Raw genomic sequence first — 279,634 nt, forward strand, 5'->3', positions numbered from 1 at the left:
GATAGCTTATCTTCACAGGTGTGGGACAAAGAACAGAACTAAAAGTCATCCCTCTGCTCACCTGAGACAAATGCATGTCTGATTGCTTCCTCTCTCCTGTATTTATCTTATGTAAAAATGCAGATTCACTGAGCTGGACTAATGCACAAGTGACTATTTCTCTACTTCCCTATCACATGTGAATGGTTGATCAAAGGCTCAAAAGAATACAACCCTTTGCTTCTCACCTACCCACACTTTTTAAAAAGTATTCCTTGGCCAGGCGCGGTGGCTCACACCTATAATCCCAGCACTTTGGGAGGCAGAGGCAAGCTGATCACGAAGTCAAGAGATCTACACCATCCTGGCCAATATGATGAAACCCTGTCTGTACTAAAAATGCAAAAATTAGCTGGGTGTGGTGGTGCACTCCTGTAGTCCCAGCTACCTGAGAGGCTGGGGCAGGAGAATCACTTGAACCTGGGAGGTGGAGGTTGCAGTGAGTCGAGATTGCGCCACTGCACTCCATCCAGCCTGGTGACAGAGCAAGACTCCGTCTCAAAAAAAAAAAAAGTTATTCCTCTTTCCCAATATCCACCCTTTCCCCTTTAAATATTGAAGCCCTCAAAGTCATCTTTGGAGAAAGGCACAGACCTGTATCCTGGGTGCACATCCTTAACCTTGGGAACATAAACTTCTAAATTGATTGAGAGCTGTCTCAGATACTTTTTGGTTTACACTATGAATCAATGTTTAAGTTTTCAGTAACAATACACAGTAATTCAAACATTAGGAATGAATAGTTATTTCTGGATGGTGAGATAATAGTTGATGTTTATTTTTTATGTATATTTTTAGATTTTCCAATCACCAGCATTTTCTGTTTACTGTTTAAAAGTTGTTTACAATTTTTTAAAAAGAAAACAGCACAGTGAGCTTGATGTATAGCATTTTTATTGCAATTTTGCACAGCATTTGAAATTTCAAAGCATTAGTAGAATTTGAAAAGAACAGTTCACTAACCTTGGCAAAGGGAGAAAATATAGATCACTGTGGTTTCAACCACTCAGCTATACCTTTTAGAAAAGAAGTTTTGCCTACCCAAAAGCTATCATTTTAATAACACAATATTAGTGTTCTACCAGGGAGTAAAACACTGTAATTAAACATGTGATAAAGCTCTGCCACCCATTGGGTATTTGCTCTTGTCTTAGCAAAGAGCACTCAAATCAGTCATGGAGCAGCCATCAGTGCAACACAAAGTTTGTAAATCTTGTCTTGACATCACTGAATGCTTCTTTGACTTCCAAAGCTCTTCAGTAGGCGTCTGTCCACCCCAAAGACGGTCTTCGCCTGAGGCATCCACCTTGGGAAGGTTTTGCGCTGGATTTTCCTCAGAAAACTCACGTTTATTTGGGAGCTGGAAGGAGTTTCCTGTCTCAGCTGTATGGAAGAGAAAAAAATAATACATCCTTAGACAGCTCCTACAAAGAAGGCAGCAACCACATTACACTGTTGGGGAAATGAACTGGATCCCTGAAATGAAATAGAATCCTACACATAATTTTTTTAAATGTTGGTCTGGTTTCAGAGAGATTAGACATTTTGGGGAGAGCATAGTCATCTCCACTCTCCTCATTTTACGGAGGCAGAAACTTGAGTGCAAAGAGGAGGAGTGACAGCCAGTGTCTCTCAGCTGGTCAGGACTTGACTTCTTTTACTCGCTACCTCTGCTGGATGACCAGCAACTTCCAAAGTTATTAATTATGTGCTATAAACAAAAAACACATAAACAAAAAAACAACCTTGTGTATGCCCTGCAATCTTGATCAGTAAAGAAGGAAATGGAGACTTAAACCTCTATATCTGAAAATAAAAAGTGAAATTCAGTTTTTGCCTAAGTGTTGTTTCCAAAGTTCACATATAAGCTTCTCTCACTTTTATTTAGTTCAAATGACTTGTCAGTGCCTTAGCACACCAGCAGGCACCATGAAAAATTAAGTGAATGGATGCTGGTTGGTAAACCAGAATTGATCAGATAAATAATGCATGGGAAAACACTCTGAAAATCTGAGGAAGATTTAATAAGTGGTAGTATGATTTCAGTGATGTCCAACAGAGCTAGCCTCACAGACATCCATTCCACTGCCCTATGTGTTTCAGAGATATCCCAAATGTATTTTTTATAATGCATTTTGGTTATTCCGGAGATTGTTGTAAATCCTGTAAATTATGCTTACTCTCTTAAGGTTAAAAACCCATATAATTTTTGTTAGCATCTAGTCATACTAACCTCAATATTAAAGTGGTAGTGAAAATGGAAAATGCATGCTTTTTCAATACAATAGCCCAAATATGAACAGTTTAGGACATTTTCTAAAATGTTTTCATTACCAACATCATTTTAAATTAAACTGAAACCTTAACAATCATACATATGGTCACAACATGCTTCCTTTTTAACTTTTTAGAATAAAACATAGCAAATACAATCAATTATTAAAATAGACTCTTAAGCAAAGCACAGAAAGACAAACACCACATGATCTCACTTATATGTGGAATCTAAAAACGTCAAACTCAAAAATGTATGGCGGAGAATGATGGTTATCAGAGGGTAAGGGGGATGGTGGGGGAAGAGATGGTCAACAGTACAGAATTTCAGTTAGGAGGAATAAGTTCAAGAAGTCTATTGTACAACATGGTGACTATAGTTAATAACAATGCATTGTATTCCTGAAATTGCTAAAAGAGTAGATTTTAAGTATCCTCATCACAAAAACATAAGTATGTGAGGTAATGCATATGTTAATTAGCTTGATTTAGCTATACATACATGTATATTATATGTATACACATTTCAAAACAATATGTTGTACACAATAAATATATATAATTTTTATCAATTAAAAAAATAATTTTTAAAATAGGATTTTCAGCCATGCCCAGTGCCTTATGCCTGTAATCCCAGTGCTTTGGGAGGCCGAGACGGAAGACTGCTTGAGGCCAGGAGTTTGAGACCAGCCTGGGCAACATTGCAAGACCCCATCTCTACAAAAGATTTTAAAATTAGCCAGATGTGGTGGCACACACCTGTAGTCCTACCTACTCAGGAGGCTGAGGTGGGAGGGTCACTTGAATACAGGGATTTGAGGCTTCAGTGAGGTATAGTTGTGCCAGCCTGGGTGAGCGAGCAAGACTCTGTCTCTAATCAAATAAATAAATAAAAATTTAAAAATAGGATTTTAAATAAATTCTACCTCATACTTTAATATATAATTAACAGAAAGAATTTCAGTCAAACTTTTAAGTTAGTTGAATTGAATAATAAAGAAATAGAGTGAAGTCAGTCACTTCCCCATTTCTGAAAGACATTTGGCTCATTTCTACCTTCAAAATCCTGATCAGGCAATTCCTACTACTAGAATTCCCACCCTGCTTCCCCACCACCTTTCATAATCCCCAAATCCTTCAGGGCCTCTGTCAACAACCACCACCTCCATGATGCTGTCACTTACTACAAAAGCCCACCACCTTCTCTTTCCCACCTGAGACTCAGTATGGAATTAGTAAAGACCTTGGCTCTTGAAGCCAGATAGACCCAGTTTGCTACCTAGCCACATTTTCACTAGCTGAGAGAAAGAATTTTCTTCTTGGTAAAATGGTGGTAATTTTGCTTGCTTCACAGGATCCTTATCAGAAAGCTGAATGAAATGTTGCACATGTAACTTCCTGGGACTTAAACGTGCTCAATTCTTCCTGGGACTTAAACGTGCTCAAGCTTCTTTCCTTGCATCCATATTTAACAACTGCCGGAATTCTAACTTATTATACTATATAATTACTCATGTGTGAAAGTCTTGCTATTTCAACATGCTCCTTGAAATCACATGCTTTGCTGTAGCCTCCATAGTACCTTCCACAGATGCTGAGCTCATTGAAGTGGTCATGCAATCAAATGATTTCAAGCAGGGGACTAAAAAAGGAAGTCCTTATTTTCTGAAAGGTAGCATGCTCATCACCTCCCCAAGCCAAATTCAGTATATTTTGATAATTAATCCCTTAAATTGACATAAAAAATGCCTCAACAGTACTTAGAGAAACACTTAATAAGATAATGGTTTAAAACACAGCTTGAAAAACTAAGAGACACGTGAAAGGAAAATAAAGGAGACACATGAGTTACTGTTACCTTGCTGAGCTTGAGGGATCCCCTCCAGATGCCTTCTCCACCTAGAGCTGGCACAGATGTAGATGACTGTCCGTATATATTCTGCCCCACAGAGTCTCACAGACTCCTTGCTCCTCACTTCTGAGATGGCAAATAGGACAGAGAATAGAAACAGAGTGAAAATGGAGCCCTTCATTTTGCTGAGGACTGAACGAGAATCTGATATGGTAAGTATGGTCAAATCAAATTCTGGAGTGACTGTCACCCTCTTGACCAATTTATACTAACTTTCCTGACATTTTATTGGTCAGAACCTCATTTTTACAATATTTGCTAAGCACATAGGGTTACACAGTAAAGTTTTGAAAATGTGGTTTTATGATTATTGCCAGCTATCCAGTCACTCCTGAATACCGTCAACGCATCTGTGAGATGATAAAAACAGATGCCCTCTTGGAAGGCATTATGGAAAACTCACGGACTTTGAAAGTTGCCAAGAATGAGTTTCAATCTCAGCCTTGCTACTTACTGAGTGACATAGGCAAGTTTTAAACTTTTTGAGTTGGAGCAAAGCCTGGTGGACAACACCTGTAACCCCAGCACTTTGGGAGGCCAATGCAGGCAGATCACTTGAGGTCAGGGGTTCAAGACCAGCCTGGGCAACATAGCAAGACCCCCATCTCTACAGAAAATTTTAAAATTGCTCAGGCACAATGGCACACTTGAGCCCAGGAGTTCAAGGTTACAATGAGCCATGACAGTACTCCAGCCTGGGTGATGGTGAAATCCTGTCTCTAAAAAAAAAAAAAAAAAAAAAAAACAACAAAACTTTTTGAACCTCAATAACCATATCTCTAGAATGGGAAGACCCATCTCACAAGGGTTTTTTTGAATATTGAAAGCAACATGAATGTCAGATCAATGGGATATCACACTTAAGTAGGCAAGTTCTTATGTCCTGACTTTGAATCCTGGCCGTTGCTGTTACCTGTCTGTTACTTACCAGATCTAGACTCTTAAGCAAGTTTTTTAAAGCATCCTTCTTTGTAAAATAGTGTTGATGATTGTAACTACCTCATAGAGCTAATCTGATAATGTGTATCCCACTTGTTACAATAAACAGCTAATAGGCCAGGCACGGTGGCTCACGCCTGTAATCCCAGCACTTTGGGAGGCCGAGGTGGGCGGATCACAAGGGCCGGAGATAGAGACTATCTTGGCTAACACGGTGAAACCCCGTCTCTACTAAAAATACAAAAAGCTAGCCAGGCGTGGTGGTGGGCGCCCATAGTCCCAGCTACTCGGGAGGCTGAGTCAGGAGAATGGTGTGAACCCACGAGGCAGAGCTTGCAGTGAGCAGAGATCATGCCACTGCACTCCAGCCTGGGGAACAGAGCGAGACTCCATCAAAAAAAAAAAAAAAAAAAAACACACACACACACAGCTAATAATTATTAGCTGCTTCTCCTCTCACCATCAGAAGACTAAAAAAGACAACTTCAAAATTCAGAAGATTTTATCTGACTAGGATCTTGTTATCCTCCACCTATGACCTAGGTACACTTTTCTCAACACACATATCTATGATAATAGAAAGCTGAGTCCATATCCCAAGTAGCTAAATAATGAAATTTCTCTTTTGGTAAAACCTCTGAAAGCACTAGTTCTTGCAAAGGTCTTATCTAAACTGAGAATCCCAGAGTTTGAGATCTTACAGAGCTGTTGACTCAGGTTTTAGCAAGTTGAACAAATAATGGTTTAGTTGATTCTGTGAAATCCTTGTCTGTGATTCCTGGTTGGAAAAAAAGTGCTAAGTCTGTGGTCATGATCATATCATTTGTACTTCTTGTGAAATCGCTGTTCTTCTGTAGGGAAGCTGGAAAATAAAACAAAATAATCTATTCTCTAATTGAAAGCATTTTTTGCTCTAAAAAATAAAAATCATTTCCAAGAGTCTTGCTTTCTCCATTTCTTTGGCTGTAGTGTGAAGAATGGATTAAGAAGGGCAAGACTTGAGAAAGGAGAAACAGAAAAAGCTTTTTCAATAATTTAGATATGATGGTGGCCTGTTTAAGGTCATGGCAGAGAGGATAGGGCACATGCGTATTCAAAATATAGAAGGGTGTGGTACTGACTGGGTATCGGGGCAATGGAGAGAAAGATGTCAAATATGATACCTAGATTTCTGGCTTATTCAACTGGGAGGTAGGGGGGTCATTTGCTAAGAAAGCGACCAAAGAAACAGAAATGGTTCTGTCAACAGACAAAGCTACTCCATCTTTGTATGGGTCAAAATCAGTGTCTTTTATCAACTCCAGAGGGACATCTGTATTACCACACTCACAATATCAACAACTATTAAGCCATGTATTACCAAACTTTTTCCCTTCTTTGGAGATTTATACTGCCTATCTTGACAATGCCAGTTTTAACATAACACTGCAGTAGATCTATGGTCAGTGGCTATGGACCGGGCTTCTGCACAACCCCAGGGATATTCAACCAAGGGATGATCCCTACCTTGGATGTCAGACGGACTCTGGCATGATCCTGCTATCACCTACACTTGATCCCCCTAGGTGCAAAGTAGTCCCCTCTTCTGCCAGCTCTTAATACCTCATTAAGGCTCATTTAAATTGGGATGAAAGGCTGGCAATACTTAAGCACATTCTGTGACCTAATGGAGGCAAGTCAGCCAGCCAACTCAGCTACCCAGATGAAAAGACTCGTGACAATAATAAAAGCCCTAGATGTGAAGCCTGAAATTTGGGGGCATTATTTTCCCCATTTGTATATTGAGAGGGTTATTGCTAAAAGTCTTCTCTGCACTTCAAATTATCAGTCTTGCTATAATTGTCCAATTGTTACTCCCACCTCACAAATCTTCAGTGGCTCACTATTACCTCCAGAAGACAATCCAAACAATATGACATTTAATGCTTTCCACTCAGGTACCCAAACATCACTCTTTTCACATACCTCAAGGTCCATGAAAGGATAACCAACTGAAAAGGAATCTTTCCATCTTTTGACGAACCACAGTTTCTTGTTTGCACATCTCACAGGAGCACTTAATCCTTTTCATTTGGAGATGGACGTGATTTTGCTTCCTCATCTGGTCTGTAACTCAGTTTACTATCTATGTGGCAATTATTACGTGTCTTATTTCAGGTTTCATTCAGGTAGCTCTAACAAAATACCAGAGACTGGGTAGCTTATAACAAGAGAAATTTATTTCTCACAGTTCTGGAGGCTGGGAAGTCCAAAAGGAAGGTGACAGCATGGTCCGGATTCTGGGACTTCTGTGTCCTTACACAGAAGATGGGGCAAGCTGGCTCTCTCGGGTCTCTAAGGTCATCAATCCCATTCATGAAGGTCCTGCCCTCATGACCTATTCACCTCCCAAAGACCCGCTCTCCTAATTTCATCACCTTGGGGGTTACGATTTCAACACAGGAGACACAATATGTAATTTTCCACTCTAAGTTTTAATTTCTCCATCTATGAGATGATAATAATCTGTGTTTTATAATGTTATTGTGAAGTGGAATGAGTTAACACAAGTACAGCACCTAGCATAATATATAATTCAATAAATAATAAATTAACAGTGTCATGAACAAGGGATTAGAAAATGTTATTTTTGGTTGGGACTAGCTACTATGGATGACTTTTCTGTATAACTCTTAATCTCAAAACCATCCATAAATTTGCACTGCTGTAGCCTTTTTCTTTCCTCCCTTCCTTCATCCTTTCCTTCCATTCTTCTTTCCTTTCATCCTTCCACAAACAAGTTCTAATAAGAAAGGTCTTATGGTACTGTTTCTTAAAGTGTTTTCTTCAGAACATGAGTCTTTGCAGATGGTCTTTGAATATTTTTTTTTTAAAAAAGGATTCCATGATAGTAGTCTCTTTCTCTGAGATTAATAATGCTTACTAATATAGTAGAGCCCAGAGAAGAATTATAGTCAGGAAATTTCTTTAACTTTGTTTAACTCAATGTTTTCACAACTTATTTGATCTTGGAAATGATTCTATTGTGAAATTGATTAACATCTGAGATTGCTATGAATTTCTAGAGTAGACTTATTTCTAATTCTCCTCTGTCCCACCACATGGTAGGGTTGTATTTCTCTGCTCTTTAAAATTGGGCAAGACCATATGGCATATTTTGGCAAATAAAATGTGAGTGGATGTGACATACATCACTTCTGCCTGAAATTTAAGGATTGGTGTCTGATCCTCCAGTTCTCTCCCTCTCCCTGGCTGTGGTTACCAACAGCATTCCTGATGTGGGAACCTAATCACTGAGTCAGAACAATATGGAGCAGAACTGCCCACTGACCTGTAATGAATATGTAATATGAATGAAAAAGAAACCTTTATCATTTGAAGCCACTGAGATTTGGAGATTGCTGGTTATAACAACATAACCTGGCTTATCCTAACTAGTGTAATTATCTTACAGTTACTTACATGGTACAGATGCAGAGAATGTTTATAATGATTCAAGTTTCTAGATCAAAGCAAAATAAGTTATTTGGCCTTAACAATTGGAATTAATTACCACATTTTCAATATGATTGATTATATGAAGGCCTACAGTTAATGTGTACCAAAAACCCAAATTAACAACCAAACAATGAATTCAGTAAATATATCACTCACTTATATACTATTTATCAATGAACTATGATGACAGTATACTTAATAGATGGTATTTGGAGTAGGTTGGCATGAGTTGTATATACTGTTTGTGGCACTGGACTTTGGAAATCAGATATCAGTTCTTCCATCTAATAGCTATGTGACCTTAATACTTAAAATTTTAAGACATACTTAAAATCTCTGAATCTCAGTTTCTTCATTTGTAAAATAGAGACAATAATACAAACTTCATTAGGTTAATTGTAAGGATGAAATTATGCAAATATTGCTGATCAGAGTCTCTAGCACAAGGAAACTTTCAATAGACTGATAATTGATGGTAATTATAATGATGAGAATGCTACCAAACAGAACCTTGGTGTTAGAATGTTAGACTTTTAGGATTGCACTCTAGTTTCCAGCTAAGAGACCTTGAGGATGCATTTAACCTGTAATTTGGTTTTCTGATTTGTTACATTGAAAATATCACAGGATCAATTGCAGTAATGTTAATTATAGCTCTGATAAATTATAAAGCATATTACATATAATTATTTGATGATAATTATGATTATGATATCTCTATAAATTCATTAGCAAATACTAATTTATTTTTGTTATTTTCTGACACAGATAGTACCTGCTTATCATTGACTAATACTTAATTTTAATGCTTCTAGACAGAGTTTTCATTAAGATGCAATGACTCGTTCAGCTTTTCCTGGAAGTCATTCACAACTCCTCATTTTCTCTCACACTCCATTGACTAAACCGTTTCCATACACAAACATCCACTAAATCACCAAGTCTCTTTGGTTCTACCTTCTAAATTTCTCTATGATCCACCCACTGCTCTCTATCCCCTCTACCACGACCTCAAGTTTCATTGGCATTGCTGCAATGGCCTCTCAGTTGGCCCTCTCATCAATCCATTTTCTATACTGCTGCCAGAATGATCTTTCTGAAACTCATGATTATTGCCCATCTCTAAAACTCTCCAACAGTTTCCCTGAAGAAAATTTCCAAATTTCTCTAACATGGCCTGCAAGACATTTCATGATTTGGCCTCTCTCTACTTGTTCAGGTTTTAGATACCCTCGAACTCTAAGTCGTCCAGTTATATCAAATACCTTACAGATACTGAAGTTTCATATTCTCTTTTTCCCCATCTGAAACTCCTTTCCCTCCAATTTTTAAACCTGGTTAGCTTATGAAGAATATGTGTGGAAGGGATATTGAAATAACATTATCTGGAAAACTTTTTGCATGATTTTATAGATTACACTTTTTTACCACTCCTTACAGTGATTTTTTTAAGGCCCTATCAGTAAAGATTAAAATGACCAGCTGACATACAACTTAATAGTAATTATAATAATAACAACCTAAATAAAAAATAGGAAAAGGACCTGAATAGACATTTTTTTCAAAGAAAGCATAAAATAGCCAACAGGTATATGAAAAGTTAAACATCACTAATCATCAGGAAAATGCAAATCAGTACCAAAATATTACCTCACACTTATTAAGATGGCTATTATCAAAAAGAGAAGAGACTAATGTTGGTAAGGATGTAGATAAAAGGGAACCCTTGCACACAGCTGATAGAAATGTAAACTGGTACAGCAAATATGGAAAATAGTATAGAGAGTCCTCAAAAATTTAAAAACAGAACTACTATGCAATCCAGCAATTCTACTTATGGGTATATATCCAAAAGAAATAAAATCAGTATATTGAAGAGATATCTGCACTCCCACGTTCATTAAAACATTATTCACAATAGCCAAGATATGGAATCAACCTAAATGTCCACTGGTGGATGAATGGATAAAGAAAATGTGATACACACAGATGCAGATAAATATTATTCAACCATAAGAAAAGGAGGAAATTCTGCTACTTCTGACAACATGGATAAATCTGGAGGACATTATGCTAAGTTAAAGAAGTCAGGCACAGAGAGACAAATACTGTGTGATCTCACATATGTGGAATCTTTTTAAAAAAGTCATATTTATAGAAGTATAGAGTAGAACAGTGGTTACAAGGGGCTGGAGGATGGTGGAAATGCGGAGATGGTCAAAGGGTAAAAACTTTTACTTATGAGATGAAAAGGTTCTAGGTATCTAATATGCAGTATGATGACTATAGTTAATACTGTATTGTTTACTTGAAATTTACAAAGAGATTAGATTTTAAGTGTTCTCCACCACACACAAACATACACACATACATGAACAAAATGGTAACTAAGTGTGATGACGGATGTGTTAGTTAATTTAATTGTGGTAATCATTTCACAATGTACAATTGGAATATATACAATTTTTATTTGTCAATTAATTATACTTTAAATAAGACTGGGAGAAAATCCAAAACAAATACACCTAAAATAAAATAAAATGAGCAACTAAAAATGTTTTTTGAAATATATCTTAAAAACAATAATTTATATTTAAAGCTTTATTTTGTATGAACAGAGCAGCAGCTTTCTTACTTTTTTGTTGTCATTGTAGGCTATTAGAAATAAAGACTCAATAAATAATTGGAAAATTCAATAAAATTATTATCAGTGAGTTCTGATTTAAAACCGCCAGAACATCCTGGAATCCTCTGTTCTCCTAGTATAATGGCACCATGTCTTTTAATAGTTGACTTATTCAAGGAAAATACAGACATGGTGAAAGTACATTTTTCATTAGTTGTTCTGGATGTTGCATAAATGTCTCATCCATTTAGAAAATGCAGTGTTCATTTTTATAAGATTCATAACAATGTTTTATGTGTTCCAACTTAAGGGATACATTATGCTTTCTATTTAACCCAGGAATTCGTTTAATGTAAACTGTCAGCCTTTTAGTTTTATCACTAAATGGATACGTCAACCTACAGAAACGAAGACTAATAGCCTAGTAAATCTTCTATGGATTTGAGGGTGGATTTGACATTGTACAAAATCCTAAACAAACAAGAAAAAAAAAAAAAAGCCTAAATATTGTGTGAAGGAACAAATGAGATCATCAGCATAGTCTGCAGGAGAAGTGGAGCCTTGGCAAAGACCCAGTCAACCGCAAAGGGCAAAGAGGTTCTCAGACCAGGACATGGGGATGTGGTTCTGGGATAATCAGAATAAGAGCTGCCATTTTTGAGTGCATACCACGTACCAGGCATTTTGCTAGGTGCTTTACATCAGAGATAAATTGTTCCCCAAATGGCTGGCAGGAACACAATCTTAAAAAGTAGCAGCAATTCTCACTCTTTAAAAGAAAGGGATCGGCCGGGCGCGGTGGCTCAAGCCTGTAATCCCAGCACTTTGGGAGGCCGAGACGGGTGGATCACGAGGTCAGGAGATCGAGACCATCCCAACATGGGCTAACATGGTGAAACCCCGTCTCCACTAAAAAATACAAAAAACTAGCCGGGCGAGGTGGCGGGCGCCTGTAGTCCCAGCTACTCGGGAGGCTGAGGCAGGAGAATGGCGTGAACCTGGGAGGCGGAGCTTGCAGTGAGCTGAGATTCGGCCACTGCACTCCAGCCTGGGCCACAGAGCGAGACTCCGTCTCAAAAAAAAAAAAAAAAAAAAAAAAAAAAAAAGAAAGGGATCATAGGTTAGTTTTTGTCTTGAAGGGAAAAATTGATTTTATATTGCTATAGAACCAAAGACAACTATGACTATGTTAACCAACTTTCCAGGCTGATTTTATGTTTTATATGTTTTTGACACTTAAAATGTTTTTTTTTTCCTTCTGTGATGGTCAAGATATTTTGTTAGAATTTTTAGAAAATTCCATTTAAAATGTTATGCCGTCTTGTGATAAAGGGCAAGCATGAACCTATCATTTCCCCGTTAATTTGATAATTCATTTATTCAATAAATACTTGTTGCATTACTACTCTGTGAGCCACTGCTCTAGGTGTTGTAAATATAGTGCAGTGATTGAAACACATAGTTCCTACCCTCAAAGAACTTACAGTCTAGGAGAGAGCCAGGCACTAAGCAAATGATTGTACAAATAAACATTTAGCACAGTTGGTGCAAACCTTCATTTAGAAACTCAGTTATCCAAGAAATATATTTGCTAGAACTCTGTTCAGTTTTTGACTCCAAGTTCCCATACCACTCAGCTGGCAGAAACAAACAACATCCAGACAAGTTAATGTCAGTCCAACTTGGGCTTGGTTTCCTTCCCCTTCCCTGGACATAACTAGAGCATCTTACTCTGTGTGTGCCAAGGCCTTTCTGTCATCAAAGAGTTGGTGCCTCCTCAGTTGTCTGGCTTCTTCGGTTCTAGCAGTTCTTTACTGCTGCTGCTGCACATCACTCATGACATGAGGAATGGCTTTCAGAGTTCCTGTGGTCCCTCACAGGTCTTACTACATCCTGGACAATAGTTTTTAGAAGTAGGACATGGATCTCCTCTGCTCTAAGGATCCACAGGCCTCCCTCTTTTTCTTATCCCCCTATCCCTTTCCATCCCTGAAGAAACTTCACATTTCTCTCTATGTTTAAGATACTTGGTCTATGTCTCAAATACCTTTTCTAAGTCCTGTGCTTTTATAGAACAAAAATGGATGTAGTTGATTTATTGTCATTTTATATGTCTCCTTCAACTTATAAACACAGAGCCACTAACTTGAGAAGGGAAAGGTAATGAAGAAAAATAAAGATTAAAATATATCTCTTAATATTATCCCTCAACAATAATTTCTGAAATAATGCTATAAGAGAAATCCATGGTGACTTGAGAACAGTTAACTAAAGAACCAAATTTAATTTGATTGGATGGTAGGTCCTATGAGAGGGAGTTCACAGAGGGTTCTTCTGAGGAGACGAGATAGGAACTGGGATTTGAAAGCCATGTAAAGAGTTCATGTTTTGAAGAACAGTGAGGAGAGAGGAGGAGGATCCTTTCTCAACAGAAAGGATACACATGGCAAGGCCTCACAGCAGGAGCACATTGAAAAAAAAAAACAAATCTATGAGTATTATCACTTACAGATAAAATCTTAATTATAGATTATACACACTTGCATTTTGGTGTATGAGGCCTCAGCAAACTATATAAGGCATCAACCATTTATTGTGCCATAATGGAAAAAGTGTAAGAACTGGTCAGAGCTTTGGATTTGAGTTCAAGCCTGACCAGTTATAAGCTGTATGGTCCATGGCATATTGTATCACCTCTTCAAGCCTTAATTATATCATCTGGAAAATAGAGATTATGACAATATTACAACTACATGCCCCGTTAGTCTCATAGGATTGCTGTGATGATATTCTGGGAAAATGGATGTGAAACTGTTTGGCAAACTGTAAAGAACTTTCATGTGCATAATTATTAGTATGTTAATAACTAAATCTATTCACAGTAAAATTCAATGTTTTATTTTAGAGAGACTCCTCCTGAGATAAAATGGCAAATACTAAGTGTTCTATTTTCTCGCTTATAATTATATGTAACTACATAGAGGTGAACCAAGTGAACACACTAAATATGATACACAATTATATAGTAGTGAATACAATCTTTCTTTTCTGGAAAAGCAGCTAACAATTTACTATCAGACAACAATAATGTAAGTTCTATATGAGAGATGCCTGCTAGAAAATGATCAAATGAAGTAATGAATATCTAGCACAAAATAGAAGCCTAAAGTTAGCACAGTCACCACTCTCTCTTTAGATCCCTAACCAGCACACTAGGGTGTGTGTGTGTGTGTGTGTGTGTGTGTGTGTAAGGATAACATAAGATGGCTAATGGCAGGGCAGAATTCTTACCCAGTTCTTAAAAATGTGTGGTAAACAGAGTTTACTAGTAAAGATTCAAAGCCAGTCTATAAACCAAGCAAAATACTTCCTTCTGAAGTCCCCAGGAGGAAAGATATTAGACTAAAAATTTTATGCCGATCTATAACTATGAGAAAATCACTTAAGGCTGCAGAAGCAGGGGTGAGAAGGGTAGAAGAAAATAGGTTCAGTGCTTTAGGATCAGTTGCCCAGGATCCAAAAAGAATAGCTTTATTTTATATGGAGTCTTGAAGAACAATGGGGAAAACATGAATAATTTGTAAAGATCAAAAGTACATAATAAAAAGGAACACATTTTTTTCAATTAGATCAAGTTTTTATTTTATTACACAAGGTGTTATGGAAAGTCCAATCTTTCAGAGAGACAAAAACAAAGATAATCACAATGACATACCAGTGGAAAATTTATAATCCTTATAACCTGACCTAGCCTCTAAATCCATGTAAAATTTGCCTTACTTTTGTTTAAAGGATGGCTCCAAACAAATGGAGATTACGAAGCAATGGATACTTGTAAAAGGTAGTTCCCACTGTTGTATTGATATATATATATATATATATATATATATATATATATATATATATATATATGTGTGTGTGTGTGTGTGTGTGTGTGTGTGTGTATGTGTGTGTATATATATATATAATTATAATATATATATATTATTTTTTTCCAGAGAGTTTAGTGAATTTCATATGCCCTATCCTCTCCTCTCCATGTAGAATGCTTTATAGAACAGCCCATAATGTCCTGTGGTCTCAGTTAAACCCAGGATTTGTTAAAACAAACTGCATAAAATAGCCTGTTAGCAATGAATATTTGGAGGAGTCACTGCTCCCCATCTACACTCCGATTTTCACAACCTTGCTCTAGAACTCTTCATAAAATAACATCCTGATGTGGCCTATAGATCAGAGACTTTTTATTTTCTATCTGGGTCCATTGAAGTCTGGGCTTAAAATCCAGAGCTGATTCTGGGCAAACAGAGGAGAGTACCCTGTTGTGTCCCAGATTAATTTTTCTTACTGAATTGGGAATGTGATAATCACTGGCCAAACAATAAAATTCTGATATTTACTGTCATATATTTTGCTTGCCAAATAGTCTAACAAAGTTCTATAGCTTCGTCTCTTAGTTCTAAGCAGATAAAACGTTAGGTACAAGAATCCACTATTTTCATCAGACTAAAAACTACGTAATTATAAACTCTGGAAAACACAGCCTAGAAAGCAGCGCCTGGAAAGCAGAAGCTTTAAAAGTCAATAGAATTGTGTGTTATAAAGATTTTAGTTTAAGCGGTTCTAATAATTTCCAAGTTTCGCTTCTATAGGTATAATAATTTTCTAATTCATTTAGACATTATATAAGAATGTACATGTACTCATATGTACTTAAAATATGATCAAGAAGTATAGTAGTAATATCTTTAGAAAAATTAAGAAAATTCCACTGAAACTCTTAAGAATAACTCTTAGATCACAAACTAATCAAATATCTCTGAAATAAAAGTTCATTAAATTTAAATTAAGTGGAATTTATACATTAAATATTGTTTTCTGAAATCAAAATCTGGTGTACAGTATATAATACAGAATATTGGATATTAAACAATTCCTTTTTTAAAACAACTACAAGAAAAATATTAAGAATGATGAATTATGCTGGTTGATTTGACTTGGATCCAAGCAAAGTATCTATTATATCTCCCTGAAAAAAAAAAGAGACACACAATTACAATGCAATAAAATGCAAATTAAAAGGTAAAGTAGTCTTTAAAATGCCATTTAAAATTTATAAGTTAGTGATACACATATCCAATAAGATTGTAAAAGGGAAACAAGCAAAGGTAAGTTTAAACAGTAATGGTTATTTCCTAGTATAAACCTACTCTTTCCATGAAAGACTTCTTTTTGAGACAGAGTCTTGCTCTGTCGCCAGGCTGGAGTGCAATGGCGCAATCTCGGCTCACTGTAATCTCCGCCTCCTGGGTTCCAGCAATTCTTCTGCCTCAGCCTCCCAAGTAGCTGGGACTACAGGCACGTGCCACCGCGCCCGGCTAACTTTTTGTATTTTTAGTAGAGATAGGGTTTCACCGTGTTAGCCAGGATGGTCTCGATCTCCTGACCTTGTGATCCACCCACCTTGGCCTCCCAAAGTGCTGGGATTACACGTGTGAGCCACCGCGCCTGGCTGAAAGACTCTTTTAATGAATTCTGATAAATAATTTTATAAAGATTCAGTAAGAAGAAAATTTTGGCAGCTCCTATTTAGCCTTAATGCTTAAGCCTAAACTTTCTCATTTATAAAGTACTGGTTAAACTTACTGATATCTTAAGTTCTTCCCTGATCTATTAATGCTTGACTTAGAGAGTAGAACTTCTCAATTTCCATGTGGGTTTTGTTATTTTTCACTTAGTGGTACTGATATTCGTACTAAAATGGGTACAATGATCATATATAAGAGGATGAAAATCAAAGATGGGAGGTGAGTTTTTAAGCAAGACAGTATAGTGAAAAGATAGGAACTGGAAGCAGAAGAGTTTCTCTATCACATAGTAAATGTAATCTTGAGAAAATCATTGAACTCTTTAGATAATGTAACATAAGTCAGTTCATATTTTTTAGCCTATACTATGCTATCTTTGGCACTTCCCCATCATTCAAAGTCCTGCACACCAAAACAGTTGCCAAGTCCGTCAATTCTAACCTTAATATGTTTCTCAAACTCATCTCTTTCTACTTCAGTTTCTCACTTGGGCAAATGTAAGAGGTAGAACTACAGAGAAAAACTTTGTTCACATGTTGTATAATGAACCATAATAGTAAAATTAGTATCCAGGAGTGATTCTCCACAGGCTGCCTGCAGAAAAGGAATTGCTTCTGTAACTCTCCATTGAAACTGACTTCTCCCAAATGCTTATACCATAATTCTCTACAGCTCAAGACTTAGACCACCAGCAATCCTCATCATGACAGTAGAAGAGCTGGTGCTTCCCCAGTCATGAATGTTAATGCAGTGGTAACTCCTGCCAACAGTTAGCTACATCATAAAGTTATAATTGCAAGCCTTGAATTCCAGTCTCCTGTTCATGCCAGACATTAGGCTGGTGTTACCACTAACCATGAACCCTAAGCTACTAGGACAGGGCTGGAGCCAACCTTTGGCCATATCCTACCACAAAAATATTCTGGTCCTTGCTCTCATCAGGAAGGGGCCAGAGTTTCAGAAATCATGTCACTTAAAACCTCCAGAGGGCCAGGCATGGTGGCTCACACCTGTTAACGCCAGCGCTTTGGAAGGCAAAGATATGAGGATTACTTGAGGCCAGGGGTTTATGATCAGCCTGGGCAACATTAACAAGTCCTTGTCTGTACAAAAAATTGAAATAAATTTTAAAAATTAAAAGTTAAAAATATTAAAAGTAGCAATTAGAAAAAGTGATACTAACTGGAGTCCTGAAAGACACTGATAAAACATAGTTTCCTTTGTATACCTCCTAAAACTGTTCTTCCCTTTCCCAGGGGTAGCCTTTATGCTAAATTTGGTGCACATCTTTCATATAGAATGAAATCATAAGGCTTCCAAAACTTTGATTCACTCTTGGTTAAAATTAATGAAAAAATTATAGGTCATAATGCTACTTGACAAGATATCTTGGTAGGAAATAATGTTTTTGACATTAGCAACTTTGGAACTTCAAATTATTATTATGACTATAATTCTCATAAGCTAAGAAAGAAAAGGTATATCATTAACATTTGGCTGTAAGTAACAAAAAAAATCTAATTAATGGTTTTTTGTTGTTGTTTAATCTCCCAAAAACTATAACCCAAAGCCTTTCAAATATAGTGACCAAAAACATGAAAAACATACTTGTATCCAAAAATTATATTTATTTACTAACATATGGAATTGATTTGTTAAGAAAATTATTCTTACCAGCCTTGAAATCGCATGCACGCACGCGCGCGCGCGCGCACACACACACACACACACACAGATTTGCCAAAAATGTTCAGATTCTCTAAGCTTAGCTTTCTGCTTGTAGAGCATACTGTTCATATTAAAAGATGGCATAACTAATTCAAATCCAAACACAAAAATGAAGCATTTTTCTTCTATATTCCAGTCTATATTTTATACTTTTACCAACTATAAATGTGTCTACAAAAAATTTTTTTTGCGTGTGTGTGTTTAAAATAATACTTGCATATATTATAACATATTGTACTTACCATGTTGAAATTTGCTTTTATCACTCGACACTGTTTTTTAAATTTATTCAAAATTTGTCATATTAACACATTAAGATATAGGTCATTTAAATCTCTGTATTGTAGTTACACATGTGAAAATGTCATATTTTATCTAACCAGTTTTCCACTGATAATCATTTGGGTTGTTTCCAATTTGTCAGTGTACGAACAAGGCTACTATAAACATTGTTTTCTCATTAGCATGTTTTTCACACCATTGCCCATGAGTTGAACAAAGCCCTAAAGATGTATAAAATCTGGGCTTGGCCTGGTGGCTCACACCTGTAATCCCAGCATTTGAGGAGGCCTAGGTGGGCAAATCACTTGAGTCCAGGAGTTCGAGATGAGTCTGAATAACATGGCAAAACCCCATCTCTACAAAATATACAAAAATTAGCCAGGCATTATGGTGTGCACCTGTAGTCCCAGCTACTTGGGAGGCTGAGGTGGGACAATTGCTTGATCCCAGGAGTTTGAGGCTGCAGTGAACTAAGATCAGGCCACTGCACTCCAGCCTGGGCAACAGAGTGAGACCTTTCCTTTAAAAAAATAAATAAATAAAATAAGGATATAATCTAATCTAATCAGATGGCATTTAAACATCTACAAAAGTTGTAATCCTACTGAACAGGAAAACTGTAATAATTTAGAATTTAATGATACAGTAAATCAATGAATTGAAGTCAATCAAGTGATCCAGCAACATGGGAAGGGTTGCAGACTTCCGTGAGATGACGGAGGACTTAGGTAATGTGTAACTAGACTTTAGGAGACATGGGCTGGGAGACAAATGCATTGGAGCATTGACAAATAAACAGTAAAACAGGGCTCAGGCTGGCAGCTAAGGTAGTTAGGTAAATCCCCTGAAATGTTCACACTGTCAGGCTTCATTCCCTGGCTAAAATCTTAAGTCAAGATGCATCTTGGCTAGCTGTGAAAATAGTCTTCAAAACTACTTATAATGTTATTCTTTTTTACCCTGAGAAGAATAAACATTGTGCACAAAAATGATGCAGCAAATCAAACAGATAACTTTAGTATTTTCTGCATTAAGGAATTTATATAATTTTAATATTTTAAATATTCATTATGTATATGAGAAGTTGCCATATTGGAATGTCTAACAGAAACATTTGCTTCTTATATAAATGTGTAATTTGGGTAATTGATTTAGACTTACAATCATGGATTGAAATCTTACCAATTTGTAAACAGCATTGGAACATTTAAGAAAATATAGTATTCATCACATTTAAAATTTTTAATTTATGAAATTAATAAGAATTCCTTAAGTATCTAAGACTTGTTTGTCCATAAGAAAATTGAAGTACTTAAAAGTCCAATATATTAAATTTATAAATGAGAATTAAAATATTTAAGAAAATTTAATTAAGTTGCAAAAACTCACTTAGCATGTATTAAAATCTGCTAGACTTAAAAAGAGAATAATAAAATATATAATCTAAATGTAACAACTTAAGATGAACTGTTCATTTTTTGTAAATCTTATTATCATTTGAATATGAGTTTTTAAAATCAAAGCAAACTGAATAATCTTTTGTAAATATAAAGGCTACCTTAGGGAACATTAGAAATAAGAAATAAATTGGCTGGCCATGGTGGCTCACGCCTGTAATCCCAGCACTTTGGGAAGCCGAGGTGGGCAGATCACCTGAGGTCAGGAGTTCGAGACCAGCCATGGTGAAACCCTGTCTCTACTAAAAGTACAAAAATTAGCCAGGTGTGGTAGTAGGCGCCTGTAATCCCAGCTACTGAGGAGGCTGAGGCAGTAGAATCACTTGAACCCGGGAGGCAGAGGTTGCAGCGAGCCAAGATCATGCCACTTGATTATACTTTCTTGAATATCTATTGTCCCTTTCTTAGAAACCATGTCTTTTGCTTGTGTGTTTGTTCATTCAGATAGTCATTCAGCATTCACTAAATGCCCATTGTGTGCTAGTACTGCGCTAGACACTTACATATATGTTTCCAAGGGGCTCAAACTAGTAAGAAAAATAAGTATTCAAAATATTCCAACTTATATTGATAGATTATTGTCACACTTGACAGGATATATATATACACACACATATATATATAAATATTTATAAAATACATACACACAAATACATATATACATTCGATGAAAAGAAAATAATCAACATGCCAATACTCACAGATTTCTCTTCCACCACTATCTCCAACACACAATAACAAAAATTTTAAAACAACTCAAACAACTCAATTCCCGCTCCCAACCACCGCAAATTCAGAGTTTATGGGCAAGTTCTTAGAGCTCTTGTGAGATGGACTAAGAGAAACATAGAGTTTTTTTTTTTTTTTTAAAGATGAATTTAGGCGTTGAGGCTACATTTAGAATTGGAGGCTTATGGACAAAAGAAGAAAAAAGATTACTATAAACTATGTATTTGGATTCACTTAAAAATTTTAAGAGATTTGAATAAGAATGGAATTTTCTTTTAATTTCTTTTAGCCATTGAGCTGTGCATCTTAGGCAAGTTTCAGTGTGGAGATAAATATCCCAGTACCTGTTAAAATATCTGATACTCAATGAATGTTTGAGAAATGAAAAAATGTTTAATATCACAAAAAAGCCATTAGGATTACATTCCTCAGAGTAGACTAAAATTATTATGTAAGAAAACCAATGCGTTTTGTGAAACAAATACAGATGATATGGAAAACAGGTAAGTAAAAGGAAAAATATACATCTTATTGGTTCTGTTTCTCTGGAGACCCCTAACACAACTTCTTAAATAATAACTGTCTTTTAACAGAATAATGTTTTTATGCAAATGAACCTCTGGAACATAAAATTTATCCAAGACTCCACCCCTAAAACTAATAATTGTAATACAAAACATGTTATTTTTTTCTCTAGTTTTTCAATGCATATTTATTCAACAAGCATTTATTGAATAACTACTATAAGCCAGACACTACTAGTCCATGGCAATACAACCCAGAACAAAAGAGACAAAAATCACTGTTTTCATAAAGTTAACATTCTAGGTGTAGGACACAGGCAATTAACAAAATATATAAATAAATTATGTTATAATGTATACATAAATTTATATATAAATAGATATAAAATGCAGAAGTAAGTTTATGTATATTCAAAGGTGTTAAATGTTATTTAAAAAATAAGTCATGAAAGAGTATTGAATAGGGGGTGTGAAAGATAGCAGAGGTTGCAATTTTAAATAAGACGATCAGGAAAGACTTAACTGAGAAAGTGACACTTGAGCAAAGATTTGAAGTAAGTAAAGAAATAAGCCCTGTGAATGTTAGGCTGGGGAAATGACAAGCATTTTATTGATTTACTTATTTAACATTTGCAGTCCATATGGTTGGGACAGAACTCTACCTCCTACATGTGACCCAGATCTAATCAATCATCTGATTTCCCTGGCCACATTTCCTTCTTGTTGGATATTTATGTTGTTCTGTTTTCCTTTTCCTTTTCTTTTCTTATCTCATGAATAATGCTATAATTTATTTTATTACATTTATAAACATTTCTATAGGATAGTCTCAGAAGTGCTAGTTAAAAGGAATCAATATTCTCCAAACATTCCCTTTTTTTTTTTTTTTTTTTTTTGAGTCAGAAGTTTGCTCTGTTGCCCAGCCTGGAGTGCAGTGGCGCCATCTCAGCTCACTGCAACCTCCGTCTCCCAGGTTCAAACGATTCTCGTGCCTCAGCCTCCTGAGTAGCTGGGACCACCCGCCACTACGCCCAGCTGATTTTTGTATTTTTAGTAGAGACAGAGTTTCACCATGTTGGCCAGGCTGGTCTTGAACTCCTGACCTCAAGTGATCCACCCGCCTCAGTCTCCCAAAGTGCTGGGATTACAGGCATGAGCCACTGTGCCCGGTCTTCTCTAAACATTTAACAGTCTTGATTCAGATTGTCAAATTGCTTCCAAAAAGTTATACCGATTTCTATTCCAACCACCAGTATGAGAGGACTTATCAAAGTTTGCCAGTACAGAGTAGTCTTATTAAAAAATTATTTTTAAATAAACTTTGTAAATCTGATATGTGAGAATGCTATTTGAATTTAATATTTTATCTTTTAAATTATTAGTGAGGTTGGATTTTAAAACATATCAACTAGTCATTTTTTGTGAATGACCTGTTCCTGACCATTGCCCATTTTTTATTGAAGTCTTGCTGTTTTTTCATATTTATTTGTACATATTTTTAACATATTTATCATATTTGTGCTAATATTTACCAGATTATTGTTTATAATAACAATGTAAATGTAAACACAAGAAACAGAGAAAAAATGAAAATTTTTAATTGAAAATTGAAAACTTTTTAAAAATAATAGGCATCTAATGACACCGAGTTGTTTGTCAAAGTTCGACACAAAACTTGGGTATTGAAGAACGTGGAATAAGAGAATAGGATAACGCTAAACCAACAGAAATAAATGCCCATTTGAGGAACATTGGAAAATATCTAAAAATACAATTATTTTATGTAACAATCTTTTAATATATGAAGTAAACTTCTTTGACCATCTTTAAAAATTATTAAGTCCCAATTACATACTAGGCACAATTTTAGGTTCTCCCATATAATATTTACAATTATTTTGCTCACCAAGATTATTATTCTCATTCTCTTTTACAGATAAAGAAGATGAGGTTGAAAAAAAAATAACCCTAATAGGTACCATGTCTAGAAGTTAGCAATTCTTGGAATTTATGTTCTTTTATTATATTACACTTAAGATACTTAGGAAAGGTAAATCCTCTGCATGCTACAAAAGTATATCTGAATAGAATAATAAAACGACACAAATTTTTTTACTCTTGAGTCTCACCCGGCCAGATTCCAAAGCAGTAGGCATATTTCTCAGTTCATACACAGAAACCTGTCCATCACTGTCTCCTACCAAAAGGCAATCTGTTTGTTTGGCAAAGAGAATGGTTGTGAACTTGATTCCAGGGTTAGCAGTATTCACAATCAGAGGGTCCAAACTGTAATGAAATATTTTATTTGTAAATTCAATTGTTATATTAATATGGTCTTTTAAATAGACAAAGAAAAATTTGAGATTTTTTAAATTAAATGTAACAAAAACCATAAGCCTATTTAAGTGTTTCCAAACTCAAAATAACTGTTCCTCACTCCTTAATCAAAACCTTCATTTCTTCAATGAACTAATTTCAACCAGGTAAATTAAAGTACTTCACAATTAAGATGGGAACTCATAAATTTAAACTTTTGTGATGGTTAATTTTGTGTGTCCACTTGGCTAGGCTATGGTACCCAGTTGTTTGGTGAAACATCAGTCTATTTTAAAGGTATTTTTTTTCAAATACAATTAATATTTAATTCACTAGAATTTGAATAAAGCCTATTACCCTCCATAATGTGGGTAGGTTTCATCCAATTAGTTGAAGGTCTTAAAAGAAAAGACTGATATCCACCCAAAGTGGAATAAAATTCTACCTGCAGAATGCCTTTCTTCTCAAGACTGCAACATGACTCCTGCCGGAAATTCCAGCCTGCCAGCCTGCCAGCTTGCACCGCAGATTTCATACTTGATAGGACCCAGTCCTTAAAATAAATGTCTCTCTCTCTCTCTCAAGAGATAGATATAAAAATAGAGATATATAGAGACAGAGACAACAATAGATGTAAGTACATACATCTTATTGGTTCTGTTTCTCTGGAGACCTCTAACACAACTTCTTAAATAATAACTGTCTTTTAACAGAATAATGTTTTTATCCAAATGAACCTCTAGAACATAAAAGTACATTTTGAACAAGAAGTTTTCCTAGTCTTCATTATCTAAAGCAATCTACCTAGGGTCCTCAAAAGAAGAGAAGTAGCAAGTTTGTATATTTCTTTTAAAAATGTGTTGTCCTGGGAATTACAGATTTTCCAGAAAAATTAAAATCAGAGGTGGGATTATTTAAGCAGCCACTGTATATATTAGTCACCTCATACTGGTAATCCTTGATTTTTGGTTTATACTGTTTTATAGAACAAACCAGGACAAAATTTTAAAATTACTGAATTATAATTCCTAGCAAAAAAAATTCTCATGAAGAATAAACCCATTGAATTTGACATCATTTCTTTCAAACAAGAATTTATTTTCTTGCTGTTTTTGCTAAAAACTAACATAAAGATATATTATAATTTCCAATTGAAAAAGTAGAACCATTAACCTTTTTATTCCAACATTGTATTAAGTTTCCATATTAGGAAGAATAAATTAATTTAGATAATCCTCTAATAACTTTGATGTAATATGTTAAATCAAAAATTTTAATTAAGTTCATACCCCTTTGAATATGTTTTGAAACAAGGTAAGAGCATAAGTAAATGTTGCAAAAATAATTATTTTGTCCCTTTTTTCTATCATAGAAAATTTTTAATTAAAAATGTAAAAATGCCTCTGTATGTTTCTCTAAATCAGGCAATGAATAAGAACTCAAGATAGCTATTATATCCTATATCGTCCTGTAAAAGTTTGAGGAGATGAGTAAGGTAAACTTTCTTTATTCTTTTTTTTTTTTGAGATAGTCTCACTATGTTGCCCAGGTTGGAGTACACTGGCTCAATCTTGGCTCACTGCAACCTCCACCTCTTGGGTTCAAGTGATTCTCCTGTTTCACGCTCCTGAGTAGCTGGGACTACAGGTGCATGCCACCACACCTGGCTAGTTTGTATATTTTGGTAGAGACAGGGTTTCACCATGTTGGCCAGGCTGGTATTGAACTCTTGACCTCAAGTGATCCACCTGCCTCAGCCTCCCAAAGTGCTGGGATTACAGGTGTGAGCCACTGTGCCCAGACAAGGTAAACTACTTTCATTCAAATATTTTTTTTTTTTTTTTTTTGAGACTGAGTCTGGCTCTGTCGCCCAGGCTGGAGTGCAGTGGCCGGATCTCAGCTCACTGCAAGCTCCGCCTCCCGGGTTCACGCCATTCTCCTGCCTCAGCCTCCCGAGTAGCTGGGACCACAGGCGCCCGCCACTTCGCCCGGCTAGTTTTTTGTATTTTTTAGTAGAGACGGGGTTTCACCGTGTTAGCCAGGATGGTCTCGATCTCCTGACCTCGTGATCCGCCCGTCTCGGCCTCCCAAAGTGCTGGGATTACAGGCTTGAGCCACCGCGCCCGGCCGGGTCATTCAAATATTTTTAAAATCACATACGGTATAAATAATTAACATTAATATAGCATCCTGGTATTATCTTTATTCATAAAGGACTCTTATAAACTATTACTTCTTTTAAAGTAACTACAGTACCCTCTAACTGGTGTCAAAGCTATCAGCTATAATTTAGTTTGAACTGCTTCTACTGTAAATTTACCCAAGAAAAATAGTAACACTTACGTGCTGATATGAAGGTCCCAAATCTCCACCCTGTTCTCATTTGCAGCTGCAAATATATAGGATGATTTTGGAGACCAGGCAACATCGTAAACAACAGAAGTAGTTGGATAAAAACTCAAAAATGGCTTGACATTCTCCTGTTGCCATATAATAACACCCCAATCTGCAGAACAGCTTAAAAATACATCATGACAAAATGGATTCCACGTCACTTTATACACTGGACCCTAGAAATAAAAAAAAATACATAGGTAAACAATATTTAACATCATTTATTTTAAACTTGACTAGCAAATTAAAAATGCTAAGATTTCTAGATTTTCACACAACTCATTATTGTGTGGGCAGTATTTTAGCTGAGAATAAGATCATAGATTGAATCTTCCCTAAATTATTACATTTAGAAACATAAAAATATAGTTGCTACAATATTCACTAAATTTAATACATATTATGCATACTTTGAAAAAATAAAGAGTATTAAGAAAAGAAAGAAAGGACGGAGAAAATGAAAAAAAAGTGGCTGAAACAATCACGACAAGATATACAGCCAGGTGCAGTGGTGTTTGCCTGTAGTCCCAGCTTCTTTAGAGGCTAAAGTGGGAAGATCAAGTGGAAGATAAAGTGGAAGTTCAAGGTCAGCCTGGGTAACAGTGAGACCCATCTCTTAAAAAAAACAAAAAAAGCTATAGAGACTAGGTATGGGTGAAAGACAATTTTACTTTAGGATCAGCATGTTATCATAAGCAAAGTCTTTTAGAAACAAAACTTGTGACTTCCAAAACTTTCAAGAAGGAATCAAGGATATCTAGAACTCAAATAAAATGCCCCATACATTATTGGTGGTTTCCATAGAAGAAAACACTTAATTCAAGATGGTATTTTTAACTCTGAAGTTGTAAATTTATTGCATATTACATATTATTTGTATAATGGTACTATTTTTTCAGAAATACAAAATAAATGTTCCAACCTTCTAGAATTAAACTAACCTTATGTCCTCTGTAGGTATTTAGGTATTGTTCATTATATGAACAAGAACATTTGTGAATATGACCTTCTTCAGTGCCAGCCAAATAGATATTTGTGTCCTACAACACAGAACATCGAAATGCATTGGCTTGTGATACATTAGTAAGCGTCATAAATAGAAGATTAGATATTTCTGGATCTATTAAAATCAATTCGAGAACCCAAACTAAAAGCACTATCTTGAATATACCAGTCTTGTCTTTTCCTTTTGTCATGATTTTATAATAATCAAACTACCTGAAAGACTACTGTGCAAAAGAAAATATAAATTGGTCCTTTGCTGGAATTAGGGTAGCATTTAATATCCTGTCTGGAAATTACATAGAAAAACACTGGCTTAAAATAAATAAGAAATTTTCTAACATTTAGAGGTACCTGACAATGGAACCAGCAGTCCAGGGAAACAGTAAGTGCTCTTTCATTACAACTTGTCAAAGAAAAGACAGATACACACTTTTGAACTACATGATATTAAAAAAAAAGAAAAAAATAAACTATATGATAAAGTATAATTTCTCCCAAAGTGGTATTACCAATACATATTCCCAGACAGTCCTGTATAAAAGTTATCTGACTCACATTCTGTTTGACAGTTGCTTACATCAGAAATCTTAAATGTTGCCATTCTATTAGATGCAAAATTATATCAACCATTTTTAATTCCTATTTATTTGAATATTAATAAGGTTGAGCACTTTATGTTCATTGGCCACTTGTGTTTCCTCTTCTGTTTGTGTCCCGATCATTTTAGTAATAATATGTCTTGTTATTTTCCATTTGTATAAGTTCTTCATATTTTCTAGAATCGATTGCTTTGTCTATAACATGTTATAAATATCTTCTCCCAGTGTATGACTTATCTTTTTATTTTCTTTTTACCATCTTTGATAAACATAAGTTCTCATTTTCTGTTATATTTAGCATTTTTTTGTGCTTTAAGAAATCTTTCCCTACCTTAAGGTCCTAGAGATATTTTCCTACATTTTCTTCTGAAAGGTTTTTGTGTATGATAGGATAGAAATCTAATTCCTTTTTTAATATAGATACTTATTATTCTAACACCATTTATAAGTGGTCATTTTTCACTAGCGATCTTCAACGTCATTGTTAAAAGTTGGGTTTCCCAGGAAATAAACTCTGACATTTCATGCCAGAAGTGTCAGGGAGTGCTCTCAGGAACAACTTCTATGTAGGAAACAGGAATGGGCAGATATTTCAGTTGAGCCGTGACGCAGTTGCAATCAAGGGCTTAGTCCCAAGTATAAGAAGCTATGGAGAAAAGATGGCCCTTCAGAGTCCTGTCTCAAGATAAGGAAGCCAGATATTTTATAGATGCCCCCTTCAAGGAAGATGTTAGACTCAAACCTAACCATACTAATAATCAAACTAAGTGTAAATGATCTTGGCATCATAATTAAAAGGCAGTGATTTTAAGATTGTATAAAAAGGCAAGACCCAATTATATGCTACCTACAAAAAAATTTAAGTATAAAGAGATAAAAAGGTAGAAGAAAAAGCATAAAAAATGATAAACCAGGCTAACACCAGTTAAAAGTAAGCTGGAGTGGCTATACTAATATCATACTAAGTAGATTTCAGAGTTAAAAAAAAATCACAAGTTATAAATAGGGTCATTTCATCGTGATAAAGGAGTTAATTGATCAATAGGACATAATAATGCTAAACATATGTATGTACCTAATAAGAAAGCATCAAGATACACAAAGCAAAACTGATAGAATTACAAGGAAAAATAGACAAATCTACAATTATGGTTGGAGACTTTAATACCTCTTTCTCAATAATTGAAAGAAGTAGGAAGAAAATCAGCAAAGAGAAGTAATCTTGAACAATATTATCAGCCAATTTAACCTGAATGACATTTATAGAATATTCTAACTAAGAAAAGCATAATACATATTTTTCTCAAGTATACAGGAAATATTTACCAATACAGACCACATACTGGGCTTTATAACAAATCTTAATAAATTCAAAGAGTTCGGTTTATAAAAAGTGTTTTCTGTAATTATGGTGGGATTGAATTAGAAATTGGTAACAGAAAAGCCTTTGGAAATCTTGAAAATAAATAACATGCTTAATATCTGGAAATAATATCTGGAAACTAAATAACATGCTTCTAAATAACCCATCCATCAAAGAAGAAATCAAGGGAGAAAATTGGTCATTTGAACAGAATGAAAATGAAAATGTAACATATCAGAATTTTGGGGATGCTGCTAAAGCAGTACTTAGGAAAAAATTATAGCACAAATAACTACATTAGAAAAGAAAACAGTCATAAATCAATGACCTCTGCTTTCATTCTAAAAAATTAGGAAAACAAGAGCAAATTAAAACCAAAGTAAAGAAAAGAAATAAGGATCAAAGTGGAAATCGATGATAAAGAAAACAAACAAAATAGTGAAAACCAATTAAGTCAAAAGCCATTTCTTGGAGTTCAACAAAATTGATAAACATAAGTCAGACTAATCAGGAAAAGAGAGAAGACACAAATTACTAATATTAGGAATCACAGGGCAATGTCATGGCTTATGCCTATAACCCCAGCACTTTGGGAGGCCAGGGCAGGAGGATCACTTGAGCCTAGGAGTTTGACACCAGCTTGGGCACCATAGCAAGATTACACCACTACAGAAATAAAAATAAAAATAAATTAGGCCAGGTGCGGTGGCTCACGCCTGTAATCCCAGCATTTTGGGAGGCCAAGGCAGGAGGATCACTTGAGGTCAGGAGTTCAAGACCAGCCTGGCCACTGTGGTGAAACTCTATCCCTACTAAAAAAAAATACAAAAAATTAGCTGGGCATGGTGGTACACACCTGTAATCCCAACTACTCAGGAGACTGAGGTGGGAGAATTGCTTGAACCCAGGAGATGGAGGTTGCAGTGAGCCCAAGATCACTCCACTGCACTCCAACCCGGACTACAGAGTGAGACCATGTCTCAAAAAAATTAAATTAAATTAAATTAAATAATAAATTAGCCAGGCATGGTGGTGTGTGGCTGTAATCCTAGCTGTTTAGGAGGCTGATGTGGGAGGATAGCTTGAGCCCAGGAGTTCAAAGTTACAGTGAGTTATAATCATACCACTGCACTCCAGCCTAGGTGACAGAGTGAGACTCTGTCTCAAAAAAAAAAAAAAAAATTAGAGGTGAGATTACTATATATTCCACAGTTATTAAAGGATGCTAAGGGGATATTATGTCAATAAATTCCACAACTTTGATAAAATAGACAAATTCCTTAAAAGACACAAATTACCAAAGCTCACTCAAGAAGCAATAGATAACCATAATAACCCTACATATATTAAAATTTGAATTTGTAGTTAAAAATTAAAAATCTCCCTACAAAGAAAACTCCAGGCCCAGATGGTTAATTCTATTAAGTATATAATGAAGAACTCATACTAATTTTATGAAAATTATTTCTAAAAGGAATTCTGTGCAGACATGATTACCCTGATAGCAAAGTCAAAGATGTCACAAGAAAACTATAGATCAGCCTCTCTTCTAACCAAAGATTCAAAGATTCTAAACAGAATTTCACTATATCAAATTTGCTAGTATATTAAAAAGGGTAATAAACCACAATGAAATAAAGTTTATTTCAGGGATAAACATTCAAAAATTAATCAATCTAATTCACCATATTAACAACCTTGAAAAGAAAAACTATATGATCATCTTTATACATACGGAAAAGCATTTAACAAAATCCAACATCCATTCCGAATAAGAACCACCCAGCAAACTAGGAATGTAATGGAACTTCCTCAATCTGATTAACTGCGTCTACAAAAAGCCTTCATCTGACACCATACCTAATAGTAAAAGACTAAATGCTTTTCCTCTAAGATCAGGAACAATACAGATATGCATGCTTTCATCATCTTTACTCATCCCTGTACTGGAGGTTGTAACCAGTACAATCATACAAGGAAGAGAAGTAAAGGCAACCAGGTTAGAAAGAAAGAAGCAAAACTGTTTTTATTTACAGACCATATGATCATCTTGAATTCCTTATGCCAAGGACACTTCAGGACACTAGACTAGGTTTTTTTCAACCAAGCGTTATTGACATTTTGGGCTAGATAATTCTCTGTTGGGGACTGATGTGCACTGGGAGGGTGGTGGCTGTCTGTACACTGAAGGATGTTTAGCAACATCTCTGGTCTCTTCCCAGAGATACCGGTAGCACTTTCCCACCCTCACCTCAATTCCTGACAGCTGCAACAACCACAGATATCTCCAATCATTGCCAAATGTTCCCTACTGGGAAAATTCTCCCCTCCCTGCCCACATTGAGAACTACTGTTCTATAGTCAAAGTTAAGGTGAATTACAGGAATTTGATAATGAAGGAAGTTAGAAGATGGCTGTAGTAATTAAAGTAAAAAATAAGAAAGGTCTGAACTGCATTAGCAATAGCAGGCTTGGACTTGAAGGGATGGGACAATAAAATTTAAGTATCATTTGGATGATAGGGTAGAATAGAGGAGTTCAAGTCTTGGTTTGCATAATGACGTAGATGATGGTGTCACCAAAGAGATGATCATATTACATGTAACAGAAAACATGGAATACATGTTCTGAAAAAGCCTATCACAGTGGCTGAATTTTCCGATTACAAAGTATCTCCAGATTGATAGAGAGTACAAGGATGGTTACCAGAGGCTGGGAAAGGTAGTTGGGGGTAGGGGGATGGTGGGGATGGTTAATGGGTACAAATAAATAGAATGAATGAATAAGATCTAGTATTTGATAGCACAACAGAGTGACTATAGTCAATAATAATTTAATTGTACACTTTAAAAGAACTAAAAGAGTATAATTGGATTGTTTGTAACACAAAGGATAAATGCTTGAAGGGACGAATACCCCATAGTCTATGATGTGATTATTATTCATTGTACGCCTGTATCAAAACATCACATGTACCCCATAAATATATATACCTACTATGTACCCATATAAATTAAAAATAAAAAACAAACTATCTCCAGATAAAGAAAAAGGAGGACTTCATTAACTGTGCTCTGATTTGATTCTCGGTAAACATGAATTTAAGTGGTCTTTCTAATCCCCAAATCCTGAGAGTCACCATGCAAATTGAAATGTAGAAGACTATATATAAGTGGATTCAGTTTCTGTAAGTATGATAGAGCAGCAGAGTGGCCAAGTGGGGCAAGGAGAGGCACTCAAGTTAAGCACAGAGTTGTAAAGAGAATCTTTCCATAGTTCCTCAGAAATATATACCTCTCATCTATCTAGCTGCAAAAGCAGATAAAGATCATAGTATAGCCAACTGGAATGTACCATTCCACCTTAGGTTAGCAGTTAAATCTGTGCTTATTTCTTCACTTACAAAGCACAATTTTAAAAAATCTTTATTGGAATATAATTCACATATCACATAATTCACACATCATATAATTCACACGTATCAAGTATATAATCCAATAGTTTCTAGTTTGTTCACAGAGTTCTGCAACCATCACCACCATCAATTTTAGTTTCATCACTCCCAAAAAAACTCTATCATCATTAGTAAGTCATTCCCTACTTTTCCCTCCCTCGTCACCTATTCTTCCACCTGCATCCCCTAGCCCAGACAATCATTTATCTACTTTCTGTCTCTAATATATTAGGCACAGTATTCATTAACAGGCTAATATTTGGTCTTGTTTTATGACTTAATACACTTCAATTTTGGAAACTGTTATATCCAGTGGTAAATAAGAGTGAAATAATTTACCTTGGGATGAAAAGAAAAACACATTCCAGGAGCCTGTCGAGATATCAAAGCTTCGTCTTTCTTTTCCTTTTCCCCTCCTTTTCTGTTACTGGTAGTTGTAGTTCTCTTTAGTCGCATCAAATCTGTATTTAAAGAAAAACATATATAACTTGTTATTTACCACATGAAAGACTACCGCAAATATCATGTGTATTTCTTCTGCAAATAATAATATTAGTTCTGCCAAATTTGCATGTAATTAGGCTAAAATTAGCACACACTAGAACTAGCTGCTTAGAAAAACAATGACCAAGCCCAATTTTTTTCTTATTGGCCAAACCAAAATTTGTCACCTTTCACACATGGTTAACTAGAAAATTTTAATTCAGCACGTAACAAGAAAAAGATAACTTGATTTTTCTTTTACCATAACAATCTAGTCCTTTTCGTATAACCCATTTGGCGATTCTTCCATCTGCTGATATAGAAACTAGTATTTCTCTTTTGTCATCTCCTGTTGTTCCTCGATCTTGTTCTATCCACTGTAGTTGCCAGACAGGTCCCAAATGTTTTTGAGGTGATTCACTAAAACAGTAAAAAAAATACTAAACATATAATCATTATAATAATTTCTTAAAGGCCTTGGAGTATAAATGATAAGGTCAGCTTTCTAGAAGATCACGACTTATTTATATAATCCTTTTATTGTTCAAAAATAGACTTTTAAATATTTTAATAGAAAAGACAACCTCTTTTCTACTTAACAGTCACTGTTATTTTTTCTACTTCTTACAAAAGAAAAATTGTACTGGTCTTTAACTATATTAGCTATCATAACTGCAATACAAAAGCAAAAATGTTCTTTCTTTTCAGAATCTACTTTTCTTACTCAATTCATTAATTCTTTCTTAGTTTAGTTGTGTAAATTCTGACTTTTACTTTATTTTAGACACATTGAATATAAGTATTTTCATCTTTATAATGTTTTTATGAATTAAGTTGTTAATCATTTAAATCTTATCCAGGTAAACAATTCTTCTTTCTATATTTCACTCTTCTTCCTACGTTTCAAGATTGCCCATTGGTTTAACTCTCTCTATGGATTAGAGTTAAAATTTTTCTGAAAAATTAAACTCACTTCTCAGATTACTCTCTTTTCCTATCAGATTAATGTGATGTTTTTTTCATGGTACTGACTACCTTGATTTTTAATACAAACCCTCCAATGCGATCAGTTCTGAACATTTTAAAAATCATACATATCTTTGATTTTTTGGTGAAAATTATGGACCCTCTTCCCAGAAACAAGCACAAAGGCCCATGCTTACAAAACTGCAAATAATTTGAAGTTAAGTTCAGGAGCCTCTGCTTTAATGGTTATTTCTAGTTCTAGCTAAGTTTATTCAAACACTTTTACAAACATGCCCCATTGGTATCTTGTCTATTACAAAAACCTAGTCTTTTTAATATCTTTCACCTCTAACCTTTTGGCTTTCCTCATGTAACTCATTTATTCATTAATTATTCATCAAACACTTACTAGACTCCTGTTATATGTCCAATTTTCAATGACATGCTGATGATAGAAAGGTATGTAAGATTCAATCCTTGCTCTCAAGGAACTTATACCCTTCTTAGCAAGATAGATAGATAGATAGATAGATAGATAGATAGATAGATAGATATAGATTAGATAGATTTACATATATATACACACACATAATTTTATATATAATATGATAAGTGCTATGATAAAGGTATGTACAGGTTGCACAAAAGAAAGGAATGGGAAATTTTCCTGGAAGAAGTGAAACCAAAGCAGTAGTTTAAGAATAAGCATAAACTGTGAAGCCAGAGGAAGTTGGTTAGTGAGATGGGCAGAGAAGAAGTTGACGGAGCTATTAGGACACACCATTCCAGCTGCAGAGACAACAAGAGGGATTATTAAATGTTTCAAAAATAATGGTATCACTCTCAGTAACCACATAAATATTTACTCAAAACTAAATAACATTAGAGTAAATCCTCCTGAAAAAGCATGTATTATACATTTATCTAATTCTCAGGTTCTTACCTACTATCCAGAACTGGAACATTACTGTTGCTCCGTACATTGTAAATTGCAATTGTGCCATTGTGGTAGCCAACTGCTAAAAGGTTAGGTGCTCCAATTGAAAAATCCACAGCAGTAACTCCATATGGACTCTGATAAATACGTTCTGGCCACTAAATTTTAAAAAATTACATTTTCAACTTGTTTTTGTAGACTACAGTAAGACAGAATATAATGGTGGCTGAGATTTAGTTTGGTGGCAGTGGGTATGTGAGCAGAGTTAGCCCACATTCAGTTACTTCTGTCCTCCTCATTTCCAGTACAGAAAAGAATAAAACTTCACTTGGTCATTTCCTTTGATACAAGTATGAATCCTCAGCACTCAATGACTTTAAGATAGAGTGTTGGGCATGGGGGCTCACTCCTGGAATCCTAGCTACTAGGGAGGCTGAGGTGGGAGGATCACTTGAGACCAGCAGTTTGGGACCAGCCTGGGCAACATAACAAGACCCCCATCTCAGAAAGAAAGAAAAGAAGGAAGGAAGGAAGGAAGGAAGGAAGGAAGGAAGGAAGGAAGGAAAGAAGGAAGGAAAGAAGGAAGGGAAGTACAGCACAGCCTTCTACAATAATATTTTGGTAATCTTTCAGCAGGATTAGTATTACCATCACATGTCTACCTTCTTATGGGAACAAAAAACTAATCATCTAGCATATATTCCTGTATTCTAGTATTTGTTTCAGATGCTTGGATTATCTAAAGAATGAAGAGAAAAAGTTCTAAAACTCTCCAAGTTACAAGTTACTCTGTTCTACAACCCCATGAAGAGTTTGTTTTGTTTGAATGTCTAATTTAAATCCTTTCCTGTTTTTAACCACCTACATAAAAAAGAAGACAGACTACTGATGATGAATCCAATGTCAATCCCTCCACATTTAAAATTGCTTCTTCCTTTCTTTTATGCTATATAAACCCAGATTTACATGACATATAGCTAAGTTTATTCAAACACTGTTATAGATATTACAGACTAGAGGTATTTATAAAAATTTTAGTCATTTTTATATGCTCTTCTGGCCCTTCTCTAAGTTTTCTACTTTGCATTTCAGTTGTGAATCAAAACTAAATATAAAACTTTAAAGTAACAGATTGACTAGGGCTGTTTAGCAAAATTACTACTATGATTCTTTATATTCATTCTCTCTGAAAAATGTATGACAGTAAGAAGGTCATATAAATTTATTTTATTTCTATTGAGAATAACAGTCAGGTGATAAGGAGGTATTCATATATTAAGAAACCACCAGGTATTTTAAAAACATAATTTTCAGCTGGGCTCCGGTGGCTCACACCTGTAATCCCAGCACTTTGGGAGGCCGAGGCAGGAGGATCACGAGGTCAAGAGATCAAGACCATCCTGGCCAACATTGTGAAATCCCGTCTCTATTAAAAATACAAAAATTAGCTGGGTGTGGTGGCACACACCTGTAGTCCCAGCTACTTGAGAGGCTGAGGCAGGTGAATCGCTTGAACCCAGGAGGTGGAAGTTGCAGTGAGTCAAGATCGCGCCACTGCACTCCAGCCTGGGCGACAATGCAAGACTCTGTCTCAAAAGAAAAACAAACAAACAAACAAAAAACCCCATAATTTTCAAAGGATTTTCATTTACAGATTCATTTTTCTTTATAATTAGCTGTGAAAATCAATAATGGTTCAACTCTGCATCATCATATATAAGCATATAGTACATGTTCAATAAATATTTACTGAATGAATTTATAAATGAATTCTCTTTACCCTATGTCAACAAGAACAAATTTTAATTGCTATGAGTTAAACCAAAGAAAATAGTCTTAATTGATAAAATTTTCTAGACTTTATTTATTACATGTAATTATATACTTTATGAGAATTTTGTCAACAGCCAGATAAAAATGCTTCTTATTCTTGTTTGGGTTACCATGGGATTCTTTATTGACCAGCAGCAAGCCAATCCTCTTTTTTGCTCTTTAAATCCAAAGTGCCCATAGCCGACAGCCAAAAGATCCTGAAAACCAGAAAAATACATTTAAAAATAAGAGAAGATAGCATTAAAATATTGGTAAATATATAAACATATATATTAATGAGCTGTGTTAAAAATAGTAGTAAGACATTTCGACTGAGAGGAAAAAATGCCAGTACACCATCTGTTTTTACTCTATACCTCCATATTCCTAAGCAAAAAAATTAATCAGTGTAACGCTTCTAATTTGCAGACTGAAAGATAAGCACCTAAAAATAACCAATTGCTAACAATTTCTTTTACATATTAAGGTAGTCTTCTGAGATTGTGTTAATAGGTTATAATATATTTTGAGTTTTTGAGGACTACCTAATTATTTCAGATGTAAAATAAAGGACACAAGTTAAAGGTAGGTGCCATAGACTGAACTGTGTCCCCTTAAAATTCATATGTTGAAGGCCTAACCTCCAATATGATTGTATGTGGAGATAGGGGTTTTAGGAGGAATCTAAGGTTAAATGAGATTATAAAGGATGGGGTCCTAATGAGACAGGACTGGTGACTTTATAAAAAGAGAAAAATACACCATAGAGCTCTCTCTGCCATGCGAGGACACAGTGAAAAGGCAGCCACTGCAAGCCAGGAAGAGAGCTCTCACCAGAAACTGAATCAGCAGCCCTTGGATCTTAGACTTTCCAGCCTCCAGATTTATGAGAAAATAAATTGCTGTTCTTTAAGACATCCAGTCTGTAATATTTTGCTAAGGCAGCATGAGCTGCCTATACAGGAGGTCATTTCTAGAAATGCATATGTAAATACAAATAGGCAAAAGCTTAATAACTGAACAAATCCAGCCTCTGCTCTGTAACCAGAATACCTTTAATTTTAGAATATTACATTTTCTTATCACCACCTTACTTTCAGGACAACATGATCTCTCCACAATTCTCTCTGTCTTAAAAACAGTCTTCACTACTATACCCTTTCACCCTGATATTGACAAATCCCTATTTATCTCTTCTAGACTCTGCAGAGGCATTACTTTCTCTAAGAAACAGTCAAGAGCTTCTTGTATGTGTCCCCACAGCACTGTTTATTTCCTCATCATAGCACGTTCAAAATTATTATACAGGTAGGGTCTATGTATAACTTCATTACTACTGTGTCTCTAGTGCCTTAACAGTGTACTAGGCACAGAGTTAATGTTCACTAAATATTTATACAATGAATTAATAAATATTATAGATTCCATCTGTAATATGTTTGCATTTAGGCTCATTCAAAATTATTTAATTTAATCTCCATAGCAATGCATTAATTTTTAAAATGCTAGTATATTCAGTTTCTAAAAATGTTTCATATATCTTTATTACAGATTTATTAAATCCTATTTACAGGACAGGCATGGTAGCTCACACCTGTAAAACCAGCACTTCGGGAGGCCAAGGCAGGAGGATCACTAGAAACCAGGAGTTCAAGACCAGCCTTGGCAACAAAACAAGACCCCCATCTCTCCAAAAAATTAATTAATTAAAATTAATTCCACTAATTGACAAGACAGTCCCAAATATAGTTTTATAAAGATAAATTCATAATAAAAGTACTTTACTTTGTTACAAAATAATATACATAATTAAAATAATGTGTTATTTAGATTTCAATGGAAATGATTATAGACTTTCGGTTTTTTAATAACTATGACAACTGTCATGTTTGCACAAAGCACCTGATAAGGTGTGGCAATAAAATAATAAGGCTAATTCTTAAACATACAAAATATAATATAATTTAAATAAATTGGTTTTGACTGCTTCAACGATATAAATATTTATATCAAAGATACTGCCATTACCTGAAAAACTGTTGGAATTGTTAACTGGGAAATACCTTCAGAACCAGTTTATAAATCCCAGAAGAAAATTAGTCTAATTACTCTGCAATTCTCTCTTTTTTACAACCAAACATACAACTCTCCAACTTGACAATTCATCTTATTTGCCTCAAGATGACTTTTGTCAGTGTAGTAGTTAAGAGCAAGAACTATGGAGCCAGACGTTTGCATTTGAATTTTGGCTGTTTCACCTACTAGTGGTGTGACTTTGGGCAAATTACTTATGCTTTTTGTGCTTCAGTTTCCTTTCAACATAATGAGAAGAATAATAGTATCTAATTCATAGGGTTGTTGTGTTAGTACAGTTAAAACACAATGGTGCCTGCTACGTACTAAGTGCTGTTTAAGTACTTGCTAATATCAGTGGTAACAGTATTTTAAGGAATCTCAAAATTATTTTGCACACTTGTAGGGTCACTAGATTAAGTATACACTTCCAAATATGACTACTTTGAGACTAATATAAATTTGGGCACATGAGTTTTGGTATACATTAAATAAATCTACCAATCCTCTAGTTTACTTATCCATATCTAACATGAATTCAGAGAATGCCATGTCCCAAGTAGATCCACTAAAATAAAAATGGTAATGTTTTATACATTAAATGTTTACTACATTAAAGGAGAAAAACATTATTTTGTAACTATTTGCATTTCCCCCTTTTTAAACTGGAACTTGTTTTAGGGGCATTCTAAAACTCAAAGTTATGGTCAATTTTAATTCCTTGTCCCATATCTAAGGAAAGCAATTCTTCATTATTCGAACTTGATAATTTCCCTTCAATGGTAGAAACAGAATTGTTCAAATGTTTCATAACTTACTGGATTTGTTTTATTCCAGGCAAGGCTGCTCACATTGAGGCCTTTGGTTAAGTCACAGGAAAAAGACCAAAGTCGTTCCAAGTTGGCGGGTATTGTTGATTCTTCTGCATGTATTTCTTCTTCCTCCTCCTTCTTAGATTCTTCCTCTACTTCTTCATGTTTTGCACTTTCTAAAAAATCTTCAGGCTCTTCAGGTTCAGGTTCTAAAGTTTAATCCAATAAAAAGATCATTGTCCTCTACATCTAGAGGGACCTGCCAAAGGCTCCAAATAGCCTATCTACCCATGGCTGACACTTCAAGCACCATCAGATCTGCTGGATCATATGGCGTAAGTGGCAGAGCACCGTGAAGGGCAGCCTGGACCTGTGGCAGAGTCTTCTGCTGTTCTGGGTTCCAACTCAAAGCCAGCAGCTTTTCTGTTTACTTAATAAATGGGCCAGTGTAGCACATCCAAATGACAAATATGTTGTCTCTAAAATGTAAAGAGACTCACTAGGCATTGTGCTTCTTTTTGGTTGTAAAAGATGCCAGGTACAACAACTTATCCTTCACCTTAGAAGATACAGCTCAACATATCGCACACCACACACACATGACACCTAGAAACTTCACTGAGGTAGAAGTCCCCCGAAATCTTGTCAGTTTTACTTCCCACCCTCTGACAGGAAAATGTCTTACTGAAGTCTACTTCCTGTTTACTAAGTTCAATCAGCATATCATCCATTTAATGTGCTAGTGTGTTATCTTGTTGAAGGGAAAGAGTCCTGCAGACTAAATTATGGTACAGAGTTGAAGAATTGGTATACCCCTGAAGTAGGACAGTGAAGGTATATTGCTGGCCTGACCAGCTAAAAATAAATGACTTCTGGTTGTTTTTTACCAACAGACATTGCAGGAAAAAAAAGCATTTGCATCAGGTACAAGGGAGGTGTCTTAATTTCCTTAATGAACCTCTTATGGAACAACAGTTGCAATTGGAGTCACCACCTGGTTAAGTTTATAATAATAATCCACTGTCATTCTCCAAGATCCATCAGTTTTTAAATTTATTTATTTTCATTTTTTAGAGATGTGGGGGTTGGGGAGGTCTTACTATATTGCCTAGGCTGGTCTTGAACGCCTGGCCTCAAGGAATCCTCCTGTCTTAGCCTCCCAAAGTGCTGTGATGACAGACATGAGCCACTGCACTTGGCCAAGATCCATCTGTTTTCTACACATGCCACATATGTGAGTTGAATGAGAACTGTGGTGAGTATCAACATCCCTGCATATTTCATATTTCAAGTACTTGACAGTGGTAGTAATCTCTGAAGTCCCCTCAAGAATGTGTTACTGCTTCTGGTTTACTATCATTATCACTCAAAGCCCATAGCTTTACATTTTAAAGTTTAGGGTTCACTCATGGTACTGTATATTCTACAGGCTTTGACAAATGTATAATGACATGTATCTGCCATTGTAGTACCATATAGAGTAACTTCACTGCCCTAAAAATCTTCTGTGTTCTTCTTCTTCATCCCTCTCTGGTCCCTCATCCCTGGAAACTACTGATCATTTTACTGTCTCCATATTTTGCCTTTTCCCAAAATGTCATACAGTTGGAATCACATAGTATGTGGCCTTTCAAATTGGCTTCATTTGCAGAGTAATATGCATTCAAATTTCCTCCAGGTCTGCTTCTGACTTGATAACTTAGTGATGAATAATATTCCATTGTCTGAATGTATCATAGTTCATTTATCCATTCACCTACTGAAGGGCATCTTGGTTACTTCTAAGTTGGGGCAATTATGAGTAAAACTGCTATAAATACCCATGTGCAGGTTTGGTGTGGACACAGTTTTCAGCTCATTTAGTTAATCAACAGATTACTAAATCGTATGGTAAGAGTATGCTTAGGTTTTTTGTTTGTTTGGTTGGTTTGTTTTGTTTTTGAAGACAGCGTCTCACTCTATTGTCCTGGTTGGAGTGCAGTGGCACCATCTCGACTCACTTTAACCTCTACCTCCTGGGTTCAAGCAATTCTCATGCCTCAGCCTAATGAGTAGCAGGGACTACAGGCACCTGCCACCATACCCGGCTAATTTTTTGTATTTTTTAGTAGAGCCAGGGTTTCACTATTTTGGCCAGGCTGGTCTCGAACTACTGTCCTCAAGTGGCCTGCCCACCTCAGCCTCCCAAAGTGCTGGGATTACAGGCATGAGTCACCACACCCAGACAAGAGTATGTTTAGTTTTATAAGAAATGACCAAACAATATTCCAAAGTGGATATACCATTGTGCATTCCCATCAGCATGAATGAGACTTCTTGTTGCTCCACATCTCCACCAGCTTTGAGTGCTGTCAGTGTTTTGGACTTGCCCATTCTAATAAGTGTGCAGTGATACCTCATTGTTGTTTTAATTTGCAATTCCCTAATGAAATCTGATATTGAAAGGTCAGGTGTAGTGGCTCACACCTGGAATCCCAGCACTTTGGGAGGCCAACGTGGGAGGGGAGCTTGAGTTCAGGAGTTCAAGATCAGCCTGGGCAACAAAGTGAGACCTCATCTCTACAGAAAATTTTTAAAAATTAGCTGGGTGTGGTGGTGCATGCCTGTGGTCTTAGCTAAGCCAGAAGCTGAGGCAGGAGGACCGCTTGAGCCAGGGAAGCTGAGGCTACAATGAGCCATGATTGTGCCACTGTACTCCAGCCTGGGTGACAAAGCAAGACCCTATCTCAAAAATAGGCGGGGGGGTTGGAGGAGGAGGAGGAGGAGGATGAAGAACAAGAACAAGAAGAAGAGAAAATAATATGATGTTGAGTATCTTTTTGTATGCTACTTTGACATGTGTATATTTTCTTCAGTGAGATATCTCTTCGGGTCTTTTACCCATTTTTAATCATGTTGTTTATTTTTCTTATTGTTGGGTTTTAAGAGTTCTTTGTATATTTTGGATAATAGCAATTTATCAGAAATGTCTTCTGAAAATATTATCTTCAGTATGTGACTTGTCGTCTTATTCTCTTGACAGTGTCTTTTGCAGAGCAGAAGTGTTTAATTTTAATGAGGCCCAGCTTATCAATTATGTCTCTCAATGGATCATGCATTTGGTGTTGTATCTTAAAAGTCACTGTAAGACCCAAGGTCATCTAGTGTTTCTCCTATGTTATCTTCTAGGAATTTTATAGTTTTGCATTTTACATTCAGGTCTACGATCCATTTGAGTTAATATTTGTGAAAGGTGTAAAGTCTATGTCTAGGTTCATATTTAGTACCATTTGTTGAAAGACTATCTTTTCTCTATTGTATTGCCTTCCTTCTTTTGTCAAAGATCAGCTGACTATATTTTGACAGATCTATTACTAGGTTCTCTATTCTGTTCTATTCTATATTCTTGTTTATTCTCTTGCCAATAGCATGCTATCTTGACCACGATCGCTTTATGCTAAGTCTTGAAATATTAAATATCTATATTAGACAAGAAAAAAATGTGAAATCAATGATCCAATTTTCCATTTTAAGAAACTAGAAAAGGAGTCAGGAACAGTAGCTCATGTCTATAATCCCAGAATGGGAACAACTCTTATTTAAAATGGTGCTGAAACAACTGGAGATTCAAAAAAAAAAAAATCTTTAAACCTTAACTTAGTCCCTTAATAAAAAAATTAATTCAAAATAGATAACATGATAGATATGTTAATGTGCTTCACTATAATGACCTTTTTACTATATATTTATCTTGTAACATCATGTTGTATACCTTAAATATACACAATAAATTTGTTAAAAATAAAAATAGGCCAGACGCAGTGGCTCACACCTGTAATCTCAGCACTTTGGGAGGCCGAGGTGGATGGATCATTTGAGGTCAGGAGTTCAAGATCAGCCTGGCCAACATGGTGAAACCCCGTCTCTACTAAAAATACAAAAATTAGCCGGGCAGTAGTGGTGTGCGCCTGTAATCCTAGCTACTAGGGAGGCTGAGGTGGGAGAATCCCTTGAGCCTGGGAGGAGGGAGTTGCGGTGAACTGAGACAGGGCCATTGCACTCCAGTCTGGGCCACAGAGTGAGACCCTGTCTCAAAAAATAAACAAATAAATAAACAAACAATCCAATATAGATAGTAGACCTAAACATAAAAGCTAAATCTATACAGCTTCTATAAGAAAACTGGGACGTACAAATTTGTAAACTTGCGGCAGGCAAAGATTTTTTAGAGAGCTCATGGAAAGAATTAATTACAAAAGAAAAAATTGACAGATTAGATTTCACAAAAATAAACTTCTGTTCATCAAAAATTTTTTAAGAAAATAAATTCGCAATCCATAGACTTAAATATTTGCAAAATATGTAACTGACTAAAGGTTTGTATCCAGAGTATATAAAAATAAGCTCTTACAACTTGAGTTTTTAAAAGACAATTCAGGCTGGGCACGGTGGCTCATGCCCTGTAATCCCAGCACTTTGAGAGGCTGAAGAGGATGGATCACCTCAGGTCAGGAGTTTGAGACCAGCCTGACCAACATGGTGAAACCCAGTCTCTACTAAACTACAAAAATTAGCCGGGCATGGTGGTGGGTACCTGTAATCCCAGCTACTTGGGAGGCTGAGGCAGGAATCACTGGAACCCAGGGGGTGGAGGTTGCAGTGAGCCAAGATTGTGCCTTCACACTCCAGCCTGGGTGACAGAGTGAAACTCCATCTCAAAAAAAAAAGAAGAAAAATTTTTTAAAAATTAAAAAAAAAAGTCAACTCAACTTTAAAATTGGTAAGAGACTTGACCAAACAGTAAACAGAAGATATTCAAGTGACCAAAATAAACCACATAAACAAGAACTCAGTTTATAGAACAACACTAAAAGGATTGCCAACATCAAGTGTTATAAAGAATGTGGAGCAACTGAGACTCTTACACATTGCTGTGCGAGTATAAGATGGTATAACCACTTTGGAAAAGTATTTTACTGTTTCTTAAAATGTTAAACATCTACTCAGTAATCCAATAATCCCATTTGTAGGTATTTTCACAGGAAAAATTAAAACATCCATTTACCAAAAGGCTCACACAAAAATGTTCATATCAGCTTTACTCTGAATATCTCCAGACTGAAAATATGCAAGTGTCCCTCAACATGTGAATGGATAAACAAATCATTATGGTATATTCATATACTACAGCATTACTTGGGGAAAAAAATGAACTACTTATACACGCATCAACCTAGGAAATCTCAAAAACATTGATATTGAATGCAAGAAGCCAGACTCAAAAGAATACTTACTTTATGAACCCACTTATATTATATGACATACCAGAATAGGGAAAGTTAATCTATATTGATGGAAATCAGAGCAATGCCTGTGTGTGTGTGTGTGGTGGGGGTTGGGGAGTGGGGTTAAGGTTTACTTGGAAAACTGCACAAGGTAACTCTTAGGGTTAATAGACAGGTCCTCTGTCTTGATTAAGGTATTGGTAACTCCAGTTTATACATTTTCAAAATGTATTTTTATATATAATTTAAAATATATATTTCATTGTATATAAATCTTACCTAATTAAAACATTTGCTAGAGTATTTTTATTTCTTAGATGTGTTGAAAGAAGTGATGTGCCAACAGTAACATTTACATTGTTACATTTACATTTTGTTTTATAAATGTCAATATACACAGTACTATGTGAATTGCAACCTTACAACTCTTTAAATATAGGATGAAAAATACATATATATAAGTGATTAAAATGTTTAAATATCAACCTAATGTGAGAGAAGGAACACAGTTTTTCAATATTCTTCTAGATGCATGCAGGCAAAAAGATTTACAACCATTTGTCACACATACTATTCTGTAACCTTTTTCTTTTCAAATGTAACCATATAGATTAATTTTGACTTGAAGAATCAAGACAAATTTCATAAAGGAAGTTTCCTTAATCCATATTTGAAAGCTGGGAATACAATAGGCAAGCATGGGGTGGGGATAGACTGTCAAGCAAATTCCAACTAGAAGTACTAAGGCAGGAAAATGTAGGTTCTATTTGAGGACTACCAGATAAGTCTAAATATAGCTAACTTTTAGAGTCTCCAAAGCAATATGATAATACAAAGTAATCTGTGGCCATATTGCAGATATCTTTTGAATGATACACTTTGAGCTTTGTAACTTATTCTAGGCAATGGGAAAACATTGAAGGTTTTTTGAGTGGTTTAGGATACATAAGCAAAGTGCGCTGATATAGCAGAAATAGAACTAGAACTTGAGATGGTTGAATGTCTAGCTTTTCTACTTACTATTAACTTCACAAAGTTTCTATAGCCTTCATTTTCTTCATTCATGTATTTTTTAATACATGATGAAAGGTTGATTAAGATAATCTCTAACATCCTTTAAAATATTCTGTTATCATATGAGATGGGATTTGTAGCAATGAGAACAGGAAGAATGCCCCTGCAATAGATTTGGGAGTAGTAACAAAAGTAAGAACCTAGAAAGTAACAACGATAATGGAAAAGAAGAGGTTGAATATGAGAGATACTGTAAAAATGAATAAGTAATTGAATGCAGGAATAAGGGAGAACCAAGAGCTATAGATGCTTAGGAAGTTTTGAATCTGAGACAATCTGCTTCTGTGGGCATCCTAGTCTGGACTCTAGTGTTACTCACACATTTAGGGCTGAAAGCTTTAGAAACATGTCCTCTGATAATGATAACTCAACCTGGAGATCACATTTAGAAATATATACTAAAACCCTTACATTTTAAAAATTATTTGAGTTTGTCTAAACATAATATCTTCTTTTTCTTTTTTTAAGAGACAAGGTCTTGCTCTGTCACCCAGGCAGGAGTGCAGTGGCATGATCATAGCTTTCTACAACCTTGAACTCCTGGGCCCAAGCAATCCTCTTCCTCAACCTCCCTAAGTACTGGGATTATAAGCATAAGCAACTGCACCCAGCCTAAACATGTTTATTTTTTTTAATACCTTTCAAAACAGGAAGCTGACGATAAGCTGCAAGTTTTGGCTGAAATATATTTTCCATTAGAACTCGTTCCATAAAAAATAAGTCCTGATGAAATTTGTCAGATTTTAATATTGCATCTGAGTGGTCTTCCTCATCTTCACGGATTTTTGCCAGAATTACGTTTTCTATGTCCATCAGAGAACTAGTTTCACTATCTACAAAATACAAACATGATACAATGATAAAATATTCAAATGGATGATTCATACATTCTAAAGATTTTTTAAATGACATTTCATCATTTGTATTTATTTTCCTCCAGTTTTCAACAACTTTAATAGACATTTATTGAATATCTTATGTACCAAGCACATGAAAGATGCACATACCTCATTTTGGAATTCTTTTTTTTTTTTTTTGAGAGGGAGTCTCGCTCTGTCGCCCAGGCTGGAGTGCAGTGGCCGGATCTCAGCTCACTGCAAGCTCCGCCTCCCGGGTTTACGCCATTCTCCTACCTCAGCCTCCCGAGTAGCTGGGACTACAGGCGCCCGCCACCTCACCCAGCTAGTTTTTTGTATGTTTTAGTAGAGACAGGGTTTCACTGTGTTAGCCAGGATGGTCTCGATCTCCTGACCTCGTGATCCACCCGTCTTGGCCTCCCAAAGTGCTGGGATTACAGGCTTGAGCCACCACGCCCAGCCTGAAATTCTTAACCATCAAAAACTATACTATTTTTCAGAACATAGGCAATGATAACCTCCTGAGGTAATTTTTATCCTTATTCTTTTAAAATTCAAGTTGAAATAAGATGATCAGTCTTCAGAAAAAGGTCTGATTTGATTATTGCTATATAGAAATACTGTACTATTGTATTAAGTTTTCTATTGCTGCTGTAACAAATCACAGTGGCTTAAAACAATGCAAATTTATCTTATAGTTCAGTAGATTAGAGGCCTAACAGATGTCACTGAGCTAAAACCAAGAAGTTGATAGGGCTTTGTTCCTTTCTGAAGGTTCTAAAGGAGAATTTGTTTCCTTGATTTTTTCAGTTTCTGGGGGACACCACAATCTTTCCTTCATCTTCAAAGACAGCAAGATTGATTACATTCCTGCTGACCTTCTTCTGTCATCACATCTCTCTCCAAGATCACAGCTGGAAAAGGTCTTTTACTTTGTAGTACCCCATGTGATTAGATTGGGCCCAATAAGATTATCCAGAATAATCTTTCCATCTGAAGATCCCCATTGTAATCACATCCGGAAAATCTCTTTTGTCATGTTAGGTAACACATTCACAGGTTCCAGGGATTGGGGTGTGCACAAATTTGCGGGACTATTGTTCTGCCTACCACACTACTTAGTAAACTCTTATTTTAAAAAAAGAATGAAGGAAACTCTTGCTTCTTTACCTTTATAGATAGAGGGAGCGTACTTCTCCTTATTCCTCCTGCTAAATTCAACTAAAAACACTGGAAATTTTAGAAAACAACAAACATAAGCAGTCTTTGAAAGGTGAAGAGAAGGAATGGGTATTCTTTTTGCCTCATATATTCCAGATATGGAGCTGAAGAAGTCAGCAACCTGGGAACACCGATGGGCACAAGCAAGAAAAAGTCCCCAAAAGAAGCCTCCTCTCTTTAGCCAAAGGACCAGGAAAAGCGTAGCCTTGAAAGAAAGAAAGCTTTTAGATGGCAGCCATTCTACTCCAGCCAAGCATAGAAAAAACTGTAGCCCCACCCATGTGACAAAGGCCAAGTGGGAGCCTAGTCTTCCACCCTCACTAGGCTGTAACAAGGCATCCCAAATCCCTGACTTTTCACTGTGTATGGTGTCAGAGAAGGCCCAGCAGGCAGGCAGGACTTTCATCCCTACCAAACATAATGATAGTGGTCCCCTTCCTACAGTGTCAGTGGAGATCAGCTGGGGAGCCTGGAATTCCAGCCTATCTAGTAGTAACAAAGTATACCTCCCTCTTCCCATTGGAGTAGTCAGAGTTGGACTAGTGAAGAGTCAAAACTTTTAACACTCCCCAGCAGCAATGAGAACAACCCCCACTGTGTAGTGTCAGTGTAGGCCACATGTATGGCATTAATGAAGCATTCCTATACCTCCTAGCCATGGTGTTGTCAATGAAAACTGGAGCTCCTATCACTGCCCCATGGTAATGAAGACAACACTTCCCCTAATGTCACTGGAGGTCAAGTGGCAAATATAGACTTCTACCCCTACCTGGAAATAATCAGGCAGTGACTCCCACTTTCCCCTGCCAGAACAGTGTCAAACAAAGCCTGTTTAAATGGAAGTTTAGAAAAGATTCAGACTCTTACAATACCCCAAATGTCCAGGTTTCAATTGAAAGTCACTCATCATAGCAAGAACCAAGAAAATCTTAACTTGAATGGAAAAAGTCTCTATACACCAACATCAATGTTACAATTATCTGACAAAGAGTTTAAAGCAAGCATCATAAAAATCCTTCAACAAGTTATTTATGAACACACTTGAAACAAATGAAAAAATAGAAAGTATCATCAAAGGGATAGAAAGTCTCAGCTAATGAATAGAAAGTCTTAGCAAATGAAAAGAAGAACCAACTGGAAATTTTAGGAGTGAAAAACATAACTAAAATTTAAAACTCAGTGGATGGGCTCTACAGCAGAATGGAAGAAAAATAAATCAGTAAACTGGAAGAGAGAACAATGGAAATAACCCAATCTTTAAAACAGACAGAAAAGTCTGAAAAAAATGAAGAGTCTCAAGAACCTCTGCAACCATAACAACATATGTACCATTCAAATCATTATCATCTGAGGATTGGAGAAATGGGGTGGGCCTGAAAAAGTACTTAAAGAAATAATAGCTGAAAATTTCCAAAATTTGGCAAAGGACAACAAATATATTCAAGAAATGAATAAATCACAATGAAGATAAAGAAATGCACACCAAGATGCACCATACTAAAATTTCTAAAAACAGAAGACCAAAAAAAAAAAAAAAATTCTAGAAAGCAGCAAGAGAGAAATGACACCTTATTTTTAGGTGGAAAATAATTTGAATAGCAGCAGATTTCTCACTGGAAACCCTGGAGGCCAGAAAAAAGTGGTACACATTCTTGGGGTTCTGAGTGGAAAGAATGGTCAATGCAGAATTCTATACCCAGTGAATTTTCCTATGGGAATAATTCTACACCCAGTGAATTATCCTGTAGGAATAAAGAGGAAATTAAGATATTGTATTCTCAGATGAAGGAATACTAAGAATTTGTCTCAAATAAATAAATAAACAAATAAAGTCTTCCCTAAAGAATGGCTAAAGGCAATTCTCTAAACAGGAAGAAAATAAGAAAGGAAGTTTAGAACATCTGAAAGGAAAAACCAACAGTGGGAAGAGAGAAAATAAGGATAAATAGGATATACTTTTCTTATTCTTTTGAGTTTTCTTAATTATGTTTGACAGTTGAAGCAAAAATTATTACATTGTCTGATATAGTTTTAAATGTCTAAATATTAAATGTTTATATATCTAAATATCTTTCTAAATACTTAGAAGAAATATTTAAGGCAAATATAAATGGGGGTGGAATCTAAAGGGAGGTAAGGTTTCTATACTTTACTTGAACTGGTAAAATGTCAACATCTATGGACTATTGTGTATGCATAATGGAATACATAAAGTAAATAATAAAAAGTTGCACATAAACTCAAAACACTACAGGTAAATTAAAGCAGAATTTTAAAAATTGTTTGAGAAAGCAGCAAGAAAGCAGGAAGAAGAGAGAAACATAAGATAGATAAGATAGAATAAGCAGAAAAAAACAGCAGACTTAAGGGCTAACATGCCAATAAAACATTAAATACAAATGGTCTACCTATACCAATTTAGAGATAAAGACTGGCAAAAAAAATTGGATTAAAAACATGACTCAAACATATGATGTCTACAATAAATTTATTTCAAATATACAATGTAGATAGGTTGAAAGTAAACAAATAAAAAAAGATATAGCAGGCAAACATTAACCAAAAGAAAGCAGGAGGGGCGATATCAACATCATATAAAGTTGACTTCAGAGCAAAGAAAATTACCAGGGATATATAGCAACATTATGTTATGATTGTACCGAGAAGACATAGCAATAATTAGTGTTTATGCAAAAAAAAAAAAAAAAAAAACAAGGCTATAAAATATGTAAAGTAAAAATTATTAGAACTGAAAAGAGAAATAATGGTCACATAAAATTTTGATGGAATAAAGACATAGAAAATCAGCAAGGGTATATATGAATTCAACATCATCAACTAAAAAGATGTAACTAACATTTATATAATATTCCATCTAGTAACAGCAGAATACACATTCTAGGTCGTATAACAAACCTTGACAAATTTAAAAGAACAGAAATCATAGTGTGTTAAAAGAAGAGAAATCATAGTGTCTTCTCCAGTCACAGTGAAATCAAGCTAGAAATCAATAATGGAAAGATAACAGGAAGATCTCCAAACACTTAGAATCTTAAAAAAAAAAATGCTCTAAATAATCTGTGTCAAAGAGGAAGTCTCGAGGGAAATAAAAAATATATGTAATAATGAAAATAAAACACAACATGTCAAAATTTGTGGAATACAGATAAAGCAGCACTGATAGGAAAATTTACAGCATTAAATGTATACATTAGAAAAGAAGGAAAGTCAAGTCAATAAGTTCCCAATTCAAGAAAAAAGAAGAAGAGGAAAAAAGAGCAAAATAAACTTAAAGCAATGAGAAGGAAGAAAATAGAAGAGAAGTAAATGAAATTAGAAACAAGTCAGTGAAATAAAGAATTGGTTCCTTGACAAGATTAACAAAATTGACAATGTTCCATCAGACTGACAAAGAAAAAAAGAGAGAAGAAATAAATTACCAAAATCAACAGTAAAATAGCAGATACTACAGATCCTACAGACATCAAAGTGATAATAACAAACAACTCTACGTCAGATAAATCTCACAACTTAGATAAAATAAACCAATTATTTAAAAAAGCTATTACAAATTATATTATAATATTAATAATATAATTTGAATATTAAGAAAATTAAATTCGTAGTTTAAAAAACTCACTCACAAAAAATCACCAAGGATGGATGATTTCACTAAAGAATTCGACCAGAAACTTAAAGAATTATCACTAATTCTACCCAACCTCTTCCAAAAATAGAAAAGGAAAGAATACTTGCTTATTCATTTTATGAAACTATTATAACAAAGTGAGACAAAGTACAAAAAAGAAAGCTATATTATCTCTCATCAACATCAACATAAAAATCCTTAGCAAAATATTACAACACAGAATTCAGCAATATATAAAAAGAATTATTATACATGATGACCAATTGAAGTTTATTCTAGGATGAAAGAGTTCTTCAATGTTAAAAAATCAATCAAAGTAATCCATTACGTTTAGGCCAATGAAAATAAATCACATGATCATATCAATCAATTCAGAAAAATCACTTGACAAATCAACCATTTATGAAAAAAAAAATCTCTCAGAAAAATAGAAACAAGCGGGGTATTATGGACAGAATGATTGTGTCCCTATAAACTCATGTGTTGAAATTCTAACCCCCAATGTAATGGTGATTAGGAGGTAGGACCTTTGGGAGATAATTAAGTCATGAGAGTGGAGCCCTCATGAATGAGATTAGTGTCCTGAAAAAGTTACCCCCAGAGAGCTCTTTTGCTCTGTGTCTGCCATGTAAGGATACAAGAAGTTAGCAATCTGCAACATGGAAGAGGGTTGTTGTGATTTTTATTGTTATAACTTCTTTCTAATTTGGTCTTGAGTTCTCTCAGTCAAGTAGCTATAGGCCAAGATAGCTACTCTCTAGAAGAGCCCTGACCAGGAGGAATGATAAATTCAGGTGTGTTGGTCAGGTGAGACACCATGAGGAAGTGAAACCAAAATGCACAAAACAGCAAAAATGTGTTACTCACAGGTCTCAGAGACATTACTGGTTATTATTCTCCTAACAAGAAGCTAATGAGAAGCACAGAGGAAGCAAAGAATTCAATCACCAGGAAGGGAGTGAGAAAGAGAGAAGACATGCAGAACTATGCCTCATAGGCATTACCCCTTAGGCTTTCCCACAGGTTTATGGATTGACGAGCTTAAAGAAAACATGCCTGAGTCAGGGAACTTACATGATTCTAGTGTTGACCATTATGTTTTATCATGGTCAGCAGCTGTAGGGTATATTGAGTTTTAGGCCTGTGAGATGAGGAACAAGTGGGCTCTATGGCACACAATCACATAGCAAAGTTTTATGTTTTAACTAGGCTAAAGGTGATGGGGGTACAACACAGTTTCAAACAACTTATGTCACACCTAAAAGTGAATGACAAGGGAGCAACTATATTAAACAAATTTACAACAAGTGTCCCACACCAGAACCCAACCATTCTGGCATTCTGATCTCGAACTTCTAGCCTCTAGAACCACGAAAAATAAATTTCTGTTATTTATAAACTTCCAAGCCTAGGGTACTTTGTTGCAGCAGCCCAAACTGACTGAGACAAGGATGTCCCTCCACTTGAAAAAGACCATCTACAAAAAACTACTGGTAACATTATACTTTTTTTTTTTTTTTTTGAGACTGAGTCTGGCTCTGTCGCCCAGGCTGGAGTGCGGTGGCCGGGTCTCAGCTCACTGCAAGCTCCGCCTCCCGGGTTCCCGCCATTCTCCTGCCTCAGCCTCCCGAGTAGCTGGGACCACAGGCGCCCGCCACTTCGCCCGGCTAGTTTTTTGTATTTTTTAGTAGAGACGGGGTTTCACCGTGGTAACATTATACTTAATGGTGAAAGACTGAATTGTTTCTTACAATCAAGAACAAAGGCAAGAATGTCTGCTGTCACCACTCTTATTCAATATAGTGACAGAAGTTCTAGCAGAGTAATAAAGTAAAAAAAAGGAAATAAAAGGCATGTAGATCAGACAAAAAAAAAAAAAATGATACTGTCCCTAAATGCAGTTGACATGATTGTGTATGCTGAAAATCCCAAGGAATACAAAAATTCTCTTAGAACTGATGTGCGTATTCAGCAAGGTTACCGCATACAAGAAAAACATACAAGAATCTATTGTATTTCTAAATACTACCAATAAACAGGCAGACACCAAATTAAAAACACAATACTGTCTGGGTGCAGTGGCTCATGCCTATAACCCCAGCACTTTGAAAGGCCAAGGCAAGAGGATCAGTTGACCTCAGGAGTTCGAGAACAGCCTGGGCAACATAGTGAGACCTCGTGTCTACAAAAATTTAAAAATTAGCTGAGTGTGGTGGTAAACACCTGTAGTCCCAGGTACTTGGGAAGCTGAGGTAGGAGAATTGCATGAGCCTGGGAGGTTGAGGCTGCAGTGAGCCATGATTGTCCTGCCGCATTCCAGCCTGAGTGACATACCAAGACCCTATCTCAAACAAAACAAACAGAATACTATGTGCAATTGCTTAAAAAAAAAATACTTATGTGTAAATCTATCAAAACATGCACAGGGCTTGAATGCTGAAAACTACAAAATGCTGATTTAAAAAAGGTTAAGGAAGATCTTGGCCGGGTGCAGTGGCTCACGCCTGTAATTCCAGCACTTTGGGAGGCAGAGGCAGGCAGATCACCTGAGATCAGGAGTTCAAGACCAGCCTGGCCAACATGGTGAAACCCTGTCACTATTAAGAATACAAAAATTAGCCAGGTGTGGTGGTGTGCACCTGTAATCCCAGCTATTCGGGAGCTGAGGAAGGAGAATGGCTTGAACCCAGGAGGAGGCAGAGATTGAAGTGAGCCAAAATCACGCCACTGTACTCCAACCTGGGTGGCAGAGCAAGACTCTGTCTCAAAATAAGTACATAAATAAAAATGAAAATTAAAAAAGCTCAAAGATCTAAATAAATGGAGACACACTCCATGTTCACAGATTGAAAGACTTAATACAGTAAAGGTATCAATTCTCTTTGTACTTAATGCTTTGATATCCTGGGGCCTTGCTAACCCTGCAGGAACTGCCCCCACTAGCATTAGCCAATTCCTAAAGATAGTGAAGGATTCACCTGATAGCATACCTTTCATATGCAAACCAATCAACCAGAGACCATAACCCAACTGCCTCCTTAACAGAGCTTTCCCACTCAGTCACTATTCCCTTGCCCTAATTCTCCCAGGGCCAGCTACAAGACAACTAGGAATATGCACTAAACCCCAGAGCCCACTGAAATTACTCAAACTAGCCAATCCTAAACTTGCCTACTTTGCCTCACCATTCCTTTCCCTAGTAGCCACAATAAAGGCTCTTGCCCATGTTTTCCCCATCACTCTCTGCCTTCTGACCAACTCTGGCACTTATATATGTAGTTCATGGCATGAAATGTCTCCTTCTCTTGAGATCTGTGAGTATAACAATAAGCTATCTTTGCAATGGCAATCATCTCCTGATCTGTTGGTTTTGCCATACCTCAATAAGAACAAAACCTACACTTTAAAACAATGTTGTCTGCTTTCAATAGAAAGATATAAATAGAATAAAATTAAAGAAATGGAGAAAGATATACTACCTACACACTAATCAAAGAAGTTGGAGTAGCTACATTTAATTACAGATGAAGCAGACTTCAGAACAAAGTAAATTATCAGAGATAAAGAGGGGCATTACATATGAAACATGGGTGAATTCTCCAAGAAGACATAATAATCTTAAATGTCTATGGTGCAAAAAACAAGACTACAAAATATGTAAAGCCCTCTGATAGAGCTGAAAGGACAAGTCCATTATTATAGTTGGAGACTTACTCCTCTATATCAGTAATTAACAGATCAACAGACAGAAAATCAGTAAAGATATAGGTTAGTTGTTGTTGTTGTTGCTGTTGTTGTTTTGAGACAGTTTCACTCTTGGTTGCCCCAGCTGGAGTGCAATGGCATGATCTGGGCTCATTGCTATCTCCACCTTCCGCATTCAAGCAGTTCTCCTGCCTCACCCTCCCAAGTAGTTGGGACTAAGGACGCCCACCACCAAACCCAGCTAATTCTTGTATTTTTAGTAGAGACGGGGTTTTGCCATGTTGACCAGGCCAGTCTTGAACTCCTGACCTCAGGTGATCCGCCCATCTCAGCTTCCCAAAGTGCTGGGATTACAGGGGGAGCCACTGCACCTGGCCAGATATACTTGAATATCACCAGCAATCAACTGAATCTAAATAACATTTATAAAATAGTTAATCCATTATCAACAAATAAACATTTTTCTCACGCTCACATGGTGCATTTACCAAGATAGACTATATTCTGGGTCATAAAACATGTTTTGAAAAATTTAAAAGAATAGAAATCACATATAGTCTCAGAATACAAAGGAATTAAATTAGAATTAAATAACAGAAAGATAGTTGGACAATCCCAAAATATTTGGAGATTAAACAAAATATTTATAAATAACAAATAGGTCAAAGAAGAAGTCTCAAATGAAATTTTAAAATATTTTGAACTAAATGAAAAGGAAAATACAACTTATCAAAATTTGTGTGGTACAGCAAAAACAGTTCTTAGAGAAAAATTTTAACATTGAATACATGTATTGGAAAAGAAGACAGATCTAAAATCAGCAATATAAGCTTCCACCTTAGGACACTAGAGAAAGAAAATAAACATAAACCTAAAGCAAGCAGAAAAAAAAAGAAAAGTTTGAAACCAATGACATCAAAAACAAAAAATCATTAGAGAAAATTAATAAAACCCAAAGTTAGTTCTTTGAAAATATCAGTAAAATCCATAATTTTTTTTTTTTTTTTTTTTTTTTTTGAGACGGAGTCTTGCTCTGTCGCCCAGGCTGGAGTGCAGTGGCCGGATCTCAGCTCACTACAAGCTCCGCCTCCCGGGTTCACGCCATTCTCCTGCCTCAGCCTCCCGAGTAGCTGGGACTACAGGCGTCCGCCACATCGCCCGGCTAGTTTTTTGTTATTTTTTTTTAGTAGAGACGGGGTTTCACCATGTTAGCCAGGATGGTCTCGATCTCCTGACCTCGTGATCCACCCGTCTCGGCCTCCCAAAGTGCTGGGATTACAGGCTTGAGCCACCGCGCCCGGCCAAAATCCATAATTTTTAGCCAGGCTAACCAAGAAAAACAGAAAGAATATTTAAAATTGCCAGTATGAGAAATGGAAGGTGTCATCACTACTGATTCCATGGACCTAAGAGAATAATAAAGAAATAATGTTAAAGACTCTGCCCACACATTTTTCTTTTTTTTGAGATGGAGTTTCACTCTTGTTGCCCAGACTGGAGTACAATGGCACGATCTTGGCTCCCTGCAACCTCTGCCTCCCAGGTTCAAGTGATTCTCCTGCCTCAGCCTCCTGAGTAGCTGGGATTACAGGCATGAACCACAACGCCCACCTAATTTTGAATTTTTAGTACAGACGGGGTTTCTCCATGTTGGTCAGGCTGGTCTCGAACTCCTGACCTCAGGTGATCTGCCCACCTCAGCTTCCCAAAGTGCTGGGATTACAGGTGTGAGCCACCGCACCCGACCTTCTGCCCACAAAATGTATAACTTAGCTTGAAATGGAACAATTCCTTAAAAGGCACAAACTACCAAAACTCACTCAAGGAAAAATGGATAATCTGAATAGGCCTATATCTATTAAAGAAGCTGAGTCAATAATTAATAACTTTCCAAAATAGAAAGCATCATGCTTTCACTGGTGAATCCTACCAAACACTTAAGGTAAAATTATCATTTTTATACAATCTATTCCAGAAAATTGGTGAAGAGAAAATACTTTCCAATTCTTTTTATTAGGCTAACATTACCCTAACTCCAAAACCAGATGAAGACATTACAAGAAAGGAAAATTACAGAACAATGTCTCACATGAAAATAATGCAAAAATTGGCTGGGCACAGTGGCTCACGCCTGTAATTCCAGCACTTTGGGAAGATGAGGCGGGTGGATCATGAGGGCAGGAGATCGAGACCATCCTGGCTAACATGGTGAAACCCCGTCTCTACTAAAAAAAAATACAAAAAAATTAGCCGGGCGTGGTGGCGGGTGCCTGTACTCCCAGCTACTCGGGAGGTTGAGGCAGGAGAATGGCGTGAACCCAGGAGGCAGGGCTTGCAGTGAGCAGAGACGGGGCCACAGCACTCCAGCCTGGGAGACAGAGAAAGGCTCCATCTCAAAAAAAAAAAAAAAAAAAAGAAAGGAAATAATGCAAAAATCCTCGATAAAATATTAGCAAATAGAATCCACCAATGTATAAAAAGAATTATACAACATGATCAAATGGAGTTTTTTCAAGGTATGCAAAGCTAGTTCAACATTCAGGATCCAATTAATGTAATCCATCACATCGACAAGCTTTTTATATAATCTATTGATATATAAAAACATATATATCAATAGATACAGAAAAAATCCATTGCACATTCATGATAAAAACTCCCAGCAAATTAGGAAGAGAAGGGAACTTCCTGAACTTGCTAAGGAACAGCTATATAAAACCTACAATTAACGTCATACATCATGGTGAGAAACTGAAAACTTTCCCCCTAAGAAGATTAGGATATCCCTTCTCATACAGGAAAAAATGGTGATAAGTTTTTAGATATAGCATCAAAAACCCAATGTAAAAAAGAAAAAAATCGATAAATTAGACTTTATTTAAATTAAAAATTTCTCATCTATGAAAAACCCTGCTAATAATAATGAAGAGACAAGTCACAGACTAGGAGAAAGTATGTACATGTATCTGATAAAGAACTAAATTGTACATAGGACCCTTAAAACTCAATACGAAAACAAACAGCCAAATTTTTAAAACGGCAAAACATCCACATAGATATCTCACCAAAAAAGATATAAAGATGCTCAATATCACATTAGGGGGTTGTAAATTAAAACAATAATGAGCTACCACTACATACATATTTGAGTGGCTACAATCCAAAAAAACTAACAATACCAAATGCTGGCAAGAATGAGAAACAGGAATGCTCACTCACTGCTAATGTAATGCAAAATAGTACAACCACTTTGGAAGATAGTTGGTAGTTTCGTAGAAGGCTAGGGATAGTCTCACTGTGTGATCCAGCAATTGTGCTCCTAGATATTTACTCAAATGAGTTGAAAACTTACGTCCACACAAAAACCTGCACATGAATGTTTGTAACGTTTTTATTCGAAATTACAAAAAATTTGAAGCAGCCAAGATGTCCTTCAATAAGTGAATATATAAGCAAACTGTGGTATACCCATCCAATGGAATATTATTCAGTGACAAAAATAAATGAGATGTCACGTCATGAAAAAACATAAAGGAGGCTTAAGTGCATATTGTTTAGTAAAAGGAGCTAGTCTGAGAAGGCTACACATATTGTATGACTTCAACTATATGACAATTTGGAAAAGACGAAACTATAAAGACAATAAAAATAAAAATATCAGTGACTATCAAGGGTACAAGAGAAAGGAGAAATGATGAATAGGTGGTCCACAGGGGATATTTAGGACAGTGAAACTATTAATTTTTTGCTGTATAAAACTGTAATGGTAGAAACATGCCATTATGCATTTGTTAAAATACAAAGAACTATACAACACAAAGCATGGAACTTAATGTAAGCTATGGATTTTAATTAATGATAATGTATCATCATTGGTTCACCAAGTGTAACAAATATACCACATTAATGCAAAATATTAATAATAGGGGCCACTGTGCACAGAAAGTAGAGAGATGAAGGGATTTTATGGATCTCTTGGTACTATGTGCTTAATTTTTCTGTAAATCTAAAACTGTACTAGAAAATTCTATTAACCGCCGGGCGCGGTGGCTCAAGCCTGTAATCCCAGCACTTTGGGAGGCCGAGACGGGCGGATCACGAGGTCAGGAGATCGAGACCATCCTGGCTAACACGGTGAAACCCCGTCTCTACTAAAAAATCCAAAACACTAGCCGGGCGAGGTGGCGGGCGTCTGTGTTCCCAGCTACTCGGGAGGCTGAGGCAGGAGAATGGCGTAAACCCGGAAGGCGGAGCTTGCAATGAGCTGAGATCCGGCCACTGTACTCCAGTCTGGGCCACAGAGCCAGACTCCTTCTCAAAACAAAAAAAAAAAAGAAAATTATATTAACCAATTTTCTAAACCTACAGCACTATTTCAGAAGAAAAATCATTTTTCTCTATCAACTGAGATATAGTCTTACATTCAAAGGTAAATATTATTGGACTTTTTCTCCCCTTGAGTATGATAAATAGAAGGTTAAATGCAACTTGTATAATACATTCAAAGTTTAAATGAAATAAAAATATTTCTTAAATCAAATATGGACCATATTTAATTTTTTTCCTTTCTGTTTCTACTATAAAAATCTCAGTGTCAAAAGGACCTCAGAGGTAACTAGTCCTAGTTTTCATCTGGATTTCTTTCACATTTTCAATAAATCTGATTATTCAGCTTTGTTCCCTATTTCTTTCCATTTTTTAACTTTCTTATCCTAATTCTAGTTTCCCCTACTCCCTTGACTGGCTATAATACTAAAATAAAGTATATCTTTATTTTCTATGGTAGTTATTGAATATGATTTTATTATCCCTTTTGGTTTTTAAAAGCACACCCATACACACATGAAATACTCTGAAAGATTCACAAATTGAGATTTATTTTTTGTGGGGGATTTTGCACTTGTACATTTTTGTAGGTCAATGGCCTTAATGGTGTGGAAGAAATAGATCTAATATAAAGTCCCAATGTAATTTCCAGTCTAAGATTGGATTTTTCTGAGCAGTTTTTGATAGCTTCTACAAGTAAACCTATTGTATAGACATTCGTGCTTAACAAAAACAATGTTTCTTTAGTGATAACTAATACTAAATAATTTATTCTTCCCCTTCATTATTCTCTTAGAAAATTAACTATTCTTCATTATAAACAACTTTCAGTAAAACGTAACTCTAGTCTACATGACCATAAACATACTTAAAGAACTATGGAATGAATATAGGCCACTTATTGAAAGTTAAGATTCAAAGAGACTAGTAAATAAGATTTTTAAAAAGGAACAAGTTGAAAGGTCTTTGGGATCTATAGTCTCCTAAGGAAATGTAGTCAATTATAAATAAGATAATTGTTTTCTGGAAATTATTAATTCTCTTTAAACTTGTTATTTCAAAATACTTATACTTACTGATTTACTGAACTTGAAAATATTCCATTTGTTTTTGGGTCAAAATTAGTGAAAGTAGAAACATTTCCATTTAATTTAAAAAATTTGCCAAAGCTTCAAAAAATGTATCAGGTTTTAGTTATTCTAAAATAAGGACCATCACCTAAATGCAGTAAAACAATTTTGTAAGAAAAAGATACAACATTTCAGAATAGGAAAAGTAAAAGTAGATAACTATAAACTATTCAGAAGTGGAATTGAGCAAACTTTTTATAACTAGTCTTAGTAAAGCTTCTTCCACATTGTGAAATTTATTTGGAAAGTTACAACTTTGTATTGATTTTAATTATAACATTTCATCTTAAAAATTAAAATACTAGAAGCTAAAGTTATAGTGTAGGGTTTCTCAACCATGGCAGTACATGTACTGACATTTTAGGTTGAAAATTCTTTGTTGCAGGGACCGTCCTGTGTACTGAAATATTTTCTGCAGTATCCCCGGTAGATGCCCTCAGTCATGAAAAACAAGAATGTCTCCAGACATCCAAATGTTCCCAGGGGAAGTAAAAGAGCCCCAAATTAAGAGCCACTGTTGTTAATGTATAAATCCATTTTAGGTTGTCATAGAGGTAGTATACCTTTTTCTCATAAGTAATCTAATTGAAAGAAAGGGAGATAGAAAATAATGGAACTCACACGTATGAAACAGGGTTTAAGAGCAAAAGGAAAGGTACACTAGAGAAAGAGACAAACTGAAAATTCTTGACAGATATCCAAGAAAAATGTAAATCTTTCAGTTAAGTCTAAGACCAGGTGATAGAGTAATAGTGCTATTTCTGAGTAAAAGTTGTACTTTTCATGGTCCATCAGAAAGAAAACATTGTAACTGCCAAAAAAGAATGTATTAAAAATGCCATGTTAAAGTCATTCAAAAAAACTAAAATAAATGAAATCTCACTTTTTTCTGTAGTGCTCCCTGGCAATCTTTGGTCCTGATCTTTAGGAAGTACATTTGTTTCACTACTTGACTCAACCACAGATGATTTTACTGATAAAGATGAAAGTTCCATAGCATTGTAAGAATCATACAAATCCCAGGCAGTGGACATTATGCCTAGATAAAGAGACAGAAAGGTAAAAATTATTTTAAACCAAATTCCAACATTTTAGCTTTATAGATAACTAGTCACAGAAAAATCTAAGATAAGAATATCTACTGTTGCCTGATGCAGTTGCCTGTGCCAGCTACTTGGTCCACCTGAGGCAGGAGGATCACTTGAGGTCAGGAGTTAGAGGCAGTAGTGTGCTATGATGACACCTGAGAATAGCCGCTGCACTCTAGCCTAGACAACATAGTGAGATCCTCTCTTTAAAGAAATTAAAAATTAAATAAGAATATACTGTTTATTTTTTTAAAATACTATTGTTTTACAATATAACAGGAAGTGGATAGAAATGACAAAGAAATACATCATGAGGATACCTCAAGACAGCCTTAGTCATCACACTATTAGTATCTACAAACACTTTAGTGCTTTAAGGATAACTCCAAATTATCTTCACAATATCTTCTGACCATCACACCTCCCTCCCCTCTACCCCACACTTGTACAGCATAATCTCATTGGTCTGTCATTATAGGGCTGCCTTGGTGATATGCATCTGGGCAAATATGTTATAACAAGACTTTTATGTTCCTTTACTTATGTTTAATACATAATATATTGTCAACTGTTTTATTCGAAATTATAAAAAATTTGAAGCAGTCAAGATGTCCTTCAATAAGTGAATATATGAGCAAACTGTGGTACACCCATCCAATGGAATATTATTCAGTGACAAAAATAAATGAGCTGTCAAGCCATGTAAAAACATAGAGGAGGCTTAAGTGCATATTGTTTAGTAAAAGGAGCTAGTCTGAGAAGGCTACACATATTGTATTTTATGTTAAAAATAAAATCTCAAAATTCATGCCCTAATGTTATGTAAAAGATGGGTAATAATGAATGATTGCGACTTCCCGATTTTATAATTATATACTATTAAAGCTTATTTTAACTGGTATCAGAAAAAAAGCATTCCAAACTGTGCCTTTTTTAAAAGCATTTCTCAGTGTAATACATGTTTAAATAGTTGTTAAAAGGCAAAGAAATGCAGGTGTCGACAGATGGAGATTGCTAGCAAGAGGTAACGCACAGGTGATATGGGCAGTTCAGTTACAGCATCTGCTATAAAAGAAAAAAACATTTAAAAGAGCAAGCTAGGCCAGGCGCGGTGGCTCACGCCTGTAATCCCAGCACTCTGGGAGGCCGAGGCAGGCAGATCACAAGGTCAAGAGATCGAGACCATCCTGGCCAACATGGTGAAACCCTGTTTCTACTAAAAATAGCTGTGCATGGTGGCAGGCATCTGTAGTCCCAGCTACTCCGGAGGCTGAGGCAGGAGAATTGCTTGAACCCAGGAGGCAGTGGTTGCAGTGAGCTGAGATCGTGCCACTGCACTCCAGCCTGGGCAACAAAGCGAGACTGTCTCAAAAAAGAGAAAGGAAATGATCAACCCAAAAGTTAGGAGAGTGGATACTTCTGTCAAAGGTGGCTAGAAGAAAGAGGGTTGTGATAGGACAGTGTACAGGGGGCTTCTAATCAACGGGGGATGTTCTATTTCTTAAACTGGCTGGTGAGTACATGGTGTTGATTTTTTCTTTACACTACACATGTATGTATTATATGCTCTTCTGTTTGCAGTATACATTTCATAATAAAGTTTTTAAATAATGAAAGACAGTTTACACTAAAGAATTGAGATGCAGATTAATTAAATATTAAGATTTTATGGATGCTGGGCGTGGTGGCTCACACTTGCAATCCCAAGCCTAGCCAAAATAGTGAAACCCCATCTTTACTTTGGGAGACCAAGGCGGGCAGATCACTTGAGGTCAGGAGTTTGAGACCAGCCTGGCCAACATGGTGAAACCCCATATCTAATAGAAATACAAAAATTAGCCCGGTGTGGTGGCACGTGCCTGTAATCCCAGCTACTTAGGAGGCTGAGGCACGAGAATCGCTTGAACCTGGGAGGCAGAGGTTGCAGTGAGCCAAGATTGTGTCATTGCCCTTCAGCCTGGGTGTCAGAGCAAGACTCCATCTCAAAACAACAACAACAGAAAGATTTTACAGATAAATAAAAGTGTACCTTTTCCTTGCCTGATTTTGGATGAAACTGGAAGAGATGCAAAAATCAGAGAAATGGAGATCAAAACATTACCTTTATCACTGATAATTCTAATTGAAAAGTGTAGCCTTAAGTCTGCAACTAAATGGACTTCCTAATTCTTCCTTCCAGAATATAGGGGAGAATTACTAACCAATAATTGTCACAGCTAGAAAAGCACAGACTTCCTCCATAGGTGTAAGAACAGCCCAGATTGCATGCTTTCTGCAAGTGAACAGACTTAACAAAAAGTGACTCAGCCAGAAATGACTGCACTTCATTCCTTCTTCTAAATTCTCTTATCAAATTAGTCACTTCTCTTTTCCTGAGAATGAGGAAATAATGTATAGACAGAGGCCAAAAGTGTTAATGTAGCAGAAGTTCTTTCTGTAAATGTTCACGAAAAGGGAGGAGTAAGTTTTCCCTGACAGTATACATATAGTCACTAATGATAAAGATGGCATTTCACATAATTGAGTTTCAACTTAACTATGAAGGCCTATTGAAAAGGAAAGCAGGAACTGGATTAAGAATGGTAAAGGCGGCAGGATGTGGTGGCTCATGCCTCATCCCAGCACTTTGGGAGGCTGAGGCCAGTGGATCACTTGAGGTCAGGAGTTTGAGACCAGCCTGGCCAAAATAGTGAAACCCTGTCTCTACTACAAATACAAAAATTAGCTGGGTGTGATGGCAGGCGCTTGTAATCCCAGCTACTTGGGAGGGTGAGGCAGAGAATCACTTGAACCCAGGAGGCAATGGTTACAGTGAACTGAGATTGTGCCACGGCACTTCAGCCTGGGTAACAGAATGAGACTCTGTCTCAAAAAAAAAAAAAAAAAAAAGAGTAAATAAGAATGGTAAATGCAAGCTAGATGCAGAATTCAGACCGATAATATACCTAAGTATTCTGTCCTCAGGTTAAAGAGATTGTATAATGTCAGCAAGCATCTAAGTTATGAGAGTGATCAATATGTCAATCTCATGTTTTAATGTAAATTGGTTGCCTTCTATGTTTGGTGAACAGCTGAAATCCTAGCCTATCAAGTCATTATCCTTCTGGGAACTACTATCACCTCACTCCTATGTCAGATCTCCTGTTCAATGTATTTTACTGTCTTCTTCTATTTTTGTTTCACAGTTGGTTTTGGTTGAGCACATCCTTGACTTCTTAAAAAAGTATACAGGAGAGGTAAATTATTGTGATACTTTGCATATATGAAAATACCTTTATTCTGTCATCATACTTGATGTTTGGTTGGATGTAGTATCTAGACTGGAAATTATTTACCTTCTAAATTTTGAAGGCAGTTGTATTAGCCCCTTTTCATGTGGTTATGAAGACATACTCAAGACTGGGTAATTTATAAAGAATTTTAATTGGCTCACAGTTCCACATGGCAAGAGAGGCTTCAGGAAACTTATAGTCATGGTGGAAGGCATGTCTTACATGGCAGCAGGTGAGAAAAGTGAATGACGAGCAAAGGGGGCAGCCCCTTATAAAACAATCAGATCTCATGAGAACTCACTACTATCAAGAACAACATGAGGGTAACCACCCCCATGATTCAATTATCTCCACTCTTCCCTCTCACAACATGTAGGAATTATGGGGATTAAAATTCAAGATGAGATTTGGGTGGGAATGCAGCCAAGCATATCAGCAGTGTTCCATTACATTCTTGTTTCCAACCAGTCTGATGTCTTGTTCTCTACACTGACCTATTTATTTTTCTCTCTGGTAGTTTGTGGACATTTTCTGTCCCCCACATTTTAAAATTGGTAATATGCTGGCACTTGTTGTTCCCCTTCAATCTTCCAACTTTTGACTTTCAAGTCTGAGAGGTTTTACTGAATTATCTCCTCCCCTCCATTTTCTATTTTAGGAACCATTATTTACTATTGAACTTCCTGGATTGGTCCTCTAATTTTATTGTTTCTCTTGGATTTTCCATCCTTTGTTTTTCTTCTCTACTTCTTGGAATTTTTTGTTGTTGTTGTTATCTTCCAAACATTTTATTAAGCTATCAAGATCCTTTTATTCTTTGAATTTTTTTTTTTAAAGAACATTATGTTCTTGTTCCATGAATGCAACAGATTCTGACAGCGTTTGCTCAGTTTTGGGGGCATTTCTGTGGAGGGACACGTTGTCAGAATTACCTACTCTGTCATTTTTGCTGCATTATCCTAGAACTATTTTTTTTTAGTTAATGCTCCTGAGGTAGCTAAGTAGACACTGATGTCACCTACAAATAATGACTATTTGTTTTTGAATCCTTATAAATATTAATTCTGTTGCTGTCTTACTGCAATAGTTGGAACTACCAAAACAAAGTTGAAGAGTTACTGTGATAAATGACACTATTTTCTGGTTCTTATATTTAATGGATCACAGCAATTATTATCTCTAGTGGTTCACCTGCAAGCAAAAATTTTGCTTTTTATTTTACATATTTTATCAAGAAGAACCATACCATTCCTGTACAGATAATTTCATCAGGAATGAATGCTGAACTGTATCAACTGTTCTTTTTGGCATCTATCATTCTTGTTTCACATTAAACCTATAAATATGATTTTGTAATGATGGATCATAGGTTTCCTGATATTTAATAATCTTTATACTTCTAGAATAAGTTGTTACTATAGGGATTCCTAATGCCTTGAGGGTTCAAATTTAGTACTACTATATTTTTAATTTTTCCACATATCTATGAGATTAGTCTGTATTTTCTTTGTCGTGTTTTGTTAACCTTGTTTTAAAAACTAGTAAATATCCTAATAATTTAAATAACTTGGAGCAATTTAAATAACATGGTGTGATGGTTAACTTTATATGTCAACCTGACTGGGCATAGGATGCCTAGCTAGCTGGTTAAACATTGTATCTGGGTGTATCTCTGAGGGTGTATTCACAAGAAATTAGCATTTGAATTCGTGGACTGAGTAAAGCAGATGGTTCTCCCCAATGTGGTGGGCATCATCCAATACTTTGAGGGCTGAATAGAACTGAAAGGTGGAGGAAGGTTGAATTCACTCTCTGCCTGATTACTTCAGTAGGGGCATCAATCCCCTGCCCTCAGTACTCCTGGTTCTCAGGTGTTCAGAGGTAGACTGGAATTGATACCATTGGCTCTTCAACTCTCAGGGCTTCAAACTACCATATCAGCTTTCTTGTGTCCCCAGTTTGCATATGGCAGATCATGGTACTTCTCAGCCTCCATAATTACGTAAGCCAATGCCCTGTAATAAATATCTCTATAAATAAATTCTAGATATAAATTATAAATCAGCCAGGCACAGTGGCTCATGCCTGTAATCCCAGCACTTTGGGTGGCCGAGGCGGGCAGATCATGAGGTCAGGAGATCAAGACCATCCTGGCCAACACGGTGAAACCCCGTCTCTACTAAAAATACAAAAATTAGCTGGGTGTGATGGCACGCCTGTAGTCCCAGATACTTGGGAGGCTGAGGCAGGAGAATCGCTTGAACCCAGGAGGCAGAGGTTGCAGTGAGCCGAGATTGTACCACTGCACTCCAGCCTGGCGACAGAGCAAGACTCCGTCTCAAAAACAAAGAAATAAATCCTAGATATGAATATATATATACATATTCTATTGGTTCTGTTTTTCTGAAGAACCCTAATACACATGAATATTATAAAGTATTCTCACATTTACAGAATAAACCTCTAAAGTAATCTGACCTTTATCTAGGCCATTTTAAAGGGGTATATTTTGGTAAAATTTTCCCATTTCTTTGAGTTAATGTATAATTCTATTATTTCTTGGGAAGTTTTGATAACTTTGAGTTCCATAAAGAATCATTCTTTTTTTTATTTTCAAATATTTTAGCATAAACTTACATACAGTAATCCATTTAAAACATTTAAACCCTTCACTTTTGAAAAAAATATGAATAGTTTTCCTAATATGAATTGGAAATCTAAAGTTACATACAGTAATCCATTTAAAAATATTTAAACCCTTTACTACATATTAATATTTGGAAAAAATATGAATAGGTTTCTTAATATGAATTGGTTAAGGACAAGAAAAAGTTACTAAATATCATCTAGGAATTCACTTTTCTGGGTCCATCCAAGTTTGCACCAATTAAGAAACTGACAAGGAATAAAACAGAGATCAAAATTACCTTTATTACTGATAATGTTTAGATCGGCTGATACAGTTTAGATGTGCAGCAACGAGCCTGATAACCACAGGCCTAACAATGTTGAGTCCTCCCCCTATAAAATGTATAGCATGGAGAAACCCATCAGAATTTGTACTCCTTTCTGCCAGCAGGCTACCAGAAGAGGGAAAGCAGGGGAATAACCATACATCCCAATGTATGGTTATTTACCAATCAAGTAAGTCACACCTCCACTCCTAAGTAGGAGTGAGTGAGATAATAGAAAGAGATGGAGATAAAGATATCAATTCATGTTCTTCCACGTAAAAGAAAACATTAGGAGTAGGGAGTAAATGCTCTCACCATTAAGATGTATGCATATTCTTTGATTAAAAGCAATGGTTAATTTTTTTGCTAGGGGTTTGTTCTGTTAATCTTTTGTAAAAACTAGCTTATAGTTTTGCTGCATAATAAAGGCAATTAAGAATAAAACCAGCCGTGGCTGGGCACGGTGGTTCATGCCTGTAATCCCAGCACTTTGGGAGGCCAAGATGGGCAGATCACCTGAGGTCAGGCGTTCGAAACCAGCCTTCAACATGGTGAAACCCGTCTCTACTAAAAATACAAAAATTAGCTGGCCATGGTGGCGGGCACCTGTAATCCCAGCTACTCGGGAGGCTGAGGCAAGAGAATTGCTTGAACCCGGGAGGCAGAGGTTGCAGCAAACCAAGATCGCGCCATTGCACTCCAGCCTTGGTGACAAGAGCGAAACTTTGTCTCAAAAAAAAAAAAAAAAAGAATATAACCGGCCGGGCACAGTGACTCGTGCCTGCCATCCCAGCACTTTGGAAGGCCAAGGTGGGTGGATCACCTGAGTTCAGGAGTTCAAGACCATCCTGGCCAACATGGTGAAACCCTGTCTCTACAAAAATACAAAAATTCACTGAGCATGATGGTGGGTGCCTGTAATCCCAGCTGCTTGGAAGGCTGAGGGGGAGAATCGCTTGAACCCAGGAGGCAGAGGTTGCAGTGAGCCGAGATTGTGCCATTGCACTCCAGCCTGGGCGACAGGGTGAGACTCTCCTCAAAAAAAAAACAAAAAACAAAAAACAAAAAAAAAACATTGGACTATAACTTTGCTTGTAATTACTTCTTTGGCTACATCCTAGAGATTTTGGCTACGCAATGTGCTCAGGGTTGTTAATTTGTACACATTGAGAAGTGGTAAGTATAGTAGTTAAGTGCACAAGCTCTAGAACCAGAACAGTTAGCAAACTTCTCTTTGCTTGTTTCCTCATCTATAAAATGGGGAAGCATAATAGTATGTACCTCATAGGGTTGCTGTAAAAATTAAATCAGTTAATATATGTGAAGGACATAGAATAGTGTCTGACACATTTAAAATGTTAATAGTTATGGCTGATATTATTTGTGACATAGTAAATAATCAGTTTATATAAACTTTTAAAGAGTATAAAGTTCTATGACATAGCATGCATAAAAATCAAGATGAATAATTATATCATTCAAATCTACACATTTATTACTTAACATGTCAAATTCTGAAAGTTATAGATCACAGTGTCCAACTATTGTTGTGGTTTGGCCAAATGATTTTTATTTTTGCTTTATATATTTCAATATTCATTTGTTGATTGACAGACTCAAAGAACGTATATTAGAACATTATAGTTTATCAAGCAGAATGAAACAAATTACCTTTATCTTCCATTATGATTTTATCACACTGAACATCTTTATTCTTTGGTGCTCCATTGAAAGTCTGCATCATCCTTTCAACATATAGGTCATTGCCTAATCTATTTCTACAAAGGACTTCATAATTCTTGTTCCTCTGACTGTAAAAAATAAAATGTATCCAACTCATTATTAAGAATCATCACCACACAAATTATCGCTTTATATTATTCTTTTCCTTAAAATTACTTTCATTAATGTGGCTTGCAGCAAAAAGTGAAGTGAGAGTTCAGAAAAAGCCTTAGGAAAAGACTGCACTAAATGACCTCCAGAGGACTCTTTTATACTCTATTTCCCAACATCCCTATTACTTTCGGTACCTATCAATAACATGCTAGTACTAACTCCATGTAGGTTTTAGTTCTGAATATTTTTAAATTTTCCATTACTTCTTTGATGACCCATGAGGAATTTAGAAATGTGCTTTTAAACTTCCAAATGTGTATGTAAATGTGTCTGTTTTAGTTGAGATTTATGTTACTAATTTTTAACTTTATTACATTGTCCCCAGAAAATTTCATTTGTATGATTCTATTGTGAAATTTTTGAGACCTTGTTTCGTAGCTTTATGAATAGATAATTTTTTATAAATGCTGCATGTGTGCTGAAAGAGAGTGTGTTCTCTAATTGTTGAGTGCAGAAGTCTGTATCTGACCATTAAGCTTTTATTCAAATTTTCTATATCCATACTAATTTGTTCTCTGGTTGACCTACCAACAATTAAGAGAGGTGTGTTTAAATCTCCTACTTTAACAGGATATGTATCAAATTTCCAATTTTTGCTTCACATGTTTTCAGGTTATTTTATTTATTTATTTATTTATTTATTTATTTATTTATTTATTGAGACGGAGTCTTGCTCTGTCACCCCGGCTGGAGTGCAGTGGCGCAAACTCAGCTCACTGCAACCTCCACCTCTCAGGTTCAAGTGATTCTCCTGACTCAGCCTCCTGAGAAGCTGGTACTACTGGCACAAGCCACCACACCCAGCTAATTTTTGTATTTTTAGTAGACATGAGGTTTTACCATGTTGACCAGGCTGGTCAGGAACTCCTGACCTCAGGTGATCCACCTGCCTCGTCTTCCCAAAGTGCTGGGATTACAGGCATGAGCCACCGTGCCTGGCCCATGTTATTTTATTAGGAATATTCAAGTTCAGGATTACTATACCTTTCTATCATTACGAAGTACACTTTATCCCTAATAATGCTGTCAGTTTAATTGTTCCTCTGTAGGTGACATGTTTTTTAAAAATAGTTTTCTCTTTTTATTTTTTAATGAAATTACTTTTAAATTCCAATGCTCTTATTTATCTATTTATTTATTTATACATAATAATAAGAGATGTGGTCTCACTGTGTTGCCCAGGATGAATTTGGACTCCTGGGCTTAAGCTATTCTCCGGCTTCAGTCTCCCAAGTAGCCAGGACTGCAGGTATGTGCCATTGTGCCTGGCTTCCTTCTACTTTTAAAATCTTCTCTTTTTATCTGGTATTCTGGAATGCCAGTACAATGCACTGAGAACATTTCTTTTTGAATATTTACTTTTATTTAATCCTATTTCTGTGGAATGGTGTCTTTCAATAGTTTGGGAAAATCCTTCCCCACTCTCTGAATGGTATCTCTCCTCCATTCTTTATATTCTGCCCTTTTTGAACCTCTGATTACATATATGTTAGACCATTATTTTATTGTCACCTTTTTTTTTCTCTCTTTTTTTTTTTGAGAGAGAGTCTCACTCTGTCCCCCAGGCTACAGTGCAGTGGCGTGATCTTGGCTCACTGCAACCTCTGCCTCCCGGGTTCAAGCGATTCTCTTGCCTCAGTCTCTGAGTAGCTGGGATTACAGGTGGGTGCCACCATGCTGGGCTAATTTTTGTATTGTTTGTAGAGACGGGGTTTCACCATGTTGGCCAGGTTGGCCTCGAACACCTGACCTCAGGGGATCCGCCTGCCTCGGCCTCCCAAAGTGCTGGGATTGCAGGCATGAGCCACCATGTGTGGCCTATTGTTAACATATTTTTTAACTTCGTTTTCACACTTTATATCCCATTTTATCTCCAAACTTGATTTTGTATAATTTATCCAGATCCTGTCTAATTCATTAAATCTCTATTCAATTATGTCTAATGTTTAAATCAGTTTACTGCATATTTTCAACAATTACATAAACCACTTTAAAGTTCTTTTTAGATATTTTTCCAAATACAGGTCATGATTTCTGACAGTTTATTTATTTATTTTGAGACAGAGTCCTGCCCTGTTGCCCAGGCTGGAGTGCAGTGTTGTGATCTCCATTCACTGCAACCTTCGCCTCCCGGAAAAGCAATTCTCGTGCCTCAGCCTCCTGAGTAGCTGGGATTACAGGCGCCCGCCACCATGCCCAGCTAATTTTTATATTTTTAATAGAGATAGGGTTTCACCATGTTGGCCAGGCTGGTCTCAAAGTCCTGACCTCAAGTGATCCACCTGCCTCAGCCTCCCAAAGTGCTGGGATTATAGGAGTGAGCTACTGCACCCGGCCTGACAGTTTCTTAATGTTAATCACGTTTTAACTCTGTCATTTATTTGTTTAAACATTTCACACATTTTATATTCTATATCTGATAATATAATTATCTATAGTCTTCAGGATTTATACCAAATTCAACCTGAGGGAATTCTTCTCCTTCTCCTTCTCCCTCTCCTTCTCCTCTCTCTCCTTCTTCTTCTCCCTCCTCTCCCTCCTCTTCTTCTTCATCTTCTTCTTCCTTTTTTTTTTCAGACATGGTCACATGGTCTCTCTCGGTTGACCAGGCTGGAACGCAATGGCGTGAACGCGGCTCACTGCAGCCACGACTTCCTGTGATCAGTCAAGTGATTCTCCTACCTCAGCCTCCTGAGCAGCTGGGACTATAAGTATGTACCACCATGCCTGGCTAATCAAAAAAGAAAAAAAAATTGTAGAGATGGGGCTCTTGCCATGTTGCAGGCTGGTCTCGAACTCCAGGGCTCAAGCCATCCTCCTGCCTTGGCCTCCCAGAGTGCTGGGATTATAGGCATGAGCCACCACACCCAGCTGATCTGAGGGAATCTTAGGAGCCAAAATGGTAGTATGCTTTCCTCCTGAGATTAGTGTTTGCTTCTGACAGTAGGGAGTTGACTCTACTGGCCTAGGAGCAGTTGAGATAATCGAGCTCCTTTTGAGAGTCTTGGCTTAACACAAGAATCTCTCTTTCAGCCCTTTCAATGTAAGGGTTGGGAGAACCCAAGAGTCATCACTGGTCTCCAGATCCATGTGTTAATATTAACATTTCTTCCCAACATTTCTCCCTTTCTGATTTCAAAGCAATTATCTGTCCCTTTCTTTTTTCCCTCTTTCCTATTTTTTTTTTTTTTGTCTGAGGAACTTTCCCTTCCTTCTTACGAGTTTTTAAAGGTATGCTATTCATGATCTAATATGTACTATGTTTTATAGTTCAAACCATATTATAATATTTTATATTTTGAGAAGGAATAATACCCTAAAATTATTTTACTGATGGAGTTTTTAGTACTATAAATCCTATTCAAATAATACTTTAGGTAAAATAATCAGAATAACTATTAATAATCTACTTATAGTAACTATATTAATTTTAGACAGAGGAGAGTGGAACAAGAACAATTATCAGGGATAAAGAGGGATAGTACAAAATGAAAAAGGGGTCAATTCTTCATGAAAACATAACAGTCCTTAAATGTGTATCTGCCTAACAACAGACTGTCAAAATACTTGAGACCAAAGCAAACTCTATTTATATTCATTAATAAAGAGAAAAGGAAAACTTCTCTAATATAGTAAATTCATTTATTTACCCATATTTTCCCTTCCTAAGTTTTAAATATTAGGTTTGTGCAAAAGTAATTGTGGTTTTGGCTATTACTATAAAAGTGTCAGTTCTTTCTTTTTAAATTGAAAATGATTTATATATGTATAAAAGTAAAAAATAATTAAAACCTATATAGAGACTTGGAAGCCTATTTTGTTATTTGGCTTAGAAGTTCGCCTAATTATTTAAAAATATGGTAAAGCTATGGGCTCTTCCTCTAGAAAAATTTACATACAACATAAACATTTACCTTTCATATAAGTTCACATGGCACTTATATAACTTTGTATATAATTTTGTAGGGAATATACAATTTCCCCCCAAACCCCCCAGTGTATATCCTGGAATCCCCAAGAACCCTTCACAGAAACAAGGATAAGAACCCTTGGCTTAGTATTTGAATTACAGAAACAATGTAGACAACTGAACCATACATACGTTACTTTCTCAGCTTCTTCAGATTCTACAGAGACCATGACTGTGGGCAAGTCAAAAAATCTCAGTGTTTCTGTCTCTGTGAGTATTATCTCTATATTCTTCTCCAGGTCTTCTTTTGTTACAATTTTTTCAGGTGCTGCCCTTATAACTTGCAAATCTAAAATACATGACTTAATTAAAATCATTTACTAATTGCTATTTCTAATTTGCATTTTTCCTTCTAGTCACCAAAATACCATACTGGGTAATATATTGCAGGTGGTCAGTATAGTCAAGGAACAGGCCAGGTTGTGAGATATAGTCTATTCAACCTTTCTGAAGCCAAATTGGATCCTGTAGGCCATAAACAGCCTTCCTTGCTGACATAACAAGGCTACCCCAGTCTAATACCTATACTCATAACTCTAAGGGTATTCCATTATTACTATCCCACAATATTAATTGGGAACTGGGGTTAGTGACTGTCGGTACTACTCAAGAATATGGAGGCAAGTATATTTAGGGGGCATAATAAGCAACACTTCTTTCAGCCGTGAAGTTAACTTCTAATTCATAGCTTTAGCAAACTTTTATCCTTCATTTGCTCTCCTTATTAGCTGTCTTTTAATTTAGATGTCATTCCATCTCTAATCATCTTCACCAGTGGTAAAGACTCTACTATATTAGTCCTGGTTGACTATAGAAGTAAGATTGGAACCAATGTCCATGCAAATAATAGAGTGAAAATAATTGGCCATAAACCTTTAGGACAGTCAGAACTGAATCCAAGGTCCTTGGAAAATCCCATTGAGAATTGAGTTTCACAGCCAGGAGAGTTTGGAATTGGTTATGTGGGTAACAGCCACAAGAAAGTATATAAGTGAGAGTTCAGTGTTTTCTATCAACTACAGGGTATACAGCAGACATTCATGAGCCTTTGGGATAGGTAAAGCTTGGACAGCTTTAGGAAAACTTAAGAATGTCTCAGTCTTCTCTCTAAAAGGTTCAGAGCTGAGAAAAACACCTTCCTCATAATCTAAAAAAAAATACAAGTTATTAATTCTAAAAACCAATCATGAACATTTTTAATGGCTAAATAAATTATGGTATACCCATCTATGACTATTAAATACTAAGTAATTTAATAATAAAAATTTTTGAAAATATGTTCTAAAATGTTAAATGACAGAGCAGCCCAGAACATGATCGGCACTATGGTAATAAGAATGTAAAATATTATGCAGATAAACAAGGTCAGGAAACAGAAAATTTTAAGTTGCAAATCTTCTTTAGTTTTGGGTGATTCTTCTTTTTTTAATATTCTTTGATTTTTACTATTTGTGTAATACATTTTAAAAATAAGTAAAAGATTTTATTTATATAAGTAAATCTGACTAAGACAAAATAAGTAAAGAAGTAAATGAGTTATCCACAAGAACAAAATTTGAGGTATATGTAGTCCAAACTTTTTGTCAATGAAGAAAATAAAAAACAGAGGTTAAGTGAAAAGTCCACACAGGAATACTAGCAATTTTAAGACTAGCATTTCAGGCTCTTGATTCTCCGAGGTTTCTTACTGTTAGACCACCAGATCTTCCTTTGCGATTTAGTTATATATACTTCAAAGTAGCATTGTGGCAAAGACATGCTAATTATAAAAATAAATGATCTTATATTAGATATATTACACATATAGAACCTAATATAGTAACATCTCAGTTATTATGGTTGGGAAAAGTAATAGTCTAGTAAACCTTCTTGATGGCAGAGGAACTACCATTCATAGACAAAGCCCTGGGATGGCAAGTAGGATTTTTGCCTGGAGTTCTGTATCACCCATTTCCTAAATGTTGCTTGAATTTAATATATATTCAGAAACTACCCCCAAACCACACTCTTTACCCATAGAATCTGTCTATTTCATGGGTTAGATCCCCTAACTCTAGACTGGCTGTACCACAGATTTTGAGTACACCTCTCCCTCCACCTAGAAAAGTATCACAGTTCTATCAATCTGTTTTGCCTGCTCCCCTTGACTGCCAATGATGGAGGGAACATCTACACTCCTGATGGTTCTTCTCAGAAGAGGGAGCTCTAGCCTAGTATGACAATCATGGCTCCTCTCCACACCTTTACTCATGAAGCCCCTTGAGAGGGTTAGGGGAGTCCTGAAGTGGTCTAGAACCTTTCATGAATGAGTGGGTAAGTCTGTCAAATTTGAGGGTTTAACAGGGGACTTTTATCCACAATGTGATATTTTGGCTCCAATTCATCATATTTACCCTTATCATATTTTTCAATTAATTCAGAACCGGGTAGGGAAAAGGGATGCAATTGTTTGGCTATTCTCAGAGACCCCAGTAGAGAACAACCTATGAAGCCTTCCTTGGCCTCTACTTTAGTTTCAATGGGCCCAATACAATTACAGTATAATTGAGTCACAAAAGCAGTTTATTCTTCCTCCTTTCTCCTCACTTGTCAAAGGTATCTATTAGTGAGTTATTTATTAACTGAGAGCATCCAGAGACAACCTGTGCATGAGATGCTGTTTGGCCCCTACCTTGCAATTAAAACCACAAACTTTTCTAAGCACAAAACTCCTTTTGGTTTTATGGTAAAGCAATGGTTCTCAAACTTTACCATGCATCAGAATCACCCAAGGGCTTAACAATAATTGCTTGGGCTTACCTCTAGACTTTTTTTAAACATTTGGTAAACTTTTTGTTTTAGAATAGTTTTAGGTATACAGAAGAGTTGTAAGAATAATTAGAGTTTCTATATACCCTATATCCAGTTTTCCCTATTGTTAACATTACTTTGGTACATTTAGTACAACTACAATATTGCTATTTTATTATCATATAAAGTCCATATTTTATTCTGATTTCCTTAAATTTAACTGTCATTTTTCTCTTCCAGGATCTCATCCAAGACACCACATTACATTTAGTCATCATGCCTCCTTAGGGTTCTCTACACTGTGACAGTTTCTCAGAATTTCCTTGTTTTTGATGACTTTGAGAGTCTTGAAGAGTAGTGGTCGCATATTTTGTAGAATGTCCTTCAATTTGTGATTTTCTGATGTTAAACAAGTGTTATGGGTTTCTGGGAGGAAGACTACAGAGGTAAAGTGTCATTCTCATTATGTCATATCAAAGATACATGATAACAACCTAACTTATCATTGATGGTGTTAATCTTTACCAGCTGTCAATATCCTCTGCTTTAAAGTGATTTTTCCTCCTCTCTCCTTTGCATATTGTACTGTTTAGAAGAAAGTCAACATGCAAATCCCATACTTATAGAATGGGAAGTTAAGATCCACCTTCTTGAGGGAAAAATATCTATATAATAATTTGGAATTCTTGTATAAAAAGATTTGTCTATTCTCTCTTCTTCATTTATTCAATATTTGTTTGTGTTACTATGAATTCATGGGTATTTATTTTATAATTTGGGTTATAATCCAATTCTATACTATTTATTTTGTTGTTGAAATTGTTCTACCTTTTGCCATTGTGAGCTCTTTCTGTTGGCTGCTAGGTTCCTCTCAAATACCCCTTTTTGTTGTTTGTTTATTGTAGAGACTTGTTCTATTTTGTTTTGTTTGAGCACTTCTTTACTCTCTGGCTCATCTTTTATCCCTGCCTCAGCTCTAGAATCGGGCATTTCTTCAGAGCCCTGGTTACTTTTATTAGACAATGGAATTAGAAACCAAAATCTGAGCACTGAGAGTGCCTGCTGCTTCTGGGGTGTCATTGCTTCTAGGCCTTCTTAGTGGACAGAGCTAAGAAATATTTGTATGTATACTAACTTGTATATATAAACATATCTATACATCTGTGTTCACCTATATATCTCTATTAAGCTAAACATGAGTTTATATTAATGTTTTTGACACTTGTTCGATACCACATGGATAATTCTAGCTTCCTTTCTTGCTTTCTGTAATCTCCCACTCCAACAATGTTGAGTTCCTACCATCTGCCCTCCAATTACTTACATGTTCAATCCCAGTATGCATGTACAATGATTCAGAATTATTAACCCCATACCCCATGGGAAATGACTACAAACTAGAGTGTTTATTTGCAGTTCCTTGTGTCTTTAATCTCACAGCCTCTACTCATTTTCAATATTATTTAGGTGTATACCCTTTCCTCCCACTCCTTCTGGGGGGTTATATTATACATTTGTAAGGCAGTTTGATTCTTCTGTTACAGTCTGTATTCCATTGTAGGATCCTCCTATTTCTTAACTGTGATTTAAAAAAAAAATTCCCGAATTTTAAGTCTCACTTTTTGTGCAGTAATATTCTATGGGTTTTAGTAAAGGCATGGTGCTATGTATTCACCATTACAGTATCTATACAGAGTAGTTTTACCATCTTAAAAAATATTCTTTGTGCTTCACCCATTCAACTATCCCTTCTCTTCAAGGCCCTAGCAACCATTGATTGATCTGTTTTCTGTTTCTACAGTTTTGCCTTTCTCTAGACTGTCATATAAATAGAATCAGACAGGATATAGTCTTTCCAGACTGGTTTATTTAACTTAGCAATTAGTATTTAAGATTCATCAATCTTGTTGCATGGATTCATAGCTCACTTTTTTATTGCTAAATAATATTCCATTATATGGATATACTTTTGTTTGTTTATTCACCACTTAAAAGTCATCTTGATTGCTTCTAGTCTTGCATTTATGATTAAGCTGCTAGAAACATTTGAGTGCAAATTTTTGTGTGAAGATAAATTTTCACCTCATTTGGGTAAATACCAAGGAACACAACGGCTTGATGATACGGTAAGAGTATGTTTAGTTTTATGAGAAATTGCCAAACTATATTCCAAACTGGATGTACCTACCATTGTACATCCCCACCAGCAAAGGAATGAGAGTTCCTGTTTCTCCACATATTTGCCAGCAATTGGTATTATCAGGTTTTTTAGCCATTTAAATGCATATGTAGTAGTATCTCAAATTTAATTTGCATTTTCCTAATGACATATGAAACTGAGCATCATTTCATATGCTTATATGCCATCTGTATATCTTTTTTGATGAAGTGTCTGTTCCTACATTTCGTTCATTTTTCACTGGGTTGGTGATATGGTTTGGCTGTGTCCCCGCCCAAATCTCATCTTGAATTGTAACTCCCACAATTCCCACATGTCATGGGAAGAACCCAGTGGGAGGTGATTGAATTAAGGGGGTGGGTAACTCCCACAATTCCATGTCATAAGAGGAACCCAGTGGGAGGTGATTGACTTATGGTAGCAGGTCTTTCCTGTGCTGTTCTTGTGATAGTGAATGAGTCTCAAGAGATCTGATGGTTTTAAAAATGGGAGTTTCCCTGCACAACTTCTCTCTTGTTTGCATGCTGCCATCCATGTGAGACGTGACTTGCTCATCCTTGCCTTCCACCATGATTGTGAGTCCTCTCTAGCCACGTGGAATGTAAGTCCATTAAACCTCTTTTTCTTCCCAGTCTTGGGTATGTCTTTATCAGCAGCTTGAAAACAGAGTAACACAGTTGGGGTTTTTTAATTGTGAAATTTATGAATTGTTTATGTACTTTGGATAAAAGTCCTTTATGATCTATTTGATTTGCAAACAATTTTCTCCCAGCCTGTGATTTGTCTTATCATTCACTTAACATTGTCTTTCACAAAGCAAAAATTTTTTAAAAGTCCAATTCTACCAATTTCTACTTTTATGGATTGTGCTTTGGGTGTATCTAAAATTCCATTACCAAAGCCAAGATCACACAGATTTTTTCCTGATGTTTTTCAAAAAGTTTCATACTTTTGCATTTTAAATTTAGGCCCATGATCCATTTTGAGTTAATTTTTGAGTGAGATGTAAGGTCTGTGTCTCTGCTCTCTCTCTCACTTTTTTTTTTTTTTTTGTATGTGGATGTTCAATTGTTCCATCAACATTTATTGAAAATTCCTTCTTCATTGAATTGCCTTTGTGTTTTTGTAAAAAAATCAGTTAATTATATTAGTGTGGGTCTATTTTTGAGTTCTGTATTCCATTTTATTTATCAGTGTACTTGATTATGATAGCTCTATAATTATGCTTGAAATCAGGTAATGTGAGTCCTCTGGTTTTTTTTTCCAGAGTTGAGCTGGCTGTTAAATCCTCTGCTCTTCAATATAAATTATAGACTTAATTAGCTGATATCAACAAAATGATTGCTGGGATTTTGATTAAGATTGGATTGAATCTATACATCGAATTACAAAGAACTGATATCTTTACAATACTGAGTGTTCCAATGCATGCATATGAAATTCATTTATTTATTTTTTTTACTTTTATCATCCCTGTTTTGAAGCTTTCTGTGTATAGATTCTGTAAATATTTTGTTAGATTTATACTTCTTATTTTCTGATGCTACTGTAAATGTTTTTTGTTGTTGTAGTTTAATTTCAAAGTTTAGTAGTTCGTTGATGGCAAACAGAAAGGCAGTTTGCCTTTATATATTAACCTTGTATCCTGCAATGTTGCAGGATACATGCCTATTGGTGCCAGGAAGTTTTCTTATTTGTTTTTTTTTTTTTTTTTTTTTTTTGTAGATTCTTAGGAATTTTCTATATAGACAATGATGTCATCTGTAAGTATAGACAGTTTTATTTCTTGCCTTCCAATCTGTATAAACTTTTTTTTGAGACAGAGTTTCGCTCTTGTCAACAGGCTGGAGTTCACTGGTGCGATCTGGGTTCACTGCAACCTCCACCTCCCAGGTTCAAGTGATTCTCCTGCTTCAGCTTCCCAAGTAGCTGGGATTACAGGTGTGCACCACCACACCCAGCTAATTTTTGTTTTCTTAGTATATACGGGGTTTCACCATGTTGGCCCAGCTGGTCTTGAACTCCTGACCTCAGGTGATCTGCCCATCTTGGCTTCCCAAAGTGCTGGGATTACAGGTGTGAGTCACCACACTTGGCCCAATCTGCATAAACTTTATTCCTTTTTTAAAAAGTAAACCTAGTTTCGTTTTGCCTGTGACATAATTTTTTAAATATCTTTTTAAGGAAGATATTTTTAAATATATTGTATTTTACAGGAATATACAATTTTTAAATTGTAAAGTGACAATTTATAATTGTGTACATTTATGGGTTATGAAGTGATGGTTTAAAAGTAGAATAATTAAATCAAGCTAGTTAACATATCCATCACCTCAAATACTCAACATTTTTGTGGTAGAAACGTTTGAAATTTCTCTTTGCAATTTTGCAAAAATAGACTATTCTATTATTCTATTATTAACTATATTTACCACATTATGCAATAGACTTTTTAAAAAAAAAACATACTTCTAAGATTTTTCACCCTTTGATCATCATCTCCCCAATCTCCCAAATCTCTAGCCTCTGTAACTACCATTCTACATTCCACCTCTATGAGATCAATTGTCTTAGATTCCACATATAAATGAGAACATGTAGTATTTGTCTTTCTGTGTCTGGTTTATTTCCCTTGGCATAATGTTCTTTAATTCATTACATCCATGTTGTCACAAATGACAGAATTGCCTTCTTTTTAAGGCTGAATAGTTTTCCCCTGTGTGTATATACCACATTTCCTTTATTCATTCATCTGATAATGAACATAGGTTGATTCCATAACTTGGCTACTGTGAATAGTGCTGCAACGAACATGGGATGCAGTCAGAGAAATTGATTTCAAATCTTTTGGGTAAATACCCAGAAGCAGGATTGCTGGATCTTATGGTAATTCTATTTTTAGTATGAGGAAGTTACCTACAGTTTTCCATAATGGCTATACTAATTTATATTTCCATCAACAGTGTATGAGAGCTCCCTTCTTTTTCTGTATCTGATGAGATGATCACACAGTTTTTGTCCTTCATTCTATTGTGATGTATCATATTCATTAATTTGCATATGTTGAACCATGCTTGCATCTCAGGGACAAATCCCACTTGATCATGGTGGATGAGTTTTTCCAATGTGTTTTGGAATTCAGTTTGCTAATATTCTGTTGAGGATTTTTGTATCCATGTTCATCAAGGATATTGGCCCATGATTTTTTTCTTGTAATGTCTTTGTCTGGCTTTGGTATCAGGGTGATATTGGCCTTGTAAAATTAGTTTGGAAATGTTCCCCCTTCAGACCCCAACTGCAACCCTGCCCAACTGCAGATACCAAATAGCGTAATTGCCTAGCCAAGGAATACAACCTGTGACCAGATTGACCAGAAGCCATCAAAGTACCCTGTCAGCAGCTCTGCCTGATAGCAGAGAACAGCCAGTTGTCTCAAGAGACAGTGGAAACCTAAGTTATTAATTGTATATCTCTCTTCTTTTCTAACATATGCATTTGGTGTTATAAATTTCCCTCTAAAAATTGCTTTTTCTGCATCCCCAAATTGTGATAAGTTGTATTTTCATTTTCATTGAGTTCAAATTATTTGTTTTTAAATTTCTCTTGAGACTTATTTGGCCCATGAGTTATTTAGATTTTTGTAGTTTAATTTACAAATGTTTGGAAAATGTCCAGCTATCTTGCTGTTATGATTTCTAGCTTATTGCTATTGTCAACTGAGCACATACCTTGTATAATTTCTATTCTTTTGGGTTTGTTGAAGTATGCTTTATGGCCCAAGATGTGGTCTACAGAATGCCATCTATCCTTTCTTTATGTAGATCCAAGTTTCTGACCCATGTCATTTTTCTTTTGCCTGAAGTTCTTTCCACATTTCTTTCAGAGCTGGTCTGCTGGCAATAAATTACCTCAGAATTTTGTTTATCTGGGAAAATCTTCATTTCTCCTTTACCCTTGAAGAATAATTTTTCTGGATATAGAATTATAGAATGCCAGTTTTTAATATCAACACTTTAAAGATTTTTGTTCCGCTCTTTTCTTGTTTATTTGGTTTCTGATGAGAAGTCAATTGTAATTTATATCCTTGTTCTTCTAGCCAGGTGTGATGACTCATGCCTATAATAATCCCAGCACTTAGGGAGGCTTGAGGCAGGAGAATCGCTTGAGCCCAGGAGTTCAAGACCAGCCTGGGCAATATAGCAAAAACCTGTCTGTACAAAATAAAAGAGAAAAAAAGAAAACAATAAAAAATATATCCTTGTTCTGCTACAGGTAAGATGTTTTTTCCTACTGGCTTCCTTCAAGATGTTCTCTTTGTCTTTTGTTGTCTGTAATTTGAATATAATATTCCTAGGTTTTGTGTTTTTGTTTTGCTTTGATATTTATCTTGATTGGTATTCTTTTTGTATCTGTGGTTTAGTGTCTGACATTAATTTTGGAATGTTCTCAACAAGTATTACTACAAGCATTTCTTCTATCCCATTCTCTCTTCTTCTGGTATTCCAATTGTGCATATGTTACACCTTTTGATATTATCCCAGAGTTCTTGGATGGCTGTTCTATTTTCATTCTTTTTTCTCTTTGTATTTTAGTTTGAGAAGTTTTTATTGACCAATCTTCAAATTAACTGATTCTTTCCTTAACCCTGTGAAGTCAATGGGGCTATCAAAGATATTCTTCATTCATGTTGCTGTGTTTTTGATATCTAGCATGTCATTTTGAGTCTTTCATATAATTTTCAACTCTCTGCTGACATTACATACCTTGCACATTGCATACTTTTTCCATCAGATCTCTTAACATATTAATCATAATTATTTAAAATGCCCTGTCCAATAATTTTTACATTTTTATCATAACAGTCTGGGTTTGATGCTTGCTTGATCTCTTCAAAATATTTTTTTCTTGCCCTTTAGCACTCCTAATGACTTTTTGTTAAAAGTCAGACATGCTGTATCCTGTAACAGGTGCTGAGGTAATAAGGCCTTCAGCAGAAGAATTGATGGTATTCAGGGTAGCAGTTTGGTTGTGCTTAATGTTGTTGTAGCTACAGGTATCAAAACCTTTCTTGTTTTTGTTTCCCTTCCTGGCTTTCAGGCTTCTCTGTATTGCTTTAGAGAAAGCCTATGTCTTGCAATTCTTTCATCTGTAATCCAGTATTGTCACTCTGGAGGTTCACTGGTGGTAAGTGGGGAGAAGGGAAATAGTCCGCAATCTGATTGACTCTCACACTTTTAGTTAACCTGTGTCTTGGAGACATGGTGTTCACAAGTATATCTATTCCTACTTCAAGGGTATAGTCGTCTTATCCCTGCCCCTACTCCTTTCCCTGGCTGCAACATTCCCAATCAAATTCCTTCAGCACTGTTATTTTTCCTCCTTAGTTAAGAAATAAAGGCTGGTGCTAGAGTAGAATTCCCTTACCCTAACTGGGCTATAGTTTCAAAATTACCCTCTGGCAAATTTCCCCCACTCCCCATCCCCAGATTAAGTCTTTGTTAGAAAAAAGAGGCTAGGAGTGTTTTAATGTGGATATTCTTTCCCTCCCCTACCAGGGCCACTAGCTTATCTTCAGCTCAGATCCTTAGCTCAGATCCTCACTGAAAGAATCCACTGGATTCCTAGAATGAAAGCCCATGTAAGTGTGGGCCCTCTCTTTCCCATGACTTTGGTCCCCCATGAATTTTTCACTCTTATACCAGCAAAATACTCAGCCTCCAGCAATTCATGAAAATAATCATTCATGTGTTCCTCCAGCTTATGGTAAGTAACTCTTGGGAACTGTATTTCTCTGGATTGTCTGTGTCTCTAGATCTCAAGGTGGCAGTTTGCCCTTGTCACCACAGTTCTCTGATGAGTCCAAGAAAAGCTGTTAATTTCCAATTTGTCTAACTTTTTCTTGTTATAAGATGGGAGTAATGACTTCTAAACTCTCTACATACAAGAACAGAAACTGGAAGTCCACACCCAGAATTTTTTATTCAGTAGGTCTGGGAGGGGGGAAGTTACGAACATATTTTAAATATATTTTTATCTAGAAGTATATTAGAACAGGCTAATTTCAGGAATTTTGTGAGTCAGTTGTTAAACATAGACATTACTCAAAATTACATTATATAAATTTATTATTAAATAAATCATATTAAAAACAAAGATAATAATTACTCAAGGATCATCACTTCCTAATTATGCTATTAAATTTTACTACTGCCTTCCGGAAGTAGTGGCTCACACTTTGCAATCCCAGCACTTTGGGAGGCCAACGCAGGCAGATCACTCGAGACCAGCCTAGCAAAAACGTGAAATCCTGTCTCTACTAAAAATTCAAAAATTAGCTGGGTGTGGTGGCAGGCGCCTGTAATCCCAGCTACTTGGGAGTCTGAGGCAGGAGAATGGCCTGAACCCAGGAAACAGAGGTTGTAGTGAGCCGAGATCGCACCACTGCACTCCAGGCTGGGTGACAGGGAGACTTTGTCTCAAAAAACAAAAAAAAACAACAACAAAAATTTACTATTACCTAATCTCTTGCAGTTATTTAAAATATCTATTGTATCTGTATGGTGGTGTGCTACTAAGTATCTAACTTCCCATTCAGAAAATTTATGTTGGGAGCTTGAAATCTGCTGTGATGAGAGGATTTATAACATGGAAATTGGCAAATGCAGCAAATAAGGATTTCCTTGCCACCTGTGTAGTTAGTAAAACATTTATCAGCATACTTACTGCTTAGGCCTAAACCCTAGTCCCAGATATTGCAATTCGATTGACCTGAATTGAGACACAACTATGGGAATTTTTTAAAGGCATACCAGATGACTTTAATATGCATTCTAGAGTGAGGAAACACTGTTCTAGTCTAAAAAAGAAGCCAGGGGGTAGAAGTCGAATTGTTTAGGTGTCACTCATTTTAGAGGCTGACTTCATAGTTACAATTCACCAGCGACGGCCGGGCATGGTGGCTCACGCCTGTAATCCCAGCACTTTGGGAAGCTGAGGCAGGCAGATCACCAGGCCAGGAGTTCAAGACCAGCCTGTGCAATATGGTGAAACCCCGTCTCTACTAAAAATACAAAAATTAGCCAGAAGTGGTGGTAAGTGCCTGTATTCCCAGCTATTCGGGAGGCTGAGGCAGAAGAGTCACTTGAACCCAGGAGGCAGAGGTTGCAGTGAGTCGAGATCACGCCACTGAACTCCAGCCTGGGTGACAGAGCAAGACTCTGTCTAAAATAAAAAAGAAAAAGAAAAAAATTCACCAGCAATTGACCAAGATGATATAAATATGTACATTGTTTTTCAGGTCTTCTGGAGGTAAATTTGTGTTACTTGTTTTTGTTTGTTTTTGATGTAGACAAGCAAAAAAGGCTTCAAGAGAAATTGTTTCATAAAGATTTAGTCTTTATGCTAAGAGCAATGCAAATCTTTTGAAGAGTTAGTTTCTAAGCAAAAGAGGATGCAATTAGTTGTGTTTCTAAAAAAAAACATTCTGAATATAATTTGGAAAAATAGATTGGAAGGTGGCAAGAATATCTATAGAGAAAGCTGGGGGAGGTAATGACAATAATCCAGTTTTCCTGGCCTCCAACTGAGAGAATGAGGGTCTCTCCTGCAGCAGATATTGCTGATTGGTTAGGTTTTTTTTCCAAACCCTTTCTCTCTTCCCTTGTCTCTTTCTTTTAATAGAAATAATATAATTAATAGAAAGCTAAATAGCTATTAATATAATTAATAGGAAGCTAAATACTTGATTTTCCAGCTTCTCTTAACGCTAAGGCTGATCATGTGACACTTCTGGCCAATAAGATGAAAGCAGAAATATAAAGGAAGGGGAAAGGCTTCCGAGAAATGTTTTATCTTCCTGAAAAATGAGATAGATATGATGATGCTACTTCCCTTCTCCTTTCTGTCTTTAATGTGGATAATATGCCCAGAGCGAGCTGGAGAAGATATTTTGAGACCATAAGAAAAGAAGAAAGGCTTTAGGAAAGAGAATAGCAGAACGGCCAATCCAAATTCTGACAAAATTAAGCCAAAAAAATCAAAGCCAAAAGCTATCTCTTCTTTTAATGTGAGAAAAGTAAATATTTGTTCAAGTTCTTTTTAGTTGGGTATTCTGTTACTTGTTGTCAGTCATTCCTGTTACATCTCCCAACATCAAAAAGAAAAGTCCATAAAGCACCATTTTTCCAGCCTTATATCTTCACCAGTCCCTCATTATCATTTTAAAGGAAAAAAATCCTTATTGCACTGCAAAGCAAGTACCTCTCAAGTATGTAACCATTTCTCCCAGCACTTTTGATCATCCATTATTATTTCCTCATTCTTGTATCTTCATTTTCATAATCCTTTCCATTACCTCATGTTTTACCCTCTGCCTGGATTGGACTTCCCCTACTTCTCTGGACAAGTAACTAATAATCTTTAAAAACCTAATTCAAAAGTCAATAATGTTCTCTGTGAAGCCTTTTTTATTTTACCTCAAAGGATTTAATCACTTCTTTCTAAGTGTTCCCATGACATTCCACATATGTCATTATGGAACTGATCACAAATGTATCAGAATTATTTGTCTCCGATTAGAAGTTGAGCTTGGTGGCTCACACTGATAATCCCAGTACTTTGGCAGGCCGAGGCAGGCAGATCACTTGAGCCCAGGAGTTCGAGACCAGCCTGGTTAACATAGCGAAAACCTGTCTCTACAATAATTACAAAAAATTAGCCAGGCACGGTGGTGCATGCCTGTATTCCCAGGTACTTGGGAGGCTGAGGTGGAGGATCACTAGAGCCTGAGAAGCAGAGGTTGCAGTGAGCCAAGATTGCGCTCCAGTCTGGGTGACAGAGTGAGACCCTGAGAAGAAGAAGAAAGAAGAGGCCAGGCACAGTGACTCACACCTGCAATCCCAGCACTTTGGGAAGCCGAGGCTGGCAAATCATTCGAGGTCAGAAGTTTGAAACCAGCCTGGCCAACATGATGAAACCCCGTATTTATTAAAAATACAAAAAAATTAGCTGAGCATGGTGGCAGACACCTGCAATCCCAGCTACTTGGGAGGCTCAGACAGGAGAATTGCTTGAACCCAGGAGGCAGAGGTTGCAGTGAGCTGAGATTGTGCCACTGCACGCCAGCCTGGGTGACAGAACAAGACTCTGTCTCAAAAAAAAAAAAAAAAGGGAAAGAAGAAAAAGAAGAAGAGGAAGAGGAGAAGGAAGCAGAGGAGGAAGAGGAGGAAGAAGAAGAAGAGAAGGAGGGAGAGGAGGAGAAGAGAGAGGAAGAGGGAGAGGAGGAAGAGGAGGAGGAATAAGAGAAAGAAGAGGAAGAGGAAGAGGAGGAAGAAGAAGTGAGGAAGAAGAGAGGAAGAGGAAAAGAAGAAGAAGAAGAGGAAAAGAGGAAGAGGAAGAGGAAGAAGAAGAAGAAGAAGAAGAGGAGGAGGAGGAGGAAGGAGAAGCTGAGCTCTAACACAAAGCACCAGTGGTTCCTCAGGATGATGATTCAAAAAAGTCACCCAGGGAACTTAAAAAAACAGATATTCCCCTGGTAATTCTCTTGATGCGACTTCACAAGCCAGCATTTGGAAATCATTATCATATTTCTTTTCTCTCAAGTATCCAACCAATAATAAGCATACTGACTAAATAATGGACTGTTACTGAAATAAACAAGCATATTTTCATTACCTGTGAAACTAGTCAATCTTTCTCGTTTATAGGATGGTTCTTCCAGGTCTTCTGCTATTGATTCACTTGTTGATACACTTGACTTAGAAACTGTACTGCTTCCTAAAACTGACCTTTAATAATGAATAACAAAATTACTCATTTATTTAGATGTCCTTATGGGAAACTAAGTATACAAATTAGAACACATTATCAGATGGAGAAATCAAATATACTAGGATCATGTAAGTAAAATAGATACATTAATTTTTCAAAAATGAGTCGGTTTCTAATATTTCTTAAATAAAAAGTTACTTAAAATTTATTTATTTATATCTTTATTTATTTTTTGAAATGGAGTCTCGCTCTGTCACCCAGGCTATAGTGTAATAGCACAATCTCTGCTCACTGCAACCTCTGCCTCCCAAGTTCAAGTGATCCTCCTGCCTCAGCCTCCTGAATAGCTGGGATTACAGGCTTGTGCCACCACGTCCAGCTAATTTTTTTTGTATTTTTGGTAGAGACAGGTTTTCACCATGTTAGCCAGTCTGGTCTTGAACTCCTGACCTCAGGTGCTCTGCCCACCTTGGCCTCCCAAAGTGCTGTGATTACAGGCGTGAGCCACCGCGCCCAGCAAAAATGTATTTTAGAAGAAAGACATGTTAAACATGCTTAAAGTCCTTCAGTGAATTATCAGTACACTTAGTACAAAAATCCAAAATACAGTCTACCTACCCAGCACATTCATCTTCATTATTAGTCTTCCTTTACTTTTTTTTTTTAGTTCCTCAATCTTAGGAGCTCTCTAACTTCAGAGCCTCAGCCTGGAATACTCTTCCTTTCGTTTTTCACTTGGTTTCTGTTCACTACTCAAATGTCATCTTAAAAATGTGATTTATTTCATTTTATAAAGGCCTTCTCAAGGTTTAACTAAAATATACGTATTCAGAAGGAAATCAATGGAAGCCAAAAATAATTTCCTTAAACATATGAACTTAACACTACTCCATGGTATTACATACTTTCTTTTTTGTTCCTATTTATAGTCTCAACTGCCCATCAAAACAAGATGTAAAGTTTATTGGAATATTTTGTTTTACCAGGTACTGCTGTATTTTTGTAGGCAAATTCAGAGGCAAGCTCCAGAGAAGCATATAATTGCTGTGTATTATAAAATAAGAGAGAAATCAAACTCTAGGAAAACAGAGATTTGCATGGGAGAGGAGGGGAAAAAAGGGAAGCCACCTCTTCCCATAAAATGCAGCTCAAAAGAAGCCGAAGAAACCTGAAGAAAAATGTCTAATGGGAATTTGAAATTAATTGTATGTGATTTTAATCTCATCTTTTGGTTGCTCAGGAAGTCTTGAGTGAAATACATGTATTTTCCACAAATGTTTTGTTGTGAGTATATGGGAACTCTTAAGACATTAAGAACTCTGCATTTAATTTAAAACATGAGAGGAATGTAGAGATGGAACATTAGGATGATAATTAAAACTTCGGTGGCTCATGCCTGTAATCCCAGCATTTGGGGAGGCCTAGGCGGGTGGATCACCTGAGGTCAGGAGTTCAAGACCGGTCTGGTTAACATGCTGACACCCCGTCTCTATTAAAAATACAAAAAATTAGCCAGGCATGGTGGGGGGACACCTGTAATCCCAGCTACTCAGGAGGCTGAGGCAGGAGAATAGCTTGAACCCAGGAGGTGGAGGTTCCAGTGAGCCCAGATGGCACCACTGTACTCCAGCTTGGGTAACAAGAGTGAAACTCGTCAAAAAAAAAAAAAGGAAAGAAAAGGAAAAGGAAAAGGAAGGAAAGGAAAGGAAGAAGGAAGGAAGGAAGGGAAAGAAAAGAAAAGGAAGAGAAAGAAAGAGAGAGAGAGAGAAAGAAAGAAAGAAAGAAAGAAAGAAAAAGAAAGAAAAAGAAAGAAAGAAAGAGAGAGAGAAAGATTGGGAGACTGGAGACAACTGATATCTAAGATACATATGTGCAATTTAAATGGAAAGGCAATATATATGATAGAAAAAAGGAACTATATAATAGTATACTCTACCTTGTAAACTGCCCTAACATACTAGGATTTATTGTATTCTGATAAAGGCTATGGGAAGATATAAATTCTGGTCCAAGTGATCCTTCTTGTGATGTCAAGAGTTTATTTGGCTTTGCTGTACCAGTAAGTGGATCTGGATGGTAAAGAGGTCGAGGAGTAACATCAGTTCCATTTATGTCAAACACCTGTTAAAAATGGTTATTTAAAATGAAGTAACTAAAAAAGACAGGGCTTCTAAACAACAACTGCTAGAAAATAGAAACAAATATGGTAGAAAAAAGATAAGCATAATGTTCCTACAATAGGATAAACATGAAAAATTGGATGCTTTAAAATGTCATGCTTAGAAAGTTTCTTAACTATGCAAAAACTTTCTTAAAATTTTATTTGTGTTTTATCTACATATAATTAATATATATTAACTTTTGGAAAATCAGAAAGGTGGAAAGATAATTCATCCAGATTGTTAATATTTTGGTGCATGTAAATTGTTATGTAAACATTTTAAAGAAAACTCACTATTTTTCACTTAACATTTCATTAATAGGCATTTCCCTAGTTATTATATGCTTTTGGTTTATAGTTCTGCACCACAAAATGATTCAGTCAACAATGGATCACATATATGACAGTGGTACCATAACATTATAACAGAACTGAAAAGTTCCTATATCACCTAGTGACATCACAGTCATCATAATGTCATAGCACAACACATTACTCACGAATCTGTAAGTGATGCTCATATAAACAAACCTACTGCACTGCCAGTCATATAAAAGTATAGCAATACAATTATGCACAGTAAATATTTGATAATAATAAATTATGCTTCTGGTTTATGTGCTTACTAAACTTTTTATTATTTTAGAGTGTACTCCTTTCATTTATTAAAAAAAATAGTTAACTGTAAAACAGCCTCGATCAGGTCCTTCAGTGGGTACTCTAGAAGACGACATTGTTAAAAGAGATGACAGCTCTATGCATATTACTGCCCCAAAAAAACCTTCCAGTGAGACAAAATGTGGAGGCAGAAAACAGTGATATTGATACAGTCGAACTCCTTTTATATATTTATTCCCATTTTGATTTCCGTTTGGAGGGGGAGAATTTCCTATTCAAGTCCTTTGCACACATTGTATTGAGACTTTTTTATTATTGGTAACGGATGAGTCCTTTCAGTTGTATGAGCTGCGAATGTCTTCTTTCACTCTGTGGCTTCATTTTCTTTATGGTATATTTGATGAATATGAGCTTTTTTAACGTAGTCAAATGTATCATGTTTTCCATTATGGGTTGTGCTTTAGACGTCTCCTTTAAAAAAACATATCCAGCCCTGAAGTCCTATATGTTGCTTTTCATATTTAAGTATATAATATACCCACAATTAATTTTATATATAGGATAAGAAAGAAAGCCAATATATTTTTGTTTCATAAGAACACCCAATTGTCTCAACAAGAGTTTTTGAAAATCCTGTCCTTTCCCCATTACTCTGCAGTTCACATTTATTATAAAATAAGTGTTTATATGTATTCAGGTCATGCGAAGGCTCTCTAATTTGCTAATATTATGTGTTTTATTAAGCCTGGTATCTAGGAAAGCAAGTGCTTCCACTGAGTTTTTATGCAAGTATCTTGGCTATTTTTAGCCTCTAGCATTTCCATATAAATTTTAGAATTATCTTGAAAAGTTTCTGGAAAAAAAAAAACTTTAAAACTTGAGATTTTGATTAAAATTGCAAAGAATCTATAAATCAAAATTTAGGATAATTGATCTTAAAATATTGTTTTCTATGCACACATGTCTATATCTCCTTTTGTTTTGGTCCTCTTTAATGTCTTCCAATAAACTTCTATGGTTTAGAAATATTGGTATATGCATCTTTTGTTATATTTTTCCACAAGTGCTTGATAAATCTTAGTGCTATTATAAATTGTATCATTTTAAAATGTCTAATTTCTGGATGGGCACAATGGCTCAATCCCTGTAATCCCAGCGCTCTGGGAGGTCAAGGCAGAAGGACTACTTGAGGCTACGAGTTCGAGACCAGCCTGGACAACACAGCAGAATCTCGTCTTTACCAAAAATTTGAGAAAATTAGCTGGGAATGGTGGCACACACCTGTAGCCCATGCTACATGGGAGGTTAAGGCAAGAGGATTGCTCAAGCCCAGGAATTTGAGGATATAGTGAGCTATGATTGTGCCACCACACTTTCAGTCTGCACGATCAGAGCAAGACTCATCTCTAAAAAATTTTTTTTCAAATAAAAAAAATCTAATTGTTGAACTATTTGTTGCTAGTAAATATTCAATCTACAAATATTCAATGTTTTCTTTCTTCCTTTCCAATTCTTATACATCCCATTTCATTTTGTCACCAATTTGAACTGACTTCCAAGAATGTTGGATTAAAGGGGGCTCTTTTTTGAAATGCTTCACCATTTGATATGATCACTACTGTAGGATTTTATAGGTAGCCTAAATAAGATTTTTAAAGTTCCTTGTGATTCTCAGTTTCGTAAGAATTTTTAAAATCATGAATATTAAATGTTATCAGATACTTTGTCTATATTGAAATGATCACATGCTTTTTTACCACATTAAGCTGTTAATGTGGTAAATTACACTAAGGGTTTTTAAATGTTAAACCAATCTTGATTTCTTGACACAGACCAAGCTTCCTTATGATGTATTAGGCATTTTTTTGTTGTTGTGGTTACTGAACTTTATTGAATAATATTTTATTGAGGATTTCTCTATGCTTGCAAGTGAAATTGGAATATAATATTTGTTTCTCATACTGTATTCAGGTTTTAATATCAAGGTAATGCTAGCCTCATAAAATGAGTTCTGGAATATACCCACTTTCAGTGTTCTGTTTTCATCTATGTGTGTTTGACACATACCACAATTGAAGTCATCTGAATCTGGAATTATCTTTTTTTTTTTTTTTTTTGAGACGGAGTCTCGCTCTGTCGCCCAGGTTGGAGTGCAGTGGCACAATCTCAGCTCATTGCAAGCTCCGCCTCCCGGGTTCACGCCATTCTTCTGCCTCAGCCTTCCGAGTAGCTGGGACTACAGGCGCCTGCCACCACGCCCGGCTAATTTATTTATTTTTTTTGTATTTTAGTAGAGACAGTGTTAGCCAGGATGGTCTCGATCTCCTGACCTCGTGATCCACCCATCTCGGCCTCCCAAAGTGCTGGGATTACAGGTGTGAGTCACCGCGCCCGGCCTGGAATTATCTTTGAAGGAAGGTTTTTAAATCACTCACATAAATTTCTTTAATAGTTTCCAGTTTTCAATTTTTGTTTGTCTGCTTTGCTAAAGTGTAATTTTTTAAAAGGTTTTTTATATTTTACTTAAATTTTCAAAATTCAAAATTGGAATATGATAACATAATATGCATTAATTTGCTTTTTAAATTGCTTTTAATATGTACAATTCAATAGTTTTAAATATATTCACATATATGTGCACTAAAATTAATTTTGGAAACTTTTTACACTTCAAGAAAATACTCTGTGTCCATTATGATCCCTGCTATGGTTTAAGTGTGTGCACCAAAAGTTCATGTGTTGGAAATGTGGTCCCAATGCAGCAGTGTTGAGAGCTTCGACTTTGGGAGGTGACTGTGTAATGAAAGGTTGTCCTCACAAATGGATTAATCCATTCATGGATTAATGGATAAATGGGTTATCAAGGGAGTGGTTTAGTTATCACAAAAGAAGTCTGTTACGAAGGCCAGTTTCCCTCTCTCATAAACTCCCCTCACCACGCGATACCCTGCACCACCTTAGCTCTCTGCAGAGTCCCCACTAGCAACAAGGCCCTAACCAGATGTGGTTCCTTGACCCTGGACATCCTAGCCTCCAGAACTATAAGAAACAATATTCTTTTGTTTATAAAGTACCCAGTATCAGGTATTCATTTACAGAAACAGAAAACAAACTAAAAAAATTAATACCAAGAAGTGGGACTAATAACAAACACCTGAAAATGTAGAAGTGGCTTTGGAACTGAGTAATGGATAGAGGCTAGAAGAACTTGGAGAAGCAGTCTAGAAAAAGGCTGCATTGCCATAAACAGCATTAAGGGTGATTCTGGTGAGGGCTCAGAAGAGCAGACTAAAGAAAGTCTGAATCTTTTTAATTGCTTCAGTGGTTGTGAACAGAATACTGGTAGAATTAGGAACAGTAAAGACTTCTGATGGGGTCTCAGACAGAAATGAGAAATTCTTATTAGAAACTAGAATAAACGCTGTCTTTGTTATAAAGTAGTAAAGAACTTGGCAGAATTTATGGAAGCCAAAATTTAAGCATGACAAACTAGGATACCCGGTAAAAGAAATATTAATATCTAAGCAAAGTGTTCAAGATGCTGCATGGTTGCTTTTGCTTACTTACAGTGAGATTTGAGAACAAAGGGATGAGATTTAAAAAAAAAAAAAAATTTATAATCAAAAGGGAAGCAAAGCAGAAAGATTTGGAAAAGTCTTAGCCTGGATGTAAAGAATGAACCAAGGGTGTGGCCCAGAGACCATTTGCAAAGGAGTTTAGTACAGATGGAAGGAATCATTAAGACAGTGGAAGAAGACTCCAAAAGTGTTTCAACGATTTTCTAGGTGGCTCATCCCAACACAGGCCCAGAGATCTAGGAGGGCAGAATGGTTTCAGGGGACAGACCCTGAGTGCCCTTCAAGAGCTCACTACCCAGGACTACCTTGGGTCCCCAAATTTTGGCAAGGAGTCAGCCACCCCAGCTGTGGCACAAGTGACCCCCATTGGGGCTATACCCACTACTCCAGAAGATGTGAATCATAAGCCTTGGCAGCATCCACATGGCATTAATTCTGCAGGCTTACAGAAAGCAAAAGCTGTGGAGGAATTAAGATCCATCTTAATTCCAATGGATGTATCAGATGGCCTGGGAGTCTATGCAGAGATTATCACAGGGGCAAAACTACTGTAGAAGTCCCCTAAAGGGTAATGCCTAGTGGAGACATGGGAGCAGGATTGCCACAGGACCCCAGAACTGCAGAGCTATCAGCCTGCAAAGCCAGCCTGGGAAAGCTGTAGTGTAGACTGACCCCAGCAAAGTCATAGAGTCAGGGATGCCCAAGGCCTTGGGGGCCCAATCCCTGCACCAGTGTGTCCAGAAGGCAGTACATGGAGTCAAAAGATATTATTCTCCAGCTTTAAGGTTTAATGTTTGCTCTGCTGAGTTCAGACTTTTTTGGGACCTATGACTTCTGGCCTATTCTCCCTCTCAGAATGGGAATGTATACCCCATGTCTGTTCAACCATTGTATCTTGGAAGTAAGTAGCTTGTTTTGATTTCACAGGCTCACAGGTAAGACTCTGGGCTTTTGAGTTGATGTTGGAATGATTTAAGGCATTGGGGCTATTGGGATGGAATGAATGTGTTTTACATGTGAGAAGGATGTGAATTTGGGGGCCAAAGGCAGAAAGTTATGGTTTAAATGTGTCTCTAAGTTATGCTGGAAACTTGGTCCTTAATGCAATAGTATTGAGAGGTGGGACTTTTGGGAGGTGACTGGATCAAGGGATTAATCCATTCATGGATGAATGGGTCAGTAGGTTACCAAGGGAGTGGATTAGTTATCATGAGAGGGGTCTGTTATAAAAGCCAGTTTCTCCATCTCTTGTGAGCACTCCTCACCATGTAATATCCTGCTCTACCCCAGGACCCTGCAGAGAGTCCTCCACTAGCAAGGAGATCCTCACCAGATGTGTCCACTTGACCCTGGACTTCTCAGCCTTGAGAAATGTCAGAAATACATTTCTTTGCTTTATAAATTACCCAGTATTGAGCATTCAGTTACATCATAACAACAGAAAACATATTAAGATAGTCCCCCAACATCTCTGCTCCCAGCCCCAGGCCACCACGAGTATCTTCATGTCTCTATAGACCTCCCTATTTGGGAGTTTGATAGTGAATGGAATCATATACTGTGCAGTATTTTGTGACTGGCTTGTCTCACTTAGCATATTTTCAAGATTCATGCATCAGTGCTTCATTCCTTTTTATGGTTGAATAATATTCTATTGTATGGCTATACAACATTTTCTTTAGCCACTTTTCCATTGACAGACATTTGAGTTGTTTCCACCTTTTGTCTACTACGAATAATGCTACTAGAAACATTTGTGTATACCTTTTTGTGTAGAAATATATTTTATTTCTCTTGGGTGTATATACCTAGGAGGAGGATTGCTGGTTCATATGGTAACACTGTTTAACCTCTTGAGGAACTTCCAAACTATTTTACAACATGGCCAATTTATATTCCCACAAGCAGTGTATGAGAGTTCTGCTTTCTTCACTTCTAACACTTGTTATGTTACTCTTTGATTCTAGCCATCTTAGTGGGTATAAAGTGAATATATCATTGTGGGCTTGATTTCGATTTCTCTAACTATGTCCACCATATTTTCATATGTTTTTTGATCATTTGTATTTTCTTAAGAAACGAACATTCAGATTGTATGATCAATATTCAATTATTTGTCTTTATTAATGAATTATAAGAGTTCTTTATATATGATGCAAGCTCTTATCAGATACATGTTTCACAAGTATTTTCTATTTCTGTGGGTTATCTTTTCACTCTGTATATGTTTTTGATACAAACATTTAAAAATTTTCATAAGGTCAAATTTGTCTACTTTTTCTTTTGTTACGTATGCTTTGAGTGTCACATATAAGAAGCCTATGCCAAATCCAAGGTCATAAAAATTTACCCCTATGTTTTCTTCTAAGAGTGTTACAGTTTTAGCTCTTTGAATTAGCTTGAAAATATGAGGCAAGGGTCTAAGTTCATTCTTTTCCAAGTGTCAATCCAGTTATCCTGGCACAATTTGTTCAACAGAATATCCTTTCCCCAGTGAATGATCTTGGCACTCATAAAAAATCAGTGGACTTTAGGTAAATGGGTTTATTTCTGAACTCTCAATTGTATCCCATTGATCTACGTATCTATCTTTGTGCCAACAACAAATTATTTTGATTACTATTGCTTCGTAAATTTTGAAACAGCGAAGTGTGAATCGTCCTACTTTGTTCTTTTTCAGGATGATTTTGGCTCTGCTGGGTCCCCTGTGATCCCATATGGATTTTATTTTATTTTATTTTTGAGACAGTTTTGCTCTTGTTGCCCAGGCTGGAGTGCAATGGTGCAATCTTGGCTCACTGCAACTTCTGCCTCCCAAGTTTAAGCGATTCTACTGTCTCTGCCTCCCAAGTTCAAGCAATTCTCCTGCCTCTGCCTCCCGAGTACCTGGGATTACAGGCATGCGCCACCACACCCGGCTAACTTGGTATTTTTAGTAGAGATGGGGTTTCACCATGTTGTTCAGGGTGGTCTCGAACTCCTGGTCTCAGGTCATCCACCCACCTTGGCTTCCCAAAGTGCTGGGATTACAGGCATGAGCCACTGCTCCTGGCCCCATATGAATTTTAGAATCAGTTGTCAGTTTGTAGAAAGAAGTCAGTTGGAATTCTGATAACAATTGTGTTAAGTTTACAGATCAGTTTGGGGAGTATAACAATCTTAACAATAGTAGGTCTTTTGATCATGACCATGGGATACTTTCCCATTTAATTAGATCTTATTTAATTTCTTTCAATAATGTTTTACAGTTTTCAGAGCATACATTTTGCACTTCTTCTATTACATTTATTCGTAAGTATTTTACTGTTTTTGATGCTATTGAGAAATAAATTATTCTTAATTTTCAAATGGTTCTATGCACACGTCTAGAAATACAATTTATTTGTATATTGATCATGTATCTGGCAACCTTACAAAACTCATTTGCAAATCCAAATATTTTTTATTTCCTTCCTTCTGCTTATTTCATGTTATTTTGTGTTATTCACTCTTTTTTTTTTTTTTCCAGTTTCTTCAGTTGGAAGGGTAAGTTATTTGAGGTCTTTCTTCTAATACAAATGTATTATCTATAAATTTCCCTCTAAGCAGTGCTTTAGCTGTATCCCATAAGCTTTGGTATGTTGTGTCTTGATTATCTATCATCTCGGAGTATTTTCTGATTTTCCTTTTAATTTCTTCTTTTATTGATTATTTACATATCACTATCACAATAGTACATTATTTCTATTAGTGAATATTTTTCTAATGTAGATTGTAATTTCATTAATGATGTTTCATTACATTTTAAGGTTGAATTTTTTCTTTCCTTTTTTCTTTTGAGACAGGATATAGCTCTGTCATTCAGGCTAGAGTGCAGTAGCACGATCATAGCTCACTGTAGTCTTGAAATTCTGGGTTCAAGTGATTCTCCTGAGCATCTGTGACTACAGGCTCTTGCCACCACACCTGGCTAATTTATTTTTTCATCTTCTTATAGAGATGGGGTCTTGCTATGTTGTTCAGGCTGGCCTCAAACTCCTGACCTCAAGCAATCCTCCTGCCTCAGCCTCCCGAAGTGCTGAGCCTGGCGTCAAGTAATCTTCCTGCCTCAGCTTCTCAAAGTGCTGAGATTACAGGTGTGAGCCACCATGCCTGGCCCTACAATACCATTTTTCACAGTGGCCACACCATTTCACAATCCACCAACAGTATGCAAGGGTTTCAATTTCTCCATGTCTTACCAACACTTTTTATTTTAATAGTAGCCGTCATAATGGGTATGAAGTGGTGTCTTACTGTGATTTTGATTTGCATTTCCTAATGCTTAGTGATGTTGAGTATCTTTTCCTGTGTTTGTTGGTTATTTGTGCATCTTCTTTGTAAAAATATCTAATCAAGTTCTTTGCCCATTCTTTTAATTGGGCTGTTTCTTTGTTGTTAATTTGTAGTTATTTACATATTCTGGTTATTAGCACCTTATCAAATACATAATTTGCAAATATTTTCTACCATCCTGTGGGTTTTTTCACTCTGTTAACGTCTTTTGATAGACAGAAGTTTCTAATTTTAATGTAGCCCTATATTTTTTCTTTAGCTGCATATGCTTTTGGTGTCATATGCAAGAAATTGTTGACAAATAATTTCTTTTCCCTGTTTTCCACTAGGAGTTTTATAGAGTTAGCTCTTATTTGGGGTCTTTGATCCATTCTGAGTTTATTTTTGTAGATGGTATAAGGTAAGGATCCAACTTCATTCTTTTTCATGCGGATATCCAGTTGTCCCAACAAGATTTGTTGACAAAACTGTCTTTTCTCCATTGTACAGTCTTGGCTTCTTTGTCAAAACCATTTGACCATATATGTGAAATTTTATTTCTGGGTCATTCCATTCCATTGGTCTATACTGTATGTTTGTCTTTATTCTACTACCACCCTGTTTTGATTACTACAGATTTGTAATAAGTTTTAAAATCAGGAAGTATGAGACTTCCAACTTTGTTCTTGTTATTCAAGATTGTTTGGGCTATTTGCATCTCTTGATATTTCATATACGTTTTAGGATAAGTTTTTCTACTTCTGAAAAAATATCACTGGGATTTTGGTAGGGAATGTATTGAATCTGTAAGTCACTTAGGTAGTATTGACATCCTAACACTGTTATGCCTTCCAATCTACGAACAAGAAATGTTTTTTCCGTTTACTGGTGTATTCTTTCCTTTCTTTTGTGTTTTGTAGTTTTCAGTATACAAATCTTTGGCCTCTTGGTTAAATTTATCCCTAAGTATTTTATTATTGTTGATGCTATTGTAAATGCAATCTTTTTCTTAATTTCCTTTTTGGAAATTCATTGTTACGAATGCAACTAATTTGTGTTGTTGATTTTCTATCCTGCAACTTTGCAGAATTCATTTTTTAGTTGTGTGTGTGTCTGTGTAATTTTTACAGTTTTCTACACATAAGATCACATCAGAGAGAACTTTACTTCTTCCTTTCCGATTTGGGTGCCTTTTATTTATTTAATTTGAGACAGAGTGTGGTGCTATCTCTGCTCACTGCAACCTCTGCCTGCCAGTTTCAAGTGATTCTCCTGCCTCAGCCTCCCAAGTAGCTGGGATTACAGGCACCTGCCATGACAGGTGGCTGATTTTTTTGTATTTTTAGTAGAGACAGGGTTTTACCATGTTGGCCAGGAGGGTCTCAAACTCCTGATCTCAAGTGATCCGCCCGCCTTGGCCTCCCAAAGTGCTGGGATTAAAGGCGTGAGCCACCATGCCCACCTGGATGCCTTTTATTTCTTTTTCTTGCCCAATTGCCCTGGCTAGGACTGCCACTACTATGTTGAAGAGAAGTGGTAAAAGCAGGCATCCTTCTTTTGTTCTTGGACGTTAGGAGAGATGCTTTCAGTCTTTCACCATTGGAGAAAATATACATGTATAATAAATATTTTCACCATTGGAGAAAATAATTTTTTATATATATAAATAAATGAAATATACTTTATTTGTATACACATGCATATATATTTATATGCGTGTATTCATATATATGTATATGTATATATATACAAGTAAGTGAAATACATACGTGCAAATATATCGTATTTGTTTAATAAAATGAGGGTTTAGTTTTCCACCATTATATATAAAGGTACTATAAACATTCATGTAGTAGTGTTTATACAAACATATACTTTCTTTTCTCTTGGTAAATACCTAGACATGGAATAGCTGGATGATATAGTAGGTATATGTTAACACTTAATAAGTTGACGAATAATTGTTTTCTATTTTCCATGTCTACCAGCCATGTGAGAGTTTTAGTTCCTCCACATACTTGTCAATACTTGATATGATCAGTCTTTTAATTTTAGCCATTCTAATAGCTACGTAGCAGTGTTGTATGGTTTTTAATTAATACTGATCATCTTTTCATGTGCTCCCATGCTATCTGTTTATCTATTCTGGTGAAGTGTTAGCTCAAACATTTTGCTAATTTTTAAAAATTGGGTTGTCTTAATATTGCTTTGAAGGTTGTTTATACGTTTTAGTTATAAGTACTTTATCAAAATATGCTTTGTAAATAATTTTCCCCAGTGTGTCACATTTCTTTGTATTCTGTTATCAATGTCTTTGACAGAGAAAAAGTTTTAATTTTGATGAAGTCCAACTTACGAATTTTATCTTTTATGGACTCTTCTTTTAATGTCCCATCTAAACAAATGCTGAACCCATTCAAAGTTATATATTATATGCTTTTCTGTATATATGTTATCATTTGATTAAAAGTTTAAAAGAGTTAATTCTTAATTATAAATCTTCTAATGAGGCACAATAACTGACTTTATGACAAATAATTTTATTATATTTTCAAGACTATATTGCTGACAACAATGAAAGATATTGTAACATATATAATTAATACCATAAGCAAATAGTTCTTAAGGTCATGAATAGACTTTTCTCATTCCACTCTAATATTCTTCTTATCAATAACTAGTTATAGAGCCAAGTGTCAGTATTATGTTGTATGGAATAATATGTGGTAGAAATTAACAAAATCTGTTTCAAAATTACAAGTGAGTGATTATCTGAAAGCAGCATATTTTCTATCTTTAACATTTCAATTGAGTTTTTCATGGTGCCATTTTCAGATAAACTCAGAATTCTAAGAATATTACCTGCATTGTCTTTATACTGAGATTTGTTTTGTCTGCAGTTTTCAATTCAGGTGGAATAAGCACGGTTTTGGACACAGCCATTCTGCTTTGATTTGCACCAGTATATCCTTTCCCTGAAGTTGCTTTCATTGTAGCAAAAAAGCTAATAGACTTCTTTGGTTGTGTGGCAATGTTCCTGTATAAGGAAATTAAAATATAATGCAAAGGATTCAAGATTGAAAAGAAAAATCAACCAACAATAAAAAGTAGACTTTCATTTAAAAACATGTGAACAATCTAAACATATAACAAGAAATAATGATAGCTACTTGAAATCTTATTATGTATAAACATAATTCTAAAGAGTTGGCACATATTACATCACTTTCTCCTCACAATTCCAAGAGGTTGCTATTAATGTTATTTTATATAAAGTCACAGAGGCTTTAAGGGGAAACATTCCTACAATGGTTGAGATTTGAACCCAGGTAGTCAGATCCTAAGTCCATGCTGACTTCTCTGGGTCTTAGTTTCTTTGTCTGCAAAATGAGGATAATAATAGTACTTAACTTATAGGTTATTATGAGGATTAAAAAAATTAATTTTTGTATTGTGGTTAGGAAGTTCCTGGCACATAGTAAGCACACATGAGTGTGTAGTGCAGTTACATAGGCAGATTTAAACACGATTAATAAAGCCTGAGAAAGAATAGTGTGTTTCTTCCTGAATTATATACTACTTTTCTTTTCTCTTTTTTTTTTGAGACAGAGTCTCGCTCTGTCACCCTGGCTGGAGTGCAGTGGCGTGATCTCGGCTCAATGCAACCTCCACCTCCTGGGTTCAAGTGATTCTTCTGCCTTAGCCTCCCAAGTAGCTGGGACTACAGGCATGCAGCACCATACCTGGCTAATTTTTGTATTTTTAGTAAAGATGGGGTTTCACCATGTTGGCCAGGCTGGTCTCAAACTCCTGGTCTCGTGATCTGCCCGCCTCAGCCTCCCAAAGTGCTAGGATTATAGGCATGAGCCACCGTGCCCTTTTTAATAAGAAGAGAAGTTACAATCAAAATATTTATATCCATGAAAAAATATTTTTTCACTTTTGGATTTACCCTGTCAATTCCTTAAGACAAGGACTTACCTTATCATTTTATCCCTTCTAGTACTCTGTAATATGGATTTCTATAAAATGGGGATGATCCTCCCTGACATTATAAAAAAGAAATATGCTGCCAAAGAAAACATTTTAAATAATACATTTACTTTTTAAATCATAAAAAATCAGACAAGAATAAATATGTTTAAATAACGATCAATCCAGTTTTCATATTTTATTTTTCTTCATAGCATTTATCGTTACTTGACATTTTGTTGTTCACCCCTCTAGAGAATGTAAGCATGTTTAGGGCAGGAACTTGGTCTTGTTCACTGCTATATCCCTAGCACCCAGCACAATGCCTAGTATACCATGGACATTTTAATATTTTAAAAATATATGAGTGAATGAATTCCACTTGTGCACTATTTCAATTTACATTTAAGTATCCTACCCTATTCTCCTTCTGTCTATAAGAACTTAACCCCTAACATCTCTTTAAAAAAAAAAAAAGTAACAATCATGTAAAAACTCCTTCAAATTATTTTGCCACCTCCTTTAAATTCTTCTCCCACCTCCCACAAACTCACTTACCTCTTTTTTTCCTTTCTCAGTAAGAGTTGCCATTCTTATCTAAGACTAACCTTTTATGTGAACTCTGAAACCTGTCACTGGTGTCTCAGGGACACTTCTCCATCCATAATTCCACGTCTCCTATCTTATTTTTTTCTGTCTTTTCCCTGTGAGCACAAAATTATGCCCCAATCATCTCCTCAACTTAAAAATCCTTCCTTTAACTATGTCTTCCTCTACCTATTACTATCTCTCTCCTTCCTTTCACAGTCCAACTTCTTAAAATGTTAGTCAGTAATACTGCCTACTACATGACTCCTCTTTTTGCTCTGTAACTACAATCTAGCTTCACTGTTTCTTCTTCAGCTGACCATTCCTTCTTAAAATTGACTTCTCAGATTCGTTTCTCTCATACCTTAGCCTATTCTTCAACCTCCTTGAGACCTCTAATTTCCTGACCTTTCCATTTCTACCAAATAATCAGAACATTTTAGATTTCTCTTTTCTCTATTAATCTTGAATCCACAATTTATCAATTGAATCACTCTTTTGCCATTACCTTCAACTCTCTCATTCTCTTCCTTCTTAACATTTTGCCCTACTATCCTTACAAAATCTGGTCCTTCCATTCCCTTTTCCTTTGAGCTCCCCTTTTACAGATTATGTTTAGGCTCAAATCTTAGTTATGTGATTTCTCACTATATACACTATCCCTGAGTAAATTCCATGGTTTCAATGACCACATGTACTCTACTTTCTTATGGCATTTACTTTTCTCTTCTATCATCCTCTGAAGACTTCATATCCTAAGTCACTGGCTCTATCTCTAATAGCTACTTCTGGCATAATTCTTGAGCATTTCAATGTCCATGAAGGTAATCCTTCAAATACCCTGGCCTCTTAGCTCCTTGAAATCTTCTCACATAAATAACTTTACCTGCCTTGCTACTTCAGACACTTACTCCCATAGTCATACATGTGGCTTTTCTCTTTAGTAAGGTCAATCAGCACTTCCTATTTTTCCAGCATACCCTCTCAAACTCCAATCCTTCAACAATCCTTCGACCCTATTATGACCTTCAGGCCCTTGATTCTACCATGCTTTATTCCTGTACCATCTTTCTCATGCCATCTCTTCCCTCTTGAGGTTATGATTAGTTACTTTAATTGATAGTTAATTATTATAATCATTCTTTTTTTTTTTTTTTTTTTGAGACGGAGTCTCGCTCTGTCGCCCAGGCTGGAGTGCAGTGGCCAGATCTCAGCTCACTGCAAGCTCCGCCTCCCGGGTTCCCGCCATTCTCCTGCCTCAGCCTCCCGAGTAGCTGGGACCACAGGCGCCGCCACCTCGCCCGGCTAATTTTTTGTGTTTTTAGTAGAGACGGGGTTTCGCCGTGTTAGCCAGGATGGTCTCGATCTCCTGACCTTGTGATCCGCCCGCCTCGGCCTCCCAAAGTGCTGGGATTACAGGCTTGAGCCACCGCGCCCGGCCAATCATTCTTTACTTACATTCTCACCATAACTTTCCCTTCATTTCAGCATACTTGCTGGCAAAACCAAAATCGTGGTTATTTCCAATTATCCTCTTACTTTGAGCCTATACCTGTATATTAACCATGTTTATAGTGTATGTAAATTTGATGCTGTAACATCTGACCTACATGCATGGGTCAAACACATGCCCTATTCTGGAAAACCTGATGCTATGCCTAAGTTACCTTGTCTTGGCCTCCAGCCTCTGTTCTTGCCTTCCATCCTCTTTCCTAAGAGAAGTCCTCCTCCCAGGAATGCACTTGTCAAATGCAAACCAAACAATCAAGAATCCACACCATTATGGGGCTTTCACCCTCTGTGCCACTATACCTGTCCCAATCACCCCAAGGCCAAATGTCATACCAAGAGGGGCAGCTCCTGTGCTCCAGAACCCATTGAAATTATTCAAAGTAGCTAAACCTAAAGTTGTCTACACTGCCTCATTACTTCTGGGTAGTCCCCTGTGGTGTGGTGGGCCCCCTCTTCCTTGGAACTGTGAATAACAAACTATTTTTTCAATGGCAATGACTTCCTGATCTATTAGACTAACTATAACCTAAATTTTATAATAATACACTATATTTTAACTCAACCTGTGCAGCTAAATGAAACTGGAAGAAAAATACCCAACTGTGACGACAGGACTCACTTTAAATTATGGATCATTATTTAAATCAGAGTCCTTAATGTGCCAGCAATCTGTATTTTCTCGGTCCATGTTTTACTACACTCTTTAAGGCTATCTTATACCTTCTCTTTCTTCAAATATGAAAACCTCCTCTCACATTTTCACTCTCAGCCATCTGAATGAGAACACTGAAACAATCTGGTAACTTCTACATGCTCGCACTGTCACATCTATGCACTTACCTATATCTGTGCCTATATTCTCTGTTTCTTTCTTGTTACTCTGAATGAATTCTCTATTATTACAGTTTAGGTCACTCCCTCTACATGCATACTAGATTCCATTTCTTTTCTGCCTATTCAAGGACATTGCTCTAGCAGCTCTCTCTCTGCATCATAAGTTTTTCTCTCTCTATTAGATTATTACCTTCAGCATGTAAACAAACTGTTATTTCTCCCATCTTAAACAAACAAACAAAAAACACTTCTCTTTACTTCATCTGTCTCTCCAGCTATCAATCATTCATGTTTCCTTTAATTATAGCAACCCCTTGGGAAAAATTTCCTATTTATTGTTTCCTCTTCTCTCTCTCTCCACACACACACACACACACACACAGAGTCTCTCTTGAGAAGTCTGATCAAGCTTTTGCCCTTATCATTCCATCAAAAGGATTATTACCAAGGTCCAATCACCTCCACAATACTAACTCTAATAATGGTCATTTCAAGTGTTTTCATCTTTCTTACCTGCAGCATTTGACCCAGCTGTTCATTCTTTTCTTTTTTTTTTTTTTTCTTTTTTCTTTTTTTTAACTTGGATCGCAGGCCATTCTCTTTGCTTGGTTTTCCTCCTCCCTTTTCTGTGGCAATCATCCTTGCACTTCTCTTTTCTATTTACATTCATAGTCTGGGAACTCATCTAATGCCATGATTTAAACGTAATCTATACAAAAATTATTCCCAAATATATGTATATCTCTAACTAGACCTCTCCTCTATCTGCTTGCCTACTAGACACCACTAACTGAAACTTAGCATGTCCAAAACTAAGTTCCTGACATTAACCTCCACCACCACCACCACATCACCCTCACCCCATCCAGCAAATCCACTCCTCTAAAACTCTTCCCTATTTTTGTTAAAGGCAACTTTACTCTTCCAGTTGCTTGGGTGAAAAAAAATTTCAAAATACATCTGGAATCCATTCATTTGTCACCACTCTTGTTGCTACCATCCTGGTCCAAACACTATCCTATCTCTCTTGGATTACTGCAGTAGCCTTTTGCTTCATCTTCCTACTTAACCTGGATCCCCTGAAGTTTATCCTCCACATAACAACCACAACGACCTTTTTAAAATACATATAAGGGTTGGGCACAGTGACTCATGCCTGTAATCCCAGTACTTTGGAAGATTGAGGCAGGAGGATTGCTCGAGGTCTGGAGTTCAGGGTTATACTGAGCTATGATTACGCCACTGTACTCCAGCCTGGGCAACAGGGTGAGACCCTGTCTCTAAAAAATATAGAAAAATAAGATAAAATAAAATAAAATAAAATAAAAATAAAATATGACTACTCGAAATCCTTCATTTACCATCCCATTCAGAATAAAAGCCTAAGTCCTTACTATGACTTTAAAAGTCTTACATGCATACAGCTAGGCCTCTGATTTCATCTTTAGTGATCTCTTCCTTGTTTACCCTGCTTCAGCCACAGTGGCATCTTTTATATTCATGCTGGGCACATTTTCCTATCAAAGACTTGAATTTATGTTTCCTTTGCCTGAAATGCTCTTTCTCATACAGGTACATGCTTAGCATCCTCACTTTCTTTAGGTCTTTAATGAAAAACTACCCTCTCCTCACCTGCCCTAATCACCCCATGGCCAAATACCAGAACAACAGGGGCAGCCCCTGTGCCTCAGGCCTTCCCTGGCTTCCCTTTCTAAAGTGTCAAAGTTCTCTCTCAAGTACTTCATTATCTTCTTGCCTTATTTTTCTCCTTAGAACTTTTTACTATCTAACATAGTGTATCTTTAACTTATGTATCTTGTGAATCAGTTATCGCTTCCCCTTGGAATCTAAGTTCCGTGAGGGTAGGAACTTTAGGCTCTTTTATTCCCTGTTGTATCCCTAATGCTTACAACAGTACCTGAGTGTGGAAAAAACATAAACTGTTTTTGCTCTGCTCTCATACCACAACAATCAATACAGATTTCTGTGGCCAAATGTGTAGCATTTCTCCCCACATGCCATCTGGGTGTCCTCCAATTCAATTCCAGCACCATCTACCTGAAGATAGTCTCAGATCCTACAGGCAGAGAGCTCAGTCCCATAAGACTACCTCTGACTTTGAATGGCAGTTGAAAAAAATAGGTTGTGGCCTGTTTCTGAATGACCTGCTATAAAATCAGGGTTCTGTCCAAACAACTTGACCTTACTGTTTTAGCCTAGCCCTCATGTCTGCGTGCCGCGGCTGCCACTGCTTTAATACTGTTAGAGGCCCTAAAAATCACAAAATATGCTCAACTCTCTACAGTTCTCATAACTTCCAAAATCTATTTTCTTCCCCCAACCATCGCTCAGGACAATGCTTATGCTGACAAGTTAGCTAAAAAAGCAACTAGCGTTCCAACTTTTATCCCTCACGGCAGTTTTCCTCCTTCACATCGGCCGCTCCCACCTACTCCCCTGCTGAAAGTTCCACCTATCAATCTCTTCCCACACAAGGCAAATGGTTCTTAGACCAATGAAAATATCTCCTTCCAGCCTCACAGGCCCATTCTATTCTGTCATCATTTCATAACCTCTTCCATGTAAGTTACAAGCCGCTAGCCCGTCTCTTAGAACCTCTCATTTCCTTTCCATCATGGAAATCTATCCTAAAGGAGATCACTTCTCAGAGTTCCATCTGCTATTCTACTTCCCCTCAGGGATTGTTCAGGCCCCCTCCCTTTCCTACACATCAAGCTCGAGGATTTGCCCCTGTCCAGGACTGGCAAATTGACTTTACTCACATGCCCCAAGTCAGAAAACTAAAATATCTCTTAGTCTGGGTAGACACTTTCACTGGATGGGTAGAGGCCTTTCCCTAGGGTCTGAGAAGGCCACTGTTGTCATTTCAGACATAATTCCTTGGTTTGGCCTTCCTACCTCTATATAGTCTGATAACAGACCAGCCTTTAATAGTCAAATCACCCAAGCAGTTTCTCAGGCTCTTAGTATTCAGTGAAACCTTTATAACCTTTACCGTCCTCAATCTTCAGGAAAGATAGAACAGACTTATAGTCTTCTAAAAACACACCTCACCAAGCTCAGTCACCAACTTAAAAAGGACTAGACAATACTTTTACCACTTTCCTTTCTCAGAATTCAGGCCTGTCCTCGGAATGCTACAGGTTACAGTCCATTTGAGCTCCTGTGTGGACACTCCTTTTTATGAGGTCCCAGTCTCCTTCCAGACACCAGATCAACTTAGACTGCATCCCAAAAAACTTTCATCCCTACCGTCTTCTGTCTAGTCATACTCCTATTCACCGTTCTCAACTACTCATAAATGCCCTGCTCGAGTTTACACTGCCGGTTTACACTGTTTCTCCAAGCCATCACAGCTGATATCTCCTAGTGCTATCCCAAACCGCCACTCTAAATTCCCTCTTAAAGTAAATAAATAATCTTTGCTGGCAAGGCTATGCTGAACCTCCTTGGGCACTCTCTAATTAGATGTCCTAGGTCCTCCCAATTCTTAGTCTTTCAATACCTGTTTTTTCTCCTTCTCTTACCTTGTGTTTTCCGTTTAGTTTTTCAATTCGTACAAAACTGCATCCAGGCCATCACCAGTCATTCAATACGACAAATATTTCTTCTAACAACCCCACAATATCACCCCTTATCACAGAATCTTCCTTCAGCTTAATCTCTCCCACTCTAGGTTCCTACGCTGCCCCAAATCCCACTTCAAGCAGCCCTGAGAAACATCGCCCATTCTCTCTCCATATCACCTCCCAAAAAAATTTTTCGCTGCCCCAACACTTCAACACTATTTTATTTTTCTTATTAATATAAGAAGGCAGGAATGTCAGGCCTCTGCGCCCAAGCCAAGCCATCGCATCCCCTGTGACTTGCACGTATATGCCCAGATGGCCTGAAGTAACTGAAGAATCACAAAAGAAGTGCAAACGCCCTGCCCCGCCTTAAATGATGACATTCCACCACAAAAGAAGTGAAAATGGCCCGTCCTTGCCTTAAGTGATGACATTATCTTGTGAAATTCCTTTTCCTGGCTCATCCTGACTCAAAAGCTCCCCCACTGAGCACCTTGTGACCCCTACTCCTGCCCGCCACAGAACAACCCCCCTCTGTAATTTTCCTTTACGTACCCAAATGCTATAAAACGGCCCCACCCTTATCTCCCTTCGCTGACTCTCTTTTCGGACTCACCCTGCCTGCACCCAGGTGATTAAAAAGTTTTATTGCTCACACAGAGCCTGTTTGGTGGTCTCTTCACACGGACGTGCATGACAACTTCTACTTGCCAAAGTTTATGTAAAATGGAAATAATATGGTCTTTGTGCACCTTTACAAGGTCAACCTGCAAACTATAGAGTTCCTAAGTCCTCTTTTTCTCTATTTTTTTTTCCTTTTCTGCCTGCTCTAAATCTGCTGTTACTTTTCTATTAAGATAAAAACAAGTTCTTTTAGCAAGCCAGTGAATTTGTATTTACCTCGTGGCTAAAAGCTCTTAAGTAAAAGCTATAGAATCTGTGTGTTTGTGTGTATTTAAAAGACCTTTATAATTTCTATAATTTTATGTTTAATTGGCAATTAAATCTGTTTTCATTTCCTTCTAGCACATCAAACTTTTTCTCTCTGCATCTTATAATATAAATTTTGCTATTTGACTTTCACCCAAGTTGTTTCCTTTAACATGCAAATTTAAGGCTATTTAGCTGACGACTGCCCAGGGTTATGAAACAGGTTATCAAGAATCAGAAAATCTGAGATAGGAAAAAACAAAAAAAAGGTTTTTATGAATCTATAAAATGTACTTCCATCTGCATGCCTAATACGTCTATGTATTTACGTGTTGTGTACACAATGTTTCACTACTAAAAATATGTAAAAGAGCTCTAATTGGCTTTAAAAATAAAAGCGCTTAAACCAGGTATTAAAAAGGAAAAGACTAGTCAAATGCTTTTTCGAGTTTATGTAACTTAAGCAAAATCTTTAATAAATAAGCTAGCTTTAAAATTAGTGGTAAAGTAACATTAGAAATGTCCTAAGAATTGCCAGCATACATTGTGTTTGCATTTATTAATCAAGTAATTTCATACTTATCCCTGACAAATACTATAAGGTGTCAAAATTTGGCAAAGGGTTTATAAAACCATAAACCCAGCCCAAGACAGAATGACCTTTGCTCTGTAATCTTTAACAAATAAGACATTAATATTGGTTTAATCATAATACCTACATCTTGAATTATTTAGAAAGATTACCATAACTTCTAATCCTGTGGCTTTAAGCAGTCTAGTCCACAGGCAGTAAGGAGATTTGTTTTGGGAAAGAATTGTTATCGTCTTTGTTTCAAAGCTAAACTATTAGTACCTCCCAAAGTTACTTTTGCCTATGCCCAGGAATGAACAAGGACAGCTTGGAGGTTAGAAGCAAGGTGGAATCAGTTAGGTCATATCTTTTTCACTGTCTCAGTTATAATTTTGCTATGGCAGTTTCATAACTTTAAATCATGACTATCGCAGTTTTCATATGTCACATAGATAAAATAATTAGGTAAATGTAATGGGATAAATACTTGTAGACAAGCTTGTCATAATTTAGAGTCTAAGGTTATATTAAATTCAATAATTGATATTTCATTATTTGAGTATTTTCCAATAAGTTTATATTGTAGAAAAACATTATTGGTAAAAATAAAAGACTGCGTCCTTTTAAAAAAGCAGTGAACAAGTTTTGTCTAATTCAGTTTAAAGGTTATACATAAAACAAGGTAAAAGGAACCAGGAAATAACAGAAATGTAAAGAAAGTTATAAAAATAAAGAGGTTTTTGTGTGTTAAGAAAGCTTAAAGAGAATAATTTTATAAGAGAAAAAAATCTTTGGTCAGGCACAGCGGCTCACATCCGTAATCCAACACTTTGGGAGGCTGAGGTGGGTGGATCCCAGGATATTAGGTCCCAGGAGACCAGCCTGGCCAACATGGCGAAAGCCATCTCTACTAAAAATACAAAAATTAGCCAGGCGTGGTGGTGTGCACCTGTAATCCAGCTACTCAGGAGACTGAGGCAGGAGAATCGCTTGAACCCAGGAAGTGGAGCCTGGGCAACAAAGCAAGACTCTGAAAAAAAAAAAAAAGAATTTCATATGATAAATTTAGTCCTAAAACAAAATGACTGGTTGTTTAAGAAGGAGGGACTTTCAGGACAAACCAGAAAGTCCAAGCACATCAAGAACAATTGGTGTAAATCACAATAAGAGATTTAAAAAAAACAAACAAACTTGTATATGATCAAGTTCTCATATTGTTTTGGTTTGCATAGGAATAAAAAACTGAGATTAAGTTTTTTTTTAAATTAAGGTTATTACATCCATGTATCTTTCTGTATGTGCTCCTAAAGTACTTGTGACATTAAGTTACAGGGTTTTGATTATTGGGTCTGAAAGGACAAGTCCCGCTAAATCTTAACACTGACAGCAATTAAAGCCTTATCTCCAGGCCCCATAGAAGATGCTAATCAAAATAAACTGCATCCCTGAGACACAGGGCCAGAAATTAAAGCCATTCAACTCTTCAAGGCCCAGGGACTATTGTGAAAGAGGTTGGTGTGTGGGATTTTAAGGGCTGATTTTAAGAGAGAAAGTAAGTTCAGTTTCTCTATAAATCAATCAATGTCAAAGGCACACTGATATAAGACCAGTATATGGGCCCCTGTGTCAGATTAACAAGGTTTTCTTGAAGCATTAACCAACTCCTTAATCAAGGTTATAAAAGACATTTAGAAGCTGTATCGCTATATCTTACGGTCAAAATTATAATTTCATAGTTTATAAAATTTTGAAAAATAAATATAATTGACATCATGCTGTTTTAATTAGGGCTTGTTTGGAAAATTATATCTCCTTTCTCAAAGAATGAAGATTTTTGCTTTTTTTTTTTGAAATCCTTGAGTGATCACTTTGGTTAAATGAATGACTTATTTCACAATGACCTATGATCCTATTTCATGATATCACGTCTTTTAAACCTTTGATACTTTATAAGCTTTCCAAAATCAATTTATAAACTGTCTTTTCCTGACCTAATTAATCTTTTAAGATATTAGCTCCCCTAAAGTCCAAAAATGACATAATTTGGCTTATTTGGTATAAAAATTAGATAGGAAGCATTGCCAAATATGAAATGATGTTTGGTTTTCTTTGGGCTGTATTTGTATAAATGTTATTGGTATGTGTTCCAAAATGATGGGAAACTCCTATAATTCTGATATAACTTATGTACATTATCAGTAGTTATAATTGTTGTTAAATTATTGTGTGCCACAGAGGTAACACATTTCTTTGTCCATTGTGTCTCTGATTATGGTTGCCCTAAAATTTTTGTCATCCATGGACAATTGTTGTCTTGTTTTGGTCCTTTTTAGGTGGTTCTATAATCAACTACGGAACTCTAACAGGTGTTCTTAAATGCAGGTTTCTGGTAACTTTGCAGATTGTGACATTACAACACAGGGGGAAAAAAAACTTTCAGGATTCTCATGGAGAGCTGAAATGTTCATGACTATCAAGAAGAACAGTAGTTAACTCCATAAACTGAACTGACAGGAGACTAAAGCAATCATTTTAACTCTTGCTTTAAATGTTGCTTATCCTTTGTTTTCTAGAGTCTTGAAACTTTTCTTTTGAGCTACTGACAGCTTTTAAGAGTTTAGTATACTCCTATGAACAAAATTTTGAGCATATTTGTTTTTTACTACCTGATTTCTCCAGAATTTGGAAATACTTGTGAGTATTCTTAACTTATGGTAATACAGTTATTTGCACAAGTGCAATAACAATCTGTTATAATTTGTAACAGGACACAATTGGAGAAGTTGGTTATTTTACCAAGGCTTTGACTGAAATGGTGTGCTTTCCTTTAAGGAATCAAATGTGATTTATGGAACCAATAAAGCCCTTGGAAAAGCTGGCCTCATATTTTGTGTACATAGTGCCTGTACAGGGTTTCTGACCTGTGCTAAGTGAAGAATGTCACTTTCTGACAGGCCCAGAAGCCTCAGGTTTATCCTGGAACCTCAAAAGGAGAGGAAATTCACCCAACTCATAGGTATTTGATTGCATAAACCCATGGCTGGGCTCGGCTTATAAAAGTCTTATCTGAGATTCCTCCTATGAAAGTCCAACAAAGCCAGTTTAAAAGCTTATGTAAAAAATTTCTTGTTGCACTGTAGAGAAAAATTAGGCCAAGTATAATAAAGCAAACCAGATGTACCATGATTTGTCTTTAGTAAAAATGGGAAACTGGAGAGAAAAATTACATTTCAAAACTATAGTAGACCTGTTGTTAGATTTTAGTCTTTCCTAATGTTTTCTCAATGTTTATTATTTTCTACAGTTTGGACCAAATTCTAATTTTTCTTGGCTACAAGTCTTCAAAATAATGTTTTCAATTTTCTTCCTTCTTTTTTGCCCTATTTTTCCTAATTTGGAGTCACTGAAAACTAACTTGTGCTTTCTTAAAGCCCTGGGAACTGAAGCCAGACAACTTAAACTTCAGAAGAAAATAACAGCAACCTGTTTACATACCTAAGCCACTTTCATACCTACCTACTGATGTATGGACTTCAGAGTAATATAGCCTATATCAATTTTTCCAGGATTGTTCTTTTGTTTGTTGTTGTTTTTCTCCCTTCTTCCCCCATTTCTTCTTCACAGGACATGAGACTTCACAATCTGCTAAAAATGAGCTTTTGGGACCTAACCCATCTAGGAATAAACTGTCCTAGCCATGAGAGATCAGATAAAACGCGAGACCAGAGACTCATTTTCTTCTAAAATGTTTCTCCAAAAGATTTTTTAAAAAGAAATGGGGGAAACGTGACAGGAAAATATCTTGGGTCCCAAAATTACTAAGCTAAGGGAGAATTCAAGCTGGGAACTTCTCAAGACAAACCTACCTCCCATTCTATTCAATGTCATCCTCTGCTTGCTGATATAGATGCATATTCTGATTGCTTCCTTTGGAAAGGCTTATCAGAAACTCAAAAGAATGCAACCATTTGTCTCTCACCTGTCTGTGACCTAGAAGCCCCCTCCCTGCTTCAAGTTGTCCCCGCCTTTCTGGACGGAACCAACGTACATATATTGATTGATGTCTCATGCCTCCCTAAAATGTATAAAACTAAGCTGTGCCCTGAACACCTTAGGCACATGTTGCCAGTACTTCCTGGGGCTGTATCACGGGCACACATCCTGAACCTTGGCACAATAAACTTTCTAAATTAACTGAGACCTGTCTCAAATTCTCAGGTTCACATACTCATATGAGTAACTGACTACTAGATAGCTCTAGTCTAACAGCCATCTCAAAGTGAGTAGATGGACAATAAAATAATCTCACATTAACTCATAAAACAGTTCTTCCTCTATTTAAGAAGAACAAACAACTACCTTGAAAATTGGAGACAAGTTGAAAGCAGAGAATCACAACTTACTGGGGGCAGAAAATGCCACTGAAGCCAGCAATTAAAAGGCAACTAGCTAACTACTGAAGACTTGAGTATAGACTAACTTGAGAGAGAAAATATTCTGGGGGGCCCCTACACTTTCATAAGCTTTACCTCTATGTGGCCACAAAGTTCTCAGGATGAAGATTAAAGAAAAATTTCCTCATGGTTCTAGCAGGTGGATAGGAAGTAACCATTCTAAAATACACCTACAATGTTATGTTCTCCTTAACAAACACCTGCACTCAAGGACAACTACTTTACCAGAGCCTAACTAGAGTTTTATCAGGGTCTAACTGACATGGGGGAAAGGAAATACTGAAAAGCACTTGTCAAGGTCTCATCTCAGGGACAAAGGCCCATTAAAACACTAAGAGCTAATCATAGGATTGTCAAACCCTTCCCCTCCCCCTACATCTTCCCACTGATAGGAATAGGAAGCAGGGAAATTCAGGGCAGAAGAGGGCAGGTCCTTGGCAAGGGCCCCACCCTCAAGCCTGGAATCATGGCCCAAAGTAAGAACATACATCTGTGTTTTCCTGCTTGAATGCTGCCTTTTCCAAAATCACCCATGGCCCACTCTGCCCCACTATCCTGTGCCCATAAAAACCTTAGGCTCAGCCGGCAGAAAGAGAAGCAGCTGGACGTTGGAAACTATGGTTGGACGTCAGAGAGAAGTGGCTTGACTTCAGAGGGACAGCTTGACGGTGTATCTTTGAAGACGAATCTGGCTGGGAATGGCTGAAATTTAGGGGAAGATTACCTTCCTGTTCCGTCCCTTTTCCAGCTCCTCTTCCCACTGAGAACCACTTTTATCACAATAAAATCCCTTGCATTTACCAGCTTCAACTCTCATGCAAACTCATTCCTCCTGGACACTGGAGAAGAACTCAGGTGCCATTGAGTGTGGGTGCAAAAGGCTGTCATGCTGATCCTCCACTGAGCTGTTAACACTTGTAGATAGCAAAGCTAAAAGGGCACTGTAACACCTCCTCTGGGGTTTCAGAGGTCGTGGGTACCCTCCCCTAGATACTGCTGGGGAGCGAGTATGCAGTTCACTCTTGAAGGCGCCCAAAAGCACTCACTCTGGCTCCTCCATTCACGCACCTGTGCTCCACCTCCCTTGAGGGGTGGAGCAGCGAGTGAGTGGTGTTTGCCCCTGCCAGTGCCTGTGCACCTCAGTTCCCACCTGTGAAGGAGTCACTATCCTGTTTCACCACCACATCTACAGGGCTCCTATATAATAATGGGATTACAATGGAAAGAACTGCAAGGCTAACTTTATTTAAGAAGTCCCTAGGGAAATTTTAAGAGAGAAACAAGGACAGTAGAGGAAAATGATGCCTTACACACTTACAACTAAACAGTAAACACAGCCTAATTCCTAACCACACAAACATAAAACACTACCAGCCTATTTAATCTCAGTTCACATTACCTATACAATATGTTCAGCTCTCAACAAAAAATTGTAAGGCATATCAAAAGGTAAAAAAAAGTGTGACGAGACAAAGCAAGTATCAGAACCACACTCGGATGTGACAGATATTTTGTAACTGTAAGACTGTGAATTTAAAATACTTACGATTAATATGGTATGGGTTCTAATGGAAAAAATGGATAATATTCAAGAACAGGTGAGCAATGTAAGCAGAGATAAAAACATTAAATAAAAATCAAAAGGAAATGTGAACATGTAAGGAATATAAAGGCACTGGACAGAGAAATAGGATGAAGGGTTGAAGAATCAGCAGTTGTTTTTATTGCCATGGTAGACTTGTCCAATATTGTAAAGCTAAAGGCAAGGATCTAACACAGGAAAAGAGAAAGTGGAAAATTGACAAATATTTGCTTCATGAGATCCTTTCCAAGGTCAGGATTAAGTCCTAAAAGGAGGAAGATGAGAAATAACAAATTAGGCCAAACCAAAAGGTTGTAAACTTGTCTGTGAAACTTCGTTTTAATTAGGTAACATGGCTACTGTAAAAAATAAAGGTTATACTACTTCCCATCTCCCACCCCATTCTTTCCTCAATAATGTTATGAAATTGTCAACATTTAAGAAACTCCCAAAGGAATTTTTCTTACACCTCATACTATGAGTTGGACAGTTTTTGTATTTTTCAATTTAATAAATTCAATTTCATTTTACCTTAAAATTTCCATACCTGAAGGTGAAAACAAAAACCATACAAGATAAGCAGTAACCAGTTACTGAAGTAAATATTCATTCAGCAAATATTTATTTAGCACCTTCTTCATTCTAGGCAATGGATACCGTAGTGAACAAAACAGAAATCTTTGCCCTTTTGGAGTACTATCCTTAGGTGAAGACGGATTAATAAGCAGGTATACTATAAACTTGCAGAAAAACTTTTTTTTTTGGGATGGAATCTCACTCTGTCAACCAGGTTGGAATACAATGGCAGTGATCATGGATCACTACAGCATCACCTTCCTAGTCTCAAGTAAACTTCCCACCTCAGCCTCCCAAGTAGCTGGGACTACAGGCACATGCCACCACACCTGGCTCAATTTTTTGTAGAGACAGGGATTTGCCATGTTGCCCAGGCTGATTGTGAACTCCCAAGCTCAAGCAATTTGCCCACTTCAGCCTCATAAAGCGGTGGAATTACATGCATAAGCCACTGCGCCTGGCAGGAATAAATTTTATGGAAAAATTCAAGCAAAGGTGAGGGATTGAAGAGTTCCAAGGGTGAAGTATTATTACTTTATATTACTTTGGAGCACAGGCTCCAAAGGGGGAACATAGTGTGCCTCATGTGCTGTGGAACAACATGGAATGTAATTAGGCAAAGGGAAGAGTCCATAGTGAGATCCTCTGGGGTCCTGTAAAGAGTTTTACTGAGTGAAATGGAAAAAACTTGAGAAATGTTTCGGGCAGAACCACATTGATTACTACCTGGAGGGTGTTGGCAAGGAGACTATTTAGGTGGGTATCACAATGTAACACAGTGATTTACATGGGAGTGGTAGTCTGGATTTATTTGGCAGGTAGAAATGGTAAAATTTGCTTATGGAGTGAGGTATAAGATGGAAGTCAAGGGTAATCCCAAGGTTTTTCACCTGAGTAATTAAAGAGTGGAATTTGCCATTTACTAAAATGAGAAAGATGGCAGTTAATTAGAAAAGAGAGAAAATATTATACACTTAGTTGTAGATGTGAATTTTGAGATGTTTATTAACTTACAAGTGCAGGTGTTTTTTCTTAAAGTCTGTTTTCTTGGGAGAGGTCTTAGCCAGAGATGAACATTTGTGAATCATCATTATAGGTGATACTTAAAGACATCAGAGTGAAGAGGTTTATGGACTGACCCAGCAACACCAATACAGTCCTGGATCGTCAGCTATGAACCACATATACAATGGTGATCTGGTAGCAGAGCTGAAAAATTCCTATTGCCTAACAACGTTGTAGCTGTCACAACATTCAAGCACAAGACATTACTTTTTCTATGTTTACATACACAAATACTTGGCATTGTGTTACAATTGCCTACAGTATTCAGTACAGTAACATGCTGCAGGTTGGTAGCCTAGAAGCAACAAATGTATTTTCATCATTATGCAAACACCATTTAGTGTACTTACACAAATCTCGATGTATAGCCTACTACAGCCTAGGTGTACAGCCTACTATACACTTGCAGCCTAGGTGTATAGTAGCCCATACATCATCTACGTTTGTGTAAGTACACTAGAAGATATTTGCAAAATGCTGAAATTGCCTAACAAGGTATTTCTCAGAAGGGTCACCATCGATGCATGATTGTATTTAGTTATGATAGTGAGGAACAGATACCAGCAAAGGATCTGGAAAAGGAGAAACCACGAACTAAGACAAGAACTAGGAAGAGTGGTTTCTCAGAACCCAAATACAGCTTTTCAAAGCTCAAGAAGTAACAAACTAGACCAACGCTGCTTCATTTAACAAAGAATGAAACTGTGGATCAGTCATTGTATTTGGCTGCATGCTATTGTTGACTTGCATAGAAGCTGTTTTGGTGGAGCGGTAGGATGGACAAAAGCGTGAGTACCATATTCAAGAGAGAATGCAAGGTTCTCTCCCAAGAACTCTCAACAAGTTCCGCTGAAGAAAGATTAGCTGAGGTGGAGGAGATTGGAGAGGGGAAGAGAAAACAAGTAATTAAGGAACTTTGGAGGAACTTAGTGGACAGTATTATGGGCGGTACTAAGGAACCATTTAAAGACAAGTCCACATAGCTGTGTGCTTTTCTCCAGTCTTGTTCAACTGATGCATAACAGTAGAATGCTGGAAGCAGGAATTAGTTTTAAGGTAAGATGGTATTGAGGAGAGGACAATAAAATACCTCTACTACAGAGCACAGCAATGTTTGGCCTGGTGGCTCACAGAAGCTGAGGCTCTTGAACGTCTGGGCACAGCATGAAGGCATCAAGCTTGAGAGATTGCAGGCCTTAACAAACTAGAAGTGCTAGGAGGAAGGATGGTTCTAAACAAACCAGGTCTTTTCTCACAGAGCAAGCACAGCAGTAGAGATTTTATTTTATTTTATTTTTTAGACAGAGTCTCGCTCTGTTGCTCAGGCAGCAATGGCACGATCTCGGCTCACTGCAACCTCCGTCTCCCGGGTTCAAGCAATTGCCTCAGTCTCCCAAGTAGCTGGGATTACAGACATGTGCCACCAGGCCCGGCTAACTTTTTGTATTTTTAGTAGTCACCAGGTTTCACCATGTTAGCCAGCCTGGACTCGAACTCCTGACCTCAGATGATCCAACCGCCTCAGCTTCCCAAAGTGCTGGGAATTACAGGCGTGGGCCACCGCGCCCGGCCCAGTAGAGATTTTTTTAAAAGACTGTGGTAGGTCGATAAAGGAGCCATTTGTCGCCTGGGCGCTTCGAGGTCTAGAGACTGAACCCAGTTGGGGTACGGCCCTTTCCAAATCCAGAAATATCTATTAATAGAAGGGCTCCCTCCGGGACCCAGGGGGATGGACAACGGTTTTAACGCCGGAACTTACAACCTGAAGTTCTGCTGCTTGTGACTGCCCGCCGGAGAGACTGGCATGGTGGCGACCAGCTGGGGAGTGGTCCTCCACCCCTTTTCTGGCCGCCTCTGAAGTCCCTGTACCTCCAAGCCCCTGCGCTGGCGGTTCGGGCCGAGGATCCGGAATGTTTGCCGGGCGTCATGGCGACGGTGGAGCTCTGGCTCAACAAGCGGCCGCGCGGTTGGCTGGCGGCACGAGGCCGAGGAGGAGGGCGGAGGCGGAGGGGAGGGCAGAGGGTTGGTGGAGCAGGAGGAAGCTCCGGACGACGACTAGAAGAAGGAGGCGGGCGGCCCGGGCCTCAGGCCCCTCCCAGGCTCTGAGTCTCCCGGCTGCAGGCGGATGGATGGGGCTTCTTCAGGCGGTGGCGGCAGCAGCGAAGGTGGCGGCGGCAGCAGCGGCAGCGGCTGTAAGTGCAGCCTCCACAAGCCATCTCTCCCCTTCTGTTCCAGTTTGGGATGAGGGGCTCCTGAGGTGTCCTCAGTCCCCTTTCTCTCCTTCCCCTCCCCCACAGCAGTGTACCGCCCGGAAGACCCTTAACTTCCGGGGAGGGGCTGCCTCAGAACGCGCCTGGCTTGCTCGCCGCCGGCGGCCGAAGGCGCATGCGCAGCTCCCTCCCCGCCGCCGCCCACTACCTCCCAGCGCCGCCCTTTTGCCTTCGCGGTGGCGGCGGCGCGCTGGGAATCCGCTGCGGAGTGAGTTCGCCTCGCCCCGTTCGCTTCGGTCCGTGATCCCAGTCGGGGTGGGGCTAAGCTGACCACCCCGCTGTGGCTCCGCCTCTTTCTCCTGTATTTCCCTCACTTGTGTCCCAGTCCCAGGAGGCTCCCGCTTGCACTGCAGCCTTTATGGTGAGCAGCGCCCTGTGCCAACCTGCCCTTTTCGAATGGAGTCAGGGAGGGAGGAGAGACTCGAATAGGGTATTACTGTGAGGAAATGAGGTCCTTCTAGCGCGTGGGAGGATCCCTTGGGACAGATGCTTGCCGCTCTTTAGTCTTGTTTCAGCTTGTAGTGGTTAGGTCCCTGGCCTGGAGCCTGTGTGGTCCCTGCATGCTGTGTGACCTTGAGCGAGTCACTATCCCTCTCTGGGCTTCAGTTTTCCCTATTTAAAGCTTCCTCCAACGCTAGAATTCTGTATTTCTGCAGAAGAACTTACGTAATTACAAGATTGATTTGGCTATTGAGGCCGCTTCACCGAGATGACCCGGAGTTGACTGAATCTTCTTCACTCATGGGTGGAATGAGGCGACCTATTTATTGGGTCGCTTTTATTCCTTTACCATTGGTTGCAAATTGCATGACTTAAGGCTCATTAAATGTTTTTCTAAAATTGTCATGGGATCCTTGTCCTAATTCCCGACCATCTTTTTAAACATGTGAAACAGGCAGGGTAGATGGTGAGCTTGTATCTCGTTTCTGTCTCCTTGCTACTGAGGCTCTCTTTCCTTTGATCCAGATGGTGTGGTCGCTCGATTCTCCCAGTGCCTGGCTGAGTTTCGGACGTGGTTAAGAACCAACTGGTTGAGGTTCAATGCAGACAAGACGGATGTGATGCTGGTAGGCAGGGGTACGCTTGGAGATTAAGGGAGGGAAAAGCCAAACTCCCTCAAGTAATGTGAGATTATATTACTCTTCTTATATGTTTCAGTGTTTGAGAATTGATGGGCCAAAAATTTCCAGAATTTGGGTGAGATAAAAATAACATGTCATCAATGTAAGAACCATAAACATACAGTTTGTAATATGCTGATAAAATGGGGCCACTGGATAGAACTGTGTAAAACTTATGAAAAGAAAATCCAAAACTGTTATTTGAAGAACCAAAAGCCTACATAAGTGTTTTAGAGTGGCATTAATAATAAAAAATGAGACTAATGAAAAGATGATGCTGATTGTCACTATAGATGTGGGACTTCTAAATGTAATAGGCTAAGTTATTTTAGATTTAGGTATTTTCAACCAAATTAGTAATTATCCATACAATTTTACCACCACATCATAAAGGCATAGTGTAGGCTGTTGCTTTTAAATAAAAATTTCAGGAAATAGTTTATAAACTAATCTCAAAAGAGACTCATGGACCCTGAAAATTGTTAGATACAGAATTTTTTAGTTTTGGATGTGTTGTATTAATCTATTTCAATCAGCTAACCGCAGAGTCTAAACTGTTATAAATACAGTATTTTCTTGGTGCATTTTGAGAGGTACCTTTTTGGATTGCATAACAGGTTTATATATGATATATATATATGTTACTTGTATTTGAATCAGGTGTTGGTACTGAATAAAAGGTTATATTTCTTAGGTATATGTAAATTGCTGAAGAAGTTTGTTCATTGGTTCGTTTAAGGTACTGGTTGAAGTAAGATTGTGATACTAAATGCTTTTGTTAAAAGCATAATAATAACTGAGGGGTTTGTGTGTGTGTGCGCCTTATAGCCTCTATAGAATTGTTTAATAATTTTGAATGGAAGGTTCAGTAAATTGCTTACAAATGATTTATCAATATAATAGCAGTTTTGAGTAGCTTAATGTCATAAAAATTAATGTTAGTTTGCCCGAAAATAAGGCAGCTTTTAGGTGGGCAATAGGAGCTGGAGGCATTTATTCAGGCTTTCTATAGTGGTTTTTTGTTTTGGGACATTAATCACAACCTCACATAAAATTGGAATTCACCACACTTTTTTAGTTTAAAGATTTTATACACAATTTCAACAGAACTACTGTTTTGGATATCACATTAATAAATAACAAGGTGTAATTAAGCAGACACAATTAATGGTGCATTTTCTCATGCCTTTAGCTCTGTCATGTCCTATTTTCAACTCTTCTAGTATGAATAGGCTTTAAAAATAATTTTTTTGTTAACCCAAGTATAAATATTAACTGTTTGCATTTGGATACAAAGAAGATATCTGTTGAATTAATCCAAAGTGCTGAAGAACTAAGGGTAATGGATGGAAACAACAAGGAGGTAGATTCTGGCATAATAAAAGAATGTTTTAAACATTTGAACTTTTTTTGAAAAGAGGAGCCTTTTTATGAGATATAGTGAGTCACTGGAGGTGTTTAAACATAGGCAAAAAGCCTGGTAGTAGAAGCATGATGAGAGATTACTATTTTGACAGAGTAGAGACTTGACCAAAAGATCTCTAAGGTCCCATCCAACACTAAAATTCTGTGACTAGTGAATAGTTAATTTTTATATATTTAATACTGAATAGGGTAAGTAAGCATTTTGAGAAAGACTTTTCATTCCCTAAGGTGGCTCCTGAAAATTTTACAGTTAAGTGTATCACTAAAATAAAATAATAGGGGAAGTATACTGAATTCAGTGGTAATGTGTTACCTATGAATTGCAGTATTAGAGCTGTTTCTTTTTTATAATATCTGAACCTAAAAAGACCCACTGAATCCACATTTATAAAAAGGGGAAGGAGAAAAATGTAGAGATTTTCTTCCCTCAATAATAATACCATTTAAATCTAGTAATATTGACACACAATATTAATAAACTTAAAAAATTATTTAGGCCGGGCACATTGGCTCACGCCTGTAATCCCAGCACTTTGGGAGGTTGAGGTGGGCGGATCACAAGGTCAGGAGACCGAGACCATCCTGGCTAACACGGTGAAACCCCGTCTCTACTAAAAATACAAAAAACCAAAATTAGCCGTGCGTGGTGGCGGGCGCCTGTAGTCCCAGCTACTCAGGAGGCTGAGGCCGGAGAATGACAGAGAATGACGTGAACCCGGGAGGCGGAGCTTGCAATGAGCCGAGATCGCGCCACTGCACTCCAGCCTGGGCGACAGAGCCAGACTCCGTCTCAAAAAAAAAAAAAAAAAAATTATTTAACAGTAAGATAGATACCCATTCAGAAATGTTTCAGACTTCATTTTCCTGACAATTTTACGATTCATTCAGTAGGTTACTAGACTGTGATCCCCTGCTCTTTATCACAGTTGGGATTTCTGTTGGTAATTTAACTGAAGAATCAAAGATTCAGTGTACTTAAGCAAGCAAGTTATTCCTGTACCTTGTATTTTAACACTTTTAATTTTCCTTTGGTAGGCAAATTTCATAAATTAGCTTTCATATTTTGATGGAAAACCTTTTCTCCTTCATCTCCATGGTATAAAGCCTGAGTTTGTACCTCTAGGCCCCTAATTGTGTCTGTACCCACCTCAGGTCCATGTACATCCATTGTTCTTTGCCTTCAGCTCTTTTCATTAAGTGTATTGATTGAAAACTATTCGGATATGAACTGACACTTTTAAAAAGTCATTTTTATTTCAAGTCCAAAGCACTGACATAATTCAACAGGGTAACTCTTAGAAACTATATACCTCTGCTAAAATACTTATTCCCCCAAGGAATCCTGAAAAACACTTTTACATAAGTTTTCTAAAAAATAAAATGAAAATACTGTACAGTACAGTTAATGGTAAAAATTGTTTGTAGATTTGGGAACCTTAAAGTTTTCCTTTCTCTTCTTTCCCTTGCTTTTCTTTCAGTAGAAAATGTGCATCAGATGTTTATGTTTAATTGGTTTACAGACTGTCTGTGGACTCTTTTCCTGTCAAATCACCAGGTAATGTCCTTTCACTTAGCAGCTACTTCATATATCTGTAAATGCAGTTTATTCATGCACAGATTATTATTGGACATAGCAGTTTCAAATTAACGTTGAATCTTTGGAAATAGGAAAATGCTTGATAGAGTCTAGAATTTTAAGGGAATATAAATAATTTAATAGCCTCCCCTATATTGCATTATAAGTTAAGTATAAACTTTAAGAAAAATTGTATATGTACACATTTATGCAATATATTGTAGCATTGGTTCACATTATTTGGAGGGAATGAATAATTCTCATATTTAAATGGTTGATTTTGGTAGCCACTTTTGAAACTGCATTAAGAGGAACCCTTGAAGATTAGGAAAAAAACTCAGTCTTTCGAAATAAAGACTTTAAAACTGGTTTAGTAAAATACGTTAGTGACTGTTTTAATGTCACCTTTGTGTTATTCAGTATCTGCCTTAGTATAATGGAAGTGAAACATGTTAGTTACTTTGAAATCATTGGCTCTGGCCATCATCAGCATTGTCATCATGGCCAATTGGCAGCTGTAGGCCAATACATTAAAATAAACTTTCAAGTTACCGGCATTTCAGGCGTTGCAAATAAGTAGGTTCTCCCTCTATGGTACTAAATAGATGATAGCCATAAAATAGTCAATTTTCAGTATTTTAAATTTTGTCTAGTTGTGCAAAATTCAACCAGTACATAACTCTGTTGCTACTGGCATGACAGAAGTGTGTGAGAAAACGCAAATGACATGAGGATGGCAGACTGCCTATCACAACCCCTTCCATTAATTTTTGCTGTGACCTCTTTCGAGATTTGGGGATATAGAATTTTACATTTCCTGTCGGGAATCTACTGATTGAGAAATATTTGTCAAGGCATAACCGCTTTCAAAGCACAATTCTTGCCGCTGTTGCATCACAGCAACATCCGTTTTTCAGCAAATGCATTCCAAAAACGACCTACATGTAAAATATTACGTATTTTTCCCCTGCTGTGTCAATGCTGGATGTGGCTCCTTTGGCACTGTTCCTTGACCCCTCTGATCCGTAGACAACCCCCTCCGCCTGGAGTCGCGGACCAGCTGGAGCCAGAGAAGCGCCCCGCGCGGATGCCCACCTCCTCCCACACCCACCTTGACTCCGCCCCCTCCGCTCTTCCCGGGGAGGGCCGGCCGCGGGGCCGCGCGCGCGCCCTTGCTCCGGCGCGCGCTCGCTGGCCTTTTCCCTCCAGTCCAGCCCAGCCGGGGCGCCGCGAGGGGGCGGAGTGGGGTGTGGTGGGCGCGCTCGGGCGGCTCCTGCGCGTTCCCGCCGAGGCAGTGGCGGCGGGAGCGGCAGAGACGGCAGCGGCCGGAGTCCCGTTGCTGAGTCTCACATCCGGGTTCTGGCGGTGACCCAGCTGCGGCCGCCGCGGCGATGTGACCCGGCAGTACGGCAAATATGGCGGAGGTAAGGGAGCGAGCTCCCCCTCCCTGTCCCGGAGCCGGGCGCCCCCGGCCCTGGGCCGGGGAGGAGTGGAGTGGGCCTGGCCAGGGGAGGCCCGGCCCTGCTGGCGCCACTGCCCACCTGTTGTCTGGAACAGGCCGTGCTCTGGGCGGGAGCTTCGCCTGGAACTTAGTTGGGATGGGTCCGGGGTTAGGAGGAAGCGGAGGCGTACTTGGACTTCGGGGGCAGTTTGAAGGGTAGTGCAGCGTAGTAGTGCGGGGCGAGGGGGAGGGGGCGCCCGCCGGGGAAGGGGGGGTCTGTGGCGCAACTTCGCCGGCCGGTGCTAGGAGCCAGGAGAGAAGCTGCTGCTTCCTCTTGCGAAGTTTTTTCCCTTCCTAACCGAGATGCTGTTGCGCCCTTCCGCGTCACCCCCATCCGTTTACGACTGACATCCAGTCTGTGTTGGTGGGGAAAACGTAAGGCTGACGGCCTTTGATTAACTCTGTAATTTTCATGATTGTGGTAAAATGAGCGTGGAGAAATTAACCTGGCCAGCCGCGGTCCAGCCCTCCAGGTTGGGGGGAGTCTGCCCATTTATCCAGACAGTTCCATCGCCCTCTCCCTAAGGTACAACCTCTGAGTTGCTTTTCCACCTCCCCCACCACCTTCACTTTCCAGGCTTCCCCCCCTTTCCAAATCAAGGCTACCTATTCTTTCTCTTCTAATTTTTCTTTCATTGGAGAAGCTTTTTCTTGTTTCTTTTTGCTTGTTTTATAGAAAACAAGTTCCCAAAGCCCCTTTCTTTGATTTTACATATTTGGGCCGCATTTGGCGGGCATACAACTGCTGTTGATTTATCATTAATCGGAACTAAGTATATGCTGCTGGAACTTTAAGTAACTGGAAGTTTAAACCTTTAAAATATCTGAAGTTTTGTGAGGATTTGTTTTGTTTCCTTTTTTCGTTACCCGTGGAACAATTTCGGTATTCTTTATCTCTGGGAGTTTGAGATGATATATCTGGATTTTATGTCTCTTTTGAAATAAGGCACTGTAAATTTTGATTGATAAGGCATTTCTCTTGTTTGAATTGCCATTTTCATGGTTTCACAGGCACCCCAAAACAGATTTAGGAAGGAGGGTGAGATTTTACTGTAGCAGTCAGGGCTGTTTGCTGCCAATATTCTTTTTAAAACGTTCAATATCTCTAATTTACAACTCAATTTAGATCTTAGATTTATTTTCATTTCTTTTGCTCTTGGTGGTTAAAGAATTGTATTTCCAGGCACACGAATTGGAGAACGTAGTACTTTCTGTTTCCCCAAAATGTGGCTGTGTTTGTTCCAGTAGACTGACAATCGGTACCTGGATTTTAGTCCTGGTGAGGTTCTTATTCTTAAGTGTTACTTTCCTTCATGTTTAAGGAGTTGTGTGCAGCTGAATTTATACATTTTGTCAGTTAGTGTCTTCAGTGGACCCCTTTCAGTGAATATCTCATAAGCAGCAGTGTGCTACATAGGTAACGTGGTTTCTTCTCTCATGATGTTGCTCAGGATGGTTTGAGCTTTAAGGTGTGTAGTCATACTAAGGCGAGGTATTACTGAAGGAAAATAGCTTATAGAGAGAAGTTTAAGTTAAAAAAACTTAAATTTAAAATTTATGTGTTTTTAAAAAACAAATTTTACTGCTAAGGGAACTAAAAATCTAGTATGTAAAAGAAATTATGTTAACTTTTTTGTTTTAAAAATTAAAGATGGTTGCATTATTGTAAATTAAAGGAAAAAGATATTTTGATTCACTAATCAGTCATTTCCTAATATTTTCTAATGTATGTTTTAGTTTTCTTAAATATTTTATCAGTTCGAGAATGGAACGTTTTGTAGGAACACATGGATGGTTCAACTTCAAGAAGGAAATAACTGGAATTTCGTTTTTAGTGTTTAATGACCTAATATCTTTAAACAATTTATCTTCTATATTCTTCAGTTACTTGTAGATAGTTTCATATATAGTGAATTGGGGAAGAGTTAGAGAACTTTCGTGATCTGTGTCTAAGACGGGTGAAGAACTGAAAAGTACAATTGATTTATAATTGTCCTGGCCTCAATACTTGAATAATTACGATGAGTTTTGAGATCAGTGGTTTTAAAAAAAATTAGACGAAGGAGAAATGCTTGGTTGGCTTCTACTTTGAGCTCTCAGTAGATTCATTCTTTATGAAGCCAATATAAAAGCATGTGATGAAATAATCCAGATGCTGAATTATTGTGCTTTTGATCAAATAAATCTGAGGATTTAAGCTTGTGAAGTAACAGTAAGTGCAAAGCAACAGTATATATATATTTGTTAAATCTGAGGGGGAAAACAGGTTATTGAAGTATGTCTCCAGAGAAAAATGTAGGTATTACGGTTCTGAGCTTTAAAAAAAAAAAAAAAATTGTTGCTTCCTACAAGAGCATGACCCTGACCATGTTTTTCCAGAAAAGCGTTTAATTCTTGAATACAAAGTGCTTTATATGTGAATAGGATATACTGATTTTTTATATTTGATCTGATTATCTTAGTCCATAATAGGAAGTATATATTGATTCTTTAGTTATAACATTAAAGCCATATTTAATGTACTTAGAATGAATGGCATATGCTCCCTTGCTTAATACCTTTTGGCAGTATTTCTCATTGCTTATTATCCCTTAAAATTATTTACCAACCTTCTAAAAGGACGCTCTTCTACTCACACTTAAAGGAAGGAAATTACAGGATAGTTGCAGTTTTACTAACTGCAAAAATAAGAGGAAAATGAGAGAAAAAATAAGAGGAAGAAATAGTTGATCTTTTGGGTTTTATAAGGAATGTACTAGGGACCTTTGGGAGCGAACAATTTGTCTTTTATTTTAGCGTTTGTAATCACGTAAGGGACTTTCTTCTCAAGGAAAAACCATGGCACAATTCAAGACCTATCTTTTCACGTAGGCCACGTTTCTGTGATATAAAGAGAAAAAAAATTAATGGATTTGCTTTTTTCTATTTAAGTATTTTAGTACTTTCAAAGATGGTATATAATCTTCTTATTCACTTTCACACTTATCTATTATTTCTTTTTAAAATGGACTCCTTGCCTAGCATTTTTTGAGTGTGTTTGGATTTTGTTTTTTAAGGAAGGATTATGTTAAATGTTACTCATGAAAACGTTAATTTCTACTCTAAGCAAAATGTGTTTCACTGCAGTGAATTTAAGCCTCAAATAATTCTCCACACTAGTAATGAAATTTTTTTTTCATGTTTATACTTCAGAGCTATTAATATTTTAAAAGTAGTCGAGATCACCAGTGCGTGAGAGTCCTAAAAAGCTTAATTCAGTGGCAGTAAGAGTCAGGGTACTTGAATAGGTGGGAAAGGTTTGGTGGGAGAAATAAGTGAATTATTTTAAGATAATTCTGGTAAGTGAGACTAACAAGTTTTCTAAATAATTCAGAAATAAAACACTGCCATTGAAGCTTAAGCATGTCTTTATGAAAAGTAATCAGCTATCTAGAAATGCCTGCCTGGCTTGACGTTTATTCAGAATTCATTGCAGTGATTAAATTGTTCAAGTACCAGTCATTGCTTGGGGCTCGTTCTGTTTGTCTTTTTCTGTGGCTTAGAACAATAACTGTTACTATGTAGGTATGAAATTCATAAAGTAGCACCCCAAAAAAGTGTTTCTGCAAATTGAGGTTTTTTTCTTAACAGTCCTAGATTTTAAAAAATAAATTTAAACATATCGCATGCATTTAGCTACAAACTCCTTAGTAGTGTTAGGTTTCTAGAGCAATTTATAATAAAAGTAAAGTTAGGTCTTGAAGAAAATCTAAATCTTTTGATCATAGAGAAAATGAAACTGAGCAGAGAGTTTACGTAGTTTGTCCTAGGTCGTGCAATTCATCTATGGCACAATTTAGACTGGAACCCAGCCCTCTGTATTCCTAGTGCTTATTTTCTTTTTCTTTCTTTTTTTTGAGACAGGGTCGGTCTTTGTTGTCTAGGCTGGAGTGCAGTGGCAGGAATCACATAGCTCACTACAACCTCAAACTCCTGGGTCAGATGATCGATCCTTCCCTCGCATCCTCTCAAGTAGCTGGGACTATAGGCATGTGCCATCACGCCCGGCTAACTTTTTATTTTTTGTGGAGACAGGGTCTCGCTATGTTGATCAGACTGGTCTCGAACTTCTGGCCTTAAGTGATCTGCCTGTCTTGTGCTGGGATTATAGGCGTGTGCCACTGTTCCTGGTCCTTATTTTCTATGATATCATTTTACCTTCTGAATTATTACTACTGTAGTAAATTGCTAATTTTAGGTTAAGTACCTTCTTAAGCTTTTTATACCCCTGAATTCCTGAGAGTAACAACAAAGTTAAGTAACTTAATTTTATTGGAGGAGAGGATTGAGCCCTCTCCTCAATTGGGCCCTTGACATGGTAACCATCTTTCACCCTAAAGTAGGACCAGGATAACTCTTTCTAGGCTTCTAATCCCCATCTCCATTGCTCTGAGAATCTCTGACTTAGAGTCTACACAACTAAGAAAGTGATAGCAATACTTAAAGAAATGGTGGTGGAATTGGTTTGAGGAGAAAAATTTGTTCAGACAGTAATACTCATTCAAAGTGAGCTTTTGATTGCCGGGAATAAAAAAATTCTAGTAATTCCTTCATGTTTCTATTATGTTGTTGTTAGGGTATTTTTTGGTGAAAATAATGGTAATGTTGTAGTTAGTTATTTCTTTACTCTCAAATTATAGTTTTCTGTTGTATGGGACCATTTCCCACCATGTTCTAGAAAAATGTAAAAGAATTATTTCAGCAAACCTGAGGCATTGAATATTTGTTACAACTATTAGCAATTTTATCAACTAAATCATACAAATATGTGCATAAGGGTCAGCTTGCTATAAAAGTTACTGGAGTTTGTTTTTAATTTGTTTTAGCCCATTCGTACTCTGTATACAGTCTTTGTCTCTCTAGTGTTGTTTTCTATCTCAGATAAGATAAATACGTACCCCCAAAACACTGAATTTTTCAAAATTATGGCTTAAAAAATAGTAGCAAGTGCTGGTTTTCTTAAAAATCAAAATTTAGAGGAAGAAAATGAAAATGTCTCGTAATTCCACAATACAGTCAGTCCATAGTGACTTTCATTTTAAGAAAGAATGCATAGTGCATGAAAGTGGTTAGAAAATTTCAACAGTACAGAACGGTATTAAATGAAAAAAGCCTCTTCTCCCTTACCCCATTCCCTAGACGTAACTATTGTTAACAGGTTCTTGTATGTCCTTTTGAGGAAAAAAAATTTTATTCCATATTATTCCATATTCCAGCCCAGTTTACACGCTGTCCTACAGTTTTCTTTATACTGCTAATTTTTTTTGGCATTTATTCCTTTGTCAACACAAACAGATATCTCATTATTTTTAATGGAGTCATAGTGTTCTATTGTTTGGAGAACTATGTATGGAAGAACTGTGTATCATTTCTAATCAGCTAAGTGATGGACTTTAAATGTTTTCTAACTTTTTGCTATAAACAACTTTGTGGTAGTGAATGTTATATATCTATGTCTTGGTGTCTGTTTTTAAATCTATCAGTAGGCTAAGTTCATGTTGGCAAAATGATATCCAGTGTGGTTGACATAACTTATTTCATTATGAGTGCATTTTAAATATTTTTTAAAACCCAATTTTAAATCATCCTTCCTAAAAGTATTTTTTCTAAAAATAGGTATTGTTATAAATAAGCACTTACTTAGCTTTAGTTTTGTTTTGTTTTTGTTTTTTTGAAACGGAGTCTCTGTTGCCCAGGCTGGAGTGCCGTGGCACGATCTGGGCTCACTGCAACCTCTGCCTCCTGGGTTCAAGCAATTCTGCTTCAGCCTCCCAAGTAGCTGGGATTACAGGCGCCTGTATTTTAGTGGAGACAGCATTTTGCCATGTTGACCAGGCTGGTCTCGAACCCCTGACCTAGGGTGATTTGCTTGCCTCAGCCTCCCAAAGTGCTAGGATTACAGGTGTGAGCCGCCGCACCTTCCTTAGTTTTGTTTTTCTCTCTCCTTTCTCCCTTCTAGTTTATGGTAGTAATTAATGGTAGATGTTGGGGGTTTTCCTGGAAGGTATTGTTATAGTAACAGTTTCTAAAGACTGATAACAGTCTGACGTGACAGATGACTACTTGCAGTCACATTTTAAACATACTTTGAACTGATGAAAATCATTTCAAAAAGAAAAGAGAGGCCGGGCGCGGTGGCTCACACCTGTGATCTCAGCACTTTGGGAGGCCAAGGTAGGCGGATCACGAGGTCAGGAGATCGAGACCATCCTAGCCAACATGGTGAAACCCCATCTCTACTAAAATACAAAAAATTAACTGGGTGTGGTGGTGTGCACCTGTAGTCCCAGCTACTCAGGAGGCTGAGGCAGGGCAATCGCTTGCACCCACAAGGCCGAGATTGCAGTGAGCCAAGATCACCCCACTGCACTCCAGCCTGGGCGACAGAGCGAGACTCCATCTCAAAAAAAAGAAAAAAGAAAAAAGTGAGAGTGAAGGAGGAGAGAAGTGAAGAGTGAAAAATTTGAGAAGTTATGTCTCTAGAAGGTACAAAAGAACACTATAGAAGGTATAGAAGGAGGAGTCAGGGTCTAGACATCAGGCCTACCTTCACCACCTGCCATGGAACCTTGATCTAGTCAGTGTATCTCCTTGGGTTTACTAATTTATAAAATGAGGTAGGTGGGGCAGGTATTATTCCGATATTTATGATTATGATCAGCTAACTAGATGCTTTTGAAAATGTGTAGCACTGGGTTGGGCATGGTGGCTCACGCCTGTAATCCCAGTGCTTTGGGAGGCCGAGGCAGGGAGATCACTTGAGGTTAGTTTGAGACCAGCCTGGCCAGCATGGTGAAACCCTGTCTCTGTTAAAAATACAAAAATTAGCCAGCCATGGTGGCACACGCTTGTAATCCCAGCTACTTGGTAGGCTAAGGCAGGAGAATCGCTTGAATCTGGGAGGCTGAGGCTGCAGTGAGCCAAGATCATGCCACTGCACTTCCGCCTGGGCGACACAGCAAGTCTCTATCTCAAAAAAAAAAAGAAAGAAAAGAAAATGTGTAGCACTATATAAATCTAAGCTGGATGTGCTATTTTATTTCATATCTAAATAAAAAGTACCCTTATTCCACACCCAAATCTCCTATATTAAGATGCTAAACTCACTTGTTATTTTGAAAGATCATCACTTTTGATAATTAGCTATACAAAGTAATGTTTACAGTATGAAATGTTTTCAAATACCAATTTTTTAGAAACTCATCTTTGATTTAATGGGATATATTTAACTTTAAAGAATCTAAGCTCAATCCTACCCCCAAACATATAGAACAGAATTTTATTTTGGAAGTAAAATACTAAAATATATATGGATACTAAATGTATCTGTAGGCAGACCACTCTAGTTCTCCCCCTGTGCTAATCTAGATGTGCCTTTAAATCATAGTCATTGAAACATTCTAGTATGTCTGACATAATCACTAATGTTACCTTTGAACACTGGGTGTTGTACTCTGTATCAGCTATGCTTACAAATGCTACTTGTCCTCAAGCATGTGGTATCTTAATCATAGGAAAGTATTTGCAGCCTTTTTCAGAACTTTATTTACCACCAGAGCAACAATCAGTAAGGTATTTTTTGGCATTCACGACTCATGAGGCCTTTTACAAACTGAAGTATATGAACACCATTTACAATTCAAAATCTCTATTGTTAATATCTAGCATCAATAAAAATGTAACTTATTCTTCAATAAAGTAACTTGTAATTAAAAAGCCTTTTTTCTTAAATCGGAAAACTGTTAAATGGAATAATTATTCCAATGTTTGTAAGTCTTATTTTGTGTGGGTAGTGAGCGTAGGATTAGATGAAGATGGTCATTAACATTGCTTGTAGCCTTACAGAGAAGGTTTTGCCTACAGCTGGGAAGTATAACTACTTGAAACACAAGTGGATTAATATTTTAAAATATTGATTTACTATGTAATAATTTGTGTGGTCGTTAACTCCGTTTTGAACCAGAAATGTGTAGCTTTGCCCAAAAGATGTTAAGCAAGCTGGAAACCCTTTTTGTGGTTACATTACTCTTGCCATGTCACCCTGTTCTCCAGCTTCCCATTAGAGCAAAGAGATTTAAAAGTAGCACTGTGTTTACTGTGTTCTGGCAGAGTAACTTTAAAATAATGATAGTGGTGTATCATTGAAAATACGCAGTACTGGTTATTGTCAGATTTTTGCTAGACAATGCTATAGGAATTATTCTCTTATAAGAATTTAACAGAAAAAGTAGGACCTTTGAAATAGTGTGCTGCAAAAGAATGTGAGTCACCATATGGAATATAGAATCCCATGCTTACTACAATTACATAATATGTACAGTTTTAAAAACAATTTTAATACCCTATAGGAATTTGTCTTAGACACATCGTTTTTGAAAAATAGAGAATTTCATTCTTCTGTTTTCTTCTTGCCTCTCTTCCCCATTACTTAGCAGAAAGAAAATACTGCAAGATCCCTATCTTTCCTCTGCTAGTGCTTTTGGCCTCCCACCATCTGTATTTTCTTATGGGCATGAAATAGATACTTCTGAATGAATTGGTGAAGCTTTAGTTCATGTTATTTGAAGCATCTTTTGAGTTTTTAATATTTGTTTTGTAGGAGTCTTACGTTTGTAGATGATTTGTTTATAATTGTGAATTAACTGAACTAAAACACAACTGTGCATTGTCAAGCAGTAACATTACTGAAATAAGTTGCTACCAGTTTTATTTTCAAATTTTCAAGTTGTGGTTAAATTTATAATAGGTAGAATGGTAGAGTAGAAGGAGCATTATAATTGGAAATCTGTGTAGTCTTGCATCAGATAACCTAAACTCTGTAGGCTTTTGCTTGAATGCTTGCTAATTCTGTTATAACTTAAAAATACATTGTTTATCAGTAAAGTTAACCTAATATAGTGTTTGGTGCTTAGAATTTTAATTTTTCATTTTGCTTTGTTACAACTTAATTTTTATTTGAGATAATGTCCTAAATTATTTCTGTCTCCCATCTCACACTCACTTTTTTTAAGTCAGAGACCAGCTTGATAGCAAACTTTGTGCATAGTTCTGTGTTGATAGGAGAAAATCTATTTCAGAAAATTCCAAGATCTAAAATCATACTACTTAAACCACGTATGTTATGAGGTCCACATGTGCCTTTAAAATCTGAACTCTATATTATTGTCTTTATTTCTAGATTCAGGAGTGTTTGGAATTTTTCTTTATGCTTAAATGTAATGAAAGGGAAAGGATTATATGGGAGGTTTTAGTTTGTCTTAGAAAATGCAGACATTAGAACTAAAATGCAGACATCAAAACTTACCATAGTTTTTGGCATCATAGTAGTCATTGAATAATTTTGGTAATGTTTGTGAAGATACATTGTGCAGAAATACTAATTTTTCCTCTTTTCTCCTCTTCTCAGCCATCTGTTGAATCTTCAAGTCCAGGTAAGTATTTTCTATATTTTTTATAATCTCTGTTTGAGTAACATTTGTCCTATTAGTTACATAAAGACTAGAGGAGTTAGACTATTATCTGACTTGCTTTTCTTCTGAATGCTTCTTTTCTCTGGGGAAAAAGAAATGGATGAAATGTTTGACTACCCATGAAAGTACAGGTGAGGCTGCTGTGATTTCATCCTAAAAATGACTATTTTGGGAGGTTTTCCTTTTTTTGGTGAGTTGCCATATGTATTTCTCACAGTTGTACATTATTGTTTGACTTGTAGTATATATATAAAGTGTACTTTTTAAAAAGGAATCGTTAGCTTAGAAATATTTAATAGAATAGATAAATAGAAATCATTAGAAATATTTGCTTATGTAGGAATTTCAAAGTATTTTTATTTGAGAAAAAATTGTTAATGTATTTCAGAGGGAGGGGAAAATAAAGTAAGCAAAAGATTCAACAAGTGAATATGTAATGTAAATAAGGAATATTCTAAATAAGGAAATCATTCTTAGATTTGAGTAGGATCAAGTTTTATGTTCTGACCACACCTGGGATTTTTGTATTCTTTCTCAAATATAGCACATATTCATTTTTTCCTTAGAGATTGCAAACCTGTGATCTTTGAATCAGATCTGTGCCACAAATGTGGTTTTTTTTTTGTTTGGCCACTGTAGTGATCTTTAAAAATAAGAATATTTTATATGTGAAATCTGGATTTAGGGTTCCCATGGTCTGGCACCACTGGGTACAGTATTTCTACATGGTAGTAATTCATTGGAGTTGAAGCAGTGAGGAGAGTCAAGTACTAGTCTTTCAGCCTCAGTGTCCCGTGACTATCAAGAGAAATGGGACTGCCTTCTGCATGGGATATGTGGGTTGAAGAGTAGTCCAATACAGAAGAGTGAGAAAGTGAGGCATAGTAATGTTTTATTTGAAAACATCTCACATGTATTGAGTACTTAGATATGATGTATTCTGTATTACTAAATTTTCCAGATTATTGAAGCAATCATCTTTCTGTGTTTTAAGTTTTAGGAAGAAAGCTTTTAACAATGCTTAACATAAGATACGCCTGTTTTCATGGTGCAAGGTCCTTTCTATGAACATGAATCATTGGACTCTGAGGGTTGGACTAGATCACATCCATGTCCTTTTTAAATGACTAGTGTACTCAGTTGACGCTGATTTTGTCCTTTTGATTTCAGTTGAAAGCATCTTACTCTTTTTAATATGCTTGAGAGTAAAGTGCATTAGGCTTTGTGCATTTCTGAAACTCAACCATTTTTTTTGAACTTTCTGTTTTATATGTATATCCTGGATGGTTAAGATTGGGAGTAATCTGATATTACATAAGTGTTAGGTCACTATATTCATTTTTAGGACATGGAATTATTTCTGATTTTTTTTTTCAAACACAGAAATTGTTTTCTTAGAAAAAATAGGTCCTACTTGTTTTTTATAGTATTGTGATATTGCAAATAAAACTGAGATATTTCTGATGAATTTTTGAGGCATTCATCCGATAGTACATACATACATAAAATAATTACTAAGAAAGTGGTATTAGTAAGTGGCTTTCTCAGTTTCCATTACATTTGAATCAGCCTAGGCTGAACTGGAAGAATAATGGAGTTTGAAGAATACAAATGTTGGCCAGGCGCAGTGGCTTATGCCTGTAATCCCAACACTTTGGGAGGCCAAGGCAGGTGGATCACTTGAGGTCAGGAGTTTGAGACCAGCCTGGCCAACATGGTGAAATCCTGTCTCTTCTAAAAATACAAAAATTAGCCAGGCACGGTGGCACATGCTTGTAGGCCAGCTACTTGGGAGGCTGAGGTGGGAGAATCCTTTAACCCAGGAGGTGAAGGTTGCAGTGAACTGAGATCACGCCACTCCAGCCTGAGCTACAGAGCGAGACTCCTTCTCTCAAAAAAAAAAAAAAAAAAAGTCTTTGATCGCTTTGCTACTTGTTGAATACTTAACAGATTGAATGTTTTCAGTTTTCAGTTTAGTTCAATTTTCAGAAAATCCAGTTTTCTTTAGCTTGTTTTCAGACTGAGATAGATCTTTTGGGTTAGACAGTATTTGTCATATGAGGCTTCTGCCCAGGGCAGTGTTTATTGTTCTTATAAATAATGCTAATTACAACCAGTTATAAAAGTTGGTAGAGAAAATTAGCAATAGTCATGTAAAAAATTTTTCGGTCCCCTGGTGAAAAGGCTGTATCCTTTGTAGCATCTGTACTTTGCAATCAGTGCTAGTAATAATAGTCACATGACCACATTAATTGCTTTGTTTGTAGTCTCCAGTGTAAGCCAAAGTAGAGGCACAATGTAAGGCTTTTTACCTGTCAGACTAGTAGCCGTTAGAGGTAGACATGATACAAATTAAATTTACCTGTGAAAAGATATAAGGTACCTTTTCAGAAGTAGCATGGGATTTCATGACAAAGCAGTGACATTTGCCTAACTCTGATGCAAAATACTTAATGTATACAAAGCATCAGACCCATTACCCCTAATGATTTATCACTGGGATTTTTTTTTTCCTAGGAGACAGCCTAATGGTGGACCTAGCTATTGACAAGAATAAGATGGTTAGTTGGTTCTAAGGAACAAGGCAAAAAGAAGTCAGATGAAACAGATCAGATTAAGGAAAGAGAAAAACTGAAAATGGAAAGTTTATGGAAAAAAGCGTAGTGTGCATGTAGGGAAAGGAATTGGAGTGAGACAGGAAGTAGTTCACCTACACTTTGTTATTTGATGTAATAAGGGAGTGAAATGGCAAGTCTTCATACATAATTGGCTTTGCAAATAATAACAAAAAATGGACATCAGGTGAGTTTTAACACATGATTTGATGCCGTATACCCGTGAACTTGAATTTTTTAAAAAGTCAATAGAGTATAACAAGGAATTAAGCATAATTATTTTTGATATTACCTGTGTCCAATTACAATTATATTCTGAGTGGGATAATAGTATACAAAGAGATGGTGTGAAGACTTTTTAGGGTCTTTCTGCCCACAAGGGAGAAAAGTATAGCAGCATTTGTAGGGATACATATTTACTGGACCACTCAGTGTTCCAGAAGACTCCTGAGTGAACTGAAAAGTTTGAGGAGAGTTTTCTTTTGAAAACTCAGAAGAGAAAAGGATTGGGACAGAAAACTACACCTATATTAATGTTTCTCAAATTGTGTGCCTATGAAACCCTTGTGTCCATTCCCTCAAGCAGTACTAAGATGCTCTGCTGAAACTGTGCTAAGCTTTTCTTAATTTCTGGAAGAAAATTAAGATAATACGCTTTTCTAAAAGTTTTTATTTTGTAAATTATTCTGAAACTTTGATAAGCGTTAATTCATTTTTACTATACACTGGTAGAAGGTATCTGACTTGGCATATAATTATGTTTTTAGTTTTCTATTTAGTATCAGTTCCTCCCTCCCTCCTTCCTTCTCCCTTTCCTTCCCTTTCTTCCTTTCTTCCTTTCTTTTTTCCTTTCTTCCTTTCTTCCTTTCTTTTTTGAGATGAGGTCTCACTGTGTTGCCCAGGCTTTTCTTGAACCCCTGAGCTCAAGCAATCCTCCTGCCTTGGCCTCCTAAAGTACTGGGATTACAGACATGAGCCACTACGCCTGGTCTAGTATCAGTATTGTGCTTCTGAAAGGGCACAATGATGTTAAGTGCTTCGCCATGTGACCTGGCTGGCATTCACTTGTCTTAGTACATAGACTCTCGTTGAGTATTCTTTGAGGCAGTATACTAAATTAATTTACGGGAGGCTTGGAGTGCAATAAAAGCATAGGTGTTGGGATTAGTATACCCAGAATTCAAATTCATCTTTGCCGTTTACTAGCTTTGTAAGTTTAGACTTGCTACTTAAAATCTCTAAGCCTTGAGTTTTTATTTTGTTTTTTTCCTCTTTAAATGGGGTGATAATACCTACTTCGTAGGATTATTTGAAGATTAATTGAGATAATGTATATGACGTGCTTGAACATACTGTCTGGCACATAGTAAGCACTCAAAAAATGATTCTTTTGAAAATTGTTGTAACTGAAAAACCCTAAGCCTTGGGCACTCCTTTATTCATAATAGTCAGATTTTCAAGAAGTCAGCTCTGTCTCTTTGCTTTACTTATTGGTTCTCTTTCTGGAGTGAAATGAAAGAATAGGTACATCTATTAATGTCTAACCATCAACAGTTAAAACTTTAAAAATTGCTAATTTTTCAGTGTTCAGTAACTCATTTGTTTATTAGTAAACAATGCTTTTGCAAATCTAGGTCCACATTGGCAGTAGTAAAACATGGGGATATTTTACAGACTATGTATGCCCAGCCTTTGCATTATGCTATTTACAAAGCTTGACCCTATAGGGTCCAGCAGTATTCCCCAACCACGTGTCAGTTACCTACTAGATTATTTTTAATGACTTTGATAAGAGTTCTGTATGCAGTTTTAATAAATTTTGCTCTTCTACTCAGTCTTTTGGGTTATTTCTGATCAAAATCCACTAAATTAAGGACAGCTACCCAAATATTAGATTTTTTTTTTTTTAAAGTCAGGCCCTTGCTCTGTTTCCCGGGCTGGAGTACAGTAGTGTGATCATGACTCACTGTGGCCTTGACCTCCCAGGCTCAGGCAGTTCTCCTGCCTCAGCCTCCTTACTGACTGGGATGACAGTCGCACAGCACCACACCCAGCTAATTTTTAAATTTTTTTTAGAGACGGGGTCTCATTATATTGCCCAGGCTTGTCTCAAACTCCTAGGCTCAAGTGATCCTCCGTCTTGGCCTCGTGAAGTGCTGGGATTAAAGCATGAGCAACTACATCCAGCCACTAGAATGTATTTTCAAGGAAGTACTTACAGAATAATAATATTTGAGTGCAGCTGTGTCTTCACTAGACTGTGTATTCAGATGACTGTATATTTCACATGACTATACAGTCATCCCTCGGTATCTGTGAACCTCCCTCAGATACCAAAATTGTGGATGCTCAAATCCCTGATACAAAATGCGTAGTATTTGTGTGTAACCTATGCACATTCTCTTATATGCTTTACATAATCTCTGGTGTGTGTGTGTGTGTGTATGTATATATATATAAAAAATACCTAATATAGGTAAACACTATGTAAATAGTTACGCTGTGTTGTTTGGGGAATAATGACAAGAAAAAAGCCTGTGCATGTTGAAGGCAGACAGAGGTTTTTTGTTTGTTTTTTCTCTTAATATTTTCAGTCTGCTGTTGGTTGAATCCACAAACACAGAAGCCGAGGGCTGACTTACAGTCTCCTCATGGGCCAGAGGAGTTCAAACTCTTTGGGTCTATCAAACATCAATCAAATGGTTAAGAATTGTGTTTTTTTAGGGCCAGGTACACCTGTAATCCCAGCACTTCGGGAAGCCAAGGCAGGTTGATTGCTTGAGCCTGGGAGTTCAAGACCAGCCAGGCAACACAGCAAGACCCTGCTTTTACCAAAAAAATATTTAAAAATTAGCTGGGTGTGGTGGTTGTATTCCCAACTACTTTGGAGGTAAAGGTAGAAGGATCGCTTGACTCTAGGAGGTCGAGGCTGCAGTGAGCTGTGATTGTGTCACTGTATGCTAGCCTGAGACAGAGCGAGACCCTGTCTCAAAGAAGAAAAAGACAAAAAAGAATTGTGACTTTTTTCCACAGGAAAAACCTGTTCTTATTTGATATGACCATTTATTATTTACAACTTGTTTCATATTTATAACATTATAAACACTTTTAAAACTGTAAACATTTTCCTCCCATTTTGCCATTGTAACTGTTAAAAAGCAATATATAATAGTTGCTGTGCGTAGCTTTTTCTTGGTACTTTTGACTTACATCCAGCTTCAAATAAAAATAAATACATTAATATTAATAAGATCCACTTAATTTGGTTTACCAAACTTTTTGAAATATTCCTTACCAGGAGGTTCAGCAACATCAGATGACCATGAATTTGATCCATCAGCTGACATGCTGGTTCACGATTTTGATGATGAACGAACATTAGAAGAGGAAGAAATGATGGAAGGAGAAACAAACTTCAGTTCTGAAATAGAAGATCTTGCAAGGGTAAATAACATGTAGAGCTAGGGTATGAATTAGTTATGACTTTTTTGTGGAAAGGGAAGATTTGAAATTTTGATTCTCTGTTTAGGAGAGAAATTGTTTTATATATTAACGACTGAAAAATTCTGTGTGATCATAGGTGGTATATTTAAAGTTTGAAAAGAAAGGCTTTTAAAAACAATGACTTTATTATGTGAAATAACAGAATTCACATAGTTACTTTGGTAAAACATAGACTGTTAAAGGATTCTACTACAAAAGGTCTGGTCAAAAATAGACTATAAAAGGATTCTGCACAGCCTCTTATATACCCTTTGTCCTTCCCCAGTTACCATATCTTTTATTTATTCTCCTTCAGAGCCAAAAATGTCTTGAAATACCATTTTCCATTCACTACATAAAGTGCTCTAGATTATCTCCATCTCTTCCTATCAAGGTGACCAGTGAACTTTCCTTGTTATATCTATTGTTATGTTCACTTTTCTCTTGCTACCTTACTTTTTCTCAGCAGTATTGAATGTAGTTTAACACTCCCTTCTTTTACTTGAATTCTGGAGTACACCACAGTCTGGTTTTCTTTATCTTTTTGTTCCTATTCAGTATCTTTTGCAGACTCTTCTTCCCTTACTCAAGATTTACATTTTGGCAGTTTGTAATTCTCAGTTTGGACCTTCTTTTTTTCTCTCCTGTCTTTGTCTGGATCAGTGCTCCTCAAAATGTAGTATGAGGGTCAGCTGCATTAGAATCAGCCATGTACTTACTTTAAGAAGCAGATTTTTAGACCTCTACCCCGGCATACTGAATCAGAATCTCTGGAGGTGGGGTTCAGATCCACATCTTCATTAAGTAAGTTGGCATTATATGTACACCAAATTTGAAAGTCACTAAGCTGTGTGATTGAATTTATTGCCATGGTGTCTATATGCTTAGTATTCTTTAGTTTCTATTTCTAGCATTAACCTATTTACTGTCTCCAGTTTTGTTTATCCACCTTGACATTTCTGCTTGCTTATCTCAACGGCCATCTCTAAATTATAAATGTCCAAAACAGAACTATTGACTGTTGTTTTTTTCTCTACTTGTTTTTTCCCTGTTCTATCAGTAAAAAGTGGCACTACTGTTTACCCTGTTGCCTAAGTCAGAAACCAGTGAGTCATTTTCCTTCTCTTTCAATATCTTACTTCTAAATAAACCTATCATTTGTATCCACAAGAATATCCCTTAGCCGACTCTTTAGCTCCATTGCTGCCTAGGTTGCCATTATTTCTAGCCTAGACTATTGCAGTAACTTCCTAACTGGTTTCCCCATTTCCTCTTTTACCATCTTTCTCCTGATACATTTCCACCCAGCAGCCATAATCTTCTTTTCAAAACGTAAATCAATTTATATCAACCTCCTGGCTTCCTATTATAAACAAAGAAAACCCAAACTCCTCAACCAGGCCAGCAAGGCCACCTTTATGATAATGGCTTTTCATCCATGTATGATACTACCTATGTTATAGCCACACTAGCTGCTTTTGTTGTTAAATAAGCGAGTTTCTTCCTGCCTCAAGGATTTTCAGCTTATTCTCACTGAATAAGCTGAAGCCCAAGGCCGGCTACTTATCCTCTGGGTTCGGTGTTGCCTCCTCAGAATAGCAGCCTTTCCTGTCCCCTAATTAGCTTTTAATTAGTTTTGTTTTGTTTTGTTTTATTTATTTATTTTTACCACTGTATCCTATTCAATGCTTTCTTTAGTGTTAGGACACAATTTGTAATTGTTTCTTTATTGGCTGTACCGCCACTGGTTTTGAGAAGATAAAATGAAATAAAATGACTGTGTTATTCACCAGTATATTTCATGGTACCTTGCAAGAGTGTTCACTCAAAAGTATTGTATGAATGAATGGATATCAGTCTGGTATGTTCTAATAAAATTTTATCATGCATATGATTTCCTGTACTCCATGATAAAAAGAACATAAGAAATAAGACATAGTTTCAGTCTTTAAGGATTTAGAATACATAATGTCATGGAAAATGTGCTTATACTTTTATGGTAATAAAGACCTATGTCTCATAATTTTAGTTTGTAACTTTTTAAAGGATACATTCAAAGAGCTCAGAAAGGAGTTCTATTACTGTTTATTCAAATCTTGTTAGGTGATCCCATTGTGGGATTAGAGCTGGCTTTGGGATTAGATCATTTAGTGATTACAGCTGACTTAATCCACAATGTGTGAATAATTTAATGTGTCAAAGTTATATATTGGCTATCACAAAAGTCTTTCAAGAATGGGTTAAAAAGCATATGAAAGGCTGGGCATAGTGGTTTATGCCCGAAATCTCAGTACTTTGGAAGGCCAAGGCAGGAGGATTACTTGAGGCCTGGAATTCAAGACCAGCCTGGGCAACATAGTGAGACCCACATCTCTACCAAAAAATTTTTAAAAAGATGAATTAGGCATGGTGGCAGGCACCTGTAGTTCCAACAATTCATGAGGCTCAGGTGGGAGGATTGCTGGGGCCCAGGAATCTGAGGCTGCAGTGAGCTATGATAGCACCACTGCTCCCCAGCCTAGGTGACAGAGTAAAAATGTTACTACTATTTACCCTGTTGTTTTATTTATCAGAGACTGTGTCTCTGAAAACAGGGCACTTGAAGAACTTGGAGTCAGAACTATTCTTTAAAAGTAGGAGGCTGGGAAGCGATTCAAAAACAGTTATAATTGAATGATTCAGAATCTAGATTCTGAATCAAGGGAAACAGTTGATTTAACAATCATAGTCACTTCATGTATTTCTGAAGTGAGAAGACAATTATTTTCAGTTTGCCTATATTCAGAGAAGCATCTATCACTTTAGATATATTTTTTGCTTCTGAATAGCCATCTGTGGGATAAAAGGTACAGTAATAAAATCTTACACTTTTTGTCTTATATTCTGTATTAGCTCAAATACTAATTAGCAAGAGAAAATAAGTACAGTTTTCATAATGGGTTATGAGTTAGAATGATTTTTTTCTATTTCAGAAAATGAAATATTTATTACATTTAATTAGTAGAAAATTACTAATGGGCTGTGCTAAAATTTTAGTTATATCATTGCCTTTTCCTGTTTCTCTCTCCTATTCCTTTCCCCAGCCCCATATAGTGCCTTAAAACTTGCTTTCAAGTGACTCTGCCTTAGGAAATAGAAGTTAAAATAGAATTATTTATAGAGATAGGGAAAAAAAGACAGTTGAACCAATCCTTTATCATCCTTTCAACTGGGCAACCTTATACCTTCTCAGATTCTTCTCTGACTTCTCCCAGAAACAATTAAAGCTTTGTTTTAAGTAGCACAGAATGCTTTTCATCTATAACCTGAAGCTAAGCAATATTTTGGAGTCAATTTGTTGGATTTCCTAGAGTTACTAACTCTTTAGGTATAAACCAAACAAAATCCTTGTTTTTATTTAAAAAGTGAATAAGATTTTGTTGTGTTGATTATTTATTTGCTTTTATAGAAGCAAGACATTAGTTATGTCAGGGATTGATAAAGTGTTTTTCACCTTACACTTCGGTTGCATGAAATGAATTTTTGATGTATTGTGGCAGAACTCTGACATTCATTCAGGAAATATCAATAACTATATAGCATTTGGTTTTAAGTTCATTGAATTTGAATTCTAGAATTTTCAGTGAAAACTAATGATAGAAGTTTTGATGTGTATTGTTACATTTGTATGCATGGATTATGGCAGTATAAAAGATAACATGTTTTAATAAAATTGGGCATATAGGTTATTATTTATTGTGGGGATCTTGAAGGGAATATCAGAATCATTCTCATAGTAAATAGACTTTTGTTTTTTTGAGACAGAGTCTCACTCTGTTGCCTGGGCTGCAGTGCAGTGGCACGATCTCAGCTTACTGCAATCTCTGCCTCCTGGGTTCAAGCAATTCTCCTGCCTCAGTCTCTCGAGTAGCTAGGATTACAGGCGTGTGCTAATTTTTGTATTTTTAGTAGAGACAAGGTTTTACCATGTTGCCCAGGCTGGTCTCAAACTCCCGGCCTCAAGTGATCTGCCCTTCTCAGCCTCCCAAAGTGCTGGGGTTATAGGCATGAGCTGTTGCACCTGGCCATAGATGGACTTTTGTTTGCTACAAATAGAAACACTCGCGTTTAACTCTGTTTTCCAAATGAACTCTTTAAAATCAGAGACACTAAATGGGCACAATTGTGGCAGTCCATTTGGGAAAAGAAAGATCTAGATTGTATCTTCATGTATTTAGATATATTTTATAAAAATCACACTATAACAGTATCAGTACTTAATATATACTTTTAAAGTACCAGATGTGTTCCATCCAGTGAATCTCCAGAGCTAGAGAATAATTAAAATGTGAGATTAAAATGTGAGAGATTGAAGTATACACACATTATATAGACAGAAAAGAAATCTCAGTGTGAGGATTATAAAGAAGAGTTCACTGCCTTCATTCCTATATGGTTGTATCTTCTAGTCAAGCCCCAGCCCCAAGAGGTTGGTTACCTTAGGAACCATCTCTCTAGTTCAGTCTGGATGTGGTCCCTTAGGCCTTTTTGGCTGGAAATCAGCCTCTTCTTCCTATCTTCATTAGCATTTTATTGGTAAGTCAGTTTTGGTACAACAGGTGTAAGAAGAGTACTATCTCCATCCATCAAATGGCCCTGACTTGAAGGTCAGCATCTGCCATTTCTTAATGACTAACCTCCTGATGTGAGGGAGAAGGAGCTAGGAACTAGCACCTCTTCTGCAGCTAGGAGTTGGATGCCACTCCAACCTTATAATATGTTGGTGTTTGATAACTTTACCCTATTGTCTTGAAATTAGAGCAGACTTAACTTGAGATATAGTATATGGTGTTTATCCTTTTTGATACAGGGTCTTACTCTGTCACCCTCCCAGGCTCATGCGATCCACCTGCCTCACCACCTGCATAGCTGAGACTGTAGGCACACTACTATGCCCGGCTAATTTTTTATTTTTTGTAGAGATGGGTTCTTGCTCTGTTGCCCAGGCTGGTCTTGAACTCCTGTGTGCAAGCAGTCCTCCCACTTTGGCCTCCCAAAGTGCTGGGATTATAGGCGTGAGCCACCGAGCCTGGTCAGTTTATCTTTTAAAAAGTCAATTTCTCCCACCTTCAGCCAGCCTTCCTTTAGCTTATGCAGACATGATTGCCCCTCCTTTTGTTACAGTGTAAAACAACTCATTTCTTAAAGTACAATCTGCAAATACAGTGTGTATTCCTGTTTTTTTGTTTTTTTTTTTTTAATTTAATTTTTTAGAGACAGGGTGTCGTTCTGTCATGCTGGCTGGAGTGCAGTGGTGCAGTCATAACTCAAGCACCCTCAAACTCCTGGGTTCATGCCTTCCTCTCGCTTCAGCCTCCTGAGTAGTTAGGACTGCAAGTGCATGCCACCGTGCCTGGCTACATTCCAGTATTTTTATTTATCATGTACTATGCTCACTTTCCTTATTTCTCACAGATTATCAGCCCTCTTAGTTCACATTATAACAGGATGCTGTATACTTAACCTGATGTTAGATTTTGAAGAAGGCAGTATATACGCATATGTACAGAAGGGCAGTGTAAAGCAGTGAGTTAAACTGCCCAGGTTCGTAATCCAGCTCTACTTCTTATTTCAGTTTGTGACTTAGGATAGGTTACTTAAGATTGTTAAACTTCAGATGTTATTACAAGAATAATATATCTAAAGCACTTAACATAATATTTGGCACATAATAAACACAAAATAAATCTTAGTAGTTAATGTCATTCATAAGATTCAAAAAAGTCCCTGACCTATAACTGAAAATTTACAACTTGACACATAATTTTCTCTTACACTCTGTTCTCCCCTTTTTATACTCTTTTAACACTTACGTGAATGGGATTAAAACACTGTGCCACTTTATTGTGATGTTTCAATTTAAATTGAAGTAAGCCCTTGAGTAACTGGTAGAATGTAGCCTTTGGTAATATAAACTAATGAGAAATTCTCTGGAACAGGTGGCTGACAGGCCCTGGTATAACAGTGTACTACTTTTGGCCAAGTTTTATTCATCCTTAAGTCTTTTTTTCAGAGGGAAATAACAGAATATTTGTGTTACACCATATCATTACTGTTTATAGCATTGAAATTTGGGGGTGCAGAGACAGAAATCTGTCTGTAACTAGATTACACACAGTCTAACCTCAAACTAGGTTAGACAAAATGAAGAATTTCATGTAAGTCTCATGGAATTTCATTAAAGGAGGGATATATCTGCTCCCCAGGGACTGAAGTGCCACCAGAATTTATTTTCTCTATTTCTGCTTGTCTACATGGTTTACCTCTTTTTGTTTTTGAGACAGTGTCTCACTTTGTCACTCAGGCTGGAGTGCAGCAGTGCAGTCTTGGCTCACTGCAGCCTCGACCTCCCTGGATGAAGCCATCCTCCTGCCTCAGCCCCCCTAGTAGCTGGGACTATGAGCATGCGCCACCACACCCAGCTAATTCTTGTTGTATTTTTTGTAGGGACAGTGTTTCGCCATGTTGCCCAGTCTGATCTTGAACTCCTGAGCTCAAGTGATCTGCCTACCTTGGCCTCCCAAAGTGCTAAGATTACAGGCGTGAGCCACCATGTCCCAGCTGACTCACCTGACTTCTCTTTTCAGACCAACTTTCTTCATATGATGCTGTCAGTTTGTAGGTCTCCCATATTTACTTCTTGAGATAGTCTGTGCTTCTTTCTTAAGTTGCTGTTGATAAAAATCCAGAAACAAAGTATGGACAAGCGTGGGTCATGTGCCCACTCCAAATATATGGCCAGAGAATACAGTGATTCCAATTATGTCAGCTGCTGTGGTCCAGGAGGTGAACTTTCAAGGAAAATAAATGTTTGGAATGGAAGAAAGAACATTTCAAAGTACAGAAGTAGAAGAGAGTAGGAGAGGCTTGCAGGGGAAATAAATAATCCTTATGTGATGCTTGTTTATGCTTGCTAAATCTTTAAGTACTTCAGTTAGCACAAAGCAGGAACACAAATACATGCTATTGCAATTTGAAACAGGATTCCTCAGCAAAATTGATTCTGGTTTTTATTGTAGTTGTAGCCCAGAGTTTGCTGCAAGATTTTCACTTTTACCTTAGATTAAATAAGAGACTTTTTATGCTGTCATGCTTCAAGTTGTATTTTTGGTGGTGGTGATTTTTTCTTTGTTGCTTACTAAGCTGATATTACTCACCTGATATTGGGTGACAGCTGAGTTACAAGTTTAATACTATTAAGTAAGCATTTTTTTTTTTCTTTTTTTTTAAAATTTTCTTGAGACAGGGTCTTACTCTGTCGCCCAGGCTGGAGTGCAGTGACACAGTCTCGGCTCACTGCAGGCTCTGCCTCCTGGGTTCAAGCAGTTGCCTCAGCCTCCTGAGTAGCTGGGATTACATGCCAGCACTACCATGCCTGGCTAGTTTTTGTACTTTTAATAGAGATGGGATTCCACCATGTTGGCCAGTCTAGTCTTGAACTCTTGACCTCAAGTGATCTGCCCCCTCAGTCTCCCAAAGTACTGGGATTACGGGTGTGAGCCACTGCGCCCAGCATAAGTAAGCATTTTGTTGATTGAGTAAGGATATTTTGTTTACATTTGATAAAACCCATCTAAAAATAACCTTGTGTAAAAATAAACTATTAGAAGGAATATGAATGTGTAGTTGGGTACAAGGAATATATGGAACCAGGGATTCAGCATCACCATGACCTCCATCTCTCCTAATCCCTGGTTGAATCCTGTTGCGTCTCTTAAATTTTTTCTTTTCCACAACCACTAATTTCATTTAGTTTCTGATCATAATACAGGTGAATGTGTAGTGAATGATAGCAGTGGATTCCCACTTGGCTCAGTCTGCTTGGCAAGCAAACTAAATCTTCCCCTGCCTAAGTTCATGTTGAGTGTTTTATTGTGTGTGTAATTTCCCCTAAATACTTCCATAGTGTTAGTAACCATTCAGTATGCTCAAATTGAGTCAGGAATATAACAGATCCCTTTAAAAATTACATAGAACTAGAGAAAGTAGTTAAAAATAGTAATCCTCACTTTCATTAATCTATAACTGATCTTTCAGTAATGTGTAGCCTTCTGAAATGATACTTTTTTTTTTTTTAGTTACTATAAATGGTATGTCTGCTCTAATCAGGGTGACTGGATTATTCATTTTTGTTTCTGTACCTGTGCATTTGTCATTTGCTGTGACTTGAATGATTTTTCTCCATCTGTGCCAGTTCTATTACGATTGTAATTCAAGCATTCCCCCTCTAAATGCAGTGTGATCAGGCCACTTTTGACTCTGTTCTCTGCTTAGTCAATATTGGAGGTGTTGGAGAATTTTTCTTTGAGAAATGAATTTTTTTCTTTTTCCTTTTTCCTTTTTTTTTTCTTGAGACAGTCTCACTCTGTCACCCAGGCTGGAGTGCAGTGGCATGATCTCATCTCACTGCAACCCCTGCTTCCTGGGTTCAAGCAATTATCCTACCTCAGCCTCCTGAGTAGCTGAGAGTACAGGTGTGCACCACCATGCCTGTGGCTGATTGTTTTGTATTTTTAGTGGAGTTGGGGTTTTGCCTTGTTGACCAGGCTGGTCTTGAACTCCTGACCTTAAGTGTTCTGCCAACCTCAGCCTCCCAAAGTGCTGGGATTACAGGCGTGAGCCACTGCGCTTGGCCTGAGAAATGAATTTTTATAAAGTGAGTCACACTTCTCATCTGTATATCCAAGAGGGAAAAACCTTAATCTAACTATGATTGTCAGACATTCTACATTCTTGATAATGGTTAAAAAAGAAAAATTTTTTCTCCGTGTAGTTAGTATGTCACCTATCCTTTTGACAAATATTTGAGCTGGATATCATATGTCATATGATAAGCTTTATTAAAGTTAATGTTCAAGCTTTATTACCTCCCATTGGATAAGGTGATTTGCAGGTATCTCATCCAGACCTGTGAGATTAGTGGTTTCCAAGGTGGTCTCATACCAGCAGCATTAGCATCACCTGAGATTTTTTTTTTTTTTTCTTTTTTTAATTGTAGGTTCTCAGGCTTCACTGGAGACTTACTAGGTCAGAAACTTGGGTGAGGCTCAGCAGCCCGTTTTAGTAAACCCTCAAGGTAATTCGGATGCCCTTAAGACAGACCAATGGTAGAGAGCCTGAGGGCATTTATTTGGTTGATTATACACCTCTTTTTTTGGAGTGAACCAAGTACCATGATCTTGTCAGAAGATGAGTTCAAAATAGAGCACGACTGTGTAATTAGCTGTGTGGTTTCAAAGGATTAGTTATAACACAGTTATAAAAATTAAAGGTAGTAGTAACAGGATAGTTTTGAGGATCAAATAATGAAACAAGTTTTTCATGAACTCTTAAGGCCTATGTAAATTTTAGTTGCAAACTGTTACGCTTATATTTTATCTTTTTGGGGCCCTTATTCATACTAGTGACTTCAGTGGCTTTTCTTCACAATAGTGATCAGTTGCTAAACTTGCTTCTGATTTTGGGGTGCAGGGTGTGAGCCTAAGCAAAGTTAAATGACCTGAGATTAGAAGGTCTGGGTATTATAATAAAGTCTCTATCAGTGCAGATTTAATGGAATTGTGTGTTTTGACACTGCTTTCATTGTTGCAAGAAAAAAAGACTGAAATCAAAGCACCTATCACAAATGCCTGACACATAGAAGACACTTTATGGCAGCTATTTGTTATTCTTGTGTATAAAACTAGCTTTATGCTGGGCACGGTGGCTCACGTTTCCAATCCTACATTTTGGGAAGCCAAGGTGGGCAAATCACTTGCACCCAAGTGGGCAATACCTTGCCTTGATAAAGTTACCACTTTTTCAGGTTGTAGCTTCTGCAAATCATTAGGGGTCTTGGAATTGATTTATCTTTCAGAAATAGATTCACAAACTCATTCATAACCAGAATATCCATTTGTAATGTGAGATAGAAGTTTTGGATGATGCCTTCTTCCTAGTTCTTCATAAGAAAATCTTTTCAAATTATAATCATTAATTTTTTCTCACATGGATTTTGAGTGATGGAGGTTAATTGTGTCATCTAATCCAGTCTGATTTACCGATACCCATTGTAGCAATGTGTTTAACACACTAGCTAGACTTATTTCTTTCTTTCCATGACTGCTGGAGAAATATGAACCATGTCTTATTCATGATTACCCTTTTTTTCTAGCTTCTAAACTGATGATTTTTTGACTGTTTTGCTTCAGACCACGTGCATTGTATGTGGGTGTGCATGAGTGTATAATGTATTCACATGATTTGGATTAAATTTTCTTTTTATAATCAGAATTCTGTTAACGTTTCCCTGATGCTGTGCATTTCTTGTTTTCTTGTTTACTGGTTAGAGTGAGTAGTTTGTATAGAAAGCTGATCTCATTTCATTGCATATGGACATTTCTTTTGCATCCACAGAGGGTCTGATTTTTGTGGGGATTGAGGGAAGTCCCTGGCCAAGGCACCGTGGTGTATTGATATGAATATGGGCTTTTGGAGTTAGACTGTTTAAATCTGGCTCTACTCCTTGTAACTTGTGTGATTTCTGAAGAAATGCTTAAGCTGTCAGCCTCTGTTTTCTCATCTATGAAATGGAAATAATATAACAAGTCGGTATGATAGATGGTAAGGATTGCATGAGATAATTTTATGTGTAAATGGAGATAACCATAGAAAAGAATATATGGTTAATGTAGTCCATTATCATTTCTGTATATTACTACTGGTTTTTTTTTGTTTTGTTTTGTTTTTTTCATGTGTTCGGGCTGAGCTCTGGATGCTCTGAATTTCATCTGCCTTTCTGGGTTTGTTAACTTAATTTATAGTCTAATTCTCGTTCTATTTCTCCACCCTCAAGTATGGTACTCTTATTAAGAGTGGGCATCCATGCATAGCGTTAACTGTCATTGTGCATATATTGAATTGATTGCAAAAAGAATAGTCCATGTTAGACCAAGGCTACTTTTTAATTATACTTAAAAATCTTGTCAGCAATTGGAATTGGTTAATTTTATAGAAATACTAAAAAGATTGGGATATTCATGGGTTTCAGAAATATTTTCAGTTTTACTTTTTTATGATCTGAGAATTCATGATACAGCTTTTATTCTTCAGTATAGAATGAATACTCCACAGATTTGTGGATTATAGCCTGGGAATCAGAAATATCACTGATTCAGAAATTAACTTTTATTTTTATTTATTTAGGAAGGTGACATGCCAATTCATGAACTTCTCAGCCTTTATGGTTATGGTAGTACTGTTCGACTACCTGAAGAAGATGAGGAAGAGGAGGAAGAGGAAGAAGAAGGTGAAGATGATGAAGATGCTGATAATGATGACAACAGTGGCTGTAGTGGGGAAAATAAAGTAAGTGTACATACATATATTTAAGATTGTAGTCTTTATTCTTGTTGAAGTTAAAATTCCTTAATACATTTTGATTACTTGTTTTTATAATCTTTACTTTTCCTGATTTTAAAAGTGTTAAACATTAAGATATTACAGAAATACATAACATAAAAATTGGAAATCCCCTGTAATCTGCTCCTGAGAGGTAACAGTTTGGTCTTCTCGTTTCAGGTCTTTTTTTTCCAGTGCTTATTCTAATTTATTTATACCAACTTTCTTTTTTTGTTTGTGTGGTTTTTTTGGAGATGGAGTCTCGCTCTGACACCCAGGCTGGAGTGCAGTGGCGCTATCTTGGCTCACTGCAAGCTCTGCCTCCCAGGTTCATGCCATTCTCCTGCCTCAGCCTCCCAAGTAGCTGGGACTACAGGCGCCCACCACTACGCCTGGTTAAGTTTTTGTATTTTTAGTAGAGACAAGGTTTCACCACGTTAGCCAGGATGGTCTCGATCTCCTGACCTCATGAACCGCCTTGGCCTCCCAAAGTGCTGGGATTACAGGCGTGAGCCACCACACCTGGCCATTTATACCAGCTTTCAAAAAAAATGCTATTGCTTTTAAATAATGAAGGCTAATTGGCAGTTTGTGTTTATTTTTCTTTATTTTGAAATAATTTTAGATTTATAAAACTTTTAAAGCTAGTATAGAAAGTTCCTATATGATCCGCTTCTGCTGAGGTTAACATCTTGGTACGGTGCTAGTAACTGCAGATTGAATTATACCAGTTTTTCTGCTAATGTACTTTTCCTGTTGCAGGATCCAACCCAGAATACGATATTACATCTAGTATATTCATTTTAGTCTTCTGCTTATATTAGAACAAAATTTATATGCTGTGGCCTTTCATCTGCAACCATTTTCTTTACATCTTAAAGAAATTAAATTTATTATTCCTCAGGAGGAGAATATAAAGGATTCATCAGGTCAGGAGGATGAAACTCAGTCTTCCAATGATGATCCATCACAATCTGTTGCTTCTCAAGATGCCCAGGAAATTATCCGCCCACGTCGATGTAAATATTTTGATACAAGTAAGTGTTACTGGTTGATAATATTTGAATATAATTTTTACTATTTTAGGTATTACCTAAAATCCTCATTTTTTAAACTGGTCTTTAAATTCATTTAGTCTGAAATTCTTTTCAACAGTAAATGGATTTTTATTGGAAGTTATTAGTTTAGTAATGCACGGTCCCTGTTGTTAGTGAATATACTATGGTAATTGTGTCATGTACTGCTTGACTTCAGTTGTATTTGTTTTTTCCTTGCCCTGTTTTTAAATGTTTGTTTCATGGTCATCTTTTTATTTCTCATAGTCTTTCCCTTAGTTTCCATTTTTTACTTTCTTTGCCTCTTAGCCTTTTTTAGGTATATTGATAAATACACCTAAATTTCTCTAGTTTAAAAAGAAGAAAAACACTTGAAGAAAAATAAACTGTCATGAAATATGTAGTAAGGTAATATTATCTTTATTCTAAATCGGTTTTTTCCCATAAGTTTTTATAGGAAATCATTTCATGAGAATACAGTTACATAGAAAGTTAATGGTTTTTTTGGTTTTGTTTTTTTAAGTGATAGGGTGTTAATTATTTGGTTAGAAATATCTTGGCTTAATTCATTAGATACTTTTGAGCATATCCAAATATTTGATGGTAGATGTAAAAATAATTTGTAGATGTAGACAGCTTAAGCAGTCATTTTATAGTATTGGTGTCTTATTTATTCTAGACAGTGAAGTAGAAGAAGAATCTGAAGAAGATGAAGATTACATTCCATCAGAAGACTGGAAAAAGGTAGTTAGAACAATATTTTCCCAAAATTTAGATAAATTAATATTTTTTTAAAAGCCTAGTGTAATTATTTTTTACTATGTATATTGATAAAATCGATGTGAGCCCTTTTATGACATTTAAATGTTTGGTAAATGTTCAGATTCCTTAACACATCTAGGTTAGAGATATATTTATCTTTTTATAAAATAAAATGAATTTAAAGGATTGGATTTTGTTGAGGAAGTCGGCACTCAAACTAAGATTAGAAATCTACATTTCTGGCCGGGTGTGGTGGCTCACGCCTGTAATCCCAGCACTTTGGGAGGCTGAGGCAGGCAGATCGCTTGAGCCCAGGAGTTTGAGACCAGCCTGGGCAGCATTGCGGGACCCTGTCTCTTTTTTTTTTTTGAGACGGAGTCTCGCTCTGTCACCCAGGCTGAAGTGCAGTGGCCGGATCTCAGCTCACTGTAAGCTCTGCCTCCCGGGTTTATGCCATTCTCTTGCCTCAGCCTCCCAAGTAGCTGGGACTATGGGCGCCCGCCACCACTCCCGGCTAGTTTTTTGTGTTTTTTTAGTAGAGACGGGGTTTCACCATGTTAGCCAGGATGGCCTCCATCTCCTGCCCTCGTGATCTGCTTGTCTCGGCCTCCCAAAGTGGTGGGATTACAGGCTTGAGCCACCATGCCTGGCCCCCTGTCTCATTTTATAAAACAAAACAAAAAATAAAACAAAAATCCACATTTCTGATTTAGTCCTGAAGTAGTGCTGAATTAGGCATTTGTTGCCCTGTAAAAAGTATCATATATATATATTTCAATATTATGGAAAGCAATTGTGGAGGCTTTGATATTTGTTAAGTAAATTTTGTTTAGTAGTTTGTAAGTTTTTCATTCTGTATTACTTTATAAAAGGAAAATTCTCCAAATGATTGAATTTAATGTTGACATTTATAACTGGTAAGCTTATTGTGTGAAGAAACAGATTTGGCTTCTTCATAACGATATACAACTTAATTTCTGAAATGAATTTAAAGATAATATATTGAGATTAGTTTTTAATTATAAAATATATAGCATATAATTAATCATACAGTTAAAGAATTTTAAGTTATTGTAAAAGAACTGAGCTCTTAGGAAAATCTGTCAAAATGTTATGTAGAATTAGCTGGTTGCAATGATGTTTTCCTTTGTTGTCCCAGCTTGGGAGGCTGAGGTAGGCGGAATCACTTCAGCCTAGGAGTTTGAGACCAGGCTGGGCAACCTAGTGAGACCCCATGTCTTCAAAAAAATTTTTTATGTAGAACTGGTTAAAACAAATCATTTATATAAAAGAAAGAATGTTATTTTTGTTGAGAGACAATATTAGCCCAGTGTGCAGTATGTGTTAATTTGAGCAAATGATGGAACTCAAGACAGAAAACAAGAATCACAAAAGTTTATTTGTGTGGCCCATTTGGGCAAGGGTTCTTTCATCCTGTTTTTAATCTGATTCCTGCAGTAAGCAGAAATTAAGATGAAAAAAGCTAGAAACCATGGGAGTCCTTTTAAATTGCTGTCCCACTACATATTCAAGTTTATGTATCTTCAACATATGTTGTTTTTTTAATCTGGAGTGTTCAGTAGAGTATTTGATTAAGCATTCAGTGCTTTTTTTTAAATGCAAGAATAAAAGCTAAGAGGTAGAACACCTTCATTGCTGGAGGGTATTAATTACCCATACCTTACTCAGAAAGGGTATTAATTAACCACACCTTTCTCAGAAAAAAAATTATGTAATAAAGTAGGCCAGAGTAAATGCAGATTGTTTTTCTTCAGTGTGATTTTGTTGTTGTAAATAATTGTCAAGGTTCAGAGATTCTTTTTTTTTTTTTTTTTATAAAGATTTACGAAATTGGCTGGGCGCGGTGGCTCAAGCCTGTAATCCCAGTACTTTGGGAGGCCGAGACGGGCGGATCACGAGGTCAGGAGATCGAGACCATCCTGGCTAACACTGTCAAACCCCGTCTCTACTAAGAAATACAAAAAACTAGCCGGGCGAGGTGGCGGGCGCCTGTAGTCCCAGCTACTCCGGAGGCTGAGGCAGGAGAATGGTGTAAACCCGGGAGGCGGAGCTTGCAGTGAGCTGAGATCCGGCCACTGCACTCCAGCCTGGGTGACAGAGCGAGACTCTGTCTCAAAAAAAAAAAAAAAAAAGATTTACGAAATTGAGTTTTTATAGAAACAAGGTAGGGGAAACAGTTTTGAAGTCAAATCTGAATTTTAGTTATAGCTCTAGAACTTAGTAATTGTGTGCTTCTGAGAAAATCAAATTTTTGAGCATCTTCTTCTTACATGTAGTATAGGGATAACAATGTCAGCCTTATGGGGCTTGCTTGAAAGATTAAAGGAAAATTACATATATGATAACATTACATATAATGATCTTCAAAGCTGTTTCCCTTCTCTTCCCTGTACTATACAACAAATTAACAGATGAAAAGAAATGTTCAGAACTGAACAGGAAAAAGGAAGTACCTATCTTTATACTAATCCAGATGTTCTCAACCCTGTTTTTATGTTAGAATCATTTGGGTAACTTAGAGGTGCTGACTACCAGGGCCTTCATTCATAGATTCTAATTTAATTGTCCTGCGATTGATCCAGGCATTGATCGTTCAGAAGCACCCCAGCCAGGGTTAGTAATGTGACAGTGTTCTTTGGTAGGCATAGGTGAGTTAAATTAAAAGAGGCACAAGATGTGACAATAAAGGACTCTTTTTATAGTAGAAGACATAAAGAGAATTCCATTGTAAGAGTAGAGAAAATTTGTTGTAAGTTTGATTCTTTTAGAAAACTGATCATGAGAAGGATTGGTTTTTCTTTTAGGTATAGCAATAACTTTATTACATAAAGCATGTCTTTGAAGTTTTACTGGATAAAATGAGATCCTCACATCAGTGGGGTAATAATAGCAGGAGAGAGATTTTTCAAATCCTAAGAGTTATCAAAACTTCTAGACCATGATTTTGTACCTTCCATGCCCAATTTTGAAAATGTCAGTGTGTTCTTAACATTTAGCCATCAGACAAAAGAGGGTACTGTAATCTTGGTCTCCTTGCATTGTGAAATTTCACCAGTGGTAGTTTCCAGTTGCTTTTCAGAACAGCCAGTTTCACCTAATCTGTGATTTGACTATATAGATTTGATTACTAGATTTCCTATTTAATTATATTTGTGGGAGGAGGTTTTTCATTTTGTATTGTTTTAATGAAAGTCAAACCATAACCTGCTTTATCTATTTTGTTTAGAGTTTCTTTCATTTGGCCCCTGCTGAGCTTTATACAAACCCTTTTTGTTATTTTTCTTAACTTGAAGCTCTGTTTTTCAGACTTCAGTGTATGTCAGAATCACCTAGAGAGCTTATTAAAATACCAATGACTGAGTCCTGTCCCCAGAGTTCCAGTAGGTCTGTAGGTCTGGGGTGGGACCTTAGCATTTGCATTTCTAACAGTTTTCCATTAGCTGTGTGTGGTGGCATGTGCCTGTAGTCCTAGCTACTCAGAGACCGAGGTGAGAAAATTGCTTGAGCCTTGGGAGGTTGAGTCTGCAGTGAGCCATGATCACTCCAGCCTAGGTGACAGAGCAAAACCTTGTCTCAAAAAAACAAAAATTTCATAGGTGACACTGATGCTATGCTGCTCATACAGGGATCATATTTTAAGACCACTGTCTTAAGTGTAGATACTCTGAAAATATCTGAATTTGACTTTGTTTTTTACGGGTTTTGCAGTTATCTTACTAATGAAGTTATCAGAATTCACTTCTTTGTCTCTATATTTTGAAGTAAAGTTTGTATTTATTGTTTATGTTGCATTTCACCTCATTATTATTACTAATATTTTCATCCAGTCATTATTTGTCATTCATCTTCACAAAGGTACCTCTGAGGTAGTTAATTGTTTTTGTATTTTATGACAGAGAAACCAGGAACAGTTTACTAAGATGGTAAGGCTAGAAAATGGATATAAAATCTGTTACTAGATCTTACTAATGTTTTATGTTATTTTTAAAATAGGAGATTATGGTGGGCTCCATGTTTCAAGCAGAAATTCCAGTTGGCATTTGTAGATACAAAGAAAATGAAAAAGGTGGGTTATTAGTAAAGTTACATAGCTGAATTTATGCTTTCAGTGTAATGAACTGTTATTTCATGTGTAAAATGTGATAAGAACATGACAGCCTACTAAGTAACGCCATTGTAACCCCATTGGTTTGTGAAAGAGAACCCTTCATTATTCCTGTGAGAAGAATATGTTTACTCAATTTTTTCAGTTTGGTCTATAGAAGCCTAGCCAGAAAAGGAAAAAGCAAATGCTTTTTTTCGTTTTAAAAGTGACTTACAATGTCTCAACAGTTTTTTTTACCTTTTTCCCCGTATTTTCAGTGCTCTAAACTTTAACCCTTTTCTAACCTTTATAATTCAGTTTTTAAACGTCCATTTTATATCAGTGAAAGGCATAAAAACAAACGAGAGTGAGTAACTGACATAAAAAGCTTATTTGCTCCTAAAACTTTCAGTAAGCAAAATGGAATGCTTATTAAAATGGAGTACTTTGGGCCAGGTGCAGTGGCTCACGCCTGTTATCCCAGCACTTTGGGAGGCTGATGCAGGCAGATCACAAAGTCAGGAGTTCGAGACCAGCCTGACCAACATGGTGAAACTCCATCTCTACTAAAAATACAAAAATCAGCCCATCGTCGTGGCGCGCGCCTGTCATCCCAGCTACTCAGGAGGCTGAGGCAGTAGAATCACTTGAACCTGGGAGGCGGAGGTTGCAGTGAGCTAGTATCGTGCCACTGCACTCCAGCCTGGGTTGACAGAGCAAGACTCCGTCTAAAAAAAAAAAAAAAAGCAAAAATGGAGTACTTTGATGTTTGTGTTTTTAAAATAATTTGGGAAAACAACTTCTATACTTAAATTTTACTTTTTTTTTTTGTTTTTTTTTTTCATTTCATTTGAAAGTCCTGAAGTAAGTCATACTTACAATAACATAATACTTGAAGGGGTTTTTTTTGGTTTTTTGTTTTTTGTTTTTTGTTTTTTTTTGTGAGACGGAGTCTTGCTCTTGTTGCCCAGACTGGAGTGCAATGGCATCATCTCAGCTCACTGCAACCTCCACCTCCTGGGTTCAAGTGTTTCTCCGGCCTCAACCTCCTGAGTAGCTGGGATTATAGATGTCTGCCACCACGCCCAGCTAGTTTTTTTGTGTTTTTTAGTAGAGATGGGGTTTCGCCGTGTTGGCCAGGCTGGTCTCAAACTCCTCACCTAGTGATATGCCTGCATCAGCCTCCCAAAGTGCTGGGATAGTCTCAATCTCCTGACCTCGTGATCCACCTGTCTTGGCCTCCCAAAGTGCTGGGATTACAGGCGTGAGCCACTGCGCCTGGCTGAAGATTTTTTTTAAAGAGGCTGTTTCAGATTATTCACTTCATGTGAGTTCCAGAAAGAATGCTGTGTATGTGTCCTTTTTTTTTTTTTTTTTGAGACAGAGTTTAGCTCTTGTTGCCCAGACTGGAGTGCCATGATGTGATCTTGGCTCACCGTAACCTTTGCCTCCCGGGTTTAAGCAGTTCTCCTGCCTCATCCTCCCAAGTAGCTAGGATTACAGGCATGCACCACCATGCCTGGCTAATTTTGTATTTGTGGTACAGGCAGGGTTTCTCCATGTTGGTCAGGCTGGTCTTGAACTCCCGACCTCAGGTCATTTGCCCTAGGCTTCCCAAAGTGCTGGGATTATAGGCATGAAGCCACCGCGCCTGGCCATGTGTGTGTGTTTAATGAGTTCATGTGCAGTGTGACATCACTCAGCACTAGAAATATTTATTTCTTTTATTTCAGTTTTCTTCACATTTCAACTTAACATACACGAAACCCTTTGGAGTTACATAAATAGAAGTTTTTTGTTGTTTATTTCTTTTTAGCATTCTCTCCAAAAACTTACTTTATATTCTAAGTATGCACCTATCTCAGGGCAAGCAGCAGGTCAGAGGCAGTCAAGGGAACATCACAGGCCAGTACAGTTTTTGTGATAGCAATATGTTTTAATACATCATTTAAATGTTTAATAGCTACCACTTATTTCTCAAGGTAATTCCTGCAATATATAGGAACATTGAAGCTAGCAGTATGGAGTGACTTTATTACATATGGAAATTCTGTACATACGATATGTTCTGTGAACACATAATTGTGTACCAAAATAAATGGTCTGTTGGCTTTTGTATTTATTTTTGTAATTGAAATGTCAGTTTTATGCTTTACTTATATAGTGGTTAGCAGTGTTCTCCATTGAGGTTTTTCTTTCTGCAAATAAATGAAGAACTGAAAGTCAGACATTTCTTTTTATTAAATTTCTTTTCAGTTTTGACAATGAAAGATAATAGCACCTATTTTATGTTTATATTTTAGTATTTATATTATTATAAATTTATAGTTGAAAATAGTTTTATTGCAGTATACTTTTTTATTTTAATGTTTGTATTATCATATATCAACAGTGAATGATCACATTCTCTTATTATTTATGCTTAGTTTTAATTTTTAATTTTTGTGAGTACACAGTAGGTGTATATAATTATGGAGTGCATGAGATGTCTTGATGCAGGCATGCAATGTGTAATAACCACATCATGGCAAATGGTGTCTGCATCCTCTCAAGCATTTATCTTTTGTGTTACAGACAATTCAGTTATACTCCTTTAGTTCTTTAAAAATGTACAATTAAGTTATTGATTATGGTCACCCTGTTGTGCTGTCAACTACTAGGCGTTATTCTATTTTTTTGTACCCATTAATGATCCCTACCTCTCTCTCACCCCTTTCCCACACCGACCTTCCCAGCCTCTAGTAGCCATCCTTCTGCTCTATCTCCATGGGTTCAATTGTTTCAACTTTTAGATCCTACACATAAGTGAGAACATGGGATGTTTGTCTTTTCCATGCCTGACTCTTTGCTTAACATGATGACCTTCAGTTACATTCATGTTGTTGCAAATGACTGGATCTTATTCTTTTTTATGGCTGAATAGTACTCCATTGTGTATAAGTACCACATTTTCTTTATGCATTCATCTGTTGATGGGCACTTTGTTTGCCATCTGTGTGTATTGTTTTGAGAAACGTCTATTCGGATCTTTTGCCCATTTTTAAATCAGATTATTAGACTTTTTTTCAATAGAGTTGTTTGAGCTCCTTATATATTCTATTTATTAGTGCCTTCTAAGATGGGTAGTTTGCAAATATTTTCTCCCATTCTGTAGGTTGTTTCTTTGTTGTTTCCTTTGCTGTGCAAAAGCTTGTTAATGTGATCCTATTTGTCTATTTTTACTTTGGTTGCCTGTGCTCGTGGGGTATTATTCAGGAAATCTTTGCCCTCAGTCCAGTGTCCTGCAGAGTTTCCTCGGTATTTTATTGTAGCAGTTTCATAGTTTGAGGTCTTAGATGTAAGTCTTTAATCTATTTTGGTTTTTGAATGTGACAAAAGATAGGGGTCTAGTTCCATTCTTCTGCATATGGATATCCAGTTTCCCAGCAACATTTATTGAAGAGACTGTCTTTTCCCAGTGTACATTCTTGGCATCTTTGTCAAAAACGAGTTCACTGTAGGTATATGATTTGTTTCTGGGTCCTGTGTTCTGTTCTGTATGTCTTATTTTTATGCCAGTACATGCCGTTTTAGTTACTGTAGCTCTGTAGTATCATTTGAAGTCAGGTAATGTGATTCCTCCAGTTTTATTCTTTCTGCTTAGGATAGCTTTGGCTATTCTGGGCCTTTTATGGTTCCATATAAATTTTAGTAACTTTTTTTCTGCTTCTGTGAAGAATGTCATTGGTATTTTGATAAGGATTGCATTGAATCTGTAGATTGCTTTTGGTAGTATGGACATTTTAACAACACTGATTCTTTGAATCCATGAACGTGGAATATCATTCCTTTTTTTGTGTGTGTGTGTGTCCTCTTTAATTTCTTTTGTCAATATTTTATAGTTGTCATTATAGAGATCTTTCGCTTGTTTGGTTAATTTCTAGGTATTTGATTTTATTTGTGGCTGTTTAAAATGGGATTAGTCTTTTGATTTCCTTTTCAGAATGTTGACTTGGTGACATATAGAAATATTACTGATTTTTATATGTTGATTTTTGTATCCTGCAGCTTTACTGAATTTGTCAGTTCTAATAGTTTTTTTGTGGAGTGTTTAGGTTTTTCCAAATATAAGATCTTATCATCAGTAAACAGGGATAATTTGACTTCTTCCTTTTTAATTTGGATTGCCTTTATATCTTTCTCTTGTCTAATTGTTCTGATTTTTTCATGGTTTAAATTCTAACTTAATATTTTCCATTTTAACATGATTTTAGAAAGTATACATATGTAATTTTTTTCAGGAATGAGTGATTTATGAAGCTTTCTCTTTTTGAGAATTTAAGTATATTAGTTTGTGTAAGGAGGATAGACTAAACTTAGCAGAATGAGATTGCTTTGGAGGGATTGCTGTGGTAAAGGGGCACTCCTCAAACTCAAACTTTTGTCAAGATACCCGGAATTTGTCTCCACTTAGGATACCCTATACTACAAACCAAATTCGTGACACTATTAAGTAAACTATGCTGTTAGAAATAAAACTTGTCAAAGGGACAGTGCTGATGAGTGCATTCTTGTGGAAAACATTTCACAAGATGTTTCTCATGAGTTTCGTGAGCACAGACTTTTTTTTTTTAAGTGCCACAAAACTAAGATATCCTGATATCTTTATTGTAGGGATTACTTAACGAATGGATCAGAATTCTCCTTTTCATTGATACATGGAAACCTCCTTACCTAGTATCTTGGAGAGACACAAATTTTTTCTCTCTGCCATCCGACTTTTTTTATTATTCTCCATGCAGATTATATATTCTTCATTGGTTAGCACTCCTAATTCAGACAGTTAAATAAACATGATTTGTTAGTTATAACAACATTCCAGGCATGCTCCTTTGGACTTTTGTCTGTTTTAGTTACAAAATCTCCTAAGCTACACTTAACTTTTTCCTAAATTCATGTAAGTTATCATTTATACTAACAACAGTGTATTTTAACCTTTTGTTTGCTCATCTTTGTAGCCTTACTAAGTAGGTCGATCCTTGCCCCATAGGCACTTAGTAAACATTTGGTGCCTAAGTGAATAGGTGGCTGAATTATTTCCAAGTTAGGGTTTCCTTGTATGGCCTTGTCTACCCTAAAGATCCCAAGAATATAAGTATATTATATAAGAATATAAATTATATAAGAATATAAATTATATAAGAATATAATTTAGTCTGCAGAGAACAGAGGCTGAGCAGAGAATAGAAATCAATAGCAGTATATCCAGATTCATTTTATCATGGTAGTTTTATTGTATTTATAATTTAGGGTATAACTAGGATTGTACCAGCAGATTACAAAAGGAATGATGTTTATTAAGGAAAATTTTCTAAATATTTTCCTTTGAGCTGTACTTTAAACAAAAGTATTTTGGGAAACAAGGAAAGATAGAAGAAGGTTTTGAAGTGTGTGTGGGTGAGGAGACATGATCATTTGTGTGAAAATAATACGGCTGGGTGCGGTGGCTCACACCTGTAGTAATCCCAGCACTTTGGGAGGCTGAGGTGAGCAGGTGACGGGGTCGGATCGAGAACCAGATCATGGGGTCAGGAGATCAAGAACCATCCTGGCTAACGTGAAACTCTGTCTCTACTAAAAAATCAAAAAATAGGCGGGTGTGGTGGCACATGCCTGTAGTCCCAGCTACTCTGGGAGGCGGAGGTTGCAGTGAGCCGAGATCGAACCACTGCTCTCCAGCCTGGGCAACAGAGCGAGACTTCATCTAAAAAAAAAAATTCATTGCCTGGTACATAGGATATGCTTAATTAGCTGTTAATTTCTTTTCATAATAAAAGAAACTTTGACACTGTTATTCTTGGTCTCTTAAAGTCAAAATGTTTCTCAGGCTGGCTCCTTCCTGTTGGCATTTACACGTTTGCCTCATCTTTGAAAACAAACCAAAACAACATAAAAACTTTTTTCAACTCTACTCTCTAGCTACTCCCCTATCTCTATCATAACTAAACTTTTCAACAGTCTTATTTCTTCACTTTCCATTTTCAATCTTATCCAGTGTGGCTTCTGCTTCTATCTCTCTACAGAAAGTTCTCACAGCATTCACCTCCTTGTTAGTAAAGCTGGCATAACCTTTTCAGTTTTCATCCTTATCACTCAACAGAATTTAACCAGTCTTTGAAGCTTTTCTTTGAAACACTCTCTTCCCTTAGCGTCTGTGAGGTTACATTCTTGGTATTTCTTCTATTTGTGACTTTTGAATTTTATCCATGTTTTCTTCTTATCATTTAGAATTCCACAGGATTTGTCTTAGGTCATCCTCCTTTCCTTACTTTTTGAGTTTTAATTAGATTTAGGCTTTAATCTTATAATGGAAATTATGATGAAACTTAAATACCTTTAAAAAAGTAATGACTTTTGTTTTTGTGAAAGTGATTTATACACATTATACACTCAAGCATTACAGAAAATATAAAGTAAAATTTACCTCAAATCCCACCACCAGGAATTAAGCAGTGTTAACATTTGGTGAGCATTCTTCTAGACATTTTTTCAAAAACAGTAGTTACAGTTACAATTATAGGATTTTAATATGTGCCAGAATGATTGTAAAGTGCTTTAAATCCTTAAAACTATGTGGTAGAGTTACTGTTACCTCCTTTCACAGATGAGACAGAAGGGAAGTAATTTGCCCAAGGTCATCATACACATAGTAAGTGGTAGAGATGGTATTCAAACCAAGAGAGCTTGGAATTTGGTAAACTCAAGATAAAGTCAGACTGGATCTGCAGGGGGCATAAAGTGGTACCTCCTCTTTGTTTAAATTGTTTAATTCACTTAAACTATAGTTGTTGCCCAAGAAAGAAGTCAGGCAAGCAGTAGAACCACACTATACTTCAGTTCTCAACATTTGGCTCTGAGTTGTTTATTTAGTAATATGTTTTAACACAGACTCTGTCAGTTTTTAGAATTTTTTTTAACACTGTCTTTTACTAATTTAGTATATGAAAATGATGATCAGCTCCTATGGGACCCTGAGTACTTACCAGAAGATAAAGTGATTATATTTCTTAAAGATGCGTCTAGAAGAACAGGTGATGAGAAGGGTGTAGAAGCAATTCCTGAAGGATCTCACATAAAAGACAACGAACAGGTATGTGAATAAGAAACAACTATTAGAACTTTGCCATACACATTTATACATGTAAATGCTGTCACTTGCATTGTTGTTATTCTGTCCACCCTATTTTTTATAACATTATCAACAGGGAATCTGAGGTTATAATCCCTGTAAGATACCCCTTGTTACCACACTGACTTCATTGGTGTGAAGCTCAAAACCGAAACAAAAACCTGATGTTTTATTTTGCCTGTATATACTTTTCATTAGGCTTTTTAAAATTCCTTTGGCTATCCCTAAGAATCTGTGGATATCAAGTTGGAATTCTCACCTCAGATAATGTTATGTACATGGTAAGACCAGAGCCTACCATGAACCTATCTTTTTTACCTTTTTAATCATTGTTTTTCTTTTCTGATTTGTTTAAAATTATAGGAATCTCAAGAAGCCACAAAGAAGGGATTTTCATTGATATAAAATGAATTCCTTTTAGTTCCTTGGATACTATGGCCACCAAGTTTTTACATATCCTACTTTGTACATATTTAAAGGTAGTTAATTTATCAGGATCGAATTCATATTTGTTTTTCTTTGAAGTTCTAGTCACTAAAGTTATTTGCCCTCAAAAAGAATGAGAACACTGGATTTTTGAAAAACCTTTACTCTTGTAGCATTGAACTGTTTATAGTCCTTGTCACATATTCAAGCCTTTTATTTTTCTAGGCTTTATATGAATTGGTTAAATGCAATTTTGATACAGAAGAAGCATTGAGAAGATTAAGATTTAATGTAAAAGCAGCTAGAGGTAAGTATAATTTTTATTTATTTTCATGATTTGGCAGAAATTTTAAAAGTAAGCTTTTCAGTTTACCTAGGTATAATAGCCTAAACTTAATAATACTGATTTTTCTGAGTTTGATAAATATTTACAAAATACCAAGTATTATGCAAGTCGTTATGGGGGTATAAGACTCTTCCTTCTTTGTGGGAAAATACGATCACGTAAGTAAAAATGTAAAAATTTATACTGTCTTATGCATTCAAGGCATATTTATAAATATTTTCTTATTTGATCTTGATAATTGCCCTGTGAACTAGGTAGTATGACAGATAATACCTTTACTTAAAGGTAAAAGTTGATGACCCTGAGATCTCTGAACTGAAGTAACTTGGCTAAAGCAAACATAATTCATCAGTAATGAAGCCATGACTAAAATTTGGATTTTTCTTCTTTATACTAAATCTGGCTCCTACCCCCCTTCACTGAGATTACTACTTATATATATTTAAGTAACAAATGAGAGATATTTATTTAACAAAAATTTGAGTGCCTTCTGAGTTCTGAGGATGTAACTATAAGCAAAGTCCCTTCCCCTTGTGGTGCTTAGAGCTTAGGTAGGGAAACTGGAAAACAGCTGATGAATTCTTCAAGGAAAATTAGAGGGTGCTATTGAAACCTGTAGTAATGGGACTTAACCTAGTTGGGGGAGAGGGTAGTGCTTTTAGGGAAAGCATTCAGAATGAAGTGATATTTGTGTTGGGATGGGAAAGAATTATCTCAGTGAAAGGGGATGAGGTGGAGGCAAGAAATAATTACAGGCAAAGGAGAGACACCATGCACAAAGTCTGAAGTAAGAGAGAATGTGGCAATTTTAAAGAATTGAAAGGTAACTAAGATAGTTTGATCATGAAGCTTTAAGAAGACAGTGGCCCAAGTTGAAGCTTGAGAGGTAAGGACCAAATCATTCAAAATCTTATTAAATAAGGAATTGTTGTCACTTTATCTTTTGCAACAATTAGTAATAGAGCTCAGGAGTAAAATGTTTCCCTCATTTTTACCAGAAAGTTACGTTTTCATTTGTAGTTTTGTTTTATGCAATATTTGGGGGAATATTGCTTAACAGTTTGTTCCTCCCATCTTGTCAGAGGAATTATCTGTTTGGACAGAGGAAGAGTGTAGAAATTTTGAACAAGGTCTGAAGGCCTATGGAAAGGATTTTCATTTGATTCAGGCTAATAAAGTAAGTAATGATAATCTCTTTTTTGCAAAAAGAAATTTAGTTGAACAACTCAAATGGTCATGTGTCTTAATTTGCTATGTTGTCTAGTGTTAAAGGTTTCATCATTAATATGACAATATTTTGGTATTTAGTGAGTAATTACAGTAAAGCTGCCTATACTTCCTAACCTATAATTACCTGTTGGTGACTGTTTTCAGTGCATCATATTGCAGGTGTTTAAGAATTGCACTCATTTACAAGCATGTTAATCATCTTCTAGTTGGGGTGTGTATGTGCAATGCAATTCTTTATAGCTGTTGTCCACAGTCTGTGACTAAATATTTTATGGAGGGCCTTTGAAATAATTTGGAAACTTTAAGGCACTTTCAACATGACATTATTTGCAATTAAAATATTTACTACATTTGCTTAAATCCCAAGTGGTCTAAAATCAAATACTTAATATTTAACTTAGTTTTAGTCAACATTTAATTTAATTTTGTAGAAGCTTCTGTGTCAATAAATCAGCTTTATATTCTTATAGTTATAATTTGAGGATTTTATTTAACATAATCGTTTATCATTTCATGTTGATAATATCAGTCATGTAATTTATACTCCAAATAACTTTATAATTACTTACAAATTTGTTTTAGGGCTTAATTCTTATAACTGAAATTAGGTATGATTTTTAATAGTAACTATATAATTATATGGAATAGAAAAATGTATTGTTTCCATGAGTAACACATTAGGACAACAGATTAGGACAGGCAGAATTAAAGTCTTGGGGATTAAATGTAGGAAATTCCTAGGCTTATGATTATCACATTATTTTTAGTTAGTAGAAATGACAAGGGTATTGGTTTATGTAATTCCTTAAAGATAGCTTCTAAGTTTTGTGTCGTAGCTTGTCCACGACCTTGTTGAAAGTACCTGGGCTTGTATCTGAGGCTCTGAATAGTCTTCTACCACATCTGTCTTTTTATACATCTGGGTGTGATTGGATTGTATCCAGTTGATTTTTTTGACACATATTTAATATTTTTTGTTATTAATAAAAGTTATTTACAAACCCTGTGGGTTCATTTCTTAAATTTTGTCGTGCATTAACTAGTTTATTGTTGTTCTGTTTTTTTTTTTTTAAAAAAAAGCAGGAACTGGGCAGTGAAGAGCCCCACTCCCAACTAGTTCTTTCTTAATTATTTTGTTGAATGTTGGCAGTTTACCGCAGATAACACTAATAGATAAATTTTTAGTTTTAGCATTTAGGATAACTTAGAAGACAATGTAGTTTCAAAATTGTATACCCTTAATGTTGTGTTCATATCATCTGATAACCTCAAATATAGTTAACATTCAAGAAAAGGGTGCATTATGTGACTGGCCATGTATGTTTTTGATTAAAAAAGAAAAAAGTTCATTGTTTCATGATTGAAAGGGACAACATTTTTGGATGAGGTTTGTTGTAGTTGTTGTTGTTGTTGTTGTTTAGCACTTCTGCTTGAATTAAAACATTCTAAACCAAACCATGCTGAATTACCTAAGGAAGGGACTCCTGGAATGATAGCTGATGTAACAAGCAGCAGCAACAACCCTGACCAATATGATTTTTTTAAAGGAGCTAAGAAATTACTAGGTGACTTGAAACTTAGAGCCAAATAACATAAGTATTAAAAGTATAACCTTGATTTCTTATAAATATTTGGGACAGTGGCATTTAAATGTTACAAGGTAGAAGTCAGCCAACCTCTACATAATATACTAAATTCATGAACAAAAAGAGGACAGTAATTCTTTAAAAGGGAGAAGAGTACTCTAGTGAAAATATCAGGTTTGTTTTTATATCTGGAATTAAAGTTCAGATCTTAATCATAAGTTCTATTATGAGGGCTTTTGTTGAAGATTTTTCGTAATCTTAACTTTGCATGCCCCAAAATGACTTTATCTTTTTGCTTTCAGTAAAGTACAGTTGACTTAGCTTGAATCTTTCTAGAAATAAGATCCTAGAGGAGACAAAAAAAGAGCTTGAGAGGATGGTTTTTTTAAAAGTCCTGATTGCTGTCAATCTCAGAGCAATATGGATCAGAACTGTAAAGTGCAAACAGGAAGAAAGCAAAATATATGTTGGGTAATCAACACTTGTCCTTCAGGTGCAATCCGTGCTATAGAATATTTACTTTAAGAGTAGAAATTTATGGGATGAAGAAGTATGTTGCATCCAAAACACATACACACACAGGATTTCCTTTTAAATTGTTAGTATTGCTGGTGCAGTGGCTCATACCTGTTATTTCAGTACTTGGGGAGGTTGAGGCAGGCAGATTGCTTGAACCCAGGAGTTCAAGAACAGCCTAGGCAACATGGCAAAACCCCATCTCTACAAAAAATAGAAAAATTACCAGAGTGTGGTGCCTTGCACCTGTGGTCCCAGTTATTGAGGGGCTGAGGCAGGAGGTTTTGCTTGAGCCTGGGAGGACAAGGCTGCAGTTACTGGTTTGGCGCCACTGCACTCCAGCCTGGGCAACAGAGCATGACTCTTGTCTCCAAAAAAAAAAAAAGAAAAGAAAAAAAAGGAAAAAAGTTATCAGTATTTTATTTATATACATCAGCCCTAAATTCTCAGCATTTTATGTATGTACATCACCCCTACCACCAGCTCTCCTGGTGGCTAAGTAGCAAAAAGGGATTCTGTCAGCATCATTTAATTCCACAGGCATTTAACATTATGTGAGGGGAACCATTCAGTTGCACAAATAGGTACAGCAAAGTAAGCCACAAGAGTTAACTTAGTAAGCAAAGCATTAGCGTTATTATACTTTTAACTCACTGTGGCATCTTCCCAGACTTTCTAGAGAGTAAATTAACTGAGTCTGGATTGCTGTTGGGACTAGTAAGAGAATCTATCAAAAGGGAATTTAAAGATACACTCTCTAGGTACTCGTACTCTGTGAGTAAAAGTGTTAGCAAACTGTTTATAACATTTATTTTAACCTGAATGCCACTTCTAGGCTTTTTTTTTTTTTTTTTTTTTTTTTTTTGAGACGGAGTCTCATTCTGTCACCCAGGTGAGAGTGCAGTGCCATGATCTCAGCTTAATGCAACCTCTGTCCCCACCCCCAGCCCCCCGGGGTTCAAGTGATTCTCCTGCCTCAGCCTCCCGAGTACCTGGGATTACAGGCACCTGCCACCACGCCGGGCTAATTTTTGTATTTTTAGTAGAGTCAGGGTTTCACCGTCTTGGCCAGGCTGGTCTTAAACTCCTGACCTCGTGATCCACCCCCCTCAGCCTCCCAAAGTGCCGGGATTACAGGTGTGAGCCACCATGCCTGGCCAACTTCCACGCATTTTTAATACAGGAGTATATTTTTCTAGTAAATTAGGATGATGGTAGCCTTTTAAAAAGCACAGTGCTATATATCTGAAGACCTGTTGCCAGTATATTATTTCCCTTAATATACGTTTAGAAAGAATAGCTTTCAACATAGATGCTACAGTGTTGTATTTTATATATAGGATTATATATCAGTTAAGGACTAGCCAAATTTATTTTCGAACTTCAGATGTTTATCATGAGGTAACTTTGTTAAAAAGGAGATTCTTAAAAACAAGCAATTGTTTCTTATAGGTCCGAACAAGGTCAGTTGGTGAATGTGTAGCATTCTATTACATGTGGAAAAAATCTGAACGTTATGATTTCTTTGCTCAGCAAACACGATTTGGAAAAAAGAAATATAATCTTCATCCTGGTGTAACGTGAGTTAATTTTTTCCTTAAGAGCTATGTATACATTTTTGCTAAGCTTTTCTAGATTTTTCTTGAGTTATGATTTTGATAATCTTGCTTTTATATACTTGATCTTAACCAGAAGGCCGAGAAGCGATACAATCTTGCTTTTATAATATACATTAAACTTTACCATCTATTATATCTTCATAAATAAGGCATTTAGACTTTTCAGTGTCTTATGAAATATTGTAAACTACAGTTCATATTATGAGACAAGCATATCATTAAAGCAAGGTTTAGAATGTATGTTTTTAATACACCGTTGAGAATAAATGGATCAGAACAGCTGTGAAACCATGTTTTTCTTAAATTCAGTTCCATTCAGTCTAAGCACATACAGATTTAATCTTTTTTTTTTTTTTTGAGACGTAGTCTTGATCTGTTGCCCAGGCTGGAATGCAATGGTGCAATCTCGGCTCCCTGCAGCCTCCGTCTGCTGGCTTCAGGCAGTTCTCCTGCCTCAGCCTCCCAAGTAGCTGGGATTACAGGTGCCCGCCATGATGCCTGGCAAATTTTTGAATTTTTATTAGAGACAGGGTTTCACTGTGTGGACTAGGCTGTCTTGAATTCCTGACCTCAAATGATGCACCTGTCTCAGCCTCCTAAAGTGCTGAGATTACAGGCGTGAGCCACTGCACCTGGCATACAGTTTTTTATAGAGGAAAAAAAACATGTATATGGTGACTTTCCTTTTCCTAGCTTTCCTGAATCTTTCCTCCAACAAGTAATATTTGAGAATTAGTAATGCAACTCTAGCTTAGTCCCAGTGACAGATATGGGTTGTTACATCCATTCTTTATGTAAAATGTCTGATATGCCTAATTTATTCCCATATTAAGAGAATTTATTGTCTTCCACCTCATTCAGTCTAGCTTTGGAGTGAAACATTCCACTACCACTGGCAATTTGTTACTTAAATAGAAAGAGTATTGAACCCCTTCTCTCTCATGAATTGCTTTAAAATGGTGATTGTTATGGTGGAATTAACTTTACAGTACTATCCTTAATTATTCCCTAATGTTTACAGAATTAAAAAGTAATGCAAAGCTGTGACTTAGTCAAGGTTCTCCAGTAAAGATGTTCTTAAAGCTGACCAAATAATTACCTTTAAAAGATGTGCTTGGGCTGGGTGCAATGGCTCACTGTGGTAATCCCAGCACTTTGGGAGGCCAAGGCGGGTGGATCACAAGGTCATGAGTTCGACACTAGCTTGACAAACATGGTGAAACCCCGTCTCTACTAAAAATACAAAAATTAGCCGGATGTGGTGGTGCACGCCTGTAGTCTGAGCTACTCGGGAGACTGAGGCAGAAGAATTGCTTGAACCCAGGAGACGGAGGTTGCAGTGAGCCGAGATCACACCACTGCACTCCAGCCTGGGCAACAGAGCGAAACTCCGTCTCCAAAAAGAAAAAAGAAAAGAAAGATGTGCTTGTATGCTTATTTGATCTTGCTCTTCACAGTCCTAGATTGCACTGTTTCTTTGTCAAGTTCATTTGTAGGTATCTCTGCTGGTCACTTCCTTAGAAGGTCAAATGCTCTAAAGCCCACAGTAAAATAATCTGAAAGGGAATAAATGGGTATGATTCACCCTTGGAAATCACAGGACAATGGACTGTGTACATCATCCCCCATTATTCAAAGCTGGTGATTGCTAAGGTGGAATTTCATAAATAGCAGTATTCCAAATTTTATCTCATTGCTTAATATTAAATTTATAGTTAATTTTTTTATTAGTAGTATTCAAGCATAATGTAGCATTAGATATAGCTAGCTATCTGGTCTGCAGATATATCTTAAAATAGTCATGGTTTTCAAGCTGTTATATAGGGAAAAGCAATAGTAACATCTTTTATTTTTTTCAACCATTTCAGAAATAATGTTCACACATGAGCTACAGTCAGTCTGTAATCATCAGCAGTAACCACATAAGAACGGCCATGCTGGGTCAGACCCATGGTTCATCCAGTTTTCTCTTTCAGAAAGCATCACCAAAGTGTGGGCTGGCTTAGTTTGTCCTCTGTGATATCAAGCTCAACAGGTTAGGTAGGGATGTGCCACCAAATGTTCTAATTTCTCTAATGATCTCCCTGTAGCTTCTGAAAACTTTTTGAAGATACTTTTATCTGTAACTTTGATGACTCTTAAGGTTAAATATTCTGTAGGTAGAGTGGCCACAGTTAAAAGTAAACAATATCTTAATAGTGGTCACCTGGTATAATGGTATAAAGTGAACTAATGTGTTTTTTCCCTCAGGCAGGAATACCATGGTTTTGTAGGCTTCAGTTGTAGTCCCACTGGGTTTTTTTAATAAAGTTTATTTAACTGAAAGAATCATACTTTTGTACTGAGACTCTTCCCTTTTAGCTGTGTTATGTCTTCTCTAAGAAGCAGTGACCAAATAGTACATTTCTTTCCAGATGGGGATAAATTTTTCTGATTTGCTTCCAGAACCATCTCTGCCTGTTAATAGCTGCACTTTAAGTGACTTCATAAAACATTAAGCTGATGTGTTCAGAGAGAAATTTGAGTGAATTATCTCATCCTCCTTTTTAGGTCAAAATCCGTAATTCAGAGCACATTATCCTGAAAGTCATTTGTTAATTTTTTCATTAAATTGTAGACCTTCCATTTGTTCACCAGAATGAAACACATCTTCCCCTTTTCTGCCTACAAACAGCCTTTGAAAGATTCTGCTACACATTGTCCCTATTTACTGGAAGAATTGGGAGCCCTATTGGAGATTTCATTGTAAAATATTCAGCTTTCCAAATTTTTCCACAAACTAAAAATTAACTCAGCGTAACTTTGGTTACCCGAATGCTGCTCCAGCTTTCTGGATGGTTTGTCTGATTCTGCCCTTTCCTGAACATTCTGGATGCTGTTAATCTTTAGGAAATATTGATAATAATTACTATCCTTCCACAGAATTATAGACTATATCCAGAAATTAAAAATAATTTTGATATCAACTCTTGTTTCCTTTGCTTTGGCTTTTTTTTTTTTAAGATAGAGTCTCACCCTGTTGCCCAGGCTACTGGACTGCAGTGGCATGATCTCGGCTCACTGCAACTTCCACCTCCCGGGTTGAAGCGATTCTACTGCCTCTGCCTCCCGAGTAGCTGGGATTACGGGCATGTGCCACCATACCCGGCTAATTTTGTATTTTTAGTAGAGACGGGGTTTCTCCATGTTGGTCAGGCTGGTCTCAAACTCCCAACCTCAGGTGATCCGCCCACCTCGGCCTCCCAAAGTGCTGGGATGACAGGTGTGAGCCACCATGCCAGGCCTTGCTTTGGCTTTTAACTTCCTTCATCTTATCCATTCCCACCATAACATATTTATTTCCAGCAATTCCTCATCATGCATCTTCTGTTAGCCTTAGCACCTGAAGTCCTTTTGGGACTCATCACACTTATGTCTGTGTGCTTCAAATTTGTTTATGTAATTTTTCTATAATTATGATGAATAAGCATAAAGCTCAAGAAGTCTTCAAGACCATATAATTTAATTCTATATAGATTTATAGGTCTTCAAGACCATCTAATTGAATTCCCTTCATTTATAGATGAGGAAAATAAGGCATAGAATGTAAATTGTAAGTATGTATTGGTTTTATACCTCAGACTATTAGAAGTTTCTTGAAGTCAGGTATCACATCCCTATATTTGTTAAATCCCTATAACCTAGGAGACAGTGATGACCATATAGGTTGAGATAAATATAATTAATAGCATATTATAGACTATTAACACACACTTTCCTCAGAGCTTCCACTGTTTGCTTCTTATTTACCCTGCTCACAAAATTCTAAGAGATTTGTCTTAATATTTCTATCATGCTTACGCTGAAGGAATTTTAAGATAAGTAACACAATTAAAATTTTATTGATCTTTCTGTTCTGTGCCTTGCACACCTTAGGTACCAGTGGTGCAGGTATAAACAAAATAGACTAAAAATCCCTGTCCTTGGGGAATTCTAGTGCAATATCTAGTATCAGCAAACTTTTTCTGTAAGAGGTAGAGAATAAATATTATAGTTTGCTGACTTTTATTCTAGTGGTTTAGTAGCACTTTTTGGATTATGAAACATTTTTATGTACATATATAATACAATCACCATGTGTGTTAGGAGAGGTATGATTTATCTACATTTTATAGCTAATACACTAAACCTGAGAGAGAAAAGGCTCTATCCCAGATCTTCTCACCTGTGTCACTTAACCACAGTTACGTAGTTCAGGAATGACTTAGAGAAGAAATGAGCTCACATACAATGAGAAAGTGACAGGGTAAAACTAGCAGATAATCCCAGGAATTTAGTTAGCATCTTACAGCTCAGATCTGGCAGAAATATAATACCAAAAATATCCAGGAAGGTTTTAGGAGGTAATCAGTCCTTTTAAAAGGCTCAAATTTGTCTTTTAGGTATTGCGTTTAGGAGCTTTACAATTCAATCTGTATTTGTACAGAAATTCTTTTGTACTTTTGCTAGACATCACCCTTATCACTTCAGTTAAGAGATCTTCTAGTTCTAGTTGGGCCACTCTGAGCACTTGCCTACAACCTTACAAGCTTTAAAATTTCCTATGGGTCTCTCAAATTTGTTACTTTAAAGCCTTTATGCATTTTTCCTATAACCAAAAGGAGCTTATCATTTAAATATTCAGATCCTCGTGTGATAGATAAAGCACTGGAATGAATGTTAAGTGAATATTAGGATATATTTGTTAATAAAGCATTCTAAATTTAACCTCAACTAATTTTTAATTTTCAGCTTTTTAATATAAAAATGTTTTATTAATTTTAAGGGATTACATGGATCGTCTTCTAGATGAAAGTGAAAGTGCTGCATCTAGTCGAGCACCATCCCCTCCCCCAACTGCATCAAATAGTAGTAACAGCCAGTCTGAGAAAGAAGATGGCACTGTAAGCACTACTAATCAAAATGGTAAGCAACCAGAGAAACATTTCTCTTTCTTCGTAATAAGAGACACTTTCTTTCAGTGACTTGGGAAATTCAGTTTGGGTTTCTATTAAACTTCCAGAGCAGAAAGTAAAAAATGATAACACATGAAACATACATAACATCAGCATACATATATACTAACAATACAAAGTGATTGGACATCACTAAAAAGTAATTTTAATAAAGCATACTACCAACAGTGACTATTTCTTCTAAGAAATGTGTTCTTTTTCAGTAGCATCTCTTTTCCTGTCTATATAGTTGGGTTGATGGCTAGATACAAGTATTTATGTTAACTCTTAGGTCAAAACCCTGCAGTTTCACATGAGATCTGCAGATAATTATGGAAATACCTTGATGTAAGGTAACAAGTGCACTGTTTTGAATATTTAAGTTCTCTTTGATAGCATAATAACCTTGAAGAATGAGAAAAGATAAAGTCAGTATCAACCTGTACATTAATATTCTACAGAAATATTTGTTTTTCTCTCCAAGAAAAAGAGAAGAAAAAGGCATACCAATTGTTTGAGGTTCAGATAGTGTTTCTGTTTAAAATATACAGTGGACCAGAGATCACTGTGCTGATCAATAGTAAGAGCCAGAGAATTATTTTGATTTCTTCTTTGATTAAATGGTCTTGTTAAATAAAAGAGTTCCAAGAAGAAAGTAATAAGCTGCACCCCCAGCTCCTCTGAGGAAACTAGTGATAGGAGAGTACCAGTGAAGAGCTGACTTCTTCCTGACCGAAACTGGAAGAGAAACACTGTGAAAGCCTTGATCCTCTTCTGACCTTTGGTCTCACATTGGTACTGCTGGAGTGTATATGCTTAGTTCATTTCATAACCCCTCTCTGTTCCCTCACTACTTCTAAGAATAAACCATACAAACAGAACTTAGGGCCCAGTAACTATGTCCTGTTCCAAGGTTTATTGACTTAATATCTAATGTCTGTCACATCCATTCTGAAGCACAGTAAGATGCTGAGACTCTGACCTTGGGACTAACGGTATAGGCTTAGGGAGGCAGACACTTGGCACTACTACTGCTTTTCCTGTTTGTTCTTAACATATTAACACCAAATAAATCATTTTCTTTTCCTTTTTAAAAATCTGTTTGATGAGAACATGCTGTTAGGCTAGGAAAGTGTTCATAAGTTACTTACAAATTACTTGTAGCTCAAAAACCACTCACATTATGTACAGTCAAGACCGCCAGCTTTTTCAAAGAAAGGAAGGAACTTTTCATCCCAATATTGTATTACTTTTTTATATGGAGCTTTAATTAGTACTTTGAAATCTTATAGTTATTTTTGACCTAATCACAGTCTCAGCTGGCTTTTTGGACTTGTTCCTACAGAATTGTTCTCCTCAGTATATTATGATGCATAATCCCCATGTGCATTCATGATTTGAGTGCATTTTTGAGTTGTTCAAAATAGAATATTTTCTTTAATCAAAATACAGTATTTGAGGCTCATCCTTTATGCCAAATATTTTTCAAGCAATTAAATTGTAATTCAGTGATGCATCCTGTATTTTACTTATCACCAACATTTGCATTCCATTTTACAGTCAACTCTAAAATAAACTTTTGTTTTCTTTTATTAGAATAATTTTGCTTTTACTTTTCTCACCTATTATAGAAGACTTTGTATTTTTAAGTAATTTGTATTTTACTTAAGTAAATAATTCAGCACTTTCAAGTATATGCTTGGATAGTGCAGCATTAGTTTTTTAACATTATGACAGATTATTTAGGGTCTACTTAAGGTAAATAGTGGGTGATCTTTTTTTTCTTTTCGAAAGTCTCGTTTTGTCGCTTAGGCTGGAGTGCAGTGACATAATCTTGGCTCAGTGCAACCTCTGCCTCCCGGGTTCAAGCCATTCTTCTGCCTCAGCCTCCCAAGTAGCTGGGCCTACAGGTGCACGCCACCACACCCGGCTAATTTTTGTACTTTTAATAGAGACAAGTTTTCACCCTGTTGGCCAGGCTGGTCTCGAACTCCTGACCTTGTGATCCACCCGCCTTGGCCTCCCAAAGTGGTGGGAATACAGGCGTGAGCCACTGCACCCAGCCATGTGTGATTAAAACAGTTCCTATAGATTTACATTAAGAATAAAAAAGCCATGACATCTTGCCTTTATATGGCAGTTTCTCAAGCTTTTATAAGAAAGAGCATTCATTTTGCTTTTACGTGGGTTTAGAATGTTGAAAACCTTTTGTTAAATCTGAGTAATTTATTGCATTTTGCATTAATTCAGCTTATTTAGACTGCTGGATCCAGTGCTTGTTTGCTGTCAAATATACCTAATATGCTTTTAACATATGCCAAATTCTGTTCTTAGTTCTTTACATTTATTAACTTATTTAATTTTCACAACAACCCTGTGAGGAATATCTGTTTTGATCTTTATTGTATATATGTAATGAAATGGAGGTACAGAAAGAGTAAATAATTTGCCTAAGGCCACATAGCTAATAAATAATAGAGCAAGAATTTAGACTATGTATATATAGATTTGATACCTTGCTTCCTTGGTAACAATAACAACTTTACAATAAGCTGTTTTATAATAGTTTGCAAATTTAACTTTTTTCTAATTGTGGTTTCATTTATATTTCTTTCAATTTAGGAGTGTCATCTAATGGACCAGGTGAAATATTAAACAAAGAGGAAGTAAAAGTTGAAGGGTTACACATTAATGGACCAACAGGTGGAAATAAGAAACCACTTCATGCAGATATGGATACTAATGGTTATGAAACAGATAACCTTACCACTGACCCAAAACTTGCCCATATGACTGCAAGAAATGAAAATGATTTTGATGAAAAAAGTGAGAGACCTGCCAAAAGGCGAAGGGTAAACAGCAATGGAAAAGAAAGTCCAGGTTCTTCTGAATTTTTCCAAGAAGCAATCTCACATGGGAAATTTGAAGAACTTGAAAACACAGATGACTAAATTTTAGACCTATTTTACTTTCTTTGGAGTAAATTCTGGTGTGACTTAAAATTTTCAGGGTTGATGGGTTACCTTAAAAAGTTGATTTCCTTGAAGCAATTTGAAAATTTGAATTGAGTCTTAACTTTAGGAAATGAAGTTTCATAATTCTGCCTTTTGCAGATTTTTTTACTTTAAAGCTGTCAGACTCTTTTAAGGGTATTTTAAAAATTAGTAAATTTGAATGAACTAAAGATATATCTCTACCTTCTCATTTGAATATCTTTAGTTCATTCAAATTTACTAATTTTGGTAAATTTGAATGAACTAAAGATATCTACCTTCTCATTTGATGCTAATCATAAAATTTCACTACAAGGTAATTTTTGCTTAGTTTGATGGAGGAATGGGAAAAAACTCAAGTCCAATTAATACCAGTTTCTCTTGAGTTTCTTGAAATGTCTTTAAAACAGACATTTTTTCTCACCAAACAATTTGAATATCTTTATTAAGGAAACCCTTATGAATCCTGAAAATTATGCTAGCATGATTTTTTTATATATAGAAGTTTAAAAATAAACCAGGTCAGGTTTGTATATGTAAAATTGTTGACATCAATGATGTCTTTCCATATTCTTATCTGGGCTGAAGAAATACATTCTGTATTTTTCCAGATTCTTTGTAGCCTTTGAAAGATTTTTACAGTACATATGTCTTGACTGAGCTGTCCTTTCTTAATACAAAAGCTTGTATAATTTTCTTAACTTGTACAGTTGGTAAACTTTTATGAGAGGAATTGTTATTCTGAGTCTGTCAGCTTTCATTTTATTTTGCTAAGGTTTTTCTAATGAATTTTTAAGTGTTTGTGTAGTAATTAAGTCATATTTCTTATCCAGGTGGTAAAAGCATTCATAAAGGATTGTAAAAATTTGTTGTTTTCTTTTCAGATTTCTACTTAAGGGCAAGTAATTTGAGAATTCTGAAATTAAGCATGATGCTTAGATTGCAGTTTGTTTTGCATTTGCTATAATTTTCAAAATTATTTTTGAAGCAAGACAAAAGTTTAATGTCAGCTTAAGTGCTTAAATATATCATGCTGACCAGAATCCTGTTATTTTTATATACATCATAAAATTTCCCATTTCTGCATTAAATAAACAGAGGAGGGGTCAAGTGATACTTAGATATTGGCACACAAGGAACAACTGTGGGCAGGCAGTATTGATTTTATGAAGAGAAAGTGAAGTTTGAAAACTACTCAGACTTTCTAGTTACAATCCAGTTTTTCAGATTTGACAATGCTTTTCCAAAGTGAAAATAAGATACACAATAATCATTGCTCTGTGTGAATACAAATAGGATTATCCGTCTGCATAGCCTTGTAAGAGTGCCATTTTATTTTTAGTGCTAAATTCTTGTTAAAAAATGTAGTTTTATATAGCTGATAGACCAACCTATATCCAAACTTTTATAAAATATTATTAATTCTTGTTTTTCTCACACAGGCATACTCCAAATGCTTCTTCCAGTTCACTTTTCAGCCATCAGTTCAAGAGCCAATGCCTTTTTAAAATAAAGCTTTTGTGGTCTTGTTTTTAATGGCTCAACTGTCTGATGCAATTGAGTGAAGGTTTGCACTGAGAAATTATCGTTTAGGCCTTACCCCCATGAAGTATTACTGTTAACATATGTTGAGACCGCTTCCCTTCACCAATGTGAACAACTTTTTTTCCCCCAAACAGTGTTAAAAGCCACTTTGCAACACTTGACTTCATATTAATGTACATTCACTGTTGTTACATACATATCTAAGTAAATCAGAATTTTGGGTGGAAGTGTTGAGAAGTGTGAGTTTTTTGTTGTTTTTGTTTTGTTTTACTTAAAACTTTAATTTATCCAGAATGGCAGTAGCTTTAGCAAGCAGATGGTCACAATCTGTTTTCTAAATCATTTTTTATTAAATGAATCCAAAGTATCCTAGCTCTTTGTCAAAGATGGTATATAGAAATGTTTTTAAAGATTAGTGATGCTGTGCTTTTTGAATTGTTGCAGTGTTGGAGATGCCATTTTCACCTTTTTAAAAAGATGCATTTTATTTGCAGATTTGTGAAGTTCTTGCAAACTCTTACTACAGAAACGTTTTAAGTAAATTCTCAGGCATGTTGGCAAATATGGCACATGTATACATTTTAGGAAATGTTGCTTTTCTTAATCTTTTAAAAATATACCTAATGAGACATTCCACTATTATAATGCGTAATGCTCAGCTTTTTGTAAGGAAATATTTAATTGTATTTTGTGTTAATACAGGCATTTCACACAATAATTTGTTCTTAATGCAGCCACTATAACTTGATAAGTCATTGCACTATTTAAAAATTTTTAGTAATATCATGAATTTAATTTGCTTAAGATTTAGTACATTTCAGAACTTGAACTTTTGACAAACTGCATTGGGAAAAGTCTGTTAATAGTGATTTAGTCTCCCCGCCTCATTCCCACCCCCAACAAAGCACTATCATTTTCATTTGGAATGGGTATTTTCTGTTTCATGATGTATTTTTAAATAGAGTTCAGGATCGGCAATTCAGTTCAACACAAGTTTGTTGAGCTTTAAAATGTATTTGAATATTTAAATAGACATTTAAAATTTCAAATTAGATGTTAAATTTATGCATAGTAATTTTGCACTGTAAAATAATTCCCTTCTCCCATCCCGTCTGCCATTCTGAATATGCTTATTAAAATATTTTTTTAAACATACTTGCCTACATAATATTGTGTGAATATTTTCATTAGATTAATTCACTAAGTTTTTATTAAGAGATTGTTTGAATGATGCATGTTATTGACAATGCAAATATATATATATATATAGTCTGTTTCTTTTATTCCTGGACATATTGCACTACTTTTTCAGTGGTTCTTGGTCCCCTTTACCTCATCTTGGGTGATGTATTTTTGTCTTCTTTCCCTTTGCCACAAGAGATCCTTTCAGTCCCTAGACCTCCATTCACTGTTTCTCTTCTGCTGGATTATATAATTTAAAAATAATTTGTTCCCTTATTTTGTAGTGGAGTTCGTATCACATTATGTTTTGCAAAATAAAACTTGTTTTGTCACAATATTTGCTTTGCTATCAATGGACAATTAGGAGTGGGCACTTGGAATAACGGAGGGCTGGTGAATTTCCATAGGCAATATTTACACGTGTGATGATGACCCTAGGGGTGTGTAACTAAATACCAAATCAGAGATACAAGGTTTTCCCAACTATAATCCATATTCATGAAAAATGCCAGTGTGGAAAACCATGTAACAGAGAAGAGGACGAATTTCCAAATTTTAACCTTTTATTCTAAAAATGACTTTCTCTCAAAATGACTTTTTCTGTATCACATAATTCTACTGATAAAACTTTTTACCATAAAAATTAACTCCCTTCTTTAATATCAAGTTCATCCTTTGCAAAATCTTAAAGGGTTTTCCACCCATCCATCCATCCACTTATAGACTGTTTTCATGTATCTGCATATCTGATTAACCTCTTTCTTTTCTAATAGCAGTTTTCCATAAACTTGTTATGTACCCTTAGTATTGTGCTGATCTTTTGACAACTATACGGACGTGTTTTTCCTTTTCTGAATATGATTATTTTTAATTTCAGTTTGTCTTTATACTAGTTTGTATAAAGAATTATAGAATGTATAATGTACTTAAAATGTCATTTTGCTTGCTCTTGAGTAGTAAGTAATTTGAACACACTTAAAGGCTATTCTGTGAAGAGTATCGAAGAATTGCCATGTAAACTGGAGATGGATTCTAATTGTCCAAATTGATGGTGATGGTTTCACAATTAAATGTCAGTGATGACAAGCTTTCATTATGTTTCCATATACTCTTAATATCCAGCAAACATTTGGGCCTATACTTGTACCGGGTACTATGCTTGGCTTGTGGCTTCAGAGATGTGGCATGCCCTATTCTTCAAGAAGGCAGCAGGTAAGTGTTAATGGTAGAAGTATATGCTGAGTATAGAGACGGCAAAAAGGAATAGGCATGATCTCAAGAGAATGAATTTACCTTCCTCTTTGCCATATAGGTCTAGCTAAAGATTTTTCTTTTGTCAAACTTTGCTGGAATTAACCAACATGAAATGCATGACTTTCCCTAAGAAATTCTGTCTTTAAAAAAAATATTTCCTGCAGAGCTGGTTCTACCATAACAGCTGTGGATTATTTAGGACTCATCCCCTTTTTCTTGTCATTTACTGTCCCATGAGCACTACTATTAGGTGGAGAATCTCCTGATTTTCTGAAGTTTGGAAGAGAGGAGGCCTATTGCAAATTTGGCCTGGTTATAGAACATTTCACTTTTTGGTATTCTCATCGTTGTTAACAGGAATGATTGAATGTAGAGTTGGCTAAATGTGGTTTTCTGCACACTGGAGTTTATATTTGTAGAGTTCAGGTAGTTCTAAAATAAATGGTTTCACTCATTAGCAAAATTAGATGATCCCTGAAATTAAATGGACTTTGTATTAATATGATGAATATATAAACTTCTAAAAAATTATTTGAGACAGGGTCTCTGCTGCCTAGGCTGGAGTGCAGTGGCAAGATCATGGCTCACTGCAGCCTTGACTTCCTTGGGCACAGGTAATCCTCCCACCTCAGCCTCCTGAGTGGCTGGGTTTACAGGTGTGCACCACCATGCTCAGCTTATTTATGTTATTATTTGTAGAGGCGAGGTCTCACTATGTTGCCCAGGCCAGTCTGGAAATCCTGGGCTCAAGTGATCCTCCTGCCTCAGCCTCCCCAAATGTTGAGATTACAGGCGTGAGCCACCATGTCTGAGCTTAAACTCTTTAAAAAAGGAAACATGGGCCTTGCATTGGGGGTGGTTTCTTCCAGAAATAAGATGAGGTAGAGAACTGCATCAGAACAGATTGATCTGAGCCACTTTAAATTCTTGACCAGAAAATCTAGATTCAGGTTAAGAACTTGTTCCCAAGAGGGACTTTTCAAGTCCCTTAGTCTACTCTTGTCATCAGCTGTGCTGTAGCTTAGTGAACATGAGAAACTAGTTCTGCTTAGGAGATAATAGTGGTGCCAGTCATTCTAAGTATATCCTTTATTTTTGAAAGGTACTCAATCCCCTCTAAGCATCTATTTGTACATGACAGAAATTTACTTGGGTGGCTGGTGGTTTTGAGCTTTCGAATAGCCTGATTTATAGCTTTGTGAACTGCTTTGCTGTGTGGCCTCTTCTGTTGTCTTGCGCATTTGCCTCTAGTGTTAGTAGACAAGTGTTTGCATTTAAAAAACACACTATGACCGTATGTGGACTACATCTGCAATTTTTTTTGTTTTTCGGAGACAGCATCTTGCTCTGTTGCCCATGCTGGAGTGCAGTGGTATGATCACTGCTGCTCACTGCAGCCTCAACCTTCCTGACTCAAGGGATCCTCCCACCTCAGCCTCCCAAGTGGCTGGGACCACAGGTGTGGGCCACCACACCCTAATTCTTTTTATTTTTATTTTTGTAGAGACAGGGACTTGCTGTGTTGCCCAGGCTAGTCTCAAACTCCTGGGTTCAAGCGATCTGCCTGCCTCAGCCTCCCAAAGTGTTGGGATTACAGGTGTGACCACCACACCTGGCCACAAAATTCTTGTATCTAGTGCTAGTAGCTTAGAAAATAAAACAACTCAAGATTGCAGCAGATGGGAGTCATAGTAGATACCTTTGAACAGAATGATACCAGTTTTGGCAAAGGGATCTATTTTCATGTATATGTATAGTTAGGAAAATTAATGAAGGCCATATACCAAAAGTAATGGTAGTTTTTGAGTGGTGGACTTAAAATGACCAGACCCCCTTCTTAAAGAAGTCTCATAGCACTTGTCCCAGGTGTCATTTGGTTTTGCATGACTATTTCCTCCTCTTGACAGTAAGCCTCCTGAGGGGGAGGGCCGAGTTGTTTTCCTCCCCATCATACACCCACATCCAAGCACAGTGTCTCTTCCCTTACTCACTGAACATACTAGCATATAGGTTATAGCATAGCCTATAACCATTTGTCTCTTCTGCTTAGGGCCTAACTCTGGCTACTCTTTCCAGTGATTGTTCTATTGTACCTTTGGGGATAAATCCTGAGTTGCCCTTTGTACTGCCCCTCATTCCACTGAATAGTAGTATAAATGTGTTTTCATCCAGGTACTGCATCACTGGTAGAGGGTACCATTTTACTTGCTTTTTGGGGGAGCTCTGACTCTGGGATTTTTGAAAACTTTTATTTCTTCAAAGGGTTGCCTGGTTAAATTATGGAAAACAGCATCTCCCATTGCTTGTGTAATCCTATACCTACACATTCTCCCACTCTCCAAAACCGGTTGATTTGGGGGAGGCTAGGGAGAAAAGAAGAAACAATTACATGGATGTCAATGACCACATTGCCTACACATTCTCCCACTCTCTAAAATAGGTTGATTTGGGGGAGGCTGGGGAGAAGAGAAGAAACAATTACATGATTGTCAATGACCACATTGCTAGCGTGAGTCCCAGCTGCCCACTGGGTTCCATAGAGAGTCAGAGTCCCATTTTTGTGGCATGAATGCTAGCAGTATCACTTTATTTCCTTCCATAAAGTTTGTCAAAAAGTCAACTCATCATCTATGTGACAAACTTAGGAAGAGTTTCTGAACCACTGTCATTTATATCCATGCTAGTCTTCACAAGGTATAGCCTATAAGTTTAATGGGGAAAGCAGTGGAATCATCTCATGCTTGCACATCTGATGCCACACTGTTTATTAGTCCTTCTAAATATTCCAGAACAAAGAGCTGAAAGCCCACAGTGCCTGGCCTTGCATTTCCTTATCTCCAACTATACCTCATGTTCCTCCATTTCAACCAAGGGATAGCCTAAAATCTTATTTTATTCAGAATCCTCCCATTAAAAATATTTACAGCTTTTTAAAATACCATACCACCTTTTTCCATACCCGCTCATCCAAATCCAGCCACATTTCAAGATTTCTCCTCTTCATCTGGCCATTACTGTATTATCTGTGGTAAGCTAAACCTCTAAACTGGCCATTTGTAAAATAAGGATGATACAATGTAGGTCTGTTGAGATTATAAATGAGATACCTTATAGGGAAAATATTTTGTCCCTAGAGAGTGCTGGCTAATGACCAGGTAGGTAATAGTACAGGTCTACAGTCCCTTATCCAAAACCCTTGTGGCTAGCGGTATTTCAAAAAACGTCCACAGCACATTCTCAAACAAACCTATGGCTGGAAATATGGCCACAATAAAATGTCTTGACATGAATTTCAGGTGAGATTTTGTGGCCAAATTAGACAAGAAGCAGCTTGGTTTTCAGAGCCCTGTGGATTTCAGAATTGCAAACTTGTAGTGGCTTTCAAATTTTCGCTGGTGCTCTCTTGGCAGCTGGTCCCAACTGCCTTTACTTTTTCTACATAACTGGCAAAGAGACAAATTAGCAGGTGCACTCTAACCTGTACAGCAGCAACAACAGAACTTTGCACACTCTGAGCCTTCTGCAGAGCAACTGGAAGCCTGTAAATGAAGCAGGTGAGTGAGAATAGGCTGCCAAAGCCCAGATATGGTCCTTCTGGAATCTCTCACTCAATCTTCTTGTCTTACAGAAGGGAAAATTCAAGGCTGAAAATGGAAAAATGACTTGTCCAAGGTTCAACGACTTTAGACTCAGCTTCTTTGACAACGTCGGATCCCTGTATCCTTTTCTTTCATGGCACTTAACGGCTTACATATATTCATGGCTAGAGCCACGGGCTTAACCCTTGTCCAGTCAGTCCCGATGGCCAGGGAAGTAGGATACTATTAGCTACCCTTTACCCAGCTTGTCATTGCGGTTAGGCACGTAGGTCTTCATCATAAGATGGCAGCACCCTTTGGGTGTATTTGGCTACAACAGTTGGGGAAGATGCATTCCCTCAAAAGGAAAATAGGCTGGTCACAGAGAAAGATGATTAGGCAGATAAAACAAGTCTATTGCAAATATTATCTACCATTGTTAAGTGACTGCTGTTAAAAGCACTGCACTAATTATAAACCAATCTTCACAACGTTATTTTCCCCAATTTACAAATAAAACTGAGATACCTTGAGAAGTTATAAGACTTATTCTTTCCAATGATCTGGATTTTGTTTACCTATTTTTTTCTAAGTCAGGTCTTTGTGTTTAGGGAAGATGTGTGTTGTAGAATGGAAAACATGTTGCTTGCAAACAATCTTTCTCCTTGCTTTTTCCCACAACTCTGAACTCTAGAAAAGAGAAATTCCCCTAGTTGGAAAAAAGATGTTAGTAGGCTCTGAGAATGGCAGAAATGTGAGCTTCATTCTCCAGAAAGACATCAGAGGAATGACTACATGGAGTACAAAACAGGTTGAACTCTAGGCACTGGAATTTCCAGTAGTAGAAACTATTACCAGGGCAAAGTCTGCAATTTGTTGTACCATCTGCCTTCAAAGGACACCTTAGAGTTGGTCACTAAGGAGTTCAGCAGTGACCACGATGGACTGAAGACAAGAGTCCCTCTTGTATCTTCTGGGCACAGGAAATTCTCCTGAATCTTGTGTAACCTCTGCAAAGAACTGGGACTGAATTTCCTGGTAGGTGGCAAGATGGGGACTCAGATATATTTTGATTTAAAATAATATGTACTGTGACATTTCTTTCACCCTCAAACATCATTTACTTTACTGCTTGTTCTAGGAAGCTCCATGACCTCAGAGAAAAAGATAGGCTTTACAGGAAGGCAAATGTATATTCTAAGCAAAGACTGTCTCACAAATACCACTGTCTAACAACAAAACTTTCCCATGCTTGTTTCACCCCTAAAACAACACTAAGATAACTTTAAAGGACTGTTTAGAGGATTAAACTGTGTCGATACACAAGGTGCTAAAAAAAATGTCTGTGCAGCATGTAAAAATGGCTCAATAAATGTATTTTTACTGTGGGATAGCACGCACTCTGTTTCATTGCTACACTTCAAATATTACCTTTTTGGAAAACTCTTGGAAACAGAAGTTAGTCACCTCAAAAATGTTCCTGTTTTTATACTCAGAAAGCATCGAGGTTAAGTGAAAGTACACCAGTATGTTTTGTAAGTTAAAATAATTGAGTCAAAACTTACTGGCTTACCTAAAATGCAGGACAATCAGCATTCTTGTATTGGGAGATCAAAATCAGCTTTAAAAACATTTAGGTTTGCAAGCATGCATGCTGAGGTGTTCATTAGGTCATGGGATGGCCATGTGCAGCACTGAACTCTCAGCCCTAGCACAGGTGGGCCATGAGCCCTTAGGGAAAGGTTCCATTCACCTGACGACTCCGGTGAAGATGATTAGTTTCCCTGTCAGTGTCATGTGGCCATCTTAAGTCTACTTTGTCACTATTAGCGCCACAGCACCCTGAGAACTGCCAGTTTGATCCAGAGAGAAGCTGAACTCGTAATTCTGATGGATGATGAAAACAATAAGATACCAAGAAATCCAGGCCAGGCACAGTGGCTCATGTCTGTAATCCCAGCACTTTGGGAGGCCAAGGTGGGTGGATCACTTTAAGGTCAGGAGTTCGAGACCAGCCTGGCCAATGTGATGAAACCCTGTCTCTACTAAAAATACAAAAATTAGCCAGACATGGTGGTGCAAGCCTGTAGCCCCAGCTCCTCGGGAGGCTGAGGCAAGAGAATCACTTGAACTCGGGAGGCAGAGGTTGCAGTGAGCCAAGATCGCACCACTGCACTCCAGCCTGGGTGACAGAGGAAGACTCCGTCTCAAAAAGAAAAAAACAATCCAAAGTGATAATGGCTGAAGTCTATTTAGCATCCTAGTGGATTATTAAATTTTTAAATCTTAGTTGAGGAAATAGGTGTTTCAAATAATGTTCTGGAAACTATCAAGGAACCCGTTTTCAATATAGGCCTCAAGTTTTAATTAAGTATTTAAGGTGGTTTCTTGAAAACAATGAAATAAAATGCTTAATTTAAAAAATTTCCCAAAGTTAAAATGGTGTCCTGAAGACACATTTCAGCAAAAAAGGAAAAAATAAAGAAGAGACTTTACTTAAAAAAAAAACAGACTTACCACCTATTAATTCTAATTCCTAAAATAACTCACATCCCTTTTCTTTTCTCTGAAAAAAGGAACAGCTGTACTTTAGGACCTCATCATTCTCACTAGAACAACAGCCTGCTCTATCTGATGCACTCACCTTCAGTCCTGCCCTTCCACGACCCCCACCTGACAGTCATCCACGCAGAAATCCCAGTGATCCTGTTACAGCGCAAATCTGATCTGTAGTAGTTCAACTTAGTCATGCTGGTAGCCAAAGGGCTAAGTCTGGCTGGCAGATTTTTTGTTTTATTTCAATGCCTTTGAGAAGGTATGCACCCCAAGCCCCACCACTCACTATAGTATTTATTAACTGCATTCATTTGCATTCACGCCTGGCCCCTGTGAGACATCTGAATTTGCCAACCTCTTACAGTATACAATACAAATACTGCAGCTGGTGTGATCTTTCTAAAATGCAAATGAGGCCATGTTTCTGCCTTGCTATGCTCAAAAAAAAAAAAAAAAAAAAAAAACCTGACCCAACCTCTGTCTTCATAGAGCTTGAAGTGCTATGGAGATGAAGCAAGGGAGGGAAGAGAACACGGTGTGGTGAGAGCAGGGGAGCCTACTTCAGACAGGCTGGTCAAGGAAGACCCACAGAGATGAGGGCACGTACTATAAGGAAAGATGCACTCCAGTCAAGAAGTGGGACAGAGGCCCTAGAAGGTGGGAGGGCTGTCCCGCCAGTATTTTCTCAGTCAAATCCTAGTTGTTTTTCAGGAATCAGCTCAAACGCCATTTCTCCAAGGAAACCTTTCCTACCATTCGCAGGTGGAATGAAACTCCTCCTCCCACACATTCATACGCATATCTCCGCTATATTTTCATAATTCTGTCATCGTTTGTGGACATTGTCCTCAAAAATATTCACTGAAAAAAATTATCTGAAAATAAATACGCAGATATGATAAAGCACTCTTGACGAAACCGTCCTGTTGCTTTCTCTAACAACGAGGGATGGTATATGAAATGTATTCCTCAGAAAGAAAAGGGTTATGGAATCAAAGTCCAGGTTTACATTTCTCATGTGAGTGAAGTTGGACAAATTCCTTAGCCTGGCTGAAGCCACCATTTATGCATCAGAGAAGTGCTGGAAGGACCAAATATGCAAAGGCACATTTTAGCCCTAACCTGGTGAAAGCACATAGTCAGCCCTCAGTAAATACTGCTTTTCCTTCCTCTTAAACTGCTTTCTATCATTTAGCTGCCGAAAGCAGGTGTTGCCACAAGAGGGCACCTTTAGCACAGCTGGAAAGGCATGGCTGCTGTGCCTTCTCAGATTAAACCAGCCACCAGCTCATGCTTAAGCTTTAAATCCACAGTGGGTGAACACTGAATGAAAAATAACATTTGACAAGTATAGAGCGGTGATGAGTTTGGTATTGCCAAGTCTATTACAGAGAGACTAAGAGAAACGAGAACCCAGCATGGTGGCAAAGAGCAAGGGTGTCTGAAGTCAGACTGGGGTTTGAATGTGGGCTCCCTGACCACACCGGGCAAGTGTGCCTCTCTGAGCTTCATCTGTAGATGCCAGGGCTCTACTAGAGGATGGGTGCTGGCCCCAGTGAACTCAATCTGGCTTGATGGATGGATGAACCAATGGATACGTAGGCCCCAAGTGATGAGAACAGTAGGAAAGAAGAATTGAAGGTACCTGGTAACTGCTGACCCGCTGTGGGTACACAATGGCACCAGCTCTGTGCTTTCTCCTCTTAGCAGTGCATCCTCTATAGTGTTGCCCAATACTGGACAGCCTATGCTTCAAGGAAGCCAAATGAGACAATAAGCTGTCACAAAGATGAATTCTAATTTCAACAAATCAGAAAAAAATCAGACTTTAAGAGGATTTTTTAAAGTTGATTAAAACACATGCGTTAAGGACAATCTCTTCAACAAATGGTGTTGGGAAAATGAAATATCCACATGCAAAAGAATGAAGTTGGACCCTTACTTTACAACATATACAGAAATTAACTCAAAACATATTCAAGACCTAAATTTAAGATGTAAAATTATAAAACTCACATTGGATTTGGCAGTGTATCTTGGATATGCCACCAAAAGCACAGGCAACAAAAGTAAAAGTAAATAACTGGATTACATAAAAATTTAGAACTTTGCTGTGCATCAAAGTCAATGGATATAATCAAAGGAGTGAAAAGGTAACCTGTGGAATGAGAGAAAGTATTTGCAAATAATATATCTGATAAGGGGGCTGGGTACAGCACCTTACACCTGGAATCCTAGCATTTTGGGAGGCCCAGGCAGGCAGACTGCTTGAGTCCAGGAGTTTGAGACCAGCCTGGGCAGCAATGGCAAAACCCCGTCTCTACAAAAAAAATTAGCGCGGTGTGGTGGTATGCACCTCTACTCCACTACTCAGGAGGCTAAGGTAGGAGAATTCCTTGAGCCCAGGAAATTGAGGCTGCAGTGAGCTGTGATCATGCCGCTGCATTCCAGCCTGAGACCCTGTGTTTAAAAATATATATATATATATATATATATATATATATATATATATATATATACACATACACACACACATATAAAATTAAGCCCCTTTAAATATGTATCTATATCTATATATATTTAACCCGTTTAGATATAGATGTATAAAGATGTATCTGTATATATATGCAGATACCCTATATCTAAAAGGGTTAAATATGTATTTATAACATATACAGAAATCAAAAATATATTCAAGATCTAAATTTAAGATGTAAAATTACAAAATTCTTAGAAAACAGGAGGAAAGCCGTTAAAAAAATATATATCTCCTTAGATATATATTTCCAAGGGGGTTAAAATCCAGAATATAAAGAATTCTTACAACTCAACACCAACTCAAGCATATGAGATGCTCAACATCACTAATCATTAAATGGAAAATACAAATCAAAACCAAAATGAGATTATCACAACAATCCATTAGTATGGTTACAATCTGAAAACCAGAAAATAACAAGTGTTGATGAGGATGTGGAGAAACTGGAACCCTTGTGCACTCTTGGTGGGATTCTAAAATGGTGCAGCCATAATGGAAAACAGTCGAGTGGTTTCTCAAAAAAATTAGAATTACCATATGATACAGCAATTTCACTTCTGAGTATATACCCAAAAGAAAAGTAAGCAGGATCTTGGCTGGGCACAGTGGCTCACGCCTGTAATTCCAACACTTTGGGAGGCCGAGGCGGGTGGATCACCTGAGGTCAGGAGTTTGAAACCAGCCTCACCAACATGGTGAAACTCTATCTCCACTAAAAATACAAAAATTAGATGGGCATGGTGGTACATGCCTATAATCCCAGTCACTCCAGAGGCTGAGGCAGGAGAATCGCTTGAACCCGGGAAGAGAGGTTGCAGTGAGCCAAGATGGTGCCATTGCACTCCAGCCTGGGCAACAAGAGTGAAACTCTGTCTAAAAAAACACACACAAAAAAGTGGGATCTTGAAAAATATTTGTACATGTTCATAGCAGGATTATTCACAATAGCCAAGAGGTAGAAGCAACCCAAGTACCCATCAACAAAACTGGCTCAACAACGTGGTATACATACAATGGAATATTATTCAGCCTTAAGAAGGAAGGATATTCTGACATATGTTATAACATGGAAAAACATGAAGGACATTACGCTATGTGAAATAAGCCAGCCACAAAAAGACAAATATGGTACGATTCCACTTATATAAAATATCTAGAGTAGTCAAATTCATAGAAACAGAAAGAATGGTGGTTACCGATGACTGAGGTGAGGGGAAAATGGTGAGTTTCTGTTTAATGGGTATGGAGTTTTAATTTTGCAAGGAAACGTTCTGGAGATTGGTTGAACAATAATGTGTATATATGTAACACTACTAAACTGTACACTTAAAAATGTCTAAGATGGTATATTTTATGTGTATTTTACCACAATCTTTTTCTTAAAAAAAGGTTTAATATGCTTCTCCCTCTGACACACCTTAATATGCTTCCACCCCTGTTGAGTCTGCGTGTACCAAAATGCCTCTACTTGATGAGTAAAGCTACTCAGAAGCTTAGAAACCTGATAATGCAGTTGAAACATCCTGAAAACAGAAAGATTAGCATTTCTTTCCTTCTAATTTACCACAAGTATGCCACAAGACACTGGATATTCAGTCCTATGTACTATTCATAAAAACATTTGTATAGAAAATAGTATTTTCTACATATGGGGTCTCAATCACCTAACAGGATGCCAACCTCTAAAATACGGTCAGACTTCTGGCTCTGGATTAGTCTCTGTACGCAGTTACAAAGGAATTTTAATACTTGTTTTCAGGAAAAAGTATTTATTTTACACCATTACAAAAATATTTAGGCACATAATTTTCATGTTTATGTCACCTGATTTACATACCTCAATTCCTCAGTACCTTTTAACACTAAAATGGTCATTTGGTAAATAGACTCTAAAATGAAAAAATACTGAGAGGTTACCTGTAGACAAAAATCAGTCGATCATCAGCATGAGAAAGAAAACACCTGTGAAAAAAATAATCTCTAAAAACATTTTTGTGAGACAATAAAATCTAACCAGTAGATTTCTTTTTAAAAAGTATTTTCAAAGAACAAAGCTTTAAAAAAAAAACTACAGCACTGTAAACTATATCCTCATACCATGAAGCAGCATCCTGAAAGTAAGACCTAGAAGACTGGCTTAGAAAACAGTGATGGTGCCAGGGACTCACAATATATGACGACCGAGACAGGCCTGGAAGCAGGGGCAGCATGGGGTCAACTGCTTTCAATTCAGAGAGGGGAAAAGGAACGCTGCTGGCCTTTGCAGGAGCCATCTTAAAATGAAAAACTGAGAAAGATTTAACTGAATTGCTACTCTAAAATGTAATTATCTTCCTTTAAAATAGAAAATAATTTTCCTGGCCAGACATGTGGCACACACCTGTAATCCCAGCACTTTGGGAGGCTGAGACAGAAGGGTTACTTGAGGCCAGGAGTTTGAGACCAGTCTGGCAACAGAGTGAGACCCTGTCTTTACTGGGGGGGGGGGGGGGGGGGGAAAGGGAAGAAATGAACCAGGCGTAATGGGACATGCCTATAGTCATAGCTACTTAGCAGGCTAAGGCAGGAGGATCACTTGAGCCTAGGAGTTTGAGACTGTGGTGAGCTGCTATGATTACACCATTATACTCCAGCCTGGCTGGTGACAGAGCAAGACCTTGTTTTTTTTTAAAAAAAAAAAAAAAAAAAAAGGAGGGGCAGTAGGGGGAAATTTTTTTCCCTTTATTAAAATGTACCATCACAATATAAAAGCAATTTTGTTCTTTTTTAAAAACAGGTAGAATCACCTGCATCATGTAATGGCCACAATTGTGTCCAGTAGATATTTTTAAAAAAGAAAAGACAGTGAACAAAAACTGTTACCTAAGGATTCTAGAGGCAATGAGATACAGGGTCATGTTTTTCAGGATATACCATATTGCCCAAGCCTCTAGCATTTATGGACCATAAATTAAGAATCTTGTTTTGCCTTGAGTCTCACCATGAAATAATGACACAGTAGCCACATTTGCTGAGTGCCTAATATGTACTAGGCATTGTGCTAAGTAGTTTCATATCCATTATCTCATTTATTCTGAACATTTTTCCTCAGAGAGAGAAAAATCAATTACAGTCTTGTTCATAGGAAAAACCAAACTTACAGTTTTGGGAAAACAAGAACATGTACAGTAGAGGAGGCCTCAGGCTACTTACAGAATTCTAAGAGCTGTGTTGCTATCTCAGAGCTAGAAGATTAACATGAGTTACGAAAGTCATCTCAGATTAAAAAAATGCTTTAGCTCTGTGGGGCACCCCTAAAATCAGTGATACTCATATAACTATGCAGGCAGTTCTTGGTTACGAAATCACGGACTCCTTTCATCTGTCTCCTTTCTCCCACTTAGGGTCCAGGTTATCATATCTGGCCAAAGAATTACACACTCCTTGAAAGCAAGAACCATGTCTTGTTTATCTTTTTTCCAGAGCTTAGCAAAATGCTTGGCATACAACAGCTGCTCACTAAATCTCTGCTCACTGAACGAGGCTGTAAAGCAAGGCAGGCCCAAAGTCCTGGGGTGCCATTTCAAACCGATTCAATGTGAAACTCCACTGTTTCCCTGTGAGGATCCAGCATCAACTATACTGACCAAAACCCTCCATGGATTCTTGATAAAACAGGACTACCAAAAGCGTGTAAATGCACTTTTTTTAAAAAACTAGGTGCAAACTGGAGCCTATAAATGATTGACTCATAAAGTCCACAGCCACATGGGGCAAATAAAACTCAACAGGACATGCTGGCAACGTGTAGCCTGGCCAACTAGGGTTATTCCAATCCATTTAGCCTTGACTAGAAGCAGATTGGCCAAAGAGGGCCTCACTTACATTGAACAGGAGCCACTAGTCATAGAATTTGTCTTTTGGAACACCACAGCTCATCTGTCTCCGTGGGCAAATTAAGGAGTTAACTCTGTATTGCCTCTTTTTCTCCCAGGAGGCAGTTAACAGGACAAAGAATTTCTGCATTTATTTCTAGTAAATATCAAACATGGGGCAAAAACCAGATTCTGGGAGGTGCCACAATACCAGGTAAATCACCAGTATATTGTAACACGCCTGCAAAAATCAAAACACAAACTCCAAAAGACTATTCAGTCTCCAGCTTGCTCACACTGCTCCATCTTGCAATGCTGGTTAGCAGCTGAAGGAGGCATCCAGCAAGCAGAAGCTGCTGTACTGCTCTGGTCAGCCAGAAGGTTCAGCATAAGCCAGGGCTCCCAAGGCACAGAAGCCTGTCATGTGCATTTAGTGAAGCTGTAACTATACAATTTTCTCAAATACTCCTGAAGAGGTGACAGATCTCCTAGGGAACCTGACCCCCAAGAGGCAGTTCAACTCCTGGTGGGGCTCTAGCCCAACAACTGTTAAACACACCCAAAAGCCTTTCATGAAGAAATATTCTACAACAAAAATTATTCAAAGGTCCCTCCTTCATGTTGCTGACAGAAGGAAAAGAATCACTAAAAATAGCTCTCACTATGCCCTTTCACTATATCTAAGCAAAACCAGAAGTGTTGGCAACATTAACAGCTAGAAGTGCATTACCAACTAAAGTCAGCCTGGAAGTGGGATAAAGGTTCCAGGACAGCGTAACCTGTCACTCTTCCTGATTTGCAAAGTATGCTCCTCTCTGACACCAAATTCAATCAACTGCTTGCTTTTTTGAAAGGGCTCAAGTGAACTCAGGATCTGTTTCCTAAGTCCCTCATAGGGGAAGGGCGATTAATTAAATGGCAGTCATAGTTCAATAAAAAGGACATGGGTTTGATGTATTAGCAAGTCATCCTTCTCTGAGTTTTGTTTTCTCATTGGTAAAATAGGGAGAGTAAGACCCATATGACACAAGATAATATCCTTTACTCCCAGTGGAATTTTCTCAGGTCAGAAGATGCTAGAAAACAGTGAGTCTAAGGCTCTTAATGAAGCTTGTAACTTGGGAGTTGGCTGCAGGGATAATTCTAGGGACAGAGCACCACCAGCCAGGCTTTAGAAAAGACAAACCAAATGAGAAAGACAGGAATATGAAAATAATCTCAATATAAATTTTCAAATAAAAAAAAAATCAAAACCCTAACTGTTTAGGTCAACAGAGTCCAGTGGATTCCAAACCCAATGAAGTAGACACTAGTGTGTGCATTAGTGCAAAGGCACCAAATCTCTTGCACACTGGCTGCACAACTGGCCTGAGCAAACACACTAATCCTCAAGGTCAATGGATATCTCTGAGTCAAGTCATAGGATTATGTTTGAGTTAAAATCTCCACCCTCCAGATTACCCCAAGAGGCAATTTAGGCAATGCCCATTCACACCTGCTCTTCCAAAATGCAGCAATGGTTTTGAGAGAAGTTGGCAAGCTCAGTAAGTGAGCCAAGGGGCATATAATGTAGGTGGGAATGTTGAAAGGAGGGAAGTTTGCTCATTGCTCATGCCATTTAAGAAAGAAGATGACAGCTCTAACACTGACACTGCCAGAGAAAAACCAACCAGTGACAATACGAAGAATCTAACCAGCCTTTCCCCTCAAACCAATAAATTCAGAAATGTGGGACCTCATCATATTCATCCAGAGAGCAACTGAACCCAAAGGAAGGAGGCAACGGAAAACAGACTTGCCTGTCTGCAGTTCTTACTTAGAGAGTCAATGCTGAGCTGCACTAGTTTACAAAACACAGCTCTTTACTTGTACCTCATCTCACATTGCAGCATTTGAACTCACACTGTTGCAGGGTAGGTAGGGCAGGTGTTTTTAATCCAATTTACAGACTTGCGGCTTTTGAGGGCTGAAACAACTTACTCCTAGTGACATCTTCTGAATGATTTTAACAGAGCTAAATTCACAACCTTACCTCAGTCACTATGGCAGGAGTGAGATGTTTCAACTACCTCTGCAAACATCTCTGTATCCCCAGTATTTAGCACAATGCCTGGCACATATACTTAAAACATGTTAGTTGAATCAATAAATCAAATAGATGAATAAATTAGTAAAAGGCCTACTTTCTCACCCCCTTCATTATCCCCATTCTATACAACAAAAAAAGAACATGTTTTCAAGGAATGCACTCTGCTCATCCTGTGAAAGTCAGGGAAGCTAACGTAGACAGCAATACACTTCAAAGCCCCACATCTTTTTATAGTGCCAAAGTTGTTTTCCTTGGCAAATGGAATGACGATATGACGAAGACAATGCAATCATAAGAAATAAAATTCAAAGAAATTTCACATATTTGTCTGCATTTCCAGCAGAGGAAAGGCTAAACTGCCTCCAGATGCAGCAACAATTTGAATGATGAAGCTCCAGTTGGCAAACATTATATATGCAGCTCTCAGGGACACCTGGATATCAAATTATGAAATAAAATACTTTCAAAACACTGATGTTTCACTGTCGGCATAGAAGAAAAATAAATTAAAAAGCCCAGTACATTTTCCAGTCTGATATAAATTAATTCAAACAACATATTTAAAATAGAGTCAATTATAAGTTTCTCTCATCATAAAATTTTAAAAGGCAGCAATCAATCCTCAGATTGTACAAGTGCAATGGAACGGTATTTCCTCCATAATCAAGACACCTCAGTGTCTGTGTAGGAATTGCCAGTGTTCTGAGTTGATTAAAAACTTAGGCCTACGTATCAGATGAAGCAATCCTCTGGTCACACTGCTCCTTTCCCCTTAATGTCCAGCTTGTTACTAGCCTCTGACTGTTTGCTCAGCTGCTCTTCAGTGAAAGTGATATAGGAATACACCAGGCTCCCAGCAATGCTGCAAAACAGAAAACCACTATAAGAGATGGAGGAAGGGAGGGTTTTAGGGTAAACACTCTACTTGGTTAAAAAAAAAAAAAAAAACTTACACCAAAAAATTAGATGAAGGGTAAAGTTTCATAGTGGGGAATTGTATAAATTCATACAATGGAGTACTATACATCTATTAAAATGGTATAAAATAAAAACAGGCATTGACATATTAAATTTTAGAGACAGCTTAAATTTTTATGAGAAAATGTATCATAAAACATCAAGCATTGTCTAATCTCATTTTATTTAAATGAACATGAATATGTACATCAGTACACACTAGAACAGACAAAAGTCTGCGAGGAACACACGAAGAATATTAACAGTGGTTACAGCTGGATGCTGACACTACAGGTAAATTTTTAGTTGTATGTTTTTTGCATTTAGAAAAATAGGCATTAATAGGAAGCATCCCAAATTAGTTAAATATGCAGACCCTATGAGATTCACAGAGCTGGTTTTTCTCTGACTAAAAGCAAGTTCACAGTGGTGAACTTATCAGCTGGGCCTTCAGCCTATGACAGGTGGTTGCTGGTACCCCTCACTTACCCATCGCACCTCCCACCAAGAAGGATCACTCTTTGGTGACAATGATTACTTGGTCCATTCTCTGTGGGGACCTCAAACTCACCTAGGATACACAGCCTTCTACCCTATTCACTAAGTGGAAAGTAGGTTGGAAGAGCTCACAGATCCGACCACTCCTGCCCTGCCCTCCCTGGCTCTTCCACTGAGACTGCCACCCAGGACTCCCTTGGATTCCAGCCAGCTGGGTGCCTAACCTGGGCTCCAATTTTTCTGCCCTGGATTTGGCCCTCATCTTCTGCCTGACCACTTGACTCATGAACTTGCTGCTTATTTAAAATTAGTTCTGTTCTCCTCTGGGCTCTGACATCAGCCCCAGACCAGCTGGAGGAGTGTGAGAGATGCCTAGCTCTTGTTCCCACTAGGAAGAAAGCGGGATCAGGCACTGGCGCTTGTTCTTGACTACACATGCTCACATAATACTAGCCATTCTCTGAGACCCCAATCAACCCAAAATAAAGCCTCTTCCAATTGAACCTTCCCAACCAGATTCTTCCTTTTCCTCATCTGCACCTCACAGCACTCAAGAGCAATCAAATTATTAAAGTCTACCTGTCAAACATTTTATATACATTTCCATTTTCCCAATATTCCTGCAAGGTACAATATCCCTCCAAGGTACAATATCCCTCCAAGGTGTCCATTTTATAGATGAGGAAAGTCCCAGAGTCATAAGGTAACTTGCTCAGGGTCACAAAGCATCCTAATGATAGACCAGAATAAAACCCAGGTCAGCCTTTCTCCACTCCAACTGCTGCCTCCCTTATGACCCTTGTGCCACTGGATATTAGTTATCCATCCTCATTTTGTCCTTATCATCTTGTTAATTTCCCATGGCCTCAATTCTTTTAGCTGCACAGAGTCTCTTGCAATTGGCCTGGCACTTTTTAGCAACACAGTAAGTAACTGCTAAACTGAGTATCCCCCATCACCCCACCTGAGGAAAGGGGACACATGAACCCAATTCTTACACTTTTTTTGGTCTTTTTTTTCCCCCTTTCTGTGGAGAATGGGGTCTCACTATATTGCCCAGGTAGGTCGTGAACTTCTGGGCTCAGCTATCCTCCTGCCTCTACCTCCCTAAGAGCTGGGATTACAGGAGTGAGCCACCGCGCCTGCCATGAACCCAATTCTTATGCCAATATTCATAGAGCTTATGCCAATGTTCATAGAGCTTCATCTTTTCCTTCATCTAGCAGCCTTTTCCCATTTATTTTTTTCTGGAATTTGATATGACTCTCCTAGAAACTTTTCTGGTTTTCCTAGTACCTCAAGTAGATTACTTCCCTGGTAGCTGGACTGGACCCAAGAAGATGGCTTACTGAAGTCTTTTGGACTGAAGCTAAAAGTTCTTTAAGGTTCACATGTACACCCATCCACATGACAGTCAATTTCCCTCTGCCTCCAAACCCACCCCAAAACAAAGTAGAAGAGCTACCTCTCCTTTCTTTCATCCTACCTTTCTCTAGCTTCCCCTTCCCACAACCACCTAAAAAATAAAAATGTTTCTTATTTTTCCTGTTGAGACAATCTCTGATGCTCATATTAACCCTATTTAAACTGGATAGGAATACTGGGGAAGCACAGGATAGAAAAAGACAAAGAATGTCCTGGAATTTATTCCAGGCTTAGCCCTAATGATAATTCCAGATCCTATATTCCCAGCATAGTCAGTGTATTGAAAAAAACATGGACTCTACAGTTAGGTCTTGGTTCAAATCCTGAATATACTATAGGTTGAGTATCTCTTATCTAAAATGCTTGGGACCAGAAGTATTTACGATTTCAAATTTTGGAATATCTGCATTATACTTACCAGCCCAAGCATCCAAATTCCAATTCTGAAATGTTTCAAAGAGCATTTCCTTTGAGCGTCCTGTTAGCATTCAAAAATTCCAGATTTTGGAGCATTCTGGATCTTAGATGTTCAATCTACACTAGCTATGTGACCCTGCGCAAATTAATCCATTTCTGTATTCATCAAATAAGAATACTGTTATCTGTCTAAGCTTGTCTGAGGATTAAATGAGATTACGTGAATAATCTCTTCATTCTCTTCTCTCCTACCTTCCCTGTCAGCCCTGACACTCACAGACCAGAGGGGATATGCCCTGCTGACAAAAGGTAAGGTACTATAATAATAAACGTCTTACTCCATTTGGGCGGCTGTAACAAAATACCATAAATGGTAGCTTATAAACAACAGAAATTTATTTCTCACAGTCCTAGAGGCTGGGAAGTCTAAGATCAAGGCGGGTTCAATGTCTAGAGAGGGCTCTCTTTCTGGTTCACAGACAGTATCTTCTCATCATGCTCTGGGATATCTTACATAAGGGCACTAATCTCATTCATGAGGACACCAACTCCATGACCTAATCACCTCCCAAAGCCCCACCTCCTAATACCATCACTTTGGGAGTTGAGAGTTCAACAAACGAATTTTGGGGGAACACAAACATTCACACCATAGAGCAAGGAGATGTAACATAATGAAAGAGGGGGCACACTATTGCCACATGGTTGTAACTTGAGGCAACAATAAAATATTTTTAATTTCATCTTTATTACTGACTTGATCATTATCAAATATAATTTTCAGAAAGGGCAATTCATGAACCACCTGAAGAGAACTGAACGTTCCTCAGCAAGCATACTATGTGTTACGCAGTGATGAGTAAACGCTTTGGGAAGAAACTATGTAAGCTGCTCTCTAGCAGCTTTGGGGAAGGGGAAAACTGGAAGGAAGGGAAAGGGAAAATGAGGAAAAGCCCAGATTTGAAGGGGAGAAGGGTTATATCTGAATTTTTACACATCACTACTAAATGATTCTAAATCAGGATCTTCCACTACTTCAAACAGAGACCCTTTAACTAATCTATTGGCCTCATAAATATTCACATGAAAGTTGATACCTTCTGGTACTCTGAAATTGGTGTTAACACATTAGATCATCCTAAATATTCATTTTTTAAAAGAAGAACCCCTTGTATTAGAACTGGTTAAGATTTTTCTTTTAAAAAGTTAAAACATGCATATTAAAAATAGGGTAAAATCATTATGCAAGCCTAGGTTTACGCCGTTTAAAAAATTTTCAAGCAATTTTCATGTCTAATCTTCAAACAATAGCACTACCAACTCTTTTTTTGTTGTTGTTGCCAGGCTGGAGTGCAGTGGTGCCATCTCGGCTCACTGCAACCTCCTTCCTCCAGGGTTCAAGCGATTCTCCTGCCTCAGCCTCTGAGTAGCTGGGACTACAGGCGCACCCCAACACGCCCAACTAATTTTTGTATTTTTAGTAGAGATGGGGGTATCACCATGTTGGCCAGGGTAGTTTCGATCTCTTGACCTTATGATCTGCCCGCCTCGGCCTCCCAAAGTGGCACTACCAAATCTTAACTCACAGAGACCTGCTGTGGCAGACACAGCTGGGAGACAACCAGAAGAAAAACACAAAGCTACAGTTCCTGAGACAGGGGCCTTGTTAGAATACCGCAAATCTGACTGGAATGTGCTAAACTGCTTCCAAATCTATTGAATCTATTAAATCCACTTGATCTGCTCTGATCCACTTTTGATCTTCAAAAGCAATGCAAACAGTCTACTTCTCCTAAACCTATAGTCATGGACATATTCATTCGCCCCCAACAATGAGATATCCATTCCAAAAATATACACTAAAAATGCTTTCAGTATAGCGACCCTGTGGCCAGGGAACAACAGTCCTAACGTCCAGGCTGCCTCTTTCATATCTCATCACTGACATGTCTGTTCATGTGTCTAGGCAGGTACCTCTGCCTCCCAGATTAGACCCTGCCTTCTATATGTCAAATAAGCCAATCTACATCAAAACTTATGAACCAAGAGTTTGCCTTATACCGCTATTTCCTAACAAACAACATTCCTGCCAAATAACTGAAACTGGGTTTCTGGGTACATTCTTCCCACAATGACCAAGGACACCCATCTTCACTCTCCATACAGCAACTTTTAGGAAGACTTTTCCCATTTTCTTTCTCACCAGCTAAATGCAGCAGAGCTGTACTGCCTCTGTATCTACCATCTTTCAAAGGTTTCCAATCTGAACAGAGAGAAACACAAAGATGTCATTGCGTTGAATAAAGAGAATCTAACTGTGTGCACGCTGCCACTTACAAAGCTCTATGATGTGGGGCAAGTTACTTAGCCCCTCAGAACCTCAGTTCCCTCACACCTGTGAAATGGAGATTATAATACCATTCTTACAGGATTGACATAGGAATTACATTATATAATTTAATTATATGACAATGTTATAATATTAATGTTACATATGTTATGTTATTATATATTATATGTTAGATGTTATGCTATATGTATATTAACATACGTTAAATTATATACTTCAATTATATGAGACAATAGATCATTTCACAAGGTTGAGTAGCATGCAGTGGCCACCCAAGAGACATAAAAGTCAAAACGCTAAGGTACACCGGGGGCTAATATCAGTGAACAGTAAAAAGATGAAAGGGGTTTTGGCAATTGCTGCTTTTCTTCATCCTCAAGGCTTTTCTGTTTTTGATCATCCTAACTAGATCTTAACTGTATGGCAAGTAAGCAAGTTTTGACCCAACCTCTACCATCTGCAGTCTATTGGTATCTCACAGAATGTCTTCCAAGTTGGGCACTCATTCTTCCTCCGTTATGAGACATTTGAGAGGCACCTCACACTCGGTTACTGACCTACTTTTCCAGAATTATCCTTGTGAAATCCCTCTTACACTAACCACACTGGAGTGCCTACTGCCCATTCTCCCCAGCCCTCATCCAACAACTGCATTTCCACCTTCATGTTTTTGTTTGGTCCAGGTAGATTTCCTTGAGAAGATAACATCTGAGGAAAAACTTACAGGCATAAAAGTTAGCCACGCAAATATCTGCCAGTATATTCCAGGCAGAGAAAATATTCAGTCCAAAGGTCCTAAAGAGGGAGCACACCAAACATCCTAGAGGAACAGCAAGGTGGTCTATATGGATGAAGTAGAGTAAGGGAGAAGAAGAGAAGCAGTGGCTAAAGTTGGAGAGGTAAACAGGGGCTAGATCTAGTAGGGCCTTGTAAGGACTTTGGAACTTCAATAGTCATGGGGCGGGGAGTATGGGAGCATTAAAAGAATGACATATTCAGACTTACCTTTTGCAAAGAATGAACTGCCTACTCTGTTGAGAACTGACAGCAGGAGAGGGAGGTGGATGAGTCAAACCAGGGATAAAACTGTATAAGACTAGGGCAACAATGTAGCTCAGCTGAGGATGAAAGCAATGCTAATAGTGACAAGAGATCTTCTGTTGGATAGTTTCTGAAGGTAAAGCCAACAAAATTTGCTAACACACTGGATATTAGACATGAGATAGAAAAGTCAAGGATAATGCCAAGATTTTTGAACCAGGTAGCTAGAAGGATGGAGTCTCCATCAACTAAGATGACAGAGATGATGGGTAGCACAGACTTTGAAGGAAATAAACAGTTCAGTTTTAGACATGTCAGCAGGAGGTGTCAAGTGGACTGTTAACTAGACAAGTCTGACTTGAAGACAGAGGTCTGGCCCAAACAGAAATTTGATCATTTTTAGGCATGCAGAGAATATTTAAAACAATGGGATTCAAAATTCAAGAACTGAAAAAGATCTTTCAAACAATACAAGTAACCCCCTCACTGATGAAGACATGTAAGGTCTAAAGAAAGGTGGTAAGGTCAGACACACATCAAATAATTGTGGTTATGTTATTCTTCTTTAGCCCTATATTTCTAGAGAACACTGCACTGCCAGCTAGCATAATAGAGTGCTTTCAAGGCTAAACAAAGGGAGTTCAACTTCTAGAAAAGATTCCCTAATACTCTAAATAGAATATAGAAGCATTTTCTCCACCCTCTACTTTTATTTTTTTAAATTTTATTTATTTATTTATTTTAGGCTGGAATGCAGTGTAATCACAGCTCACTGCAGCCTTGACCTCCTGGGCTTAAGTGATCCTCCCACCTCAGCCTCTCAAGTAGCTGGGACTACAGACATGCACCACCACACCCAGGTAATTTTGGTATTTTTTTGTAGAGACGGAGTTTCACAATGTTGCCCAGACTAGTCTCAAACTCCCGGGCTCAAGCAATCTGTCCACCTCAGCCTCCCAAAGTGTTGGGATTATAGGTATGAGCCGCTATGCCCGACCTCTCCCCGCTTCTTAAAAAGCATTATGTAGAGACATTAAATATCTAGCACATAGAAGGCACTCCATATATGTTTAATAATGAATAAATTTTCCATTAATTTAATAGCCTAACTTTATTGTGACATTATTTGAATATCCAATCCCGATTTTTCAATTTAAATTGTTTTACTTACCTGATATTTAAACCAATGAAGTTTGTCCACGTGAAAATATAATCTCCACCAAAGACCATTCCAATATAAGTTATTAATATATTCTAAAAATAAAAATAGTAATATACTGTTACACAGGTTTAACGGAGTTTCTTAAATATATATAAAATTCATCCAAATATCTGTCCTTAAAATACAAAAACAAATAAACAAAAGACAAACAACGAAAACCCACCAATCCTAATAAGAGTATAGTATAAGGAAGAACACTATTAAGAAAACAGTGACATTAACCTCTTCCCAATCTATTTCCCCAGAAGATAAATTCTTTTGCCAATACTAAAGAATACTACCAATAGAATGGGAGAAAATATTCACAAACTATGCATTGGACAAAGGTCTAATATCCAGAATTGATAAGCAACCTAATTCAACAAACACAAATAACACCATTGACGGGCAAAGGACATGAACAGATATTTCTCAAAAGAAAACATACATGCAGCAAATAAATATATGAAGAAAGGCTCATCACTAATCATCAGAGAAACACAAATCAAAACTACAATGTGATACCATCTCATATCAGTCAGAATGTCTATTATTAAAAAGTCAAAAAACAACAGATATTGGTGACGTTGGGGAGAAAGGGGAATGCTTATTTATACACTGTTGGGGAGAACGTAAATTTAGTTCAGCCACTGTGGAAAGCAGTGTGGACATTTATCAAAGAACTTAAAACAGAACTACCATTTGACTCAGCAATCCCACTACTGGGTTATATCACCAAAGGAAAATAAATTGTTCTACCAAAGAGACACATGTACTCTTACGTTCACTGCAGCATTATTCCTAATAGCAAAGACATGCAGTCAACCACGATGCCCATTAATGATGGACTGGATTAAGAAAATGTGGTACATAAGCATCATGGAATACAATGCAGCCACAAAAAAGAATGAAATCATGTCCTTTGCAGGAACATGGTTGCAGCAGGAGGCCATTATCCTAAGCAAACTAACACAGGAACAGAAAACCAACCACCACCTGCTCTCACTTGAAAGTGGGAGCTAAACACTGGATATACATGGATACAAAGATGGGAGCAACAGACACTGGGGGCTGCTTGAGGTTGGAGGGTAAAAGGGGGGTGTGAGCTGGAAGACTACCTGTTGAGTACTATGCTCACTACCTAGGTGACAGGATGGTCTGTGCACCAGGCCTCAGTGACACACAATCTACCCATGTAACAAACCTGCACATGTACCCCCAGAACCTAAAGTATCTTTGCCTCTTCTTCTAAAATGGAAAAAAGGGAATGTGGGGACTTTACCAATATAATGACTGTTTTTAGAGGAATCTTCCTTGGTATCTTAAGAAAACACATGGGAAGTCATCTCAAAGGTATTATACCTAAAATCACTTCTGACACTCCCAGGTGCAAACATCTTCTGGCTCCCTTTTAATTATCCTAAGACCATAAAAACAAAAAATAAGTTTCTAAAATTTAAACTAGAGGCTGAATATCCCTTATCAGGTCCCAAATACTCAGGACTAGAAATATTTCAGATTTCAGATTTTGTAATATTTCCATTACACTTGCCAGTTGAATATCTCAAATTCAAAAATCCAAATGCTTCAATAATTATTTCCCTTGAATATCATGTCGGCATTCAAAAAGTTTTAGATTGTGGAGCAAGCATTTTGGATTTCAGATTTGGAGTTGCAGGAAATCAAAATATTTTACCCCCAAATATATTTCTTTAACATACAGTAATTAAGATAGCTGTCAGAAAGTTAGCAAAAAGAAGTAGCTCTGCAAAGCTGTCTTTTGTGAGGGAAATTTACATTTGTAGAAAAATCTACACTGACTGCAGCCAGGCCTCCCCTTGTCCAGATCTAGGAAACATTAATTGAGAGTCTGACACCTTTCAAGGTCTAAAAAAGCATTTATCATCTATTGTCTCCAAGGGCTGCTACCCGTGAGGTTTCATCTGTATAACAAGACCACTTTTGCTAGCCAAGCCTTCTGTCCCTCCTATAACCTATTTTGCCCAATCTAAGCCCCCATTCTTTCTCTAACTTCAAGATAGTATATAAGCTTCTACACCCCCCTGGGAGGTTACGTGGTCACTCTGCAATATTCTCCATATGCACATTAATAAATTAGATACCTTTTATTTTACTAGTCTGTCTTTTGTGAGCTGATTTTTAAGCAAATTTTCCCTTGGTCCCTACAGTTTTGACACAGTAAGCAGGGTCACCAAAGCTGTTCTGCTCTTTTGGAAGCTGCAGCAAAGATAATCCAGGACCTCATCAACCAGCATAAGATAAAAATTTCTTACCAGCCAGGCTCCAGACCTCTTTCTCCCTGTGGAATCTGATCAAGTGGATGGTTTAAAAAAAAAAAAAATCACTGTTTTCTTTTTCCTCTCCAGAATCTTTTTGTATTTTTTGCCATCAGGTCTCCCTCCGTCTCTCAGGTTGGAGTGCAGTGGCACAATCTCAGCTCACTGCAACCTCTGCAACCCAGGCTCAAGTAATCATCCCACCTAAGCCTCCCAAGCAGCTGGGACCGCTGGCTAATTTTTTGTATTTTTGGTAGCGATGAAGTTTACCATATTGCTGAGGCTGGTCTTGAGCTCCTGAGCTCAGGCAGTCCACCTGCCTCAGCCTCTCAAAGTGCTGAGATTACAGGAGTTGAGGCACCACGCCCACCTATAGAGCCACCGAGCCCCAATCTTGATTAATGGGAGAAAAAGATTTGTGTGACGAGTCTTGGTTGTAGCTTTTGGTACCTGTGGCATGAATATTCAAATTGTTTGATTCCTTTCTTCCTCAAAATAGTCTTTTCCTTTATCTTTGTCTGTGTTGCTGTCATAAAAATTAGGGTACTGCTTGAGGTTCTCTCTTGTCATTTTATGCCCTGGAAAGTTTGACTTCTGATCAAGTGGAAGCACACTCTCTCTTGGTCTCTGCCATCTTGGGGCATGACTTTTGAGTCATGTCACGTGGCCAGTCTAAAAATGGCTAGAAACCCAAGATTTTGTTCCAAATGTGTCAAGCTCTTAGGAGAGTCTGTCATAAAAAGTCTCATCTACAAGGGGCTTTTGTCATCTCAACCTTTGTTGCCTGCTTAGTACGAAAAAAGTCCAATCCTATGAGGGCCTACCCACTGTCACAGATTAACAGGTCTGTGACTGGTGGGACCCCATATATTTGTGGGTTACTGGAGACCATCCATGATAATTAGAACCTTTCACTATCTGAGCCTATTCTTGGCAATACATTTTTTTTGTGGGGGCGGGGCATGGGAACTTTGGGATAGTAGGCTCTTCTATGCCCTCTCCAAGAAAACATTTCTAAACCTAAAAAATTACATCCTGGGTTTTCCATAAAGAGACTATTAGATTGAGTCACTATTAAAATAAGTACACCATTAAAAATTCAACAGTCAAAAGATGGATCCTTTAAATTAGACTCCCAAATTAAAAGAAAAAAAAATTTTAAGAGATCTCTTATTCTAAACAATTGATGAGAAGGTCACTTTTTTTTTTTAAAGACACATAATAGTGTCATGGTTAGTCTTGAAAATTCTCTTGACAAAATTAAAGGAGCAAAAATCTGACCTAAAATAAAGTTAAAATCCTTTGTAAGCTCACACTCCCTGCTTTAGATCCCCAGTGGGATTCACAGTAAAGGTTGCTGTACCTTATGGCTGGCAATTCACCACCACAGCCTGGGTTCAATTCCTGGTCAGAGAATCGGCCCCTTTTGGCTCAATATTCATGTGACTTTGACTTTTTGGGGTACCCATCCACCTCTTTAGAAATGCCAAGTGCATCCTTAGTTAAGTCATAACTTTGGTTAAGTCTTACTAGTTTCACTTGCGAGGGTATCTTCAATAAAAAAAATTCAAAAGGCAAAAATATCTGTTTGTCCCCCCAGCTAAAATCTGGTAATAGATTTTAAAAAGATTTTTTAAAAAGAGCTTTGTGGTTAAAAGCCAGCTTAATTAAAACCTGATGTTCAAATTATACATACATATATAATTTAAGAACATATATCCTGGAGAGAGAGAGAGAGAGAGAGAGAGAGAGAGAGAGAGAGAGAGAGAGACAGAGATCTCCTGTTCTTAAATTTTTTTTCAGTAGACTAAAACTTTTTTTTAAATTATTTTTTTAAAGTTAGACTCTTATATTTTAATTCCTTTCTTAGAAATTGGGCCAGGCACAGAGGCTCACACCTGTAATCCCAGTACTTTGGGAAGCAGAGGTGAGCAAATCACTTGAACCCAGGAGTTCAAGACTAACCTGGGCAACATGGCAAAACCCTGTTTCTATAAAAAAATAAAATAAAATAAAAGTTGGCCAGGCATGGTGGCAGATGTCTGTAGTCCCAGTTACTCAGGAGGCTAAGATGGGGGGATCAATTGAGCCCGGGAGGTTGAGACTGCAGTGAGCCATGATTGTGCCACTACACTTAAGCCTGGGTAACAGAGTGAGACCCTGTCTCAAAAAATATATATTTCTCTCCCATTTACTCTTATTCCTTCCTATTCCTCCTTCCTCCTCTTTGCTGTCTTTGGTACTACATAAAAGAATCTAGAGGGGACTTCTAATGATTGAGATCCCTTAAGAAACACAAAAAAGGATGCCATCTACCCCCTTTCTTGTACTGTGGGAGAAAGTGACCTTTGTGTGTGTGATGAGTGGTGAGTCATCACCACCATAAGAGCTACAGTTTTAGAGGTGACTGGTAACAGCTGTTTACAGTAAACCATTATTACTACAAGAGACTACTTGTTTCTTTGTGAGTTTAGATTTAAAAGATGTAGTTTAAATACTTTAAAAAATGTCTTTGTATCAAAGTACACTATACAAGCATTGCATAACCTGGTTTCATGGCATTTTTCTTTCTGGGGATATGGGATTCAATGTAAAAGTAAAATTCTAAAGTTTTAAAGCTCTGTATGTTCTGCCTTTCAACAGTGCCTACTTTCCGCATATTTTAATTATTAGGCCCTAAAAAGTACAGATACTTCGTTGACCCTGTTCCTTAATGGGCTCTGCCTTGAGCTCAGTGATCCAGTTAAAAAACAGACTAAATTTTACAATGCCCCTCTAAATAAAATTAGTGCCCTTATAAAATCCTGTAAGTTCCTATAATTCTGTTACCTTGACATCCATTTTTAATCTTCCACTAACCATTCAAACTCCTTTTAAAAAATATAAATTCTCTCTCCATACTATAAAACATAATTTACTACCCTATTTTCTCTAAAACACAATAAGGGCTTGGGCCATGTGAGACAGATGCACTTCAATCTTTTTCACTTACAAAGACAAAGTTTAAATCCAACTTTCCTTTAAACTAGTGAGTTTTACTGGTCTTATGGCTAAAATTTTAAAACCAAAGCTATAAACTCTTTATTTGTGTCCATCTATATTTTTATATATACATGTCTATGTGTATATATACTGTCTACATATCAAATTAACTGATAAGTTAGTACTCATAAATTAAATAAGCACAAATAATTTTCAAGTTCACATGATTTTAGTAATCCTTAATAAATTAAAAGTTTAAAAATTATTAGTAAAATAAAATTAAAATGTCTTCAAATTTTAAGTCAGATTTTTTTTTTTTTTGTCCTGGTTGGATTGATCAGACAGGTTTATACTGGCTCTACTAAATGTTTTAAAGTCACAGAACTGTTACTTCTATAATATTTTTAATGTTTGCTTAATTTATCTGTGAGCTTATGTCTGTAAATTTGAGACTTTAGATTCTAATGTCTAGGCAAACAACCATGGTGAGGTCTAGGGACAACACCCAGGCCCTGTCCTCCCTAGCCCAACCATGTCTCTTGGCCATACTAAGGATTAACTCTTCCAGGCATTGTGTTCACAGCTCTATTCTTTGTTTTGCACTCTACATATAGTTAAAATTACTTATTTCCTAGGTTTTTTCACTAAAAATAAGAATTACTAAGAGATACTATCATAATTAAAATACATAAACTAGATATTAAAATAAACAATTCAATATGCAAAGTATATTCAAAAAGGAAAATGTTTTTCATAAAGGTTATAAAAAAACATAAAAATGTTTTTGTAAAAATAAAGATATTGCCTAGTATAAACATTTAAAAAGTTTTTAATTAAAAAAGTAAAAATAAATATTTTAAAAAATGTTTAAATTTAATAGGCTATTTAAAAACATATAAAAATCTTGTGGTTAAACTAATTAAAATTAAATAGATTTATTTACAAGGTTTTATTAAAATTAACATTAATAATACACTAATACAAAAATAAAATCTAATTTTCTCTGGTTTTTTTTTGAGACAGGATCTCACTGTGTTGCCCAGGCTGGGGTGCACTGGTGCGATCTCAGCTAACTGCAACCTCTGCCACATGGGTTCAAGTGATTCTCCTGCCTCAGCCTCCCAAGTAGCTGGGACTACAGGTGCACGCCACCATGCTCAGCTAATTTTTATATTTTTTGGTAGAAACAGCATTTCACTGTGTTGGCCAGGCTGGTCTAAAATTCCTGGCCTCAAGTGATCCCCCTACCTTGGCCTCCCAAAGTGCTGGAATTAAAGACATGGGCCACCAAGCCCGGGCAGTTTTCTCTTTTAAACAAATTTTTCATGTAGTATTAATAAAAAATAATTTTTAAAATTTTATTTACCTTCTAAATAAACTACAAAAAACAAAGAGGGGGAGAGGGAAAAACAGATTCAGTATAACTCATGGTGTCTTTATTATGTCTTATAAGTCTCCACCAAGAGTAAAAGGTTTTGCTTTTTAAAATCTTTAAATTATCACGTTGACTAAATAAATGACATATTTTAGTGGCCTATAATCTTGTTTTAAACCTTTGATATCTGACGTATTTCCCCAAATCAAAATTTCAAATTCAGTTTTTTTTTTTACCTCAAACTAACTTTTTAGATAATAGGGCCCCTAGAAGTCCAAGAGAAACATATTAGCCTTATTCAGTATGTTAAAATCAAATGGAAATCATTTAAAAAATGGTGCTTAACTTTCTCTGCGTTATATTTATATAAATGTGTTATTAACATATGTTCTAAATCTCTATGAGATTCCTAAAGATTTGAAATGTCTTCACATATATTATCAGTAATAATTATGATTATGTTAAATTGGTATATGCCAGTGAAATAACCAAATTTCCTTGTCAATTGTATAACTATTCTAAGACTTTTGTTGTCCATTGACAATTATTGTTTTACTTTGATTCTTCTCAAAATGCAGTTTACAATCGGGTAGAGTCCAAAATTTGCTTTTTCTTCAGAGAAATTAATAAAAAAGACCCTGATAAGTAGTTGTAAACACAGGTTTCTGGTAACTTTATTGATCAGACCATTAGACTAGGTGAAAACTTTCAGTACTCTAGTTAAAAAACTGATGTATTCATGAGGATTGCTAACCTAACATCCAGCAGAATAAGAATTAATTACATGGAATTACATTAGTAAAAGACTAAAGTAATTTTTATGACTTTAAAAAAAATGCTGTGTTTGCCAGAGTCAAAAAACTTTTTTTTCTTTTAAACTACTTATAATTTACAACAATTGAGTAAAATATACTTTGTGAACAAATTTAAAACATGTATCTTTCTAATTTCTCCAAATTTAAAAACTATTTATAAATATTCTTAACTTATCAGAATATAATTGTTTAGGTAAGTTCAATACACATCTGTTTTCTTTGTAACAGGACACAGTTAGAGACACTGGTTATTTTACCAAGGCTGTGACTAAAATAACATATTTTCAGATGCAACCAGACCACTTTAAGAAATTAAAGTTGACTTTATAAAGTCAATAAAAAGACCCTTGTCTACAGAGTTCCTTTACAAGCTTCCTGACCTGTGATAAACAAAAAATGTAACTTTCTGACAGGCCAAGGGACCTCAAGTTATTTTATGGTATCAAAAGGAGAAAGATTCACCCAATTTGTTACAGGTATTAGAGTCTGGTGGCAAATCCTTGGCTTAGCTTCCTGGCCTTGAGGCTTTTAAAGGTCTAATAATCTAAAATTCCTTATTTAAAAGTTCCAACAAAACTAATCTAAAAAGAGCCTATATGGCCAATCGCTATTCTTACTACACTTTATACAAATAAGCAGGCCAAGTATAATAAGACTTAAACTTATTTTACAAATAAATTGATCCTGTATGATTTATCTTTGGTAAAAATGGGAGACTAGAGAAAAAAATATGTTTCAAATAAAACTATAGCACACCTGTTTAAATTAGATTCTAGCCTCATTCACTGTTGTTTTTATTACTTCTCTAATATTTAGACTAAAACCTAAATTCTTTCCTGGATACAGGTTTCCAAACTAACATTTTCAAATTTTTCTTCCATTTTTGACTTTAAGTCACTGCAAGTTAAAACTGTACTTTTCTTAAAGCCCTATAAACTGAAACTAGACAACTTAAACTTCAGGAAAAATCACAAGTTACACACAAACAGCCTTCATGCCTACTGATGTATACACTACTCAGAAAGTTCACTATTTCAATAGTGATTTGAACTATAATCCAGTAAAGTCTGTCAGATTGCCACTGCAATCTGAAGATACTTCAAGGACTCTACAAAACTCTATATACTACTCCAGACATTAACCTTAGTTTTTTTCTTCTGTTTCCATAAAAACACCTCCTATTAAAGATCTGTTTGCCTTCATCATACATAGAGGCCTAGTGTATCTACAATGCCACCTCCTAAAATGGGACACAAATGTTTAAACTAATCCATTCTTAGGACTATGACCAAAAAAAGATATGGGACAATGTATTTAAATTTACTCTTTTCTGCTTACCTAAATTTGTTTTCTCACTTCTTTGTCTATCTCAAATGACCTCTGGCCCAAATGGCTTTTAATATATAAAACTTTTGGAAGTTTTAAAGTGAGGACTGAAGGAAATTAAAATATTTTACCCCAAAATATATTTCTCTATTTCTCACAGGCCTCTAGATTAGGCCTATGAGACACAAAGTAAAATGACACAGTGAAAAAGGCCAAAAAGAAACTTCAAAATTATTTTTCTAATAAAACACCCTTTGAGAGAACCTTCAAAATTATGTCAGCCTCGAAGACAGGAGGTTGCCTTAGAAAGGATTTTCCTATTATTTGAAGGGAAAAAATAAAATTAAGTATCATGTAACAATAAACAAGGCTAGCAGACCAACTTAGGAAAGTGTATAATAGGACCTCATTTGAATACAGAGATCCAGGGATTAATTATGTAAGTTGCCCAAGGAACTTCAGAAATGAAGGGGACAGAATCCAACCCATGCCGCTCGAAATCAGAAGTTGGAAAACCTGTAGGTATATATTAGGGTATCCTAAGCAAGGCTGGCTATCAAGAAAAGACACCAACGTCTTCAAAAAAGAAATTATCAGGAAGCACAGAAGAGTCACAATAGGTCAAAACTAAGACTGCAATTCTCAAACTTTAGTATACCTGAAAACTGCCTGGCAACCTTGTTAAACATAAACATTTCTAAGCTTTACTCTAGAGATTCTGACTGAGTCTATCTGGGTAGGCCTTGGAATTTCTACTTTTAACGAGTTATCCTAAGTGATTTTCCCACCATCCTGAAGAGAAAAAGGAATGCTGACCCTAAGGATTTGCAGGGGATTCTCAAGCACAGAAGGAAGCTTAAAGCCTCTTGTAGGAGGAATGGCTGAGCTAAATGGGTTACGACTGGGACGCTAATGACAGAAGCTCCACTGTGTCCTGTGAGACTTCGACCCTGCAAGGGTATCAGCAATTCCCATCTGTCCGCATGTGCAAGCCATCCTTCAACAGTGATACCCTGCACCAGTAGGAAGCAACAGCAGTAGTAAACTAATCAGACAATTCAGTTTTTGCCTCCCTGTGGAGTTTGTAAGTAAAATTAAACACCCTGGAATGAGTAAATCCATGGAGTTCTTGGACTACTGTGAGGAGAAACATGTATCAAAAGGAAAGTATAAACTTTATGTAAGCAAGAATGACTATTTGTATCCCATGTTGATAATGATAAAGTACACTAAGAAATTCCAGGCAAATAGGTTTACTTATTAAAATTAAACATAGGCTTTCCTGCATCATCCCTCTCCTTAGCTAAAAACATGGCCTATTTCTCATATTCTCACAGCTCTTATACTGAAGAGGCAAGCCATCCACTTTGCCTTTGAAGCATTCACTTTACAAAACCAAAACACAACCAGAGCTAATTTGGTGGAGGGGCCTAAAGCTGTCTCAGTCAGCCTGGCATATGGAATGTCTCTAGCTTTCGAAACAAATTCACACTGTTGACCTGTTATATAATTTGGAATTCTATTCACAACAAACAGTCCAATTTCATGATTTGAAACCACAGACTTTCTGGAGTTTTAACCCAATCTAGTTTCTAAAATGAGATCAGGTGGGCACCACTCTATTGAAACTACAAAGATAAACAGCAGAGCAGTAAAAACTTGACCTCTGAAACCCCTTCCCTCACTGAGTACTGGGGCATCAGAAAGGAAGGCACAAGGGTAATGGCCCTCTTTTCCCCAAACATTAAGGATCTACATCTCTCGGTCTTGCCTTTTTAAGGAAGCAGGCCCACTTGGCTAATTCATTTGGAATTCAGACAAGCTGCGGCCTCTTGAATCATAAAGCACTGGAATCACAGAGCCAGATGGAAGAGGCCTCAGGCTTCAAGCCACCAACTTTAGCTCAATATTCGAGTCAACTTGGTTCTCCTGGCTGAAGACAAATTAGTCTCCCTCAAATAAAATGGATCAGGAGGAAATGAGATCACTGGAAATGTCAGACGCAGCTTTCAAAAGTGAGCCATTTAAGGTTTGGCTCAGGCATAGGAAAACTCTCCCGATTAGTTTCTGGCCAGCATCCTTTCCCTACAAAACAGCCAGATCTCAGTGAGGCAGAGAACACAGTAGTTCTCACTGGGGGTTAAACGGACAGGCTTATCATTACCAAGCTATTAACCTGCCCTGTCAGAAAGAGATCTAATTCTATTCCTTCCTCTATTCAGATAGTACATTTTCCTTTTCCCATGCTCTTCGGAGCTAAGCTGCCTCCAAGTAGAGACTATGCCCTCCCTGCATTCTTAAAGACTGTTTCAGAAACTATCACCACAATTTGTCAAACTAAGACAGTTATGTGAGGAAATAACGATTTGGGTCTTAAGGCCATCGCCAGACTCTTATCTTAAAGGAACAATTTTCAAATAACGCAGGTACCAAAAAGATAACAGTAGTTTTTCTACTTACCTTAATACAGCCAACTATTGTAGTTGTAAGAGCAGAATTATACTGCGTGCAGAGTACTGTGGCGTACATTAAGATAAACCTAGAATGAAGGAAGAGGTATAAAATCCAGTTTCTTACTTTATAGTAATCTCTAGCTAAGATAAACAATCAGTGTTGGCCAGGCCAGCACATTCTAGTCACTGACCAGCTATGAATTTTCCTCACCTCACTGCTTGTTATACTGCAGCTTCAGAATTTTTAAAATTTCACTAAAGAGAAACACATTCATCTCCTTACCAAGTATTTTTCCTTGCTGCCCTCATCAAAACCCTGAACCATCTCTTACAATCATGACTTTTTATAGATCATGCTTCCTACTAATACGCCTAAGCCAGACAGAAAGCTCAGAGCTCACAGACCCTAAAACGCAGTTGTGCACCTTCCATAAGGACAACATGTCCTCTGGGCCAGATGGAGGCAAGAGAGATCCTTAAATATTGAAGAAAACCAAATTAAAACTACTTTAAGAGGAGATACAAAGCCTCTGATTTACACTGAGGCTTCTGAGCCTGACTTAGTACCAAGGCATCAGGTCAACTTTATTTTGAAGCACCTGCTCACTGTGTGCCAGATCCAGTCACAAATAGCAACTAAACTGACTAGCTGAGGAAAAAAAAAACACATTAGAGAAACATGGAGGTGAGGAGAAGAGGCATGTTTGCAGGTATCCTCTCATCCTCTACATATTCTCTTCTATGAAGAAGAAAACATAGTAAAGAGGGGTCAAACTGCCCCAAATTCAAATGCTGCCACTGCCACCTACAAACTGTGCAAATTTAGACAATTTACTAAAGTTCTATCTGTCAAATGGTCAGTATAGAGATAAAACTATATAATGCATGTTGAAATACGATGGTGCTTACTAAACAGCAGGTTATCAGGTAAACTGTTTCTTTTCTTCATCCTTCTAAGGTATCGATTCAGTAGCCCTAAGAGCACATTCCCAAGGGCTATGAAACCACCTGAATCTGGAGGCGTAATTATCCTAGGCTGACACACTCAGGAGACCTAAAAAGATACTGAGAAATGAGGCACGCAAATTTCTCTAACCTATTTCTTTAGGAAAACTATCTGCTAACAAGGTAGCAAAGGCTTACCCCATCACACAGGAGAGGGTGAACTGCAGAAGAAAGAGGGTGTCGGCCCAGCCTTCAAACTCCACAGCCTGCAACACACAAGAAAGCATTAAATTTTAGACCAGGCCTTCAAAATCAGCTATCCTGTTTTAATGTAAATCCTTCTATGAGTCTGCCTCCAACACAGACACAGACACACACACACACACACACACACACACACACACACACACACAGGTATACGTTTCCCTGAATTACTGCAAGGATAGAGAGTGATGTTCAAAGATTTCATGTATACAGAGTTGAACTAGTAAGTCGTTTCATAAGATTTTCTCTCATCCAAAATGTAATGTGGGGATTTTATACTTCTCACTATTGGTGCAAAGAAACTGACATTTCCTTGAAGGCACAAGCCATATCTGGCTAATCTCAGTTCTTTCAGATGGCTATTAATGTGCTAGTACTAAAGGCTTTCTCAAACATCAAAACATGTTTCCTTTCTGTAACAGGTGAAAGCTTAAATACGGCCTTACTTATACAAATTCAGCTGAGGTCTATTCAAGGAGAATTAAAGTTTTAAAACTGTTAATTCTAAAAACAAGGTATTTTGTGGTGGTGGTGTTGTCTGTGTTAAGCCAAAAGGAAAGGAATAAACAGAAATGAAAGGGCACATTGATAATCTCATCTCTTGTCCAAGAGGAATGGATTCTCAAGTACCTAGTTGTTTTTGCAATAGGAGTTCGATAAGCAAATGTGAGAAACATTCCACCTTTTATCTCTGCCAACCGGTCCAGCTTCAGCGTTTGCTACTTCCACATAAACCTCATGACACCAGGGCTCCAACAATACCAGGCTCCCTGTGGCTTATAAAACATAACATACAGTTTCCTACTTGCATGCCTTTGCCTGGAATGTCCTTCCCCTCAACATTCGTCTGACTCCTGTTCAGCCATCAAATTAAAACTCAAGGCTCCCTTGTGGGGCCTTCCCTGATCAAATACTCCTTCCTTTGTGCCTCAGCACTCCTCCCTAGAGTTCTTGTCCCTTTGAACTGTAAATCTTTCCATACCATGTCCACAGACTGAGCTCCCTGGAGGACCCACATCCCATTTATCTAATCACATTCCTAACAGGGCTTGACAGACATAGACAGTTTGTTTATAGTTCTTTGTTGAGGTAGAATACATGAAAAATAAACTAATTTTAAGTGTTCAATTCAATGAGTAGTCACAAATGTATCATCATGTAACCATCATTGCAATCATGATAAAGAAATCAACTCCTTCCAAAGTTCCCTCCTCCCCATTGACAGTCAATCTCCCCTCCATTTCAAGCCCCTGGCAACCTCTGATCTACTTTCTGTTACTATAACTTCACTGTTCAACAATTTCCTACAAGTGGAATTGTATACCATGTACTCTTGTGTCTTCCTTCTCTTTCACTTGGCATTATGCTCCTAGGACTCATTCATCCTATGTATGTATCAGTAATTCATTCACTTTTATTGCCAATTAGTATTCTATATTCTATCTTGTGGGTATACCACAATTTGTTTATCCAAACACCAGGTAATGGACATTTATTTGAGTTATTTCCACAAGTTATTATGAACCTTTGAACCTTCGGTTACAAGTCTCCCAATTGACATGTTTTTCTTTATCTTGGGTAAATAGCTAGAAAATGGGATTGCTGGTTCATTTGGTTAGGTGTATCTTTAACTTCGTAAAAAACTGTCAAACTGTTTTCCAAAGTAGCTACACAACTTTGTATTCTCACTAGCACTATAAGAGAGTTCCCACTGCTCTATATTCTCACCAACACTTGGAACTGTTAGAGGCCATTCTAACAAGTGGGTAAATGGTATTTTGTAATTTTAATTTGCATTTCCCTAAAGACTATCAAGCTGAGTATCTTTTAATGTGGTTCTTTGACACCAGCATTTCTTCTTCGGTGAAGTGTCTAAACCTTTTGCCAACTTTTTTTTTTGAGACAGAGTCTCGCCCTGTCTCCCAGGCTGGAGTACAGTGGTGCGATCTCAGTTCACTGCAACCTCTGCCTCCCAGATTCAAGCGATTCTCCTGCCTCCGCCTCTCAAGGAGCTGGGATCACAGGCACGTGCCACCACACCCAGCTAATTTTTGTATTTTTAGTAGAGGCAGAGTTTCACTATGTTGGCCAGGCTGGTCATGAACCCCTGACTTCAAGTGATCCCCCTGCCCTAGCCTCCCAAAGTGCAGGGATTACAGAGGTGAGCCACCACCCTTGCCTCTTTTGCCAAATTTTTATTCACATTATTTGTCTTCTTATGATTGAGTTGCACAAGTTTTGAAAAATATATTCTGGATAAAAGTCCTTAATCATATATATGTTATGCTACACATACACACATACATCAAATACAGATATTTTTTTCCCAGTCTGTGACTCACCTTCCATTTTCTTTTTTATTTCTTTAAGACAGATTCTCACTATGTCGCCCAGGCTGGAGTGCAATGGCACGATCTCGGGTCACTGCAACCTCCGTCTCCTGGTTCAAGTGATTCTCCTGCCTCAGCCTTCCCAGTAGCTGGGATTAAGGCGCATGCCACCATACCCAGCTAATTTTTGTATTTTTCAGTAGAGATGGGGTTTTGCCATGTTGGCTAGGCTAGTCCTGAACTCCTGACCTCAAGTGATCTGCCCGCCTCAGCCTCCCAAAGTGCTAGCATTACAGGCGTGAGCCACTGCACCTGGCCTCACCTTGCATTTTCTTAATAGTGTCTTTTGAAGAGCAAAAAATGTTAATGTTGATGTAGTCTTAAGATCAATATTATCTTTTATAATTCTTGCTTATAACTTTTTAATGAGACGTGGGTGTAACCAAAAGTCAAAGATTTTCTCCTATCTTTGCTTCTAGTTTTATGGTTTTAGCTTTTACAGTTAGGTCTATGATCCTTTTAATATTAGTTTGCTACAGCTGCCATAACAAAGCACCACAAAACTGAGTAGCTTAAATGGCAGAAATTTGTTGCCTCACAGTTCTGCAGGCTAGAAGTCCAAGATCGAAGTGTCTACAGGGTTGGCTCCTAAGAACTGAGAGAGATAATCTTTTTCTTGCCTCTCCCCTAGCTTCTAGTCGTTTGTTGGCAATCTTTGGTATTTTTTAGCTTGTAGGGGTGTCACCCTGATGTCTAACTTCATGTTCACATGGTGTTCTCCCTCTGTGCATACCTGTGTCTTAATTTCCCAACCCCCCCTCCACCACTGGCCCTTTTTTTTTAGGCAAGGTCTTGCTTTGTCAACCAGTCTGGAGTATAGTGGCATGATCATGGCTCACAGCATCCTTGAACTCCGGGACTCAAATAATCCTTCCACCTCAGTCTCCTGAATAGCGGGGACTACAGGGGTACACCACTGTACTTGGCTACTATTTTTTAAATTCTTTTGTAGAGATAGGGTCTTGCTTTGTCGACCAGGTTGGTCTCAAACTTCTGGCCTCAAGTGATCCTTCCACCGTGGCCTCTCAAAGCACTAGAATTACAGGTGTGAGCCACCCTGCTGGCCCTTGATTTCCCTTTTTAGTAAGAACACCAGTCATATTGAATTAGAGACCCACCCTACTCCAGTATTACCTGATCCTAACTAATTACACTTCAATCATCCCATTTCAAAATACGATTATATTGTGAGGTACTAGGGGTTAGGACTTCAATATATGAATCTGGAAGGGGAGGGACACAATTTAACCTATAACACTTTTCCTGATAAATGTTTGTATATTCCACAAGGTCATAGTCATGGTTCACTATTTTGCATACAGACGTCAAATTGTTCTACCAACATTTGTTAAAGACATTATCTTTTCCTCATTGATTTATTTTCACACCTTTGACAAAAATGATTGCCCACATGGTATATTTCTATTTCTAGATTCTCTGTTCTATTTCACCGGTCTGTCTACTCTTAATCCAATATCACAGTGTCTTGATTACTGAAGCTTTATAAGAAGTGTTGAAATCAAGTAGGATAAATCCTCTAAAACTGTTATTTTTGAAAACTGATTTGACTATACTAAGTCCTTTGCCATTCCACATAAATTTTAAAATCTGTCAATTTCTACAAAAATCTTCCAACAGAGTTGGGGTGGTGTTGAATCTATAGATGAATTTGGTAAAAACTGACAAATTAATATCAAAACACCTAATTAATAAACATAAAAGTCACTTATTTAGGTCTTTTAAAATTTATCTCACTAGTGTTTTGTAGTTTTCAGCATACAGGAAACATACTGTGCTAAATTAATCCCCAACTACTTTATAATCTGAAGGTATTACAAATGGTATTTTTTACTTAGCTTCCAAGTGTTCACTGCTATTGTGTGGAGCTACAGTTAATTTTTGCATATTGACCTTGTACTGTGCAAACTTGGTAATTAGTTTCAATCACTTTTTTCTAGATTCTTTAAGATTTTCTACATATATCATGTTTTTAATACACACAGTTTTGGTTCTTCCTTTCAAACCTATATTATACAGATGAAGTTCTACAACATAACATTGAATAGAACACTATATGAGCGCAGACATCCTCGCCTTGTGCTCAAATCTTAGTGAAAAGTATTCAGTCTTTCTTTCACCATTAAATATGTTAGCAATAGATTCTTTGGTAGATGTCCTTTATTACGCTGAGAAAGTTCCCTTCTATTCCTAGTTTATTGAGAATTTTACACTCACGAGTGGATGTCACATTTTGTCAAACAGGTTTTCTGCATCTATTATAGTTCTACTATATTCTTGTTAATATGGTAAGCTGCACTGACTGATTTTCAAATGTTAAACTAACCTTAATTCCTGAGATGAACACAATATGGTCATGATATACTGCCCTTTTAATATATTGCTGGATTTTTTTGTACTGTACTTTCTCCCCCCTTGTAATGTTTTTGTCAGATTTTGGCAGAAGGTAATCCTAGCCATATAAAATCAACAAGGAAGTGTTCTATCTTCTGTTTTCTGGAAGAATTTATGTAGAATTATTATTATTTCTTCCTTAAATTTTTTGTCAAATTCTCCAGTGAAGCAATCAGGGCCTGAAATTTTATGTAGAGGAAAGTTTTTAACTACAAATTCAATTTCTTTAACATAAGTAGAGCTATAATAGCCCTATTATTAATTAAAACTTATGACTAATTTCAATTAAACAGAACTATTTAATGACTGTATTAGTCTCTTCTCATGCTGCCATAAAGGAATACCTGAGACTGGGTAATTTGTAAAGGAAAGAGGTTTAATTGACTCAGCTCCGCATGGCTGGGGAGGCCTCCGGAAACTTACAATCATGGTGGAAGGCACCTCTTCACAGAGTGGCAAGAATGAGTGCCCAGCAAAGGGGGAAGATCCTCATAAAATCATCAGATCTTGTAAGAGCTAACCCACTATCTTGAGAACAGGATGGGGGAAACTGCCCCCCCATGATTCAATTATCTCCACCTGGTCCCTCCCATGACACATGGGGATTATGGAAACTACAATTCAAGATGAGATTTGGGTGGGAACACAACCAAACCACATCAATTACTTACTAGAGTAGAGCTATTCATATGCTACCTATTTCTTCTTGAGTGAGCTTTAGGTACACAGTTTGTCTTTTCCAAGAATCTATTTTATCTCAGTTGTCAAGTTTATTGGCATAATATTGTTCAAAATATTCCCTTACTACTCTTCTAAAATATACCTGCTCTGTAATGAGGTCCTTCTTTCATTTCTGATATTGATAATTTATGTAAACTCACTTTTTGGCCTGATCAATTGACTATGAATTAGCAATTTTATTAATCTTTTTTTAAAAAAAAAAAATCCCAGCTTTTAGTTTCATTGGTTTTCATTGCATGATTTCTATTCTTATCTTACAATCTTACATTTCTTATGTTTACTTTGGGTTTAATTTTCTAGTTTCCTTCCCCCCTGCACCTTTTTAAAAGACAGATCTCACTATATTGCCCAAGCTGGCTGTGAACTCCTGACCTCAAGTAATCTCCCTACCTCAGGCTCCCAAAGCATTGGAATTACAGGCATGAGCCACCTCGCCCCAGCTACTTTCTTAAGACAGAGGCTTAGCTCACTCATTTTAGATCTTTCTTCTTTTCTAAAATAAGCATTTAGGGATTTAATTCATAGAATTAATTTTATGGATTTCCCTCTATATACTGCTTTGGCTGCATTCCAGAAATTTTCCTATGTTGTAGTTTTTTTTTGTTTTTTGAGACAGGCACAAAAACAGCCAGGATCTGTTGCCCAGGCTGGAGTGCAGTGGTGCTATCTTGGCTCACTGCAACTTCTGCCTCCTGGATTCAAGTGATTCTATTGCTTCCCAAGTAGCTAGGATTACAGGTGTGTGCCACCACACTTGGCTAATTTTTGTATTTTTAGTAGACACAAGATTTTGCCATGTAGACCTGGCTGGTCTCAAACTCCTGACATCAAGTGATCCACCTGCCTCGGTCTCTCAAAGTGCTGCGATTACAGGAGTGAGCCACCACGCCCAGCCACTATGTTGTGCTTTGATTTTCGTTCAGTTCAAAATATTTTCTAATTTTCTTTGTGATTTCTCTTCATCTATGAATTATTTACAGGTGTGCTAATTTGCAAATATTTGGGGGTTTTCCAAATATCTTTATGCCATTAATTTCTACCTTAATATTGTTCTGGTCAGGGAATATGCTTTGTATGGTTTCAATTCTTTTAAACTATTAAGACTGTTTTTATGGCCTAGAATATAGTTTATCTTGGTATATACCCAATGTGCACTTGAAAAGAACGTATACTCTGCTGTTGTTGAATGGAATGTTCTTTAATGTCAAGTAGATTAAGCTTGTTGACAGTATTATCCAAGTCTTCCATACTTTACTGATTTTCAGTTTCACTGTTTTATCAATTACTGAGTTAAAAATATTAAGATCCCAATTGTAATTGTGGGTTGGTCTATTTCTCCTTTCTGTTCTATCAGTTTTCACTTCACATATTTTGGAGCTCTCTCAAGAATATACACACTTAGGGCCATTATGTCCTTTTGAGGAGTTAACCCATTTTATCATTAAGAAATGTTCCTCTTTATTGTACAGTTTCCTTTACATTCTATGTTTATTGAGCTCCTTGTATGTGTGCCTTTAAAGTTTTCATTAAATTTTGGGGAAAAAAATTTCTGCCCCCACCCTTCATAGACTTTTTGATATTGCCCCACAGGTCACTAATACTGTGTTCATTTGCTTTACCATCTTTTTTCCTCTATACACTTCATTTGGACATTTTCTATTACTTCTTTAATGCACTGATCTTTTCTCCTAATCTGTTAATTCCTTCCACTTTATTTTTCAATTCAGATATTTTTCATCCCTAAAAGTTCCAACTGAGTCTTTTTTATAGCTTTCTTTTCTCTTCTCATCCTTTCTTAACAGTCCTTTACAGCCTGTCATCCAAAGACTGAAAAATGTTGTTTGATAAATGTTTGATTTTCTAGTACCTTAATGCAGGAAGGTAAACCCTGTCCGTGTTATTCCATCATGGCTAGGAAATGAAAGACCACATTCAGTTCCTGATTTGAATTATAACCCTGTACCAAATGATGCTTCTACTAAGAAGCTTTAGCCAAAAACCTAAGTTGCACATTAGCATCTTTCCTGCCAAACTCAACAGAAGACTAAATGCTACTTTTATCAGGTTCCTTACTAAGTATGTGTACATATATGGACATCTTTATGTACATGACTATCTCTCCAGACAGACACTGCAAATACCTTGATGATTTATCTCTGTATCATTGGTATTTAACAAAGTGATCAGAAAATAGTAGGTGTTTAATAACTGTTTGCTGGATGAATGGAAGATATGAGAACTCATGCATACAATCTCATGCTATGCTCTTTCATACCTGTAAACACAACCTCCTCTCTGATGAAAAATCAGTGAAGCACAATAAACTCGCCTAGGACTCAGGAGACCAGCTTCTGCTAGCAAGACTATTTCCTTGGGAGCAGGAAATGTGTCATATGTCATTTCTGCAGAGTTCCATGCACTTAGAAGCGCTAAGCACAAATACTAGCTAGCAGTAGTGGATTAAACATCCATGATCTGTGGCCCAGCATCATTTTCTACATACAGATGAGGTGAACTTTGCTTTTTTTGTTTTCAAATATCTGACCCTTCTGAACTTTGCTTTTTAATACACCCACACACACATACCTGCCTGTACATGCTACTAACTGTATTTAAGTTGAATGTTAAATCTACACAATTTGTTTTAAAAAAAAAAATTTTTATTTCACATTTATCTGAAACTGGACCAGAATCTCAAGTATGTTTACATTTTAATTGTTCACATTTTAACTGTTTCTTACACTATCAGTTTGCCCTGTTTCCTGCCCCCACGCCCCCCCCCCCAGCTTTATTAAGCTTTATTAAGGTATAGTTTACAAAATATGTAATTTTAACTTTTCTTCTAATAATTAAAGGTCATTTGAACTGCATATAACTCATTAGCTTTGCACTAAGTTTGTTTTGTTTGTTTGTTTTTGTTTTTTCTTTGAACAGAGAAGGCACAACCCAGTAAACCAACACTTAGGCAATGGAAAGGTTATGTATACCCTGCAGGAAAAGCCACTGTACCTAGAAAGGTAGGAGGACCGGGATTCAGAAGCCTGGTGTCTTTTACCACCTCACCACTGCTTCATTATGCTAGACTGAGCTTCTGTAAGGGAGAACTGCACGGGTATTAAGGCTTCTTCCAGTTGTGACAAGAGTATTAGATCAGCTTGAAAAGCAGAGACTTTATTTACCCAAGCTAAAACACATAAAAGAAATCTCAGCCCTAAAACCTTTCCTCCAACTCTAAGTTATCTTCCTTTCCTGGCTAAGCTATTCTTTTACCCCGAAGTCATTAAGAATAGAGAATAAGTTGTGGTAAGGGACAAAGATAATTCTCTGAACCTTAGTTTCTACATATGTAAAAAGATGAATAATAAGGCCTCACTTACAGGGTGATCAGAATTACAAAAAAATATGGATACAATTGCTGACATGGAGGGAATCTGGCTAAATAAATGATGTCAGCTACTATAATATCATTACTTTTAATTTTTTTTATCAGTGACTTAATCAGTGGTCAGTAATCAGAATTATTTGGCAAAGACCTCAAATAAACCTCTCATAAACCTAAGTTTCTTCTCTCCTTTAGCTCTAAATATCTCCACTGCTTTCGGTGTATGATTCTGACATCTATTAAGTCCCGCGTGCCAGGCCCCAGGCAGGCTTTGGGGCAATACGCTAAAGAAGAATATTCTCTATTCTTAATGACTTCGGGGTAAAAGAATAACTTAGCCAGGAAAGGAAGATAACTTAGAGTTGGATTATCAGGCTTCCTGATAATCAAGGAGCAAATGATAAAATAAAAAAATTAAAAACAAAAAAGTGCTGCCATACATTTTTGGAGTGCTTTATGGTTTACCAAGTGCTTCTGCATATATCATGTCATTTAATTGCCATGACAATCCTGTGGGAGAGAAAGGCCAGATCTTATTATACCCAGAAGACGGGCGACTTACTTTAGGTCACACAGGTTATATACGGTGAACATGAGTCTACATATGCTAAGCCCCAAGGCTCTCTACACTGAATGTTACATTTGATTCAGAAAAATGCACCAAATATATACTGCACAGTCTCCTTTGGGGACATAATAATGACATCTTCAGGATATTAAAATCTCATGGATATTAAATCTCATGGATATGATTCCATTCAGATAAAATTCAAAAACAGAAAAATAATTCTCATGGGATTTTTTTTTTATTTCTCTAAGTATTTGGCCTGTCTCTGGAGAAAGTCAGTCTATGGCACAAGCACGCTGTTGCATTCCTCTGCTTTGCCACAGGAATAGATCTTTGGCTGCAACGAAAGCAGCAGCAGCCATTTGAAAGTACAGCTGTAGGAAAAACAGAACGCTGGCAGTCCCTACAGTGCAAATGAGCCCATTCTCCCTGCCATAAAGATAGCATTAAAAATAAAAAATAAAAACTACTGCTTATTAAGTGCCTATTATGTACCAGGCTCAGAAACATTCAGTAACATGTCCAAAATATCTACCTAGTAAGTACCTGTTCAGCTCCATAGCCTATAGTCTTTCCATCTGTACTGCTGGAAAAAAACAAAGGCAAGGCAACAACATGTTCTCAATTTTTTTTTTTTTCCTTTATGGCTCCACATGGTTACCAATCAGTGAGTCAAATAGCAGGAGTTCTAATTCTAACCGCCATTAACTTTCTGTGTGGCCACGATAGTTATTTAACATCAGTGAGACTCTACCTGTATTACCAATGTAGAAAACAGTCTGCTCTGTATCTGCCTCCTGTGAGGATCAACAGAGAGACTGAAATGCAGACACTTTAAATGTATACAGAATTTACATACAGAAGAGATTATTCACTTAAACTTCCACCATTGTTATCTCTTGGTGGTAGATTTGTAAGTGGATTTTTTATTCTCCCTAAGAAACAGAAGGCACGGTGAACATATATTTTGTTAATCAGGAAAAAAAAAAAACATTTAAAACAAAACAAAACTTCTGCTTCTGGAGAAAGCTCTGATAAAGAGCCACTGTGAAGAGAATGACCTACCTAGTCATTCTGCATGTGACACAGAACTAAAGAGTCTCTCCGCCACAAGGCCTGGAATCTTCAGTCTTAGCTGACTGGTAACTGTGATTACAGATTTAATATACAAAGATGCTTTCTTAGGCTTTCCTTCAGTTTTGAATAAAGTCTTTAGTGCTACAGGTGCCAGGAGTATAATGTAAATACCCCAGGAGTGAAAACAATATCCCATAATCAAAGGGAGACAGCAAATGTTATATGGACCTACCACTACCTATAACTATGCTTTTTTTTTTTTTAATTTTTTTAATTGTTAATTTTTGTGGGTACATGGTAGGTGTATATATTTATGGGTGGAGGCTATTTTGATACAGGTATGCAATGTGTAATAATCACATCAGGGGTTGGGCTCGGTGGCTCACACCTGTAATCCCGGCACTTTGGGACGCCGAGGCAGTCAGATCACCTGAGGTCAGGCGTTCAAGACCAGCCTGACCAACATGGAGAAACCCTGTCTCTACTAAAAATACAAAAATTAGCTGGACATGGTGGCATGCACCTGTAATCCCAGCTACTCAGGAAGCTGAGGCAGGACAATCACTTGAACCCAGGAGACAGAGGTTGCAGTGAGCCAAGATCACACCATTGCACTCCAGCCTGGGCAACAAGAGGGAAACTCCATCTCAAAATAATAATAATAAATCACATCAGGGTAAATAGGGTATCCATCCCCTCAAGCATTTATCCTTTGTATTACAAACAATCCAATTATACTCTTTTAGTTATATTTTGAAATGTACAATTATTTTGTTGTGCTACCAAATACTAAGTCTTATTTTTTCTAACCATTTTTTGTACCTCTTAACCCTTCCAGCTTTCCTCCCACACCACCCCCCCACCACCACTTCCAACTACCCTTGCCAGCCTCTGGTAAACCACGTACTCTCTATCTCCACCAGATCAATTGTTCTAATGTTTAGTTCCCACAAATAAGTGAGAACATGTGAAGTTTGTCTTTCTGTGCCTGCCTTATTTTGCTTAACATAATGACCTCCAGTTCCATCCGTGTTGTTGTGAATGTCAGCATCTCCTTTTTTATGGCTGAACAGTACTCCATTGTTTATATGTACCACATTTTCTTTATCCATTCATCTGCTGATGGACACTCGAGTTGCTTGCATATCTTGGCCACTGTGAACAGTGCTACAATAAAAATGGGGGTATCTCCTCGATATACTGATTTCCTTTCTTTTGGGTTTTACCCAGCAGTGGTATTGCTAGACTATATGGTAGCTGCATTTTTGGTTTTTTGAGGAACCTCCAAACTGTTCTCCATAGTGTTTGTACTAATTTACATTCCTACCAAGAGTGTATGAGGGTTCCCTTTTATCCACACCCTTAGCAGCATTTGTTATTGCCTGACTTTTGGATAAAAGCCTTTTTAACTAAGGTGAGATGATATCTCATTGTAGTTTTAGTTTGCATTTCTCTGATCATCAACAATGTTTAGCACCTTTTGTATATGACTGTTTGCCATCTGTCTTCTTTTGAGAAATGTCTACTCAGATCTTTTGTCAATTATTTTAATCAGATTACTAAATTTTTTCCTATAGAGTTGTTTTTCAAATATTTGCAAATATTTTCTCCCATTCTGTGGGTTGTCTCTTCACTGTTAATTGTTTTCTTCACTGTGCAGGAGCTTTTTAACTTGATGTGATTCCATTTGTCCATTTTTACTTTGGTTGTCTGTGCTTATGGGGTAATACTAAGAAATCCTTGTCCAGTCCAATATCGGGGAGAGTTTCCTCAATATTTTCTTCTACTAGTTTCATACTTTGAAGTTTTAGATTAAGTCTTTAATCCATTTTGATTTTTGTCCAAGGCAGAAGATAGGGATCTAACTTCATTCTTTTGCATATGTAAACCCGGTTTTCCCTGAACCATACATTGAAGAGACTGTCCTTTCCCCAGTGTATGTTCTTGGCACCACTGTCAAAAATTAGTTTACTGTAGATGTATGGATTTAGTTCTGTGTTCTATTCAGACACATAGATTCCACTGATCTATGTGTCTGTTTTTATAACAGTACCACGCTGTTTTGGTTACTACTATAGCTCTGTAGTATAATTTGAAGTCAGGTAATGTGATTCCTCCAGTTTTGTTCTCTTTGCTTGGGATAGCTTTGGCTATTCTGGGTCTTTTGTGGTTCCACATAAATTTTAGGATCGTTTTTTCTATTTCTGTGAAGAATTTCACTGGTATTTTGATAGGGGTTGCATTAAATCTGTAGATTGCTTCAGGTAGTATGAACATTTTAACAATACTGATTTTTCCAATCCATGAACATGGAATAGCTTTCTATTTTCTTGTGTCCTCTTCAGTTTCTTGCATCAGTATTTTACAGTTTTCACTGTAGAGACTTTTCACTTCTTTGGTTAATTTTAAGTTAAAGTATTTTATTTCATTTGTAGCTATTATAAATGGAATTACTTTCTTGACTTCCTTTTCAGATTGTCTGCTATTGCCATATGGAAATGCCACTGATTTTTGTATGTTGATTTTTTTATCCTGCAATTTTAGTGAATTTGTTTATCAGTTCTAATAGTTTTTTGATGGAGTCTTTAGGTTTTTCTAAGTACAGGATCCTATCATTTGCAAACGAGGATAATTTGACTCCTTTTTCAATCTGGATGCCCTTTCTTTCTCTTGTCTGATTGACTTAGCTAAGGACTTCCAGTATTATGTTGAGTAACAGTGGTGAAAGTGGGCATCCTTGTTGTGTTCTGATCTTAGAAAAAAGGCTTTCCATTTTTCCCTATTCAGTATGATATTGCCCATTCATCTGTCATATATTGTTTCTAATTACGCTGAGGTATGTTCCTTCTATACCCAGTTTTTTGAGGATTTTTATCATGAAGGGATTTTGAATTTTATCAAATGTTTTTTCCACCATCAATCAACTGAAATGACCATTTGGTTTTTGTCCTTCATTCTGCTGATATGATGTATTACATTCATTGATTTGTGTATCCTGAACCATCCTTGCATCCCTGGGATAAATCCCACTTGGTCATGATGAATGATCTTTTTAATGTGTTGTTGAATTGGGTTTGCTAGTATTTTTGTTGAGGATTACTCCATTACTATTCATCAGTGATACTGGCCTACAGTTCTGTGGTGTGTGTGTGTGTGTGTGTGTGTGTGTGTGTGTGTGTTTAATGCCATCTTTGTCTGACTTTGGTATCAAGGTAATACTGGCCTTGCAGAATAACTCTGGAAGTATGCGCTCCTCCTCTATTTTTCTGAATAGTTTCAGTAAGATTGGCATTTGTTCTTCTTTAAATGTTTTGTAGAATTCAGCAGTGAAGCCATATCCAGGCTTTCCTTTGCTTGGAGACTTTTTATCACAGCTTTGATCTCATTCCTTGTTACTGGACTGTTCAGGTTTTGGATTTCTACATGATTGAATCTTTGTAGGTTGTATGTGTCCAGCAATTTATCCATTTGTTAGAGCTTTTCCAATCTATTGGCATATAGTTGCTCATAGTAGCCAATAATGATCTTTTGAATTTCTGTGGTATCCATTGTAACGTCTCCTTTTTTAGCTCTGATATTATTTACTTGGGTCTTCTCTCTTTTTTTCTTAGTCTGGCTAAAGGTTTGTCAATTTTTTCTTTTAAGAAAACCAAAAAATCTTTTTGGGTGTGGAACCCAAAAGAACTTGCTTTTCTAGTTCTTTAAGATGTATCATTAGGTTGTTTATTTGAAGTTTTTTTTTTCCTTTTCTTTTTTTTTTTTTTTTTTTGATGTAGGCATTTACAGCTGTAAACTTATCCTCTTAGTACTGTTTTTGCTGTATACCATAAGTTTTGGTTTTCCATTATCATTTGTTTCAAGAAATTTTTTAATTTCCATCTTCATTTCTTCATTAACCCATTTGTCATTCAGGAACATACTGTTTAATTTCCATGTATTCCAAAATCCCTCATTATTAACTTCTAGTGTTATTCTATTGTAGTCAGAGAAGATGCTGAATATTATTTCAATTTTTTGAATGTTTTAAAACTTGTCTTGTGACCTAACATATGGTCTATCCTTGAGAAGGATCCGTGTGCTGGGAAAAAGAATGTGTATCCTGCAACCACTGGATGAAATGTTCCGTAAATATCTATTAGGCCAATTTGGTCTACAGTGCAGATTAAATCCAATGTTTCTTTGTTGATTTTCTGTCTGAAGGATCTGTCCAATGCTGAAACTGGGGTGTTGTAGTTTCTAGCTATTACTGTATTGGGATCTCTCTCTCTCTCTCTTTAGATCTAGTAGTATTTGTTTTATATACCAGTGCATTCTTGCATCAGTGTTTTATAGTTTTCACTGTAGAGATCTTTCATTTATTTAGTTAATTTAAGTTAATGTATTTTAACTTAAAATATATTCAGGTGTTCCAGTGTTGCGTGCATATATATTTACAACTGTTATATCCTCTTGCTGAATTTACCCCTTTATCATTATATAGTGACCTTCTTTGTCTCTTCTTACAGTTTCTGTCTTAAAATTTATACTGTCTGACGTAAGTATAGCTATGTCTGCTCTTTTCTGGTTTCCACTGGCATGGAATATATTTTTCCATCCCTTTATTTTCAGTCCATGTGCATCTTTACAGGTGAAGTGTGTGTCTTGTAAGCTTGTAAGCAACATATCACTAGGTCTTTTTTTTCTTCTTCTTCTTCTTTTTTTATCCATTCAGCTACCCTGTCTTTTGATTGGAGAGTTTAGTCCATTTACATTCAATATTATTACTGGTAAGTAAGGACTTGCTTCTGCCATTTTGTTCTGGTAGTTCTGTGGTCTTCTCTTTCTTCTTTCCTTCCTGTCTTCCTTTTAGTGAAGGTGATTCTCTGTGGTGGCATAATTTCATTTCTTGCCTTTCATTTTTTACGTATCTGTTGTATACTTTTTCATTTGACATTACCATGAGGCTTGCAAACACAACCTAATAACCCAGTATTTTAAGCTGACAACAACTTAATACTGTGTGCATAAACAAATAAGCAAAAAGAAAACTAATAAAAACTCTACACCTTAATTTCATCCCCTCACTTTTTAATTTTTTATTGTTTCTCTTGATATCTTATTGTACTGTCAATGTGTTGAAAAGTTGTTGTAGGTATTATTTTTTATTGGTTCATCTTTTTGTCTTTATGTGTAAAATAAGAGTAGTTTACATACCACAGTTACAGTGTATAACTAGACATTTTGTTTAAAACTTTTAGCTAAATAAAAATATTTGAAAAAATTTTTAATTTAAAAAATTTGGTTTTTTTGTTGCCCAGGTTAAGGAAATTAAGAGAGAAAGGGAGTATCTGAGTAAGATTAGCACAAAAACTACACAATCAGTACAAAGGCTAAACTCTAGTCCAGGGATGCAATCAGATTTTGTCTTTTGTACCAGCTCTGATCAATTGATTCTGGCTGTCTAGACTCTTGTCTTGGTAAACAGTCTTAGGCTATGTGTAAGCATAGCAAGAAAGTGCTGTGACTACTTGGTAATATCTACAATGAGCACAGGATAACTTAGCACCAATTTATAACTTACCAACCCTAGTCTACTTAGAAGTATGGAAAAGTTTCAAGGTCCACTTGAGGCAACCAATCCCCACGTCTCAGAAATTTGCTAAGCAGAGTCATCAACTCATTTGAAATCTGAACTAAAATCCAAAGTGTGACAGATATTTTCTTAGTGTTTTAATACATCTCTGTTTACTGTTAAGTCTAAAAATAAACCACTGAGTTTGCACGTCATGGTAAAGAAAAAAGATTAATAAATGATATTCTATTCTGAAAATTCTTTCCCTGAAAAATTACTGAGAAAAAAATTGAATCCTTATCTGAAAGTAAACTGTTACGAAACTTGCTAAGGCAGAAAGAAAATAATGTCAGTGGTGCCACCTATATAAAATAAAACCTACATATCATGTCAAAACTACATATTCCAGCTTGCCAAGTAGGTCACATGCTCTTATTTAAAAAGAGATATCTCAGAGGTAAGAATGGTTAAAAACAGAACAGTATCAGTCAAATAATATACAGGCAAAGAGAAAGATCTACTCATTCATAACTAAAGAATAATTGATCCAACCCACCTGTTTTACATATGGGAACACCAAGGCCCAGAAAACAGAAGAAATCTGTCTGTATGTGGTGAGAATAATTCAGAATCTGAAAATCAATCTGTATGCTCCACAGAGCAATCCAGAAAAGATGAATAACTCTAAACAGGCTAACTCAACAGCCTAAAATTACTTCATTATTTAGTCAGCAATGCTTAGTATGAGACACCTCCAGGCAGACAATTTGTGCAGCAACTTTTCCTATAACTCCCCTAAACCATGTAATTTAGCCAGTGATATAATGGAGACATTATACAGCATACCACAGAACTAGCCTTGTGAGATCTACAGCAAGGGGGTCTGTTCTTCCATCCCTATGTGAGAACACCTATCGGGGTGTGCTGCCAGAAAGTCAAGCTCCAACTCCTGTGACTGAATCACTGGCTTTGTACTAAAAAAAAATCCCATCTGGAGGAAGCAATTAGTAAGTTTAAACACAATCTGTACTGATGCTTTGGAAAGTCATTGGTCAAGTGATGTCTACTCTGCCTTTATCTATGGTAACTAGTATCTTTTATTAACAGTAAGCTCGTTTTTGCATGAGGCATAGTTTTAAAAAATGTTTTAAAGTTAGAAGATACATGTTTTAAAAACTAAGTGCTGAATATATTTATTTGTTCCTTGGTTTCTGGTAAACCCAGAACTTTGAGAACCTTGAATACACTTTAAATATGTATATACATACATATACATACATACACACACACACACACACACACACACACACAAGTTAGGTTTCTCAAAATGCTTTGTAAGACCTTGCATTATGTGCTCACTGGGATGAGTTTTTCAACTGGAACTTTCCTTTAAATTTTTATGGTATTATAATTTCATTTTTTTCATCCTTGGCCTCCAATTCTTGCTTAAAGGCTGTATCAGCTCATCAACTGCTGTATCCAACTCCTGGCTCTCTGGGGAGCTGATCTTTCAGAGCCCCTTTGTTGGATTCTTGTCCTAACAAAGTTAAATTCTGCCTACCAAATTTAACAGTGAGACTTTCAGAATAATTTGCATCGATTTTGCTTCAATTTGCAATGTGGGTCAAGAGTCTGCAACTTCGGATGATAACAAACTGACTTGTGCCCTGTCCCCAGTTATTTTCTTTTTTTTTTTTTTTTTTTTTTTTTTTTGAGACGGAGTCTCACTGTGTCTCCCAGGCTGGAGTGCAGTGGCGCGATCTCGGCTCACTGCAAGCTCCGCCCCCCGGGTTCACGCCATTCTCTCGCCTCAGCCTCCCCCCAGTTATTTTCAAATTTAAGGTTAATCACAGGATAGTAGTCATTTATAGAAAAACTATCTTTTCCTTATTGTTCCTTTGATATAGTTTTTAAATACATTTACGTGGTCCTATAATCAAAAAAATATAGAAAGATGAATAGTTTGAGAAGTCTCCCTCCCATTCCTGTTCTACTTACCCTGTTCCTACAATATGCACAAAAATTATTTATCAGTTTCATGTATATTTTTCCAGAGTTTCTTTATTTAAATAAGTGAAAAAAACTGTGTGTGGGGGGGGACAGGTATTCTTATTTTCCTTTTTATTTTACCCAAAAGGTAGGATACCATATGCACCATTTTGCACTGTGCTTTTTCATTTAACCATTCATCTTGGAAATCTTTTCATTCAATACATAGAAAGTTTCCATTCAAAGTAGCCCCCATTCAAAGTTGGTCAGGAAAGTCTGCAGTCCAACAAATGAGAGCAGTTTATCAGCACTGATTATCGGGGAGTACTAGGCTCATGCCAGCTGTGAGAACAGCTGCCTGTTTCCACAACGCCATGGCTTTTACTCCTCAGAAACTCTGTCTCAACCCCAGAAAGGGCTGTACCTAGAGACTCATTTTACACATGATAAAGCTAAATGGGAGAGCAGAAGGGACTTATCCAAAGTCAGATGGTGGTCAGGCATAGAACTGGAGGTAGCTAGTTTTCTGCATTCTGAGAGTCCTAAATTCTCCCCACTGTACCACTTATATCACAAATTTTTTTTTTTTTTTTTTTTTTTTGGAGACACGGCCTTGCTTTGTCACCCAGGCTGGAGTGCAGTGGCACAATCATGGCTCACTGCAGCCTCGACCTCCTGGGCTCAAGTGATCCTCCCACCTCAGCCTCCCCAGTAGCTGGGACTACAGACACGCCCAACCATGCGTGCTAATTTTTTTGGAACTTTTTGTAGAGATGGAGTTTTGCCATGTTGCCCAGGTTGGTCTTGAACTCCTGGGCTCAAGCAATCTGCCCACCTCCACAAGGGCTAGGATTATAGGTGGGAGCCACCACACCCAGTCCTTTGTCACAAACTTTTAAGGACTTGTCACTACCTGCAAAGTAAATGTCAAATTCTTGTGTCTAGCACTGGTCCTAATTTAGAAGGAATCAGGGTGTGGTATGGTGGGAATAGTAATAGCACCTGCTTAGAATTAAACAATCTAGGTTCTAGTCCTCTCTGGGGTCCAGTTTCCCCATCTATGAAATAAGAGGCTCAAACCAGACATTCTCTAAGGTCTCTGCTAATGTTTCCAAGATCTTTGACTTCTACCTTCTAATTTGAAGAGTCTGGTCTTTGCAGTTGTGCCTGCGCTCATGCTGTTACTTCTACCTGGAATGTACATTTTGTTTCTCTTCCTCCACATTTTTCAAGGCCCACTTTGACTTTTCCTGGTATTTGCCCATTTAAAAAATGCTAAGCACTCTCACTTCAGGACTTGGAACCTGCTCTTCCTTGACCTAGATTACTCTCCCTCCAAAGGGCCATATAAATTGCTCTCTTAGTCCATTTGGTTCAATGTCTGCTAAAGAAACTGTATACGTTCCCTAAGCAAATTAATTCTTCCAGCTTTCTCAGATTGGCCTCAAGATTTAGAACCATATATCACACCATATTCTCGTCCCAAAGCTGGAGAGTGAGGGGTGCTTCTATTAGTCACTAGTCTGCTCCAAAGCCCACAGCCTTTGGAGTCAGGCTTGGGTTTAAATCTTGACTCCACTATTTCCCAATAGTATGACACTGGACAAGTTTCTTAGTCTCTCTGAACCTGTCCTTCCACATTAGTAAAATAGGTATAATTAAAATTTTCTTGACTGCTATAAAAACTACATTATATTAAATATATAAAGTGACTAACACATAATAGGGATTCAATAAATGTTAGTTTCTTGTACCACTTTTTTTCACAGCCACCAAATACTTACTCAATACTCTTTATTAGAGAAATAACTGTTTCCTACTTTGGTGTCATTTTTAGGCCTGCTGACAGGTAGGTCACAGTTCATTAAAACGTTTACACATACATTCAAGATGACCTGTATCAGTTCTTTAAAAGAAAGAGGTATGACGGCGGGGGCGGAGGGGAACAGCTTCATAAGCTGTCAGTCTCCTGCCTTTGGTTCAAGAACAATTTAACAGTCCAACTGCTTTTAAAAATCTCTTTTATTTTAGCTCCCACAAATTTGTAAAAATTATCACTGTCTTTAGAGTAAATGACCAACATACTTATTCTGAAGAAGTTACTAGCCAGAGGAATCATTAGAAGGAACCTTGGTACAGAATCTTTGTCATAATTCTAGATTTCCATTTAGTTTGCAGAAAGTTGTGAATTCTAACAATATGTTATCAATTTGTCTCCTATACAGGCTTGTTTTAGAGAAAAATTCTTCTCCAGATTTATTTTACTACTCTATTCTGTATTTATTTAGCTAGACATTTGCAGAAAATTGGTAAACTACTATATTAGTTGTTCTTTATATGGTTAAGTCGCCAAACAATGCTAAATATCTCCTGAAGGAAAAAAAAAACAAGTTAGGAGTTAAACCAGGATGACAATTGTACACTAAAACTGAAAACCTCTAGCAACGCCTAGCATTTTGTTTAGGATTTGGAGAATTTTCCTATTTCAAGATTTTTGTTTCTCAAGGATAGTTTACTACTATTCCTATTTTACAGTTTAGCAGAAATGTAAAAATTCCCTTCCTCTATCCTTCTGGCATGTAAGAAAAGGACACTAGCTGGCAAGCACTATTTTTATGTTGACAGCAGAGCTATTTTGAGTCATCTTAGTACTATCCAATGTTTACGCCAAGAAAAGAGGTTAGCATGACATCAGCAATTTAAAGAGTAAATGCTCAGTTTTCGGTCACTTAATAAGCATATTTCTTTTGAATAACAAAGTCTATCTTTTCATCATAAATAATAATGCAGTTCATCAGCATAAACCATTAAACCATAATTAGAAAATCCTACCTTTTGTGCATCTCCTGTGAAATACGCAATGGCCAGGGTGGGCAGAATCATGAACAATGCATTGTAATAGAGCAGTCCATATTTTCCCAGCTCCTAGGACAGTAAATAATTAGGTGTTTCATCTGCATTTGGTTCTAGCAGATACAACACTGTACAAAATACCACTCAAACTACACATACATACACAAACACACACACCCTCCCCTACAACATACACAGCAAATGAATTAAGTTAGAAGTTTTGCAAACATTAAGAAATAACCTAAACTTTCAAGACCAAAAAAAGCACCTTACAAAATTTTATACTTACTTGAAATAAATTCCTCAAGTGCTTAAGGTCAGAGAAATAAAAATGACAACTGACTGCCTCAAAATAGCTAGGAGAAAAGAGGTTATTCTGAACACACACACACACACACAGACACACACACACCAATATCGAAACATCCCTCTGAATCCATTCTCTTTCCAGAACTGAATCAAGAGCCACTGAGTATGTCTTGGGCTTTTTAAAAGCCTAGCAGTGTCATTTAAGAAAGATGGATGAAGCTGGACATGGTGGCTCATCACACCTGTACACTCAGCAGTTTGGGAGGCTGAGGCGGATAGACTGCTTGAGCCCAGGAGTTCAAGACCAACATGGGCAACATGGTGAAACACTGTCTCTATAAAAAATACAAAAACGGCCGGGCACAGTGGCTTACGCCTGTAATCCCAGCACTTTGGGAGCCTGAGGCAGGGAGATCACTTGAGGTCAGAGTTCAAGACCAGCCTGGCAAACACAGTGAAACCATCTCTACAAAAATACAAAAATTAGCCGGGCATGATGGCGGGTGCCTATAGTCCCAGCTACTAGGGAGGCTGAGGCAGGAGAATCGCTTGAACCTGTGAGGTGGAGGTGCAGTGAGCCAAGATCGCACCATTGCACTTCAGCCTGGATGACAGAGTGAGATTCTATCTCAAAAAAAAAAAAAAAAAAAAAAAAACCTAGCAGAGCATGGTGGCACGTGCCTGTTAAATCCCAGCTACTGAGGAGGCTGATGTGGGTGGATTACTTAAGCCTGGGAGTTCAAGGCTGCAGTGAGCCAAGATTGAGATCGTACCACTATACTCCAGCCTGGTTAACAGAGCAAAAACTTATCTTAAATTAAAAAAAAAAAAAAATTAGCCAGGAATGGTGGTATGCACCTGTAGTCCCAGCTACTCAGGAGACTGAGGTGGGAGGGCTCCTTGAACCCAGGAATCCGAGGGAGGCTGCAGTGAGCTCTGATTATGCCACTGCATTCCAACTTGTGCAACAGAGCAAGACCCTAGCTCAAAAAAAAAAAAACAAACAAAAAGCACAAAGCAAGCAAACAAAAAAAGATGGCCAGAATCAGACACACAGACTCAGGCCTAGACCAGTAATAACGGACAGCACTTCTCAGTGAAGTATTTCTGAAAATGTGCACATGAAGTACAATGAAGATTAAGATTACTGTAACTACAACTCCCAGAACACAGTATGACTCATTGGGTTCTTAACTACTAGGGAGCAACAAAGGACAACACACATCTTCAAACACAGGGAGCCTATAAGAACTCTGAGTCCACCTTTGATTCACACACTTATGGAACATTTAGCATGAAGCAGTCTCCCGAAAATGCGGACCAGGGTTTGAGAGGTGGGAAGGGGGGACAGTGAGGGAGTGGTAAGGATGGGGGCATAGCACTTGCCTAACTCCTGTGATTGAAAGATTACTGACTGATGAGAAAAGTTGAACTGCCTTCTCAAAAGCAACACTGAAAAATTGGAAATAAATACCTAACAACAGAAAACTAGCTGATTAGGCTGGGTGCAGTGGCTCATGCCTGTCATCCCAGCATTTGGGGAGGCCGAGACAGGCGATCACCTGAGGTCAGGAATTTGAGACCAGCCTGGCCAACATAGAGAAACCCCATCTCTACTAAAAATACAAAACTTAAGACTGGTCTGGTGGTGGACACCTGTAATCCCAGCTATTCAAGAGGCTGAGGCACAAGAATCACTTGAACCCAGGAGACAGAGGTTGCATTGAGCTGAGACTGTACCACTGCACTCCAGGCTGGGCGACAGAGTGAGACTCCATCTCAAAAAAAAAAAAAGGAAAACTAGCTGATTAGATGACTAGACTGTAACACAGCTGTACAATAAAACATTACACAGCCACTAAACATGTTTAATGATGCTGACTGCCATAGAAAGGTGTTTAAGAAATGGTACTAAGTGAAAAATACAAGTTAGAAAATGTATCATCCCTCCTTTGCTTAAAATTTTAACATATAGATAAATGTGCACACACATACACACAAAATAAAGGATATCCACCAAAACAGTGCTTCTCACTCGATGATAGTATTAAGGGAGATTTATGTTTTCTTCCTTTTGTTTATCCACGTTTTCTACTACTTCTATCATAAACGTGCATTATTTTAAGTAGTATTATAAAGTTAAGTTTTAAATTCGATAGCTACATTCAGGTCTAAAATGCAGCACAAAATCTTTATGCCATATGACTAATACTCAATGGACTATGATTGTAAGCAGTCCTGATATTATCAGTAACAAAACTCCTGATTGGCTGCCTTGCCTATGGAGTAGCCATTCTTTTGTTTCTTTACTCCTAAAAACAAAACAAAACAAGAAAACTCCTGATGTTTAAAAAAGCACCTCAGCATGGCCGTACTGCCTTACTGCCTCTGGGATAAACCAAGTAACTGACTGCTTATGGTCACCACAAGTATCAGTGTAAAGGTGTGCCTCATGTGTACAGCAGCAAAAAAAAAGTCATACTGGAACAACCTTTAAGAAGGGTGCCCAGTCAGCCAGAGGCATGAGTGTTATCCAGGAAGTACAGGATGTGCATGGAGACACACATGTACACACAGATACACACCATCCAGTAACTGACAACCAGCAAAAACCTAAATGCCAAAACTTCTGTTTTTCTTCATGCATTTTAACTGTTTTGAATGTCTTTCTCCCTGCCTCCTTAAATAAAGTACACTGACTAAAACTAGATTTAGAGCATCATCATAAACATGTATTATTATGTCTTATGACACACTGTTATGCATCAAAAATCTGTATTATTATGTGTATGTAGTATGTTCTTATTCAGTGTTGCCCTTATGGCTGTTTAATAGACCCTACATCTTTTTTTCTTCTTCAGTATTTCTGTCTTTTATAATCCGACTGTTTCTCTTGTTGGCTGACCTTTTACACTGCTGGTAAACCTCTCTGCCTCTAAATAGAATTCTACCTTCTAGTTTGTTGCTTGTAAGATATGAGCTAGGAGAAGTAATCAATGAACTTAAAAGTTCTACTACAAATAAGTCATAGTCATTTCTAAGTGAGAAACTGAAGGGCTCTCCTAGGAATAAAATACTCAGAAACGTTCTTGGTTTTTTTTTCTAGGTTCTAGGATGTACTACAGATTGTACTAATATGGTAGCCACTGGCCACAAGTAGCTATTTCAGTTTAATTACAATCACATAAAACTACTGATTTCAGTTTCTCAGTTATTTTCAAGTGCTCAAGGGCCATGCATGGCTAATGACCAGTTAATGGAACACAGAAATACAAATTTCCGATGTCACAGAAAATTCTATTGAACAGTGCTGTTTTAGACAACTGAAGCTACTGGACAAATAAAATGTCATTAATAGTAGCTATTTTCCAAAGTAGCAAATGGGCTGAAGAAAAGAGTAAGACCAATCACTAACTGCTACCTTTTCTCCAGCTATTTTAAAAAGATAAAAACTCTTACTAGTAGCTTCCATTAAAATGCAACCATCATATAGATTCATCAAAGCAAATAAATGGAGGCCAAGACATGCATATTTAAAGAAAATGGGTTGGAAACAAATCAACACTGTCCTTGGTTCTTTGAGGCTATTCCAAAAAAAAAAAAAAAAAAAACTATCTATCTGCAAAATAATGAAAACTACTGGGATAGACATTCAATCTATACTTCTTTTTTAGAGGAGCAGGCAAAGTCCCTGGCCAAGGCAAGGTCAATTCAAAGTACTAATAGTACTATCAAGCAGGTAGGACACTTGTATTTATTTATTATCTAAGCTCCCAAAAAGGAGCTTAAGTAGTTTCAGAAATACTGTACATATAATAGAAAAGACTAAAAACTAAGCCGTTAAAGAGAAAACATGGGTAGGAAAATAAGATAAAGTCATGGTCAGTTACAAGAAGTAATTATGAGATAAAAATGTACCAGCTGCTCAGGAAAAACTATGGTGACATCTAAGATAAGCATCTCATATGGGTCCTCATATAGGATACATTATGATATCAAGGACAATTCCTTCAATTAGCAACCCTAGGATATATGAAGTTGAGGTCCATTTAGTTGTTTCTTACAGTAATGTAATCTCATAACATAATGTTGCAAAAACAATATGATTCAAATATTCAGCTTTCTAATAATCTGGCTTGATCTAAAAATAACATTTTTAAAGTATATAGTAAACAACAAACAATATCTGGTAAAGCCAAGGCCAGGAAACACAGTGTTGCCCCTGAGAGAGACAGAGATCCAAATGCTCCCTAAAATTTCCCATTATTTATAGGGCAAATACATAAAGGCCATTTTTGTTTTGCAGCCCCTTCCAACACTCATTTCCCTTCAAGTCTGCCCAAAGGTTTCCAGGTAGTTCTCTTTTTGCCTCCCAGATCCCCGGAAAGTCCTCTAGAATACAGCCATGAACACAAAGACACTTCAGTGAACACGCTTTACCTTTCCTACCCCACACGAAGTCAAAATTCACACAATCCCAGAAAAGCCTGGACTAAAAGCTAATTGCTAATTAATTAAAAAATAAAGTTTCTTCTATGAACACCAAAGTACAGGAATTTTACCCTCACAGAGCCACTATGTCTTTCTCATCCCTGGTAAGTACTTTCTTACCAGGAGAAAAGTACACTTTTTCTCCGATGAACTGACATTCCCAACATCAGTACACATCTGTTAAAGAAGCTTTAGATTGCTACTTACTTTTGAATCTAATTTTTGTTTTACATATGCACCATTTGCTGCTGTCAGGACATCGTTTATCAGAATAAAAACATATCCTTCCAGATCAAATGCCAAGTCAGAGCTGCAAAACATAAGCAACACTTTAAGAACAACTTACTTTAAAGAACACGCATTTAATTTTAAATAGATATGAGCTAAAACATTTACAAGAACATATTCTCATCTAGGGAAGTGAATATTAGGCATTTTATCAGCTACTGGTATTTCTTGATTTCTGGTCACAGTTTGCAATTTCTCCTCAATAAGGGATTCCTCAGAAATAAGAGGCACTAACATTTAAACACATAGTTAGCAACAATCAATCATGTCATTTAATAGCACACTGCTCGGCATTCAAAGCCAGATGACAAGCACCAAATTACCATTAAGTACATCTGTGAAGCAGGCAGAAGAAGGTAGAGCTCAATTTCATAGACAAGAAAACCAAAAGGACAGGCCGTTAACAAGTCATTTTCTGAAGGTCCACACAAAAGGCAGGACAATCTTGCATAGGTAGTTGGGTCCCTGGGTGGAATTTCTGAAGTGTGGATCATGGTTAGCTCTGAGATCAAGCTAGAACAATGTCTAAGCACATAGCAGGAACTCAAATACTTAAATAATTGCTCAATGAACCTGTGAAGTATAACTTGGGGGTTTAGGGAAACCAAAAATTTCTGGAACTTAGAGTACCAGGCACCAGATAAGAATTCAGTAAATTAAACAGAATAAATGAAAATCTGAGAAAGGTATGCCTTCAGCATACTTCAGCACCCTAGCTAAAATAGTGGCTCCACAGACTATGATTTTGCAGAGATACTGCATAGGAACCAAGACTTCTAATGAGTTCTACGCCACTGCATTTTAAGTAGGCCTAACTTAATGCACACTCCCTACCCCAAGCAGTCTAACAATCTTCTAACTGACTTCAGAGGTCTGAGTTCCCTTCCTATCAATCTTTTTCCAAGTTAAAGGGTCTAACTAGATAAGGCTGATCCAGACAGTAATCCTTTTCAGAAGTTTTTTGTAGACCCAAGAAAGCCCCGAGGAACCCCTGTTGTTTGGTACAATTTTGGATCTCATCAGCTTCAAGGAAATGTTTCCAAGACCAGCAGGGCATCTCTAAAACGAAAGGTAGGAGGCTAGTATAGACTTTTTCTCCAAGGAGGGAATAGGACATAGAAGGAAAAGCAGTTAGCTATATAGCCAATTTCCAGTAACCAATTATGCCACCCTCTTTTTTTAGAATGAAATTTTACTTGGAGATTGAACTTGTAAAATAGGACCGGACTGATAATATTTTCTTCCTATACTACGGGAACGTGATGAAGGTAAACGAGTCAATCCATGAAGTACACTGGAACTCTTTGATGGAAAACATACATCTGGCAGAATGTGTGGCATTAGCAAATACATACATGCACGCCCTGGGCTGATTAAAATGTTGTAGAAGACTTCTAGCAATCATTATAATTTTCTCGGTCTGTGGGTATACATTTTCCTAATGTATTTTAAAACTAAAATTTGGCCGGGCGCGGTGGCTCAAGCCTGTAATCCCAGCACTTTGGGAGGCCGAGACGGGCGGATCACGAGGTCAGGAGATCGAGACCATCCTGGCGAACATGGTGAGACCCCGTCTCTACTAAAAAATTCAAAAAACTAGCCGGGCAAGGCGGCGGACGCCTGTAGTCCCAGCTACTCGGGAGCCTGAGGCAGGAGAATGGCGTGAACCCCGGAGGCGGAGCTTGCAGTGAGCTGAGATCCGGTCACTGCACTCCAGCCTGGGCGACAGAGTGAGACTCCATCTCAAAAAAAAAAAAACTAAAACTTAAGAAAAATGGAAAAAGCTTTAACAACCTAATAGAATATCTAAGTTGTGGCATTTGTGTTATAGCTTATGTGAGGCCAATTAAAACAATGTTATTATTCATTATTTGAAAAGGCAAGCAAATGTTTCATAGTCATTTTCCTCACCTCACAGAAGAGGAGACATGCTTTTCTTTAGCAGTATGCAAAATTTTAGCAGCATGCAAAATTAAGAAATGCCACATGGTTTATAAAAACACACAGGCTCTGAAGAAAGCCACAGATTCAAATTTCAGCTCTGCCATTAGCTCTGTGACCTTAAGCAAGTTACTGAACTTTTTAGTTTCTTCAACTATAAAATAGGAAAATTATACCCATACCTGTCTGAGGTGTTGTAAAGAATACATAATAAGATGTGCAAAATGTCAAACATATTGTGTGGCACATGCTATGTGCTCAGCAAAATGACAGTAACAAATTCTAAATTACATCAATTTAACTTTTAACAATCCCAAGAATCTTATTTTTGTCAACCTTTATCCTAATACAGCCAAAAAGACTTAACCTTTTCAAGAGACTGATACACTTTTCAAAGATACAATTCTTATATAGGCTATAAAAAATTGTTATTCGTAAGTAATCATTTATTATCAATAATTTTGATATTTTATAATGTGCTATTCATAGGCCCACATCTTACCTGGCAGCTACAAAGGCTCCAATAATCATTGCAAATACAGTCATTTTAATACCCCAAGAAAAAGTCTTCCTACAAAATAAAAAAAATTTAAAATACACACATGACTTTATTCACACACTCATTTTACAACAGAAGCAAAAAGTGTGATATGCTTTCTCAAAAGCTATAAACAATTATATTTTAAACATTTCTGAGAAACTGGATATTTAAAAGAACCCCTTTGATGAAGCAAAAATTCATTGTTATATAAGTTATTATACCCATTTTAAAAATTTTCACCAATTGTTATTAGTGAGTTTGAATTTTTGTAAAGCAGAATTTCTTTAATAGAAAAATGTCACATTCATTTGTAGTAAAAGGAGCTAAGATATGAACGCTATTTAAAACCTGTACCTATGCTTCTGATCCAGTTTCTCCCAGTGGCAGTAGCACAGAAATTCTAGAAAGTAAATCTCATGTTCAGATAGATTTTCAACTCCAATTCATGACCTTCCCAACTACCACTCCCACAAACTATCAATTCCAGCAGCCAAGAGAGAGGGTTTCTTCAACTTCTCAAAAGGTAAGGTAGGAACAAGACAAATAATTTAATATCTCACATATGCTAGGCACCTTTTCAAGGTGATTTAAAGAACAGATATATTAAAAACTTAGCTCACTTGAGTAAAACTCCTTCAGCAAACATTGTAAACAGGATGGAGAACCTTCTCAGAACTGTAAACATTGGCAAGCTGAAAAAAAAAAAAAGATAATTAGGTAAAATAGAATTTAACATTTTTTTTTAAACTAAGATTTTCCAAACTGGTAGTTAAAATAATGCTATTCTTCCATTATGGAAATTCCATACTGATTAATTTATGGTTAAACCCTTGCTTTTCCCTAGAAACAATTCCTACTTGAAAGCCTAAAAGAGTTGCTTTTAAAAAAACTACTAGAAGTGAGAAACATTAACTACAAAACTTTATTCTGCTAATTATGCAAATACTCTAAGCTGTAAACATGTTAGTTTTTAATAGAAAAAGGCTTCCTTCTCATTTTTTCACTAGTCTGACCTCCCTTCCCACCCACTAGACCTCCCAAAAACCATCTATGAAAATCTTACTCCATGAAATGCCTTGACTCTCCTTTTGTGGATGTAATTTTGTCTTCATCTAAATTCCCAGAGCATTTTGCTTGTACTAATCAAACATACAGCCTCTTGCAATATAGTTATTTCTGAATATATCTTATCTCACTCCAAAGTGAATTATACTTAGCTGGCAATCAAAGATAGGTGTGAATGAATGGTTGAATGAGATGGATGAAAAAAAGCAAACTCTATACAAGCAGCACTTTGCAGAAGGCCTGCATTTCTTTCCCAGTGGGTAATGAAATGGAAAAGAATGTCCCACCCATGATAAATGTGACTTCCTTGGCACCCTCTTCAGAGATATCATCCTGGTCATTCTGTCAGGTTTCTTAGGTTTTAAAGGAAGAAATGAAAAACACCTTGTCCCTGATCCTCAGAAATCTGTCCATTCTATTTTATAATGCCAGGGTTTTAGCTTGTGTGGTAGTGGTGAAGCCACTGGGTTTCTGTTCAATGGTTTCTCTATTTGTGTTGTTTTAATACCACACACACCCGATATGTACACTACAATAAGAGCAGAAGCCAGAAACTGGGAGGTTAGAGGGAAAAATAGTGTTACCACGGAGAGGAGAGCTATTGCTTCTTTCTGAAAGTAAGTATGTTGCCTCTACAGTTATATGCCATGGGTAAGATATTAACAATATTTTTATCAGGGTTCTATCTGATGTTACTTTACTTCACGTTAAAAGAAAGACTGCAAAATTTCTTGTGCCTACCCTCTAATACTGCTGTGTGGAAGTTGCCTAAAATATTTAAGAGCTATATTAAAGAACTGAAATCCCGGAAGCCTAGTATATTATCTTCACTATTGTGGCTCTAGAAAAATAATAAAAATCTCCTATCATAGCATTTTATAACATTTTAAGACTTCTGACATCAAAATGAGGGGTAAAAAAACAAAAACAAAAAACTCCTTTTCTCTCCAAAGAAAACAGCATCAACTAAAACCTTTGGCACCACCTTCATTATTTAGTAGTAACAGAAGCTTTCTGGTCCTTTCATTTTTTTCCAGAATCAATAACAATGTGTTAAATATTTGACATTCAAGTACAATTTTAAGAATACATTATATTAACCTCACTAGTAAAATAAAGTTATCCATACTTCAGTTTCTTTGTGCTGAACAGTCCCGTGATTTGGTTCCCAAAATATAGTAGAGGTAGTGGAAACGTCTAGAAAATTTAAAAAGGGATAACAAAACTCAATAATAAAGATAGCTAAAACAAGGTCCTTTCAAACAGAAACAATTTTATTTGATCAAAATTTTTTCCACTTAAAACATAAGATTAGTTCTCATACACAATTTTGACCCCCAAACACCCAAACAACACTTCTCCTTGGATAAACAACATTACTATGGCGGAAAGAAAGGGAGGAAGGCAGGGAGAAAAGACAGAAATATGAATATGATCAATGTGAGACAGAAACATTATTTGCTGTAAAATATGATCATGTATTAGAGCCCATGGCTCTAAAGTCAGCAGAAAAAGTAAAGGCAATTCATCGTCATTTGGAGTCAAGCAGAGGCAGACAGAAGAATATAAAATAAACCCAAAGAATAACGAATGCAGGATACCTGGGCTAGATTAGATGGATACAGAAACTGCAAAAAACTGTTGTACTCTCAACAAGTGTGCATTAATTAAAAACAAAAGAATATTCCTAGGTTATTTTTTCTCTTAAGTTTAAAGAGATTGTAGGCCTACTACATTTATTCTTTACATTCATTATAACCACTCTAGACTGGGCATTTTTGAGGCTGCAGTTTTTAAAATACGCAAGGCACTGATAAAATATATTAATACATAGTGACTTCATTTCACAAAATAAAGTATTGCTTTTCTTCTTTTACCTTTCGAGGTACATTTCTGTCAAGGTCAGGAAACTTGACTACTCTGAGCGCCTTTCCCACCCAGAGAACTGCCACTGTGGCCACCATCTGTAAACAGAGAACACAGATTCACTGTTCTACACATAAAGACACACACAGAAGTTCTAACAACATAAACCACGTAATGGTGAGGATTCTAACTAACCTGGCCAAGTCCAACACATAGTGAGGAGGGAAATCTACAAAAAAGGGCAAAGGAAAAACAAGGTCAGAACAAACCTGACTTAGCTCCGTGAATTCAATTTGCACATCGGCAACGTTAATGAGGCATTCCGATACAAGCCACACCAACGTCCGCCCCTAAATCAAACAAAAATCTTGGGAGAAAACTCCCTGCCTGTTGGTTGTCAGGCCACCCCGCTGATGTAGCCTCGGGCGGCCGCTTGTCTCATCTTGTCCGAGTCTACCATTTCAGCCCGCTGCCTGCAAAGGATTTCTCAAGGCAGTGAAGATACAGATCTCTCCAACGGTTTCACATACCTTTAAAAAAAAACAAAAACCAACTTCTGCCTCGGGGTCCCAGTGTTAGCAAAGGAATAACTGTCCGCCAGGGTGAGGATGCGCACGTCCCCAGAGGCTGTCAGAGGGAGAAGGAGACACTGAAGCCCCGGCTCCCTGTCCAGGCTGCGGAGGAGGGAGGCTTCCCTCGCTCTCCTCCCTGATAGACAGACATAAGGGCTCAAAAGTCACCAAAAGAGTCACTTTGCTCCATCTCTCTGAAGGGCAGGGTTTTCGGGGCGGTGCAACGAGGGCATGGCAGGCGAGCCCCAAACGTGCCGGGCCGGCCAAAGCTCCGCGCAGAGAGCGGACTCCTGCTCCAGGCCCGCGCGCCGAGCCGCTCCGCCGCCTGGGCCGCGCGCGTCAGCCGCCCGCCCTCCCCAGCTCCCGCCCAACTTTGTTCGGCTTTAACTTTGGCAGTCAAAGTCCAGGGAGTCGGCGCCCCGCCGCCGCCGCCGCCGCCGCCCGCTCCTCCTCCGCGGCCTCCGCCGCCGCCGCCTCGGCCCTACCTGTAATTGGTGAGCACGCTCTTATTCACCACCACGATCAAGAAGGAGCTCACGCCGTAAAAGCCGGCGGCCAACAGCTTCAGAAACACGGTCAGCGTTTCGGCCGACGCCATCCCCAGCTCCTCCTCATCTCGGAGTGTGGAGGATTTCGCGGGGGCTTCTCCTTTAACCCGAGCATGCTGACGTCTATGAACTTCCGCCATGGCTGCCGCAGCGGCGTGGGCCTGGCTGCTGGGCCTAGCGGCGCGGGGGCTTGCAGCTGCGGTTCCCAGGTGACCCGAGGAGTCGGAGACCGCAGACTAGGCCAGCTGCACGCTCGCCGCCTCGACTCCCCGCTTGGCTGCCGCCCGTCCCCGCCCAGGGGCAGGGACGCCGGGGTTCACACCCCTGGAGACTTTGCTCGGGCATTGTGCAACGCGGGGTCAGAGGGTAGGGCCGCGCCGGGCTTAGCCTAGGCAGGGGTTAGAGAGGGCTTGGAGAAGGGGCAGCGGCGACCCCCCTGCCCGAGGCGGACAAAGAGAACCCGGGGGAACTACATCGGGATACCCGAGCGCCGGGCGGCAAACAGACGCTGGGTGACAGTCGCTCTGCGCCTGCGCACGAGCACGCGCCGGGTCTCCCCGCGGGATGAGTACCTGGGACGGGGGGAGTCTGGTGGCCGAGGAGCTGGAAGGCCGTATTCTTCGGATAACCGCCGCAACATAAGTGCAGACCCTCTTCCCCTCTGTTACAGGTGGCCGGCCGAGTAGTTACAGTACATTGTGTCTAGACTAATTTTGAATGCTCTTTTAGTCTCTCTTGCAGGGGGCCAAAACCCTTCAAAAGTATCAGATGTGGATCAATAGTAAACACTCAACGAAAATTTCATTCTGCAGTGCCTCTGGCTTCTTACATTTTCTGAACCCAGAAAACACCAAACAATACTTTCTTTTCAGATCGAGAAGTTTTGTTTGTTTGTTGTTTTAAGAAAAATGTTGACATATCCCAAAAAGTAGCAAGATAAGCAGCTTGGGGATTGGTGAAAGCACAAGGTGTTTGGAGCCTAAAAGACTTGATTTCCAATTGTAGGAGTCCTAGAAATGACGACCCCCACACACACACTCCTTATTGTGTGTCTTGGACCAATTAGATGACCTCCTTGAACCTGATCTCTGTGGATGTATAGCTAGCAAAGAGCTAGTTTTCGGTAAATGGTAGTCATTATTGTATAACAGAAGCAAATCATTATGATCAGTTTAAGCAAATTACATATTGAACTTTAATAGATTAAGAAAGAAGAACTTTGAATTATTTTTCTAAGTGCTTGGTCTGTATCTTTTTAAATTTCTTCTTTTTTTTTTTTTTTTTATTTTTACAGTTTGGTAAACCAGGTATAGTGGTTCACACCTGTAATATCAGCACTTTGGGAGGTCAAAGCAGGTGGAATGCCTGAGCCCAGGAGTTTGAGACCTTCCTGGGCAACATAGTGAGACCCTGTCTCTACAAGAAAATAAAAAAATTAGCCAGATGTGGTGGTGCACCCCTGTGGTCGCAGCTACTCAGGAGGCTGAGGTGGGAGGATGGCTTGAGCCCAGGAAGTCGAGGCTGCAGTGAGCTATGATCATGCTACTGCACTCCAACCTGGGCAACAGCACAAGACCATCTTAAAGAAATCAATAAATAAATTGTGGCAAAATATACATGATATAACATTTATCATTTTAACCCTTTTCAAGTATACAATTGAATGGCATTAACTGCATTCACATCGTTTTGCAACCATCATCACTAATCCATCTTTAGAACTTTTTCACCATCCCAAAGTGAAACTCTTTCCCCTTTAAACAATCACTCCCTGTTTCCCTACTTCCTTCCCTCTCTGCTATTAACGAGTGTTCTACTTTCTGTCTCTGTGAATTTGACTACTCTAGGTACCTCATATGAGTGGACTCCTGTATTTGTCCTTTTGTGATGAACTTACTTCATTAACATAGCGTCTTCAGCGTTCAGCCACAATGTAGCATATGTTAGAATGTCCTCCCTTTTTAAGGCTGAATAATATTCAATTATATGTGTATAATTGGTTTATATCTTTTGAGTTACTTGAGAACACCTATGTTCTTCAAATGTTTCTTAAAAAACTGGCACACAGGATGAGGTTCTTAACGTAGCCTAAGGTGCTACATAATGTGGTTCCTACCCACATCTCCAGAGGCACTATTCACATTTCCCTCCCCTAAGGTGCAGATAAATCAGCAACCTGGGTTCAGGCTTCTGTGTCTTTACTCTTCATTATTCCCTCCATCTGGACTGCTTTTTCTCTTCCTCCTCTCACCCAGCTCCTGAAAAAGTCTTACATTTCCTTCCGTATTTTGGCAGAACATTACCTCTTCTCTGGGCAGCCTTCCTTCACACTGCCCCCCGCTTCCCTCTATATAATTGATCTCTCTCCTTTGCACTTCTCCTACCGCATCTTTATATACCATCCCTTTATAGAATATCCATCTGCTCCTGCTGCTATAACAAAATACCTGAGACTGGATAACATATAAAAAATAGAAATTTGTTTTCTCACACTTCTGAAGACAGAAGTCCAAGATCAAGGTGCCACCTTAACCACTGCATCCTCTGAAGGGGAAGAACACCATGTCCTCACATGGCAGAAGGGACAGAAGGTCAGAAAGGGACAAACACTGTGAAGCCTCTTACATAAGGCATGAATCCTACTCACAAAGGCGGAGCCCTCATGACTTAGTCACCTCCTAAAGGCCCTGCCTCTTAATAATATCACATTGGTGATTAAGTTTCGACATATGAATTTTGGAGGACACATACAGACCATAGCAAAGGGGCTTTGCATTACTTGTTTACATATCACTCTCTTCCACTAGACGGTTGCTTCTTGAGGACAGAGGCAGGCAAGGATGCCTAACACAGTTTAGATATTTTAGTCGATTGAATCAGTGGAAACAAGGAAAATGATTAAATCTCTTCCTCGACTGTTAACTTCAAAAGGAAAAATAACTAAAACAGTATTTTAAGAAACATCCTTGTAGAAAAAATTATTATTTTAGAAGTAACAATGCCCCTCATAATAAAAAGCAAATATATACATATATACACATTTTTACACATTTTAAAAAACCTATCTGGAATAGAACCAGAAAAGAACACTAATCCTCAAGCCACACACTGCCACTGACACTTAGTAGTTTTGTGACCTTGGGCAAATTACTAGACATCACTGTGCTTCAATTTCCGCACCTGTAAAATGAGGATGACAATAGTACCCACCTCATAGAGTTACGATGAGAATTAAATGAGTTAATGAATATGAAGTGCTTAGAACATAGTAAATATGAGTGTTTATTATAATTATTGTCACTAGTATTATTATGCAATCTTTCTCTTTTCACTTACTATTCCTTGATGGTCTTTCTGTGGCAACACTTAAACTCTACCTCATTCTTTTCAAAGGCTTCAGAGTATTCCATTAGTTGGATGCATCATCATGTAACCCTATAGACATTTAAGTTATTGCCATTTTTCAGTTTACAAACAATCCTTGTCCATTCAACTTTGTGTGAGTATAAATTTCTAGAAGTAGAATTGGTTAGTTAAGACTACTTTTTAATAGAAAATTAATAGAATTGAGAAAATTCCAAATTAACAACCTCCAAAGAGTTTATACTCATTTTTTATTCCTGCTAACCCTGTATGAAAATGAAACCCTCTTTTATAAAGAGGGCAGCAATGGAGAACAATGGTAGAGGTGAGATATTATTTTAAGTTCTACCCCGTGGAAATATGAAATACCAGGTATAAATTTTCAAAATCATAAGTTGTGATTACACAGAATAAAAATAAGAGTGCTGATCCAGGCAACTACTGTTTTTCTCAGCATAATTACTTTATTAATTAACAAATATTTAAGACCTATCACAGGCCAACAACTGCATTGGATTTTCTCAACCCCAGTAATGATTTGGTTGCTGTGGACCCTCAGTAAAATGCTGTGGAGTTTAGTGGAGTCAAGCATTCTTATTAGGTACCCACAAAGATAAGATAGGTGCCATCTCTAGGAGGATTTTTATCTCTTTCCCATGTTATAGGTACTTAGACTTTTGGGTAAATTTTGGTATTTTAGGTCCTCAGATCTGTTTCCTAACCTCAGTAATATTAATCACAGAATTATAAATGGAGTATTTACGCATCATTGGGTGAAACAATAAATATTGAAATATATCTTAAAAGGTTCAAGATAAGAAAGACTGAATTAAATGTTCTCACTTAGGTACACTTAGGTATTTGGAAAAGTCAACTTTGTGGGTTGATAAATTTTACATCTTACTGGGTAGAATTACTAGCAAAAACTCTTCTTTGTATTAAATCATGTCTTTTTATCAAAACATTGCCTTTAGCTATCCTGTTTTTCCATGAGGGAATGTTGATTCTGTACACAGTTTTTTAAAACATAACCTATATTACTTCTTTTCCCCACACTTCTCCCTTTCCCTTGACCCACTTGCTCCTCTCATAGTGGAATGTAGATAGGCCTCTTTTGTTTTCCACCTGCATTCACCAGTTTCCTATTTCACTGCCAGCCTAGATCATACCCGGTGACCTGCTGTGTTGCACAGCTGGTTACTTTACAGTCAAGGAGCAAAAGTCATACATGTTTCCTATTTGAACAATACTCTAAAAATTCTGAGAACCAGAGAGCATGGAGCTTCTCTGCAGTGTCTTGTACTTTTCTATATTGGGCTGCAAGGAATGAACTTATTGACCACTGATGATGAGCCTGGCAATGTGCTACTCTTGTAATTCATTATCTCATTTCACCCTAACCACTCTGAGAAGCAGGTGTGGTGAAACAACATATAAACAGGAAAACAAGGGCTGAGAGGGAGTATTAGACATACACTGCATCCCACAGCTCTAAGTGACTGTGTACAGATTTGGTCCTAGGTCTGTTTAGCATTTAATCTGTGTTCCTCCACTGGACACTCCTGCCTCCTTTGGGGCAGATGGACAAGACCTACTTTTGCAAGATGTTCTGACAATGTCAATGCTTTCTTCAATGACCAAGTTTAGTGTTTATCAACCCTATGAAGAAGCATAAGCAGGATAAAGGAGCAGTAATGTGTTGAAGTCATAGTCAGTCATGACTCTCTCTATAATCACCCTGCAAGCACTCTTTAACCCCCACCAAACTAGTTTTACCCCCTCCACTACACTGAAGCTGTTCACTGCAAAGTTACCCATGACCTCCATGGGACTAAACCCAATGGACACTCTTAGTCCTCCTGCTTGACCACTCTACAGCATTTACATTGCTGATATTCTCCCTTCTTTTAGCTATACTCTCTTCCCTTGACTTCTGGAGCCCCATACTCTCTGAAACCTCTCCTGGCACTCTGGCTGCTCCTTCTCATCCTGTTTTGCTGGTTCCTCCTCTTCTCACAGAGCTTTAAAGTTTTACATTCCTCAGGGCTCAGTCTTGGGTCTTCTTTCTTTATTCTGTGTATTCTTACTAAATCTCATTCCATTCCATAGTTTCAATTATGATTTATTGTTTGCCAATGCTTACCAAATCTACATTACTTATGTTCTCTCTAACTCCAAATTAATGTGTCTGACTGCCTCCTGAATATCTTCACTTGGATAACTCTCTGGTATGCTGCTCAACATGCCTGAAACTAATCTCGTCATTATCCCTTTAACTCCAACATTCTGCTTCTCTATTATACTTTACTGTATCAGGTAATGAATCCTGACAGTTGAGATCCTAGCTGTCTTATTTTGCCATCCAAATACTTACTACTTTGCATTTATCAGATCAGAACAACATAATTTAATCAATGTGTTGAACCAGTATATTTTGTATGAGAATATTAAGATGATCGAGATCTCTGTGAACTATACTGTGGCAAAGAGTAAAAGATTGGATGTCAATCCAATGATGCTACACTGCTGGCCCTGACATGTAAGAGGTAAACTGTTTTAGTTGAACCCTATAAATTAATATAGAGACAAAACATTTGCCATGTTAGTAGCTACACACTAGGTGTCAGGAAATGTCATGTTGATTCGCCCTAGTACAAACACTACATCTGGAGCATCAACTAACATTGATTAAGTTTATAATTAAGTTTATAATCACACTCAGTTATTTGATAAGATTTTCCTTCTGCAGCAGACAAACAGATTATTTAAATGGAGATGTGATAGGATTCATCCATCTTTCAAGTCTTTGATGATGGCACTAATCTCTGCAGTTCCTCTAAATATGTGGTATATCTTTTTTTGTACTGTCCTGAAAGGGAAGGAAAGCTCCAGAGGCTTCCTCTTTCTACTATCATGGTCCTTATTCCATTGATCACAGAGACACTGTAAGGATTTTACCAGCTGCCAAGCATATCTATTATGCCTAAACATGTATCTCTTCCAATTAAAGAGCTGGAGACAAAAACACACAGTGGATTTGTAGACCTACTGAGCACATTGTGTTTCAAAGTTGGGCTAGGTCTCCAATTATCACCTGACCCACTTCTATAGTCTAAATGTGTGTGTCCCCCCCCAACAAATTCATATATTGAAATTATCATGTAAAAATAGAGATGAATCTCTAAGTAAAAAGGTTTTATTTGAGAATAGTATACAAGAAGTAGGATTGTAATTTGGGACCTATATACAAACCAGGATGACCTCCAGTATGTATGGAGAACAGAGCAAAAGGTTAGGATTTTATTGGAGAAAGAGGAGATTTATGCAACTTGTTTTAAAAGAAAGTTTTTTGGTGCTGGCAGCATCTTACAAGAGCTGGAGAGTTCTGATATGTGAATGTCAGTAGTCCTTAGGGAGGACTTGTCATCTTGGAGTTTCAGTTAGGCCTTTACATTTAGAATTGGGTTTGTGAGTCAGTGTGTCAGGCATGTGTTCTTGTGTAAGCGGCTAGCTGTCCTTGTGCTGCCAGCTGTCTTTGTGTGACTCACGTAGTAAACTGTTTTGGAAAAATGTCTTGTGATAGTTTGTGTTATCAGGCAAGTTGTGTGTGAGAGCCCTACCAGCATGGCCTTCCCTAGCTCCATTTTGCTAGGGTTTGACAGAAGTGACTACATTTTGAATCTGACAATGTTTACAAAATCCTAACCTCTAAGGTGATAGTTTTAGGAGGTGAGGCCTTTAGGAGGTGATTTGGTCATGAGGGTGAAGCCTTCATGAATAGAATTGGTAGCCTTACAAAAGAGCCCTGAGAGAGACCCCTCACCCCTTCCATCATGTGAGGACACAGCTAGAAGACACCACCTATGAACCAGAAAGCAGGCACTCACCAGACACCAAATCAGCCTGCATCTTGATCTTGGATTTTGCAGCCTTCAACTGGGAGAAATCAATTTCTGTTGTTTCTAAGCTACCCAAAGAATAATATTTCATTAAAACAGCTTGAACTGACTAAGACACTACATAAGCCCCCAGTGTAACTAGTAGACTGCAGGGTTGTGAGTGCCCAGGAATTAGTATCCATTGGCCAGTGCTCCCACTGTCAGAAGAGGCTCAAAAGGACTTGACAATTCAAAATTCTTAACCCCATTTAAGCCCAAACAAATGTGTACTCATTCCAAGTTTTAGGGTCATTTTCTTTCCATTTTTTTAAACTTATACATGAAAGACCTAACAAGGTTGTAAATTCAACTGATGTTGTAAAAATTGTAACTGGCCAATTAAATCTTTTTTTATTTTTAACAATATCAGCCCTGTGGCTGCAAGAAAAGAGAGATTCTTTTAGGACTGCTATAGAATCATTTTGGCACTCTAATGAGACTTTATAAAGAATGTAAAGACCCAAGTTTGTTATTCTTTTTGTATGTGTTTTATTAAACTCAAAAATCTATCCCACACCATAGTCCTCACAAGCATTACTACTGCTAACAGTTAGATGCAGCAGGCACATGCTCCTAAGGCACTTGGTTCAGTAGGAATGTCATCACAATTAACTGCAGGTGACAATTTAATGAATCATGATACTTCTGCATGACATGGATTACCGGAATTTATTTCACATTAGTGGGGAGCTCAGCACTTCATTCAAGCTCAAGGACGAAACCAAACAAATCCCGAATACCCAACTTCTAAGTCTTTTCTAGTACCAATTTCTATATCAATCAAGGTCCAGTCAAGAGACAGAAACCACACACGTTATTTGATTCGACGTAATTCTACATTAAAAAATGTTAACTAGGTAAATGAAAGCTTAAAAAGAAACACTTCAGAAGTCTCCCAAACCATAAGGTATCATGGAGGTAGCAACTGCAGGAAGGGCTGAGGGAACAATGGAAAGAGGCTAGAATTACCAAAACTTAGAAACTTAGAGGAGGAACTCCAATAGCTAAAACTCAGACTTCTGAGGAAGAAATGCTGCTCAAGTGATTCTAGGGTCTTTGGGTTCAAAAGAGGATCCCCATAAGCCTGAAATTCAGACCCTTGAAGAGAGAACACTATCTGGTTAGTGCTGTTGGCTCAGTGTGGACATGGAGGTGGGAGGGGAGTAGGGGAGGGAGGGGTAGGAGGGTAAGTGCACCGGGAACACAGTGCTGTGATATAGGCTGTTCTCTAAATTTAGGGAAAACTGCAAACTGCATTCAGCTACTGCTATGGGAAGAACTTGCTACTTCTGAGACAAAGAATCATTGCTAGACTCATGCCACCAGGAAGCACATGGGAAGAAACATTTCCTTTCTTCTCCTCCAGCTACCCAGTATCCCTCTAGTGCCACGTATGGAAGAGTTTACATAGAACCAGCCAGCAAAGCAGAAATGTGTTTTGCAGAATACAAGCATCAGCTTCACAAAGTAGAATATAGAAGAGTAGGTTTGGAGTTGAGAGACAATTAATACGTGGCACACCCATTTTAGTAAAGGTGTCGCCATCTGCCAAGTTGCCACCTTAGAAGTCTAGTAGTCATTCTCAGAGCCTGTCTCTTCTAACTTGCCATATATAAGCTGCTAAATATCTCTCAAGTCTGAATCCACTGCCATAACCATCATCATCAAGACGTCTGCAATGACATCCTAACTAGTCTTCAGGCTAGATGACTCTCCCCCTCCAATTCATGCTGTAAAAATACAGATCTGGGCCAGGCACGGTGGTTCGCACCTGTAATCCTAGCACTTTGTGAGGCCAAGGCTGGTGGATCACAAGGTCAGGAGTTTGGGACCAGCCTGGCCAACATGCTGAAACCCCATCATACTAAAAATACAAAAATTAGCTGGGCATAGTGGCAGACGCTTGTAATCCCAGCTACTTTGGAGGCTGAGGCAGGAAAATTGCTTGAACTCTTGAGGTGGGAGTTGCAGTGAGCCGAGATCACACCCACTGCACTCCAGCCTAGGCAACAGGGTGAGACTCCACCTCAAAAAAAAAAAAAAAAAAAAAAATGCAGATCTGGTTATTAGAATAAAATATATCTCCTGCTTTATTTCACAATACTCTCAATTTGGCTCTCCCTTCTGTATTTATGCTTGTTGTTCTTTTACTTTGTCAAACACATCTTCTCATTCTTTGACCTTTGCATCTGTTCATCACTTGGCTTATGGACTAACCTCCCATTCCTACAAACTCCAGCTTCCTCCTCTGGCTGACTCCTTTAAGTCTCAAGTAAAGTACATAATATTCAGTGAGGTCTTCCTGAGCCCCAGATATCATTCCTAAATGCTCCTTTAGAGGCATAATAATTTGAGTTACTAATTAAAATATTATTTTCCTCCCCTCTGCCTAGTGCCTTACCCTCACCATTCACATTCGAGCCATAATGCATAGGCTGCTGTTTATCCCTGATGGTTGCTATTGGAGTGTACTCAGATGTATGATGCAGGTTCTTAGATTCTGTACTTAAAATTTAATGGTGCATAAATATTTTAGAATCTTTTTTCCCCTGCCTATTCATTCTAAACTAGATAAACAATTTTGAAACCTCTACTCTCACAGTCTTCCCCAACTTAGTTGATGGACATACTATCCTTCCAGTTGCTTAGAGCAAAAACCTTTAATTCCTCTCTTTCTCTCACAGCCCACATCTAACCCTCAGCAACTCGCATCACTATCTTTAAAATAGATCTATATTCCAACATTTATTACTTCCTGTACTCATGCCTTAGTCCAAGCCACCATCTGCTCTTGCTGAAATACTGTAATTGTCTCATCATTGGTTTCCCTGCTTCTATCTTGGACTCATCTTTTCCCATCAATCCTTTCTGCACACAGCACTCAGAATGATCTTTTTAAAGATAAGTCAGACATCACTCCTCTGCTCAAAAACATTCAATCACTTCTGTTCTTTCTCTGAATAAAATTCAATGCCTTACAGTCTTATACTGTAAGACCTTATATAATCTGGCCTCTTGTTACTTTTGTAATATGATCCTCTACTCCTCTTCACACCACTTCACTCCACTCCGCTGGTTGGTGCTGTTCACTAATGAGGGTAGTAGGGGAGGTGGTGGGGGTGACGTGGTAATGAGGCTAATTCTGCAAATTCAAGAAGAATTACAGACTCCATTCAGCTACTGCTATAGGAAGACCTTGCTGCTGCTGGGGTGAAGAAATAATTGTTGGAGTAATGCTACCAGGAATCAAACAAGAAGAATTTTCCACCTTCTCCTCTAGCCTCCTTACTGTTCTTAGACTACTTCGACCTTACTTTACTTCAGGGCCTTGGCACTTATTATTATACTGCCTGCCTGAAACACTCTTTGCACTTATTATTATACTGCCTGCCTGAAACATTCTTTCTACAGATGGTTCACTTCCTCACTTAATTCAGGTCTTAACTCAAATGTCTCCTTATCAAAATGGTCTTCTCAAAACTGAAAAAAGAATTGAATGAAGAACTAAATAAATGAAGAGCTATGCTCTGTTCATAGATAGAAACGCTCAATATTGTTAGGATATTAATTCTCTCCAAATTTATCTACAGTTTTAATGTAATTCCTATCAAAATTCCAGCAAGATGTTTTATAGATAATGACAAGATGATTCTAAAATGTACATGAAAAGACAAAGAAAATAGAATGATCAAAAAATTATAAATAAGAAGAAAAAACTTGTAGAACCCACACTATCCAATTTCATGAGTCACTATAAAGCTACAGTAATTAAGACTGTGGTACTAGCATAAGGATATACATATAGATAAGTGGAGTGGAATAGAGAGCCCAGAAATAAATACACAAATATGGTTGCCTGATTTTTAACAAAGGCACACAATTTCAATGGAAAGAGAATAGTCATTTCCATAAATAGTGATGGAATAATTGGATGTTCATATGCCAAAAAGGAACCTCAGCATATACTTCATAGCTTATATAAAAATTAACTAAAAATAGATCATAGATCTAAATGTAAAACCTAAAACCATAAAACTTCTAGAAGAAAACAGGAGAAAATCTCTATGAATTTGATGATCAATTTTGTGGTTTTTTTCATTAAAAAACATGCTGATATGATTTGGCTGTATCCCACCCAAATCTCCTCTTGAACTATAGTTCCCATAAGCCCTACATGTTTTGGAGAGACCCAGTGGGAAGTAGTGGAATCATGGGGGCGGTTACTTCCATGCTGCTCCCATGATAGTGAGTGAGTTCTCACAAGATCTGATTTATAAGGGACTTTTTCCCCTTTTGTTTGGAGCTTCTCCTTTTTGCTGCCACATGAAGAAGGATGTATTTGCTTCCCCATTTGCTTCTGCCATGATTGTAAGGTTCCTGAGGCTTACCCAGCCTCTGTGGAACTGTGAGTCAATTAGACCTCTTTCCTTTATAAATTATGCAGTCTTGGGTTTGTCTTTATTATCGGTGTGAGAACAGACTAATACAGTACATTATGCGGTTTTCTATAGTGACTGCACCATTTTATGTTACCACAAACAGTGCACAAGAATGCCAAAGTTTCCACATCCTTACCAACATTTGTTATTTTCTTTCTTTCTTTCTTTTTTTTTTTTTTTGAGACAGAATCTCACTCTGTCACACAGGCTGGAGTGCAGTGGCACGATCTTGGCTCACTGCAACCTCCACCTGTCGGGTTCAAGTGATTCTCCTGCCTCATCCTCCCAAGTAGCTAGGACTATAGGTGTGTGCCGCCACGCCTGGCTAAGTTTTTGTATTTTTAGTAGAGATGGGGTTTCACCGTGTTAACCTGGATGATCTCGATCTCCTGACCTCATGTTCCACCTGCCTCAGCCTCCCAAAGTGCTGGGGTTACAGGTGTGAGCCACCATGCCCGGCCTATTTTCTATTTTGTTGCTAATGGCCATCCTAACAGGTGTGAGGTGATATCTCTTTGCAGAGGAATCAATTTGCATTTCCCGGATGATTTGTGAGATTGAGCATCTTTTTACATACCTGTTGGCAATTTGTATGTCTTCTATGGAGGAATGTCTATCCAAGTCCTTTGCCCATTTATAAAATTGGGTTATCTAGGATTTGTGTTTGTTTGTTTTTGCTATTGAGTCATACAAGTTCCTTTTTTAAAAATATTAACCCCTATCAGACATATGAATTGCAAATATTACTTCCCATTCTGTATTTTGTCTTTCCATTGTTTGATTATTCTATTTGTTACACAGAAGTTTTTTAAAGTCCTATTGGTCTATTTGTGCTTTTGTTGCCTGTATTTTTGGTGTCAGATCCAAGAAATTATTGTCAAGACCAATATCATGGAGATTTTCCCCTATGTTTCTTTTAGTGTTGTTCAAGTATCATTTCCTTATTGGTCTTCTATACGGATGTCTTATCCACTAAATTTAAAGTGGATAATCAAATTATCCTACTATGATTGTGTGGCTGTCTATTTCTCTCTTCAATTCTGTCAGTGTTTGAGTCTGATATTTGGGTGCTCTGATCATTGGCACATATGTATTTATCATTGTATATATCTTGATGAATTGGCCATTGTACCATTATATAACGTGCTTTGTCCCCTGTGACTTTTTAAACTTAGTGTCTCTTTTTTTCTCATGTAAGTATGACTACTTCTGCTCTTTTTTGTTACCATTTGCATGGAATATCTTTTCTCATCTTTGTTACTTTCAGCCTATATGTGTCCTTAAATCTAACGTGAGTTTCCTGTAGACAGCATATAGTTGACTTGTTTTTTAAATCCATTCAGTGCTACTCTGTTTTTTGATTGGGAAGTTTAATCCACTTACATTAAAAGTAATTACTGACTGGATGCTGTTCCCAGCACTTTGGGAGGTAGAGGTGGGCATATCACCTGAGGTCAGGAGTTTGAGACCAGCCTTGCCAACATGGTGAAACCCCGTCTCTACTAAAAATACAAAAATTTTTGGCATGGTGGTGGACACCTGTAACCCCAGCTACTTGGGATGTGAGGCAAGATAATGACTTGAACCTGAGAGGCAGAGATTACAGTGCATCGTGATTGTGCCATTACACTCTAGCATGGGTGACAGGAGCATAATTAATTGTATTCTGTCTGTCCTATAACTTTTTTTGTCCCTGTTTTCCTCTCTTATTGTCTTCCTTTTTGTTTCAATGATTTTTTAGTGACATGTTGTGACTCTTTCTCATTTTCTTTTGTGTATTTTCTATAGGTATTTTCTTTGTAGCTACCATGGATCTTACATAAAAAATCTTATAACCATGTATCTTAAGTTGCTAACAATTTAACTTCAATTGCATACAAAATCTCTACTCTTTTACTCCCCTCACACACTTTATGTTATTAATGTCACGAATTACATATTTTTATAATATGTACCATTAGCATATTTTATAGTGACACTTATTTTTATACTTTTGTCTTGTAACTTCTATACCAAAATTAAAAGTATGTTATGCACTACCATTTCAGTATTACAGTATCGTATATTTATAAGTGAGTTTTCTACTTTCATGTGTTTTCATGTTGCTGTTTAGCGTTCTTCTTTTCAACTTAAAGAATTCCCTTTCACGCTTTTTGTAAAGCCATGAATTCCTTCGGCTTCTGTTTACCTGGGAAAGTTTCTATTTCTCCTTTTTTGTTGTTGTTTGTTTTAATTAGAAAGGGATTTCGCTATGTCACTGAGGCTGAAATGCAGTGGCTCTGCAGTGACTATTCACAGGTGATATCCTAGTGCACTATGCAGCCTCAAACTCTTGGGCTCAAATGACTCTCCCAACTCTGCCTCCTGAATGGCTGAGGCTACAGGTGCACAACACTGTCCCCAGCTCTCTTAATTTCTGAAGGGCAGTTTTGTCAGTTACACTGTTCTTGGCTGGCAATTTTTTTTTTCTTTCAGCACTTTGAATATTCATCCACCCCGCTTCTGGCTTGCAATGTTTCTGCTAAGAAATTCACTCATAGCCTCATAAGTGATGAGTAGCTTTTCTCTTGCTGTCTTCAAAATTCTTTTTTTTTTTTTTTTTGCCATTTGACATTTGATTATAATATATATTGGTATTGATAAAGGAAAAACTTCATCCGAATTAAATTTAAAGGAGTTTAATTGAGGAATGAATAATTCACACATTGGACAGCCCCCAGAATCACAGTAGATTCACAGAGTCTTCAATGCAGCGCAGTGGAAGATTTATAGACCAAAAAAAAAAAAAGGAAATTATATATAGAAATCAGCAGTGAGGTACAGAAACAGCTGGATTGGTTACAGGTTGGTGCTTGCCTTATTTGAACACAGTTTGAACAATTAACAGTTTATGAGTGGTTAAAGTATGGCCACTGGGATTGGCCAAGACTCAGTTGTTGTTACAGGCATATACTCCTAAGATAGGTTTTAAATCTTGTCTGACTATTAAGCTACATTACAGTTCATCCACAAGGACTCAAACATGGAAGTATGGAGTCCTTCTCAGGCCATATTTAGTTTGCTTTAACAGTGTACACTTCTTTCTAATCATCTAGTTGGAGTGTGTTGTACTTGCAGAATCTGGATGTTCATTTCATTTTCCAGATTTGTGAAATATTTGGCCTTTGTTTCTGCAAATAAACTTTCTGCCTCTTTCTCTCTCCCTCTCTCTCTCTCTCTTCTCTTCTCCCATATGCATAACTTGGCCCACTTGCTATTGTCACATTAGTCCCTTAGATTTTCTTAACCCATCCTACTTTGTTGTTGCTCTGGATGGAAAATTTCAAATGTTTTTGTCTTTGCTGATTCTTTCTTCTGCTTGATTAAGTTGACAGTTGAATCTCTCTAGTGAATTTTTCAATTCAGTTATTGTATTCATCAGCTCCAAAATTTCTGTGTGGTTCCTTTCAATATTTTCAATCTCTGTTGATATTTTCATTTTGTTGATAAATCACTTTCCTGAGCTTGTTGGACACCTTTATTTTGAGTTTTTTAGGTAATTACATTCTTTAGGGTTAATTTAGGAGATATTTTGGTCCTTTAATTGGACCATGTTTCCCTGTTTCTTTATGTGTTACAACTTTGTGCTGATTTATACACTGAAAAAAACAACCACCACCCCTTCCAGTCTTCATGGACTGTCTTTCTACAGAGAAAGACCTTCATCAAGCAGCCCAGCTAAAGACTGTAAGGGTTTCTCAAACCTTTTCTGTGGATGTATTTTCTCTGGAGTTGTGCATATAAATTCCCAAATAGAAGGATTTACCGTTTTCTTCTTTTCAGGAGCCCTAATCTCTTGCTCTCTTTGGTGTCTGTCTGTAGTGTTGTTGGTTCTCTAGAGTTTATGCAAGCCGCTCAGCACTTTGTTTTTCTCTGTGCCCCCTAGGCTTCTAGAGTATGTTGAATCCTATCAGCAATCCAAGTCAGGTAAGGCAGAAACCAGTTCTTTGGGCAGCTCCCTGAAAAGCCAGAGCATTGGATGCATATTCCACTGTTTCCTTCTGTCTTTAAAGGAGAGGTTGCTGAGCAGACTTTTGTCTGCTGTTTCACAAATCCTCTGGAGCAGTAGCAAACCTAGGTCTAGCTATCTTTTGTGGTCAGTGGCTCTGACAGCAAAGTATCTATAACATACTACATTTTGTCCATTCCCTGAGGCAGGAGAGACAGAAATCAGTCCCCTGAAAAGCCAGAACACTGGATACATGTTCCAAGTCTTTCCCTTCCCGGGAAGAAGCTTGAGTTGAGGGTTTTCTTCCACTTGTTCTGCACTGAGCCAACAGGAGGAATTATGATGAACAAGTGCATGCTACTTCACAATGTCACCTTTAGTGGTCCCCATCTTCACAGACTTTCCTGTTAGCACCTAGATTTAGGCAAGACAGCAACCAGTCCCTTGAGCAACCACCCCCAAAAATCAATGTATGCTTCAATCTTCACCTTCTCTCTACAGGGAAAAGGCAGAAGCTGGGAATTTTATCCAGATCCTACCACACTGATCCAGGGAGAGGATTATGGTCAGTGAGTGGCACAAATTTTCATACTGACTTTGACACAGCTGGTTTCATGCTCTTCGGGAGTGCAGGGGCATCTTAAGGGGTTTCTTGATTTCTCATAAGGGAAATTGATCCATGCATTGTTGCTGCAAGTTGGTGTCTTTGTCAGGGCAAGGAAGCTCTCTGGCTTCCTATTGAGCCATATTGCTGACACCATCCTCTTGTGATGAGTTTTAAGATACAACACCAAAATCACATTCTATAATATTAAAAAACTGATAAGTTGGACTTTATGAAAATTAAAAACTTTTATTTTGCCAACGACAATGCTAAGAGAATGATAAGGCAAGCCACAGACAAAGGGAAAATACTTGTAAATTATGTATTTTATAAGACTTCTATCCAGAATGCAGGAGCTCTTACAACTCATTAATAAGAAACAAATAAGTAATTAAAAATGGGAAACATCTGAACAGACACTTTGCCAAGGAAGATATATAGTTAGCAAATAGGTGTGTGAAAAGATGCTTGACATCATTTTTCTTTAGAAAAATGTAAATTAAAACCACAATGAAATACCACTACACACCTATTACAATATGTATCCACAAATACTTGATATTTCTTCCTTCAGGAGATAGAGCTTATTTCTTCTACCCTTGAATGCATGCTGACCTTTAGTGACTCTAGCAAATATTCTAACAAATAAGAGTGAGGAAAAGGAAAAATAATAGCTTTGCAATAGAAAAACATGGAAGACACCATCTTAATCAAGTGATCAAGTTTAATATCACCAGTAAAGTTACGCTGTTGACATGTACTAATGGATATGATGTGATAAGAAGAACACTTCACTTCTATAGTACTGTTCTCCAGAACTCATAACCCCAGGCTAATCATAAGAAAACATCAGATAGACCTTCTACAAACTATTTGGCCAATATTCTTTAAAACTCCCAAGGTCATAAAAAATAAGAAAGGACTGAACAATTATCACAGATTGGAGAACAGTTTGGAGACACGATGATTAAAGTCAGTGGGATATCCTGAATTGGACCCCGGAACAGCAAAAGGACATTGTAGAAAAACTGGTGTGATTCAAATAAAATGTTGATTTTTTTGTTGTTTTGTTTTTGTTTTTTTAGTGCTCTTCGTTGGCCAATCTATCTAAAATGCCATACTTCCTGGGCTTCCTGTCCCTTAAACTTATCTTTCTTTTTAGCTTTGCCATTTCCCAACTATGTTATATTTGTTTATTGTTTGTCTTCTCCCAACAAAATATCAGCTCTATGAGAAGGGGTGGATCCAAGTTTTATGATTCACAAACATGAAGATTTTGTGAGCCCTATATAAGAAAAGTAAAGAATGTTAAATGAGGTACAAAATATATGTCTAATTAAAATAAGAAATCAGAACAAATACTTTTTAAAAGTCTAGGTAGCAAAAAATTAATACAATATTTTTATTAATTAAGCACCTGTCATGCTTCTCTATTTTTCTCTGTTTGCTACATATTCATTTGACTGTCTCTGTATGTGAAAATAATTTTGCAATATATTTCTAATGAAAGAAAAATAATTCAGTCTTTCTTCTAGCGCTTGGATAGTTTTTTGTTTTGTTTTGTTTTTTGAGACTGAGTCTCACTCTGTTGCCCAGGCTGGAGCGCAGTGGCATGATCTCAGCTCACTGCAACCTCTACCTCCTGGGTTCAAGCGATTCTCATGCCTCAGCCTCTTGAGTAGCTGAGACTACAGGTGTGAGCCACCGTGCTGGGCTAATTTTATTTTATTTTATTTTATTTTGTATTTTTAGTGCAGACAGGGTTTCACCATGTTGCCCATGTTGGGCTCAAACTCCTGACCTCAGGTGATCCACTCGCATAGGCCTCCCAAAGTGCCAGGATTACAGGCATGAGCCACTGCACCCAGCTGGCTAGTTTGTTTTTATTATTGATAAATGGAATTTACAAAACATGCATCCTAACACCCAGACAAACCTACTGAAGTATTGCTACAAATCTGTGCCCTACAAACACAAGAATTCTAATGAATTCTATTTTGTACAATTCCTATTAAGAAATGTATAGTGCATTTATAACTGTATACTTTATTGAGTATATTGCCAACAAGAGATAATTTTTTTGAGTAAGAATTAATGTAACTCAAATCCCCTCTAATAATTGTATTTGTCTAATGACTGGAAGAGTGTTTCACAACTAGCTTCTGACTCAAATCTTGTTTCAATCTTGCTTCTCCTACTCTGGTCACAAACTTTTAGAACTTGTTTCTGTAGGACAATTTAATTTCATGGTATATTTTTTGGGTCTGTACCATTGTGTCACACAGTACACGACGTACTGGTAAATTAGCATAATAGGCAGTGGTAGTATCCTTGGAAGACATCCCTACATTAGAACAACTAAATAACTTCATACAGAAGTGACTTCATACCACCCATATACATCCTATTAAGCCTACATTAGAGCTGTTTCTACCTCGACTTCTCCTTAGATGGAGTCCAAAAATATCTTCTGCCACTCAAATATTATCTAATATAAAAAGAAGTGTAATGGTGAAAAAATTGGAGTGGAGACAGCATTGTTAACCTATTGCAACTCAAATATCTTCTGCAGATTTCATAATTAAAAAAAAATGAATATAAACCAGTTGAACATGTTTCTAGGGCCCCTCATGGGGCCTAAGAAAAATCTGGTGCAGGTGAAGAACCCTGAAGCTTAAACTTCTTTAGTTTTTCATCCATGTCCCTAAGAGTAGAAGACTTTGTTTTTGGTCACATCTCAGTACTTACAATAGTGCTTTACATGAAGTAGGTATACAATAAACATATTTTAAATGAATAAATTACAAAGGAGTGGGAGGAGGAAGGAAGGAAATAAAGGAGGAAGGAAGGGAGGTAAGAGAGGAAGGGAAAGAGAAAGGGAAGATGTGGAATAGTAGTTTGCATAATTTGTGTTATGGAAGCATAACATGGTTTTCCCACACTTGGCGGAAAATAACTAGTGTTACACTTATTTCCAAGGAAGAACATTACACTGGGACACATGAGGTAGTCTAGGACCCTAAGCTGTTCCACATTTTAAGAAAACAAGTCAATACAAGGAGGTAATGGATGAGCCTACTTTGGACTCAGAAGAAATTTGGGTAGAGTCAAAAAAAGAAGCTAAAGTTATGATTCAAGGTTTATATACACACATAAATCCAAGAAGGCACCTCTAAGAAATGTTGGGGTTCCCAAAGTCTTCTCCTGGTGACTCTGGAAAGGCAAGTGTTATTGATAAATCACATAGCTGTGTGTCTATATTGGCTCATCAATTCTACTTAGGGTTGATATTCAGCAGCAAGATACCAGTATGGCCACCCTGTAGTTGGAATATTTAAATATTTCCATAATTGCTAAGAAAGAGTAATTTCCCCAGGTCCTTCAAGACTTGACCTACCGCCATGGTCACCCTAGCCCCTAATCTGGAATTCCCCAGATCCCTAGCAACTAAAAGAGTAAGTCTGGGGTCAAATCCTGCTTCAGCCATAAGTTTGTTGTGATAGGCTGACACCTTTACTGTGCTCATTGTTGAGTCATGTGCATATATTCTCTGGTTCTACTAAGCAGTCAACATAGCTGTATGGAAGAACCCATGAACTAAGGGGAGGCCTAGTCTCACTCTTTGGTACCCTGTGTGTTAGCCTAGGAATACAGCAATACAACCGTTTGCTTAGACTGATGGCTCTCTAAGGTTGGGATTTCCTAGGGTGGAGCATTGGAGAGGTAGTCAGCTCTCCCACAACACTACATGAGGGCAGAAAACAAATCTCTTCTAGTCACTGCTGCATTTTTAGCAGCTAGCCCAGTGATGGAACATAGTAAACACAAATAATTTTTGTTTAAAAGTTGAACAGCAAAGAAGAAGGTAGAACTTTAAAGGTCTATACCTGAAAAGATCATCTAAAATCTTAGAAAAAAAATTATTAAAAAAAGTCTCTGTTATGCAGTAGGGAATCTGAGGCCTGAAAGATTGAGGGTCTTGCCCAGAAACCATGAGTTATTAACAGGATCCGTTGCAGAACCCTGGCCTCTTGTATCTTCATTCAATGTTTTTTTTGTTTGTTTTTGTTTTTCCCCTATACTGGGTGTCTCCCCTCAGATCCAAGGAGACAGGTAACCCTAGTACAAATTTCTCACAGCATGGAGAAATTCAGAGATGAACACAATTCCCTATCACCCTGTGGGAACAGAAAATTTTAAGTGAATGTCAGAATTACACAAGGACGTAATCTCATATAACAGCTGCGACTGTTTTGCTTTGCTCCTATTCTTGGAACTGGTGGGCAGGGTGAGGTCAAGAGTTTGAGCAGAGTGGGAAAGTTTGGAACACTCACTGTAGAATGTGTGAGGGGAAGACAATAGGAGTTGAATATGAAGATTGTTGAAGACTGGAAGAATGAGGAAGAAGTTGAATAGGATGACTGCCCATGGACCAGTTACTCAGCATGGTAGATTATTTATTTATTTATTTATTTGACAGTCTTGCTTTGTCACCTAGGCTGGAGGGCAGTGGCATCTTGGCTCACTGCAGCCTTGACCTCCTGGGCTCAAAGTGATACTCCCACCTCAGCCTCCTGAATAGCTGGGATGACAGGTGACAGGCATGCACTACCTTGACCAGTTGGTTTTTTGGTGTTTGTTTTGTTTGTTTGTTTTGTTTTGTTTTTCAGGGGAGGGCTCTCGCTATGTTGCCCAGGGTGCTTTTGAACTCTTGGCCTCTCAAAGTGTGGAATTACAGGCGTGAACTACCAGGCCCAGCCAGTAGAGGAATTCGTAATAAATAATTATCCAGTTCCAACTTTCAAAAATGCTGAGTTTGAGAAATCCTGCCCTAGGGAAATTTTAAGTGTTTAGTAGTCACTGTTAGCTATTAACAGCCCTGATAATAGAACACTTCTAATCATCATTCTATCAGACAATTCTAGTCTAGAAGATTTTCAAGACTCTTTTTACCTCTGAGGTCCTAAGCAAAAAACAGTGAAAGAAACAATAAAAACAGCAAGATAGTAAGGATCGATCTTACTATCCTTACTAGACAAAAAATACAATGAAAAAAATAAGCAAAAAAATTAAATGGAACTGCCTTTGAGTCATTAATTTCCGATTAAAGCCCTTAAACCTGCATAGCTCTTAACTGAAATAGAAAGCTCATATTTTGATTCTGCATTTATTGTTCATACAAAAGTGTGGTATTTGGATCAAATGAACTATTGTCTCTCTGTGGGCACGCTGACAAACTAGACGCTGCTTTGTAATCTGTTGTGCATTCCTATGCTTCTTTCTTGTTATCCTACTGTTACAGCTATAAATGTGTAGTCCTACCTCTTTTCTTGGCAGACACTTCAGAGTGCAATAGAGAGTAAATAGGATTTACACTTACTATTATCCCCTCAGCTTTAATAATGACTGGTTTTAATTCTCCCTTTGAGTGCTGAAATAAAACACCTTCCTGCTCATAGCACACCTGCATCCAATCCTGGGCACCTGATTTCTGGAGAAAAATGAGATGTCTCTGGTATTTTAAAATATCTGAATAGCTTCCAGGCAGAACAGAAATGTTTTAAAAAATTATCCAGTACTTAGAAATAAGAGAGGTGATTACTTAAGTTCCTTTCAGTGGAATGCTGGGCAATTGTTTGATGGATACTTGATGAATTAAGTCTGTAAGGTTGTGCACCTTTGACTCTCTATTTGGAAGAGGTTAACTGGTGGAAAACCAATAGCAGTGCAAATGATTCTTGCCCAGAGCAATGCAAATGGAATTTATCTATAGAGATATAATTGATTTTCCCCTAGTAGAAAAGATAATTTTAAAGTTTTCAGTTTATTACCTTATAGGGTATTAACCAGTTTTGCATGTATTAGCATATTCACTTTAGTATTGACTGCGTCGACTACATAAATCTGTCTTTATATTTTCCTTCAAACTGTTTTAACATCTTACTCTTTATTCACTAATGAGTGGAATAAAATCTTTGACACATTCACGTTATATTTCTATGACAGTCATGCTTTTTAACTTTTTGGAAAGTATACGTATTGCTCCTGGATCAAGTGTTCCTTAATTGTGCCCCAGGTGCCTCTCACCTCCCTAGCCTCACAGTAGTCCCAGCCTTGTCTTAACCCCCAACTTTTGGTTGATTTTAGCCAATGGGAGGTAGTACAGGTTCAAGAGGGCAAGGGGAGAGTGAGGTTCTAGTACTTATTATTCCAGATTCCTCCGTGGGATTTTGCCTTGGACGGGCAACATGCTGCTGTCTATTTTGGGATTCCTGTAATCTCTTCTTTTCTTCAGTTCGGTAGGTCTGGGGTGGGTGCTAGCTCTGGGGCACCACATTATCTCTGTGGTTTCCCCACATAATGGCCCTTATTAAATTCCACTCAAAGTATCCACTTTTGTACCATCCGATTTCTGTTGCAAGATCTGCAAATAGAATGGGCTGCTTTTAGAAAAGTGACTCCACTCCATTCCAGTGGTGTTCAAGCCAAGGTTAGATGACCAGAAGACACTAGTGCCATCAAGGAGTTCTCTGCTCTGGGAGAAGGCAAAACTGTGCAACTAAGATTTCTAAACATGGAGGCTGCATAGGTCTACAAAAAGCTATCTTGTGTGTGTGTGTGTGTGTGTGTGTGTGTGTGTGTGTGTGTGTGTGTTGTATGCAGGAGTGATGGGGATTGGGAAAGAGAAATATCAGAAAGGAGAAACATATTGCAATGTTACCATATATGTAGCCAAGGGAGATTTGCTGATGGTCTGGAAGGGACATCTAGGTTAGTAAAAGAGAGGGCTGAAATTGAGGGAGAGATTTTGCTGGATCAAATTGAGAGACAGGACTAGCTGGATTTCCTGGCCGACTAAGAATTCCTAAGCCTAGCTGAGGAAGGTGACCACACCCACCTTTAAAACGGGGCTTGTAACTCAGCTCACACCCGACCCATCAGGTAGTAAAGAGGGCTCACTAAAATACAAATTAGGCTAAAGCAGGAGGTAAAGAAATAGTCAAATCATATATCACCTGAGAGCACAGGGGGAGAGGCAATAATTGGGATTTAACCCAGGCATTCAAGCTGGGAGTGGGCAACCCCCTTTGGGTCCCCTCCCATTGTATGGGAGCTCTGTTTTCACTCTATTAAATTTTGCAACTGCACACTCTTCTGGTCTGTGTTTGTTCTGGTTCGAGCTGAGCTTTTGCTCACTTTCCACCATTGTTTTTCGCCGCCATCGCAGACCCACCATTGACTTCTACCCCTCCAGATCTGGCAGGGGGTCCGCTGCGTTTCTGATCCAGTGAGGCCCCCATTGCTGCTCCCGTTTGGGCTAGAGGCTCGCCATTGTTCATGTGCAGCTAAGTGCCTGGGTTCGTCCTAATAGAGCTGAACACTAGTCACTGGGTTCCACGGTTCTCTTCTGTGACCCTCCACTTCTAATAGAGCTATAACACTCACCGCATGGCCCAAGGTTCCATTCTTTGGAATCTGTGAGGCCAAGAACCCCAGGTCAGAGAACAAAAGGCTTGCTGCCATCTTGGGAGCAACCGCCACCATCTTGGGAGCAGCCTGCCACCATCTTGGGAGTTCTAAGAACAAAGATCTGCGGGTAACAAAATGTGTCAAAATTGGTGACTATTTAGATCTGCTTTAAAAAATTGTGACTACCTAACTGTGGGCTCTGAGTAAGAGTATACCAGTCTTGTGTTCAGGTATAGATTTAACTTGGATATACTAAGAACTTAGTACTCTGTGTAACAGAAAAAAGTTTCCAGATGCGCTGCCTATAGTATGATCAAGATGGTGAAATGTCATCTCAGATTTATCTGTGCAATATTCTCATAAAAGGCCTTCTTTGTCATAGAGAACCCATGTTAAATTTCAGTCCCCATGCTAGAACAAGTAGAAGTCTATGCTCAGACCTGGCTGGTTTTTCTTTTTTTTTAATTTTTTTAAATTTTTAAAATTTTTTTTGAGACAGTCTTGCTCTGTCACCCAGGCTGGAGCATGGTGGCACGATCTCAGCTCACTGCAATGTCCACCTCCTGGGTTCAAGCGATTCTCCTGCCTCAGCCTCCCGAGCAGCTGGGACAACAGGCATGTGCCACTATGCCCAGCTGATTTTTATATTTTTAGTAGAGATGGGGTTTCACCATGTTGGCCAGGCTGGTCTTGAATTCCTGACCTCAAGTGATCTACCTGCCTCTGCCTCCCAAAGTGCTGGGATTACAGGTGTGAGCCATCACTCTGGCTGGTACTTTAAGAGCTGGTGTAGGTAGGGAAATGGGTGAGGCTGGCCCAGGCTACCAGAATCTCAGTTCTGGGAAAGTGTGGCTCAGCAAGGAAGGGAAGATTGATGACTTGTAAATAGTTTGAATTGCTCTAGTGGCTCTCCCTGCCACCCCATCCACACTCACTGTGGGCTAGTACCTGTGTCAGACACTGGGGATCCAAAAATCACTAGTAAAACATAGATCTGCCCTACAAGACTTTCCCATCTCTGACAGTATCAAACCGAGTGATCTTTTAAATCTTAAATATTATGTAATGAAATCAGTATCTTTGACAAGAGGCCTTTTGGGAAAGCACATTGGAAGATATGTGTTGGGGCTAGAGGGGACTAAAAAATAATGCCCATTTTCACCACCCAAATTTGAAAGCAACTGATAGATGCAGCAGGTAGGTTGATGGTAATTATAACATAGTTATATGTTTGCACAGCATGGCTTAGGTTCAAAGATGAATGGACTTGTTTAGGACACTGTTCTGCCTCCCCATCTCCAAGTATGGCATTGCTCATCCAGTTGGAGATTCAGTAGACCGTTTGAGTCTACCAAATGCACACATCAACCGGAATGCTGCTGTCTCTAAACTGGGACAAAAAGGGAAGAAAGTAATCAATTCTCTAGCACTTACAATCTTTTAATAGATTAGTCTTACCCAGTTCAGAAACGGGCTAATTGCTGTCACCCCAAATCAGGTTTCACGCTCATCAGTGGGGAAAAGTAAGTAATGGATGGGGTGGAGGTTGTGAGTGTTCCTACAGATAAAACTTTCTTCCAATGGGAAACAAGAAGAGTGGGGAAATAAATGTTCATTGTCATTTTCCCCTACCTTTTGATCTTAATCATTAAGTTTATGGTCAATCAGGGTCTATCTATCATCCCTTGGAAAGGAGATGAGCAGCTACGAGGGAAGTCTTGCTCCCACCTTTTGAGATTGCTTCAGTACTGTGCCTTTTTGGCTTCTCCTAGGAGTGTTGGTGAAGAGTGTTATTTTTGTAGCCAGAGGTTCTTATTTCAGATAAATACATTTAAATCATCATATTAATTAACTCCAAGACCATTATTTGTCAAGATAGAAACATTTGGCTGCTAGGCCCTTTACATGGGTTATTATTTTTTCTAGTTGGCTCAGGGAAGCTCAGCTCTGTTTATTGTAGTACCTTAGTGACCACAGTTCTGTAAGGGGTGGAAGGTAAATGCCTTGCCCACTGTGGGCTGGTGCTATAAAAATGTTAAAGGAAAACTTTAGACAAATTAAATTTCACAGTTTATCTGAACAAAGAACAACTCATGAATTGGGCAGCACTCAGAACCAGAAGAGGTACGAAGGATTCTGCTTAGCATTGTTAGTAGGAAGCTTTTATAGGCTGGCACAGAAGCAAAATAGAGAAATCACCTGATTGGCTACAGCTAAGTGTCTGCATTATTTGGGCTTGGTGTGATGAGCTGGCTGCCTGTGATTGGCAGAAACCTGACTGAAATCTGGCTGCTTGTGATCAGATGAAATGCAACTATTTATTATACTCCTAAGTTTCAGTTTGCTTATGTATGAAGTTAGGTTGCAGTTTGTTATATAAAAACTCAAAGTACAGAGACAACCTCAGGCAAATGGCCTCCTGCTTATTTAATTTAATAGAAGTAAGCAGACCACAGTCCCCTGATGAGATATTTGAAAGAAAATTCATGGATCTCTGGTTTCCAAGCTGTCCTATAGATATAGTGGCTCCTTTTTGGCCTCCTAGGGGCCAATAAGACCAGGAGCATTTACAGAGGGACAAAGGCAACCTTTACCTAGAGTAATCCACAGATCCCAACTGGCCGGCTAGTCCAGGAAACAGCACAAACTCAATCCTCTCCCTGGAACAGAGACTGGCCTCCAAGGCCATACTCAGATCTCAGTATCAGAATAGAAGCCAAGTCTGGCCTTGCACTCTGCTGCTTGAAGACCCTAGTAGCTGTTTAGTTTAGAAGATGATAAATTAAAGCTGGAGTCGAGCTTAGGTTGTCATCTTCTCAGAATCCACTGCTTCTTGTTCTTGAGCTGCTTTAATGGAGAATCCTCAGCCAAATGTAATTTTATGGTTAATTTAGTGCCTTCTTAAAGGATAAAGCTCACAAGTTCCCGCAGAAACTCCCAAAAATAACTAATACAGAAATTCTCAGTAGTAATTTCAGCCCACCTTGGGTTAAAATCTGAATACTGTAGTTTTTAGCATTTAATTTAGAAAAGTTTGGAGTGAGAAACTTTTGGGAGTATCTTTTTAGAAATTACACTGGCTGGGCATGGTGGCTCACTCCTGTAATCCCAGCTCTTTGGGAGACCGAGGTGGGCGGATCACTTGAGGCCAACATGGTAAAATCTGCGTCTCAACTAAAAATGCAAAAATTAGCCAGGTGTGGTGCCACACACCTGTAATCCCAGCTAACTTGGGAGGCTGAGGCAGGAGAATGGCTTGAACCCGGGATGCAGAGGTTGCAGTGAGCCGAGATTGCGCTACTGCTACACTCCAGCCTGGGTGACAGGCGAG

The 279,634-nt window shown here is 37.3% G+C and overlaps 4 protein-coding genes across 19 annotated transcripts; 1 reads left to right on the forward strand and 3 right to left on the reverse strand.

Annotated features, from left to right (window-relative positions):
• Positions 1-916: 916 nt before the first annotated feature.
• On the reverse strand, positions 917-4,813 carry INSL5 (insulin like 5). The gene is made up of 2 exons (XM_003892019.5): positions 4,172-4,813; positions 917-1,422 (listed from the first exon to the last, which is right to left on the reverse strand). The coding sequence occupies exons 1-2, from the start codon at positions 4,344-4,346 to the stop codon at positions 1,190-1,192; spliced, it is 408 nt and encodes a 135-aa protein (XP_003892068.2). The 5' UTR covers positions 4,347-4,813; the 3' UTR covers positions 917-1,189.
• An 11,289-nt stretch (positions 4,814-16,102) lies between these two features.
• WDR78 (WD repeat domain 78) lies at positions 16,103-121,401 on the reverse strand. The gene is given in 18 exon segments (XM_003892020.5): positions 16,103-16,317; positions 23,726-23,882; positions 26,256-26,482; positions 27,248-27,346; positions 33,067-33,188; positions 33,473-33,630; positions 35,120-35,271; positions 37,057-37,143; positions 39,817-40,019; positions 46,787-46,981; positions 61,920-62,075; positions 70,022-70,161; positions 74,349-74,505; positions 88,858-88,970; positions 90,890-91,074; positions 102,466-102,640; positions 121,037-121,121; positions 121,124-121,401. Coding segments are annotated over 18 exon segments (2,544 nt in total). The 5' UTR covers positions 121,206-121,401; the 3' UTR covers positions 16,103-16,266.
• Positions 120,439-184,038, forward strand: MIER1 (MIER1 transcriptional regulator). 16 transcript variants are annotated; one of them, XM_031669648.1, is made up of 16 exons: positions 120,439-121,469; positions 122,514-122,614; positions 125,575-125,648; positions 136,616-136,640; positions 136,774-136,810; positions 142,593-142,738; positions 154,001-154,162; positions 155,100-155,232; positions 155,930-155,994; positions 160,027-160,099; positions 167,095-167,246; positions 167,937-168,018; positions 169,140-169,234; positions 172,842-172,969; positions 177,813-177,952; positions 180,604-184,038. In XM_031669648.1, exons 1-16 carry the CDS (start codon positions 121,403-121,405, stop codon positions 180,930-180,932), a joined length of 1,809 nt encoding a protein of 602 aa, XP_031525508.1. In that variant the 5' UTR covers positions 120,439-121,402; the 3' UTR covers positions 180,933-184,038. The 16 variants fall into 16 exon arrangements, with proteins under 16 accessions (XP_031525508.1, XP_031525535.1, XP_031525509.1 ...); XM_031669653.1 differs by lacking the exon at positions 120,439-121,469 and adding an exon at positions 121,768-121,908 and having other exon boundaries at positions 122,204-122,614; XM_031669651.1 differs by lacking the exon at positions 120,439-121,469 and adding an exon at positions 121,768-121,908.
• Positions 184,039-195,380: 11,342 nt separating this feature from the next.
• Positions 195,381-253,906, reverse strand: SLC35D1 (solute carrier family 35 member D1). The gene is made up of 12 exons (XM_003892022.4): positions 252,439-253,906; positions 251,577-251,610; positions 251,393-251,479; positions 250,645-250,712; positions 249,071-249,142; positions 248,412-248,480; positions 245,888-245,990; positions 240,860-240,952; positions 219,852-219,919; positions 218,716-218,794; positions 207,431-207,513; positions 195,381-200,433 (listed from the first exon to the last, which is right to left on the reverse strand). The coding sequence occupies exons 1-12, from the start codon at positions 252,639-252,641 to the stop codon at positions 200,325-200,327; spliced, it is 1,068 nt and encodes a 355-aa protein (XP_003892071.1). The 5' UTR covers positions 252,642-253,906; the 3' UTR covers positions 195,381-200,324.
• Positions 253,907-279,634: the final 25,728 nt, after the last annotated feature.

This window comes from Papio anubis, chromosome 1 (genome assembly GCF_008728515.1).
Source record: "Papio anubis isolate 15944 chromosome 1, Panubis1.0, whole genome shotgun sequence".
NCBI lineage: Eukaryota > Metazoa > Chordata > Mammalia > Primates > Cercopithecidae > Papio > Papio anubis.

Excerpts from the sequence above, each read along its gene's own strand:
- INSL5 (XM_003892019.5), bottom strand. The coding sequence starts at position 4,346 with ATGAAGGGCTCCATTTTCACTCTGTTTCTATTCTCTGTCCTATTTGCC. Across the intron at positions 1,423-4,171 it reads GATCCCTCAAGCTCAGCAAG|CTGAGACAGGAAACTCCTTC; the intron begins GTAACAGTAACT and ends TCTTCCATACAG.
- MIER1 (XM_031669648.1), top strand. The coding sequence starts at position 121,403 with ATGGATGGGGCTTCTTCAGGCGGTGGCGGCAGCAGCGAAGGTGGCGGC. Across the intron at positions 121,470-122,513 it reads CGGCAGCAGCGGCAGCGGCT|ATGGTGTGGTCGCTCGATTC; the intron begins GTAAGTGCAGCC and ends CCTTTGATCCAG. Across the intron at positions 155,995-160,026 it reads CATCAGAAGACTGGAAAAAG|GAGATTATGGTGGGCTCCAT; the intron begins GTAGTTAGAACA and ends TTTTTAAAATAG.
- SLC35D1 (XM_003892022.4), bottom strand. The coding sequence starts at position 252,641 with ATGGCGGAAGTTCATAGACGTCAGCATGCTCGGGTTAAAGGAGAAGCC. Across the intron at positions 251,480-251,576 it reads TATGTGTTGGACTTGGCCAG|ATGGTGGCCACAGTGGCAGT; the intron begins GTTAGTTAGAAT and ends CTCTGTTTACAG. Across the intron at positions 245,991-248,411 it reads GGAGCCTTTGTAGCTGCCAG|CTCTGACTTGGCATTTGATC; the intron begins GTAAGATGTGGG and ends TATGTTTTGCAG.